Below are 288358 nucleotides of genomic sequence, written 5' to 3' on the forward strand. Positions count from 1 at the left end.
TGCATGCATCGCTTGTGGGCCACGAGGAGCAGGGTGCTTCCCCCGACTCCTCAAGCAAGTCTTCAGCTATGATAGGCAAACAAACCCACCCCCCCTCCTCAACCCCAAACCCACAATATCTCCATGAACCCTTCCTCTGCACCAACCACCAATCTTTCCCGCTTGACGGATATTGTCCACTACAGTCCCTAGCTTCAGCCTTCTACTACTGGCTTTCCCGCCCACCAACCATTCAGCCTATCGATCTGGCCTGCTGCCTGGTGGGGAATGGAGAAAAAAAAAATTAAATTCGGCAGGACGGCCACGTTCTCAGGGTTTGCGGGTCGCCCTCGCAAACACGCTCCCCCACTCCCTCCCCACATCTCCGTAATATCAGGGCCATTGTAACTATAATTGGAGCACTGGCATTATAGATTAGCTAATAATTCAATTAAACTGAGAACACCTGCCCCTCCTCAGTCTATAAAACAAGGTTGAAGCCATCAGCCGATCCAGGCAGCGGGCGGTCGAGGGGATCGTTCAGCCTGACTGCCTGCCTTTCTTACACGCGTACATCCGTGCCAGGGTGTCCTTGGAGATGGAGCACGCGGTGTCCACCGGTATGCTCGCAGCCTTCCGCGAGAGGTGGGCGCCGGAGGGACTGGAGTGCATCGTTACCCCCGGCAATCAAATTTTAATTTGATTTTATGTTTTAAAGTTTAATTTGTTTTAATTGCCGTTGTTTTTAGTGTCCCCCTCCCCTTTTATAGGGGGCACTTGTAAATTATGTTTTTAGAGCCCAAAAAAAAACAAGGTTGAAGGGTAAAGCTGTCAAAACACAGAGCTAGATAACCTTCTGATTGAATAAAATTCACCACATACAAACACTGCACGAAAGAGCTTTCATTTCCATGTGTCACTTGTGAAAGCTTTCTGATAAACGTTACTGTATTTTTTCTTTGCACCATGCAAAATAATTTGAAGGTATCAGAAAATAATTTTAGTTAGGCTTCAATGAAAGATAATGGGGCCTGAATTCAGCTATGCGTTTGAATGGAGTGGCTCCATCCTAATTTGACCTCCGGCCTCGTCATCATAATTGCAGCGAGTTGTGGCCGCCCTAAAGCAGCTCGTCAGGCTAGGCCCTGCTCCTGCTCATATTGGCCCCACCTTAAGATACATTTTTTGTAAATGACCTTCAGATTTCTTCCATGGCCTCCAGCAGTTCCTTTACTGACTGTTGGTTAGGCTGCTGTAATCAAAGATTGCTGTAGTGCAAGGTCCGACTACTTGTCACCAATTTTGGGAACTGGTCCGGAAATGGGCACAGGTGCCTCATTTCAGTATTGAAATAAGGCCTGCATTCATTTCAGGCGACTACCATGGTTGCGTAAAAAGAGGCCCTGCCCAATTTAGCAGTGTCCCAAGCGAACATGCAAATTGTGCGCAGGCCTTCCCCTCGGCTAAATCTAGTCATCACGCAAAGGTAAATCGGAAGCATAGATGTTGAATTTAGAGCCCAATTTCTTTACAATTGACATCTGTTTCAGTTAAATTGAGAATACGTCAATATTGTATGAAAGCTCTGGTCTTTATGAAATAATTTATTTGATGCAGCTTCATATCAGATGATTGCTAACCAGCCTAATTTGGTCAAAGCAAGGGTACTGTTCCTGTCCATACAGTAAATTAGTTTAGTATTCCCCTAATAGTTTCCTTCACAAGACAACTAAATCAGTGCAGTTTGTAATTTTTCCCTTAGTTCCTGTTGTGACGGCTGCAGACTCCAATAAAAGATTGATTACATGTGACAACGCATCAAGTTAGATGGAAAAATTCCTTTCAGTGCTCAGATCATAAGCTTTCATACCTCGGTGTTACTAAATTCATGTTTAATAAAGGCTACCTTCTCTTACTGTTATTCATTTAGAAACACTGTTAACCAACCTGTAATCGTGGCTAATGTCAGGCTGTATGGCTGGCCAGGAATCTGTTGTCTCAGCAGGATTAAGATTAATTTCATTGACTCTCTTTGTCTGTCTCCCTGGCTTCCTGTCTTTTGCCTGTTATCTCCAGCTAGCTGATCCTGTCATTTCTCATTTTCTTTCTAGTCATTTATTTTCTCCACGCGTCTCCACGTGCATTTTTAATATGATGTTCGGTGAGTGCGGCATTTCAAACCAGGACCTTAGCTGGGTGAGTGAAAGGGGGTTTCTTAAACCCACCCAACCTCCCTGCCTCCCCGCCCCCTTCCCCCCCACAGACATAAAAGGAACAATAGCTTTCTCATTCAACATGTTCTCAATTGTTATTATAATAGCTCGGCATTTTGGTGTCCCACATGAAGCCAGAACTGTATCTACTCTTCGGATGCAGCAGACTGGCTCCTGTTCATTTTATTTATTTTAGAAGGATAATTATCAAACTAATTAATTCGATAAGTCTGCACCAAGGGTTTTTTTCAAACTATTTAAAGTTCAATCTTCTGGGCATAAGATACTTTAATTAACCCATTCATGGCCTTCTTAGCATAAAATAAATATGGGTTCATGAACTGGTAGTAATGCATTACTGAGATTATTTATAGAGTGTGAAAGACCCGTCATTCAAGCGCAATATAAGTCCAAGTGAATTGTGAGGTTTTCTCACATGTTTAAACCCTGTAATACAGAAACCAAATAACAAAACTATGAAATACTGCAGTACCCATGGATAAGAATAATATATATTTTCTAAATATTAAGAGGGTTGGATTTTTCTGTGCAGAAATTTATTAGCGTTATGGCAGTCTTGTTCCACTCCAAGCTTTGATTTTATTCTGATAGCTCTGCTTCTGAATAAATGGTTGAGGTACTTGTCTATACTGCATTAAATTTAAGGTACATCTTAACTCCCCATCTGCACCCCTCCCCCCTCCATCCTGTGTGGAGAGAGGGTGGGAGGTTTGCCTGGCATCGCACCCAGTTTCAGTATTTTCAAGTTCCTACAATATAAAATGGAGTCTTTTCAAACAGTAAATTGATAAATGGGGTTCTGTTGAAACATTATCGACCTGAAACATTCAGGGAAATTTTAACCCTCAAAATTGGGTGGGTTCGCGTCGGGTGGGAGGTTAAAGTGTTAAAAAAATTAATCCCAACTCCAAACCATTCCATCCGGCCACTTGTGCTTTTAACGGGGGCGGGCAGCCAACCCACTCCCAGGAGACAAGTCGACCATTTAAATATTATAATGAGCCTGGTGTGCCTGAGATTTAACCGCCATTACAAATTTAACTCTGGCTGGTCGGGTTTCACAGGCCTCAGGGAAACCGCCAGCTAAAGTAAGGTGAGGACAGCTGGATCCAGGAGGTAAGTGCCTTTACACTTATCTGCTGGATCCAGCCTCCCTGCCTCACCCACCCCCCGCAATCGGAGACTCTACCGCGAGGCCTCTGATTCACCCCACGAGACATCCAATCCCCACCATCGCAGGGTCTCCGATTGCCCACCCAAGGCCTCTGATCTCCCTCACCCACCACCCCCACACCGAGCTCTCTGATCCCCTCCATGAGGCGCCCGATCGCCTTCCTGGACTCATCCCTCCAGCCCCGATGCTCTGACCCTGAATCAGCCCCTTCACAATGATCCATCCCCAAATCTTCCCCCTCCCGATTCTCCGGCCCCGATCCTCCTCCACCCCCCGATCCCCACCCATTCCCTCCCTCCACCTTCTCTGCGGCCTAACGCACAGGCTTACCCGCTGGCAGCTAGCTAGCCTCTCCATCTTGCTGGCTGCAGGTGGGAAACAGAGGTTTGCAGTGCAAATTAGGCCTTGCCGTTAATTTCGGCTGGGCTTGAGGAAAACCTGTTCTCCCGGGTTTCCCGATCGCTTCCTAGCCATCCTGCTCCCAACCCGCCTCCATTTTAAAAGTCAGACTGTTAACTCTGTTTCTATCTCGACAGATGCAGCCTGAACTGCTATAGAGTATTTCCAGCATTTTCCTATTTTATTTCAGATTTGGTTTTAAAATTATGAATGGGTTGAACACGGTAGATGTGAAAAGAACGTTTCCACTTAAATTCAGCAGGCCAGGCTCCAGCCAGCCATTAAAGAGAAATGGTGTATTGTGGGAAGAAAAATTATGGTGCAATTTTTTCAGGATGGATTTGTGACAGTGGACCTTACTGTCCATTTTACTGAGCTCAGCGCCCCAAACCCACCCAAAAATAAATGGTCAGACAAAGGGAACTCCAATCCCATGAATCATTATTGTCAGAGGAAGTGATCTAATTGTCTTGTCTCATATCCAATCCTGCTCTTCCGAATCCTGTGATATACTTCAGAGCAGAACGAAGTGCCACTTCCTGGAACTGAATCTGTGTATGCTGAGGAAGGAACAGCTGTACTTGCATTTGCACCGACGATGTGATAGATAGCACAACAGTGGCAGCATGCATGCAATGTTCTTCATGCAAAGCCGTCACTTTAAATAAGGCGAAGCAGTCATTCAAAATACACACATAGGGTCCGAAATTCACCGTCCCCATAGGGACGGCTACCACGGAGTTTGGGCGGTCGATCGAAAAAATCGATTGGCCGTCACGGTCGGGTAATTTTCCCTCCCCGAGCAATATTCAGCTCGGGGAGGATTTGAGTGGTGTTCACTTCAGCCGGAAATGGCGCGGTGAAACTGTTGTAAAGGTGAGTTTCCAGTGGAGAGGGAAGCAGCGTGCGGGCCACTGAAATGCCACCAGGACAGCGAAATTCACCGAGGAAAGGGTAGGACTTTTCCCGGCAGTGCCCCCGCGAGGTTTTCGATGCAGTGCTCGAACGCGACACCGCTGGGGCCCATTTGTCACTTTTGGAGCTGAATATGGGGTGGCCCAGCCGCTCAAAAAGTTCGGCACCAATGGCCACAAAAAGGTAGGGGGAGCACCAGCTTTCCAGTGGGACCGAATTTCGGGCCCATACACTTTCCTCCACCCCATAGCAGAAGCACAAGAAAGAAAAAAGCACCAATCAAGCAACTGCAGGTTTATTGTTTGCTTAATCATAATGTGGTAATGGTGGCAATTGCTTTGGGGGTCACGGTGGGCGAATAAAAGGTCTGGAATACCTCTGTCTCTTATGCCTACATATCACAGCCCTGCACATGGACAAATCTGGTTAAAGATGAGACGTTTATTAGCAATGATAATTGCTAATAGGCATTCATAATTATTCTGACAAGATCAAGGAAAACATAAAGCACATATCCCACTTGCAGAGAAGTGTAAAGAATAAAAACAAGAAAACAGAGGAAACTGTTGCTCCCACACTTTCCACTCATCTCGTGCTATTTTTCAAACTGCACCGTAAAGTATTCGCAATAAATAGCCATTTTACAGAAGTGTTCATTCATTAAAAAGAGCTAGACCATTGTTAGCATCATGTTGACATTAAACATCAGTCCAAACTATTAGGAGGTTCAAACCAAGGACTTTATTGCAGTTGATAGATGTCAGTAATGTGTTGCATTCATCATTTGAGTTAGGATCATTTGAAGAAGATTGGCATTAGGCCACATTTACAGTTCTCTAGTAACATTCTGAAAGAATAATTGTTTAAACAGCTCTGGAAAAGGAACCTCACAGAAAGAAACCTACAATTTATTAAGTTTTTTTTTGCCAAGGTTATTTTCAGACAAATGCCTGTGTTGCATCTACCCTCCTCCATACAGTCTGTGACCCCAACTGCAGCATCACTTAATATCCTCTCTCTTTCACCTTGATCTTTCCAGTGATCTTTCTTTCTTTCTGTTCCTCTTCTATTCAGCAGCTTCTATTACAAAACAAATGCTTCTCTTGAGAAACTAAAGTCTAGATTCTTCAAGAGCATATGTTAGAGTCAGCATTGCCATGGTGCTTTTCATCAGCAGAATCAACTGTTTCTTATTAAAGATGGATGTAACAATTAAGATATGAATATGTCATTTTATTAAACAGAATTATTTCTTTTTAAACTGTACCATCCCTAGATTTAAGGTCTCAATTACTAAGGTCAAATACATTTAATTATTTATTACCTCCTGCCTGGAGGTAATAGCGTTTAATTGAATTGCCCTGCCTATCATTTGCACATATTTAAAAACCCTTTCTACCAGCTCCCTGATCCTTTGATTGCACAATTATGTTCTTCTTTGAAGTAACTATTCTTGCTCTAAATAGAGTCACAAGCAATTTAGATAGATCATAGCCAATAAAATATTCAAGATGGTGGAATTGCATTTGTGCCCTGTCCTTTAATCTTTGGGACCACAGTTCAAATCCAGTCCATCTTCTTGGATGTAAGCCTATAACTGTAAGAGCCTTATGTGAAATACAAGCAGTGCAAACTCTGTTCCTATTATGGAGTTAGGTCACAGATCAGCCATGATCTCATTGAATGATGGAACAGGCTCGAAGGACTAAATGGCCTACTCCTGTTCCTATGGTCCTAGTAGACGAGGCCGAACCTAACCATAATTGAACACTAATTAGCACTAAATTGGCAATTTCACTCAGAGAGGCCACAAGGATAGCAGGCGGTGAAATGAAAACATAATCAATGTGGGGATAATTTTATCCGAGCCCGCCTGGCAGGAAAGGCACAGGATTGGATTGGCCGCACGTTTTACACCCCTCCTGATTTTACTTTCCATTGAGTACTGGAGGCCGATCCATTTCCAACAGGTTCCCATCAGGCGAGTTAAGGTAAAATCACGCTACATTGCTTTTACAAGGGCTGCATTTCTGAGTTTAGGGTAAATGAACATGGGAGGATTTTCTGTGTGTATCATTTATAAAGAATGTATTTACGATTACCCTACATATAGTGCTCAGAGAAAATATACTTCCATTACTGGGCAGATTAGAGGGAGCTTTACTCTGTGCGTTACTGACCTGGCAATGCTTGGGGCTGCAAATGGTTGCTACAAGTAGAACATTATTCCCAACATTTTGTGCCTGTACTCTCCACAAAAGTTAACTTACACAAACCTCTTGTGAACCAAAATTTAAATAGTCCTGGGCAACATGTCTCCCTCAACTAATATTACCAAATACAGATCCACTAGTTATACATCTCATTTGCTGTTTGTGGGACTTTACTGTGTACAAATTGGCTCCTAAATTTGCCTAAATAACGACAGTAACTGCATTTCTAAAGTAATCCATTGGTTTTAAAATACTTTGGGATGTCTTGAGGGAATGAAAAAGTACAATATAAATGCAAGTTCTTGCATGTAGTTAGTGGGATGTAGCATACCTCAAGACTAGAAATCTATCTCTAACCACTGGGTTGTACCATCTATAGTATTGATTACTTGTGAGCTCTCCAATTGACCAGATTTAATTATGTAGTGCAGGCTAAAACTACTAATTTGAATCTCTTTCCCAAAAGAAATATACACAAAAGCAAGTTACATCATCAGAAAAAAATATCAATACATTGCTTAACTTCCACGTAACAAACGGTTTAGAAAGCAGAGATTCTGTATTACCAGAGTTTCAGCTGAAGCAAAGCACAGCTCTTGCCATGGAGTTCATCCTTAACACAGATGTGTGATTCCATGTGAACTAAGGCGTGTGTTCGGGGCCAGGGGCCCAGGGGCAGCACGGGCCAGCCCACACTGCGATATGTGTGCGCACTTAGGCCTGTGCAGCACCAGTCGTCATGGATAACCCTTGCCACTGGACCAAGACCTAGCTCTGTCAAGCCCGTCTGGTGGCTGGTGTGCAACTGCCACCACATGTTAAAAAAATCCACACAAAGGTATCTTCCACCCCTCAGGATGTAGTTCAGGACCTGGAATATTAGATCCTTCATTGAAACACCTGTGAACGGTGTTTTTGGCATGGAAGCAAGTCATCCTCGTTTCGAGAGACTGCCTATGATGATGATGATGAAAGGCACGTTGCTGCCACACAGACAGACCAAATTCAGGAAGCTTGTTCACTTCTCAGAACAAGCTTTCTCATTGAGCAAATTTCTATAAAGAACTCTCAGATCCTTACTCAAAAGGCAACTAAATAGGTTTAAACCAATCACATCTTCCAGGTAGATAGAGTGTGACGTACCAGCTTTTGACACCTACGTTGATGTTGAATCTTCCAATACATGGTAGGCATTACATACAGCTTGCTTCTGTGTGACCAGTCTCCACCTCATCATCATCATAGGCAGTCCCTCGGGATCGAAGAAGACTTGCTTCCACTCTTAGCATGAGTTCTTAGGTGGCTGTACAGTCCTATACAAGACCAGAGTTTCTGTCACAGGTGGGACAGATAGTTGTTGAGGGAAAGGGTGGGCAGGGAGCCTGGTATGCCGCACGCTCCTTCCGCTGCCTGCGCTTGATTTCTGCATGCTCTCGGCGACAATACTCGAGGAGCCCAGCGCCCTCCCGAATGCACTTCCTCCACTTAGGGCAGTCTATGGCCAAGGACTCCCAGGTGTCAGTGGGGATGTCGCACTTTATCAGGGAGGCTTTGAGGGTGTCCTTGAAACGTTTCCTCTGCCCACCTTTGGCTCGTTTGCCGTGGACGAGTTCCGAGTAGAGCGCTTCTCCACCTACTGTCACAATGGCAACCTTGCATATATTAACACTTCATAGGGTAATGATGTCTGTCCCGAACTTACAAACATAAAATAATAATTCAGGTTTAAGCTGATAAGTGACAAGTAACATTTGCACTAAACATGTGTAAGCAATGACCATCTCCAATAAATGAGAGTGTAGCCATATCCCCTTGACATTCAATGGGATTACCAGCACCAAATCCCCCACCATGAACATCCTGGGGGTCACCATTGACCAGAAACTTAACTGGACTAGCCACATAAATACTGTGGCTACAAAAGCGGATCAGAAGCTGGGTATTCTGTGCCGAGTGACTCACTTCCCGACTCCCCAAAACCTTTCCATCATCTACAAGGCACAAGTCAGGAGTATGATGAAATACTCTCTACTTGCCTGAATCAATGCAGCTTCAACAACACTCAAGAAGCTCAACACCATCCAGGACAAAGCAGCCCTCTTAATTGGCACCCCATCCACCACCTTCAACATTCACTCCCTTTATCACTGGTGCACCGTGACTGCAGTGTGCACCATCTACAAGATGCACTGCAGCAACTTGCCAAGGCTTCTTCAACAGCACCTCCCAAACCTGTGACCTCTACCACCTAGAAGGATGAGGGCTGCAGGTGCATGGGAACACCATCACCTGCAAGTGCCCCTCCAAGTCACACAACATCCTGACTTGGAAATATATCACCATTCCTTCCTCATTGCTGGGTCACAACCCTGGAACTCTCTCCCTAATGGCATTGTGGGAGTACCTTCACCACCCAGATTGCAATGATACAAGAAGGTGGCTCACCACCACCTTCTCAAGGGAAATTAGGGATGGGTAATAAATGCTGGCCTTACCAGCGATATCCACATCCCATGAATGAATGGACAAACAAAATTTGCCACAGAATTCTCTCCTGGCTGTGAACTCTTTGAAGGCCTCAGTTATTTTTTGTACTATAGCTAATCAAATTATGGATCTTTTGAGGGCAATGATTACTTTATGTTCGTAGGTTTTGGACAGACAACTCCAGCCTATGAAATGTTAATATATGTCAGGTTGCCATTGTGACGGTCGATGGACACTGGTCACACATAAACAAGCTGTATGTAATGCCTACCATCATCATCATAGGCATCAGAATCGAGGAAGACTTGCTTCCACTCTAAAAGTGAGTTCTCAGGTGACTGTACAGTCCAATATGGGAATTACAGTCTCTGTCATAGGTGGGACAGACAGTCATTGAAGGAAAGGGTGGGTGGGAGGTTGGTTTGCTGCACACGCCTTCCACTGTCTGCGTTTGGTTTCTGCATGCTCTCGGCGATGAGACTCGAAGTGCTCAGCGTCCTCCCGGATGCTCTTCCTCCACTTAGGGTGGTCTTGGGCCAGGAATTCCCAGGTGCCGGTGGGGATGTTGCACTTTATCTAGGAGGCTTTGAAGGTGTCCTTGAAACGTTTCCTCTGCTCACCTGGGGCTCACTTGCCGTGTAAGAGTTCCGAGAAGAGCGTTTCCTTTGGGAGTCTTGTGTCGGGCATGCGGACGATGTGGCCCGCCCAACGGAGCTGGTCGAGTGTGGTCAGTGCTTCAAAGCTGGGGATGTTGGCCTGATCGAGAACACTGATGTTGGTGCACCTATCCTCCCAGTAGATATGCAGGATCTTGCGGAGGCAGTGCTGGTGGTACTTCTCCAGTGCTTTGAGGTGTCTACTGTACATGGTCCATGTCTCTGAGCCATTTGGGAGGATGGGTATCACTACTGCCCTGTAGACCATAAGCTTGGTGCCAAATTTGAGGTCCTGGTCTTCAAACGCTCTCTTCCTCAGGCGACCAAAGGCTGCGCTGGCCCACTGGAGGCGGTGTTGGACCTCATCATCAATGTCTGCCCTTGCTGATCGTAGGCTCCCAAGATATGGAAAATGGTCCACGTTGTCCAAGGCCGTGCCGTGGATTTTGACACTGGCGGGCAGTGCTGTGAGGTACCTACCAATTATTAGAAGATTCAACATCAACACATTTGTCAAAAGTTGGCATGACGCACTATCTACCTTGAAGATGTGATTGGTTTAACTTAATTAGTTGCCTGTTGAGAAAGGATCTGAAACTGCTTTAAAGAATTTTTCTCAATAAGTTAGTTTTATTCTGAGGAGTGAAGATGGAAAGGAAAGAAAGAAAGGAAAGATAGATTACGAAAGTAAACTTGCGCAAAACATAAAAACAGATAGTAAAAGCTTTTACAGATATATAAAACGGAAAAGAGTGACTAAAGTAAATGTTGGTCCCTTAGAAGATGAGAAGGGGAATTTAATAATGGGAAATGTGGAAATGGCTGAGACCTTAAACAATTATTTTGCTTCGGTCTTCACAGTGCAAGACACAAAAACCATGTCAAAAATTGCTGGTCACGGGAATGTGGAAAGGGAGGACCTTGAGACAATCACTATCACTAGGGGGGTAGTGCTGGATAGGCTAATGGGACTCAAGGTAGACAAGTTCCCTGGTCCGGGTGAAATGCATCCCAGGGTATTAAAAGAGATGGCGGAAGTTATAGCAGATGCATTCGTTATAATCTAGCAAAATTCTCTGGACTCTGGGGAGGTACCAGCGGATTGGAAAGCAGCTAATGTAACGCCTCTGTTTAAAAAAGGGGGCAGACAAAAGGCAGGTAACTATAGGCTGGTTAGTTTAACATCTGTAGTGGGGAAAATGCTTGAAGCTATCATTAAGGAAGAAATAGCGGGACATCTAGATAGGAATAGTGCAATCAAGCAGATGCAACATGGATTCATGAAGGGGAAATCATGTTTAACTAATTCACTGGAATTCTTTGAGGATATAACGAGCATGGTGGATAGAGGTGTACCGATGGATGTGGTGTATTTAGATTTCCAAAAGGCATTCCATAAGGTGCCACACAAAAGGTTACTGCAGAAGATAAAGGTACGCGGAGTCAGAGGAAATGTATTAGCATGGATCGAGAACTGGCTGGCGAACAGAAAGCAGAGAGTCGGGATAAATGGGTCCTTTTCGGGTTGGAAATTGGTGGTTAGTGGTGTGCCACAGGGATCGGTGCTGGGACAACAACTGTTTACAATATACATAGATGACCTGGAAGAGGGGACAGAGTGTAGTGTAACAAAATTTGCAGATGACACAAAGATTAGTGGGAAAGCGGGTTGTGTAGAGGACACAGAGAGGCTTCAAAGAGATTTAGATAGGTTAAGCGAATGGGCTAAGGTTTGGCAGATGGAATACAATGTCGGAAAATGTGAGGTCATCCACCTTGGGAAAAAAACACAGTAAAAGGGAATATTATTTGAATGGGGAGAAATTACAACATGCTGCAGTGCAGAGGGACCTGGGGGTCCTTGTGCATGAAACTCTTTTTGGAGTTCATCTGCAAAACAAAAAACATTAAACCGTGCCACCCGACCTGGGTGACACACCAGACATTTACAAGGCCCTTTTTTTTTTCCCCCTTTTTTTTTTTTGGTTTTTTTTTTGTGTTATTCTTTTTTTGGGTTTTTTTTGGGGCACTAAAATCACAATTTTCCCCAGTGCCCCCTATAAAAGGGAAGGGGGACACTAAAAGCACCGGCAATTAAAACAAATTAAACTTAAAAACGTAAAATCAAATTAAAATTTGGTTGCCGGGCGTGATGATGCACTCCAGTCCCTCCGGTGCCCACCTCTCGCGGAAGGCCGCGAGCGTACCGGTGGACACCGCGTGCTCCATCTCCAAGGACACCCTGGACCGGATGTAAGAGCGGAAGAGAGGCAGGCAGTCAGGTTGAACGACCCCCTCGACCGCCCGCTGCCTGGACCGGCTGATGGCACCCTTGGCCGTGCCCAGGAGCAGTCCTACGAGGAGGCCTTCGGACCTACCCGCTCCCCTCCGCACAGAGTGCCCAAAGATCAGGAGAGTGGGACTGAAGTGCAGCCAGAATTTCAGGAGCAGCCCCTTCAAATAATGGAACAGGGGCTGCAACCTTGTGCACTCAATAAAAACATGGAACACGGACTCCTCCAGACCGCAGAAATTGCAGGCGGCCTGGGAGTCCGTGAACCGGCTTAAAAATTTATTGCACGGCACTGCTCCGTGCACCACCCTCCAGGCCAAGTCCCCGATGAATAGTGGGAGGACCCCTGCGTAGAGTGCCCTCCATCGGGGACCCCTGCCTCCTCCGGACGGCAAGATAGTACGCCATGGCGTGTCCGGACGGCCGGCGAGGATGGCAAAGTTGAGAGTGTGCAGGAGCAGCCCGTACAGGAAACCCCTCCGCGCGGAACTGAAAGGCACGGAGGGGATTTCCCCGAGGCGGCTCAAGTTGTGAGGCGCCGGCCCCCGAGGGAGGTTCCGGGGTTTGGCGCCGATGAGGAATTCCGTCCGGACGGGGGGCAGTTCGGACGGGATCTCCCCACGTGCTTGAGCCTCCTCGATGCACCTAACGGAGTCAGGGCCCAGAGCTGTTTTTAGCGACTCGATGGCATCGGCCGCGTGGCGGACGTTGGCAGAATTTAGGCGCCGCGCCAGCGTGTCTGGCGCCATCCAGCCCGCTCCTCCGCCATCGAGCAGGTCCCTGACCCTGGTCACCTCACCAGCCACAGCCCTCTCTTCCGACCGCCACATGAAACCTCGGTCGTGGAGGTACGGATTCCCGAGCAGCGGCTCCTGCAGGACGGCCGCCACTCCAGCCGGCGGAGAGCTGCGCTTGGTGGAGACTTTGTTCCAGACCCTGATGAGTTCCTTGTAAAAGACAGGCAGCTCCCGGAGGGCGGTCCTGACACCCCCCAAGTTCACAAACAGGAGCTGCGTGTCATAATTGAGGTCGCGCTGCTGGCGGAAGAAATACGTCGCCAGAGCACACCACCTAGGAGGGGGCTCGACGTAAAGGTATCTCTGCAGGGTCTGAAGATGGAAAGTCGCGAGCTGGGCGCTGACGCACACCAACGACTGACCGCCCTCCTCAAGCGGGAGACTCAAGACCGCAGCAGAGACCCAGTGCTTCCTGTTGTTCCAGAAGAAGTCCACCAACTTCTTCTGTATCTTGGCGACAAACGCAGGGGGAGGGGTCAAAGTGACCTGCCGGTACCACAACATTGCGGCCACCAGCTGGTTTATGACTAGCGCTCGACCCCTGTAGGACAGCACTCGGAGCAGTCCTGTCCAGCGCCCTAGGTGAGCGGCGACCTTGGCCTCCAGCTCCTGCCAGTTCGCTGGCCAGGCTCCCTCGTCGGGGCTAAGGTAGACTCCCAGATAGAGGAGATAGGTCGTGCTCCAGGCAAAAGGCCTGAGCTCCTCCGGCAGGGAGTCCACCCGCCACTGACCCACCAGGAGTCCGGAACATTTCTCCCAGTTGATCCTGGCGGAGGACGCAGCCGAGTAAATCTCCTGGCACTCACGCATCCTCCGCAGGTCAGCGGGATCCTCTACCGCGAGGAGCACGTCATCGGCGTAAGCCGAGAGGACGACCCCCATGCCCGGCCCTTGCAGAGCCAGTCCCGTCAACCTCGTCCGCAAGAGGCGCAGGAAAGGCTCCACGCAAACGGCGTATAACTGGCCGGACATGAGGCATCCCTGGCGCACCCCTCTCCTAAAGCGAAGGGGCGCCGTCAAGGACCCGTTAACCTTAATCAGACACTCCGCGGCGGCGTACAAAAGTCGGATCCGGGCGACGAAATGCGTCCCGAACCCGAAAGCGCGCAGAGTTCCGAGCAGATAGTCGTGATCCACCCTGTCGAACGCCTTCTCTTGGTCGAGGGATAGGAAGGCGACCGACAGACCAGCCTCCTGGGAACAATGGATGAGGTACCGGACCAGATGGATGTTATCGTGGATTGTCCGGCCCGGGACCGTGTAGGACTGGTCGGGGTGGATCATGTGGTCCAGCACGGCACCAAGGCGAGCAGACATCGCCCTGGCGAAGATTTTGTAGTCCGTGCTGAGGAGGGAGACCGGGCGCCAGTTCTTAAGGAGGCGGAGATCGCCCTTCTTAGGCAGCAGGATGATGACTGCCCTGCGCCAAGAGAGGGGCATCTCCCCGGTCGCCAGACTTGCCCCCAGGACCCGCGCGTAGTCGCTCCCCAGGACGTCCCAGAACGCCCTGTGGAACTCCACGGTCAGCCCGTCCAGCCCCGGGGATCCTTGTGCATGAATCCCAAAATGTTAGTTTGCAGGTGCAGCAGGTAATCAGGAAGGCGAATGGAATGTTGGCCTTCATTGTGAGAGGGATGGAGTACAAAAGCAGGGAGGTCCTTCTGCAACTGTATAGGGTATTAGTGAGGCCGCACTTGGAGTACGGCGTGCAGTTTTGGTCACCTTTCTTAAGGAAGGATATACTAGCTTTGGAGGGGGTACAGAGACGATTCACTAGACTGATTCTGGAGATGAGAGGTTTACCTTATGATGATAGATTGAGTAGACTGGGTCTTTACTCGTTGGAGTTCAGAAGGATGAGGGGTGATCTTATAGAAACATTTAAAATAATGAAAGGGATAGACAAGATAAAGGCAGAGAGGTTGTTTCCACTGGTCGGGGAGACTAGAACTAGGGGGCACAGCCTCAAAACACGGGGAAGCCAATTTAAAACCGAGTTGGGAAGGAATTTCTTCTCCCAGAGGGTTGTGAATCTGTGGAATTCTCTGCCCAAGGAAGCAGTTGAGGCTAGCTCATTGAATGTATTCAAATCACAGATGGATAGATTTTTAACCAATAAGGGAATTAAGGGTTACGGGGAGCAGGCGGGTAAGTGAAGCCGAGTCCACGGCCAGATCAGCCATGATCTTGTTGAATGGCGGAGCAGGCTCGAGGGGCTCGATGGCCTACTCCTGTTCCTAATTCTTATGTTCTTATGTTCTTATGTTCCCACACATCTGTGTTAAGGAGGAATTCCATGGTAAGAGCTGTGCTCTGCTTAATCTGAAACTGTGGAAATAGGGAGTTTTGGCTTTCTAAACCATCTGTTATGTGGAACTCAGAAAATGGTTCAAAATGCCAGGGAAGTTAAGCAATGTATTGATATATCTATCTGATGATGTAATTGCTTTTGTGTATATTTCTTTTGGGAAAGAGATTCAAATGAGTAGTTTTGGCCTGAACTACATGAGCCTTCAATCTGGTCAATTGGGGAGCTCATGGGAAATCCACTCTATATATGGTATACCCCAGTGCTCATGGATAGATTTCTAGCCTTGAGGTATGCTACATCCCATTCACTACATGCGCAAGAAAGAAGGCAAGAACTTGCATTTATAGAGTACTTTATCTTTCCCTCGACAACAACAACTTTTATTTATGTAGCGCCTTTAATGTAGCAAAATGTCCCAAAGTGCTTCATAGTAGTGATATAAGATAAAACAGATAAATTTGACACCGAGCGACAGAAGAAGAAATTACAGCAGATGACCAAAAGCTTGGTTAAAGAGATAGGTTTTAAGACATCCCAAAGTATTTTAAAACCAATGAATTACTTTTGAAATGCAATTTCTGTTGTTACATAGGCAAATGTGGCAGCTGATTTGTACATAGTAAAGTCCCACAAAGACACAGAGAGTGAGTCAAAACGAATTGGAAAGTAGGAAAGCATGAGAAACCGTTAAAGAACGAGGGAGAAAAATTTGACTTTATATTCCACCAGGAACAATGGCACAACAGATCAGCAGTATTACATAATAATACTAATGGATTATATTGCATAACACCCTATTGTTATAAAACAGCCTATCCTCTTAGTCTTTATGAGTAATGTCATGGGAGCTGGAATAGTTTAAGAATTTTTAAACAATTCTTACAAAATAGACTGAAAATGAAAGTGTCAGATGCCATAAAGAGTTGGTGAAATATCAAAGGCATTGAACCAGGCACTCAAGAAGACACACACAAGCAGGTCTTTAGAAGTGAGAGACTGTCATGCATAAGAGGGAGTCTCAAATTACTGTGGCTAAGGGCCAAATCATCACCCCTTTCTCCATTTTCAACTCTTAGCAATGTCACTGTACTTTATTAAATGGGTTTCAATAAACAATTTGGAGTGGTGGTTTATGACCAAATAAAGACCTCGCTGCCATTTCCCAGCACGTAACCTTCAAGGGGTTACTTCCTAAGACTAATCAGTTTATCTGGCTGTGAATCACTGTTCACATTATTTTTGTGATTTATGCCACATACCCATATAACATAAGAAGGTAAATATATTTTAAAAATGCCGACGAGAGTTGTAGACTGCAATGACCTCTAGGTCACAGAATTTTATGGAATTTGTTTCTAAGTGAAAAAAGTGTGACATGTAAACTATTAGTGCACAAAATACTTATGTGGTACCAATCTGTGTTTTCAAAGTGTCTATGAAGGTACTTACTTCAGAATCTTCGCCGGTCCAAATTGGGTTCCTCTGAAGCCCTTGTGGATAAATCCCAAATGTGCAGTGCAGTCGGGAAATCTTAGTGTTACAAGCATTCCACTCAACTGAAGAGGTCTGGTAACTATTTATCTTGTTTTAGGTAGGATTATTTGATACCACTGTCTGTTAGGATGTGCAATTATAATAGTTATATGTTTCCTATTTATTGTTTCTATATTGTAATATCAATAACTGCATTTCTTACAGTGAACAGCTAAACTCCTTATTATTTTAGATGAAAGCCAGCGATGTTATGCTTGAAGCTTAAATTATTTCAGTAAGAATCCTGATGGAATTCTGTCTTGTGTAGTCACGCTTGCTTTATGATACAAGGAAACACAAAGGGCTAGACTTTCCACTTTGTTCACTAGGGCCCAAAAAATGGGCGATGTTCCAGCCTCAGTGATATTGTAGCCTTCATAATCGCTGAAACATCGGCCATTTTTTGGATCGCAATTTTTGGCTCGGCGATAGCTCAGCGATGTGAAAGGGGCAAAGCGACAGCCCAGCGATGTCACATCATCCAGCGATAGACCAGCGATGGCGAAGGGTACACAATTTTATTTTTTTGGTTGGCCATGTTTTCCCGCGTTTCGGAAGGTCAGCAGTCATCCACACATGCGCAGAAGGGGGTGAGAGATCGAGAGAGAGGTAGAGAGAGAGGAGGAAGGCAGAGACAGAGAGGTGAGAGAAAAGAGAGAGAGAGAGAGAGAGAAAGAAAGACAGAGAAATATGTCTGACAGTGATGAAAGTGGGAGAGATGTGGAGATGAGGAGGAAGAGGGCCAAATCCTTCTCTGAGGAGGCCAATGAGGCCCTCGTGGTGGAGGTGCACTCCCGCTGGGCCCAATTAACCGAGGGGGGGGAGCGTGGTGGGATACCAGTACCACGGGCGTACCGCAGGTTATGGGGCGAGAAAGCCGAGGTCATCTTGTCTGCGTCCCACGAGCCCAGGGGTTCAGACCAGTGCCGCAAACGCTGGACAGACTCGTTGCTTCAGCAAGAGTAAGTATGACTTTATATTTTAATGATGCACATTCTAAGTATAATAATCATTATAATGGTAATTCTCCTGGATTGAATGTAAACATGTTATTCTAACTTATATAACATATATCATCCATGCTAAGAACTGGACAGGGCCATGAACCAGTGACCGTTTTAAGTCTCTTTGGCTGCTGTCACTTACACATGGACTGGGGGGGAGCTGCCTTTGCTCATTGTCTGCCTGGGACACTTTTGTACATCAGCTACTGTCATTGAATTGTGGACACAACCCCTATTAACATATAACATTTGAAACTGTTGTGTATAAATGATATAACCTAGTCAAATAGCTTATGCCATGCTCTATTCACGTTTGCAGTGATTTCCACATAGATGTATTGCCATAGATACCACCATATGCTGCATTAATATCTCATAATCGGGCTCAGCAGAGGTGCACCGGGGGAGACCCTGCTGTAATACTGACCCTCACTGACCTGGAGGAACGTGCTGCGGCACTAGTGGGGGCCCACAGTCGAGCGGTCACCAGCCGTGGTGTTGCCGGACCATCGCATGCGCCATGTGAGTAATGTGTCAAGCAGTGTAAGAGCTATGTGACATCATTTCATTCTCATATCATAGACGAATGATGTCATGTTATGCATGCAGCCTCTGTGCGACTCTCTGCCATGCTCAAGTCGACAACATAAGGACATGAGAGCAGTCCATCTGGCCATCTGTCCCCTTCTCTGTCTGCACCCCATAAACCCTCACTCCCTTATCATTCGGTCTATCTGCGACTGATCCAGCCTCCACAGCTCTCTGGCGCAGTGATTTCCACATCGATGTACTGCCACAGATACCACCATATGATGCATTAATATGTAACGTTTCTCTGTCACGTTTATGGGATTAGTGCTGTTCCTCCTACGTCTGCCAGCGCGGCGCAACAATGCTTTCTTCTCTAATAATCTCAATTGTGTTTTGCAGCTTTACCAGCTCCAGAGGCACAACGGGAGGACAGACGCTCACATGGACCTGACCCACTGCATGTGTCATTCACCACGGGTCATGAAGAGGAGGAGACCACCGAGCCCGAGGAGGGAGGAGGAATACCTGGAGACAGAGGAGGATGCCCCTTGCATCCCTCTGTCTGGGGAACCTCTGACCACGATGGGGATCCCAACTGAGGAGGTACCAGAACCAAGCGGCATGCAGTTGGCGATGCCAAGGCACACATTGGTGCTGTCGCAAACCCCACGGAGGCCGGGTCAGCGGCTTGAGCAAAGGCCTACCCTGGACCACCGCGTGGAGCACTTGACACGACTGTGTGAGGAGTCTGTCGCGATCCAGCGCGAGCAGCTCCAGGTGTTTGTGGGGTTCACGCAGGAATTCTCTCGGGTGTCTGCTCGCCACGCGGAGGCAACGCAGCAGATGATCCTGGAGTTGTGTGGAATCTCCTCGTCCAATCATGCCATGCGGCATGCGTTCTTGGCGGTACACGGCGCTGCACCTTGAGCTCCCGTGACCACAAGCACCGGCACACAGACGGGTCAGGAGGATGCACCACCCCCTGACTCGGAAGGTGATCCCATCGTCTTGTCTTCCCCTCCAACAGCCCCCCAACAGGCGATCGTCCCAGCATGTCCCCCACCACGGCAGGAAGTCTTGCCATCGCCCACTGCACGCCAGCTTCGCAGCAGTACCCGGGGACCAAAACGGGTGGGTGAGGCAACGACACGGGAGGGTGCAGGATCTGGAGGGAAACATGGCTGCAGGTAGGGAGGGGGGTGCACTCTTTTTAATATTGTTCCTATTGTTCACATTTATTGTTGGTGTTGTTGTTTCACTGTTGGGGTGTGGATGGGGCGGGTGGGGGGGTGTTTTGGTGTATGTAATTGAAAAATTATATTCCAAAGTTGTCATTTTATTAAAACTATTTTATTTCACTTTACAATTGTTGTGCAGTGTCTTCTAATAACGTAAGTTAAAATAGAACATTAGTGCAACTGTTGTTAAACAATGTCCAGGCCAGACCAAGTAAGTATGAAACATCATTTATTTATATAAATATAAGAAAACGTCTAATTCTGAGTGTATCTACCTTTAAAAGACCCTTAAATAATTCACAAAGTATCTAAGCCCCTGTTTAAGAGGCATCCTATCTTCCTCCGTTGTTGAAAATAGCGTCCAGTTCTGTGAGGAAGGCCAAGCAATAGCAACTATTCTCCAGCGATGTTCTCGGCGAGCGATCAGCCCGGCGATGTGCCAAAAGTTGGGCTGGGCGATGTGTGGGCGATCACCTTAGCGATCACCTAGGCGATGTGAGCCAAAAGTTGCGCCGGGCGATGTGTCGGCAATAAGCTCGGCGATGGGCCCCAACTTTCCATTTTTGGGCGATATCAGCCCTTTTTGGGCGATATGTGGGTACTAGCCCAGCGATGTGAAGTGGAAAGTCTAGCCCAAAATTTTCACCTTTTCCCCAAACAAAATCTGAAACACATCCAAGTGGCAGGCTGACTCAAACCAATCGGGAACCAACTTTGCAAAAGAAGCCACAGAAAACCGCCCTAAAGTTCGCAGTGAACTGCAGACGGTGATTGATTTACATGGACTGTTCTGGCTGCAGTGTCAGTTTAACCTTTGCTGTCTCACTCGTTTAAGTTACTTTTATGTTGACTTTTGTCGCTGACTCCCGATGTGCAGGTCTCGACAGCACCGAATGCTAACCAGGACGGATTGTGAACTGAAAGATTAATTTTTTGACCAAGTCTCCCCCCTGCTCTTCTGGCAGCAGCGTCTTTACCGGCCGTGATGTCATGGCGCAATGTCATGATGTCACGATGCAATGTGTGCGATAATTACCAGCTCTGATATCACAGCGTGATCATGATGTCAGCACTTCACACGTGTATACTGGCTGGATCGTCAGCCAATCAGCAGGCAGATAGAGATCATCGGCACCATCAAAAATCAATGCTTCTTCCGAATCCTAGGCCTCAATATATAATCAGCTTGGCTTTAATCTTTTATTTGAAAACATGTAACACCGAATGTTACCCTCTCTTAAAAAAAAATCAAACTGGAATACAGAATGAACTTTAACCCCCTTTTAACAAAGTTACAATTCAACAAGATTTGATTTTGAAAGGAAGGCTGACTTGGAGAGATTTGTATTTCCTGAAACAGTGCACACTAAAGTTTGCACTGCATGGCCTGTTGTTTTCCATAGTACAGACTTCTGGCTGCATTTATTTATTGAAGCTAATAAATAAGTATCAGAAGATTCTGTGAATACAGCATTTCTGCACCGACGGCTTCCACTTTTAAAAGAAGATTAAGTGCCTCACACAATGCTCACATACGATGACTGCTGTTGCTGGAACAGTTTGTTCGCAATTGGTCCTACCTACGTACAAACACAACATGACGCTGTTGCAGAAGCACAAGGACAGAAGAGCAGAATAAAGGACACAACAACAATACAAAATACATATCGAGATGTAACAAATGCACTTCAAATGATTGATGCATTTTTGTTGCATGGTTGAAAGATTGGTCTTGAAGTAATTTTGTATATCACTCCATAGTTCATGGTTTAAATACATAGCATAATGTGACAGGGCACCAGAGAGCCTAGAAAGATCTTGAGACGCAATCCTAGTCTGTGCGGAATTAGCTGATTTCATATCATATGGCAGTGATTGTGGAGGAGGCTGCAACTGACCTCAATATTCCCATACTTGGGAAAGAAAAAGTTGCTACAGAATCAGTCTTGAATGCTCTCCAGCATTTTCAACTGAAAGTGTGCATTAGTGGAAGTTAAGTAAGTACAGAATTGATCTTGGCTATGATGCACGACATGGTTGAACAGCTAATTGATGCTTTATGTCGGGCCTGCACAAGAAGAATGGACACTTGAAATATGGAACCAGAGGGAATAATATGGAACTAATGCCCAACTTGAGTCAGGGCCTTAATACTAATTTTAAAAATTAGCAAATGCAATTCAAGCTACCAAAGACAATTAATCGACAATCAGAGGGAGCCTTTATGCAGCGACGTTAGGAGAAAGGTTTGAGAATTTGAATATCGTTGATCTGACTGAGTACAACAGGGGTTGTATAACATGGCACTGCCACTGTTTAACCAATGATCTAATTTCCCACATTGATAAACTTTCAGCAAATACACCGATGCTAATACAGCAACAGATTCTGTTCACAGGTACCAAAAGATACTTTGATGAGCCTCAGCTGCCCTGTTCTGAACACACTTGTAAATTGTCAGAGGTTGTAGAGCCCAAAAAAAACCCCCAAAAAACTACAAAATACAAAAAAAAACACAAAAAAAACAAAAAAAAAACAAAAAAGGGCCTTGGGAAATGTTTGGAGTGTCCCCCAGATCGGGGGGCACGATTTAATGTTTAAGATTTAATGTTTAATATTGTTTACTCCAAAAGAGTTGTAAATTGTCAGAGGTTTTAGAGCCCAAAACAAAAAACCTACAAAAATACAAAAAAAACCCCAAAAAAACAAAAAAGGGCCTTGCAAAATGTTTGGAGTGTCCCCCAGATCGGGGGGCACTTGATCTAATGTTTATTTGTTTACTCTAAAAGAGTTGTAAATTGTCAGAAAAAAAAGGGCACTGGAAAAAAAAATGTATTTTGGAGTGTGACCCTCCTTGCAGGGGGCATTTGTTTAAAATGCACAACTAAAATAGTTGTAAATTGCCAGAGGGGTCGTTCAGCCCGACTGCCTGCCTCTCTTCCGTGGTTACATCCGAGCCAGGGTATCCCTGGAGATGGAGCACGCGGTGTCCACCGGTACGCTCGCGGCCTTCCGTGAGAGGTAGGCGCCGGAGGGACTGGAGTGCATCATCACCCCCGGCAACCAAATTTTAATTTGATGTTTTTTGTCTAAAGTTTAATTTGTTTATTGTGCCGGTTTAAGTGCCCCCCCCCCCCTCCCCCGTTTTAGCCAGGGGGCATTTGTATAATTTGTGTTTTAGTGCCCTCAAAAAAAAAACCAAGGGGACACTTGAAAAGTTTTTTGAGTGTGCCTCCCCCTTTAATCAGGGGGTACTTGATTTTCTAATTACAACAAAATAGTTGTAAATTGCCAGAGGGGGTCATTCAGCCCGACTGCCTGCCTCTCTTCCGTGGTTACATCCGAGCCACCATTATCACCCCCGGCAACCAAATTTTGATTTGATTTAATGTCCAAAATTTAATTTGCTTATTGTGTCGGTTTTAGTGCCCCCCACCCTTTTAGCCAGGGGTCACTTGTATAATTTGTGTGCTGGTGCCCTCAAAAAAAAAAAACAAGGGGGCACTTGTTTGAAAGTTTCTGGGCTAGAGTTTCCGTAACCTGTTTTTCTGGCGCTCTCACACGCCGTTTTTGTCCGCCTCCAAGCGCACCGAAAAAAGACGTCAGTATTTTGGCCACTCCCCAGCTTCTCCTCGGTCGTGGCGCAGTTTAATGTTACGCTAGAGTCTGCGTAGGCTGTGTGGGAGGGGCCCGAAGCACGCCGTCCCTAGCCCTGGCCGAATGGGCTCCCTCATCGGCGGCCCTTTACGTTCCCTAAGGTAGGACTTTGATTTTGGTGCTTTATGGCCAGGGTTCCTTCTATTTTATTTGTTAATTAATTACTGATTACTTTTTGTGCTTTGTTTGGTGTTTGGTGGTGCTTTAAATGTAGTTACTTGCGCCGATTCCTTAACTGTCAGTAAGGTCTTTCTGTGGGGACAGAAGTGGCAACATACGCTGCCCTAAGTTAGTTTGGAGCAACTATTTGCTGGCCAAACACCTAAAACAGGGGTAAGTAGCTGGGAACAGTCCCCTTTTGAAAAAAAACGGAATTAAAAAAAGACCTAACCAACTCACTTACACTGACGCAAATTAAATGGCCAGAATTGCAACTAAAAAGATAGTCCAGAAAAGTCAAGTTGCTCCAAAAAAAAGGAGCAACTCCTGGAGAAACTTCAGCCCTCTGTTTTAGTGCCCCCCCCACCCCCGCTTTAATCAGGGGGCATTTGATTTAACGATTTATGTTTTAACAGATTACAACAAAATAGTTGTAAATTGCCAGATTAAATCAAAATGAGCAATTAAAAGGTAACTAATTACATTTACACAAACAACAGAGCAGAACAGAGTGATATACCTATTAGAATTGTTGCAGCTGGATTACATGATTAAATGAATGTTTTTAATGGAGATTGGTTCATTCTTGTGTAAATCAAATTCCAATTATTATTGAGCTAACAAAAGAGAGCTGTGAATAAAAGAATATCGATCTATGGCAGGATTCTGACCTCTCCCAGTTTAATAAATGCATCAGTAACACTATCTTTAAAGGTGAGCGGAGAAGGTAAAACTGCTCCAGGAAGTTCTTTGAGTGTAAAATATTTAGCCCTTGAAGTGTCTCACGTGTTTATTTTTAATACCATTTGTATGTGAAAGTGGTTTTTCAAGGTCTTCGTCATACAGCTATACAAATGTCCATTTTATTGGTAAGTATATGAAGTCAATATGCTTTGTCAGCTGATCCCAACTCTCTTCTTCCGTCGATTGATATGAGCCCATTTTCTCCTATGCAGTTATATTTTTTACTCAGTACCTCCTGAATTTTTGCTAACTGACCACAACATTTGATAATAACCAATGTAAACTTATTATGGGGTAGGTTGTCCTGTGCCCAATTCCATATCCACCGGTTAATTGTGGGCACTGACATCTTCTGCATGGAACTGGTGGCAAGACAGGCCTGTTGTGAGTGGTGGGGAGGTGGGGGAAGTTGATGCTGAGGGAGGTGAGAAATGGCGATAGTGGTCATTTTGTGGGCACTGAAAGATAGGACAACATACAGGCTGGTGTGTGCGAGCTTACAATATTCACAACAAGTATCAGTCCTGTAAAAGGGACAAAGATTTGGCAGATTCGAGTCCCACCCCATATTCCCCAGCCCTCACCCAGATTGCACTAAAATTATGATAAAAATTCAAAGCAATTTGAGGGCTCCCATTTCTTTTCTATCTTAATTTTTGCCTTCCTTTCCTGAAGATGCTGGAATTTTTTTTTTACTTTGGCTGACTGACCCTCATCAGCTTACCCACGCGGTATTCTTCGTATGTGAACCTAGATAATGAGTGTTGGCAATGTATTTGACTGAGCTCCATCATATCCACACACATTTCTTAGAGGTCACCAGATAATAGTTAGGTGCATGAGCCCTATTTAATGTGATTGTATTTCTTTTTAAAATTTTCTTTCCTCCTTTCCTGAAGGGATTTTCATGGGTTATGGTTCCACACAGGCCAAAAACCTCTGCCAAAATGGCCACTTTTCATTTCCAAATGTAGACAGTGAGTGCTTGCAGACTATTCAACTGTGGAAGGCATCATAGCTGTGTCCAATTCTTTTTTCACCCGCTGTCCAAACATTTCCAACATGGCTCACACAACACTGGTCTAGAGCAGGAGTACTGGTTGATTTTCTCTTCCTAGCCTGTGTCACCGGGGCCAAATGTAGTGCCCTTAATGAAACCTTGACTGCATGAAACTAATTCAGCATGGATCAACAATCAAACCTGGAACCTCTCAATGCTAAGCAGAGGATATCAGTGATGAGATTTAAGCAGTTTTGTCAGTAATTTCCTCAATCACCTTTTATAGTGAGATGGTATTGTTCTGAAATAAAAACATAAAATGCTGGAAATACTCAGCTGATCAGGCAACATCTGTGGAGAAAGAAACAGAATTAATGTTTCAGTTCGATGACCTTTCATCAGAACTGGTTCTGATGTAAGGTCATATTCTGCTGTTTGTCCTGTCTTCGAATTTATTCCTGAAGACTAGTTGAAATCATTATTTCTCTCCACTGTCATTGACATTGCTGTGGACGTCACATATATTACGTAGCTCCAGTTACTAATTTGCATTAGATAAGTTTATAAAATTCTTCCAGTGTCAAATAACATTTGATAACGTGCCTTAAACTCCCACTAACATCATGATACAATCCAAGGAACTAAAAAAAAGATATAATCACTTTGCTATGAAATAAACAGAACATCACAGAACTGTTCAAAGTGCTTTTATGTCATCAGTCTGAAAATGTTCTCAATGATTTGACCTGTGTACAATAATGGCCCGGATTTTGTAGTAGTATTTACAGTGAAACTGTTAGCATTCGCTGTCATTACTCCCCTGAAAGTGACTGCAACTTCTGAAGTCAGCGCATGCACAGATAAAGGTGGAACTCCAGAAGTTGCCTTCAGTAATTCTACACTTCTCCACAAGTTGCGCTGTTGAACTCCCCAGAGCCTGCATTCAATTCGAATCACACTGAAATGTAGATCCTGGTGAAAAATTCCCCATGAACATCACTGTTAAACACCCCCTGAAAGATTTGAGCCTTTTGAAAAGGCGTAACTGGGTTTTTAACAGCGTAATGACTGCTGAACAACTGTTCTGGCCCTGAGAAATTATTTTTATATTTATGGAATGTCAAATTTTTCCATTGAATTGATAAGAATTACACGGTTTTTGATATAATATATTTTTTTAAAGTTTGTTTATGATATTTCAGCTTCTACCTTAATCCAAGATCGTGTGTCCCAATCTGTTATTTTGCTCTCTGTAAAATTTATGAAAAGTAAATTATAATCTGTGCATTTTACTTCCTGGTTTGCTGTCTGTAAGAATTCTTAAGCATGATTGGCTGCTGAGCCTGCTTGATGATATCACTGTTGCTGGACACTGGAGATTTCTTGATTTGGCACAAGATTGAAACTAACGTCTGGAGAAGTGAAATTCACACCACAGAGATCGCTCGATCTTTGTGGGCAGCTTTCTTCGAGGTCACCAATGAGGGCCGTTGCTTCGCTGCTGACCGTAAATTCCAGGCCAATATCTTTATGCCTTTGATTGTGTCCATTGATAATTACTCTTTCATGCTAAATATGTGTACTCAGTATCTGCTGCAGTGCGAGCACCCCTGTTACAATAATGCTTCTGAAGTGTTTAATGATTTTGCCAAGAATTAACTCTATCCCAATTATAACATAAATATTTTCATTGCATTCCATAACACTGACTTGTATTTTTGAGAAATATTATTTAAGAAATACATCTCTTTCAAATATTTTAATGAAACCTTTCAAGTTTTACAAGAGTTAAAAAAACAAGATTACAGCTGATTGTAACTTCAGATTATTAACTATTATTGACTGAGTCTGTTTCTGACCTCTGGTTTTATCACTTCAAATGATAAATGATAAAACCAGAGGTCAAATTCAGCTGCCTACAAGCTGCTCTGGGATTAGGTTCTGAATTTTCTCTGTGATCATTTTTATATTTGATCACTCATTTCAGTTGTTAACAGTGGTCACAGTGGCTGTGACCTTATTCTGAAAATTGCTCTTTAACTTTATAGCTCTAATACGACATTTTCTTTCTCTAGTTAGTCGATTCAATCACTGGCAATAAATAATATTGACTCTTAATGGTTATCATTGCAATCTCTGGTTTGAGTAGCTATAAACATTCTGAAACATGATCTGAAATGGAAGCATTAATGATCATTTACAGGAGTTATGTTAAGACTCTCACCACAGTGCTATCCCTTAATCTTTGCACATGTTCCCATTAATAATAGGGCAGGAAGATTTTCATATGGGCACTCAAATATCAAGTCAGCTGTGTTTTTTCATGAAACAATTTCCTGAAATAAAGGGCTCCTGCCCTAATAATCTCTCTGAGCTTTACACCCGCAATCTGAATTTAGTCCTTTACGTGGTGCCCTCAATCTTTTGTAGCTATGATCTGCACTTAGGAACTTTGCTGCCATAGCATTCTGAGGCTCTAATTTAATGTCAGCAAAATGGGAATAATGGGTTGTGAACAGTCCGAATACAGGGGGAACAGGAAACAGATTGAGGAAGAGAAGACCAACCTGGCTTTCCATCTATTGGTAGGTTATAAGGCTTTCATCACATGTATATTAAAAGACGCATGAAAAGATGTCAGCTTTTTAAAAAATAATTCTTGGGAAGTGGGCGTTGCGGGTAAGGCTGACAATTATTGCCCATCCCTAGCTTGATTCATTTTATAGCACTCTATTCTCTTAGTCAGAAAGTTCTTGGTTCAAACACCACTTCAGGCTTTCACACATAATCTACATTGACATCCCAGTGTAATGATGAGGAAGTGTTGCCTTTCAGGTGAAACATTAAACCAAGACCCTGCCTACCAAGAACTGCCTGTTCATGTGGTCATTAAAGATTCCATAGCACCAGGAGTTCTTCCAATATCCTGATCGATATTCCCACTTCAAACAACGCCACTGAACATAGCTTGACTGGTTATGTATTTTATTGCTGTTTGTGAGATCCGTTTTCTAATGTGTCTGTCTTATTTACTTAGATAACAACAGTTACTATACTTAAAGTAATCTATTGTAGATGAAGTGTCTTGAGACATGTCATGTGTTATAAATGTAAGTCTTTGTACATCTGGGAATGTAGGCAGGCATCACCACGCAAATAAAGGACATTTCTGAACATATGCAAATCCCATTTATGGAAACTGAAGGGAGATTGATGTAAAGAGGTTTCACAGGAGCAAAAAAAATCCAGGTTTTCATGTGATTGTTTTTTTAAAAATAAATAATGTAGTGCCTTCTAGTGCCTTGCTGTGCATTTACTGTAAGCCTGATGTTCCAGCAAAGAAAAAAACCATAGTTACAAGTGTAGATTGCAAAAGTATTTCACACGTGCAAATTAATATTACCCAATACTTTCTTGTTAAGAGCCATTTCATATTACTTTGTCAAGTACAATGTTGAACCTCATGGAAGTTCACAATAAGTATTTGGCAAACATGTCCTTTCCCAGAGTGAAGTCATATCTGCCATATCCGATGATCTATGGGAAGCTCCAAATTGTGCCAATGTATTGGTAAGTAGTAGATTGCTGTAAATTACACAGCCCTTAACTTGTGTATTCAGCTTGGTGCTAGCTTTTGCTGAATTTGCGTGGCTTGGCTGGGTTTTAAATTCTGTGACTTTTCTTTTCACTGCTCTAATGAATGACTATTTCCCCCCTTACACAACCCTCACATTTCCCATGGTTAATGTACTTGAAGCCTGGGAAAGTAATAACATTTACCACTTTTCATCACAAGATTAATGTGCATTACGATTTACAGGGGTCAAAGGTGATAGTCTGTCACAGCAGGCTGAACTAACCCTGAGGTCACTGGTAGACATTACACTGGGATGTTCAGCACACTGACACCTGTAACAAAAGGGAAAAATAGCAATGAAGGTAGCGCTCTCTTTTTTTCTAGTTATCTACGAAAGCACGCTTCATTTCTCATATTTGGAGGCAGAACAGATTTTGAAGATAGTATCTCAAGTATCTTAATGAGGTGCTAATATTCCAAAATAGTAATTAACGTGGACACTCAGGTAATATGCATTTTGGCTAAGGTGCAGCAAGAGATGTAATGGCAGCCGATTTTAGTACTGTGTTTTTCTAAACAATAATAAATGAGTGGCAATGTTATTTGATCTCTGTCCATCACTTCTACTTCCCATTGAAAAGTGACTTCTTCTGTCACCTTCCCACTGGTACTTCTATCCATGGCTGTAATGAGTTTAGCTGTAGTATGAATGCCATTACTAGCAAAGCTTGGTCTCCAGTCGCCTTGGTTAACCCTTGCCACTGGATCAAGACCTAGCTCTGTCAAGCCTGTGTGGTGGCTGGTGTGCAACGGCCACTCCAAGTTAAAAAAAGTCACATGCAGGCATCTTCCACCCTTCAATACGTAGTTCTGGACCTGCAATGTCAGGTCCCTCATTGAAACACCTGCAAACTCATCCCTTTTTGGTATGGAATCGGGTCATCCTCCAGGGACTACCTAATACTACTACTAACTAATTCACAGATCAATTAGTCAGGACACAATGGCTAGAATCTTCTGTAATGATATGAAATCACCAATCTGGTAATAATCAGTTACCTAGGGCCCTATCATTATTGCAGGATACCTTCTACTCAAAGTTGCAATTGTGACATGCATTTACTACTTGGCGCTTTCCCCAGTGACTGATGGTGTAAACAGGCCATTAATGCAAAAAGCACAATGCTGAATGCTTAGCCCACCCACTGCCAGAGAAAATGGCGGTCAGCACAGCCATTCACGCTTGTCCACAGCAGCACTGAGGAGGATTCTGGCTCCTCTGGTGGCAGTGTTGGTACCTCATTTATGTTACATTGCTGCATCCGCAATGGCACTGTGGAAATATGAAATGGCTGCATGTAGTGACACGCACAAGTCCCAAGAAGAATGGAGATGATTGGATAATTCCCCCGTCAATCACACCTGCAGCCTGCCCTGCTGTAAGTAACTGGGATTGAATTTATGCAATAGTTTACATTGTGTAACTATCCTCCACACTGCATTTTGTTGGAGAAATAATCCTGCTGTACTCAGGAGAGTCTGTTTGCTGTAGTTTCGGTCATGAGCTCGGAGACTCTCAAGTCCTGCCCCGTCCCATCGTCAACTCATTGGCTGACACAGTGGGGTCAATATTCACTCCGATATAATATAGAGCAAGTTCCAACAGAAGCTTTAACATGAGACCAAATAATATCAAACCAAATACAAATTCTTTGTCTTGAAGTTGATATTTGCAACAACAAATGAATAGTTACTTTTTATTATAGTTGCGATTCTTTCATGTAAATCAATTAACACGTCTGTAGAAAAATGTTGTAATGTGCAGTCAATCCTAAGCATCCATTCATGTCTCATTACTGTGCAACATGACAACGTACTCTCGTACTGAGGCTTGTTACAAGACTAAATTGCAAGTGCAGTTTTGGCAGGCTGAGCCCATTGGAAACAGTGAAATTTACTGAGAAAACCAGGAACACAAATTGTAAATGTATTGAACTGGATAGAATTGAAATTATTATTTTTTTTCTTTGCAACATAGTAAATAAGTGAGACTTGTCGAGCTGGATTTTTGAGAGGTTTGCCACCAGGTTTTCGACGTGATTTGACTCTCCGCCACAAAAACCCGGTCACAAAGCCCGGGCGGGATCCTCGGGTACCTGTTTGCGGCGGCGCTTCCAAGTACCGCCGGGGAGAGGTGCGCCGACGTGCAATGACTCGGATTGCGTTTGCGACTGACTTTCGGCTCTTTCCCGACCCGTACGCTGCGCCAAGAATAGCGACAGGTCAAACCTGTCCGTAAGTATGAAAACCTGCAAAGAAGGTAAGTTAAAGTTTTTATTTAACATTTTTTTTTTTTTGCAGCGATTAGCTAGGTAAGGGTCTTGTAAATATTTTTGTAATGTTTTTTGGAATTTTTTCTTCCCCCTTCCAAGGCCTCTCTCGCAGCGCTCCCGGCCCCAGACTAAAGTTGCCGAAACTCAGTTTTTGCGCTGCAATGCCTCTCCCTTACCGATGCACCCCTGGCGCAGATGTAAAGGCTGAAAGTTCGGCCTATAAACAGTAGCGCAGCGAAAACGGTAAGTTTCACATATCGCCACCGTTTTCGCAAAAAAAACCCGAAAGCCACAAGTCCTGCTCGATAAGTCCAGAACTGTTAATGGACTCAAAAGTAAAACAGATGAGAGCAAATAAAAAACTTAATTGACATCGTTTCTAGGACATGCCGGATTATTTTCATAATGTCGGATTCAGTCAGACAACCCAACTTTCTGTCATTCTAATATTTCGCTAATTGTCCCATATCTTACACCATTGTAATCTTATCCCAGTGCGATGCCAATTATGACAGGAAATACATCATACGAATCCAAAAACCTCTGTTTGTTCCATCCCTGAGGCAGACTGGCCTCAATGGAAATGATTCCAGACTTGCGCACATCTACTTTGAATCTGCAGTTGTGTAAGATGTTTGGGATAACACCATCGTGTGGATTGAATGATTTGATGATGTTCTTGTTTGAGATTTTGGAGGTTTGGATATCTGTACCGGGTTGTGAGATTTTTGCTCATTTCAGGGATTTGAGCCAACGTATGTGACCTTCGATCCAGACTGCAGTAACCAGATCTAAACGTGTTAGGCAAATCCAATCAATCACACAGTGCAGGTGGTATCTGCTCTTTTAGCTTTAACCCTGATACACCCAACTGGTTAATTCAACTTTTGTACTTGTTGAAAGCAGTTTTGGAAATAATTGATTGCAAATTTATTTTGAAGTAACAGTCCAACTGGAGATGTAAATCTGAACTTAATTTGGAGACAAAATTCTGGAAATTCAGAGTTATTTTAGATTTGCTCCGTCAATTAACGTGTGTATTTGTAGAGTAATTAGGAGACCATGACATCCTTACTGTGTGAGTAATTAATCACTTTAGCTGATAGGTATCAAGTAAAATAGGGCTGATGTTTTGGATAGCTTCAGAAATTTCAGAATTTTATCCAAAGTAAGTTTAATTTGGCCCTATCTTGTTAACCAAAACATCCCATTACGCTCATGAAACACTTTGGGGGAGAAATTGGCCTCACAGGGAGAGGTAACGGGGCACTAAGGGGTTACCAACCGGGCACAGTGAAATCACCGACGCCCGTGAACTTCCCTGGCAAATTTGCACTGGCACCAACACTTACCACCTAGCTTTCTTGCACCCCGGAGATCATGATGTCATTCGGTGCGCAGCGCTCCTTTACGGCTCCGTATGCAATATTCGCTCACACCTGCTGCAGCATCGCCGGGCGTCATCAACGGCAGTTTCAGAAGGCATTGTCACCTCGGCTGGCTGCTTGGGGAGCGCTAATTAAAGGCAATGGTGGTCAGGTAGGGAAAATTGTATTTATCTCCCCAGTGTGGTGTTTTTCCTTATTTTTGGACTCCACGATTGTCCAGTCGTTATGGATGTAGTGCAAGTGCAGTGGCCCAACAAAGACAGCAGGAAAACTCAGTGACTCCAGCATTGGCCTTTCTCTTTAAGCGAGGGAAGGACCCTGTACAGACGGCAATGCTGCACGGAACATTGTGCAGCGCCCCTCTCACTCCCTTTAATGCTCTTGATTTAGCGCTCCATTGGAGTGCTAAAGCGGAAGTTCCCATCAGCTGAAAATCTTTTTCGCCCGGCGATACTTTTGCGCTCCCACAAAAGTTATCACCCTGAAACGGGGCGCTACGCAATTTCTAGCCCTTTGACATCTGGGCCTCGATAGTAACCCCTGCACGACAAGCGGGAGAGGGTTGGGGGGGGAATGTTCAAGGTTTAAATGCAGGGAACGCAACCCCAACCCGAGCCGTATGCGCCCTTTATCTTTTTTATGGCGGCAGATAACGGAGTGTCCGAGTTTCCCTTCGTGGAGCGGTGGGCACTTCATTAACATTTAAATTGGGCTCTCACAGTGCAATTGGGAGCCCAATTTAAAATTTACTCCGCAAAGTAAATACCTCTTTCAGCACTCCTTGTGGGCCAGGAGGAACAGACATACTCCCCCGGCCTCGCAAGGAAGCCTTTGGCTTCCCCAGCCCTGATCGCTGACCTCCCGCAGCCCTCCTGATCACGAGCCTCTCTAGCCTTTTGATGGCGAGCCTCTCCCTCCTCCCAATTGCTGAGGACCGGCTGCAGCTACCTGCCACCTGCTGCTGGTGTTTCCTCCCGCTCGCCGGCTAGGTTGTCCATTTGGCTGACTGCCAGGCAAGAAATGGAGCTAATGAATGTTAATGAGGCCTTTAGGGTTTCTTTGGATGTTTGCGGCTTTAACCACACCCTCCCCTCAAATATCGAGGCCCTTGTGATTGTCATATGTATCCACTGCAATCCAATGTCATTTTTACATTTTTCATTTAGCGGGTTGGTTCGGGTTTTACATTTGTACAACTTTCACTTCCCCCAACACCTCCTACCCACCTATTCTTACCTCTGAAAATTCCAGCCATTGTCCCTAACATGGCACAATGCCCCTATTGAAACATTTCCTCCAACTCATTGTGAACAATGCCATGAGAGATTTCCTGGCACAAGATAATATTATTGTGTGCACCCAGTGTTGCGTCTCCATGGAGATACAACAAATCTTGTGCCAGATTTGTGATTGAAGACTGGCCATTATTTTCCATGTCATGTCTGCATGACACTCTGTTAGACGTTGCTCATTCAAGTTTGTTGACACAGTAACTGTTGATGCCCCTTCCGCTGCGAGCACTACTGAATGTCAATGTTTTCAGACATATTACATTTCCCCGCTCTTTCCTTTGCTGGAATCTCATTGCCTTTGTTCCCATAGCTTTATTGGTTCTTTCAAACCAGACATTGTCAACACCCTCCCCCTCTTAAGTAGGTTTACATCTTTCCATCCTGATAATCCCAGCAGATCTTTTAGTTGAGCCATGCCTCTTTACATTCTGTGCACTTTTTCTTACTGCATGGGTTGCCTGGTGTTTCCATACACATTTTAGGTCCAATCTGGAACACAGAGTGGAATTTAAATTATCTTTAGTCATAGGATTCTTTCTGACAGATGAGAGCCTATAGTTATAGTTAGTGTCCAGACTTGCAGCACCTCAATGGAGCATTTAAAAGTAATTATATTATCATAAATAGCTTGTGTAAGATAGAATTGTAACAATGCAATTGCTTTTCCATCATTGCTTTTCCACAATTATCCAATATAAAAAAGGAAGTTGCTGGTTAACAAAAGAGAGATGGTGAGAAACATAGAAAAAGACCCTTAGCAGCAATACCGACAGCAATATGTGTGAGGGCCAACTCCAGATCATACATACAACATCCCAACAAAGCTCCACAAATACCATTCAATTGCTGGAGAGGCTGCAGCTAGAAGGACACACTCCTACACATATTCTGCAAATGCTCCCACATTCAACCATTCTGCATGGTGGTCCTGTGAGATCACAAGGACAATGACCAGATTCATAATTCTAGACGACTGAGCCAAATGCCTTCTAACAGCCAGCACAATCCTCATTACTGCCAGTATGTTACTGAAACACCTGTAGAAGATATCATAATCCATATGAGTGATGTTTAGCTGTTGGTGGTGATGTCTTGCGACCAAAATAGGGACGCAGTACCGTGAAGCTGCAGGGAAATGTTTGTCGGCAAAATAAGTGTCAGCAGGGGCCCAAGATTTTCAGTTGCAGCCATGGGAATGTTGCAAGTTAACAATAGAAACAGTGGGCTCAATTTTCCCCGGTTATCTGCGTGCTTTTTTGGCTCGTGCCGCTTTTTTTGGAGTAAACCAAGTTTCCCCAAAGTTTCTGCACCAGCATAACTCAGTTAGTTACGATTTTTTAGGTGAGTATTTTTTTGCGTAACCTGATGTCTGCGCCAGTTTTTCAGATTTATGCAAATTTGGCCAATTTACATTTTTCCTAGGACAGTGTATGTGACCACTCACAAAAAACCTTCGGGGCACTTAAGAAAAACCAGTGCATATTAAAAAATCAGCACAGAAAGATGCAATTATTTTGAAGCGAATTTTTGGAGGGAGTCAAGAAGACATTAAATATGCATCATGAAGCTGAATTGTTTCAAACTCAAAACGGAGAAAATGGAAGTCTAATGCAATTCTTTAATTTTGGGCTCGAGGGTTGGAGCATTGGCCGGCAGAATCGCTCCCTTGCCCGGACTCAGGGGCTCGGGGCTCAGCTTCAAAAGAAGCTAGGGGGTGGGGAGAGGGGGGGTTTGGGTGAGTGGGGGGGGGTGGCTGGAAGCCGAACTGAAAGGATGAGAAGCCATAACACGATACAGCAGCTTCAAAAGAAGCCTGGGGAGGGAGGTGGGTGGTGGCCAGTGTTTGTCCGGGCGAGGGAGAAATTCTGCGGCTGACCCTCAAGCCCAGTGAGGAAATGTTCAGCCAGTGGTGGGGTGGTACTTTGAAAAAAATCTAAAATTAAAGAATTGCATTAGACTTCATTGCCCAAAATGTCCTCATTGAATGCCTAGCTTCCAGTTCTAAGCAAGCCTATTGTGCATGTGCAGACCAGGATGTGGTCCATACTATGGCGACGAGCTTGGGGAGAGAGAGAGGAGAGAGGCTTTAACTCCTTGTCCTGCTGTTTTGAGCTTCTTGCAAAGGAACAATTTAATTATGGGGGCAATATTGACAATGCCATACCTCGTGCAAGCCTTCTGCATAATTGTGCTGCGAAGGAGAGTATTGATTCGATGTCACCACATGAGGAACCTCAGAGCACGTAGGATGATGGGCAGGAGATCTTACCCACGTGTCCTCTTTCCCACGGATGGTTGGCAGCTACCATGGCAAATTGGTGATAGGTGGCACAATATTCATTTTCTCCAGGACCTGGTTGCATTACTCAAATAAATGTAATAATCTCTGCAGGAGTGCCAAGGTAAGACTCTCTTTCACGTCTCTCTTATTCTCCATAGAGCCCAACAGGACCCTACATTAGCCTCAGTGATATGCCCTTACTATACAGTAAAATGGACACGAGGCCCATACTTGAGAGAAGGTCACTCTGTGACCAGTTACCTTTATTACCAAGACCTCAAGTGATGAAGGTGGGTGGAGCTTCCCCTTTTATCCCTGAAAGTCCAGGTTAGGAGTGTCTCCCACAAGTTCGCCCCTTGTGGTCAATGTTCTCAAGGTGCACAACTTAGGTCAGCTTATACATGGGTTACAATGATAGTTGAATACATGACGTCACCTCCCCCCCCAAAGTCTTATTGGGATCACAGGTTAAGTCTCTCTGGTGGTTTACGCTCCCTTGTAGAGTGCCTGAGTTGGGGCTCCAGTTGTTGGGTGCTGGCCTGAGTGTCTGCTGTTTGCGGTGCCTCAGGCTTGTCCAGACTGCCCACAGTGACTGGGCTCTCCTCCACTTGGTTCCGGTGTTCAGTCACCTGTGGTGGAGTAAACTCTACGTCGTGTTCTTCCTCTGCTTCTTCTATGGGGTTGCTGAACCTCCTTTTAGTTTGATCCACGTGTTTGCGGCAGATTTGTCCATTGGTAAGTTTAACTACCAAAACCCTAGTCCCCTCTTTGGCAATCACAGTGTCTGCAAGCCATTTGGGCCCTGCAGCGTAATTAAGGACAAAAACAGGGTCATTGACATCAATACATCGTGCCCTCGCATTCCTGTCATGGTAGTCACATTGTGACTGACGCCTGCTCTCAACAATTTCTTTCATAGTGGGCTGTATAAGGGATAACCTGGTTTTGAGCGTCCTCTTCATTAGCAGCTCTGCGGGTGGAACCCCTGTGAGCGAGTGTGGTCGGGATCTATTGGCCAACAGGAGGCATGATAAGCGGCTTTGTCGGGAACCCCCTTGGATTCTGAGCATCCCCTGTTTGATTATCTGCACTGCTCGTTCCGCCTGGCCGTTTGAGACCGGCTTGAATGGTGCCGTTCTGACATGGTTGATTTCATTGCCTGCCATGAAGTCCTGGAATTCAGTGCTTGTGAAGCACGGGCCATTGTCGCTGACCAAGACATCCGTTAGACCATGGGCGGCGAACATTGCCCGTAGACTTTCTACCATGGCAGAGGATGTGCTTGAATTTAAAATGCCATACTCAATCCATTTGGAGTCGGCATCTACTACAACCAAAAACATTTTTCCCATGAAAGGACCTGCGTAGTCCACATGGATGCGTGACCATGGCTTGGCGGGCCAGGACCAGAGGCTAAGAGGGGGCTTCCCTGGGTGTGTTGCCCTGCTGAGCACACATGTGCACATGCGAACACAAAGTTCCAGGTCTGCATCTATCCCTGGCCACCAAACGTGTGACCTGGCAATTGCCTTCATCATGACAATGCCCGGGTGCTCATTGTGAAATTCTCTGATAAACACCTCTCTGCCCATCTGGGGCATGACTACTCGGTTTCCCCACAGTAGGCAATCGGCCTGAATCGAGAGTTCATCCTTGCGATTATGAAACAGTTTAAATTCCACAGGGCATGCCCCGTACATGGCTGCCCAGTCTCCATTCAGGACACATTTCTTAGACAGTAGCGGGTCTTAATCTGACAGGCTGTCACAGATGAGCCTTCGCTTTCGAAAGCTTCAAAAGCCATGACCATCTCAGCATCATGCTCAGTTGTCCCCTCAGTGGTGGCTAGTGGGAGCCTGTTGAGTGCATCGGCGCAGTTTTCAGTGCCCAGTCTGTGCCGAATTGTGTAGTGTTTGGCGGCTAATGTGAGTGCCCACCTCTGTATGCGGGCCAATGCATTCGCATTTATGGCCTTGTTGTCGGCCAAAGGGGATGTTAGGGGTTTGTGATCTGTCTCCAGCTCAAATTTCCTGCCAAACAGGTACTGGTGCATTTTTTTTACTGCATAGACACATGCTAGCGCTTCCTTTTCTACCATCCCGTAGCCCCTTTCTGCCTGGGACAGACTTCTGGAGGCATAAGCTACCGGCTGTAACTGACCACTGGCATTCACTTGCTGCAACACACACCCGACCCCATAGGACGACGCATCGCACATTAAAACAAGTTTCTTACACGGGTTATATAACAGTTTGTTGGAGCATAACAAATTGCGTGCTCTATCAAAAGCCCTTTCCTGGCTATCCCCCCAGACACAATCGCGACCTTTGCGTAGGAGCACGTGTAGCGGCTCTAACAGCGTGCTCAGTTTGGGAAGAAAGTTACCAAAATAGTTCAGCAGCCCCAGGAATGAACGCAGCTCCGTCGTGTTATGGGGCCTGGGTGCTCTCTGGATCGCTTCCGCTTTGGAGGTTGCTACCCTCCTCCCCAGGAATTCTACCTCTGGAGCGAAGAAGACGCACTTCGCCTTTTTCAGTCACAGCCCTACCCGATCCAGTCTGCGTAGCACCACCTCCAGGTTGTGGAGGTGTTCTTCAGTATCACGACCTGTGATGAGAATGTCGTCTTGAAAAACCACCGTCCTTGGAATCGACTTGAGGAGGCATTCCATATTTCGCTGAACGATCGCGGCGGCCAAAAGAATCCCGAACGGACATCTGTTATACTCAAACAACCCTTTGTGTGTCATAATGGTGGTCAGCTTCTTCGACTCACTCGCCAGCTCCTGGGTCATGTAAGCTGAGGTCAGTTCCAATTTTGAAAAAAGTTTGCCACCGGATAGCGTCGCAAAGAGGTCCTCTGCTCTCGGTAGTGGGTACTGGTCTTGGAGTGATACCCGATTGATGGTGGCCTTGCAATCGCCACATATCCTTACCGCCCCATCCGCCTTGAGCACCGGCACGATCGGGCTCGCCCAGTTACTGAATTCGACTGGCGAGATGATGCCTTCCCTCAGCAGGCGGTCCAATTCGCATTCTATCTTTTCCCGCATCACATACGGCACCGCTCTAGCCTTGTGGTGTACTGGCCTCACGTCCGGGCTTATGTGAATCACAACCCTGGCCCCCTGAAAGTGCCGATGCCGGCTTGAAATAATGAGTCAAATTTGCCCAGGACCTGTGATCATCATACTCGCTCCACAGAAGAAATTGCATTGACATCGACCCATTTCCAGTTCATGACAGCAAGCCAACTCCTCCCCAGTAGTGCGTGACCGTCCCCCAGGACAATCCAGAGTGGCAACCTGTTCTCTGAATCTTTGTGGGTCACGACTACCGTGGCGCTGCCTAGCACCGGAATGATCTCCTTTGTCTATGTCCGTAGCTGTGCGTTAATCGGCAATAATTTTGGCCCCCTGGCCTTGGACACCCACAACCTTTCGAACTGTTTGATACTCATCAGGGACTGGCTGGCCCCCGTGTCTAGCTCCATTAATACTGGGATATCATTGAGGAGCACTTTCATCATTATCGGTGGCGTCCTGGTAGATGAACTGTATATGTGCTCCACATGAACTCGCTGAACTTCAGCTTCCAGAGATTTCCCCCAGTATTCATTTGGCCTCGTAGGGCTTACATCGGGCCCGTCCGCCTCGTACATCAACCTGGCTGCAGGCTTCCTGCACATACGCGCCAAGTGACCGCTGACGTTGCAGTTTCTGCAGGTATATTGCTGATATCTGCAAGCTCTAGCTGGGTGTTTGCCTCCACACCTCCAGAATGAGCTGGAGGCCCCATTGTTCGAAACAACAGGTCCATTACTAATCAATTGTCTCTGACTGTCTCTGTAACTGTCCTTAAGCGCACCACTAACGGGTGTTGATGGCCCCATTACTGGCCGTATTGTCCTTTGCGATGGCATGAATTGCCGTTCATCTAGCCATTGCCTCTGTTGAATTCTCCCTTTGGGTTTGACTACATGCTGGGGCATGTCCGATTGCCCTTGTCTGCCTAGAGAACTGTGTGCCGCGTTAACAATGTTGACTCCCTGGTCGTTTGCCGCATTTGAGCCAAGATTTTTGTCATACATCATTCTGGTCTCTTCCTCCCCTGAGATAAATGTCTGGGCTATCAGAGCCGTCGCTTCCATGGTCAAGTCTTTGGTCTCAATCAGTTTCCTGAAAACCCCAGCGTGCCCGATGCCCTCAATAAAAAAATCTCGTAGCATCTCCGCTCTGCATACGTTTGGGAACTTACATAGGCTCGTCAGTCGCCGGAGATCTGCCACGAAGTCTGGAACGCTTTGCCCTTCTCGCCGCCGGTGCGTGTAAAACCGGTGTCTCGCCATGTGCATGCTGCTCGCCGGTTTAAGGTGTTCCCCAATCAACTTACTGAGCTCTTCGAACGTCTTGTCCGCCGGCTTCTCTGGCGCTCGAAGGTCCTTCATCAGGGAGTACATTCTGGATCCACAAACCGTCAGGAGATGAGCCCTGCCGAATCCTGTCCCAACCACTCCTTAGTGACAAAACTTTGCTGTAGTCTCTCAATAAAGTCGTCCAATCATCACCAACACAATAACTCTCTTCTGTGCTGCTAGTGGTCATACTCGTGTGGTTTAAATCCCAGTTTCTCGTTGCCAATGATATGTCCTTACTATACAGTATAAATGCACACGAGGCCCATACTTGAGAGAAGGTCACTCTATGACCAGTTACCTTTATTACCAAGACCTCAAGTAATGAAGGTGGGTGGAGCTTCCCCTTTTATCCCTGAAAGTCCAGGTTAGGAGTGTCTCCCACAAGTTCATCCCTTTGTGGTGAATGTTCTCAAGGTGTACAACTTAGGTCAGCTTATACATGGGTTACAATGATAGTTGAATACATGACACTCAGCACTGTCAGTCCTTCATTCCCTGCTTGCCATGGCTTTCCATAAATCAATCGTGAAGAAAACTTCACCGACCTCCTTCCTGCTTGCACTCACGCCCTCAAAAACTGCTATCTCCCTATTTCTCCACTTGTAACTCTTCATTCACCTCAGCAAATATGTTGCAAGATTCACAATGGCAAGTTGCATTCTTAAGAAGGCCACCTACTAATATCTAGCTTCTATCTACCATTTTAACTCATCCCATTTCTTTCCTGACAGCAAAAGGCTACTGCAGAAGGCATGTTGAAGGAGATTAATCCACCTGAGGATGCAATGTCACATGTTTCATCCCTTCCAGCCTACGGGCAACACACCGGAGGGCAAGGTCCTAACCAGTCACTGCTGAGCAGGATAGAGAGGATGACTTCAGGCTCCCAGCCTTAAAAGGAAAACTAATACAAAAGCAAAATACTGTGGATGCTGGAATCTGAAATGAAAACAGAAAATGCTGGCAATCTCAGTGGGTCAGGCAACATCTGTGGAGAGAGAAACAGAGTTAACGTCCTCGACCTAAAAAGTTAACTCTGTTTCTCTCTCCACAGATGCTGCCTGACCCGCTAAGATTTCCAGCATTTTCTGTTTTTATTAAAAGGAAAACTGTTGGCCTCACACATGCAGATATTGGAGGACCTGCCCAGGAGTTTAAGCATTGTGGCTTCTAGCCTGTGCACTGTTATTTTATGTAGCATTCATCATCATCATCATAGGCAGTCCCTCGAAACGAGGATGACTTGCTTCCATGCCAAAAAGGATGAGTTCACAGGTGTTTCAATGAAGGATCTAATATTCCAGGTCCTGAACTACAGCCTGAAGAGTGGAAGATGCCTGTGCATGGATTTTTTTTAACGTGTGATGGCCGTTGCACACCAACCACCACTCTACAGTATACCCTGGACAGTTTGGTCACCTCCAGGGAAAGTAAAGGGAGTCAGTGTCACCGGCCGTTATAGCTTTGGTAGAAGCTGAAACAACTGCCATGCAGTTTTGTTCTCCCTACCTAAAGAAAGATATACTTACCTTAGAGGGGGTGAAATGAAGATTCACTCGATTGATTCCTGGGATGAGAGGGTTGTCCTATGAGGAGCAATTGAATAGAATGGTCATATACCCTCTGGAGTTTAAAAGAATGAGAACTGATCTCCTTGAAGCATACAAGATTCTAAGAGGGCTTGACAGGGTAGGTGCTGAGATGCTATTTCCCCTGGCTGGAGAGTCTAGGACTAGGGGGGCATAGTCTCAGGATAGGGGGGTCAGCCATTTAGGACTGAGATCTGGAGACATTTTTTCACTCAGTGGGATATGAATCTTTGGAATTCTCTACCCAAGAGGGCTATGGATACTCAGTCATTGAGTATATTTAAGGCTGAGATCGATAAACTTTTCAAGGGAATCAAGGGCTATGGGGATAGGGCAGGAAAGTGGAGTTGAGGTCAAAGATAAGCCATGATCATAGTGAATGGTAAAGCCAGCTCGAGGGGCCTGCTCCTGCTCTCATCTTTTATGTTCTTATGCAGACTCTGGGCTCCAACTTGGAGACACGAATGTCAGATGTGTACAGATTGGTGGAGCAAACAGATCGGGGCTTTGATGGAATCACTGGTCTTCTATACTCTTCTCTCCTATTTATAAAGTTGACCTGTTGAGCTTCTTAAAACTGGGTCAATTGGCAGCAATGGCATAAGGTCATTGAAATTCTATTAACAGCTAAAATTCATCTCTTTCTGAGAAAACAAATCAACTCTCAAAACACAACAGCTCAGTAAACTAGTTAGTTCACAACTTTTAAAGAAGCAAAAGGGGAAATATCACAGGCTCTGACCATCAATATCCAATTCTCTGGCTACAGGTGTGGTGCCGGCGGGCTGGAGGAATGCTAACGTAGTACCTATGTTTAAAAAGTGAGACAGGGCTAGACCGAGTAATTACAGGCCAGTCAGCCCAACCTCGGTGGTGGGGAAATTATTGGAAAAATTCTGAGGGACAGGATAAATCTTCATTTAGAAAGACACGGATTAATCAAGGACAATCACCATGGATTTGTTAAGGGAAGGTCGTGTTTGACTAACTTAATTGAATTTTTTGAGGAAGTAACAAGGCGGGTCGATGAGGGTAGTGTGTATGATGTAGTGTATATGGATTTTAGCAAAGCTTTTGATAAGATCCCACATGGCAGACTGTTCACAAAAGAAAAGCCCATGGGATCCAGGATAAAGTGGCAAGTTACATCCAAAATTGACTCAGAGGCAGGAAGCAAAGGGTAATGTTTTTTGTGATTGGAAGGATGTTTCCAGTGGGGTTCCGCAGGGCTCAGTACTAGGTCCCTTGCTTTTCGTGGTATATATCAATGATTTAGACTTGAATGTAGGGGGTATGAATAAGAAGTTTGCAGATGATACTAAAATCGGCTGTATGGTTGATAATGAAGAAGAAAGCTGTAGACTGCAGGAAGATATCAATGTACTGGTCAGGTGGGCAGAATAGTGGCAAATGGAAATCAATCCAGAGAAGTGTAAGGTGAGGGCTAACAAGGCAAGGGAATACACATTAAATGGTAGGACACTGAGAAATGTAGAGGAACAAAGGGGCCTTGGAGTGCATGTCCACAGATCCCTGAAGGTAGCAGACTAGATAGATAAGGTGGTTAAGAAGGCATATGGAATACATGCTTTATTAGTCAAGGCATTGAATATAAGGGTAGGGAGGTTATGCTTGAACTGTATAAGATACTAGTTAGGCCACAGCTAGAGTACTGTGTGCAGTTCTGGTCACCTCATCACGTCAAAGATGCGATTGCACTGGAAAGGGTACAGAGGTGATTTATGAGGATGTTTTCTGGACTGGAGAATTTTGGCTAGGCGGAAAGATTGGATAGGTTGGGTTTGTTTTCTTTGGAACAGAGGAGGCTAAGGGAAAATCTTATTGAGGTGTATAACATTATGAAGGGCCTAGATAGCGTGGATAGGAAGGACCTATTTCCCTTAGCAGAGGGGTCAACAACCGGGGGCATATATTTAAAGTAATTGGTAGGAGGTTTAGAGGAGATTTGAGGGGAAATTTCTTCACCCAGAGGATGGTGGGGGTCTGGAACTCACTGCCTGAAAGGGTGGTAGAGGCAGAAACCCTCACCACATTTAAAACTTACTTGGACATGCACTTAAAGTGCTGCAACCTACAGGGCTACGGACCAAGAGCTGGAAAATGGTATTAGGCTGGATAGCTCTTTGTCAGCCGGCGCAGACACGATGGGCTGAAATGGTCTCCTTCCGTGCTGTAAATTTCTATGATTCAATGAATCTATGAAAGAAAGAGAGAGAGAATGGGAAAAAGAGCGAGAGAAAGAGAAGTGAGAAACAAAGAGAGAGAGAGAGAGAGAGAGAGAGAAATAGAGAAAAAAAGGAAGGACATGCATTTATATAGTGCTTTTCCAAACCTTAGAATGACCCATCACTTTATAGCCAATGAAATACTCTTGAAGTGTGGACGATGTTGTGAGGAAAATAGTAAACCACAGGCTGACATGAACCTCATCAATAAATGTAAACAGGAGCTGAATTGGCAAGAAATCGGCCGACATTCCAGTTCCATAAATGTGCAACTAATTGTGAACCACAAATAGAATAAACAAAACCTTGCTTTCTTGTCAGTTTGATTAATTTAAATGTAGAGCTCATGCTGCTCTCACACTGGCAATCTGTATGACAGTGTTCATGGTGATACAAATTACATGGCCATATCTACCATGCCTGCCTCCTGCCACCTTGCCATCCCTCTCAGTGGTTGTTCTATCACTCACCCAGGTTGCTATTTATAATAACCCATTGCAAATGATGCTTAAAATGAGGCAGAAATATTCAGTGTCTGAACTGGCACACTATTATGTTTATGTGCACCATGTATATAGGTCCGCCTTCGAGGGTAAAGATGACAGCACAGCTGTGAGAATCAGCGGTAATATTGTGGGAAGGTGGAAGGTCATCTTTTTAAAAACATTTTAAGTGGAGTTAGTGGTGGCAGTTCTTTATTTAAATAGACATCATGGGGAAAGAAGGAACTTCCCTTTGAAAAAGATGACTTTATAAAAAATGTTTTACAATTTACTGAAAGGAATTGAGATCACACAGTTTGAGAACTGCCTGAAGAAAAGTTTATGGTTCAATCATGCTCATTAGCACACTCACAAACTGCAGAGAACTCTGTTGACTAATAGTATAAACATTATAATAAATACATACACTAAATTTCCTGATAGTCAACTGCAAACTATTCGTATTAAACTTGCAATAATTACTTCTACTGATGGCTCTATGCATAAATGTCCTGCTTATTGTGCTACTGAGCCCTGCAGACCAGGAAAATCTCAGGTTCACCTTTTGGTGCTATGTCAGCGAGGTAAGCTACTTTCTTATCCGATATTGGATGGATCGCCCATTACTCACCTCTTTCCTTTTGAAAATCCAAATATACCACATCCACTGGTTCCCCCTTATCTATTCTGCTAATTACAATCTTAAAAACTTGAACAGTTTCGTCAAACATGATTTCCCTTTCATAAATTCATGTTAACTCTGCCCAATCCTATTATTATTTTCTAAGTGCCCTGTTACCACGCCCTTAATAATAGATTCTAGCATTTTCCCTACTACTGATGTCAGGCTATCTTGTCTGTAGTTCCCCGTTTTAGCTCTCCCTTCTTTCTTAATTGGCGGGGTTACATTTGCTACCTTCCAATCCGCAGGAACCGTTCTAGAATCTAAGGAATTTTGGAAGATGACAATTACTACATTCACTCTCTCTATAGCCACCTCTTTTAAAACCCTAGGATGTAGGCAATCAGGCCTAATGGATTTATTGGCTTTCAGTCCCATTAATTTCTCCAGTGCTATTTTTTTATTAATACTAATTTCTTTCAGTTGCTCATTATCGCTAGAGCCTTGGTTCTCCACTATTTCCGGATAATATTTTGCGTCTTCCTCCGTAAAGACAGACACAAAGTATTTGTTTAATTTCACTGCCATTTCTTTATTCCTCATTATAATTTTCCTGTGGGATTTTTGTGCCTTAAAGGAATGTATATTTGTTGTAAATTATGTATTACTTCTTTAAAATGCCAGCCATTATTTGTCTACTATCATACATTTTAATGTAGTTTCCCAATCTACCTTAGCCAACTCGCCCCTCATACCTACATATTTTCCTTTGTTTAGATATAAGACCCTAATTTTGAATTTAACTAAATCACATTCAAACTCAATTCTATCATATTACAGTCACTCTTCCCTAAAGGCCCCTTTACTACAAGATTATTAATTAACCCTTTCTTATTGCACAATACTAGATCTAAAATAGCCTGTTCCCTAGTCCCGGCTCACACCAACTACCGTCTGCTTCCCCCCGACCACCATCTGCTCCCCAACCCCCTGATCAGACCCCCCCCCCACTCACCATGACCCCTCATTCCCTTGCTTTCTTCCACCCACCCACTAGACCTACCTGCTCTCAGCTTGACTGTGGCCTTGTACTGCAGGTTTTCCCACTTGACAGACAGACAGCCTATCAATCAGGCTGGAAATCTACAGAAAACAATTTTTAAAACTACAGGATGTTTGGGAAACCTGTACTTCCGGGTTTCCCATTCCTAACTTCAACCCCCAACGCACCTGGAATGTGCCTCAGAGCTAAGACCAGGGCCGTTAACTTTTGTTTCTCTCTCCACAGATGCTGCCTGACTTGCTGAGTGTTTCCAGCATTTTCTGTTTTTATTAGTGACTCAGCTACACTCCCTCTCTAGTTGAATAGCCTGCTATTATCCACTGTCTAGATGAGGTATCGGGTTCTGCTCTCCTTTGCAAGAAACTGCTCACTATTCAAAGATCATCCTGGAATGCACGATAAACTCCGACTTTTCTTCTCCACTACAACCCATCTTCTTAAACCACCCTCACCTCCAATAACAAGTCCGAGGAGCTCATGAACTTTTTTATCACAAACATTGAGACTATCAATCAGTTGCCTCTGCTGCTTTCTTCGCTTCTCCTAGCCCACCAGGTCAAACTTCCCCTAAGGTTCCCTCCTGCCGTAGCCATCATCTCACATCTTTCTCGAGATGCTCTCCTATCTTCCATCATGCCCTCGCCAAGCTCACCTTGTCCATGAAACCCACCTCCTGCTCCCACGTCCCTAGTCCAACCAAACTGCTGACCATCCAACTTCCCTTACTGGCCCTCATGTTGCTTAATATTTTAACAGTTTCATCTACTCAGGTATTGTCCCCCTCCTCAAAAAAAACAACCTTGACCCCTCTGCAAACTACCACACCATCTCCAACCTCCATTTCCTCTCCAAAGTCCTTGAACATGTTGTTGCCTCCAAATCCATGCCCATCTTTCCTGCAATTCCATGTTTGATTCCCTCCAATCAGGTTTCTCCAATCACAGCACTGAAACGGCCTTCAAATTACATTCTATGACCGTGGTAAACTATCCCTCCTCATCCTTCTCGGCCTGTCTGCAGCCTTCAATATGGTTGACCATACCATCCTCCTCCAATGCCTCTCCTCTGTCATCCAACTGCCCAAGCCTGGTTCCATTCTTATCTATCCAATCGTAGCCAGAGAATCACCGTCAATGTCTTCTCTTCCCACTCCGCATGACTGCCTCTGGTGTCCCCAAGGATCTATCCTTGGCCATCTTCTATTTCTCATCTACATGCTGCTCCTCGATGACATCATCTGAAAACACAATGTCAGGTTCCCCATGTACACTGATGACACTCAGCTCTATCTCACCACCAGTTCTCTTGATCCCTCCACTGCTTGTCCAACATCCAGTATTGGATGACCAGAAATTTCTTCAAACTAAATATTGGGAAGACTGAAGCCATTGTCTTTGGTCCCCTCCCAAACTTCATTTCGCTGGCTACCAATTCCATCCTTCTCCCTAGCAACTGTCTGAGCTGAACCAGACCTTTCGTAGCCTTGGTGTTATGTTTGATCCTGTGATAAGCTATCGAGCACATATCTGTTCCATCAGCGAGATTGTCTCCTTCCACCTCCTTAACATCGCCTGACTCCACTCCGTCTCAGCTCACCTGCTGCTGAAGTCCTCATTAACCCCTTGACTCTGGACTTGACTATTCCAAAGCTCTCCTGGCTGGCCTCCCATCTTCCACCCTACATAAACTTGTGCTCATTCAAATCTTTGCGTCCGTACCTTAACTCGCACCAAGTCCCATTCGCCCATCACCTCTGTGCTCACTGACCTACATTGGTTCCAGGTCTGGCAACGTCTCAATTTTAAAATTCTTAATCTTGTTTTCAAATCCTTCCATGGCCTTGCCCCTCCATATCTCTGTAACCTCCTCCAGCCCTACATGACTTTGAGAATTCTGGCATTCTGTACATCCCCGATTTTAATTGCTCCACCATAGGCAGACGTGCTGTCAGCTGCCTAGGCCCTAAGCTCTAGAATTCCCTAATTTCCTAAATCTCTCCACTTCTCCACTTTTCTCTCCTCTTTTAAGATGCTCCTTAAAACCTACCTCTTTTACCAATCTTTTGGTCAGCTGTTCTGATGTCTCCTTCTGCGGCACAGTATTAAATTTTGATTGATAACGCTCTTATGAAGCACATTGGGATGTTTTGCTATGTTAAAGGCGCTATATAAATGCAAGTTGTTGTTGCTGAGATACTGGTGGGGGCGGGGGGTACTGACAGTACAGGAACAGAGAGACCTGGTGGTGTACGTACACAAATCTTTGAAGGTGGCAGGACAAGCTAAGAAGGCTGTTAAAAAAATGATACGGGATCTTTAGCTATATTAATAGAAGAATAGAGTACAAAAGCAAAGAAGTTATGCTGTACCTTTTATAAAACACTGGTTAGGCCTCAGCTGGAGTATTGCTTTCAAAACTCGGCACCAAATTTTAGGAAGAATGTCAAGGCCTTAGCGAGGATGCAGAAGAGGTTTACTAGAATGGTACCAGGGATGAAGAACGACAGTTATGTGGAGACTGGAGAAGCAGAGGTTATTCTCCTTAGAGCAGAGGAGGTTAAGAAGAGATTTGATAGAGGTATTCAAAATCATGAACAGTTTTGGATGGAGTAAATAAGGAGAAACTGTTTCCAGTAGCAGAAGGGTCGGTAACCAAAGGACACACATGTAAGGTGATTGGCAGAAGAACCAGAGGTGACATGAGGAATCATTTTTTACACACACAGTTGTTATGATCTGGGATGCACTGACTGAAAGGGCGGTGGAAGCAGATTCAATAATAACATTCAAAAAAGGATTGGATAAATAGTTGAAGGGAAAGAATTACAGAGCTATGGGGAAAAAGGGTAGTGGGACAAATTGGATAGCTCTAGCAAAGAGCCAGCACAGCCACAATGGGACGAATGGCATCCTTCTGTGATGTATCATTTTATGATTCTATGATAATCTTGAAAATTTACTCCAGCAACAGTCAGGATCTTCAGAAGATGCAAAAATGAGACAATGATTATCAAAAAGAGTGGATCATTCAAACCAGTATTTATGATATAACTGACGAGTAGCAAAAGTTGACAGCATGGATTTCCAGGATGTCTGCCTACTTCAATTCTATTTTAAACCTAATTATAAGCAAGCAAAAAAAAAGAGTAATGTTTCCACTGTGAAATGCATTCTGCTCGACATAGCAACCATGGAGCACTTTGCAATGGGGTACTAATACAAAATTATATTAAAAAAATCTATCATTACTTCCTAGAAAGCCATAATTAAATAAATGTGTGGATGAAATTAATCAAATCTGTTCTTTGAAAGAGTTGTAAGGGCTTGAGCCACACAATTCTTTGTAACAGAAGTCTAATCTATATTGCATGAAGACTAGCCATATATGGAGCTCTATAATTACATTAAATAATGAGCTCTGGGGAACAAAGAAATTGAATTGCATTAGTATATTGATGTTACTTTTCTACTGTGCCACCATATTTTTGTCTGTTTATCTTCTTCATCCATTCATATAATGATCATATACCAATGCGCTCAGCTGTGAATCTTTGGAATTCACTACCCTCTGAGTGGAGAAATGTCTCCTCATCTCAGTCCTAAAGGGCCGACCTCTTATTCTGAGACTGTGACCCCTGGTTCTAGACTCTCCAGCCAGGAGAAACATCCTCTCAGCATCTACCCTGTCAAGTCCCTTAGGAAATGTTAATTAGTTGCTGTACCCGCATGTTAACAAGGCTGAAGCGTTCGCAATCATCTTGAGCCAGAAATGCTGAGTGGATGATCCATATCGACTTCCTCCTGATATCCCCACCATCACAGAAGCCAGTCTTCAGCCAATTCGATTCACTCCATGTGATATCAAGAAACAGCTGAGCTCACTGGATACAGCAACAGCTATGGGCCCTGACAACATCCCAGCTGTCGTGCTGAAGACTTATGCTCCAGAACTATTCACGCCTCTAGCCAAGCTGTTTCAGTACAGCTACAACACTGGCATCTACCCGACAATGTGGAAAACTGCCGAGGTATGTCCTGTTCACAAAAAGCAGGACAAATCTAATCCGGCCAATTACTGCCCCATCAGTCTACTCTCAATCATCAGCAAAGTGATGGAAGGTGTTGTTGACAGTGCTATCAAGCGGTACTTACTCATGAATAACCTGCTCACCGATGCTCAGTTTGGGTTCCGCCAGGACCACTTGGCTTCAGACCTCAGAGGTGAGGTGATAGTGACTGACCTTGACATCGACAGCATTTGACCGAGTGTGGCATCAAGGAGCCCTAGTAAAACTGAAGTCAATGGGCATCAGGGGGAAACTCTCCACTGGCTATATTTATACATAGCACAAAGAAAGATAGTTGTGGTTGTTGGTGGTCAATCATCACAGTCCCAGGACATCGCTGCAGGAGTTCCTCAGGGCAGTGTCCTAGGCCCAACCATCTTCAGCTGCTTCATCAATGACCTTCTCTCCATCATAAGGTCAGAAGTGGGGATGTTCGCTGCTGATTGCACAGTGTTCAGTTCCATTCGCAACCCCTCAGAAAATGAAGCAGTCCATGCCCACATGCACGACATTCAGGCTTAGGCTGATAAGTGGCAAATAACATTTGCGCCATATAACTGCCAGGCAATGACTATCTCCAACAAGTGAGAGTCTAACCACCTCCCCTTGTTATTCAACGACATTTCCATCGCTGAATCTCCCACCATCAACATTCTGGGGATCACCATTGACCAGAAACTTAACTGGACCAGCCACATAAATACTGTGGCTACAAGAGTGGGTCAGTGGCTGGGTATTCTGCAGCAAGTGTCTCACCTCCTGACTCCCCAAAGCTTTTCCACTATCTATAAGGTTCAAGTCAGGAGTGTGATGGAATACTCTCCACTTGCCTGGATGAGTGCAGCTCCAACAACACTCAAGAAGCTCACCACCATCCAGGACAAAACAGCCCACTTGATTGGCATCCCATCCACCACCTTCAATATTCACTCCCTCCATCACCGGCGCACCATGGCTGCAGTGTGTACCACCAAAACTTTGCTGCTCACAGCCTATCCCGCACCAAAGCCTGCTCACCCATAAAAGAAAGAAAGGCTTGCGTTTATATAATGCATTTCCTGACCTCAGGATGTCCCAAAGTGCTTTACATCCAATGAAGTACTTTGGAAGTGTAGTTACTGTTGCAATGTAGGAGGCATGGCAGCCAATTTGGACACAGTAAGCTCTTATAAACAGTAATGTGATAAGAACATAAGAACATAAGAACATAAGAATTAGGAACAGGAGTAGGCCATCTAGCCCCTCGAGCCTGCTCCGCCATTCAACAAGATCATGGCTGATCTGGCCGTGGGCTCAGCTCTATTTACCTGCCCGCTCCCCGTAACCCTTAATTCCCTTATTGGTTAAAAATCTATCTATCTGTGACTTGAATACATTCAATGAGCTAGCCTCAACTGCTTCCTTGGGCAGAGAATTCCACAGATTCACAACCCTCTGGGAGAAGAAATTGCTTCTCAACTCGGTTTTAAATTGGCTCCCCCGTATTTTGAGGCTGTGCCCCCTAGTTCTAGTCTCCCCAACCAGTGGAAACAACCGCTCTGCCTCTATCTTGTCTATCCCTTTCATTATTTTAAATGTTTCTATAAGATCACCCCTCATCCTTCTGAACTCTAACGAGTAAAGACCCAGTCTACTCAATCTATCATCAGAAGGTAACCCCCTCATCTCCGGAATCAGCCTAGTGAATCGTCTCTGTACCCCCTCCAAAGCTAGTATATCCTTCCTTAAGAAAGGTGACCAAAACTGCACGCAGTACTCCAGGTGCGGCCTCACCAATACCCTATACAGTTGCAGCAGGACCAGATAATCTGTTTTAGTGATATTGGTTGAGGGCTAAATATTGGCCAAGAGCCTAGGGACAACTCCCCTGCTCTTCCTCGAAATAATGCCACGGGATCCTTTACATCCGACTGAGAGACCAGACTCGGTTTAATGTCTCATCTGAAAGATGGATAATGTGTGGCCCATCACCTCTGTGCTCACTGACCCACATTGGCACTTGTCCCCCGAATGATTCAAATTTACAATTCTTATCCTTGTGTTAAATCACTCATGGCCTCACCCCTTCCTATCTCTGTGACCTTCTCCAGGCCTACAACCATCCGAGAATTGTGCATTCATCCAACTCTGGCTTCTTGTGCACACCCACTCCCTCTGCCCAAGATTGGCACATGTGCCTTCAACCACCTAGATCCTGGGCTCTAGAATTCCCTTCCCTAAAACTCCCTGCCTCTTCTGTTTTAAGATCCTCCTTTAGATCCGCCTCTTTAACCAAACTTTTACTCAACTCCTTTATTGAATGAACATCGATTTCTGTCTGATTATGCTTCTTTGATGCACCTTGGGACTTCTGCTATGTAAAAGGTGCCATCTAAATGCAAGTTATTATTCTTGTAGATGCAATTCAGGCATAAATGGTGGAATTTCTGGGACAGAAGTCTTTTTCTCTCATTATCCTTTCACTTTGGGGGAAGACATGTCTTCTGACAGTACCCACTTCTATTGAAATTTGATGTGTATTTTAGAACATGTGTAACTTTGGCATATCTGACTTACATGCCAAAATATGCTCCTGCACCTCTTATGTTGTGTGAGTTTACTACTGAGTAGGTGCTTTAAGAAAGTTTCATACATGCTCTTTTTGCATTTGCTCCCTCCCCCCCTCCCCCCCCGCCCACCTCACCAATAATTCCAATTATGCTCTGAATCTCTTGCACCACATTGATAGTAGTCCAGTCGTGGACATCTCTAAAGTTGTCCGTTCTGTTCCTATAGTTACCCAGAAGGATGTACCCTTGAGTGCTATGAAGTAGTCCCTCCCAGGCAGTTTTCCTTCCTCTCTAAATAGTCCATCATGATTGGTAAAACTTATTCTTTTGGCGAAGCTGGCTGTGAAGGCCAGTTGATAACGGGATACTAACAAATATCTCTTTGGCAGGAATCCAACACTTTAACAGCATAGGATTGGGCCACACATTATCAGGAATGTGAATGAACTGAATGAGCACCTTCTCTATACATAAAGTACAAACAGATGTGACATTACTTATGGTACCCACGCATAGTGTGTACATTTGAAACAGGCGTAATGTTACTGAATGTCAAAGCTTCTGTGTTGAAGTAGACTAAACGTTTAGTCTGGTATTGTTTCTCACAGTTAATTGACTTTGTAAGTCATTAGTTCTAGTAGCAAAATGCTACTGGAATAATTCCTAATACATTAACAAAGTGGCATACCATGGGCATAATGATCCAACTAGAAAATACACTACTACAACTAAATAAAATAAATAAAATATGAGCTATTTGACAGCAAAATTGAAATCAGATATTCCATACACATCAAGAAAATGTAGAATTTGACTTTTAAATGATTGAACCAAACATTAATCTGTTCTCCAATTACTAAACTGAATGTGATGCTTTTTATTTATAACCTATCTATCTATCTATCTATTTACTAAACTATGATGACAGTTAATTAACTTGCCACAACACAGAACAATCCCATTTCAAGGACTTTGTTGCTAAAAATGTAGTAATGTAATTTATTCTCATTAACTGCCTGTCTTGTTTAAGCTTCTGTGATGATTGTTGTGTTTTATGAGCCATCAAATGATGCACGCAGGCAAGCAGAAATGTATGAGTAGTCAGCAGCCAAAATCAAAAATACTGTACTGCAGAACTGAAAACTGTAGGTCTGAAAGTGAAATATAAAAAGCTGAAGAGGTGCCAGGAGCAAAAGGAGGTAAGGGAGATGAAGCTTGCGCAATGCCCAGATCACTAGAGAACAAGTATTAAACATTATACTAACATCTATAGAGTGAGACTTGGGGGCAATTATAACCCAACCATCCCATCGGAAAACTATGAAATCAGATGCAATGCCAGTTTCACACCCTACCTTATGTTACTCGCCAATGAAGTCAGTGAGGAGTAATATTAGGCGAGGTGTAAAACCGGCGTTTCTTCCGATCCCATGGGTTTCCCGCACGGCAAGATTAAGTTAAATTTGTCTTGTCTATTAAAATCTGAAATCTATGCGTACGTAGGCGTTTTCTCTCCAAAGAAAGAAGTTGGCTCTTCAGAAAATGTCCAGAAAGTTAAAATTCTACAATAACTCAACAAAAAAAGTAAAGCACAAGAACTCTATTTATTAACCCCATTGATATTTGCAACTATGTCTGACTCTCTTATGCTGAATTTGCACTGTTCATACAGCAGGGTGGAGTTGACAATAACATAAGAAATAGGAGCAGAAGTAGGCCGTTCGGCAATTCGAGTCTGCTCAGACATTCAATAAAATCATGGCTGATCTCCTACCTCAATTCCATCTTCCTGCACAATCCCCATATCCCTTCATTCCCTTAGTATCCAAAAATCTATCGAATATACTCAATGACTGAGCATCCACAGCCCTCTGGGGTAGAGATTCGCAGGATTCACAACCATCTGAGTGAAGAAATTTCATCTCATTTCAGTACTAAATGGCTGACCTCTTATTTTGAGACTGTGACCCCTAATTCTAGACTCTACAGCCAGGGGAAACATCCTTCCAACATCTACCAGGTCAAGCCCCTAAAGAATTTTATACATTTCAATGAGATCCTCTCTCATTATTCTAAACTCGAGGGAAAGAGTGGGGCCTATTAGAGACCACAAAGGAAATCTGTGTGTGGAGGCAGAAGATGTGAGTGTGATTCTTAATGAATACTTTGCATCTGTTTTCACAAAAGAGTGGGGCAATGCAGACTTTGCAATGAGGGAGGAGGAGTGCGAAATATTAGACGAGATAAACATGGTGAGAGAGGAAGTAGTAAGGGGCTTAGCAGCTTTGAAAGTGGATAAATCCCCAGGCCCGAATGAAATGTATCCCAGGCTGTTAAGAGAAGCAAAAGAGGAAATAGCAGAGACTCTGACCATCATTTTCCAATCCTCTCTGGCTACAGCTGTGGTGCCAGAGGACCGGAGGACTGCTAATGTTGTACCTTTGTTTTAAAAGGGAGAAAGGGATAGACTGAGTAATTACAGGCCAGTCAGCCTAACCTCGGTGACGGTAAACTATAGAACCAGTGGGAACCTGTTCAACCTTTGTCGCCCCCAGGCCAGATCCAAAACCGTCCCATCCTCTGTCGTTGAGCTACAGTACGTGGATGACACTTGTATCTGCGTACATTCAGAGACTGAACTCCAAGTCACTATCAACATCTTCACCGAGGATTACAAAAGCATGGGGCTTACGCTAAACGTCCGTAAGACAAAGGTCCTTCACCAACCTGACCCCGCCACACAGCACTGCCCCCCCAGTCATCAAGATCCATGGCGTGGCCCTGGACAACGTAGACCACTTTCAATATTTCAGGAGCATATTATCAGCAAGGGCAGACATCGACGACGAGGTTCAACACCGCCTCCAGTGCGCCAGCGCAGCCTTTGGTCACCTGAGGAAGAGAGTGTTCAAAGATCAGGCCCTCAAATCTGGCATCAAGCTTATGGTCTACAGGGCTGTAATGATACCCGCCCTCCTGTATGGCTCAGAGACGTGGACCATATACAGTAGATACCTCAAATTGCTGGAGAAATACCACTAACGATGTCTCCGCAAGATCCTGCAAATCCCCTGGGAGGACAGACGCACCAACATTCGTGTTTACGATCAGGTCAACATCCCCAGCATCGAAACACTGACCACACTCGACCAGCTTCATTGAGCGGGTCACATTGTTCGCATGTCCGACACAAGACTCCCAAAGCAAGTGCTCTACTCGGAACTCCTATACGGCAAGCAATCCCCAGGTAGGCAGAGGAAACGTTTCAAGGACACCCTCAAAACCTTCTTGATAAAGTGCAACATCCCCACCGACACCTGGGAGTCCTTGGCCAAAGACCGCCCTAAGTGGAGGAAGAGCATCCGGGAGGGCGCTGAGCACCTCGAGTCTAGACACGGAGAGCATGCAGAAAACAAGCGCAGGCAGCGGAAGGAGCATGTGGCAAACCAGACTCTCCACCTACCCTTTCCTTCAACCACTGTTTGTCCCACCTGCAACGGAATGATACCTGCCCTCCTGTACATAGAAATTATTTAAAAATGGAGGAAATTCTTTAAATATCTTTAGCTTTATTTTAATCTGTATAGATTGTGCACACAAAAAAAGTTCTTTTGAGTTAATATTTTTGAATTCTAAATTGGTTGCAGTTGTAAAGTGATAATTACCACACCAAACTAATTGGGCACATGATTTATTCTGATTTAATTTTACCGTATTGGACTGTTCAGCCTCCTGAGAACTGACTTTTGGAGTGGAAGTAAGTCTTCCTCGATTTCGAGGGACTGCCTATGATGATGAGTGGTGGGAAAATTATTGGAAAATATCCTGAGTGACAGGATAAATCTTCATCTGGAAAGACATGGATTAATCAAGGACAGTCAGCATGGATTTGTTAAGGGAAGGTTGTGTCTGACTAACTTGATTGAATTTTTTGAGGAGTTTACCAGGAGAATCAATGAGAGCAGTGCATATGATGTAGTGTATATGGATTTTAGCAAAGCTTTTGATAAGGTCCCACATAGCAGACCGGTCACGAAAGTAAAAGCGCATGGGATCCAGGACAAAGTGGCAAGTTGATCCAAAATTGGCTCAGAGGCAGGAAGCAAAGGGTAATGGTTGATGGGTGTTTTTGTGACTGGAAGGCTGTATCCAGTGGGGTTCCGCAGGGCTCAGTGCTGGGTCCCTTGCTTTTTGTGACATATATCAATAACTTGGACTTGAATGTTGAGGGTATGATTAAGAAGTTTGCCGATGACACTAAAATAGGCTGTGTGGTTGATAATGAAGAAGAAAGCTGCGGATTGCAGGAAGATATCAATATACTGGTCAGGTGGGCAGAATAGTGGCAAATGGAATTCAATCCAAATAAGTGTGAGGTAATGCATTTGGGGAGATCTAACAAGACAAGGGAATACACGTTAAATGGTGCTACACTGAAAAGTGTAGCGGAACAAAAGGACCTTGGAGTGCAGGTCCACTGATCCCTGAAGGTAGCAGGCCAGGTAGACAAGGTGGTTAAGAAGGCATATGGAATAATTACCTTTATTAGTTGAGGCATGGAATACAAGAGCAAGGAGGTTATGCTTGAAATGTATAAAATACTAGTTAGGCCGCAACTGGTGCACTGTGTGCAATTCTCGTCACCACATTACAGGAAAGATGTGATTTCACTGGATAGGGTGCAGAGGAGATTTACAAGAATGTTGTCTGGACTGGAGAATTTTGGCGATGAGGAAAGATTGGAGATGCTAGGTCTGTTTTCTTTGGAACAGAGGAGGCTGAGGGGAGATCTTATTGAGGTGTATACAATGATGAGGAGCCTGGATAGAGAGGATAGGAAGAAATTCTGAAAAAATATTTTGTATCAATCTTTACGGTAGAGGACACTAACAATATTCCAACAGTGGATAGCCAAGGGGCTATAGGGGGGAGGAACTTAACACAATCACAATCACTAAGGAGGTGATACTCAGTAAGATAATGGAACTAAAGGCAGATAAATCCCCTGGACCTGATGGCTTGCATCCTAGGGTCTTAAGAGAAGTAGCGGCAGGGATTATGGATGCATTAGTTGTAATGCACCAAAATTCCCTGGATTCTGGGGAGGTCCCAGCAGATTGGAAAACTTCAAACGTAACGGCCCAATTAAAAAAGGAGGCAGACAAAAAGCAGGAAACTGTAGACCAATTAGCCTAACATCTGTGGTTGAGAAAATGTTGGAGTCCATTATTAAAGAAGCAGTAGCAGGACATTTGGAAAAGCAAAATTTGGTCAGGCAGAGTCAGCATGGATTTATGAAGGGGAAGTCATGCTTGACAAATTTGCTGGAGTTCTTTGAGAATGTAACGAACAGGGTGGATAAAGGGGAACCAGTGGATGTGGTCTATTTGCACTTCCAGAAGGCATTTGACAAGGTGCCACATAAAAGGTTATTGCACAAGATAAAAGTTCACTGGGTTGGGGGTAATATATTCGCATGGATAGAGGATTGGCTAACTAACAGAGAGTCGGGATAAATGGTTCATTCTCTGGTTGGCAACCAGTAACTAGTGGGGTGCCGTAGGGATCAGTGCTGGGACCCCAACTATTTACAATCTATATTAACGACTTGGAAGAAGGGACTGAGTGTAACGTAGCCAAGTTTGCTGATGATACAAAGATGCAAGGGAAAGCAATGTGTGATGAGGAAACAAAAAATCTGCAAAAGGACATAGACAGGCTAAGTGAGTGGGCAAAAATTTGGCAGATGGAGTATAATGTTGGAAAGTGTGAGGTCATGCACTTTGGCAGAAAAAAATCAAAGAGCAAGTTATTATTTAAATGGAGAAAGATTGCATAGTGCCGCAGTATAGCGGGACCTGGGGGTACTTGTGCATGAAACACAAAAGGAAAGTATGCAGGTATAGCAATTTATCAGGAAGGCCAATGGTATCTTGGCCTTTATTGCAAAGGGGATGGAGTATAAAAGCAGGGACGTCTTGCTACAGCTATACAAGGTATTGCTGAGGCCACACCTAGAATACTGCGTGCAGTTTTACAAAAGGATATACTTGCTTTGGAGGCAGTTCAGAGAAGGTTCACTAGGTTGATTCTGGGGATGAGGAGGTTGACTTATGAGGAAAGGTTGAGTAGGTTGGGCCTCTACTCATTGGAATTCAGAAGAATGAGATGTGATCTTATCAAAACATATAAGATTATGAGGGGGCTTGACAAGGTGGATGCAGAGAGGATGTTCCCACTGATAGGGGAGACTAGAATTAGAGGGCATGATCTTAGAATAAGTGACCACCCATTTAAAACAGAGATGAGGAGAAATTTCTTCTCTCAGAGGGTTGTAAATCTGTGGAATTTGCTGCCTCAGAGAGCTGTGGAAGCTGGGACATTGAATAAATTTAAGACAGAAATAGACAGTTTCTTAAACGATAAGAGGATAAGGGGTTATGGGGAGCGGGCGGGGAAGTGGAGCTGAGTCCATGATCAGATCAGCCATGATCTTATTGGATGGTGGAGCAGGCTCAAGGGGCCGTATGACCTACTCCTGTTCCTATTTCTTATGTTCTTATGACCTGTTTCCCTTGGCAGAGGGGTCAACAACCAGAGGACATAGATTTAAAGTAATTGGGGGGAGGTTTAGAGGAGATATGAGAGGAAATTACTTCACCCAGAGGGTAATGGGGGTCTGGAGCTCATTGCCTGAAAGGGTGGTAGAGGCAGAAACCCTCACCATATTTAAAAAATATACTTGCATGTTCACTTAAAGTGCCATAACCTACAGGGCTACAGACCAAGAGCTAGAAAGTGGGATTAGGCTGAATAGCTCTTGGTCGACCGGCGCAGACACGATGGGCCAAAGTGTCCTCCTTCTGCGCTATAAATTTCTATAATTCTCTCTGATTCTATGAATATAGGCCTAGTCTACTCAATTTGTTTTACCTAGGACAATGCCCCCATCCCAGGAATCAGCCTAGTGAATCTTTGTTGCTCTCCCTCCAAGTCAACTAATATCCTTCCTTCGGTAAGGAGACCAAAACTGTATACAATACTCCAGATGTAGCCTCACCAAGTCCCTATATAATTGCAGGAAGATTTTTTTACTCTTACACTCCAATCCTTTTGTAACAAAAGTTAACTTTTCTTGCCTAATTGCTTGCTGTACCTGCATGTTAACTTGTGTGGTTCGTATACAAGGACACCCAGGTGCCTCTGAGTACCAACATTTCCCAGTCTCTCACCAATTAAAAATTATTCTACTTTTCTATTTTTCCTACCAAAGTGGATGCCTTCACATTTCTCCACATTATATTCCATCTGCCATGTTCTTTGCCCACTCGCTTAACCTGTCTATATCCCTTTGCCATAATGGAGCAAGGGTAACTACTGTTCAGCATTTGCAAACAGAGCTTGAAAGCAATGGCACATACGCAACTCTTGTCCATGTACAGTTAGCAGAAAGTTGCATTTTTGGCCTGCCAATATGATTGGGGGCTTTCCCGAAGTCAGGAAAAGGTCCATATGGGCCAGGAATGGCCAAAACACATTGCTGACTTGTCCAGGTGAGCATAAAGCACAGTTTGCCCACAGGCAGAGCCAACACAAACAATGCCAGCTTAGATATTGATAATAATTTGCTGTTGAAAACACTCAGAGCAATCCAATCCCCAGGCGAGTTCTGTTACATCTTACAGCACTGGTACTGGGTTGCTTACATTATAGAATTGCTTCTGATACCTCTACTATCAGAGATGACCCCATAAGGTAATTGGAGTATGTTACTGCTGTTAAAGTCAGTGTATGGTGGAGACAATAACACCATTAATTAAAGCAATGCAGGCAACTCCTTCACTTGGAAAGAAAGATTATGGCATGCACAATAATCAAGGTCAGTTCATTCAGAAAGTATAATAATAGCTTTTATGGAAGAATATATAATTAATGAGTCTTGCTGATTCCTGCAAGATCTGATGATTAAAGCTGTTTTAAAACTACGTAGAAATCAGTGCTTTGAGATTGATTGAGGGTCGTATAGCCAATTGTGACAGAGTAATGATGACCATTGTAATTTTTCAGGTAAATCAGTGACCAATTTAAGACAGCTGATCATCACAGTTCAATGAGCCGTTACCCGTTATCATTTTTTAGAACCAGCCACAAAAATCATTCATTCACTGCTGACAAAACTCATTTTTAGCTAACTGTTCTTTGTGGTGCATCTTTAAGAATGTGCTGTCTGGTCAGGAATGTCTTGAACTGATAACAGTTCCATTTCTTTTTTCCAGCTCTTCAATTGAATAATAAGATGGATTTGTATTCAGTTCCTCACCCCAAGTGCTCAGAGATGTACTTAAAACTCATAGTTGAGAATCTTTCACTATATAATTTCCTTCTGTCATTTTCTAATCAACATTAGTCAGCTTGCATGTTAAGGACAATCAGCAGTTACATTAGTGGAATGTGAAGAATGAACATATTGAATTTAATCATTTTCTTTTTCTTTAAAACGGTCATTCATTCCAACAGTCACATAGCCTGAATAACCCACCAGAGGTCACAAGTAGACAATAACTGGATTAATACAATGGGGTATTGTATGCAACTAAGTAATAACAACTTTCTTCCATAAATTGCTGACAATTCAATGTAAAGGATTTTTTTTTCTTTTGTAAATTTTTTATTTTGGTGAATTTTGTCTTTATTGCAGTGAAGGATGTGAAGTTTGGTAAAAGGAACATGCTCCCATTTTGGACACCATATGCGTCATCATCAAGTGTGGTATAACACTGTCAGGAGAACAATAACCCATCTTCCTTTCTGCCCTTACTGTAACAGTGTGATATTTCCAATTTCCCACATAGAGGCCAGTCTGAATGTGTTGTAAATTTAGTGTCAATTAGCAGATGGCCCATGCAATTAGGAACAATAAAAAATAAGTACTTTTGTCCATGATGTATCATGGTATTATTTTCTTTCTTTGCCAGTAAATGTGGGTATAAAAACCAGCTTGAATTTTACACAATAAGTTCAGAACAGACCTTGGGTTGAATAGTTTGGAAAATCCTTCAGAACTACTTCAGTAGCTTGCCTTGCCAATTCTGGCATTTTCCACTGGAAGTGACATTTGGTCAAATATGGGCAGATGTATTATAATCAGATGCAAATGACAAATATACAGCATACAACATATTGCCATTATTTGTACCTTAGCGTCACTGAGCACAAAGAAAACCAATGTGTTCATGCACTTTTTTAAAATGTCCGACTTACTGGTTGTGGCCTTGCCTTTTGCAATTCGTGGGGTCCGTGCCACGATGTTGCAATCTGACGCTCCACGTAGCGCTGGAAAATTCCCACGGTTAGCGCCCCAGTCCCGCCCCAAGAGGAAGTGGAGCGTGCAACATTGCCCTCCATTTCCTCTCGGGGGCGGTAAGCCCAATTTGGCTGCCGGGGCGGGACTGCACTGTATATTTCTTGTCATATTTTACTATTGTGATATATTACTGTTGGAAATATAATCAACAAGTTGCAATAACATTTAAGATAAACTGCAGGTGGTATAGTGTAAATTGTATTTGAAAAACATTGGTGAAATTTGTGTTGATTTACTATATTGCGCTTTTTTTTATTGCAACAAGAATGGCGTGAACAATATATACATGTGCATGTTAAATATAGTTGCTGTATGTTTTATAATGGAGGGCTGGGCATATTACCTGATTGCACGTTACAATTGTTGAATAATACATAGGGCAGCATTCTTCACTTCTGAGCTCTCCAGTGCATGATTTTAAATTGAATGGGCAGAAAATTGTAGAAGGAAGCATAGTGTTGAAAACGCTGGCCCCAGTTTATATTATTTTTGGAATGTTTGCCTTTGGGACTATGTATCGGTGTCTCCAATAGGCATGTACTTCTGTGTGTGTTAGAATCGTTGTCTGTTGAGTGTGTGTGGGTTTGTGTGCATATCTTAGGTTACTAAGTCCCACTCCAGAGACTTGAACACATAATCTAGTTTGACACTCCGAGTGCAGAACCGATGGAATGCTGCACTGTCGGAATTGCCTTCCTTCGGATGAGAAAAACTGAGGTCCTGTCTGCTCTTTCAGGTGGACGTAAAAGATCCCACAGCACTATTTGAAGAAGAGCAGGGGAGTTCCCCAGGTTATATGTCCTGCCAACATATAACCCTCAACCAACACCTAAAACAGATTATCTGGTCATCATCTCATTGCTGTTTGTGGGAACATTTTTGTGCAAATGACTGCCGTGTTTCCTATATTACAATAGTGACTACGCTTCAAAGAAAGTTTTTCATTGGCTGTTACATAAACCCTGACATGAAATGCTATTATAAAATGCTCCATTGTGTTGCAAATATTTAGTGTGACCTTGAGGCTAAAATTCCAGTTGGAGGCTTCCTTCGGACGAACGCCTCCGACCCGAAAATTTTTTGTGAAAGTACCTGGTGGTCCTGGAGACATCATGGATTCTGGTCGGAGGCCTTCTCTTCCTGCGCTTCGCAGTGCATCCACATTATAAGTCAACAAAGTCAACTCTGGACTGTTGTGTTTATATCCCTGTTGGCTGTACACCCTAAAAAGGACTTTTGAAATACTGTGACACAAGATGGCTAGTCTGGATTAGGAAGAAACATGTTGCTAGGAGAAACACGTGGGAGCGGATCTCCCCCACAAAATTGGTGAGAGAAGCTGTGTCTAACACTGGCCTGCCAGCGGCAAGTGACGTCAGAGCTGGGTGCTCTTAGGAAGGCCAAGGGACTTTTTTGTGTGTGGAGCCAGGTTGTCTAGGGAAGAGAGCAAGGTGCTAGGACAAGACCGACATCTGCATTGTCTCCACAACGGTCCAGCAATCAGGACTGATGGGCCAGTTAACACTCACTCGGGAAGCCTTCAGATATCAATCGGCTGGTTTTGTTCAGACCCCAGCACATCTCAGATAGTGCGAAATAAGACCTGAAGAAGCCATGGAAAGGTTTCCCAAGGCAACAGAACCATCCAAACCCAGCCAGAATTGTGGATTACAAGAGTATAACTGTAGAGCGTTTTGGAAGCTCAATCTTCGTTCTATCGCATCCTACGTGAAGGCACGCTTGCCCATCCCTCGAGGATAAGGACCGAGAGCGAAGCCTCGCTTCTCCACCCAACGGACTTTAACTTCAACTTGGATCTCGCATGCTTCAGTCAAGCACAGGGCCATGGAGTCGAACAGCTGAGGAAGGATCAGCGAGCAAGGAAGGGCGGATTGGGTGAGAACTCAATAGTTGCACGCTCACCAACCGATCCACGAAAGTGCGTGAAGGGATGTCAGTGTACCCTAACCAAACCGGAGGGGGGTTTAGAGTTAGGTGGGTCCCGGGAGGGTTTACCCCACGGGAAGGGTTGGTCTGTTGTAAGGCTAAAAAGAGAAGTACACTGTTTTACTGGGTATTACTGCACTGTGTGGTTCTACTTCACAAGCATCTGGCGAGTGGAGTGGAGGTGTTGATCTGTTGTAATAAACCTTGCGTGATTTTGAATTTGAAACGTTGGTCCGTGTCTCACTATAAGACAATCCATTGTAACTCTTTTTGCCCAAGCATAAGGACAGGGTTGGTGTGCTTGCTATAAGCGGGTGTTAAATCATAAACAGCAGATTGGATAACTGTGAGAGACCTATTGGCACCGGTCTCTGCGGAAAACCAACCCGTAGCGCAGCAAGCATGGCAGGGCCGATTTGGCACCGATTACTGCCAAGTAAAAACCCGTACATATTTGGACACTACGGCGAGGCCTCGAAAACCTCGGGAAATAACCGTAGACTGACCACTTACAACATCTTGGAGATATGGACAGAGAAGCTGGATTCACATGGGACTGGACAACCAGTCACGGTACAGTATTCTCATTGCTAGTAATGGGAACTCCGTACCTCCGAGTTCCTATTATTATCAATGAGAATGCCCACTAAAACACCCAAACACAACATAATAAATAAAAAACACCTCACATATTTTACATTAATTGAAATTAAAGTTCATTAAATGTTTTAGAAAAAAATATATTTTTTGGATATTTTTTTCAAGTGTTTTAATAGGGTTTAAAATAAACTTACCTTAGTGGACAGGGTTTCTAACATAAATATGTGTTTTTAAATTTTATTTTTATATTTTTTTAAACTCTTACGCTGATAAAAGTAGGTTATATGCCTGATTTTACCAGGCGCAAGAGTTTGAAGGACATTCGCTGAGCAATAGATGGGCAAATAACCCAATCTCGCTCGCACGAATGTCCTTCCTGCGGGGATGTGGAAGATCTGTCAAGCTGTTTTTTGCCGCATGCGCATTGCGCGCCGAAAACTGGCATTTGTGAGGCTTTGCCGGGGCCGTACGTATTCTGTACGGACCCGGCGAGGCTGGGATTTCATGCCCAATATCACTTTTATTTTCAGTGATATGAAATGCCACCATTGCCAGAACATATGATTACAGCTCATGGAATCAAATTAGAAAGTCGCAGTGGGGAGTGGAGTAATTGGGGTTTGAAGAGTTCGAAATGGAGTTTGTAAACTAACTAAAGCAAGATTTATAAAGAAAAAAAAAAACAAGCCCTTCAACTCCAGAGTAAAAGTATCCCTTCTGGGAGTGTCAATCATACTTTCTGCCAAGCCTTCTAAGGACTAGCATTCATGGTGTCCATGAATATAACTGTAAGCTAAGCTGTCCATCACTTCCAACTGAGAGGATAATATGGATATGAAAAATATGAAGATGGAATTGGGAACATTTATTTATTAATTTTTTCCACCCGCAATAAAGATGTTGACTTGTTGCTTGGATATGACTCAATGGCCATGAGTTGGACTCTGCTATCTCATCCATTGTCTAGGTACATTCTTCATGTTGGGCCTGTACTGACAAACCATTTGACTGAAGTGGCCATCAGATTAGAGCACAATCGTGTCCCCACCTACGCCCACTCACACACATTTCCCAGCAATCATACTGGACACCAGGAATGGGAACCCTGTCCGATGTTTTCCCCTTTCCTAACCCAAGGTCACTGAGGCCAATTATTTTGAAAAGATCAAATCAGGGCCCTGCTGAGAGGTCAAAAACCAGGGGGCTTAGGTTTAAAGTAATTGGTAGATGGATTAGAGGGATGTTGAGGAGAACGTTTTTCATCCAGAGGGTGGTGGGGGTCCGGAACTCACTACCTGAAAAGGGTGGTAGTGGCAGAAACCCTCACTGCATATAAAAAGTACTTGGATATGCTTTTGAAGTGCTGTAAACTGCAAGGCTACAGACCAAGAGCTGGAAAGTGGGATTAAGCTGGATAGCTCTTTTTCAACCTGCACAGTTATGATGGGCCGAATGGCCTCCATTTGTGCCATAAATTTATATGATTTTATGCTGGTCTATCTAATGTAGTGTCACAGAGTAGTGCATTTTATCAGTGAGGCATTGGAGAAGTACTATGGAAAGAAAAAGAATTAGCAAAACCTCAGAGAAGTTTGTGGAAACCATACTGAAAAGACTTAAAATGGTCAGTGTAGCATACATGAAAAGAATAACATAAAAGCATTGAATAACACACAAGCTAGTCATTAAATGATCATTTAGGGTAAGTATGGTGACCCCGCAAAGTACTGTATGTGCAAATGCAAATGTGTTAGCCATCTTTTCTTTGAAACAGAGCCACAGTTTTAAATCAAAGGGCAGGGTTTTATTTTATATTAGCACTGATGTCTATTTTGCCTGGGAGTGGACAACCGCTCACAGCTGTCTTTAAATCAAGTGGATATTGCTGATATTGCACAGCCTGCTGTGCAGCTATTGCAGACACACAGTCAGCATAAAGTATAACACGATAAGCAGTCTATGAACCTCTAGGTTTTTGAGGGCAGAGTCAAACCTGTATTCTCCTGCAGAATTGCTGCTGTCAGTCTTTTAGCATAATTGAGCTGCAATAAATAATTTTGTTTTTTGTTTTCCTTAAAAATGGCAACTATTTCACAAGGGCTACTGTGGGTTTTTTGGATGATTGGTGCAGATGAAATTAAAGTCCTTTGTTGTTACTGTAAATGAATAATGAAACTAATGTTAATAAGTCAGATGCATAGAGCTAATGCCTTTGTGGAGTGCTCATAATTAGTACCCAAAGTTTCTCCACAAAATTAGAAATGTTATGTTAATATTCATTTTGCAATAATTAAACATTTCTCTCCTGCAAAATAATACAAATTCCTTGATTATAATCACATAAATTTAAAATGAATATTCTGTTGTGGAAGATGAAAACAACCCTACACAAATACAGCATTTACAGATTCCAAAGTAACCATCTGCTTCCTGTTTTCACTGGGAATTTTAAACTTTTACTAACCCTTTGGGATTGGATTTTGTAAGTGAATGGAATAATTAAGTGAGAACTTTCATTTATCAGGTGTGATGAAGAGGCAATAAAGGATTCTTATACTGATTAGATGCTGGGTTTCAGAATGAGCGTTTAGCCAACGTCCAAGTGCAGAAACCTGTTATGTTCTGATAGGCATTTAGTATTTGATTGGGCGTAGAATTGATCAGATGCTTCTGTTCCTGCTTGGCTCATTAAAAAGCCCTGATTACACTAGGAGTAGTTTGATGAGCTGACAGGTGTCAAACTAGTGTCCTATCCTGACCACTCCTAAAAACCAAAAAAAAACAAAAAAGGGCCTGACCACTCCTGCACTCCCACACAATAATATTTTTTATCACCTACTTTGCCTGCTCCACAGTGACCAACTGCAAAATCTGGCATAAGAGTAAAAAGCTAAAACATTTTTGTTTAAAACATGCAGAAGCACAATATGTACACATAACGGGCCCAAGTTTCGAGCCGCGCCTAGAACAGCGCAGTCCCGACCTGGACGCCCGTTTTTCGCGCCACAAAGTGCGCCTGAAAAAAACCTCCAGATTCTCCACCTCTGGCCCTCGGCGCGGCGCAGCAGGAGCTGTAGGGGGCGGAGCCAGGTCTCTGCGCCGAAAACAGTGCCGGGACCTCTGCACATGCGTGCTACAGTGGGCACGCAAGTGCAGTAGCTCCAGGCGCCCGAAACTGTGTGGGAGGGGCCAAAGCACGCAGCCCCTAGCCCTGGCTGAATGGCCTCACTGGGGCTGCGTGAATAAGGCTCCTCCCACGCCCAGCTCCTGCTTCCTCCCGACCCGACTCGACTCCCGCTTCCCGCCTCCGGACCCCCTGCCCCCACCGCCCCCGGACTGGATCCGACCTGACCTCCCTCCCCCCGACCTGACCTCCCTCTCCCTCCCTCCCCCCAACCCGAACCGAACCGACCTCCCTCCCACCACCCCCCCCGACTCGACCCAACGCCACCTACCTGTAAATCTGATGCTGGGGACGGGCCCTGCCCGAAGTCTCGGGCCCGGCCCGTTCAGCCTCACTCCCCCTTCTCCCCACCCCCCCAATCTCCATCTCCCCGCCCCATCTCCTTTCTCCCCCTTCTCCCCTTTATCCCCTTCTCCCCCATCCTCCCTCCTCCCCCTTCTCCCCCTTCCCTCCCCCTTCCCTCCCTTCGCTGTCAGAAACACAGACACTGACAGACAGAGAATGAGAGACACACAGACAGACAGAGAGATAGAGACACACTGAGGGGGGCATCCCAGCACGCTGTTGGAGGGCTCCCGGTGCTGCAGTCGGTAAGTAGAAAATGTTTTATTTATTGATTTTTTTAAAAATTATTTTTTATTAATTTTTTTTGATTGATTTATTAGTTGATTTATTGATGTATTTATCATTTATTATTGATGATGGCTCTTTATTTGTAAAACTGAAGTGTTTAATGTTTGTAAACTTCCCTTTAAACACTCCCCCCACCATTCCCTGCGCCTGATTTGTAACCTACGCCTGATTTTCTAAAGTGTAGACAAGGTTTTTTCGAGCGTACAAAAATCTTCACTTACTCCATTCTAAGTTAGTTTGGAGTAAGTTTTCACTAACGAAAACAGGCGTAAGTGGCCGGACACGCCACCTTTTGAAAAAAAAATTCTGTTCCAAAGTGAAACTGTTCTAACTGACTAGAACTGGAGCAAACTAAATGACAAGAATTCCGATTTCTAACATACTCCGTTCTACACCAGTTGCTCCTAAAAATCAGGAGCAAATCATGTGGAAACTTGGGGCCTATGTATGTGTGGTATTTCTTTCTACTTTTTCCACATTTATTTATTTTAATTGTCTATGTGAGGGCCCCTCTTCACTACAGTGACAGGGATTAGATAAACCCCCATCACTGGACAAGCAAAGACACAACCAGCTCCTGTACAGGTTAAGTCACAGCCAGGACAAGCCTTTATCGAAAAAACACAAAGGCCACACAGAGTCCAGGCTAATCAGGATGATGCCAGAGATGGCCAACTATAATTATGAGAAGAGACTTGAGATACTGGGACTATAACCACTTTAACAAAGATGATTAAGAGGAGAATTAATAGAGGCTTTTAAAATTATGAAGCGTTTTGATTGTGAATAGGGAAATAATCAGTGCTGAGGGGCGCATCAATTTAAAATTGTAACAGAAAATTATTCCACATTGTGAGAATAGGACAAGGGACCATAGTTTCAAAACAAGTAAAAGGCAAATTTAGGATTGATATCAGAAGTTCTGATCAATATATTGAATAGATTCCTAGATACAGTAGCATAGCCAAAACCCTGCAATTACTGAAGAACCAATGGGCTCTCAAAAAGATACAGGGAGTGAATTTCCATGGCATTTTCCCAATTCACCTGCTGCAACTTCAGCAGAAGATTAGCAGAACCTCCAAGAAAAACATTTTTGCTCATTCTCCAGCGTTTCCATTATTCTTCCACCAAAGTTACGGTGGGAGAGCAAGAGAACGCTGCAGATATGTAAAACCCGTTACTTCAAGCTAAAAGGATATAGTATATCTTCACTGCATTTCACTGCTCTTGTGTATACACTGTTTATTACTCTTTAACACACCAACAGTTGATAGAGTAGACGGGCATTATTCAGATGCACAAGGGTAGAAATTCCTGGAAGCAATGTTATCATATGAATGTTCTGAATCCCTAGCTGTGCTATTTTAACAGAGCTGTACCCCATTAATTATAAATTAGCATCTTAAGTCCCTCTCAGAATTCACAAATTGTCCCCTCACTCACTGTTTCTTCCTCTGTTTATATAGCAATTACTTTTTTTTCACCATGCAGTACAAAGTCACCATTTGCTCTTCATTATGGGGATATAATTTTGTGTAAAAATGCATCTTCTTGTGTCCTGCCATTTATTGTAACACATGCAACATTTAAACTGTTCCTGAGGTTTCCAGCTGACAGTTTGTGGTAACCTCCTGGATACCCATATTAGTTTCCTTGACTGCAGTCTCGTAAGAGGACTGTACTTGACGAGATCCACAGGGATTCTTCATGTCAGTGACCTACGTATTTGTATTGTGAGGTTATGATGATCATTCGCACTAATGTATTATTTACTGACTCCCATAATCTAGTTACATATGAGTGTAAAAAAAATTAATAAATCTCGACATTTTACAAATATCTCTTCAACTAACACTTATTATGTTATGATAAATCTTCAAGTAATAATAGTAATCAGTATGGAATTGTAGATTGAAAATCTATGTAGTACTTAGAACTAAAACTGATGAATTTCCAAAGGGGACATAGGGGAGAATCATAAGCAAAAATAATATGTTTGTAATCAAACTTAATGATATTTCCAAAACACTCATTATGTATGTGGGTCAATGATGAGAATATTTTCTCTCTAACTGGTAAGTACAGTTTGAGAGTTTGTGGATAGCACGTTTCTAGAGGTGGTCACCCCGCAGCTTAAGAGTGTGCAGGCAGAGAGGAAGTAGGTGACCGCCAGATAGAAGAGGTGGACCAAGCAGGTATTGCAGGAGTTCCCTCAGTGCATCTCCCTCTCCAACCAGTATTCTGTTCTGAGTACTGGGGGGGTGATGGTTCCTCTGGGGAGTGCAGCCAGAGCCAAGACCACGGGACCACGGGTGGCTCAGCTGCACAGGGGGGAGTTGGGGGGGGAAGGAAGAAGAGTGGAAGATTCGATAGTTAGGGAAGCAAATGAGCGCTTCTGTGGCCGCAGAAGTGACTCCAGGATGGTATGCTGCCTCCCTGGTGCCAGGATCAAGGATGTCACCGAGTGGCTGCAGAGCATTCTGGGGGGAGAGAGTGAACAGCCAGAGGTCATGGCCCATATGACAAGAGGGATGAGGTCCTGCAGGCAGATTTTAGGGAACTAGGAGATAGATCAAAAAGCAGAACCTAAAAGGTAGTAATCTCCAGAATACTCCCAGTGCCACATGCTAGTGAGTACAGAAATAGGATAGGACAGATGAATGTGTGGCTGGAAGGATGGTGCAGGAGGGAGGGTTTTAGATTTCTGAGGCATTGGGACTGTTTCTGGGTGAGATGGGACCTGTACAAGCCAGACGGGTTGCACCTCAACAGAGCCGGAACCAATATCCACGCGGTGGGGTTAGTGCTGTTGGGGAGAGTTTAAACTAGCTTGGCAGGCAGATGGGAACCTGAGAATAAATTCAGTGGGGAGAGAAGCAAATCTGGAATTGGAAAGCAAAAAAGTAGAAAGTGAATTTGGAAGACAGAGGAAACAAGGGCTAGAAAATAGACCAACAAGGAAGTTTGGCAGTGCTAAATGGTACATACTTCAATGCAAGGAGTATAGGGAATAAGGCAGATGAGCTGCAAGCACAGATAGACATTTGGGAGTATGATATTATAGCTATTTCTGAGACATGGCTGAAAGAAGAGCAGGTATGGCAGCTCAACATTCCTGGTTACAGAGTTTTCAGACGGGATAGAGAGGGGGATAAAAATGAGGAGGGGAGGGTCGCAGTATTGATTAAAGAAACACTTACAGCTGTGAGAAGGGATGATGTGTTGAAAGGATCATCAAATGAGGCCATATGGGTCGAACTGGAAGTGTACTATAGATCCCTAAATAGTCAGAGGGAGATAGAAGAGCAAATATGTAGTCAAATTTCTGAGAAGTGCAAAAACTATAGGGTAGTAATAGCAGGTGATTTCAACTACCCTAATATTAACTGGAATAAAATTAGTGCAAAAGGTTTAGAGGGTGCAGAATTCCTAAAATGCATGTAGGAGAACTTTTTTAGCCAGTATGTAGCAAGCCCAACAAGGGAGAAGCCGGTTCTGGACTTAGTTTTAGGGAATGAAGCTGGCCAAGTGGAAGGAGTATCAGTGGGAGAGCATTTTGGTGCTAATGATCATAATTCAGTTAGATTTACAGTAGTTATGGAAAAGGAAAAGGATAGATCAATTGGGGAAGGCCAATTTTGAAAAGCTGAGAGGTGATTTAGTCATAATGGACTGGAAACAGCTACTTGAAGGTCAGACTGTCAGCTACAGTGTCACAGCAGTGGGAGGCATTGAAAGAACAGATCCTGAGGGTTCAGAGCAAGTATGTTTCCTTAAAGAAAAAGGGTGGGATTAACAAATCTAGAGCCCCCTGGATATCAAGTGACCTATAGGATAGGATAATGAATAAAAGGGAGGCTTATACCGAGGGCTCAATACATTTGACAAGGTGCCACATAAAAGGGGTTGGGGGAAATTTATTAGCTTGCATAGAGGATTGGCTAACTCACAGAAATCAGAGAGTCGGGATCAACGGTCCATTCTCTGGTTGGCAACCAGTAACTAGTGGGGTGCCGCAGGGATCAGTGCTGGGACCCCAACTATTTACAATCAATATTAACGACTTGGAAGAAGGGACTGAGTGTAACGTAGCCAAGTTTGCTGATGATACAAAGATGGGAGGAAAAACAATATGTGAGGAGGACACAAAAAAACTGCAAAAGGACATAGACAGGCTAAGTGAGTGGGCAAAAATTTGGCAGATGGAGCATAATGTTGGAAAGTGTGAGGTCATGCACTTTGGCATAAAAAAATCTAAGAGCAAGTTATTATTTAAATAAAGAAAGATTGCAAAGTGCTGCAGTAGAGTGGACCTGGGGGTACTTGTGCATGGAACACAAAAGGATAGTATGCAAGTACAGCAAGTGGTCAGGAAGGCCAATGGAATCTTGGCCTTTATTGCAAAGGGGATGGAGTATAAAAGCAGGCAAGTCTTGCTACAGCTATACAGGGTATTGATGAGGCCACACCTGGAATACTGCGTGCAGTTTTGGTTTCCATATTTATGAAAGGATATATTTGCCTTGGAGGCAGTTCAGAGAAGGTTCACTAGGTCGATTCCGGGGATGAGGGGGTTCACTTATGAGGACAGGTTGAGTAGGTTGGGCTTCTACTCATTGGAATTCAGAAGAATGTGAGGTGATCTTATTGAAATGTATAAGATTATGAGGGGGCTTGACAAGGTGGATGCAGAGAGGGTGTTTCCACTGATGGGGGAGACTAGAACTAGAGGGCATGATCTTAGAATAAGGGACTGCCCATTTAAAACTAAGATGAGGAGAAATTTCTTCTCTCAGAGGGTTGTAAATCTGTTGAATTCGCTGCCTCCGAGAATTGTGGAAGCTGGGACATTGAATAAATTTAAGACTGAAATAGACAGTTTTTTAAACGATAAGAGGATAAGGAGTTATGGGGAACGGGCAGGGAGGTGGAGCTGAGTCCATGATCAGATCAGCCATGATCTTATTGAACGGTGGAGCTGGCTCGAGGGGCCGGATGGCTTACTCCTGTTCCTATTTCTTATGTTCTTATGCTCTTAATACAGCAGATTCTCTAGAGGAGTATGGAAAGTGCAGGGGTGAAATTAAAAAGGAAATTAGGAAAACAAAGAGAGAGCATGAAAACATTTTGGCAAGTAAAATCATGGAAAACCCAAAGATGTTTCATAAATACATTAATAGCAAGAGGATAACTAAAGAAAAAATAAGGCCTATTAGAGAACATAAAGGTAATCTGTGTGTGGAGGCGGAAGAAGTGGATATGGTTCTTAATGAATACATTGCATCTGTTTTCACAAAAGAGAGGGGCGATGCAGACATTGCAATCAGGGAGGAGGAGTGTGAAACATTAGAAGAAATAAACGTAGTGAGAGAGGAGGTATTAAGGAGTTTAGCAGCTTTGAAAGTGGATAAATCAATCCCCAGGCCCGGATGAAATGTATCCTAGGCTGTTAAGCGAAGCAAAAGTGGAAATAGCAGAGGCTCTGACCATTATTTTCAAAACCTCTCTGGCTACGTGTAGTGCCAGAAGTCTGGAAGTCTGTTAACTTTGTACCTTTGTTTAAAAATGGAGAAATGGATAGACTGAGATTACAGGCCAGTCAGCCTAACCTCGGTGGTGGGAAAATTATTGGAAAAATGCTGAGGGACAGGATAAATTTTCATTTAGAAAGATGCAGATTAATCAAGGACAGTCAGCATGGATTTGTTAAGGGAAGGTCATCTGACTAATTTGATTGAATTTTTGGAGGTAACAAGGAGGGCCGATGAGGGCAGGGCATTTGATGTAGAGTATCTGGTTTTTAGCAAGTATTTTGGTAAGGTCCCACATGACAGACTGTTCATGAAAATAAAAGCCCATGGGATCCAGGGCAAGTGGCAAGTTGGATCCAAAATTGGCTCAGAGGCAGGAAGCAAAGGGTAATGGTTGATGGATGTTTTTGTGACTGGAAGGCTGTTTCCAGTGCTGTTCTGCAAGGCTCAGTATTAAGACCCTAACTTTTGTGGTATATATCAATGATTTAAACTTGAATATAGGGGGTATGATTAAGAAGTTTGCAGATGAAACTAAAATAGGCTGTGAGGTTGATAATGAAGAAGAAAGCTGCGGATTGCAGGAAGATATCAATGTACTGGTCAGGTGGGCAGAACAGTGGTAAATGGAATTCAATCTTGAGAAGTGTGAGGTAATGCATTTGGGGAGGGCTAACTAGGAAAGGAAATACATATTAAATGGTAGGACACTGAGAAGTGTAGAGGAACAAAGGCAACTTGGAGTCATGTCTACAGATCCTGAAAGGTACCAGGCCAGGTAGATAAGGTGGTTAAGAAGGCATATGGAATACTTGCCTTTATTAGCCGAGGCTTAGAATACAAGAGCAGGGAGGTTACGCTTGAACTGTATAAAACACGAGTTCGGCCACAGCTAGAGTACTGCGTGCAGTTCTGGTCATCACATTACAAGAAAGATGTGATTGCACTAGAGAGGGTACAGAAGAGATTTACGAGGATGTTGCCTGGACTGGAGAATTTTAGCCAAGAGGAAAGATTGGATAGACTTGGTTTGTTTCCTTTGGAACAGAGGAGGCTGAGGGGAGACCCTATTTGAGGTGTATAAAATTATGATGGGCCTAGTTGGAGTGGATAGGACAGACCTATTTCCCTTAGCAGAGGGGTCAACAATTAGGGGGCATAGATTTAAAGTAATTGGTAGAAGGTTTAGAGTGAATTTGAAAGGAAATTTCTTCACCCACAGGGTGGGGGGGCCTGGAACTCACGGCCTGAAATGGTGGTAGAGGCAGAAACCCTCACCACACTTGAAGTACCGTAAGTTACAGGGCTACAGACCTAGAGCTGAAAAGTGGGATTAGGCTGGATAGCTCTTTATTGTCCGGCACAGACACGATGGGCAGAAATGGCCTCCAACCGTGCTGGAAATTTCTATGATTCTATGATTCTATGAGAGGTAAGGAAAAGAAAAGCAAAGTGACTGGTTTGTCAAAAAAAGGCACTAGTTAATTCTAAACAGACACTAAGAGAATCCCAAATACAATTCAGTCAGTAGGAATCCAAAACATTATGTAAACGGTGGTTAACCAGTTTTGATTGAACAAACAAAGCAAAACTGAATGGATAACTGTTGGATATAATTTTTATCCCAGGAATTTTGAAGGTATTCCCAGTAAGTGGGATTCAATCTTTGGTTTGAGTCATATATTCTTGGCAAACTTTTTGATCAAAGTGATGTCAGCTGGAATTTCCTGATTGGAAACAGCCATTTTATCAGTGTAAACTGGGCAGCCTGGAAAACGTGCCAGAATTCTTTTCGAACAGAACTCCACCCACTGTAGCACTCACCCCATTTTATCATTGGCATTTCTGGCAAATGAGGCAGTAATGATGTGGTGAACTTATGGGGTAGACCTTCTAAGTGTCTACGGTGGCAAGAAAACTGTGATTGTTGGATATGCACTAGCACATTTGGAAGTGTCTGCATGCACAACAACATGAATCGCCTGTCTTTGGCCCTGCCTCAGCTCATCCACTGCTGAAACCCTCATCCATGCCTTTGTTACCTCTAGACTTCCAATTCCAATGCACGCCTGGCTGGCCTCCCACATTCTACCCTACATAAACTAGAGGTGATCCAAAGTTCGGCTGCCCGTTTCCTAACTCGCACCACGTCCCGTTCACCCATTACCCCTGTGCTCACCGACCTTCATTGGCTTCCAGTTAACCAACACCTCGATTTCAAAATTCTCATCCTTATTTTCAAATCCCTCCATAGCCTCGCCCCTCCTTATCTCTGTAATCTCCACCAGCCCCACAACCCCCCGAGATGTCTGCGCTCCTCTAATTCTGTCCTCTTTAGCATCCCTGATTATAATCGCTCAACCATTGGTGGCCGTGCCTTTTGTTGCCTGGGCCCCAAGCTCTGGAACTCCCTGTCTAAATCTCTCCGCCTCTCTACCTCTCTTTCCTCCTTCAAAGCGCTCCTTAAAAATACCTCTTTGACCAAGCTTTTGGTCACCTGCGCTAATTTCTAATACAGCTCAGTGTCAAATTTTTATCACATAATATGCCTGTGAAGCACCTTGGGACGTTACAGGCACTATATAAATACAAGTTGTTGTTGTTGTTGAATGCCACATTAACATTGTATTTTAACATTTGTTTTTATATTTGTGCTTTCTCTTGGTGTTAGTCTTTGATAATCTACTACTTTTTTTGGTGCTGCCCAAGTGGCAGGAGTGTGTGAAGTGGCTGGCTGCTGCATGCCAGTAGGTGCCGCTGGTGACGGAGAGCCTTCATCTCATGGCATCTAAATCCTGAAACGCACCTCTTGAAGGCAGTTGCTCTTGTGGTGCTGTACGGGCAGCCTAGCTCTGTCACTTATGCAGGCATCAGAGAGGGAAAATGGGAGGTTACTTCCAGCTACCCTGGGAGAAAAGCATCCCGGCACATTCCTGCTGCGGCACTAGTACTGGGCACTGGCTCAGCATGACTATTGATCTGTGGGAAGGCAGATGAAATCCAGCATTTGAGCATTTAATCTTGGCTGAAACTTCAGCCGGGGCCTTGTTTTAATATCTCATCTGATAAAGGGCACCTCTGATGGCCGCATTCAGATGAGACATTAAAGCAGGACCCCATCTGTATGTTCGAGTGATCGCAAAGGATGACATGGCTCCATTTAAAGAAGGAAAAGGAATTCTGCTGATATCCTGGCCAATGTTTGTCCCTTAACCAATACCACCAAATATAGATTAACTGATCATTTGTTTCGTTTACAGTCTGTGGGATCTTGCTGTTCATAAGTTCATCTCCATAGTGGTCTACAAGAGAGTGATTGCAATGCAAGAGAAATTATTTTCCTTTGCAAGTCTTCTCTTTTTTAAGGAAGGGTAAAGAAAAAAAGGGGAGAAAAAAAACATGGTTGATAAAAGAAAATAGAAATAAATACATAGACACCAGAGCCAATACCATGGTGGTCCTCTCGGGGAGAAGCCCCAGGCCAGCAGCCCGCGTGGCCTGAAGAACTAGGAAGATGGCCCTTACCTCACTTGGTGCTGGTCCCCCGATTCTGTGGGTGAAAAAGAAGTTAAAGCTTTGCAGGTAGCGCTTTGTGCATGCCCTGGCCTCGTCACATGCTACCTCATTATGTTAGTTAATTTAACCTGGTCTGACACCAGAATCCCCATGTATGTTTTCAGCTCAGTTCTTGATTTGCTGGGTCCCTGGTTAAAACTGGCACTGGGAGATCTGAAAACTCCACCATTTAAAGTGAAGGCAAAAGCAAAACACTGCGGATACGAGAAATCGGAAATAAAAACAGAAACTGCTGGAAAATACTCAGCAGGTCAGGCAGCATCTGTGGAGAGAGAAACAGAGTTAACGGCCTGGATATTAACAGGGGCAGGTTAGATAGGCAGAGGCCTGGGGGCGGGGCGTGGGGGGGGGGGGTGGGGCGGCAGTGTTAAGGACAGGAAACCCAGGAGTCCGTGTTACCCCGCGTTTTATCTGTGGCATCCTTTGAACATGACAGGTTCCTCACCCAGAAGTCAGCCTGATTAGCAGACTTGGCTTCCAGTCAGGCAAGGAGCAGATAGGTCTGATCCATGGCCCTGGGGTTGGAGGGTCCAAATCCTGATCCCAGGGGTGTGTCCAATCCCTGACCCCAGAGGGGGAGGAGGGGAGAGATGCGAGTTCGATCCCAGGGGTCTTTGTATGGGGGTGAGTCTGATGGGGAGAACTTGAGGAGGCATCGGGAAGCATTCCTGCTCCTTCTGGCCCACAGCAGTGCTGCAAAGGCACTTATCTTCTCCCCGAAGGTGTCCTCGCCTCACTTCAGCTGCTGGGTTTCCTATGGCCTGGGAAACCCGACTTGCAACCATAAGACCTGCAAAGCATAAGAACATAAGAATTAGGAACAGGAGTAGGCCATCTAGCCCCTCGAGCCTGCTCCGCCATTCAACAAGATCATGGCTGATCTGGCCGTGGACTCAGCTCCACTTACCCGCCCGCTCCCCGTAAAGCAGGTTAAAGCAGAGGCTGCCAGCCTCATTAAAATATTTAAATTACCAACCCGCCTCCTGGGAGCTGGTTGGCTGCCCACCCCTTGTCCCGCCGCCATAAAACCCAGATGTGGGCAGGTTGGAGGCGGGTTGGGATCGGATTTCAGATTTTAAACATTTTAATATCTGATCCAATCCTCTGGTTTTTGGATGTTAAAATTCAGCCCAACGTTTCAGGTCGATAACCTTCGATCAGATCTTTGGTGAAAGGTCATCGACCTGAAACGTTAACTCTGTTTCTCTCTCCACAGATGCTGCCTGACCTGCTAAGTGTTTTCCACCACTTACAGCGACATTATTGAAACTTTGATTTTGATTTCTGATTTTGATTTGAGTAAGTGGATGTTGGCCTTTAGAGCTAGTGATTTTGGCTCAGAAGACGTCGCTCATTCCTGAATAAAAAAGCAAAATAATGCAGATGACGGAAATCTGAATAAAAGCAGAAGAGAAAGTGTCAGGTCGATGGCTTTCCTAAAGAGCCATAGCTTCTTCTACGGCTTCAAGCCGAGTTTAGCGAGCTGTCCAACTCACAGATGTTCAACCTAAAGACAAACAGGAGCAACATGAAAGTTTGAAATTCATTCCAAAATAGTGCAATTACTCAAAGTGACAAATCAGCATCTTGAAGGGTCTCTGAGCAAAAGAGCAATAAGGCTCTTTTTCCAGAGAAAATTGTATTTTTGTTTTATTTGAATTATTGTATTTGTTATTGCCTCACTGTATGGCTTATTGCATTGTACTTCAAATTTTGTGTTTGCTTCATCCTATGGTTAGATTATAAATGTGAATTCACACGAATCATTTTCAGAAAGCTGATACACCCGCTCTCCTTTGCTCAACCGTGAATGTTTAAACATTAAAAGAAATTAAAGTTTTTATTTACATGGAACCATTCCAAACAAGTATTGGGCTCCCTTAGCAAACCTTTTCATCATTTATACCTCGAAAGTGTTTGTTTAGCTGCCTGAGAAGTGTTAAGAGAAAATTATGACAGGTGGGCAACAATTGGCTGATTTTCAGTTGTCCTCGTTATTTACATCGTTTTTAACAACATTTAAGCATTCTTTTTACCAAATATTTTTGTTTGCAGTTATTAAATACTAATCATTTCCCTTTTTATTCAAAAAAGTGGAGCAGTTGTATGACCCACCTAACCCCACCTCACCCCCACTCCCACCTCGATTGGCAGCAGGTGAAGTAGGCATGGTGCAGAATGAGAATGCAGCAAGAATGCCAGTCATAGGACAGCATGCCTAGAAAGAGATCGAGGAAGGGAAGAAGAGAACGCTGCTGACTGTTACTGCCTGCCCCATGTTAGCTGGCAGCATACTTGTAAATGGCACAGCTCTGCCCCCGCCTGCTGGCCCCATCCTTCGTAGCCAGTTCCGTATGGTCGTTGACAGATTGTGTGCCTCCATCTTTAAATGTGCATGGCAGGGTATCAGCAGATGGGTGTAGTCTTCCAATGGTGCAGTCTGACCTTCCTGGCATCCGTCAATGGGATTTAGTTATGATTCCACCACAATTGACACTCATTATCTAGCAGTAGCTTTGGTCGCCTTATCAAGAATGGGACCAAGCTGTGAACTGGGAAATGCCGAGATTCTGCAACACAAGTCTTGCATCTTCAGCAGAGGAGAACAAATGGGAAAAAAGTAAATGGTTGACTGCTTTGCTGCAGCAACCACATTCCCCATCTCTTAGCCCCACTTAACTCGAACAGCCGCCTATATTAGGAAAATAGCATTGACCAAAGGCACCGCTTAAACCATATTAATAAAGGCGATGACTATTTCAGACGGTTCAAACAGCTGTTCGCACCTTATTCAAAGAAAAGAAGGAACGACGTACATTTATATAGCGCCTTTCATGACCTTAGGATGTCCCAATGCATTTTACAACCAATGAAGTACTTTTTGAAGTGTAATCATTGTTGTAATGTGGCAGTCAATTTGCACACAGCAAGCTCCCACAAACAACAATGTGATAATAACCAGATAATCTGTTTTAGTGACATTGATTGAGGGATAAATATTGGCCAGGACAACAGGGATAATTGTCCTGCTTTTCTTTGAAATAGTGCCATGGGATCTTTTACGTCCACCTGAGAGAGCAGACGAAGTCTCAGTTTAACATCTCATCCGAAAGACAGCACCTCCGACAGTGCAGCACTCCCTCGGCACTGCACTGGAGTGTTAGCCTAGATTTATGTGTTCAAGTTCCCAGAGTGGGACTTGAATCCATAACCTTCTGACTCAGAGGCGAGACTGCTACCAACTGAGCCACAGCTGACACTTAAAGTGCTGCTTTGTACTTCAGCGTGTTCAGCTTTCCAACAGTACAGGTGAAAATGAAGCAGGGGTACTCCTCCTGGGCACACAAAAAAACTCTGGCTTTCTGCCGTGGTTCAAGATCCCCCCATCCCCCACCACCAGCCTTTTCCAGGACCTCCTCCCCCCATCGCCCCGAAGATCTGACCTGCCGGCTAGCTACTTATGTGAACCAGCCAAATATCCTGTCCTCCCTGACTGTCAAGCTGCAATGGAGTTGCCGTTTGGTGTCTTACTTAAATATAGAGGCCTTAATTCATGTTTTAACAACAACAGCAACTTGTATTTATATAGCACCTTTAACATCGTAAAACATCCCAAGGCACTTCACAGGAGTATTATAAGACAAAAAATGTAACACCGAGCCACATAAGGAGAAATTAACGCAGGTGACCAAAAGCTTGCTCAAAGTGGTAGGTTTTAAGGAGCATCTTGAAAGAGAAAAAAGAGGTAGAGAGGCTGAGTGGTATGGGAGGGAATTCCAGAGCATAGTGCCTAGGCAACAGAAGGCATGGCCAACAATGGTTGCGTGATTATAATCAGGGATGTTCAAGAGGGCAGAATTAGAGGAGCACAGATATCTCAGGGGCGCAAGGAGATTGCAGAGATAGGGAGGGGCGAGGTTATGGATGGATTTGAAAACAAGGATGAGAATTTTGAAACCGAGGCGTTGCTTAACCAGGAGCCAATGTAGGTCAACACGCACAGTGGTGAATGGGATCTGGTGCGAGTTAGGACACGGGCTGCCGAGTTTTGGATGACTTCAAATTTCCGTAGGGTAGAATGTGGGAGGCCAGCCAGGAATGCATTGGAATAGTCAAGTCACTATTAACACTTTTGTTAGTGCATAGGATGGCCTAAAGAAGAGATGCCATATTTAAATGAGGTTCAAATCCAAATTTGGCTCTAGCCTCAGACTAGCATTGCTCCTTTTTCTGTAACAGAGGATTCCCCTCCGCCATAGTTAACATAGCCCTCGACCATGTCTGTTCTATTTCCCACACCTCTGCTCTCACTCCTTCCCCTCCCTCTGAGAACCATGACAGAGTTCCCCTTGTCCTCACCTTACACCCCACCAGCCTCCACGTTCAATGGATCATTTTCCGCCATTTCCGCCACCTCCAGCGTTATCCCACCACCAATCACATCTTCCCCTCCCCTTCCCTCTCAGCATTCCAAAGGGACCACTCCCTCCGTGACACCCCGGTCCATTCTGCAGTCACCCCTAGCACCCCCTCCCCGTCCAGCAGCATCTTTCCGTGCAAGCGCAGGAGATGCAGCACCTGCCCTTTTACCTCCTCCCGTCCCACTATCCAGGGCCCCAAATACTCCTTCCAGGTGAAACAGCGATTTACTTGTACTTCTTTCAATTCAGTATACTGTATTCGTTGCTCACGATGTGGTCTCCTCTACATTGGGGTGACCAAGTTTTGCAGAACATCTCCATTCAGTCCGCAAGTGTGACCCTGAGTTTCCAGTCACTTGTCACTTTAATTCTCCATTGCATTCCCACTCTGACCTCTCTGTCCTCGGTCTCCTACACTGTTCCAACAAAGCTCAACGCAAGCTCAAGGAACAGCACCTCATCTTTCGTTTCGGCACTTTACAGCCTTCTGGACTCAACATCGAGTTCAAAAATTTCAGAGGGTAAGCCCCCCATCCCCATAAAGCCTGTTTTCTTCTCATTGTCTCCAATGGCAGTTGGACATAATCGCACAATTCACACCCTATCGCGACTAATGTTTTTCTAACTCCTGGTATTAGCATCTGAATCTGGGCCATCATCCCTTTTGTCTCTCTAATCTCTCTTGTCTTCCAACCTATCACAGACCTTCCCTTTTGTTCTTTCTTCCCCTCCCCCTTTCAGTGCTTGTTAAGAATCTGTTCTTTTCGAACACTCTCCAGTTCTGATGAAGGGTCATCGACCCGAAACGTTAACTCTGCTTTCTCGCCACAGATGTTGCCTGACCTGCTGAGATTTCCAGCATATTCTGTTTTTATTCCAGAATCCAGCATCCGCAGTATTTTGCTTTTGTATTAGCATTGCACCAGTTTTGGGCACAAGAGGAATTTGTCTGGTACTTTCTGCAATGGTTCTGCCAGTTTCCACTGGAGACCCAGCCCCCATCCCCACTCAACAGAATTTCCAGGCAAATCATTTTTTGCACAAATTGGTTTCTTCCCTCTTGTTTATTAAACATGTTTTTGGAGATCATCGTGTCTCAGTAAAAATAAAGAATCAAACTTATGTGCATCCATAAATTGTGCTTGCCATGCTGTCTGTTGGCTGCAGTCTAGGCTCTGGCAGATGTTTTCAAAAATAAATGGCCTGAGGGTGCTCATTCTGAGAGCAGATAAAGCTCTTAGGTTGACCCACTCAATCATTTGTCTAAAAGATGTATTCTGCTTAATAAGCATTAAAAAGACATGTCCTGCTTTCCAAATTCCATGTACCTCACAGTGCATGTTACATGTCATTTGATACTGTATTCTAGTTCCATGCAATATCAATTTAAATAAGGCAATAGCCATTACCACATCTCTTTTGTCCACAGAAGCTTTTTCCAATATGTTAATTAGCGATTTTAATTTAGCAGGAAAAGGTCACTGTTGCAGTAAAGATTTTCTGATGTAGGGCTATGACTGATTCATGTTGTTTTCATTGGGTCACATTCCAAAAATTGCACATGGCAATAAGTATATTTAAAACAGCAAACGGTATTATATATTTAATGTAATAACATTCAAAGCATGTATTTTACAACTGTATCTCATTTTTTGATTACGGACAAAATGTAATTATAAAAGAATAGATTTTATCTATCCCAGGAGATTACTTTCTATAATTTTAAATAACAACAATAAATTCCCTGCAGAGCTGCAAAACTAAAATAAATTTTACTCAAAAAATCATTTTCCGCTTTTTATTCTCTGTTAAATTTCCTTTGCGGTTATTATTTGTGGTAAATTACTTCAAAAGTGCAATTTTACAGAATGAGTTTCTCGTCCTGATAATTTCACTCTGTGGTTAAAGAAATGTTCAAATACAATCGATCCTAACATACGTTGGAGCCACACAGCAATAGACTGAGGAGTCATGGGTGTTTCAAGTCTGGGGTCTCTCCACATGGACTGCAGCGGTTCAAGAAGGCAGCTCACCACCAACTTCTCAAGGGCAATCAGGGATGGGCAATAAATGCTGGCCTTGCCAGCGACACCCACATCCCATGAATGAATTTTTTTTTTAAACGTGGAATTGAATATGCACCCATTGGCATTAGAATCGTGGAATGATACAGCACAGATGGAGGTCATTGGGTCTATCGTATCTGCGTTGGCTCTTTGGTAGAGCTATCCAATTATATTCATAGCATTAGTGTGCAGCGGTTCTGCACCTAAAGTGAATTTGAGGCCCCATGTGCGGAAATGCCAAGCATAACCCCGAACCCTAAGACTGCAGTTATGGTGGGAATGCAATTTCAATCTAGTGGCGGTATCAGCCCTTGCACTCGAATGAAGAGGAATGAGACTCCCTGGAGGAGGTGAATTCTCACTTGTTTAGCTTTGGAAACTATTTGGGCCTTCCACCCAGTTTACACTCTGAACTGGCATCAATGCAAAACGGTTTGAGCTTCATGTCGACACTAAACTTGCAGAGTGTGAATGCAGCGTAAATGTAATATAGGGAGGTAAAGAGTGAAAACCAGGACCTTCCTCAAAAAGCTAAAGGGAAAAATCCGAGGGAAAATCACCCCACACTGTAGCTTGTCCATCTCTGTGATGTTGGATACAGAGCTGTATTGCCAGAAGGATGCGAGCAGGTCAATAGGTGGAGCTAAAAGGAAGAAAGAAGGAGAAATGCAACACTAACAAAACAAAACTGGCTGAATGCACTCTTACTGTTATTGGAAACTGATCTAATGCTAAATGGCTTGGTGAAATATTCCAAGTTGGATCATTTGGTTGGTTTCAGGAACAGTTTATTCACTAGGGGACTCCATTTCCACAGAGATTCTCCCACTTCTTTGCCATAAATACAACAAAAAAAGCTGTGGAAACTTGGAAAAATGGCGTCCATGGTATTGATGCCATATTTGCATGGTTTCTGCAGCTCTTCCACTGAAGTTACAGTGAACGTAGGGGAGAACCCCCACGGAAATTCACCCCCACATATCATTTGGTTCAAGGCAGCATTCTTATGGTGCCCATAAGATGGTCTTGATTGTTGTGCAAGATTCTGCACCAAGTCCATTTTTCCACATTATGGGAAAAGGGTGGCCCTGGATATATTACCCTACATCCCTCCTTACAATAACAATAAAGGATCCAAACTGCTTGGGGATCTGATCTCGGCACCCACAGTGATCACTCCTGCCTGCCAGTGATCTCCATCATGAAACACGCCAGAGTATTTGCACAAATCCAGCAGGCTCCCGTGCCACTGGAAGCATGTCTCAGGCATCTCCCTTGCCCCTGAGGTCATAAAATGCAGTGTACAACATGTTGAGGAGGGAGGCTTTCAACCCCACACCTCCTGGAAACGCCAGCCTGTGCCCCCAAGGATACAGCTCTAATTTGTCTCCTTGACATCTCAGAGCAATGAAACTGTCCTCATGATGGTTGCTAAGAGAAGGGTTGCATGAAATGTGAAGGCCCTGTGTGAGCACACAAGGAATAGTTGAACATGGCTTTCTTTAGGATGTTCAACACGCTGCTTACATAAGAACATAAGAAACATAATAAGTAGGAGCAGGAGTAGGCCATTTGGCCCCTCGAGCCTGCTCCACCATTCAATAAGGTCATGGCTGATCTGACCATAGACACAGCTCCATTTCCCTGCCTGCTCCCCATAACACTTTACTCTCTTATCGCTCAAAAAATTGTCTATCTCTGCCTTAAATATATTCAATGACCTAGCCTCCACAGCTGCCTGGGGCAGAAAATTCCATAGATTTACAACCCTCTGAGAGCAGAAATTCCTCCTCATCTCAGTTTTAAATGGGTGGTCCCTTATTCTGAGACTATGTCCCCTAGTTTTAGTTTCCCTTATGAGTGGAAATATTCTCTCTGCAACCACCTTGTCGAGCCCCCTCATTATTTTATGTTTCAATAAGATCACCTCTCATTCTTCTGAACTCCAATATGTATAGGCCCAATCTACTCAATCTATTTTCATAAGTCAACCCCCTCATCTCCGGAATCAACCTAGTGAATCTTCTCTGAACAGCCTCCAATGCAAGTATATCCTTCCTTAAATACAGAGACCAAGACTGTATGCAGTACTCCAGGTGTGGCCTCACCAATATCCTGTACAGTTGAAGCAGGACTTCTCTGCTTTTATACTCTATCCCCCTTGCAATAAAGATCAAGATTCCATTTGCCTTCCTGATTACTTGCTGTATCTGCATACTAACTTTTTGTGTTTCATGCACAAGGACCCCCAGGTCCCCCTGTACTGCAGCATTTTGCAATTTTTTTCCATTTAAATTATAATTTGCTTTTCTATTTTTTCTGCCAAAGTGGATAACCTCACATTCTCCCACATTATACTCCATCTGCTAAATTTTTGCCCACTCACTTAGCCTGTCTATATCCCTTTGCAGATTTTTTGTGTCCTCCTCATAATTTGCTTTCCCACCCACCTTTGTATCATCAGCAAACTTGGCTACATCACACTCGGTCCCTTCATCCAAGTCATTAATATAGATTGTAAATAGTTGAGGCCCCATCACCAATCCCTGCGGCACCCCACTAAGCACTGTTTGCCAACCGGAAAATGACCCATTTATCTCGACTCTCTGTTTTCTGTTAGCCAATCCTCTATCCATCCCTGTTGGATCTTTTTCAGCAACTGTCAGAGTAAGAGAGTAACCTGATCGGATCCTAGCATTGAAATTCACTGCAGGGTTTGTCAATTCATCAGGATAGTATTCAGCACCAGCACCAGCTGAACACTCGAGTCAAAGGAGTTTAATATGTCCTGGGAGCTGTATAGACCTTCTGCAGCATTAAGGAGAATCACATCCTCCTTGTAACCCGTGTCACTCTACCATGACTATTTTGAAGTCCTTGTTTTCATTGTAAGGTTTGTAAGGACATCATGTAAGACTGTTTTTGTCTGCCTGTGCCTCCCTGTAACTGTGATAGCATCAAAGAGCATCTGTATTAAATAAAGGACTCGGTTAATACAAATTAAGAGTGTAATATTAGGAAAAGGAAAGTGTTTGGGAAATTGAGTCACTGTGTCTCATTACAGACTTGGTACATTTGAACAACGGTTTTATAACCCAGAGGAAAGCACAAAATATCTCAATATTATATGTTTCATGCCCCTGATATTGTTTTATTTGCAGTGATGTATACAACAAACCAATCGTTGGTCCCAATTTATTTTCTTGACCATCAAAGGATGCATCACCCTGTTATCTGCCTTTGCACAGAAGCACAAAATATCTGCTCCAGTTTTTCTTTTAAGGGGTAATTTCCACTTTAGGCTTGAGCAGAAAATTGGCAGTAGTGGTTCAACCAGCCCTTACACACTCGCTTAATTTTCCTTCCCATTGACGATGTGGGCAGATGATCCACAATAGTTTTCCGCCCATGTCTTTTGTTCTCAATCCTTTCACTTTTTAGAAACATAGAAACATAGAAAATAGGTGCAGGAGTATGCCATTCGGCCCTTCGAGCCTGCACCACCATTCAATGAGTTCATGGCTGAACATGCAACTTCAGTACCCCATTCCTGCTTTCTCGCCACACCCCTTGATCCCCCTAGTAGTAAGGACTACATCTAACTCCTTGTTGAATATATTTAGTGAATTGGCCTCAACAACTTTTATGCGGCTTTGAAAGCACGGAAGCTAGTTGGTGCTTTAAAGCACAAAATAAGGGCACAACCCTCGAGCGTATCACAAGCCACTTAGTGAAACGCTGGTGGATATATTGCGAATTACCAGCACAGAGCTTGCAAGGAAAGTTCACAGCACGAGCCCTGCAGCTTCAGCAATCGCCACCTTTTGGGTTTGAGAGATTTGCAAATAAATGCTCGAAGCAGTTCCTCACACCAATCTGGAAAGTTTACTTGTTTGTCAAACGAGAGCTGCAGGTACTCAAGGACTTGTGACCCCAGGTATCACAAATCTTTCTGTCAATTTTGTAGCACAACAGGAAACTCATCGCAATGACCACAAAAGCATAACTTTTTTTTGCAATGCAAAGAAATCCCTCCCAGCCAATCACTCACCCATCTCCTTCCCAGACAACGTGCTCAAGAGTTCAGGAAGGAAGTAAAATATCAAACTCTATTTCTGCAATGTTGATAAAAGCACATTTCTCCTACATTATGGGGACAAACCTAATTTAGCACAGCGTCATTGTAACAATGTAAAGCCTTGCTCCTGTTCCTGATAAATTGCTGCCAGATAAATGTATAATTACTTTGGTTTATAGTTTCTTGTACAGCAAGCAGCATGTAAACAGAATTGGTTGACTGCCAGGGAGTTGAGTGCCTTGCAAATACTGCAAGTGGAATGGGAAGGACACAAGGGCAATGATCATTTCCATTGAACTGTCCCCAAATGAATTATGGCTTGAAGCTGGGTTTGCCAGTGGTTTAGCAGGTACACGTCTGATAGGAATTTAAATATTGGTAGATTTCTGATCCATGGACTCCATTGTGATCCTGTTTAGACAGTACATGTTGGGCTCCAGTAATTAGTATTGGCTGGACTTTCCCAGACACAGGCCTGCATGCAGAATCGGGGGTGAAAATCCAATTGCCAGTCTTTTTCATTGCTGGCCAAAAACAGTAGTGAGAAGGTCTCCAGCTCCAAGTTTCTTTTGGGCACCTGTAAAGAATAAAAATGCCACCACCCTTTTTAGGCCTGCATGTTTTAGAACCATAGAAACATAGAAATTTACAGCACAGAAGAAGGCCATTTCGACCCATTGTATCCGCGCCGGCCGACAAAGAGCCGCACGACCCTTGGTCAGCAGCCCTAAAGGTTACATATAAACCTATGAACAATGATGGAAAGGCAAAGAGCATCCAGCCCAACCAGTCGCCTCACACAACTGCGACATCCCTTACACTGAAACATTCTACACTCCACCCCAACCGGAGCCATGTGATTTCCTGGGAGAGGCAAAAACCAGAAAAAAAACCCAGGTCAATTTAGGGAGAAAAAATCTGGGAATATTCCTCTCCGACCCATCCAGGTGATTGAAACTAGTCCAGGAGATCACGCTGGCCGTATACTATTCTCTGCAGTTTTTGCTAACTATTCCTTGCAGATCCTCCAATTTGAAATCGATCAGGAATAAGGGCGACTTCCAGCATCTTCTAGGCACTCCTGCGTTTAGGCACCCAACCAGTGAACTTGGAAGAAAATAAAGGCTGAACACTTTGTGAGTGCTCTCCTACTTTACATTAATCGATTGCACCTGCTCCAGGTATAAGCACTCTTCCCCACCATCTCCCAGAGCAGTCCCAGGAAATCCTTGGGCAATGTAAAAGGGGCAGGGTACTGGCATCATAGACCTTGCAGCCGCCTGCAACAGGACCTGCTGCCTACTGGACCAGAGGGTGCCATGCTTTGCCAGTGGCTCTAAAGGTCACCACAGCCCTTAACTTATTTGCCACTAGCTTCTTCCAGACTGCATCAGGGGACATGAGCCACATCTCCCAGTCTGCAAACCCAGTTGCTTTAAACAGGTCACAAATGCCCAGTTTGCCAGTGCTAACCAGCCCATCACCTTTCCCATTGACCTTAACAGGCAACACAAGAGAGCTTAGGAATTTGTATCAGTGGCTGACTTCATTCATGCCCAGGGCATCATTGACTGCACACATGTTGCCCTCCGAGCACCAGAAGACCAGCTGCCAGCCTTGATGAATAGGAAAGGCTACCACTCCAGTAATGTCCAGGTAGTCTCCTCCAGAGTCCACAAAGATAATCTAGGCCGCTGCCACCTCGGGACCCTCGCCCTCCGTGATGGCGAGCCCCTCACCCCCCACAACCTACCTGAGGCCTTAATCCGGTGAGCTGCATCGGGGGACCTGCTTGGCAGCTCGCAGCTGGTCTGCCAGATTTAAATGAGGCGGGGCCTCAAAATCGTGGGGGCCTCTCCACCACCATAACGTGCTGCCGGACAAATGCCCAAAAGTCGAAACCGACCCCAGATACTTCGCGAGCAGTGCAGCTCTTTACTGGGGACAAACACTGCAATTAATTTTACAACCTGTGAATTTACTGGGCAAGATGGGGCTAAATTTCACAAGCATAATTTAAATAGAATAATTCATTAAATGAGGCCCCTTGCTGAAATTCATGAGTTTTGGTCAAGGTTTATCTCAGTACACATCTCGCCCATATATTCAGGAATTATGATTGCTTCCCTGGCCTGCCTTATTTTGTATAATCCATAAAAAAAGATTGCAGTCACTGGAGTTTATAGAATCATAGACAGATACAGCACAGAAGGAGGCCATTTGGCCCATTGTGCCTCTACCACTTCTTTGCTAGAGCTATCCAATTAATTTCATTCCCTTGCTCTTTCCCCACATAGCCCTGCAAATGTTTTCCTTCAATTATTTATCCAATTCTCTTTTGAATGTTGCTAATGAGTCTGCTTCCACCATCCTTTCAGGCGGATCATTCCCGATCATTCCAGATCACAACAATTCGCTGTGTAAAAAAATTCATGTCGCCTCTGGTTCTTTTGCCAATCACGTTAAATCTGTGTCCTCTGGTTACCGACCCTTCTGCTGCTTAAAACCGTTTCTCCTTATTTACTTTGACAAACCATTCATGATTTTGAACACCTTCTATCAAATTTCCTCGAAATCTCTGCTCTAAGGAGAACAACCCCAGCTTCTCCGGTCTCGCTGCATAACTGACGACACACATCCCTGGTACCATTCTAGTAAATCTTTACTGCACCCTCTCTAAGATCTCGAAATCCTTCCTAAAGTCTGATGCCCAGAACTGAACACAATACTCCAGCTGAGGCCTAACCTGCATTTTATAAAGGATTAGATAATGTCCTTGTTTTTGTACTCTATTCCTCTATTAATAAAGCCAATGATCTTATATGCTTTTACAGCGACCTCATCATCAACTTGTCCTTAGCGGTGAAATATTTTATTTTTGTCAGTGAGTATTTGTCTACTTTCGCATTTAGCTTTTCATCATAGCTTTTTTTGCCTGTGTATTTTGAAGAACATACTACGCATTATCCTTTACTGAAGCTGAACTGTTCCTTCCCATCACTTTTTATCTTTTCACAATGTTTCCCAACAAACACTGTCCGCATTAAGGAATAATAAAATTATCCTAATTTATATTAATCATTTCCTCTAATTACAGCTTATCTGGTCATTATCTCGTTGCTGTTTGTTGAACGCAGCTGTGCGTAAATTAACTGCCGTGTTTCTCTACATTACAACAGTGACGACACTTTAAAAGTACTTCACTGTAAGGCAATTTGAGACAGGTAAGTGCAAACTCTTTCTTTCTTTAACTACTATCACCATGCCTCTTTTTGGTGACCCTCCAAGATATGCTTCTTCTGCTGAGTCACCTGTGCTATTTCCAAATGCTCCCTGAGTAGGAACTGTGGTGAAAAGCCGTGGTTAGGTACTGCTGCATTCTAGGAATGGTGGTGCCATTAAATCCCGAGGTTATAGCAGTAGACTGGGGGAATTTCAGGGCCTAGTAATTTGGTACAGGAAATCCAATTCCCATCTAAAATACTGCCTGATTTCTGACCTGCAAAGCCTTCCCTACTGACCATTTGCTCTGTTCCCACTCAAAAACAATAAAGCTGTTCATCTTCTGACTCTGTAGCTGCTTTTGATCTGTAAATGTTGCTCCAGGTACAATCAGCCTCCACTGACCCAGCTCTACCATCTCCCACACATCGTACTTCCGGAAAAGGCACTGTGAGAATACCTTCACCTCACAAACTGCAGTCAAGGTGACTCAACATCACCTTCTCAAGGGCAATTAGGGATGGGCAATAAATGCTGGCCTTGCCAGCGACGCCCACATCCTATGAACAAATATAGAAAAAAATGACTGGATTTCAACAGTCCAAGGTCTGCAGCATTTACATTCGCATTTGACCTTAGCCCAGCACTTAAGAAATCACTCCATTGAGCTCAGAGATCATTTACACCTTAGTCACTTTGAGTAAGAGTAAAGTTTAAAGGGAGCATTCTGATTACTGCATTCCAGAAGCAGATAATCATTAAAAAGAACTTGCATTTAAATAGCACCTTATCTCAGAAATATTACAAAACATTTCACACCAATTATAGATTTTCCTTTGCCATTTAATCACTCCTGTCTTCCACCCTGTCACAGACCTTCCCTTTTGTTCCTTCTGCCCTCCCCTCTTTTCCTGTATCTGAACTTGCTTAAAACCTGTTACATCGCTAACTTTTTCCAGTTCTGACGAAGGGCCATCGACCAAAAACGTTAACTCTGTTTCTCTCTCCACAGATGCTGTCTGACCTGCTGAGTATTTCCAGCATTTTATATTTTTATCCCAAATATTTACTCCTGTGTGTAATCAACAGCTGGGTTTTGAACGGGGAAACAAAGCGTAAACTACAACCAGGGGCATATATTTAAAGTAATTGGGGGAGGTTTAGAGGGGATTTGAGGGGAAATATTTTCACCCAGAGGGTGGTGGAGGTCTGGAATTCACTGCCTGAAAGGGTGGTAGAGGCAGAAACACTCATCACATTTAAAAAGTGCTTGGATGTGCACTTGTAATGCCATAACCTACAGGGCTAAGTACCAAGAGCTGGAAAGTGCGATTAGGCTGGATAGCTGTTTGTTGGTCGGGGAGGACACGATGGGCTGAAATGGCCTCCTTCCGTGCTGTAAATTTCTATGATTTCTATGAATCGAAGTTCTACAAATTATATGCATTTAAAACTGCGTGGCAAAAATGCATGTAACATTTGCAGACTGCGCGCAGATGTCATGTGACTGGATTTCACATGATCGAATGTCACGTAAGCAAACCTCGAGGAACATGTCAAACCAGAGTTGGGAACGCGAGTTAAGATTCTGAATCGATGTGCAGAGCAAACGAAAACATTGTCCTGTCTTTGCTCTGTACAGATGCTGGTTGATCTGCTTTTTCTATCAGCATTTTCTATCTTTATTTTAATGAAAGCCCCACTGCCACTTTCCTAGACCCAGTAATTGCAGTGGAGATGACAGCAACGAAAGCAGTAAAACAAATCATTTTTTAAATGGTAAATCTCACCGGAACAACCACTTTAAATACTATTCTGGTGTCCCACGGGGTGAAAGGTTTTGCAATGCAGATGTTCAACATAGTCCTCATTTTTTCTTGACTGCAAGGTATGTCATATATTTAAAGGTTACCAGTTAAAACATGCAGCTCAGCCCTTCCAGGAAATGAATAGAAAGATCATGAGTATAAGTATAGGAGCAAAGATGTTCTGAACTCAATGCCCCTACTTACGTAAGGGAACATCTTGCAACAAATTAAATGTGTCAACTGTTGAAATCAATTTCCCTGTAACTACTGGGAGAGGTAGACCCAACACCCACCTCCTTTTCTACCTCACCCAACAAAAAAATGTTCAGACATGAGATGCATGGGATCAGTATTTATATACTGCACTGAGTCATTTCTTCAGCAAACTTGCACAGCTCTCTGCATCTCTTAAAAAAACAGGTTTTGTCATTTCCATTTACACCCCATCTAAAGTCATCTTTTGTTTCTTAACTTGCCCTATTTCCACCTTTTTTTGCCTTGCACCATCATCCCTTTTGTCTCTTAATTTCTCCTGCCTTCCATCCTATCACAGACCTTCCCTTTTGTTCTTTCCTCCCCTCCCCCCCATCCTTTCCCTGCCCCTACACTTGCTGAAAAACCTGTTACATCTCTAACTTTTTCCAGTTCTGACGAAGGGTCATCGACCCGAAACATTAACTCTGTTTCTCGCTCCACAGATGCTGCCTGACCTGTTGAGTATTTCCAGCATTTTCTGTTTTTATTTCCGATTCTAGCATCCGCGGTATTTTGCTTTTGTATTCAGATTGACTAGATGTTTACAAAGGATATACTGAAATCCTTTGTCACATCTGCCAATGAACGTGTTGTATACATACACTTCATATTGTAAATCTTAAGAGGCTCCGTCAGAAGCACGTCCTTGATGGTGACAGGTGTGGGTCAGAAGACTGGGTCCCTGGCTACGTTCACCCATTTTGCATTTTTTGAGGTGTGTATTTGGGGTGAACGACGTCTCGCTTTTCTTCTCTGTCTCCTCCACCCTCACCTCCAACAACAAGTGCGAGGAGCTCAGGGACTTCTTTGTCACTAAGATTGAGACCATCCAATCAGCTGCCTCTGTCACTTCTCTCCATTTCCCTAGCCTACCAGGTGAAACTTCCTCAAAGGAACCTCCCTCCCACAGCGTTGAAATTGCATCTTTCTCCAGTTCCTCTCCTATCTCGCCTCATGTGCTCTCTGAGCTCATCTTGTCCATGCGCCCCACCTCCTGCTCCCTCGACCCTATTCCCACTAAACTGCTGACCACTCACCTTCCCTTCCTGGCTCCCATGTTAGCTGATATTATTAAAGGTTCTCTCTACTCAGGTACTATCCCCCTCTCCTTCAAATCTGTAGTCATCACCCCCTCCTCAAAAAAACAACCCTTGACCACTCTGTCCTTGCAAACTACCACCTCATCTCCAACCTCCCTTTCCTCTCCAAAGTCCTTGAACATGCTGTCGCCTCCCAATTCTATGCCCATCTTTCCTGGAACTCCATGTTTAAATCCCTCCAATCAGGTTTCACCCCGCCACAAGACCAAAACATCTCTTATCAAAGTCACAATGATATCCTATGTGACTGTGACAAAGGTAAACTATCCCTCCTCATCTTTCTCAACCTGTCTGCAGCCTTTGACACGGTTGACCACTCCATCCTCCTCCAATACCTCTCTGCCATCATCCAGCTGGATGGAACATCACTCACCTGGTTCTATTCTTAGCTATCCAATCGTAGCCAGAAAACCACCTGCAATGGCTTCTCTTCCCGCTCCCACTCTTATCTCTGATGTCCCCCTAGGATCTATCCTTGGCCACCTCCTGTTTCTCATAAACATGCTGCCCTTCAGCGACATCATCAGAAACACAACATCAGTATCTACATGTATGCTGATGACCCCAGCTCTATCTTACCACCACCTCTCTCAACCCCTCCGCTGTCTCTAAATTATAAGACTGCTTATCCGATATCCAGTGCAGGATGAGCAGAAATTTCCTCCGACTAAATATTGGGAAGACCGAAGCCGTTGTTTTAAGTCCCTACCATAAACTCCGTTCCTTAGCAACCAACTTCATCCCTCTCCCTGGCAACTGTCTGAGGCTGAACCAGACTGTTTGCAACCTTGGTATCCTATTTGACCCCGAGATAAGTTTCCGACCATATATCCGCAGCATAAACCACGTATTTCCACCTCTGTAAGATTGACTCCGCCCCTACCTCAACTCAACTGCTGCTGAAACCCTCCATGCACTTAATACCTCTAGACTGGAATATTCCAATGGCCTTTCACATTTTACTCTTCGTAAACTTGAGGTTATCCAAAACTCTGCTGCCCATGTTCTAATTCGCACTAAGTCCCGTTCACCCATCACCCCTGTGCTTGCTGACCTACATTGGCTCCCAGTCCGGCAAAGTCTCAATTTTAAAATGATCATCCCTGTTTTCAAATCTCTCTGTGGCCTTGCCCCTCCCGATCTCTGTAATCTCCTCCAACCCCCGCGATCTCTGTGCTCCTCCAATTCTGGCCTCTTGAGCATTCCCGATTTTAATCACTCCACCATTGGCTGCCTTTCCTTCAGCTACCAAGGCCATGTGCTCTGATCCATCCCTAAACCTCTCAGCCTCTCTACCTCTCTTTCCTCCTTTAAGGCGCTCCTTAAAACCTACCTCCATCTGCCCTATGATCTCCTTATGTGGCTCGGCATCAAATTTTTTTTGAAGATGCTCCTGTGAAGCACCTAGAGACATTTTTACTACATTAAAGATGCTATATAAATACAAATTGTTATTGTTGAACAAGGTAGTCACACTGCTGGCATGCATAGCCTGATTTCAATGGAATATTAGCATATCCAACTCCTTAGGTTACAGCGTCAGGAGAGACTCCACCCTCAGTATGCACCTCACTGTATAAAATGAATACATGAGATGTAGCCAGGCCTGGCCTACTTTGTAGTGTTTCTTAAAGCAAGGTTGCTGTTGTTTCACACCAGTGTGTGCAGGCATCCCGATACTCTTGTCTCGCACCTCCAAATGGATTTATTTCACAGCCTTAAATGCACACTCCCCCTTGGAAGTCTCACCTCACATGTTGTTGTTATAGTTCAGCACTTGTCATCACTGCTTGATGCTCAGCTTGCTGACACCTGAGTTGGAATGCTTCTGTTGTCAAACACAGGCCTTTTAGACTGTCTCTATTCTTCTTACAGGAGAAGACTGTCCTTAATGCTGGAGAGATATATGTCACATTGGGAGGGTTCAGTCCCCAACCGCAGGCCTCTGACCCCATACAAGGAAGAAGCTCTTCAACTCCTGTGGAAGAAGTCAGTGTTGGAGGAGCAGGATGGCATGTGCTGACTTTAAATTTGTACGGACATTCTGTTGCTGTTCCATCTCATACTGCAGGAGCACAGCCAGATGTCCTGTAAGCAACATCATGTTAACGATAACACGATGCAAAACGCTGCTGGAAAAAAACAGTTTCTTCGTACTGACTTTGATAAGCTCAAAATTCACTAAAAACAAACATAACAAACACAAGTTTCAGCAGAACTCATGAACTGTTTCATTGAAATTACTTTTCATAGGTTTTCTAAACAGAAACTAAAATTCCATTATTTGAAGTTGGTTGTGGTGGAATCTTTGCTGCTCGAGAATTATCCTGGGAGATTTTTGTTTTAGTGGATTGAAATCAACACCAAATGAATGCTTTGTCCTCCCATTTTTTTATTTTAGATTCAAATCCAATTCAACAACAACAGCAACAACTTGCATTCATACTGCACTTTTAATGTTGTAAAACATCCTAAGGCGCTTCACTGAAATGTTATCAAACAGAATTGTACACCGAGCCACATAAGGAGATATTTGGACAGGAAACCGGCAGCTTGGTCAAAGACATAGGTTTTAAGAAGCATCTTAAAGGAAACAAGAGAGGTGGAGAGGTTTATGGAGGGAATTCCAGAACTTACAGCTAGACTTTCCACTTCACATCGCCCATCTAAGGCCCATCTATGGCCCAAAATGGACCTCTATCGCCCATTTTGAGCAAAAAGTGGAAACTAGGCCCAAAATTTCGCCGGAAAAATAGGCCCCCAAGTTTCCACTTTGATCGCTGAGATGATCGCCCAAATGATCGCCCACACAAGGCCCATCCCAAGTTTCAGCACTTAACATGCATTTCGTTGAGCCGATGCAAGTCCCAAAAGAGTGCTCAAAAATAGTTGCTTTTTCAGGGCCTTAGAGAGGGAAATGGGCACTACGGACGCCATTTTTAGCCTCTGAGGAAGGGTGGAGAATTGTTCTGAGTTATTTAGAGAGTAAAATTGATGCAAATTGTACTCAGAAATTTGGGACAGGGAATATAAATAGGTATTATCACCTTATTTATGCATATATTGGAATTATTTATAAAATACCTTTTACATAGTGAATTTATTTAATGATATTCCGTGGGGAAACAGAATAAACAAACAAATCTGCATGAAGAACTGTACGTTGTAAAACTTATGTAAGTAAGAGAGAAGATTCAAAAGTTGTAGAAATTTTTTTTATATTAATAAAGAATTAATGAACACCCTCCCTCCAACTCCCCACCCCCCGCACCAACCCACCCTTTCCTCAAAATCCCCAAAACGTTACAAGAAGAAGAAATGTACATTTTACAGAACAAGTGGCCATTTAAGTAATGATAACAATTGACCATTTCAGTCATAACAACAAGTGACCATTTCAGTTATGACAACAAGTGACCATTTCAGTCATGACAACAAGTGACCATCTCAGTGATGACAACAAGTGACCATCTCAGTCATGATAACAAGTGACCATTACAGAGATGATAACAAGTGACCATCTCAGTCATGATAACAAGTGACCATTACAGAGATGATAACAAGTGACCATCTCAGTCATGATAACAAGTGACCATTACAGAGATGATAACAAGTGACCATTTCAGTCACGCTAACAAGTGACCATTTCAGTCACGCTAACAAGTGACCATTTCAGTCATGACAACGAGTGATCATTTCAGTGATGATAACAAGTGACCATTTCAGAAAGAATGGAAAGGGAACAGTTAAGTAATGATAACAAGTGAACAAGTGAACATTTAACTTTATGCTGGGTTGCATAAAATTTAGTTATGTTTAAATGTAACCCAATAACATTGCAGATTCTAGTTACTATTTAGATCATTAAATAATACATAAATATAAATTTCAACTACTCTCGCAGCTGCCAGTAGGCTGTTCCACCGTTTGCGGCACTGGTCCAGTGTGCGCGTTTCATTGGAGGCCGATGTGACTACGTCGGCTATTTCGGACCAATTCCTTTGATATGACGGGGCGGAGGTTTCCCCTGCCCACCCCGTGTCAGATCCTCCCACCTGGAGCTGACAGCATTTACGAGGGCCCCATTTGCCTCTTCGCTGAAGGGTTTGGCCCTTCTCTTTCCTGCACCTCCCTTCATTCTTTAAATTTATCTGTAATTTGGATAAGACTTCCGGACCTGCTTCCTTTCTCCTCTCTCTCTCTCTCTCTCTCCCAGATGCACCCAGAGCTTCTGAGCATGCGTGAAGACCCTTGACCTTTCAAAACGCGGGAAGAAGCATCAACCTGGAAAAAAAAAATCAACCTGCACAGGCGCAGTAATGCATTGCTAGGGAAGCTTTTTTTATCATTCACTTCCGTTTTCTTTGGGCGATCAGGAGATCGCGGAGAAATGACATCACCCATTTGACAGTGCTGGGCTAAGGCTGAGTGGAAAATCGCCCCAAAAAAATGGGCCTTGAGCCGGCGATCAGCATGGGCGATAGGTTCCGCATCGCTGGAACAAGGCCCATTTTTTTCGGCCTTAGCCTGAAAGTGGAAAGTCTAGCCCTAAGAGCCTAGGCAGTGTCATGTATGTAACCTTCATGTAACTGTAACCTTCATAACAACACTGCATACTGTATACACCTAAGAAATGCACACCTTGACCACAGTGGGTGAACTTGTGGGAGACACTCCTCACCTCGTCATCCAGGTATATAAAGGGAGGTCCCACACAGGGTCATCACTTCTTGGTCCTGTGAATAAAGGTTCAGGTCATAGAGTGACCTTGTCTGCAGAATGTGCCTCATGTGAATTTATAGTAGTGTGTAAGGACACTACATTTGGCGATGAGAAACGGGAATCGACGACTCACGAGAATGGCCACTAGTAGCACAGAAGAACGGTACCAAGTTGGTGAGGACTGGGACGATTTCGTTGAAAGGCTCCAGCAGAGCTTTATCATGAAGGACTGGCTAGGAGATGCAGCAGCTGACAAGCGAAGGGCGCATCTACTGACCAGCTGTGGACCTAAGACATACGCGCTGATGAAAGACCTGCTTGTACCCGAGAAGCCGTCGGACAAAACCTTTGAAGAGCATAGCAAACTGATCGGTGAGCACCTCAAACCGGTGAGCAGTATACATATGGCCCGACACCTATTCTATACATACTGACGTCGGGAAGGACAGAGCATACCGGACTTCGTTGCGGACCTTCGGCACTTGGCCAGCCTCTGTAAGTTCACAGACGCCTGCAGGGGGGAGATATTAAGGGATTCCTTTATTGAGGGCATTGGGCATGCCGGGATTTTCAGAAAACTCATTGAGACCAAGGACTTGACCTTGGAAGCGGCGGCGTTGATGGCTCAGACCTTCATGGCGGGGGAGGAGGAAACCAAGATCATATACACGCGCAACTCTGCTTCCAACGTGGCAATGGATCAGGGAGTTAACATTGTAAACGCGACTCAGAACCCCGCAAGCAGGCAAGGGCAATTCGACACCACCCAGGCAGCAACAGACTCTAGAGTGGGTCCTCTACAGAGACAATGGCAGGTTGAACGGATATTTACACCATCACGGTGGCCAATGCGTCCCGGGAAGGGGCCATTGACACCCATTAACAGAGTGCTCAAGAGTAATCAAAGAGACAATCAGAGAAGAATGCCTGGTAGCAGCCCTTTTGTTCACAACGATCTCAGCTCATGCTGGAGGTGCGGGGGCAGACATGCTGCAAAAACCTGTAGGTTTCAACAATTTATCTGTAGAAATTGTAACTTCAGTGGACATTTAGCCAGAATGTGCAGGAAGCCCACAGCGAGGCTAATTTATGAGGCAGATGAACCAGAAGAGGGGTCTGCAAGGCAGGTTGATGCTTGGGACAAAGCAATGGATGCTGAAGTTCAGCGAGTTCATGTGACAAACATCCACAGCTCATATACCAAAACGCCACCTATGATGATGAAAATCCTATTAAATGACATCCCGGTACACATGGAGCTGGACACAGGGGCCAGCCAGTCACTTATCAGTGTCCAACAATTCGAGAAACTATGGCCACTCAGAGCTAGCAGACCCAAACTAGAACGCATTGACATGCAATTACGGACGTACACCAAAGAGACCATTCCAGTGCTAGGCAGTGCAATGTTGGTGGTCACACATAATGGATCAGAGAACCGACTGCCACTCTGGATTGTCCCAGGAAATGGTCCCGCGCTTTTCAGGAGGAGCTGACTAGCAGAGATGAACTGGAAATAGGGGGATGTGCACGCCATTTCATCTATGGAGCGAAGTTCATGCTCACAGGTCCTACAGAAATTTGAGTCACTATTTCAACCTGGTGCCGGGACTTTCAAAGGTACCAAAGTAGTGATACGCATCACCCCGGATGCCACACCAGTGCATCACAAAGCCAGAGCTGTGCTGTATGTGATGCAGGAGAAAATTGAGAGTGAGTTGGACAGGTTGCTAAGAGAGGGCATAATTTTGCCTGTTGAATTCAGCGACTGGGCAAGCCCCATCGTCCCTGTCCTAAAAACGGATGGCTCGGTCAGAATCTGTGGTGACTACAAGGCCACTATCAACCGAGTGTCACTACAAGACCAATACCCGCTTCCGAGAGCGGAGGATCTTTTTGCCACGCTGGCAGGCGGCAAGCTGTTCACCAAGTTGGACGTCACTTCAGCCTACATGACCCAGGAACTGGCCGAAGAATCCAAGCTACTGACCACCATCACCACGCACAAGGGGCTGTTTGTCTACAACAGGTGTCCATTTGGCATTCGATCAGCGGCCGCTATCTTCCAAAGGAACATGGAAAGCCTGCACAAATCCATCCCTGGAACAATCGTATTTCAGGACGACATCCTTATCATGGGTCGAGACACCAAGGAACACCTCCACAACCTGGAGGAGGTGCTACGCCGACTGGACCTGGTAGGCCTACGACTAAAGAAGTCCAAGTGTGTGTTTTTGGCCCCAGAGGTCGAGTTTTTGAGCAGGAGGGTTGCCGCAGACGGGATCCGACCTACCGAATCCAAAACGGAGGCGATTCGTCGTGCGCCCAGGCCCGGCAACACATCGGAGTTGCGTTCATTTCTGGGACTCTTGAACTATTTCGGGAACTTTCTGCCGAACTTAAGCACATTGTTGGAGCCGCTACATGTGCTCCTGTGTAAGGGTTGCGATTGGTTTTGGGGGGACTGTCAGGAACAGGCTTTCAATCGGGCGTGGAACCTGCTTTGTTCTAATAAGCTGTTGACTCTGTACAACCCCTGAAAGAAATTGGTTTTGACATGTGATGCATCATCCTATGGGGTTGGGTGCATGTTGCAGCAGAGTAATGATGAGGGCCAACTCCAACCTGTGGCCTATGCCTCCAGGTCACTCTCCGAAGCAGAACGGGGATATGGGATGGTTGAAAAGGAAGCACTCGCATGTGTCTACGGGGTGAAAAAGATGCACCAGTACCTTTTTGGCAGAAGGTTTGAGTTAGAAACGGACCACAAGCCATTAACATCCCTGTTGTCAGACAGCAAAGCTGTCAATGCCAATGCGTCAGCTCGCATACAGCGAAGGGCTCTCATGCTGGCTGCGTATGACTACACCATACGGCACCGGCCAGGCACCGAAAATTGCGCTGACGCGCTCAGCAGGCTTCCACTGGCCACCACGGAGGGGGCAGCTGAGAAAAGCGCTGAAATGGTCATGACCGTTGAAGCCTTTGACAGTGCAGGCTCCCCCATCACAGCCCGCCAGATCAAAATCTGGACCAACAGAGATCCCCTCCGATCCTTGATTAAGAAATGTGTCCTGACTAGGGATTGGGCGCCCACACACGGAGCATGCCCCGAAGAGGTCAAACTGTTTCACAGACGGATGAATGAGCTCTCCATCCAAGCCAACTGCCTACTATGGGACAGCCAGGTAGTCATGCCCCAGAAGGGAAGGGAAGCATTCATCAGGGAACTCCACAGCGAGCACCCAGGCATCATGCTAATGAAGGCCGTTGCCCGGTCACATGTATGGTGGCCGGGAATTGACTCAGACGTGGAACACTGTGTTCGCAGGTGCGCGACATGTGCCCAGCTGGGCAATGTCCCCAGGGAGGCCCCACTCAGCCCTGGCCTACCAGGCCATGGTCATGTATTCACGTAGACTACGCAGGCCCGTTCATGGGAAAAATGTTCCTCATTGTTGTTGATGCGTACTCGAAATGGATCGAGTGCATCATATTGAATTCATGCACGACATCCACCACTGTGGAGAGTCTGCATGAGGTCTTTGCGACCCATTGCTTGCCGGACATTCTGGTTAGCGACAACGGTCCGTGTTTCACTAGCTATGAATTCCGGGAGTTCATGTCGGGTAATGGCATCAAACATGTCAGGACGGCACCGTTCAAGCCGGCTTTCAATGGCCAGGCGGAACGTGTGGTCCAAATCATAAAACAGGGCATGCTTCGGATTCAAGGACCCTCCCTTCAATGCTGCCTATCGCGCCTCCTGCTGGCCTAAAGGTCCTGACTGCATTCGCTCACGGGAGTCCCGCCCGCGGAACTACTCATGAAACGTACATTTAAAACTCGGCTGTCTCTCATTCATCCTGTCCTGTCAGACATTATTGAGGGCAAGCGCCAGTCCCAAAATGAGTGCCACGACTGTAACTCAAAGGGGAGATGTATAGAAATCGATGACTCTGTATTTGTTCTTAATCACGCTTTGGGGCGCAAGTGGCTTGAGGGTACTGTAATTGGCAAAGAGGGGAATAGGGACATAGTGGTCAGACTTAAGAATGGACAGATATGCCGCAAGCATCTGGACCAAGTAAAAAAAAGGTTCAGCATGGACACTGAGGAACCTGAGGAAGATCATGAGATGTTGCCCACACTACCGCCAGTGAACGAGCAACAGGAACATTCAACAGCATGCACAGTCCCTGCGGTCAGCCCAGACAAGCCGGAATCACCACAGGTGACAGAGACGCATGTCAAGGCTCAACAACCAGAGCCCCAACTGCGGCGCTCCACGAGAGCGTCGACCGCCCGAAAGTCTTAATCTTTGACCCCATAAGACATTGGGGGTGGTCGGGGGAGGTGATGTCATGTATGTAACCTTCATGTAACTGTAACCTTCATTACAACACTGCATACTGCACACCTAAGAAATGCACACCTTGACCACAGGGGGTGAACTTGTGGGAGACACTCCTCACCTGGTCATCCAGGTATATAAAGGGAGGTCCCACACAGGGTCATCACTTCTTGGTCCTGTGAATAAAGGTTCAGGACACAGAGTGACCTTGTCTGCAGAATGTGCCTCGTGTGAATTTATAGTGTGTAAGGACACTACAGGCAGCTGAAGGCATGGCCACCAATGGTAAAGCGATGAAAATCTGGGATGCGCAAGAGGCCAGAATTGAAGGAGCACAGAGATCTGGGAGGGTTGTAGGGCTGGAGGGGATTACAGAGATAGACAGAGACAGATTGCAAGCCGCTTTCTCTGTCAGCTGTAAGAGTCCTGATGAACTATGTTTCGGCAATCTCAACTCTGATCCAAGTGAGCATTGGTTGATGCAAAAAGTTACTCTTGTTTGACACTAATTGGCAATCACATGGCAATCACATTCAGAGAAAGCACAAGAGTGACTGGTTTGAGTGGCAGTTTCACTTTTGGGGCTATGGTTAGGGCACTTTGTTGAGGAAAGGATAGTGAAGCTTTCTCTTTACATTCAGCCTAAACTAGACCTGATCTTAAAGTGCTTGTTGGCACTGGCACTGCTCCTTGCTGAACTACATTGACACTCGATCCCTCAATGCCTCCAATTTAAAATTCCAAGTCTCATGTTTAAATCCCTTCATAGCCTCGCCCTCCCTATCTCTGTAACATCCTCGAGCCTTACAATGGCCCAGAACTCTCTGTTTCTTTGGCCCCAGTTTTCATGAGCTGCAAGGCCCCCCCATTTGCCGCCCAAAGGACCACTGATGGCCACCGAGAGACCGTACGGTACTTTGCCTGAAAGATTCCTCTAAAAGAGGTGGCAGTATCACCCGGTGGCAAAATAACAGCTTATGCCTTCAATCTAGATGGCAGAAGGTGGGAGCTCTCAATCTCGGCGGCAAAGGAGCTCGCTGCCCAAGTGTCAGGCCCTTGGGAGGGTGGAAGACCTGAAAAATAAAAACATCACAAAAAAAAATTAACCGGTACACCTTCAGAGGACCACATCCAGGTAAGTCACTGTAAAAATTTTTTTTAAAGATGCTCACTAACCTTCTTTTGCACGTCTTCATACCTATTGTCGGGGTAAGAACCTCTGCTGGCACCGACTCCCGCCCACACCAATCTGGCATCTCGGTGGGCGGGAGGCCACTTCCGCGATTTGGCCACCAGAGGACGTCAGCAGGCTCCTCTCCCGCCCACTCCAGCCCAAGTGAAAAGTGGGAGCAAGAAGAAAATGGCAGGAAAACTCGGCGGCAGTCAGCGGCAGCAGGTGGCAGCAGGCGGCAAGGCCACCAATATGGGGGCCTTTGATTCTGGCCTCTTCTGCATCCCATTCTCCCATCAATGCATTATTGATGGCCAAGTTTTTAGCTGTTTACATCTTGTGCTTAAGAATTCCCTTTCTAAATCTCTCCACTCTCTACCCCCCTCTCCTTTAATCCCACCTCTTTTACTAAGCTTTTGATTAACCCTCCTAATATCTCCTTCCTTGATTCTGCATTTATTTTTTCTGATTACGCCTCCGTGATGTGCCTTGAGATGTTTTTCTACGTTAAAGACACTATTTAAATGCAAGTTGTTATCGTTGTAAACAGTGTTTTGGGAGCTCTATAATATCAATCAGCAAATACTCGCAGGTGAAACGAACAGTATGTAAAGACAGACAATTCACCAGATACCCCTTCACATGACAGGTTTGGTTTCTTATCCTCAGAGATTTGATATTCAGATATGCTGTTTGTAATTGGTTTGTCTCTGGTACCAAAAGTACCTGTCAATTCCATGGACAGCTAAACGAAACCTTAAAGACAGACAGCTGATTTGGCATTGCTTTATCAGAGAAACTGCTGTATTTGAGAATCTTTGCTGGATCTGGGGCTCTTTATGCAGTGTTATTGTGTGAAAATTAATTCAGGAATATATAAAAACTGTAATTCATCCCAACTCTCCAATGTTATAGATATAAGAGCTTTCCATTATTGCTTTATATTTAACATGTTGCTATAGTCATCACTGCTGAGAAGAGAATATAGAGTGATTTCTGGGGCTCTTCATATTATTTTATGCTAATTATTTTCTTCCCATTTAGCTATTGCACATATGCTGACACACACACTGACCTACAGGCACACACTCACAAACACACACTCACATACTCATGAACACATTCACTCACATACCATAGCCACACACACACACACACACACACACTATTTTCTAAATAAAATATTAATATATTTGCCAAGCCTTTGCACTTATCATTCAGCAATCAGCTGTAGGAGCTCTGTGAGAGCAGCTCAGGGAGTGAAAGGTGCAGCTGACAATTGTCATTCCTTCTCTGTGGGGAAATTTTTGACAATTGATCAGCACAAACCCAAGACTGGGAATTTATCAGGTTCATGAGATTATATTTGTGCTGCAGTGAAAATGGTTTTGAGTTGTGTTTTATGTCACTAAGAGATTTTAGTAAAACATAAATAATTGCTGTTTATGTTTACTTTCCATTCACCACTATGCATTCTATTAGTCAGAAGGTTGTGGGTTCAAGTCCCATTCCAGAGACTTACGCACAAAAATCTAGGCTGGCACTCCATTGCAGTGCTGCACTGTCGGAAGTACCGTCTTTCGGATGAGACGTTAAAGCGATGTCTCGTCTGCTCTCTCAGGTGGATGTAAAAGATCCCATGGCACTATTTCAAAGAAGAGCAGGGAAGTTATCCCTGGTGTCCTGGCCAATATTTATCTATCAATCAACATCTCTAAAACAGATTATTTGGTCATTATCACATTGCTGTTTGTGGGAGTTTGCTGTGTGCATATTAGCTGCTGTGTTTCTTCCATTACAAAAGTGACTACATTTCAAAAGTACTTCATTGACTGTAAAGCACTTTGGGACGTCCTGAAGTTATAAAAGGCGCTATATAAATGCAAGTCTTTCTTCTTTCTATTACTGCTCTACCCTTCCTTCATGGTATAATGTATCAAATACTTTCAGAGCAATGTTGCTTAAAATATCTGCCGAGACAGGAGCATCCCACTATCTTCTACTTCTCTGAGGACTTTTTTGCAACCAAAATTATATAAACCATTGAATTCACCTAATGCTGATACGAGTTAATGTTAAGACCTATGAGAAGCTAAACACATGTCTCCCAGATACTATCGTGCAAATTGTAACAGATCCTGAAACATAGAATTTCACCTATGGGGAAACAGTCAGTGACAATCCTCCTATTAATAATTTCAGGAAAAAAGTCAGCACAGAATACAAAATGAATTAGGTTTTGTTCTCACATTGACTTTTTTGGTAAAATTATCGAGAGGAGCAATTTCACTCCCCCAGCTGGAAAATCATAGCCTCTGTTATTTTAATCAATTAAAATAAAACCCAAACTCCCTCCATCATCCTTGAATGGAAGGTAGTTTTTGCTGAATCCTTGCTGTATTGGATAGAGATCATCTGACCCCCTCGTGTTGAACAATTTGTACATCTTGGGCAAAGAACGCACTCGGCCTTGCACACTATTCTAATCAGGTGATTAGCAACTCAGCTATTTGATAACACTCCTGTGAAGTGCCTTAGGACATTTTACTTATGTTAAAGATGCTATATAAATACAAGTTGTTGTTGTTGTTACAATATTAGATAACCAATGTACAATATCTTCAGAAAGTTGGTATTGTTTAAGAATGTCAATGCTCTGGTCATCATTGGTTTATAAATGGGTGGCATTTAGATAATGAATGATAAAGATGTCTCTATTAAATCCTGTTCTAAGCAGTTAGAACCTAGACACAGCCAAAGTGTTGTAAATTTCTTAATCTTCAGCAGTAGACCCACCTTCATTCTGGGTTCAAATACAAGGCTACTGCACCTTGACTCCTGACTCTATTCAAATATATTTTGTAGCATGTAATGGAACACACAAAGCAGCCCTGTGGGTGACAAGGCTCTTTACCAATAAAACAACATCTAGCTTCAAAGACATTCAATTTTCTAATTGCTTTTAATACAAATTTTTGGATTAAACTGTTACTCGGCTTCTATGAGAAAGTTGATGGTGCACTTTTTAAACCTTCCATCAATCATTAACAGCACACTCTACATTGTAGTTTCATTATAGACTAATGTGATTTCCTGGACATTTTTATTATCAAATCATGCATTAGCATGGTGAGGAAAAGACTTCCCCAGAGTTTTAGCAAACAGGCACAAATGGACGTTGCTGGATGTTGGAGGTGCAAAATTACAGGAAAATCATCTGTGTGTCCCCTGATGTGCAATTTTCACAAAACACAGAGGGAATAAAGTACTTTGTATGTATTAAATTCACCCATTGAAGTATATCTAGTTCATTACGAGGTTAAATAACTACTGAATTATTGAATAATAAGTGATGGTGACCTATTGCTCTCCATATCATTCATTGAGAAACCAAAGTTAAAATCAATGATGCAGTTTAAAAGGAAATGTGGCCAGAGAGTGCTGGGCAGCTGGAAGTCTTGGTTCAAAGACTGGCTGCTGAGGTTTCCTGAGAAGTTTAATGGGCTCCCTTTTTTCAACCCACCCCCCTGGTTCCCCCCACCCCTCACCATTTGGAAATCGTGAACTATTCTGAGGAGTTGAGACGGTGGCTGGATGATAGGCTTCCTGAACTCTTTAGCCAGAAGAAATACACACCAAATTTATATTTCTAAGCTAACACGAGGACTTTCTGCAGCTACAGATTGTGTTTTTAATCCATTTTTAAATGTAATTGTTCTTTTTTCGGAAGGCGGTGAGGCAGATTTTTTTATTTTAGGCGTTCATCGGGTGGGTGAAGCAATTGCTCTCATGGTTGGGCCTCATTAGAATGATATTGAAGAGCTGCTGATGCTGATAAGTTCTGATAGGCAGCTCACCAGTCGGGATAGTGGGGGCGGGGGGGCGGTGGGGGGGGTTGGGGAGAGCGGGGAGGGGTGCGGGGGTGGCAATGGGAAATATAGAAGCTCCTCAGTGGAACTAAGCCAAAAATGGGTACTTAAGAGAGGAGGAGAGAATCTGGGGGAGTGATCGGCAATGGGTGGGAACATTATTGTGTGGCCAGGAGGAGCATTCACGTTCCTTCGTGGCCCACAGACATCACTGGCAATGCTTTTCTGAGCGGCCTACAGCAGTCACTTTAAGGACCGCTGGTTTGGCTGGTCAACACTTAGTTAGCGTTCTGCTCACACTGGAAAATGGAGCAGTAGACGGACCAAAATTGCCTGAGAGTGTCCTGCCACATCCCCAACATTTGTTGGACAAAGGCCTCCACCATTGCTAATTTAAAACTAGTTGATGGAAAGTGCAGTAGAGCAGTCGAGGGTGGACCAGTCAATAACTTTCCCTCCCTCTCACAAAGGAAGCACCAGCCTTTACTAGACAAGCTTCCCTTGGACAACACAGCTAAGTTTCGTATCTCAATCCATGGGCATCACAAACACACAATTGCAACTCTGCTCTCCTTTTTCAGCTGATATTTTTATGAGACCTGGACCTGTTTTGGTTTTACATTCAGAAACAAAATTGAAAGCCCAGTGTTTGTACTATGGACCATTACTGTGGTTAGAAAGATTGAAAGAAAAATATACGTCCATCAGTAAAATTGCTGACCCTCCCCCAGCTTGAAGATTGTAGAAGGGAGGAAAAACTGAGGAAGCGAAGGAGTTCCATAGATTTGAAGTCCTGAGAAAGAATCATTTAGAGCACTCGTCCATGAGCAATGAGTCTTTGTTTCAACAAATGAACACAGCTTTCCCACCTCTGAGTCAGAAGTTCAAATCCTGCTCCAGACAGTCATGGCGAGCGGAGACTGAAGCGCCACCTCTGAATTCTGTGTTGACATCCGTTGGGATATTCCCGACTTATGGGTGTGTGAGGCTCCCTCGTGGTGTGGGTTGTGGGAGTCTGTAAAACCCTCCTGCCGTATCGGGTTAATCAACCTATCAGCTGGTATAAAGATGGTTACGGCTATGGAAGGAGCGTTGACGTCACGGCCTGTCAGACTGATAATCAACTTGCTTCACATTGTTCTCCAAGGGAAGAGTGTGAGGGTGTGAAAATAGCAACAACTAATGTATGGAGAGATTTGAGGGATGTAAAGCTAAGTGCGAACCTCTGCTGATATCTAAGCTTTTCACTTGGTGTCTTTCTTTTCTCTCCTTCCTTCATGCTGGAGTTATGTCTTTAAAAGTTAAACATTGGGTGGTCCTGTTTACGTAAAGTACAGTACTTTCAATTTTAAGTTGACAGCAAACCTATTTACTGCCTGGGTGTTATACTGTAGTACAGATGTTGGCTTCAAATATCCTTCCCAGGACAGAAAGGTTCCTTGTATTTCCATCAGGCTAGCTGCCCAGTTCCTGTAGTTGAAAGGACATACATCACATTCTCCAACTATTTTTCAAGTCTAGGGCAGTTTTAGACAACTGCCTATATTCTGGCCAGCACAAAAGAATGGCTGCTTCTGAAGGCTTTGGTACCAAAATACTTCCACAAGAGAACCAGATGTGACTGAAATTGTCTTAAACACTACAGTCAATCCCGTATAGAACCAAGCATGAGTTTTCCAACAAAATACAAGCATGTTGACCAAGCTAGTTCTTATGAGAAAGAGCAGCAGGTAAAATTGTGATTGAAGCCAACTATCAGAGCCTGGCAGTAAATTTCACTCAACAGAATCTTACCCTCAAAGCATTTCTCTTAAATGAAATAGTTTATGATGTCAAAAGACAATGGATGAGGGCATTATCTTGCTCTAAAAGTCATATCAGTAACCTGATAGGTGAGTAGACAAGCTGGTTGGCAGATCAGATGTCTTTGGGAGTCTATTGTCAAGGTCGGACATTAGTTGTGATGACAGCAAGAAATGCAGGGAAACGATTGAGAGTGGGGAAAGAGGTGAATAACTGAAAACAGAAGGCAGAATTTCACTACCATTATTAAAGCCTGCATTATAATTGCATTATTACTCCTTGCTAGAACCAATTCAATACTGTGGTTATGCACTGTACTCCACATTCATAGTGCTGGATTTTCTGGTGCTATTCCATCCCCCCCCACCCCACCCACCTTCCCCCCCATACCGTGTTTTATTCTCACTAATTTTAAAATACTAGTCGATTTATCTGAGCATTGCTCACAGATAAAAATAAGAAATACATTGTCTTTGTCTCTGCTCCTGTAACTTTATCGTTATTTGTTTCGCAGTCTCTACCCTCTTGTTTGCCTGCTACTCTTTCTCATTCCCCAGAAGGTCTCGCATGCTTTCTCTTGTTGTAATTTCTGCATCTCTGTTTTACATAGAATTACATAGGATATACGGCACAAACAGGCCATTCGGTCCAACCAGTCCATGCTGGCGTTATTGCTCCACTCGAGCCTCCTCCCGTCTTTCCTCATCTAAATTTATCAGCATAGCCCTCTGTTTCCTTCTCTCTCATATGCTTGTCTAGCCTCCCCTTAAATGCATCCATACTATTCACTTCAACCACTCCTGTGGTAGCGAGTTTCACATTCTCACCACTCTTTGGGTAAAGAAGTTTCTTCTGAATTCCTTATTGGATTTCTTGATGACTATCTTATATTGATGGCCTCTAGTTATGCTCTTCCCCACAAGTGGAAACATTCTCTCTGTATCCAATCTATCAAAACCTTTCATAATTTTAGAGACCTCTATTAGCTCACCCCTCAGCCTTTTTTTCCCCAGCCTCTTCATCCTTTTTTGATATGTATACCCTCACATTTCTGGTATCATCCTTGTAAATCTTCTCTGTACCCTCTCCTGTGCCTTTATATCCTTTTTATAATATGGCGACCAGAACTGTACACAGTAATCTATGTGTGATCTAACCAAGGTTCGATACAGTTTTAGCATAACCTCCCTACTTTTCAATTCTATATCTCTAGAAATAAACCCTAGTGCTTGTTTTTTTTTTTATGGCCTTTTCTACAAGATATTCCTTCCCCATATCTTCTCACATTCTTACAGAGCACAATTTCTCTCTGCATTTCTCTCTCTCTATCTGTATGTCTCTATTTATTTTGTACGGACTCATTCTTTCTTCGGCTCACCTCTCCTGGAGCCCTGGAATTAGACTCGGGGCTCCAACTCTTTGATAGCCATAGAAATTATCCCATCTGTTCCTGTCTGTGAAGTCGGAGATGAGAGGCCCAGGTAGGGAAGAAGTGGGCCACAGAGGGCTGGAGCCTTGGCTTAGATGCACTTCTACCCTGGTCTGGATATCCTTGCTATTGCTGTTGCACTAGATCTAAAGCCCAACTGGTACTGGAACATCTGGGAACCACTGCAACACTGTATGGGTGAAAGATAAATTAAGAGCTTAGATTTGGAGAGAAGTGGGGCTGATTTGGGCTGGGAGGGTACAAGGAGCCAAGAATAAAAGGAAGTGAGATGCCTGGAGCTGGGTGTGACATGCCAGCACTGGGGCCTGGGACTGGTAGAGAGTAGGTTGGTCAAGTGTACGGCGGGGATGGGGGGACGGGACTGGGATCGCCATTCAGACTGAAACAGAGTATGCTTGGGGTTGCTGCTATGTCTGGGAGGAGGCGAAGGATTCACACACAATTCTTATAATCACAGGAAGAATAAATAATATGAGAGTATCTCAACTACTTAACATTTTCTTGAGAAGAAAAACAATATCACCTGATAAAGCCAGGTAAACTGCTACAGCGCCTGACGCAATGCTTTCATTAACTTTGATACAAGGTGACTTTTTACCTTATTCTGGAAGTTATTAATAAGGACTGATACGGCTAAAAATTCCAATACGCTGAAAACCTGTCGGTAACAGCGATGGCCAAGGTTAACGGCCGCCTGCCAAGAGAACGCAGGCAGCACCGGTATTTTGGTGCTGCCTGCTAATTAACATCAGTGGTGCAGAGAATTTGTGATATAACGCGCTCTTTTCAATGCTACGCTTAGTATGAGGCTGAAGGTCTCGTCTTTGTCCCGCTTGTAATGAAAGAGGAAGAGGAAGAAAGGAGTGAACCTGTAGGCCATGTATGGAACAGTCGCAATACTTGCTACAATATTATCTGCCACCCGATTATAAACTATGTTTGTTGATTTTTTAATAGTTCTTAAAATGAATGCATCTGCGTTCTCAGTAGCACTAATCTTTCCTAAATGGTTACTCTTGAAAGTGTTTAAACGTGCAGTAATTGTGCCAGATTTTAGTGGGTCTTGCATACTTGACACAAAATCATTATTTGATAAATAATTGGCTGTGGAATTTTGAAAAAATTAATTTAAATTCCTTAAAATCTTAAGCACTTAAGCCAGACTTGCTCGGGGTTGACGTTCTGGTGACAATATCATTAAGATAAAAGAGGTCTTATCATTGATGATCTTCAAAAGCTGCAATGGAGTTCTAGGCAATCTGAGGCTCTTTAGGAATTCATTTTTTTTATTTGCTTGGAACCTTAGAACCATAAAAATTTACAGCACAGAAGGTGGCCATTTGGCACATCGTGCCCACGCCAACCAACAAAGTTATCCAGCCTAATCCCACTTTCCAGCTCTTGGTTAGTCATCATCATAGGCAGTCCCTCGGAATCGAGGAAGACTTGCTTCCACTCCTGAAGTGAGTCCTTTGGTGGCTGAACAGTCTAATACGAGAGCCACAGAATCTGTCACAGGTGGGACAGATAGTTGTTGAGGGAAGGGGTGGGTGGGACTGGTTTGCCGCACGCTCTTTCCGCTGCCTGCGCTTGATTTCTCCATGCTCTCGGCGTTGAGACTCGAGATGCTCAGCGCCCTTTCAGATGCACTTCCACCACCTAGGGTGGTCTTGGGCCAGGGACTCCCAGGTGTCAGTGGGTATGTTGCACTTTATCAGGGAGGCTTTGAGGGTGTCCTTGTAGCATTTCAGCTGCCCACCTTTGGCTCATTTGCCGTGAAGGAGCTCCAAGTAGAGCACTTGCTTTGGGAGTCTCGTGTCTGGCATGCGAACAATGTGGCCTTCCCAGCGGAGCTGATCAAGTGTGGTCAGTGCTTCAATGCTGGGGATGTTGGCCTGGTCAAGGACGCAAATGTTGGTGCGTCTGTGCTCCCAGGGAATTTGTAGAATCTTGCGGAAACATTGTTGGTGATATTTCTCAAGCAACTTGAGGTGTCTACTGTACATGGTCCATGTCTCTGAGCCATACAGGAGGGCAGGTATTACTACAGCCCTGTAGACCATGAGCTTGGTGACAGTTTTGAGGGCCTGGTCTTCAAACACTCTTTTCCTCAGGCGGCCGAAGGCTGCACTGGTGCACTGGAGGCAGTGTTGGATCTCATCGTCGACGCCTGCTCTTGTTGATAGGAGGCTCACGAGATATGGGAAGTGGTCCACATTGTCCAGGGCCGCACAGTGGATCTTGATGACTGGGGCACAGTGCTGAGCTGGGTGAGGACAGGCTGGTGGAGGGCCTTTGTCTTACGGATGTTTAGCGTAAGACTCATGCTTTCATACGCCTCAGTAAATATGTCGACTATGTCCTGGAGTGCAGCCTCTGTATGTGTGCAGATGCAGGCACACGTCCGCATACTGTAGCTCGACGACAGAGGTTGGGGTGATCTTGGATCTGGCCTGGAGACGACGCAGGTTGAATAGGTTCCCACTGCTTCTGTAGTTTAGTTCCACTCCAGTGGGGAGTTTGCTGACTGTGAGGTGGAGCATGGCGGCGAGAAAGATTGAGAAGAGGGTTGGTGTGATGACGCAGCCCTGTTTGACCCCGGTCCAGACGTGGATTGGGTCTGTGATGGATCCATTGGTAAGGATCACAGCCTGCATGTTGCTGTGGAGCAGGCAGAGGATGGTGACGAACTTTTGGGGGCATCCGAAATGGAGGAGGACACTCCATAGACCCTCGTGGTTGACAGTGTCAAAGGCCATTGTAAGGTCAAAGAAGGCCATGTATAAGGGCTAGCACTGTTCCCTGCATTTTTCCTGCAGCTGTCGCGCTGCAAAAATCATGTCCGTTCTGCCCCGTGGGGGACGGAATCTGCACTGTGACTCCGGGAGGAGCTCCTCGGCCACGGGAAGAAGTCGGTTAAGGAGGACTCAAGCGACGACTTTCCCACTGGCTGATAGCAGGGAGATTCCTCTGTAGTTGCCGCAGTCAGACTTGTCCCCTTTTTTAAAGATGGTCATGATCACTGCATCACTGAGATCCCCCGGCATGCTCTCTGTTGTGTATCTGTAAAGCATGCACTCCCATGTTCCGCCACCAGGGAGCTCATTCCCTGAAGTCCCAAGGGATCCCACCATCCCTTGTGAGCACTATATATAAGCCGTTCCTCACTCTGGAGTGTCTTATTAAAGACTGAGGTCATTGTTACTTTAACCTCCCTGTGTGCAGCCTCATCTGTGTTAAGAACACAATAACTGGCGACGAGAATACGAATCCAACGCAAAGATGCAGCAAACTGTGGGCATCCTGGAGAAATTCTCGGAGGGTGAGGACTGGGAAGCCTATGTTGAATGGCGAGACCAGTACTTTGTAGCCAACGAGCTGAATGGAGAAGGAAGCGCTGCAAAAAGGAGAGCGGTCCTCTTCACAGTCTGCGGGGCACCGACCTACAGTCTCATGAAGAATCTTCTGGCTCTGGTGAAACCAACAGATAAGTCGTATGAGGAGCTGTGTACACTGGTTCGGGAGCATCTTAACCCAAGGGAGAGCGTGCTGATGGCGAGGTATCGGTTGTACACGTGCCAGCGATCTGAAGGTTAGGAAGTGGTGAGCTACGTCGCCTAGCTAAGGCGACTTGCAGGACAATGTGAGTTTGATGGCTACCTGGAGCAAATGCTCAGAGACTTTTTTGTACTGGGCATTGGCCATGAGACCATCCTTCGAAAACTTTTGACCCTCAGTAAGGCCATTGCGATAGCACAGGGATAGCACAAGTGCAAGCAATGTTCATAAATTAACTGGAACTGTGTTTACGAGCAGAAATGTACAGGGCAGAACCCACGAGTCTGCAACTGCCAGCAGGCCTCAGGTGACCCAGATGACTCAGAGTCCACAACAAAGGATGAATGCAAGGCAATTCACACCTTGTTGGCGTTGTGGAGGCTTCCATTCAGCCTATTCATGCTGCTTCAAAGAATATGTTTGCAAGAGCTGTGGAAGAATGGGGCACCTCCAACGAGCTTGCAAACAAGCTCCAAGTTTTGCAAAACCTGCTAACCACCACGTGGCAGAGGAAGATCGGTCCATGGTGGATCAAAGTAATTTCGGGCCTCAGAGAGAGGAGGTAGATGCTGAAGTACACGGGGTGCACTCATTTTCGACGAAATGTCCACCTATAATGCTAAACATAAAATTGAATGGCGTACCCATAGCCATGGAACTGGACACTGGTGCTAGCCAATCCATCATGAGTAAAAAGATGTTTGAGAGACTGTGGTGCAACAAGACAATCAGACCAGCCCTGAGCTCCATCCACACGAAACTGAGAACGTACACCAAAGAGCTTATCACTGTCCTGGGCTGTGCCATGGTTAAGGTCACCTACAAGGGCACGGTGCATGAACTGCCACTCTGGATTGTCCCGAGCGATGGCCCCACACTGCTTGGAAGGAGCTGGCTGGGCAAAATCCGCTGAAACTGGGATGACATCCGAGCGCTATCACATGTCGATGAGGCCTCATGTACCCAGGTTCTTAACAAATTTCCTTCCCTTTTTGAGCCAGGCATTGGAAACTTTTCCGGGGTGAAGGTGCGGATCCACCTGGTCCCAGAGGCACGACCCATTCGCCACAAGGCGCGAGCGGTACCTCATATGATGAGGGAGAGAGTGGAAATCGAGCTGGACAGGCTGCAGCACGAGTGCATCATCTCCCCAGTGGAATTCAGTGAGTGGGCCAGCCCGATTGTTCCAGTACTCAAAAGTGATGGCACAGTCAGGATTTGTGGCAATTATAAAGTAACTATTAATCGTTTCTCGCTACAGGACCAATACCCGCTACCTAATGCAGACGACCTATTTGCGACGCTGGCAGGAGGCAAGACATTCACCAAGCTCGACCTGACTTCGGCCTACATGACGCAGGAGCTGGAGGAGTCTTCGAAGGGCCTCACCTGCATCAACACGCACAAGAGGCTGTTCATCTACAAAAGATGCCCGTTTGGAATTCGGTCGGCTGCAGCGATCTTCCAGAGAAACATGGAGAGCCGACTCAAGTTGGTACCACACACAGTGGTCTTTCAGGATGACATATTGGTCATGGGTCGGGACACCATCGAGCACCTACAAAGCCTGGAGGAGGTCCTCCAGTGACTGGATTGCGTAGGGCTGCGGCTGAAGAGGTCAAAATGCGTCTTCATTGCAACAGAAGTGGAGTTTTTGGGGAGGAAGATCGTGGCGGACGGCATTCGGCCCACAGAAGCCAAGACAGAGGCTATCAGGAATGCGCCCAGGCCACAGAACGTCACGGAGCTGCGGTCGTTCCTGGGACTCCTCAACTATTTTGGTAATTTCCGACCGGGGTTAAGCACCCTTTTAGAGCCCCTACATGTGTTATTGTGCAAAGGTGAGAATTGGGTATGGGGGAAAAACCAAGTAATTGCTTTTGAGAAAGCCAGAAACATTTTATGCTCCAACAAGCTGCTTGTATTGTATAACCCGTGTAAAAGAGCATGTGATGCATCATTGTACGGAGTCGGGTGTGTATTACAACAAGCTAACGTTGTGGGGATGTTGCAATCTGTCGCCTATGCTCCAGTCTAAGGCCGAGAGGGCCTACAGCATGATTGAGAAAGAGGCATTAGCATGTGTGTTCGGGGTAAAGAAAATGCATCAGTACCTGTTTGGCCTCAAATTTGAGCTGGAAGCCAATCACAAGCCCCTCACATCCCTGTTCGCTGAAAACAAGGGGATAAATACTAATGCCTCAGCCCGCATACAAAGGTGGGCACTCACGCTATCAGCATATAACTATACCATCCGCCACAGGGCAGGCACCGATGCTGATGCTCTCAGTCGGCTGCCATTGCCCACCACGGGGGTGGAAATGGCGCAGCCTGCAAAATTGTTGATGCTGGCGCAGCCCGCAGACTTGTTGATGGTCATGGAAGCATTTGAAAATGATAAATCACCAGTCACGGCCCGCCAGATTAGGACTTGGACCAGCCAAAATCCTCTGTTGTCCCTAGTAAAAAACTGTGTACTGCATGGGAGCTGGGCCAGCATCCTCATTGAAATGCAAGAGCCAATTAAGCCGTTCCAGCGGCGAAAGGACGAGCTGTCCATTCAGGTAGACTGCCTGTTGTGGGGTAACCACGTAGTGCTACCAAAAAAGGGCAGGGAGATGTTCATCTCGGATCTCCACAGCACACACCCGGGTATAGTAATGATGAAAGCGATAGCCAGATCCCACGTGTGGTGGCCCGGTATCGACTCTGACCTAGAGTCCTGTGTACGGCAATGCAGCGTATGTGCTCAGTTGAGTAACGCGCCCAGAGAGGCACCACTAAGTTTGTAGTCCTGGCCCTCCAGACCATGGTCGAGGATCCATGTCGACTACTTGGGCCCGTTTCTCGGTAAAATGTTCCTGGTGGTGGTGGATGGATTTTCAAAATGGATTGAATGTGAAATAATGTTGGGAAGCATCGCCACCGCCACTATTGAAAGCCTGAGGGCCATGTTTGCCACCCACGGCCTGCCTGACATACTGGTCAGTGACAACGGGCCATGTTTCACCAGTGCCGAATTTAAAGAATTCATGACCCGCAATGGGATCAAACATGTCACCTCGGCCCCATTTAAACCAGCTTCCAATGGGCAGCCAGAGCGAGCAGTACAAACCATCAAACAGAGCCTTAAATGAGTCACAGAAGACTCACTCCAAACCCGCCTGCCCCAAGTACTGCTCAGCTACCACACGAGACCCCACTCGCTCACAGGGGTGCCCCGGCTGGGCTACTCATGAAAAGGACACTTAAAACCAGACTCTCTCTGGTTCACCCCAACCTGCATGATCAGGTAGAGAGCAGATGGCAGCAACAAAATGTAAATGATGGTCACGCCACTGTGTCATGGGAAATTGATCTGAATGACCCTGTTTGTGTGCTAAACTATGGACATGATACCAAGTGGATCGCGGGCACGGTGATAGCTAAAGAAGGGAATGGGGTGTTTTTTAGTCAAACTAGACAATGGAGAAATTTGCAGAAAGCACCTAGACCCAACGAGGCTGCAGTTCACAGACTGCCCTGAACAACCCACAGCAGACACCACCTTTTTCGAGCCCACAACACACACCCAAAGGATCAACGACACCACGCCGGACCAGGAAATCGAACCCATCTCGCTCAACAGCCCAGCAAGGCCAGGCTCACCCAGCAGCCCTGCAGGGCCAACAACACGCCAGCCCAGCGAGGGCACAGCCAACACACCAGAACAGACATTTGTACCCAGGTGGTCTACTAGGGAAAGAAAGGCTCCCTTCCACCTCACCTTGTCTTTGCGGGGGGGAGTGATGTTGTGTATCTGTAAAGCATGCACTTCCATGTTCCGCCACCAGGGAGCTCTTCCCCTGAAGTCCCAAGGGATCCCAGCATCCCTTGGAAACACTGTATATAAGCCGGTCCCTAAGGCCTGTTCCGCACTCTGGAGTGTCTTATTAAAGATTGAGGTCCCTGTTACTTTAACCTCCCTGTGTGCAGCCTCATCTGTGTTAAGAACAAAATGCTCTCCTCCCACCAGATGAAAGAGATGAGGTTGTGTGTTCGCGCCAGCAGTGCCTCTCCGCCATACTTCAGTGCCTCAGCAGGGATTCCGTCCGCTCCCGTAGCCTTGTTGTTTTAAGCTGTCTTGTGGCTTTTTCTACCTCGTGCAGTGTCGGAGTCTCACTGAGGTGGTAGCGGGTCGCATGCAGCGGGATGGAGTCGAGAACACTCGAGTCAAAGCCAGAGTCTTGATTGAGGAGATCTTCGAAGTGCTCCTTCCAGCGGGCCCTGACTGCCTCGGTGTCCTTGATGAGTGTTTCCCCGTTCTTGGTTAGTAGATTGTAGGTTACGGCACTTCAAGTGCATATCCAAGTACTTTTTAAATGCTATGTGGGTTTCTGCTTCTACCACCCTTTCAAGCAGTAAGTTTCAGACCCCCACCACCCTCTGGATGAAAAAGTTTCTCCTCAAATTCCATCTAAATCGCCTACCATTTACTTTAAATCTATGCCCACTGGTTATTGACCCCTTTGCTAAGGGGAATAGCTGCTTCCTGTCCACCCTATCCAGGCCTCTCATAATTTTATACATCTCAATTTGGTCACTCCTCAGCCTCCTCTGTTCCGAAGAAATCAACCCCAACCTATCCCATCTTTCCTCGTAGCTAAATAATCCGCCGTGGGATTTGCAGTTTTGGGCAGGTGTTCAGTTCTGAACTAAACTCTTGTTGCACAAAGTTTTATCCCTTGATTTACTGACCCAGCCAGAAATGCTGCTTGCAGTTTTGGTTTCCATATTTATGAAAGGATATACTTGCTTTGGAGGCAGTTCAGAGAAGGTTCACAAGGTTGATTCCAGAGATGAGGGGTTTGACATTTGAGGAAAGGTTGAGTAGGTTGGGTCTCTACTCATTGGAATTCAGAAGAATGAGAGATGAACTTATCGAAACCTATATAATTATGAGAGGGCTTGACAAGGTGGATGCAGAGAGGATGTTTCCACTGATAGGGGAGACTAGAACTAGAGAACATAATCTTAGAATAAGGGCTGCCCATTTAAAACTGAGATGAGGAAAAATTTCTTCTCTGAGAGGGTTGTGGATCTGTGGAATTAGCAGCCTCAGAGAACTGTGGAAGCTGGGACATTGAATAAATTTAAGACAGAAATAGACAGTTTCTTAAACGATAAGCGGTTATGGAGAGCGGGCAGGGAAGTGGACCTGAGTCCATGGATCATGATCGTATTAAATGGCAGAGCAGGCTCAAGGGGCCTTATGGCCTTCTCCTGCTCCTATTTCTTATGTTCTTAAGTTTTTATTTCCACTACCCTTTGTGTGAAGAAATGCTTCCTGACATCACCGCTGAACGGCTTAGCTCTAATTTTGTTCTGGACTCCTTCACCAGATAAAATAGTTTCTCTCTGTTTACCCTAACAAATCCTTTAATCATCTTAAGCACCTCAATTATAGCACCCTTAATCTTCTATACTCGAGGGAATACAAGCCTATGCAACCTGTCCTCACAATTTAACCCTTTTAGCCCTGGTATCATTCTGGTGAATTTGCATTGCAACCCCTCTAAGGTCAGTATATCTTTGCTGAGGTGTGGTGCGCAGAATTGAATAAAGTACACCAGATGAATAAAGACACACAACTGTAGTATAACTCCTAACCCTTTGTATTCCAGCCCCCTTGAGATGAAGGCTAACATTCCATTAGCCTTTGAAATTATTTTTTGTACCTGTCCACTAGTTTTTAGTGATTTCTGTGCATGGAACCCAAAATCTCTCTGCTCCTCCACAGTTTCTAGCTTCACACCATTAAGAAAATATTCTCATCAATTTTTCTTAGGTCAATTTTTCTTAGGATTTCGCACTTCTCCATGTTGAACTCCATCTGCCACAGTTTTGTCCACCAACTTAATGTATCAATTTCCCGTTGCAACCTTCTGCTCCCATCTACACTGCTTACTGTGTCACTTATTATACGGCTCTCTATTACTTTATCTGAGTAATTTATAAATACAGGTTGAACCTCCCTTATTCGGCACCCTTGGGACCTGACCTGTCCTGAACGAGGGATTTTGCCGGATGAGGGGTGGTCACGTGTTTGGGTGGATTGCGCCTTTAAGTGCTGTTGTTGGGGTAAGTATGTGTGTGCTGATTGGCTGGACGGACTGTCAGTCAGTCAGTCAGCCAATCAGTGTGCAGGGGACCTCAAAGAGCGAGCGGGCCCCGAAGATCCGGTGGGCCCCGAAGAGTCGGAAGGCCCCAACAGGCCTTGAAGAGTCGGTGGGCCCCAGCGGGCCCCGAAGATCCGGTGGGCCCCGAAGAGTCGGAAGGCCCCAACAGGCCTTGAAGAGTCGGTGGGCCCCAGCGGGCCCCGAAGAGTCGACGGGATCCGAAGAGTCGGCGGGCCCCAGGGAACCCAGAACAGTCGGCAGGCCCTGAAGCGTCGGCGGGACCCGGCGGGCCTTGAAGAGTTGGCGGGCGTTGACGAGTTGGCCCGACCCCCCCGGAGGGAGCGCTGTGGGGAGGAGCAGCTGGCTCGAGGACTGTGGCTACAGGAACTCCAGCAGGGCAACGAGGAGGAGGCAGCTGATTGAGGAGAAAGATTATATTAATGAGTAGGATTTTGATGGTCGACGTTCTGCACATATGCCACCCGCTGGCTGGGAATGGTCCCAGACGAGGGTTGGTGCTGGATAAGGGAGTCCCGGATAAGAGAGGTTCAACCTGTATAGTGAAATGCTGAGGTCCCAGTACAACTCCTTGGGGGCACCACTATTCTGCTAATTGGAGTCGATACCCATTATCCCTACTTTCAGTCTCCACCCCCCATCCAATTCCCTCCCATTTCAAAACATTCCCTCCAATTCCATTTATCCTAACAGTCTCTTGCATGGATGTCTATATAAATAACATCCATAGATACTCCCTTATTTAACTTGTTAGTGACCTCCTCAAAAAACCCAACTAAAGAAAGAAAGCCTTGGATTTATATAGCGCCTTTCACAATCATCAGACGTCTCAAAGCAGTTTGCAGCCAATGAAGTACATTTGGAGTGTGGTCACTGTTGTAATATAGGAAACTAGGTTAGTTAGACATGACTTACCCTATACAAATCGATGCTGGTTCTCTCTGATCAAAGAAGTTTGATACCAACAGTCCAAAAGCAAAGGCGGGGACTGGTGATGGATCAGTTTGGAACTAGTTACTGAGACCAGGACACATATCAATATCTGGGCACTATTGTTTTAAGCAGGAATGTCCTCTGGGCACCCTGGGGCTGCAGTAGGGAGGAAGTCCAAGTGGAAACGGGGCAGGCTGGAGACTGGAGTAAGCAGTGAGCAAAAGCCAGCTGAGCAAGCATTCAGGCATCCCCCCTAACACTTCCTGATACCTATCTATCAATCACTTGGGCAATTTTAAGTTAAAGGTGATCTATAAATGCAAGTTGTTGTAGTTATCATTTATTGCTATTAGTTCAAAGTGAAATAACCACATGAAATAATTCATAATTTGGAAGACTTTCTGTTATAATTCCAAAAAGCAAGGTACCAAAGAATTATTGTTTGATTTTCCCAGTATTGTAAAAATATTGTTAAAAAATTAATATTTTTCACTAACATGGGAAATAGGCATTGTCACATAACTGGGTTCAGTCTTGAACTCAGTCAACACTGGGCACAACTCATACAAATTTGACAGCATCAGTAGGGTTAAGAAAATTCAGAACTTGTGCCAAGTATCAAAGTACAACAGGTTGGTGTACTTTTGGTCAAAGGCTACATGATTCACTTCTGTGGTTTAATACACGTGTCGCTCAGCTCAGGTCAGCGTGTCCTTTCACTGTCATAGTGGAAGATACAATAAATACAGGGTGGAGCCAATTATGTAATGGGGTTGAATGCATTTCTGGCATGCTGCGTTGACCTCAGGTCACTTTGCAAAGTCAACTCATTTGATTGTCATAATGCTGTCTGCAAAATGGTCGGATGCACAGGAAGCCCCCGATGGGCAGGATATAAACGTTATCAGATGATGGGTTTATAGGAGGTTTTTAAAAGAAGGAGATGGAGTGGTGGAGTGAATTAAGCACTTTTGGGAGTCTTGCTCCATAAGGCCAGTGAAAGAAGGGGCAGGCTCTGATAAAATCAACTGTGTGCAATTCCTGGACAGAGGTAGGAGAGCGTGTGAATGCTGTCTCACCCTTGCATAGGTTATGGCAGCAGATGAGAGCGAAAAAAAAATGTTGAACTCAGGAAGGTTGCCAGTATAAGTATATTCAGACATTACCTACTTTTGCTATGTGGCCTTAAGATGAAAACCAACAATAGTTTACTCTCATTTTGTTGCATCATTACAGAGGCAACATGCATAGTGCTCATTCACTTGATCAGAAATGCAAACCCGTGATCATGTTGCTTCTAATGATGCATATAAATCTTACAAGCTGAGGCCACAAAGCACACTCCAAAGTTACCTCATACAATCACATGATAATTAAGGATGAAGAAGAAATTTGGCCCATCTTAATTCAGCAAAGACTCTACAGTCCCCCCAGTGCAGCATCTAATAATACAAATCCCACTTACCCGATTGGTACTGGTGCTGTACGTTGCAGAACCAACCCCAGTTATTCACCTAAACAACTAGGGAAATAATGGCATGGACTTCGGCAAGGGCACAACATGGGCATCAGTGAATCGGCCAGCCGTTTTTCACCCATGCTGAAGTTGAAATTTCTTCCTAAAATCATTGTTGGTCAAAGCACATGTTATTTCACAACTCTGTTAAATCACTTGCGAAATTGCACTACGTAATATTTGGCATATTAAGGCAAGTTTAATATTTTGTTGCCTGCTGTTTGAACAAAAGCATTAACCTTTGTTAAAATAAGATACACAGGAATTTCATACAATTTCAGAACTTAGTATCACACAGAGTAATTTCACTTGAGTGATACCATCACGGAGTCTGCTGTCCATCACTACATACAATGACATCCACCGCTGGCCAAATATGGAACAAAATCTCTCTGCTCCTAACTTCACTTGCAATGATCAGAGTATATTTGAAGGGAATGATGCATTTCAAGATTCAGCTGACATCAATAAACCTCTTGAGCTTCGCTCTTGTAGTTTATTTTGATATTGATGGAAGGGAGCAAAGAATTTCATTGTGCAATCAATATCTGATAAGTGAATATAATTTAAAAAGGCAACATGATTTTCTATCTGTACATGTTTTATTCACTCCTTTTGGTTGATTTTGTTCAGGCTGTTTGTCCTGTGATACCTTATAGTGCACCCTGGGTTGGTCAGTTTTTAACATTTCTGCTCATACTTGATGAGGCTAAAATAAGCCCTAATAAAACAATGACTCAGATATGACATGTAGCTTTATAAGTGTAATATTACATTCATATTGCTAATGTAAATTATTTTACTTTTATAAACAGTTTTACCATGTTAATAATCCAAATACCTGTATCACACAGCATTGTAAACAAATGTACAGCTTCTCTTTTTGTAATCTGCACAATTCTAATGTTAAACTCTATTGTATCAAGTACAGTTTTCAACACTTTTATATTACAATTAAAAATGTGGAAGAAATTGCATCAAAGGAAAATGTTGTGACTATTATTTCATGATGAGCGGAAATTTGTGTGGCAGGGACATGTGTCAAATCAGAAGTTACATGCTACAAATCAAAGTTCACACAATCTTCCAGCTGTAACCTTAAACACGTTTCTTCCTTATCCTTCAGTCTAAAAATAGTCACATTTACCACACTGATGCAATAATAATTACAAATAAACTATCGCAAATAAAACAAAGGACAGCAATCAATGCAGAACATTGAACAAACATTTGCCAGACCGAAGAGTACAGGCAAGCAGTTGCACTAAACACAGTACTGGCCTGATCTGTTCTCTTGGCTGATTGGGTGCTGAAACTAGCACCTTTAAATTAGAAAGGATCATACCCAGCACAAGGGCTACAATTCAAGATAATGATCTGCATTTGAAGAAAACAGATAAGATAAACCCTTTGGTCTCGAAGAACATATAAAAGATGCACTTTGGCATATACCATAGGTAACTCCTATGTAAGAAGATTACACCAAGATTTGATTGATCCAATTTAATTTATTGAAACATCACAACAAATACAAACTGCAATCCCATTTAAGGAACAAGAGTAACCCGCCTAATACACGGCCATCATGTCTGAAGGAGATTACTAGATAGTTCCAGTTGAAGACCAGCTTGAGCATAGACACATTGGATCAAATGACCTCTTTGCTGTAAGTTCTATGATTCAATGACGATCTTAATCACTATTTTATTTTCTAAAGGGGCATGATAGTGAGATTCCTTTAAGTTTGTGTTGAGCAAAAACTCCTTGACAAGTGAATCAGTGTTCGCAATGCTAGCAACACAAATGGAAAGGGATTGCAAAATCTATTTGGGAAGAATTGAGTAATCAGAAGCAGGGTTAGTGCAGTTAGTGCCGGACCCTGCTTTTGTAATATATAATGGTGATGCCACAGTTGAGCCCGATGTAGTCCTCATCTGACATCTACACACACTTATGTTGCATTAGAAATCATGGGAATGCAAGACATAAAGAACTCTAGCTTATCTTCACACTCAACAGCCCTGGAGTTCTGAGGCCAACTGTAACACTACTTCCATCGTCATGGCTAAGATGAGCTAATTTAGCAAGGGCCAGGATTAAACTCGAGACCTCTCCATGGTCTATGGCAATGTGTTTACCCTCTAACCATTAAAGAGCCCTCAGTACACATCCCCTCTGGTTTTCAAACCAATTTCAATTTACAGAGCCCCATATAGTGAAAAATTTGTCTTAGAATTACAGGCTGTGCATCCAGCAACAGTGACTTCTGATGGACCATATATCATGAAAGATTGCAAAACTTTAAAATTATTGACTATTGTTCATTTACCTGTTTCTTGCAGAATTACACATCAGCTTAAAGCTTCAGCCTCAGTATATTCAATCTCACTTATCAAAGAGAGGAGAAACACACGAAGACATGTGGTGCATTTCACTAAGTCAGCATATATAGTATTACATCGTATTTACAGCACAGAAACCGGCCATACGGCCCAAAAGGTCGATGGCAGTGTTTATGCTCAACCCGAACTTCCTCCCACCCTTCTTCATCTAACCCCATCAACATATCCTTCTATTGTATTCTCCCTCATGTGTTTATCTAGTTTCCTCTTAAATGCACCAATGCTAGTCGCCTTAATTACTTCTTGCGATAGTTTTTATTATTCGTTCTTGGGATATGGGCATCACCAGCATTTATTGCCTATCCCTAATTGCCCTTGAGAAGGTGATGGTGAGCTGCCTTCTTGAACTGCTGCAGTCTGCGTGATGAAGGTACTCCCACAGTGCTGTTAGAAAGGGAGTACCAGGATTTTGACCAAGCGACTGTGAAGGAATGGCAATATACTTCCAAGTCAGGATGGTGTGTAACTTGGAGAGGAACTTGCAGGGGATGGTGTTCCCATGTGACTGCTGACCTTGTCCTTCTAGGTGGTAGAAGTCCTGGGTTTTGGAGGTGCTGTCGAAGAAGCCTTGGTGAGTTGCTGCAGTGCATCTTGTAGATGGTACGCACTGCAGTCACGGTGCGCCAGTGGTGGAGGGAGTGAATGTTTAAGGTGGTGGATGGGGTGCCGATCAAATGGGCTGCTTTGTCGTGGATGGTGTTGAGCTTCTTGAGTGTTATTGGAGCTGCACTCATTTGGCACAAGTCCCCAAATTTTGGTGAGGAGGCCTTTGCAGGGTCAACTGGGCTGGGTGTGCCTTTGTCGTGTCCGAAGCCGGTGCTGAGATCAATGCCGGGTGGTCTGTCCAGTTTTATTCTTATTATTGTTTCTTGTAGCAGTTTGTTACAACTGAGTGGCTTGCTAGGACAGTAAAGAGTCAACCACATTTCTGTGGCTCTGGAGTCACATATAGGCCAAACCAAGTAAGGATAGTAGATTTCCTTCCCTAAAGGACATTACTGAACCAGATGGTTTTTTATGACAATCCAGTAGTTTCGTGGTCACCATTACTGATACTACCTTTTTATTCCAGATTTATTTAATTAACTGAATTAATTTAATTCCCCAGCTGCCGTGATTGGATTTGAACTCATATCTCCGGATTATTAGTCCAGGCCTCTAGGTTACTAGAGCAATAACATAACCACTGTGCCTCCATTCCCCATTCTAACCACTCTCTGGGTAAATAAGTTTTTCCTGAATTGCCTATTGGATTTATTAGTGACTATCATATTTATGTCCTCTAGTTCTGGTCTCCCCACAAGTGGAAACATCTTCTCTATGTCTACCCTATCAAACCTTTCTTAATCTTGAAGATCTCTATCAGGTCACCCCTCTCAGTTTTCTCATTCCTAGAGAAAAGAGTCCCAGCCTGTTCAATCTTTCCTGTTAGATATAACCTCTCAGTCTGGTATCATTCTAGTAAATCATTTTTGTACCTTCTCCAGTGCCTCTATATCCTTTTTATAAAATGGAGACCAGAACTGTTTACAGTTCTCTAAGTGTGGTCTAACCAAGGCTCTATACAAGTTTAACATCACTTCTCTGCTTTTCAATTCTATCTCTTTAGAAATGAATCCCAGTGCTTTGTTTGCTCATTAACTACATTTAGCGATTTGTGTCTCTGTACCCCCAGATCTCTCTGCTCCTCTATCCCATTTAGAAACGTATCTTCCAAGGAGTATGCAGCTTCCTTATTCTTCCTCCCAAAATGTACTTATGTATATTGACGTTCACTGCTTGTGTTGCCACCTCCACCTGCTCCTCCTCACTTATGCTCGGTATTTCATTTGGTGATACCTTCTGAATCTTTCCTTCATATTCTTTTGAAGTGAATCTAGGTGAGCTGGCACTTGCAGGTCTGCAGTGCTGGATGGCTGTGTGTGTGCACTCATCTTTATTAGGAGGAACATCATCTTGGAAGGTGCACAAAGAAAAGAACAACGGTTAGCATTGGCTATGCAGAGCAAGGTTCTGTGCATAACAGCAAGGTCAGTGGTGCCGTGCAGCTGTTAGGGAATTGACCTGTGAACCACTTTTTATATAAGGAACATATTGGGCAATATTGCCAGTAAAACTGTTCCTATCCAGGAAAAGTGACTTTAGTGTGCCCCAGTCCCCATTTTACAACAGTTCAGTTGTGTGTTGGACTCCAGCTGGGCTTCACTGTAAAGACCCTATTGCTATTGCACGCAAATGCAAAGGATCCCCATGTATACTCTACAGAAGTAGGTAACACTAATCCAATACAGATTTGGTGGGTCTGTGATGACATCAGTTCCTGAATGCAAGGCAGTTTACACTAACGAGTGCAACTGTCAGAAGGAGAACCAGCAGGTCTGTTCTCAGCTGCACTCCTATAACATAAAAGCACCTTAGGGCTATCAGGCCATAATCCAATCAAAGCATTTAAATGACATCATGAGCTCACCACAAACTGTTGCTAACCATTACTTGAACCCTGAGATTAGATTAATAATTTGTACTTACCCCCTGGTATTGTGTGTGGATGCCTGTGCATTTTGATAATATTTTGTTTATCTCTGTCATTTTTGAAGGTATTTTATTTAGAGCTATCTGTGCGCACTATATCCTTAGTGTGTGACAAATAACTCTCGCAAAATGAATGCCTTGTGACGTTGCTAAAGGAGTATTAACAAGATTTAGTGCATGGTGGTTTAGTGGGATTTAGTATTCTCTGCTTGTATCAGAATGACTCCAGTCATCACACGTGTGTGCTTTCTGTTGCACACATTTTCAGTGTTTGATAACACGGAAACTTGTAAATGTGTCAAAATAATCGACTGCAAATACCATAGCATTTCTGAAGCAGAACAGGTGGTTTCTGCATTGCTGGTCCACATCTGTAATTAAAGGGAGTGTTGAGTAGTTCCTGCAGGTTGCAAGATATGAACACAGTTTCTAAACAATATAATTCCGCCCAGTGGCATTTACATAATGAATAACAGAATAAAGGCTTAGTATGGTGCCTCATTTCTTTATCACTGACTAGCCTTCATGAACATAAACTCTACTGGCTCAATGTTTCTGAGTATCCCCTGATGTGATCCAAATTCTGTAGAAAACATTGGGCAAAAGTAATTATTTTAATCTATTTCCTACAACAACAAATTGTATTTATATAGTGCCTTTAATGTAGTAAAACATCCCAAGGCCCTTCACAGGAGCATTATCAAACAAAATTTGAAACACAGAGCCACATAAGGAGATATTAGGACAGGTGACTTAAAGATTGGTCAATGAGGTAGGTTTTAAACAGCGTCTGAAAGGAGGAGAGAGAGAGATAGAGAGGTGGAGAGGTTTATGGAGGGAATTCCAGAGCTTAGGGCCTAGGCAGCTGAAGGCACGGCCACCAATAGTGGAGTGACTAAAATCAGGGATGTGCAAGAGGGGTGAGGCCATGAAGAGATTTGAAAACAAGGATGAGAATTTTTAAATTGAGACGTTGCCAGACCGAGAGCCAATGCAAGTCAGTGAGCACAGAGGTGATGGGTGAACGGGACTTTGTGTGAATTAGGCCACGGGCAGCATAGTTTTGGCTGAATTTTGGAGGGTACAAGATGAGAGGCCAGCCAGGAGAACATTGGACATGGACATGGATGAGGGCTTCAGCAGCAGATGAGGCAGGAGATGAGCGATGTTACGGAAGTGGAAGTAGATATGTAATGGAGTGATATGTGATCGGAAGCTCATCTCAAGGTCAACTATGACACCAAGATTGTGACAGTTGCCAGGGATTCTTACATAGAATTACATCACAGATATAAAAATATGGGCTTATGCTGGAACTGTATAAAACTGTAGTTAGGCCACAGCTAGAGTACCTGTACTACATACAGTACCACATTACAGGAAAGATATGATTGCATTAGAGAAGATACAGAGAAGATTTACGAAGATGTTGACAGGACTGGAAAATTTAGCTATGAAGAAAGATTGGACAGGCTGGGGTTGTTTTCTTTGGAACAGAGGAGGCTGAGGGGAGGTTTAATTGAGGTGTATAAACTTATGAGGGGTCTAGATAGAATGGATAGGAAGGACCTATTTCCCTCGGCAGAGGGATCAATAACGAGGGGGCATAGATTTAAAGTAATTGGTGGAAGGATTAGATGGGAGTTGAGGAGAAACTTTTTCACCCAGAGGGTGGTGAGGATCTGGAACTCACTGCCTGAAAAGGTGGTAGAGGAAGAAACCTTCATCACATTTAAAACATTCTTGGATATGCACTTGACGTGCCGTAACCTACAAGGCTACGGACCAAGAGCTGGAAAGTGGGATTAGGCTAGAAAGCTCTTTCGGCCAGCACAGACACGATGGGTCGAATGGCCTCCTTCTGTGCTGTAAATTTTTATGATTCTATGAGAAACAGGCCATGCTGGTGTTTATGCTCCACATGAGCCTCCTCTCACTGTACTTCATCTCACCCTATCAACATATTCTTCAATTCCTTCCTCCCTTGTGCACTTATCTAGCTTCCCCTTAAATGCATCTATCTTATATATCTTGGATTCTCAATTTACACTGTAGAGCACAAGCGAGCGTACACATGGAATTCTTCACATCACTATTGTAGCAGAGTGTTAATCTGTTCAAAATAAATTAGTTAAAAATAAGTAGAGTAGTTCACCATTATCCAATTAAAAACACATTACTTGGTGGGATCTTGCTGTGCACAAAGAAATGCCTTCCTTTGGCTGCCCTTTGAAGTAATTAATTGTATATGAGATGTTTTTACTTTGTTTCTAAATTGCTTTAAATATGGGACTTTCCTGCTTAGACATCATGGCATGTGTAATTATGTTTCAGGATTATAATTATGAACAAAAAAAGTGTACCTGGAGCTAACGCCAGTCTTGCCTGCCCAGGCCTTGTTACTGCTGGAGGAAAATAAATATTTTCAATGCTTAAACTTGCCGCTTTGTGGAAACTTGCTGAGCAGCTCGTGTTGAAATCTGACAAGCATTGTGTAGAATCTAAATAAAATTGGATCAAGTGACTGCAGAGCATCCTTCCTTGTTTATGGCATATAAATAATTTCTTCCCCAAGGTCTCATGCCAAGTTGAATGAACTGCATCAATAAATCTGCCTCTGCTACTGTTTCAAAGGTCAAATACCTTAGCGGCAAACTGAAGTCTCTTCATTTGGTCATATTAAGCAGCAGAAAGTTATCAGAACCAATGGAGCACCTATACTAAATTTAAAATTGTTCAAAAAATCTTGATTGGGGCACACAATCTTTCTGTTGGGTCTGAGCAAAGGAACAGATTACATAGATAAAGAAAGAAAGAAAGAAAGTGTTGATTGAGGGATAAATATTGGCCAGGACACCGAGGAGAACTCCCCTGCCCTTCTTTGAAATAGTGTCATTGGATCTTTTAAGTCCACCTGAGAAAGCAGATGGGGCCTCAGTTTAACATCTCATCTGAAAGACGGCACTTCCAACAGTGCAGCACTCCCTCAGCACTGCACTGGAGTGTCAGCCTAGATTTTTATGAGGAATCATTCTGTGCAGGGAGAGTTACGACACTTTTGATAGTAAACTGTGGCTGTGTACAGCTGATCAATAACTTAAAAATTCTCCACATTTCTAAATTTACTGCCGGTGGTGATCACATAATGATTTAAGCCATCCAATGGTGAGGAAAGTGTCCAAAAATCCACTCCAATTTGCTAGTCAGTGAACCCCAGCTGGAAGGGCATGCGTGTGGGTGTTGGATGGAGCTAGGATCAGGCTTGGCTATGATATAATAAATATTTATTTACCTGCAGCAGGAACATGAAGTAGGTGAGTTATCAGAGGGTTCCTTGTGACGGTGGAAGCACACCTCAGCAAGGGGTCTCTACTATCAGGAGGGAGAAAATTGGCTGGTATATTTAGTAAGCAAGTTTTTTTTAAGAAGAATTAACCAAATACCTTGAGAACATTGTAGTGTCGCCAACAAAACTCCTCACTTCACATAATGCTGAAATATCTGGTTGAGAATTGCCATAAAACTCAACAAAGAATGGTGTAAAAGAAAGTTTTAAAGTGTGATTAGACTGAATATAACAACCACTGAGGAAAGAACACTCGAAGGTTGGATCTGCATGTGTCCAGAAAAAACAGAGCTGCAGAACAGAAAATGACCCAAATCTTTGACATTCTAAGGGAGAAAAAGTTTGATACAACTGATTGTTCTGTTGTAATTTAGTAATTTTCTAATGCATAGAGAATAAAATGCTATTCCATCTATCAAAATAGCAAACATAAGCATTTGAACATAAGATGTTCTTTTTTAAAGTTGAGTCAAAACTCCTTACCCAACCTTATTGTGGAATAGGGTTGCCAACTCTTGATGGACCATATTCCAGGAGGTTTCACCACATGACCTCCAACCAGCCAACTTCACACTCCTGCCATGGTCATCTGATACATCATGGAAGTTACAATACCCACATTCATCTATACTCCAGAACCCACTCTATCCATCGCATGGTTTTGCAAAACACACATGTGCTTGGGCTGCATTGCATCTTGGGTATGTTGTGGAGCGGCTGTTTATTGTAAGTCCGACCGGAGAAGAAAATGACCCTCCCGAATTGCTTGCAGGAGTGTCCGGGAGATTAACGTATAATTCTGGGAGACTCCAGGACAACCCTATTGTGGGAGCTTCACGAGCATTAGTGATTCCAGGAGAAGGATTCTCAGGACAACTAGGGATGGATAATAAATGCGACTTTGCCCACATTGTCTAGGTTCCCAAGAACAAATTTGTAAAAATGGAATGACCCAGGGTGAACAATACTTTCCCAAAAACAACCAGGGTCAAACAAATTTAAATAACTATTAAATTTCCAAAATTCTATCAATCATATTTGAGCAAATCCCATAAGACCTTTGTATATGAAGTGAATGATTTTAGCCTCACCCAGACAATTGGCTGAGACACAGCCCCCACAAATCTGTGGGCTGGAATCCTGGGGGTTATGAGAATATTGCGCTCATTGCTGCCCTCCAGTGCTAACCCTACTGGAGTTTGCAAGGGCTGTGGGAGGGCACCTTATCTGCAGTTTGAGATGATTACCCAAACCCACTCATCCGATACAACACCTATCTACCCTTCAGCCCCCATGAGAAAGGAGCCTAAAATCATAGAATTATACAGCGCAGAAGGAAGCCATTCAGCCCATTGTGCCTGTGCAGGATCTCTGAAAGAGCTAGCTAATTAGTCCCACACCCCTCATAAGAGATGGGCAGAGGTTGCATTCCTTATGCCTATTTAAAAAAGGAGGCCGACAAAACGCAGGAAGCTATAGACCAGTTAGCCTAAAATCTGTTGTTGGGAAAATGCTGGAATCCATTATTAAGGAAGAAGTAGCGGGACATTTGGAAAAGCATAATTCAATTAAGCAGAGTCAGCATGGTTTTATGAAAGGGAAATCATGTTTGACAAATTTGCTGCCGTTCTTTGAGGATGTAACGAGCAGGGTGGATAAGGGGGAACCAGTGGAATGTGGTGTATTTGGATTTCCAGAAAGCATTCGATAAGGTGCCACATAAAAGAAGACTGCACAAGATAAAAGTTCACAGGGTTGGGGGTAATATATTAGCATGGATAGAGGATTGGCTAACTAACAGAAAACAGAGAGTCAGGATAAATGGGTCATTTTCCGGTTGGTAAACAGTAACTAGTGGGGTGCCGCAGGGATTGGTGCTGGGACCTCAACTATTTGCAATCTATATTAATGACTTGGATAAAGGGACCGAGTGTAATGTAGCCAAGTTTGCTGATGATACAAAGATGGATGGGAAAGCAAATTGTGAGGAGAATACAAAAATCTGCAACGGGATATAGACAGGCTAAACGAGTGGGCAAAAATTTGGCAGATGGACTATAATATGGGAAAATGTGAGGTTATCCACTTTGGCAGAAAAAATAGAAAAGCAAATTAAAATTTAAATGGAGAAAAATTGCAAAGTGCTGCAATACAGAGGGACCTGGGGGTCCTTCTGCATGAAACACAAAAGGTGATTATGCAGGTACAGCAGGTAATCAGTAAGGCAAATGGAATGCAGGCCTTTATTGCAAGGGGGATAAAGCAGAGAAGTCCTGCTTCAACTGTACAGGGTATTGGTGAGGCCACACCTGGAGTACTGCGTGCAGTTTTAGTCTCCGTATTTAAGGAAGGATATATTTGCATTGGAGGCTGTTCAGAGAAGGTTCACTATGTTGATTTATGAAGATAGGTTGAGTAGGTTGGGCCTATATTCATTGGAGTTCAGAAGAATGAACGGTGATCTTATTGAAACATATAAGATAATGAGCGGGCTCGATAAGGTGGATGCAGAGAGGATATTTCCACTTATAGGGAAAACTAAAACTAGGGAACACAGTCTCAGAATAAGGGGCTGTCCATTTAAAACTGAGATGAGGAGGAATTTCTTCTCTCAGAGGGTTGTAAATCTATGGAATTCTCTGCCCCAGAGAGCTGTGGGGGCTGGGTAATTGAATATATTTAAGGCGGAGATGGACAGATTTTTGAGCAATAAGGGAATAAAGGGTTATGGAGAGCGGGCAGGGAAATGGAGCTGAGTCCATGAGCAGATCAGCCATGATCTTATTAAATGGCGGAGCAGGTTCGAGGGCCAGGTGGCCTAGTCATGCTCCTATTTCTTATGTTCTTATGTTCTTACCAGGATGACTGAGAAATCCTGGAGTTGGCAGGGATCCAGCACAACTGGGTTCCTGCCTTTTTCCTGTGAGTTCTGCCGGAGTTACAGTGTAAGTATAGTGGAGACCGCAAGGAAAATCGGGCTCAAAACAACTAAGTCTGTAACATTTGTATGAGAATGAATTAGGGCATATTTTTCCATGATTAAACTGGTTTTCAACCCCGCATATACTGTGGCAGAGAGAAAGAAGACAACTGTACCAACCTCAATTTATACAGCATCTGTAGCGAAACAAGTAAATATGAAGACAATGGACATAAGCCAGAAAATTAGACATTAGGAGAGGTGATTGCACATTGGTCACAGGCATGGGTCTTGGAGATTTGTTTTAAAGGTGGAGAGAGGGGCAGAGAGGTTTTGGGATGGGGAGGGTGGATAGTTCCAAAGATATCGACTGAAGTAGCTCAAAACTTTATTACCATTGGTGTGGCAAAGGGAATGGGGGATATACAGAGTCAGAGGATCAGAGCATATGGGAGGAGAACAGGGCTGGAGGAAATCACAGAAATAGGGTGGGGTTATACAGGGACTAATAGACATGAAAAATACATTATTATTGATAGATATTAAACTAAGGAAAAATTTTTATTTTGTCATTTTATTTCCACTGCTGACTACTTTCGAGTGTTGTAAACACTCAGCAAGTCAGGCAGCATCTGTGGAGAGAGAAACAGATGATCAGCAACCTGAAACATTGTCCCTGTTTCTCTCTCCAGATGCTGCCTGACCAGCTGAGTACTTCCAGCATTTTATGTTTTTATTTCAGATCTCCAGCATCCACAGCATTTTGCTTTTGCTTTCTTGTGTATTGTGCTGGAAAGTGTGTACCTGTACAGATGCTAAGAAAAACAGGATTGGATTAAAGAAGAATATGCTCATCACCCCAAGCCCCTACCTGTACATTGACACACTGGTCAAATTTTTAATTTGGAGGTGGGTGGGGAGCAGGGTGTGGCGGGGATGGAGTGGGCTGGAAAGCAGTCAGAAAACCTGGGAGAACTAGGCCATGGGGAGGAGGAAGGAAGGAATCGGGGTTGGAAGATCCGGACTGGAGGAGGATCGAGGGCAGTGGTCGGGGACCAGAGAAGGATTGGAGCCGGAGGAGAATCGGGGTGGGGTGGGTGCTCGGGGGCTGGATGAGGATTGGGTCGCAAGTTCAAGGCTGGAGGAGGATCGGGGCCAGAGAGGTGCGGCTGGGAAGGTGATCTGGGGCCGGAGGGGTGCGGCTGGGAAGGTGATCTGGGGCCAGAGGGGGGAGGAGGGATCAGAGACCTCCAGGGATAGGTCGAAGGGAGATTGGAGGCCTTGTGGTGGGGGGAGGATGGAGGTCGGGTGGGGGTGGGGAGGTCGCGGGGAGATCGGAATGGTTGTAGGGTTGTTTGATCGTGGGGGGTTGGTTAGGCAGTGACACTGGATCCAGCAGGTAAGGGGAAAGACACTTACCTCCTTGATCCAGCAGCTCTCACCTCCCTTTAGCTTCTGGGTTCCCCGAGGCCTGGGAATCCCGACCAGCAGAGTTAAATTTAAAATGGCGGATCACCATGATACATGCTGGTCTCATATTAATGTTTAAATAATTCACCCACCTCCTTGGAGCGGGCTGGTTTCCCACTCCCCGTCCCACTGCCCGCTCCCCTTCCCACTGTCCACTCCCCGTCCCACTGCCCACTCCCCGTCCCACTGCCCACTCCCCATCCCACTGCCCGCTCCCCGTCCCACTGTCCACCCCCGTCCCACTGCCCGCTCCCCTTCCCACAGCCCACTCCCCGTCCCACTGTCCACTCCCCGTCCCACTGCCCACTCCCCGTCCCACTGCCCACTCCCCGTCCCACTGCCCGCTCCCCGTCCCACTGTCCACTCCCCGTCCCACTGCCCGCTCCCCTTCCCACAGCCCACTCCCCGTCCCACTGTCCACTCCCCGTCCCACTGCCCACTCCCCGTCCCACTGCCCACTCCCCGTCCCACTGCCCGCTCCCCGTCCCACTGTCCACTCCCCGTCCCACTGCCCGCTCCCCTTCCCACAGCCCACTCCCCGTCCCACTGTCCACTCCCCGTCCCACTGCCCACTCCCCGTCCCACTGCCCACACCCCGTCCCACTGCCCGCTCCCCGTCCCACTGCCCGCTCCCCATCCCACTGCCCACTCCCCGTCCCACTGCCCGATCCTGTCCCACTGCCCACTCCCCGTCCCACTGCCCACTCCCCATCCCACTGCTCACTCCCCGTCCCACTGCCCACTCCCCGTCCCACTGCCCGCACCCCGTCTCACTGCCCACTCCCCATCCCACTGCCCACTCCCCGTCCCACTGCCCACACCCCGTCCCACTGCCCGCTCCCCGTCCCACTGCCCGCTCCCCATCCCACTGCCCACTCCCCGTCCCACTGCCCGATCCTGTCCCACTGCCCACTCCCTGTCCCACTGCCCACTCCCCATCCCACTGCTCACTCCCCGTCCCACTGCCCACTCCCCGTCCCACTGCCCGCACCCCGTCTCACTGCCCACTCCCCATCCCACTGCCCACTCCCCGTCCCACTGCCCGCACCCCGTCTCACTGCCCGCTCCCCGTCCCACTGCCCGCTCCTGTCCCACTGCCCGCTCCCCGTCCCACTGCCCTCTCCCCATCCACTGCCCTCTCCTCGTCCCACTGCCCGCTCTCCGTCCCACTGCCCGCTCCCCATCCCACTGCCCTCTCCCCGTCCACTGCCCGCTTCCCGTCCCACTGCCCGCTCCCCGTCCCACTGCCCAATCCCCGTCCCACTGCCCGCTCCCCGTCCCACTGCCTGCTCCCCGTCCCACTGCCCACTCCCCATCCCACTGCCCGATCCCGTCCCACTGCCCACTCCCCATCCCACTGCCCAATCCCCGTCCCACTGCCCGCTCCCCGTCCCACTGCCCGATCCCGTCCCACTGCCCACTCCCCGTCCCACTGCCCAGTCCCCATCCCACTGCCCACTCCCCGTCCCACTGCCCGATCCCGTCCCACTGCCCACTCCCCATCCCACTGCCCACTCCCCGTCCCACTGCCCGATCCCGTCCCACTGCCCGCTCCCCGTCCCACTGCCCGCTCCCCATCCCACTGCCCGCTCCCCGTCCCACTGCCCACTCCCTGTACAACTGCCCGCTCTCCGTCCCACTGTCCACTCCCCGTCCCACTGCCCGCTCCCCGTCCACATGCCCGCTCCCCGTCCCACTGCCCGCTCCCTGTCCCACTGCCCACTCCCCATCCCACTGCCCACTCCCCGTCCACATGCCCGCTCCCCGTCCCACTGCCCTCTCCCCATCCCACTGCCCGCTCCCCATCCCACTGCCCGATCCCGTCCCACTGCCCGATCCCGTCCCACTGCCTGCTCCCCGTCCCACTGCCCGCTCCCCGTCCCACTGCCCAGTCCCCATCCCACTGCCCACTCCCCGTCCCACTGCCCGATCCCGTCCCACTGCCCACTCCCCATCCCACTGCCCACTCCCCGTCCCACTGCCCGATCCCGTCCCACTGCCCGCTCCCCGTCCCACTGCCCGCTCCCCGTCCCACTGCCCGCTCCCCGTCCCACTGCTCACTCCCCATCCCACTGCACACTCCCTGTACAACTGCCCACTCCCTGTACAACTGCCCACTCCCTGTACAACTGCCCACTCTCCGTCCCACTGTCCGCTCCCCGTCCCACTGCCGACTCCCCGTCCCACTGCCCACTCCCCGTCCCACTGCCCGCTCCCCGTCCCACTGCCCAATCCCCGTCCCACTGCCCGCTCCCCGTCCCCATCCCACTGCCCGATCCCGTCCCACTGCCCACTCCCCATCCCACTGCCCAATCCCCGTCCCACTGCCCGCTCCCCGTCCCACTGCCCGATCCCGTCCCACTGCCCACTCCCCGTCCCACTGCCCAGTCCCCATCCCACTGCCCACTCCCCGTCCCACTGCCCGATCCCGTCCCACTGCCCACTCCCCATCCCACTGCCCACTCCCCGTCACACTGCCCGATCCCGTCCCACTGCCCGCTCCCCGTCCCACTGCCCGCTCCCCATCCCACTGCCCGCTCCCCGTCCCACTGCCCACTCCCTGTACAACTGCCCGCTCTCCGTCCCACTGTCCACTCCCCGTCCCACTGCCCGCTCCCCGTCCACATGCCCGCTCCCCGTCCCACTGCCCGCTCCCTGTCCCACTGCCCACTCCCCGTCCCACTGCCCACTCCCCGTCCACATGCCCGCTCCCCGTCCCACTGCCCTCTCCCCATCCCACTGCCCGCTCCCCATCCCACTGCCCGATCCCGTCCCACTGCCCGATCCCGTCCCACTGCCTGCTCCCCGTCCCACTGCCCGCTCCCCGTCCCACTGCCCAGTCCCCATCCCACTGCCCACTCCCCGTCCCACTGCCCGATCCCGTCCCACTGCCCACTCCCCATCCCACTGCCCACTCCCCGTCACACTGCCCGATCCCGTCCCACTGCCCGCTCCCCGTCCCACTGCCCGCTCCCCGTCCCACTGCCCGCTCCCCGTCCCACTGCCCAGTCCCCATCCCACTGCCCACTCCCCGTCCCACTGCCCGATCCCGTCCCACTGCCCACTCCCCATCCCACTGCCCACTCCCCGTCCCACTGCCCGATCCCGTCCCACTGCCCGCTCCCCGTCCCACTGCCCGCTCCCCGTCCCACTGCCCGCTCCCCGTCCCACTGCTCACTCCCCATCCCACTGCCCACTCCCTGTACAACTGCCCACTCCCTGTACAACTGCCCGCTCTCCGTCCCACTGTCCGCTCCCCGTCCCACTGCCCACTCCCCGTCCCACTGCCCACTCCCCGTCCCACTGCCCACTCCCCGTCCCACTGCCCGCTCCCCATCCCACTGCCCGCTCCCCGTCCCACTGCCCGATCCTGTCCCACTGCCCACTCCCCGTCCCACTGCCCTCTCCCCGTCCACTGCCCTCTCCTCGTCCCACTGCCCTCTCCCCGTCCACTGCCCTCTCCCCGTCCACTGCCCGCTCCCCGTCCCACTGCCCGCTTCCCGTCCCACTGCCCACTCCCCGTCCCACTGCCCGATCCCGTCCCACTGCCCACTCCCCATCCCACTGCCCACTCCCCATCCCACTGCCCACTCCCCGTCCCACTGCCCACTCCCCGTCCCACTGCCCGATCCCGTCCCACTGCCTGCTCCCCGTCCCACTGCCCGCTCCCCGTCCCACTGCCCACTCCCCATCCCACTGCCCGATCCCGTCCCACTGCCCACTCCCCATCCCACTGCCCACTCCCCGTCCCACTGCCCGATCCCGTCCCACTGCCCGCTCCCCGTCCCACTGCCCACTCCCCGTCCCACTGCCCGATCCCGTCCCACTGCCCACTCCCCATCCCACTGCCCACTCCCCGTCCCACTGCCCACTCCCCGTCCCACTGCCCACTCCCCGTCCCACTGCCCGATCCCGTCCCACTGCCTGCTCCCCGTCCCACTGCCCGCTCCCCGTCCCACTGCCCAGTCCCTATCCCACTGCCCACTCCCCGTCCCACTGCCCACTCCCCGTCCCACTGCCCACTCCCCGTCCCACTGCCCGATCCCGTCCCACTGCCCGCTCCCCGTCCCACTGCCCACTCCCCGTCCCACTGCCCGATCCCGTCCCACTGCCCGCTCCCCATTCCACTGCCCACTCCCCGTCCCACTGCCCGATTCCGTCCCTCTGCCCGCTCCCCGTCCCACTGCCCGATCCCGTCCCACTGCCCGATCCCGTCCCACTGCCCGCTCGGTCCCACTGCCCACTCCCGTCCCACTGCCCACTCCCCGTCCCACTGCCCTATCCCGTCCCACTGCCCACTCCCCGTCCCACTGCCCGATCCCGTCTCACTGCCCGATCCCGTCCCACTGCCCGATCCCCGTCCCACTGCCTGCTCCCCATCCCACTGCCCGATCCCGTCCCACTGCCCGCTCTCCGTCCCACTGCCCACTCCCCGTCCCACTGCCCACTCCCCGTCCCACTGCCCGATCCCGTCCCAATGCCCACTCCCCGTCCCACTGCCCGATCCCGTCCCACTGCCCGATCCCGTCCCACTGCCCACTCCCCGTCCCACTATCCGATCCCGTCCCACTGCCCACTCCCCGTCCCACTGCCCACTCCCCGTCCCACTGCCCGATCCCGTCCCACTGCCCACTCCCCGTCCCACTGCCCGATCCCGTCTCACTGCCCGATCCCGTCCCACTGCCCAATCCCCGTCCCACTGCCTGCTCCCCATCCCACTGCCCGATCCCGTCCCACTGCCCACTCCCCGTCCCACTGCCCGATCCCGTCCCACTGCCCACTCCCCGTCCCACTGCCCGATCCCGTCCCAATGCCCACTCCCCGTCCCACTGCCCGATCCCGTCCCACTGCCCACTCCCCGTCCCACTGCCCACTCCCCGACCCATTGCCCACTCCCCATCCCACAGCCCACTCCCCGTCTCACTGCCCGCTCCCCGTCCCACTGCCTGCTCCCCGTCCCATTGCCCGCTCCCCGTCCCACTGCCCACTCCCCGTCCCACTGCCTGCTCCCCATCCCACAGCCCACTCCCCGTCCCACTGCCCGATTCCATCCCACTGCCCACTCCTGTCTCACTGCCCACTCCCCGTCCCACTGCCCACTCCCCGTCCCACTGCCCGATCCCGTCCCTCTGCCCGCTCCCCGTCCCACTGCCCGATCCCGTCCCACTGCCCGATCCCGTCCCTCTGCCCGCTCCCCGTCCCACTGCCCGATCCCGTCCCACTGCCCGATCCCATCCCACTGCCTGCTCCCCGTCCCACTGCCCACTCCCGTCCCACTGCCCGATCCCGTCTCACTGCCCAATCCCGTCCCACTGCCCAATCCCCATCCCACTGCCTGCTCCCCGTCCCACTGCCCGATCCCGTCCCACTGTCCACCCCCGTCCCACTGCCCGCTCCCCTTCCCACAGCCCACTCCCCGTCCCACTGTCCACTCCCCGTCCCACTGCCCACTCCCCGTCCCACTGCCCACTCCCCGTCCCACTGCCCGCTCCCCGTCCCACTGTCCACTCCCCGTCCCACTGCCCGCTCCCCTTCCCACAGCCCACTCCCCGTCCCACTGTCCACTCCCCGTCCCACTGCCCACTCCCCGTCCCACTGCCCACACCCCGTCCCACTGCCCGCTCCCCGTCCCACTGCCCGCTCCCCATCCCACTGCCCACTCCCCGTCCCACTGCCCGATCCTGTCCCACTGCCCACTCCCCGTCCCACTGCCCACTCCCCATCCCACTGCTCACTCCCCGTCCCACTGCCCACTCCCCGTCCCACTGCCCGCACCCCGTCTCACTGCCCACTCCCCATCCCACTGCCCACTCCCCGTCCCACTGCCCACACCCCGTCCCACTGCCCGCTCCCCGTCCCACTGCCCGCTCCCCATCCCACTGCCCACTCCCCGTCCCACTGCCCGATCCTGTCCCACTGCCCACTCCCTGTCCCACTGCCCACTCCCCATCCCACTGCCCACTCCCCATCCCACTGCTCACTCCCCGTCCCACTGCCCACTCCCCGTCCCACTGCCCGCACCCCGTCTCACTGCCCACTCCCCATCCCACTGCCCACTCCCCGTCCCACTGCCCGCACCCCGTCTCACTGCCCGCTCCCCGTCCCACTGCCCGCTCCTGTCCCACTGCCCGCTCCCCGTCCCACTGCCCTCTCCCCATCCACTGCCCTCTCCTCGTCCCACTGCCCGCTCTCCGTCCCACTGCCCGCTCCCCATCCCACTGCCCTCTCCCCGTCCACTGCCCGCTTCCCGTCCCACTGCCCGCTCCCCGTCCCACTGCCCAATCCCCGTCCCACTGCCCGCTCCCCGTCCCACTGCCTGCTCCCCGTCCCACTGCCCACTCCCCATCCCACTGCCCGATCCCGTCCCACTGCCCACTCCCCATCCCACTGCCCAATCCCCGTCCCACTGCCCGCTCCCCGTCCCACTGCCCGATCCCGTCCCACTGCCCACTCCCCGTCCCACTGCCCAGTCCCCATCCCACTGCCCACTCCCCGTCCCACTGCCCGATCCCGTCCCACTGCCCACTCCCCATCCCACTGCCCACTCCCCGTCCCACTGCCCGATCCCGTCCCACTGCCCGCTCCCCGTCCCACTGCCCGCTCCCCATCCCACTGCCCGCTCCCCGTCCCACTGCCCACTCCCTGTACAACTGCCCGCTCTCCGTCCCACTGTCCACTCCCCGTCCCACTGCCCGCTCCCCGTCCACATGCCCGCTCCCCGTCCCACTGCCCGCTCCCTGTCCCACTGCCCACTCCCCATCCCACTGCCCACTCCCCGTCCACATGCCCGCTCCCCGTCCCACTGCCCTCTCCCCATCCCACTGCCCGCTCCCCATCCCACTGCCCGATCCCGTCCCACTGCCCGATCCCGTCCCACTGCCTGCTCCCCGTCCCACTGCCCGCTCCCCGTCCCACTGCCCAGTCCCCATCCCACTGCCCACTCCCCGTCCCACTGCCCGATCCCGTCCCACTGCCCACTCCCCATCCCACTGCCCACTCCCCGTCCCACTGCCCGATCCCGTCCCACTGCCCGCTCCCCGTCCCACTGCCCGCTCCCCGTCCCACTGCCCGCTCCCCGTCCCACTGCTCACTCCCCATCCCACTGCACACTCCCTGTACAACTGCCCACTCCCTGTACAACTGCCCACTCCCTGTACAACTGCCCACTCTCCGTCCCACTGTCCGCTCCCCGTCCCACTGCCGACTCCCCGTCCCACTGCCCACTCCCCGTCCCACTGCCCGCTCCCCGTCCCACTGCCCAATCCCCGTCCCACTGCCCGCTCCCCGTCCCCATCCCACTGCCCGATCCCGTCCCACTGCCCACTCCCCATCCCACTGCCCAATCCCCGTCCCACTGCCCGCTCCCCGTCCCACTGCCCGATCCCGTCCCACTGCCCACTCCCCGTCCCACTGCCCAGTCCCCATCCCACTGCCCACTCCCCGTCCCACTGCCCGATCCCGTCCCACTGCCCACTCCCCATCCCACTGCCCACTCCCCGTCACACTGCCCGATCCCGTCCCACTGCCCGCTCCCCGTCCCACTGCCCGCTCCCCATCCCACTGCCCGCTCCCCGTCCCACTGCCCACTCCCTGTACAACTGCCCGCTCTCCGTCCCACTGTCCACTCCCCGTCCCACTGCCCGCTCCCCGTCCACATGCCCGCTCCCCGTCCCACTGCCCGCTCCCTGTCCCACTGCCCACTCCCCGTCCCACTGCCCACTCCCCGTCCACATGCCCGCTCCCCGTCCCACTGCCCTCTCCCCATCCCACTGCCCGCTCCCCATCCCACTGCCCGATCCCGTCCCACTGCCCGATCCCGTCCCACTGCCTGCTCCCCGTCCCACTGCCCGCTCCCCGTCCCACTGCCCAGTCCCCATCCCACTGCCCACTCCCCGTCCCACTGCCCGATCCCGTCCCACTGCCCACTCCCCATCCCACTGCCCACTCCCCGTCACACTGCCCGATCCCGTCCCACTGCCCGCTCCCCGTCCCACTGCCCGCTCCCCGTCCCACTGCCCGCTCCCCGTCCCACTGCCCAGTCCCCATCCCACTGCCCACTCCCCGTCCCACTGCCCGATCCCGTCCCACTGCCCACTCCCCATCCCACTGCCCACTCCCCGTCCCACTGCCCGATCCCGTCCCACTGCCCGCTCCCCGTCCCACTGCCCGCTCCCCGTCCCACTGCCCGCTCCCCGTCCCACTGCTCACTCCCCATCCCACTGCCCACTCCCTGTACAACTGCCCACTCCCTGTACAACTGCCCGCTCTCCGTCCCACTGTCCGCTCCCCGTCCCACTGCCCACTCCCCGTCCCACTGCCCACTCCCCGTCCCACTGCCCACTCCCCGTCCCACTGCCCGCTCCCCATCCCACTGCCCGCTCCCCGTCCCACTGCCCGATCCTGTCCCACTGCCCACTCCCCGTCCCACTGCCCTCTCCCCGTCCACTGCCCTCTCCTCGTCCCACTGCCCTCTCCCCGTCCACTGCCCTCTCCCCGTCCACTGCCCGCTCCCCGTCCCACTGCCCGCTTCCCGTCCCACTGCCCACTCCCCGTCCCACTGCCCGATCCCGTCCCACTGCCCACTCCCCATCCCACTGCCCACTCCCCATCCCACTGCCCACTCCCCGTCCCACTGCCCACTCCCCGTCCCACTGCCCGATCCCGTCCCACTGCCTGCTCCCCGTCCCACTGCCCGCTCCCCGTCCCACTGCCCACTCCCCATCCCACTGCCCGATCCCGTCCCACTGCCCACTCCCCATCCCACTGCCCACTCCCCGTCCCACTGCCCGATCCCGTCCCACTGCCCGCTCCCCGTCCCACTGCCCACTCCCCGTCCCACTGCCCGATCCCGTCCCACTGCCCACTCCCCATCCCACTGCCCACTCCCCGTCCCACTGCCCACTCCCCGTCCCACTGCCCACTCCCCGTCCCACTGCCCGATCCCGTCCCACTGCCTGCTCCCCGTCCCACTGCCCGCTCCCCGTCCCACTGCCCAGTCCCTATCCCACTGCCCACTCCCCGTCCCACTGCCCACTCCCCGTCCCACTGCCCACTCCCCGTCCCACTGCCCGATCCCGTCCCACTGCCCGCTCCCCGTCCCACTGCCCACTCCCCGTCCCACTGCCCGATCCCGTCCCACTGCCCGCTCCCCATTCCACTGCCCACTCCCCGTCCCACTGCCCGATTCCGTCCCTCTGCCCGCTCCCCGTCCCACTGCCCGATCCCGTCCCACTGCCCGATCCCGTCCCACTGCCCGCTCGGTCCCACTGCCCACTCCCGTCCCACTGCCCACTCCCCGTCCCACTGCCCTATCCCGTCCCACTGCCCACTCCCCGTCCCACTGCCCGATCCCGTCTCACTGCCCGATCCCGTCCCACTGCCCGATCCCCGTCCCACTGCCTGCTCCCCATCCCACTGCCCGATCCCGTCCCACTGCCCGCTCTCCGTCCCACTGCCCACTCCCCGTCCCACTGCCCACTCCCCGTCCCACTGCCCGATCCCGTCCCAATGCCCACTCCCCGTCCCACTGCCCGATCCCGTCCCACTGCCCGATCCCGTCCCACTGCCCACTCCCCGTCCCACTATCCGATCCCGTCCCACTGCCCACTCCCCGTCCCACTGCCCACTCCCCGTCCCACTGCCCGATCCCGTCCCACTGCCCACTCCCCGTCCCACTGCCCGATCCCGTCTCACTGCCCGATCCCGTCCCACTGCCCAATCCCTGTCCCACTGCCTGCTCCCCATCCCACTGCCCGATCCCGTCCCACTGCCCACTCCCCGTCCCACTGCCCGATCCCGTCCCACTGCCCACTCCCCGTCCCACTGCCCGATCCCGTCCCAATGCCCACTCCCCGTCCCACTGCCCGATCCCGTCCCACTGCCCACTCCCCGTCCCACTGCCCACTCCCCGACCCATTGCCCACTCCCCATCCCACAGCCCACTCCCCGTCTCACTGCCCGCTCCCCGTCCCACTGCCTGCTCCCCGTCCCATTGCCCGCTCCCCGTCCCACTGCCCGCTCCCCGTCCCACTGCCTGCTCCCCATCCCACAGCCCACTCCCCGTCCCACTGCCCGATTCCATCCCACTGCCCACTCCTGTCTCACTGCCCACTCCCCGTCCCACTGCCCACTCCCCGTCCCACTGCCCGATCCCGTCCCTCTGCCCGCTCCCCGTCCCACTGCCCGATCCCGTCCCACTGCCCGATCCCGTCCCTCTGCCCGCTCCCCGTCCCACTGCCCGATCCCGTCCCACTGCCCGATCCCATCCCACTGCCTGCTCCCCGTCCCACTGCCCACTCCCGTCCCACTGCCCGATCCCGTCTCACTGCCCAATCCCGTCCCACTGCCCAATCCCCATCCCACTGCCTGCTCCCCGTCCCACTGCCCGATCCCGTCCCACTGCCCAATCCCCGTCCCACTGCCCGCTCCCCGTCCCACTGTCCGCTCCCCGTCCCACTGCCCGATCCCGTCCCTCTGCCCGATCCCGTCCCACTGCCCAATCCCCATCCCACTGCCTGCTCCCCGTCCCACTGCCCGATCCCGTCCCACTGCCCAATCCCCGTCCCACTGCCCGATCCCGTCCCACTGCCCACTCCCCGTCCCACTGCCCGCTCCCCGTCCCTCTGCCCGCTCCCCGTCCCACTGCCCGCTCCCCATTCCACTGCCCACTCCCCGTCCCACTGCCCGATCCCGTCTCACTGCCCAATCCCGTCCCACTGCCCGATCCCCGTCCCACTGCCTGCTCCCCGTCCCACTGCCCGATCCCATTCCACTGCCCACTCCCCGTCCCACTGCCCGATCCCGTCTCACTGCCCAATCCCGTCCCACTGCCCGATCCCCGTCCCACTGCCTGCTCCCCGTCCCACTGCCCGATCCCGTCCCACTGCCCAATCCCCGTCCCACTGCCCGCTCCCCGTCCCACTGCCCACTCCCCATCCCACTGCCCGATCCCGTCCCACTGCCCACTCCCCGTCCCACTGCCCACTCCCCGTCCCACTGCCCGATCCCGTCCCACTGCCCGATCCCGATCCACTGCCCGATCCCGTCCCACTGCCCACTCCCCGTTCCACTGCCCGATCCCGTCCCACTGCCCACTCCCCGGCCCACTGCCCACTCCCCGTCCCACTGTCCACTCCCCGTCCCACAGCCCACTCCCCATCTCACTGCCCGCTCCCCGTCCCACTGCCCGCTCCCCGTCCCACTGCCCTCTCCCCGTCCCACTGCCCGCTCCCCGTCCCACTGCCCGCTCCCCGTCCCACTGCCTGCTCCCCGTCCCATTGCCCGCTCCCCGTCCCACTGCCTGCTCCCCGTCCCACTGCCCGCTCCCCGTCCCACTGCCCGCTCCCCGTCCCACTGCCCGCTCCCCGTCCCACTGCCCACTCCCCGTCCCACTGCCCACTCCCCATCCCACAGCCCACTCCCCGTCCCACTGCCCGATCCCGTCCCACTGCCCACTCCCCGTCCCACTGCCCACTCCCGTCCCACTGCCCACTCCCCATCCCACTGCCCGATCCCGTCCCTCTGCCCGCTCCCCGTCCCACTGCCCGATCCCGTCCCACTGCCCGATCCCGTCCCTCTGCCCGCTCCCCGTCCCACTGCCCGATCCCGTCCCACTGCCCGATCCCATCCCACTGCCTGCTCCCCGTCCCACTGCCCACTCCCTGTCCCACTGCCCACTCCCCATCCCACTGCCCACTCCCCATCCCACTGCCCACTCCCCGTCCCACTACCCACTCCCCATCCCACTGCCCATTCCCGTCCCACTGCCCACTCCCCATCCTGCTGCCCGCTCCCCGTCTCACTGCCTGCTCCTTGTCCCACTACTGGCTCCCCGTCCCGCTGCCCGCTCCCCATCCCACTCCCCGTCCCACTGCCCACTCCCCGTCCCACTGCCCGCTCCCCGTCTCACTTCCCACTCCCTGTCTCGCTGCCGGCTCCCCGTCCCACTGCCTGCTCCCCGTCCCGCTGCCTGCTCCCCGTCCCTCTGCCCGCTCCTTGTCCCACTACTGGCTCCCCGTCCCGCTGCCCGCTCCCCATCCCGCTCCCTGTCCCACTGCCCACTCCCCGTCCCACTGCCCACTCCCCGTCCCACTGCCCACTCCCCGTCCCGCTGCCCACTCCTTGTCTCGCTGCCGGCTCCCCGTCCCACTGCCTGCTCCCCGTCCCACTACTGGCTCCCCGTCCCGCTGCCCGCTCCCCATCCCGCTCCCTGTCCCACTGCCCACTCCCTGTCCCGCCTCTGATAAAAACAGAAGTGGGCAGGTTGAGGTCGGGATTCAGTTTTTTAAAAACTCTTTCACCTCCCACTCAACACCAAACCCAGTGTTCCCTCTAAGGTGAACCAATTGCGAGGTCCCGCGTAAGCCACTCACCAGTGCTGCCACTGGAAGAGATACTCCGCACACGACAGCAGCTGCACAACAAATTTAAGGGGCCCAGCGCAGAGGAAAAAAAAGCAGAGCGATTATTTGCAACAGTTTTTTTCCTTCTGCACATGCACAGCTGTACTCCATCCCCAACATGCTACGCATGCGTACAACCACCCTGGACTCCGGCCCCCCTCCGTCCCATGCATGCGCAGACTCCTCGAACCTAAAACCAGAAGTGGGGCCTGTATCGTGAGGAGCCCGGAGCTGCTGCCGATCGTGTTGCTTTGCTGATTTAGATTTTTGCCTAAAATATCGCTGAGATTATCTGCATGAACATTTTCGCAGCCTTCTTTGGGAGAGAAAAATATCGGAGGTAGTAAGAGACTGGGGAGAGAGAGAGAGAGTCTGGGGAGGGAAAGAGAAAGACTGGAGAGGGAGAGAGAGAGACTGGGAAAGGAGAGAGACTGGGGAGAGAGAGAGAGAGTCTGGGGAGGGAGAGAGAGAGACTGGGGAAGGAGAGAGAGAGAGCCTGGGGGGGGGGAGAGAGAGAAACTGGGGAAGGAGAGAGAGACTGGGGTGAGAGTGAGAGACTGGGAAAGGAGAGAGAGACTGGGGGAGAGAGAGAAAGACTGGGGAGGAAGACTGGGGAGAGAGAAACTAAGGGAGAGAGAGAGAGTGAGTGGGGCAGAGAGAGAGACTAGGAGAGAGAGAGAGAGAGAGAGCGAGAGAGCGAGAGAGAGAGATGGGGCAGGAAATTGAGTGGGCGTGGAGCAGGGGGAGGTCTTAACCTGTGAGATTGAGCGCTCACCTGTCTGGAGTCAGCAGTCAGAATGGCTTGAATTACACTTTGCAAAGCTACTGATTATGTAAGGCACCCTCAAGGCCTCCTTGTTGAAGTTCAACATCCCCACTGACACCTGGGAATCCCTGGTGCAAGATCGCTCAAAGTGGAAGTGAATAATCCGGGAAGGCGCCAAACTCCTCGAGTCTCTTCACCAGGAGCAAGCGGAGATCGAGCGCAAAAGGCGGAAGGAGTGCATGACAACCCAAGCACTTCAATAAATCGGCATTGCAACCAATGTCCTTTCAACCATCGTATGTCCAATCTGCGACAGAGACTGTAGTTCCCAAATCGGACTTATCAGTCATCTGAGAACTCATATTTAATGTGGAAGCAAGTCATCCTCGACTCCGAGGGATTGCCTATGATGATGATGGGCAGAGTGGTTCTAATTACACATTCCAGAGAAACTGCTGGATGTGTCTTAACCTCCAAGGGGACCAATCAGCAATCAGATAATGTGATCAAGGGGACCCAATCAGAGCATTTTTCTGTTGCAAATAAACGCGTCCAAAAAAAATTAGAGGGAACATTGTCCAATCCATCCGTTTTTTATGGTTAACATTGCCCCCACAGTCTGGGATCATACATGATGAATGGCTACTTGGCTGTGGTCTTGAATGCAGCAGAGCAGGTCTCCCAGTTGTCCTGGTTTACCCTTGCCACCGGATAAAGGCCTAGCTCTGTCAAGCCTGTGTGGTGGCCGATGTGCAACGGTCACCACATGTTAAAAAAAATCCACGCACAGGCATCTTCCACCCCTGGAGTTCAGGACTGGAATATCGGGCACTATATTGAAACATCTATGAACTCATCCCTCTTGGTGTGTAATCAAGTCATCCTCGTTCGAGGGACCACCTATGATGATGATGATGATGAGAGTTACTAGTGCTGCTGAATTGTACCCCAACAATAGAAGGGATTATATGTAAGAAATTGGGCAAAAAGCTCACCAAAGAGAAAACATCTGTACTTCTTTTTAAAGAACACATGACAGCACGTTTAACTTTCCTGCATTATCCTTGACTCAACCCATATTTTCACTCATTACTAAATTGCCAAAAGGATTGAAAAATGTAATGAACAATTAGAATTGCAAGTTGCTTCAACAAAATTAGACTTTCCACAGAAATAAATCTCAGTGGAGCAATGTTCTAAATAGGGATGATGGGATGAGACTAATGCCCAGAGTAAAACAGCAGCAACTCCATTCAGAGCTTGTTAACCCAGTCTCATCTCATTATGGAAGGTGGGTGAGTCCATCACACTGTAGAAATGGTAACACTTGCAACCATTCACACAAATCTTTGCATAAACACTTTCATCAGTCAGTACAATAAGTAGTGCACAGGAAATACAGAACCTCTAGTTCTAACGAAGGGTCACAAAACTGAAATGTTAATTCTGTTTCTCTCTACAGATGCTGCTTGACCTGCTGAGATTTCCAGCATTTTCTGTTTGTCCCTCCAGTTCGAATTGTTTAAACCGATAGTCATGAATATTGCTAAATTTATAAGAAAACAATATAGAGTATCTCTGCGATTGGCATTACTTTAGGTCAAATGTCTTTAGCCACATTTATATTGTGTTGTCGCCATGTTAGTGAGATTCTTGAGCCACTTACGAAGGAAGAGTAGTTGAAATGGTTTCCCGTTTCTTTCCTAATGGTATTTTATCTCAGAAGTACCTTCTCCCAGGTGGGTTACAACCAATAGTAAAGGAGCCAATGTCTTCTCGTTACAATGGGAGGGTGGGGGGGGCATTGGCACCTATTGGACAAAAATACCCCCGCTGGACTTCAACTCACCACTTAGAGCCATGTCCGGTCTCCACTCACTGGGGTGGTCTGGAGTGAGGCTGGAACCCAAGCCCTCTTTTATAGTGTCAGCTGTGGCTCAGTGGGTAGAATTCTTGCCTCTGAGTCAGAAGGTTATGGGTTCAAGTCCCACTTCAGTGACTTGAGCACAAAAACCTAGGCTGACACTCCAATGCACTGCTGAGGGAGTGCTGCACTGTCAGAGGTGCTGTCTTTTGGATGAGATGTTAAACCAAGTCTGCTCTCTCAGGTGGACATAAATGATCCCATGGCATTATTTTGAAGAAGAGCAGACGAGTTATCCCAAGTGTCCTGGCCAATATTTATCCCTCAATCAACATAACAAAAACAGATTATCTGGTCATTATTGTTGTGTATGGAGAAAGAGTCAGACTGAACACTGTGAACTCAAAATAAAGTGTGACTTTAGTCTTCTTTTGCAGGTCTCCAGAATGCCTCTCCAACCTATGAAGCCTCCTGAAATACCTGTGCTCCCAAGGGATTATAGGATCCCTTGGGACTCCTGGGGATGAGCCCTCTGGTGGCTGTACAGAGTAAATACAAGTTTACATATATAACAACACTCCCGCCACCCGCTCCCCCCCCCCCCCCGCAAAGTCAATAGTGTAATTATTTACAATGTGAGTCGATCTGGGCCCTTCTTGCCCTGGTTGATCATCTTGGTGTGAAAGCTGGTGTTGTTGAATCATTTGTTGGGCTCTCGCTGAGCTGCTGTGCAGCTGACCTCGCTGGGCTGCCTGGTGTGTTGGGCCCTGCTGGACTGCTGTGGATGATGGTTCTGCTTCGTGGTCAACCATGGTGCCAGTTGCCACTGGTGTGTATGTTGGGGGATCAAAAAAGGTAGGGTCCAAGGTGGGTTGCTCAGGATAGTCCGTGAATCTGAGTTTGATTTGGTCCAAGTGTTTCCGGTGAATGAGTCCATTTGAAAGTTGACCTGAAACATCCTGCTCCTCTCTTTGGCCATGACAGTGCCGGGAAGCCACTTGGGACCTTGTCCATAATTTAATACAAATACAGGATCATTGATTTCAATCTCGCGTGACACATTTGTGCTCTCATGGTATGCACTTTGTTGAAGTCACCTGCTCTCTACCTGTTCATGTAGATCAGGGTGAACTAACGAGAGCCTTGTCTTAAGTGCTCTTTTCATGAACAATTCAGCAGGTGGGATCCCAGTGAGTGAGTGGGGTCTCGTGCGGTAGCTAAGCAGGACTCAGGATAGGCGAGTCTGCAGTGAGCCTTCAGTTACCCTCTTCAAGCCTTGCTTGATGGTTTGCACTGCTCTCTCTGCCTGACCATTGGATGCTGGTTTCAACGGGGCAGATGTGACATGCTTGATCCCGTTACGGGTCATGAATTCTTTGCGTTCAGCACTGATAAAACATGTCCCGTTGTCACTCACCAGGACATCGGGTAGGCCGTGTGTGGCAAACATGGCCCGCAGGCTTTCAGTAGTGGCAGCGGACATGCTAGTTGATTCGACATTATCTCACATTCAATCCACTTGGCGTACGCATCTACAACCACGAGGAACATTTTTCCCAAGAACGGGCCTGCATAGTCGACGTGTACCCTAGACCATGGTTTGGAGGGCCAAGACCATAAACTTAGTGGCAACTCCCTGGGTACATTGCTTAACTGCGAGCATGTATTACATCTGTGAACGCAGGACTCTAAATCCGCATCGATACCGGGCCACCACATGTGGGATCTGGCTATCGCTTTCATCATTACGATGCCTGGGTGGTTACTGTGGAGGTCATTGATGAAGGTGTCTCTGCCCTTCTTGGGGACTACTACTCGTTTGCCCCACCGAAGGCAGTCTGCCTGTATAGACATTTCATCTTTGCGCCGCTGGAACGGCTTTATCTTGTCCTGCATTTCCACTGGGACACTGGTCCAGCTCCCGTGAAGCACACAGCTTTTGACTTGAGATAATAAGAGATCCTGGCTTGTCCAGGTTTTGATCTGCTGGGCAGTGACGGGTGATTGCTCACTCTCAAATGCTTCCTTAACCATGGCTAGATCTGCAGGCTGTGCCATTTCCACCCCCGTGGTGGGCAATGGCAGCCTACTGAGAGCATCGGCACAGTTTTCTGTGCCTGGCCTGTGGCGGATGGCGTAGTTGTATGCGGTCAACGTGAGCACCCATCTCTGGATGTGGGTCGATGCATTGGTGTTTATCCCTTTACTCTCGGAGAAGAGGGACATAAGTGGCTTATGGTCAGTTTCCAATTCGAATTTTAGCCCAAACATGTATAATGCATTTTCTTTACCCCATAAACACATGCTAACGCTTCTTTCTCAATCATGCTGTAGGCTCTCTCAGCCTTAGACAGACTCCTAGATGCATAGGCAATCGGTTGCAGTTTCCCGAAATCATTAGCTTGTTGCAATTCACACCCGACGCCATATGATGATGCATCACATGCTAGTACCAAACGCTTACATGGATCATACAACACAAGCAATTTGTTTGAGCATAACAATTTTTTCGCTTTTTCAAAGGCATTTTCTTGGTTTTTGCCCCAAACCCATTCATCCCCTTTTCGTAGTAAGACATGCAGTGGTTCTAATAGTGTGCTGAGACCCGGTAAGAAGTTACTAAAGTAGTTCAGGAGTCCCTGAAACAACCACAGCTCCGTCATGTTCTGCGGCCTCAGTGCGTTCTCGATTGCCTCCGTCTTTGCGATGGTGGGCCTGATACCATCCACCGCAATCCTCCTTCCCAGGAACTCCACTTCAGGCGCCAAGAAAATGCACTTCGAGCATTTTAACCTGAGCCCCATGCGGTTGAGTCGACTAAGAACCTCCTCCAGGTTCTGTAGATGCTCAACTGTGTTCCAAGCTGTGACCAAGATGTCATCCTGGAAGACCATGGGACCAACTTCAGTAAGCTTTCCATGTTTCTCTGGAATATCGCCGACGCCGATCGGATTCCAAACGGGCATCTGTTATAAACAAAAAGACCTTTGTGCGTGTTAATGCAGGTGAGGGCCTTCGATGATTCCTCCCGTTCCTGCGCCATGTAGGCTGAAGTCAGATCTAGCTTCGTGAACGCCTTTCCTCCCGCCAGCGTTGCAAAGAGGTCGTCGGCCTTTGGCAGTGAGTATTGGTCCTGCAGGGAGAAACGATTGATAGTTACTTTGTAATCGCCATAGATTCTGACGGTGCCGTCTCCCTTCAGGACTGAGATGATAGAACTGGCCCACTCGTTGAACTCGATCCGGGAAATGATGCCCTCTCTTTGCAGCCAGTCTAGCTCGATCTCTACCCTTTCTCTCATCATGTACGGTGCTGCTCTCGCCTTGTGATAGATGGGTAGCGCCCCCGGAATTATGTGGATCTGCACTGTCACTCCTTGGAATTTCACAATGCCTGGTTTGAACAGCGAAGGAAATTTGTTTAAGACCTGAGCACACAAAGTGTCGTCAGCGGGCAATAGCATTCGGATGTCGACCCAGTTCCAGCGTATCTTTCCCAGCCAGCTCCTGCCGAGCAGCGTGGGACCATCGGCCAGTACCACCCAGAGTAGTAGCTTGTGCACCGCTCCATCATAGGAGACCTTTACGGTAGCATTGCCGATTACAGGTATCAGTTCTTTCATGTAAGTTCTTAGTTTCGTGTGAACTGGAGTTAAGACTGGCCTTGAGACCTTGTTGCACCACAACCTTTCGAAAGTCTTTTTGTCCATGATGGACTGGCTCACACCCATGTCCAGCTCCATTGATACCGGGAGTCCATTTAGTTCAACATTCTACATTATCGGGGGACAATTTGTGGTGAATGTGTGTACCCCATGTACCTCTGTCTCTTTTATCTGAGGCTCTGGTTCGTTGTGATCCTCCGTGGATCTGTCCTCCTCTGCAACATGTGGGTTGCAGGTTTAACAAGCTTTGCATCTTGCCTGCTCACTCGTTGGAGGTGTCCCATTGTTCCACAGTCCTTGCAAACATACTCTTTGAATCGGCATGAAAAGAAACGATGATCACCCCACAGCGCCAACAAGGTGTTAATGGCCTTTCATTCATCACTCTTGATGGTGAACTCTGAGACATCTGTAGACGTGTAGTTGCAGGTATGTGTGACCTGCCCTGTACATTACGATTCGAAACAACTTTGTTCACAGTACTTGTAGCAGCACTTGTGTGCTGAGAGATTTGCTTTGTATTGTTACTGGTGGCAATGAATGCCTGGGCTATCGCTATGGCCTTACTTAAGGTTGGGGTCTCTACAGTTAAAAGTTTGCGAAGTATGGTTTCGTGGCCAATGCCAAGTACGGAAAAGTCTCTGAGCATGTGCTCCAAATGTCCTTCAAATTCACAATGTCCTGCAAGGCGTCTTAGCTCGGCAACATAACTCGCCACTTCCTGGCCTTCAGATCTTTTGTAGATGTAGAACCGGTACCTCGCCATCAGAACACTTTCCTTCGAGTTCAAATGCTCTTGGACCAGTGTGCACAAATTGTCGTACGATTTCTCCGTGGCTTTTGTTGGAGAGAGCAGATTCTTCATGAGGTCATACGTTGGTGCCCCACAGACGGTGAGGAGGATCACCCTTCGTTTGGCAGCGCTCTCTTCCCCATCTAGCTCGTTGGCCCCGAAGTATTGGTCAAGTCGCTCCTCAAAAGTTTTCCAATCATCTCTCCCTGAGAATTTCTCCAGAATGCTCACTGTTCTCTGCATCTTTGGGTTCGCTATCTGTATCTCATCGCCAGTTGTAATGAGAAAGAGTCAGACTGAACACTGTGAGCTCAAAGTAAACTGTGACCGTAGTCTTTTATTGCAGGTCTCCAGAGTGCCTCTCCAACCTGTGAAGCCTCCTGAAATACCTGTGCTCCCAAGGGATTATGGGATCCCTTGGGACTCCAGGGGATGAGCCCTCTGGTGGCTATACAGAGTAAATACAAGTTTACATATATAACAATTATCATATTGTTGTTTGTGGGAGCTTGCTGTGCATAAATTGGCTGCCACATTTCCCACATTACAATCCAAAAAGTACTTAATTCCCTGTAAAGCGCTTTGAGACATCCAGTGGTCGTGAAAGGCGCTATATAAGTGCAAGACTTTCTTCCTTTCTCTGACTCAGAGACGGGAATATTACCACTGGGCCAGTGGGCATTCCATCCAGATGCAAGTACCTAGCTGGATGTCGATTCAGTATTTAGAGACCATGTTCTAGCCTCCACTTGTTGGTGACACTGTCATAGAAGTGGCTTAAATAAAGTGGCTTAAATATGAACAGTGAAACAACCTAAAGCCAATTGGGTGACCTATCAACCTTTATGACTTGAGTATAATTGGAGACACTAGCGGGTGTTGACATCAGTGTTGTCGTGCTTAGTGCATGAATTTTTAAACATAGCACAGCTCCTGCAATCAGGGATCTCCTGCACTCGTGAGAGTTGTCATTAAGGACGACAGCTGCGTCACTATGATTAGAATGTAAATTTTAAGAATCTGTGGAATGAGAAAAAGGCATTGAGACCATCAAGCTTGTCTAGTGGCAGTCCCCACCTGTTTGTTATCCAAGCGTGATGTAAGCCAAAGTTTTAAATTGGTCAGAAATATTACAGTAAACTCCACGGCTGCTGCAAGATTGAAGACATCTCCACCCCAAAAAAAGACAGGCTTAATTACAACTGACCAATTCTATTTTGAAAGTTATTTTTAAAGCAAGATATTATGGTCTCTTAAATATGTTGTTAGCAACAAATCTCCATGTGAACTAAAATGAACACAACAGACATTATTTACATTTGTTAAGGTTAATCATGTTGAAATCGGCAAAACTTCTGCTGAAAGAACAATGTCAGTGTAATATTATAATTATAGTATAACACAATAACAACACATCCATGGCTAATGATGCAGAACCTTTATTTGACCTGTCTAGACTATCTGAGCACAATCGTGATCTGTCACACAAGGAATGCGTGGTCAAACCACTTGTCAAATGAAAAAAGTGCAAAATACTGCACATGCTGGAAATCTAAAACAAACAAGATGTTTAGGCTATGGACGCTTCCTCATAATTTCTGAGGAAGGGTCCATACTCAAGGCATCTTGCCCGCTCTCTTCACAGATGCTGCCTGACTTGCTGAGTGTTTCCAGCGTTTCCTGTTTTAATTTTCACAAGTCAAATGAATTCTTTCCATAACAAATTCCAAGTCTATATCCTGCATATAAATCTAGGCTGACACTCCAGTGCAGTGCTGAGGGAGCGCTGCACTGTCGGAGGTAGGGTCTTTCAGATGAGATGTTAAACTGTCAGATTGAAGTAAAATATCCTATGGCACTATTTTAAAGAAGAGCAAGGGAGTTATCCCCGGTGTTCTGGCCAATATGTATCCCTCAAACGACATAACAAAAACATATTATCTGGTCATTATCATATTCTGTTTGTGGGAGCTTGATGTACGCAGATTGAATATAGAACATAAGAAATAGGAGCAGGAGTAGGCCATTTGGCCCCTCGAGCTTGCTCCGCCATTCATCATCATCAACATAGGCAGTTCCTCGAAATCGAGGAAGACTTGCTTCCATTCTAAAAGTTTGTTCTCAGGTGGCTGCACGTCCAATGCTAGAATTACAGTCTCTGTAACAGGTGGGGCAGACAGTGGTTGAAGGAAAGGGTGAGTAGGGAGCCTGGTTTGCCACACACTCCTTCTGCTGTCTGCGTTTGCTTTCTGCGTGCTCTCGGTGACAAGACTCGAGGTGCTCAGTGCCCTCCTGGATGCTCTTCCTCCACTTTGGGCGGTCTTGCGCCAGGGATTCCCAGATACTGGTAGGGATGTTACACTTTATCAAGGAGGCTTTGAGGGTGTCCTTGAAGCATTTCCTCTGCCCACCTGCCGAGTAGGAGTTCCGAGTAGAGCACTTGCTTCGGGAGTCTCGTGTCGGGCATGCTTTGATGCTGGGGATGTTGGCCTGAGCGAAAACGTTTGTGCGTCTATCCTCCCAGTGGATTTGCAAGATCTTGCGGAGGCAGTGCTGGTGGTACTTCTCCAGTGCCATGAGGTGTCTGCTGTATATAGTCCACGTCTCTGAGCCACATAGGAGGGCAGGTATCACTACTGCCCTGTGGACCATGAGCTTGGTGCCAAATTTGAGTCCTAGTCTTAAAACACTCTCTTCCTCAGGCGACCAAAGGCTGCGCTGGCACACTGGAGGCGGTGTTGGACCTCGTCAACGATGTCTGCCCTTGCTGATATTAGGCTCCCGAGGTATGGAAAATAGTCCATGTTGTCCACCATTCAATAAGATCATTGGCTGCCACGTGTCCCACATTACAACAGTGACTATACTCCAAAAGTACTTCATTGGCTGTAAAGCGCTTTGAGACCAATGGTCGTGAAAGGCGCTACGTAAGTGCAACTCTTTCTTTCTTTCTTTCATACTTAGTACAACAAAGGCATACTTTGAACTCATTTTTCTCAACATTCAAACTAAATACTGAGACCTGATGTATAATCTGTATGATGGATTGAGGCACTGTCCTGATTATATTATGGGTTCTCAGAAGGATGGCGCTTGTACTTTACTTCTCGTGCATGTGCGTACATGTGCATATCAAACACTGTACAAGCACAGATAATATTGAAGCAGGAATACTTTTAAGATATGGGGAGGGAAGAAATTGCACAGATTTAAATTTGATGATGATTCAAAGAATAAATTTCATGATGGTCACAGGATGTGTGGTGATATTGTGAAGGTCACCTGCCCTAATTTCTCCTTATGCGGCTCGGTGTCAAATTTTTAAATCTCATAATACTCCTGTGAAGCACCTGGGACATTTCACTATGTTAAAGGTGCAATATAAAAACAGGTTGTTGTTGTTATTTTGGTATATTTAACAATAGTAAAATTCCCCAATAATGCCAGTGCTCACTGCAAACACAATGGCCCAGAAATCCCAGTCGGCTGCTTCCCGCGGGCGATCGAGGGAAAAACTTTAAAAAGATGCGCACTTACCTTAAGCTTCTGTGCCCACTCGAGTTCCCGGTCCTGAGGTCTCCACTGATTGCGCATCGCAGCACGTGCACGTCAGGCTCTGGGCAGCCAATCAGGTAAATAAAGTATGTCCTCATTCATAATAATGGGAATTCCGTAAGTTGGAGTTCCCATTATTATGAATGAGAACCTCCCCCCCAAATGCTAATAAAAAATAGAAAAAATATACCACATATTTTTATTAATTTAAATTAAAGTTATTTATGTATTATAAAAAATATATATTTTTGATTTTGTAAAACGTTTTTTTAATTATCGTTTAAAATTAATTTATCATAGTGGGGAGGGTTTTTAACAATAAAATGTGTTTTTTAAATGTTATTTTATTATGTTTTTGTGTGTTTTAAAACTCTTACGCCTGTAAAAGTAGGCTACGTGCTTGCTTTTATCAGGCACAAGAGCTTTCAGGACATTTGCTGGGCAAGATATGGGTAAATACCGCAATCCTGCCCATGCAAATGTCCTGACTGCCAAGATACAGAATATCTGTCAAGCTCCAGCTTGACAGATTGGAAAAGCTGGTTTTCGGCGCTTGCGCATTGTGCGCTGAAAACCGGCTTTTGCGATGTCTTCCCGGGTCAGTACGGACCCGGGAGTCTGGAATTTCTGGGCCACTTAATAATAGAAGTCTTGCCTCCTGAACAGAAGCTTATAGTTAAGATTCCTTGAGAAACCTGCCATTCAAACTCACCTATTCTTACCATTGAACCTCTTCCCCAGGGGTTGATTGCACAACTTACAAACATAAATCCTGACAGATTGCTAGGTGAGCTATTTTGCAGGTATGTTATGTGCCAACTTGGATTAGGGAAAAAAGACAACTCTGTACAGCTCGGCCAACTCATCATATTGCACCTCATACTTTTGGAGTGGCAATGTTGTCGGACTGCCAAGTGTCAGACATGAACATTAATAAGTGATTTCTTCAGCAATACCACTGAATATAATTCATCTTGAGAAAGCTAATGTACAAAATATAAACTTCTATTGCACGCTACATATTCAAGCAGAAATTAGTCCATAGATTATGCATGGAATTCAAAAAAATCCACTTCAGTAGTTATTCACTGAGGTGCTGAAAATATCCTTTAAAAAGTGAGACACATGTATCCTGGCAGCAATCAACAAGTCAGCAATACAGATTCCATCCAGGGTAGTGAGTATTCATTCACAGGCAGTGACTAGGTGAAGTTTTATGTAAGTACGTTGGTCAAAGATATGTACTTAAATTCAATTTCAAAATCCAGTGATACCTATGGGTGGGTGGGAATGGCTGTTACAGCACTGTCAATAGGATATACAACAAGCCAATCTGATTGATTTCTGGAGGGGAAGTTGGGGGATACTGATTGCATTTGACACTGAACTTGACCACATTTTACATCAGTGAACCCTCCCGCCCTCCGGGAGCTGACACCAGTAAACATTTTTACTGTGAAACCTTGTAACAATTCTTTTATAGTGACACTATAAAAACAACTCTGCCCCTCCCAGTCTCGGCCAACAAAACCTTCAATATCAAGGGAGGGCTCGATCTGAACTGAAAGGATGACTGCTCCTGGGCCTGGCCAAGGTGGCCATTAACAGGTCCAGGCAGTTGAGGGTGTCATTCAGCCCTACTGACTACCTCTCTGCCACAGCTACGTTCGCGCCCGGGTGTCCCTGGAGATGGAGCACACGGTCCGTTAAGCATATGAGGGTGAAGGAGATAGAGGGTTATGCTGATAAAAGTTAGACGAGGAAGGATGGAAAGAGACTGGAGTGGAGCTCGAGGCGTTGGTGGGCACTGGAAGGACCAGAGTACATCAACACAAACAGGAACAACATTTTTATTTGTTTTTTTAAGGTTCCTTTAAACGTTTTTTAATTTACAGGTTTATTGACCTAATTGCCTGTATTTAAAAAGAGTTGAAAGGTTGACTGATGAGCAGCCAAAAATAAGGGGAACCCCCCCCCCACTCCTGACATTAAAAATTGAAATAATGCACAGTCACACTTAATTCTAAAAATATATTTTAAGAAACATATATGTTAGCTGGAGGGTCATTGGGTTCAATGAAAAGAATAGAAGCACTTTTGGGGGGGGGGGGGGAAGCAGCATAAGAAATTCAGAGAGTGATGAGAATGTGGAACTTGCTACCACAGAAGCCATTAGTATAGATGCAGTTAAGGGGCAGTTCGATAAGCATTTGAGGGAGAAGGGGGTGGAGGGCTATGCTGATAAAAGTTAGATGTGGAAGGATGGGAGGAGGCTGGAGTGCAGCATAACATCATCATCATAGGCGGTCCCTCGAACGAGGATGACTTGCTTCCACGAGTTCACAGGTGTTTCGATGAAGGACCCGATGTTCCAGTCCCGAACTCCAATTGAAGAGGTGGAAGATGCCTGTGCGTGAATTTTTTTTTAACATGTGGTGACCGTTGCACACCAGCCCACCACACGGGCTTGACAGAGCTAGGCCTTTATCCAATGGCAAGGGTTAACCAGGACGACTGGAGACCTGCTCTGCTGCACGGACTGAGCGCGCACACACGTCGCAGTGTGGGCTGGCCCATGCTGCCCCTGGGCCCTCGGCTCAGTGGACCATAAACGCTGGCATGGACTGGTTGGGCCGAATGGCCGGTTTCTGTGCTGCAGAATCCTATGCAATGCAATGTAAACCTGACTGGGCTCAGGATCGGGATTGGGTCTCCCAGTTGTTTTGCTTTGCACAGCGCCCTCTGCTGATCCTCTGCAACCTCCCGCTGCCGGGAAAAGCAGGGCAGCGCGACCGGGGGAGGGGATTCCGGGGCAGCCACTCCGAGTGTCTGCAGTGCTGCGTCAACTGCGCCCTGCTCCTTTCATGTTGCACCCGTCAAGGGAAATGCAACCGTTTGCAAGTCGTTTTATTTGATCTTTTAACGTGTCTCCCTGTGGGGGAAAAAATCGCCGAGGAGCAGCAGTTGATCTGCAGACCAGCAACTCTTCTGTCGCAGCTCGTAGGGGAAACAATTGCATGAATTGCAATTTGTTGGATGCGCGCAATTTGCACATCACACAATGCACCTTTTCCCACCCCAGGAACATACATTTAAAAAAAATAATCAAAGACGGATTTGTACAGAAAAAAATAAATAAAACAAGCGCCCTGGATTTCCCGCCAACAGCCGGATCTTTCTGGGGTCTGTTGGCTCGATGATTGACAGCTGCGCTTGGCGCCTCCCATTGGTCGCATTCAAATGAGCCGCTCGGCCATTGGCCGCAGCCGGCGGCACTGTGTGAAAGGCGGCGCGCCGATTGGACGGGGTCCCCACGCTATGCAAATACGCCGGGTATTTTTTTCATTTGGATTCAGCGCGGCGAGGGGTGGCCGCGGCGCGCCGCACTCAGACACTGTAACCCTGCACCGTCTAGTACTATCGAAAAGGAGTGCGCGGCTAGTGGAACCGCCCAGAGAGACCCCGCCCCAAGTGGAGCCAGGCGGGAGGAGGGAGGAAGGTAATACGCTGCCGATGCTGCATTGCACACTTCGCGACTCCTCCCTCCCCTCTCACCAGAGCGGGTGATTAGACAAGTGAGGGTTTGTAATTAAGCGGATTGATTCCTCAGCCTCAGCGAGCCGCCCCGCCGCTGCTCTCTATAGGAGTTGAGAAGTTGGTCTGTCCTCATTTAGATTAGAAACGCTGCAAGAGGCAAGTGTAGAGGCACCGAGCTGCTGACTTTCCACAACTGCAGCCAGGGAGCGGCACGGTGTGTGTAGGAGAGAGAGAGAGAGAGAGAGAAAAAAAAAAACACACACACACCCATTTACACCTGGATTTACTCACCTTGCAACTAAAACCTTTGGCAGCGAGTGCGGGGAATTACTCGGCGTCTTCAGTCCGCGCAGTTTTGCTGCTGGTGCATATTAATTTCTCTGCCGGAGGAGGGTTGGAACGGCGGGATCTCACTTTGCGATGCTGCTGTCCAAGAAGATCGGATCGTTTGCTCACATTTGCAGCCCGACCAGCATGGATTTGCCGGTTAAGATCCAGTTACAGCAAGGTACGAGCTCTGGTCCCCCTCTCCCCGGCTGCTGGATGTATTTGTATATATTTCTATCCGGAGTGTGTAGATGTATTTATAGCACTCGGTGGTTTGGGGCAATGGTGCATCAGTCGTAGCGCTCAATGTTTTGATGCGCTGTGTTTGGGAGCGGGCTGTGTGGTTTGTTGTGGGTCGTGTTGTGAATTGCACGAGTTACTAGTTTTTGTAACTAGTGTCTGCTTCTAAAGAGGTACATACAAGTTGAATGCGGGTTTTCAAACACTACCCTAATAAATAAAAAAAATTTGTCTTTTTGTTTCTCATCTTCCCGTGCAGTGAAGGAGCGGGAGCCCTTTGAGAAAGTCTATCAGATCGGGGCGGTGCTGGGCAGCGGTGGTTTCGGCACAGTCTACAGCGGTGTGCGGATCAGCGATGGGCTGCCGGTGAGTCTGCCCTTCCCCATTGCCGGCAAACCCTGGCTGTTGCAGCAATTGTTCAATCTCTGCCCCCTTTCTCCCCCCTCGTCTCCAACTAACTCTGCGCTTTCTTCCCAGGTTGCTGTCAAACATGTAGCCAGAGAGCGAGTGACCGAGTGGGGCTCACTGGTAAGTAATCGCTTTTTTTTCTCTCTCCCTCCACTCTATTTACACTAGTTATTTAACATTAGAATCCGGCTTGTCTTTAGTGTATGTTGGGGATATAGTAGTGGCATATCTGTCCTTTTTTGTATTAACCTGCGTATTTCTCTGCAAATTTAATAGTTTTTTTTCCCGTTGATTCAATTAAAAGCTGTAAATTCGGCTTCGACAGCTCTTGTGGGAGAGGGGTGGGAAATCTCATCAATTTTGAAGGCTAGCATTGCTGCCAGCACTTACAGTGCAGATCAAAGGCAAATGTTGGAAATACTGAGCAAAGTTTTAGGGAGTGTTTGTAGTAGTACATGCAGTACTTTAATGAGAACACTGACATTTTCCCCTGTAACGACACTAGGACACGTTGTAATGTTTTGATTGCATGTTTGGGGGGGTGGGGTGAATTACTTAGCGTTTCTATGCGCAGTTTTTTTTTTGCACGCTTGTATTAATGTATTTTCCGCAGTTTTTTGCACGCTTGTATTTATTATTCCCCCTCCCCAACCTTTTTATTTTCTTGTTTCTGCAGAACGGCAGCCTTGTGCCTCTAGAGATTGTGCTGCTGAAGAAAGTGGCCGGAGGCTTTCGAGGGGTTATTAAAATGCTGGATTGGTACGAGCGGGGCGACGGCTTCTTGCTGATCATGGAGCGGCCGGAGCTGGTCAAGGACCTGTTTGATTTTATCACCGAGAAGGGGGCCCTGGAGGAGGAGTTGGCACGGGTCTTCTTCAGGCAGGTGTTGGAGGCGGTGCGGCACTGCTACAACTGCGGCGTGGTTCACCGGGACATTAAGGACGAGAATCTGCTGGTGGACCTGCGCTCCGGGGAGCTCAAGCTCATCGACTTCGGCTCGGGGGCGCTACTCAAGGACACCGTCTACACCGATTTTGACGGTAATGATCCCCCAATTTAGGGGCAAGTTATTGTAATGTATGTCTTGCTACCCCAGAGCCAGTGAATTGGCTTCTAATCAACTCTGTTTTGTCCAGGCTGTATTGTATTAAACAATCTGTCGCTGGTCAGTGTGTTGTTTCTGCCCCTGTATTTTTTTTGATTTTTCTTCAATGCTGGCTCTTGTGTAGACAGTTCGCGCTTTGCAACGATCTGCCCATCCCATCGTTAATAATGGGTGGAGATCCATTTGATCTTTGGTGATCAGATTCTGGCTTTTTGCCGCTAGTTTTTGTGTATCGAGTTGGAAAGCCCCAGCTGCATTGGTGCATGTTGGAGTGCTCCTCTCTCTCTCTCTCTCTCCTTTGTTTTTTTTCCCCCCCACACCCCCATCAGCCGGGCGATGCTTTCTCCTTTCTCTACCTTGTGTTGTGAAACTCTAGCCCTTCCCGCGTTTAAAACCCCCTTGCTGTTCCCCCCAGACCTGGCTCCACCCCTCCCTCTCCGCCACTCCATGGCCAACCACGCACCGAGCAATTCAGAGCTCCCACAGCATTGCTGCCCTTCCCTTCCCCGGCCCTTCAAGCTGCTGTTGGCAGCGGCTGCCGAGTCCCGCCTGATCCAGCGGTGCAGGAGCGCTGCCCCCAGCCCGGAGCGCGCGCCTCTCTCTCTCTCTCTCTCTCTCTCATACATGTCGTTCCTCCTTTTATTTCTCTATTTACCATTTATCTTCCCCTCTCCTCTAATTCTGCCTCTTTCTCCTCCCCCTTTTATTTACTGTTTCTCTTTTTTCCCCTCTTCATTCTCTCCATCTCTTTCCTTTCCCTCTATCTCCCATTTTCCCATTTTTATTTTCCTTCTCCCTCTCGGGCTCCTGCTCTCCTCTCCTCCATTTGCTCACTTGCAGCCGGCTGTGGCTCACGTTTTCTCCCTGCTGTGCGGAATCCCACCATGTGAGGGCTTCCTTACGTTTGTAAACAAAGAAGTCAGCTGACTGCCTCACTGCAGGGAATTGATCTGCAGAGCAACCAGCCTGGGTTTATTTTTATTAATGCTTGAAGACCTAAATCGCTTTAGACATTCTAGTATGTAATTAGCTTTCCAAATGCCTTTCGAGTTGAAATCCGTATTGAATTAGATTTGTTATTTCTAGGCACAAGAGTATACAGCCCTCCAGAGTGGATCCGTTACCATAGATACCATGGGAGATCAGCTACAGTATGGTCTTTGGGAGTGCTGCTTTATGACATGGTGTGTGGGGATATCCCTTTCGAACAGGATGAAGAAATCTTGCGTGGTCAAGTGTATTTCAGGAGGAGAATTTCTTCTGGTAAGTGAAGTTTGATGTACAAAAAAAAATGTAGTACCATTCAGGACCTTCCAAAGTGCTTTGCAGCCAATTTTGAAGTGTAGTCACTTGTAATATAGGAAATGTAGTAAATTGAACCTAGTTGCTGAGCTTTTCAAATAGTTTTTAAACATTGGCTAATTTTTTTGTCTCTTTTTTTCCCCCCAGAATGTCAGCATTTGATCAAGTGGTGCCTTGCATTGAGGCCTTCTGAGAGACCCATGCTTGAACAGATCTTTGAGCATGCTTGGATGCGAAAGGCAGAAGTGGTTAAAACTGAAGACTGTGACATCAGGCTGCTAAGCCTAGGCCACGAGCCCTCAAGCACAAGTTCAAGCAAGGAGAGTCTGTGAAATATCAATGCCTCGCAGCAGGAGGGGCGTTATACACTAAAGGACCCTGTGGTGGTGCCACCAGCTTGACTTGGGAGGGGGTGGTAGTTGATTTGACATCCAGTCCTCTGGGGTGGTGGGTGGGAGGGAGAAATCTGACTGCTGGTTACTGCTCTGAACTAATTAATTTGTTTTCTTTTGGGAACATTGGAGTTTGGGAAAAGCAGGCCAGTACTTGGCAATGACTGACCTTTATTTTTTAGCAAAAAGTGACCTCCAAACAATGCAAACTCTGCTCTCATAGAGCCTGGACTAAATGTTCTTTGCTTTCTGAGTGCCTTTTGAAAGCTGCTTTAATTCACTGGTGATGGAATACTTGAACACACTTTGTTCCCCTTCTATCTTTGCTGCTCAAAATACTTCAGCCTGCACAACTAAGGGTGTGTACAGGGATGTCAAGAACTTTGTCTGCCAGCAATGTTGGTTTTTCTTTTTTCGAGTCATCGCAACCACTAGGCAGAAGCCCCTTTTTTTTTTTGAGTCCTCTCCTCTTCCATCAACCTGCGAGTTTTATTTCTATGTGGCCAAGGCATGTCGGGGCATGGTTGTATGCACGATCAATGCAATTCAAGGACACTTTCAAGACTGTATATTGTATGAAATGTAAATTATGTTTCATGTATTATAATCTTGTTTTTATTTATTTGTATTCTAAAAAGTTAGACTGTCCACAAATTTCATGTGGCTATTTATTTGTTTAATTTATTTTAGAAAATTTCCAACACTGCTGTTCTGCTTCCATGGCACCTATTTGGTTAGTCTATGGTATATTTCTGCATTCCTGTTTTTTTCTGCATTTTTAAATACCATGCAGTTTTCAGTGGATTGTCATGCTAGTGGAAGGTGAATGGAAGCTTGTGTCCAAAAGCTACCCCTTTTTAAAAGGGCAATAGATGGATTTGACTTTCCTTTAACTTTGGTGTTCAACCAAGGTTCTTCATGGCTGTTTGTATTAGAAGTGTAAAGTAATACTGTTTTGAAAGGTTTTAAATTATTGAAGTTGTACAGTCTCCATCATTGGCTTAGGAAGGTAGAGTGGCAGTCAACCTTAATTTATTTCAATAGCTGTGTTTCGTGCACTAGATCTAGTTGCATTTATGCAGCTTGGATTTGGGAGGTTTTTTCAATTTAGCTGTGAAATAAATGATGGATGGAGAACATATTTTTTTATACAAGCATTTCAATTAAAGTTCACTTTTTGTACATAAGTTGTGTGTTGTCATTGGTTATTTAATGAATGAAGCTGTTCAATTGTTTTACTTATTTGCAAGTACTTATGTGCAATTTATGCACTTAGAAACTTGATGACTTACCATCACTACTAAAACTTAAAAACTCTACTTGGTGAAAACCAACTGTCTAATTGGGGGAAAATAAATAAAATGGACACATCAGAAATTCAGGTAAAAGGAGAAGCTGCATGAGTTACTGTTCACTTTAACCCTGACTTGCAAAAGTACAGGCACACGTGACTCCTGATTGCTGGAAAGAAAATGAAAGTAGTCATGCATGTACCCAGACTTCCATTAGTATTCTTCAAACTGGTTCAGGATCTAAATAGGAATTAATTGATGTCTTTCCCTTTTTCTGTCTTAGAAGCCAGGCTAGAGATGGCATTCAACTTCTGGATGCTTGACTTGTGTTGAATTCTATCTGCCAGATTAATCTTTGAGATCTTTTAAAATTTATTTCTAGTCTATCTTTTCCTTTCTCCCTGGCAGTAAGTGCTGTACTTGCATGTCTTTTGAACATTAAATGTGAAAAAGCAGTGGAAGCAAATGTTGGCTTGTCAGAAGGCTGTATTGGTTGTCTATTGGGTAAATGTGAGTGGGGCTGGGTTGGCTTGTGATGAGACTTGCATAGTGAGTCATTGGGACTGGGCAACTTGTTGCTGGCTGCAGATTTCTCATATACTACAGGAGCAAATTATACCCAGTTTGGGGAAAAATACTGCATTGAGCAGTGTGATGTATTTCAACTTGAGTGATCTGTACATTTAGGGTGCTTAGAAGTTACCAGGAGTGGGTTCATGCCAGTTTTCTGAAGTGTGATGTAGGATTGTCCCATCTAATACATACGGAAGTGAGGGCTTGATTGGATCAATGGAAGATAGTTTTAACCGGTTACTATGTCTGTCTCCAGTTAGATGGAAATGCACAATCACACACTTGGAGCTTGCTTGCATATGAAATTGTGACCCTGCTGAAATACCTTGTGATTTCTTTGATCGAAACAACATGCAAGTCTTGTAGCTGTCCTAACACTAGGAGTCCATTAACACCAATTGTAGAAATCTTAGGATCAAACTTTTATGGAAGTCACTACTACACACCCAAAAGGAAAGTATCCACTGATGCTATCAATGTAATGCCATTTGACCTTTGAAACCAATGGTCTTTGTATTTAAGCTGCTGCCTCTGCTAGTCCAATCCAGCTGGGTGCTTTACCTTTTGTACTTGGGGAGGAGGGGCTAAGCTATTTTATTTTGAGCTGAAAATGGGCTGCAATTTCCTGAAATGCACTCCAAGAAATGCTGAAGTCTGAAATATTTGTGTAGAGATTCTATTCTAGTATGCAAAGCACAATATTTTAGCCTGAAAGTTAACTTGATTGTGGTTGCTTGCCTTTTATTGTATTTAAATACAATAATCATCACCGCAATGATTAATCACTGCTTGCACAAAGAAATGCCACCTGCAATAGTACTTGCATACTATAGGTGGTGCTGTTGTGGCCAATCAGAGCACAGTTGTGGATTTCACAAATGACCGCACTTGATATTTGCTGTTTTCGTTGTGTAAATATATTGAACAGCAGTTGAAAATTTGTGTATCCAATTTCAACAAATTGTACACAATGCTATTTACTTAAAAAAAAATCTCCAGTACACCTGCCCTATAATGCACATTCACAACTGGGAAGGGGTGTGGAGAATCTGTTCCCAGACAATTGCTCATTTCATCCCTTTACATCCATCCAGTTTTTCAAGGCATTCATCAATTGCTTCTTGAGGTTAGTGACAATTGCAGCACTCTAATTCCACAGCTCCTCTAGCACCTCACCTAAAGTGGGAATATCCCCGTTGAATGGATCCTCGTAGAGTGATCCGCGGTGGAAGCTGGCTGATTCTCCCCTCCCCTAGCTCACTGCATTAAGCCAGTTATTCTGTACCTCACCTAAACTGGCTGGGATCAAACTTTCATCTTCCTGATGTGCATAGCTCAATGCCACTCTATATAACACACTTGTGCAACTTTCTACCGTGCTAAACATGATAAATCATGCACAAGTGTGATTTACAGTCAGTGTCGCAAATGATATAAGTCCTACCCTGTGGCTGCTTACCATTTTTTTGTTAAACAAATACAAATTATGTAATTAATTTTTAATGTGAATTATATTGATGACTATTAGTCTGTGTTTCTTTTGGTGTCACTGCAGGCTATTATGTGCCTTTTGGTACTGTTCCTGGTTACTATTTTTTACAGCAATATTGCCTTCCATCATATGTGGTATAAGTCAAAGAGACACAAGTATGATGAGGTTGATTTACCTTTGGATTGTCTCTGGCTTCACTTGGGAATGCAAAATAGTGTCCCATTACAAAGGAGCAGGAGTAGGCCATTCAGCTGATCTATATCCCAGCACTGAGAGTCTCATCGCCGAGAGCAGGGAGAAATCAAGCGCAGGCAGTGGAAAAGGCTTGCGGCAAACCAGTCCCACCCACCCCTTCCCTCAACGACTATCTGTCCCACCTGTGGCAGAGACTGTGGTTCTCGTATTGGACTGTTCAGCCACCCAAGAACTCATTTTAAGAGTGGAAGCAAGTCTTCCTCGATTCCGAGGGACTGCCTATGATGATGACCTCAACCCCAATTATCAAGGGCTCCGTATCCCTTGATACCCTTACAAAACAAAAATCTATTTATCTCAGTCGTGAAGAATTCAACTTTCAGAATCCAGAGCTTTTTGAGGAAGTGTTCCAGACTTCTACTACCCTTTATGTGAAAAAGTGTTTCTTGATTTCACTTCTGACTAGTTTTAAGATTATGGCCACCAGAGGAAATTGTTTCTCTTTATCTATCCTATCAAATCCTTTTATTTTAAACACCTGATTAGATCATCCCTCAATCTTCTATACTCAAGGGAAGACAAGCCAGGTTTATGCAACTCGTAACTTATGTACTCAAAATATAACACTTTCAAGCCTCGATGATTCTGGTGAATTTGCACTGCACCCTTTCCAAGACCAATATATCCTGAGGTGTGGTGCCCAGGACTGAACGCAGTTCTCCAGATGGGGTCTGACCAAGCCTCTATACAACTTTGGTACAGTATAACATGCTAAGCCAAAGCTCATTTACATATCTGGTATCATTTAATGAATTGTTAGCAGTTTATACTGTATAGTTTGAGCACTTGAAAAAAATCGCTTATAACTTGGTCCCAATTGGCACTAAATTTGCAATCGCACTTAGGCCATCGCAATACCTGATGTTGGAAATGAAAAATTTCTATTTTGAAAAAAAAATATTTTTTATTGTGGCCAATATGTTTGATTACTTGGAGTCTCTGACATTTCATAATTGGACATAGCTCTCCACGATTCCACTTTATGGTCATGGCAAAGAGGATCTATACAAAGGTATGTTCTCTTAATCACAGACTTTGGCTGGGCCCTAAGGAATCGCTATATGGCAGATCCTGTTAATGTATACATATATTAGGGTGACCATACATTACTGTTTTCCGGGGACATTCTCAGATGAGACAGTGTGTCCCTGGGCAAACAATGTTCCCGGAAGAGTTCCCGATTCATGCAACTCTTCCCCTGGGCTGTGAGTGTACCCCTGGGCTGTGAGTGTACCCCCGGGCTGCGTGTGTTCCCCGTGGGCAGTGAGTGTAACCTGGGCAGTGAGTGTACCCTGGGCTGTGAGTGTACCCCTGGGCTGAATGTGTATTCCTGGGTAGTGAGTGTACCTCTGGGCTGTGAGTGTACACCTGGGCTGTGTGTAACCTGGGCTGTATGTATACCCCTGGGCTGTGTGTTCTCTGGGCTGTGTGAGTACTCCTGGGCTGTGTGTACCTTGGACTGTATGTGTACCCTAGGCTGTGTGTACCCTGGGCTGTATGTATACCCCTGGGCTGTATGTACCCCTGAGCTGTGTGTACCTTGGACTATATGTGTACTGCTGGGCTGTGTGAGTACCCCTGGGCTGTGTGTACCCTTGGCTGTATGTGTACCCCTGGGCTGTGTGTACCCTGGGTTGTATGTGTACCCTGGGCTGTATGTGTACCCCTGGGCTGTGTGTACCCTGGGTTGTATGTGTACCCCTGGGCTGTGTGTACCCTGGGTTGTATGTGTACCCCTGGGCTGTGTGTACCCTGGGCTGTATGTGTACCCCTGGGCTGTATGTGTACCCCTGGGCAGTGAGCGTACCCCTGAGCAGTGTGTGTACCCCTGGGCTGTATGAATAACCTGGGCACTGAGTGTACCCCTGGGCTGTGTGTGTAACCCCCCCCCCCCCGAGGTGTCGGTTTACCGCTCTAAGTGTAAATTAAACAACAACTTGTACAATGGGCAGAGTGACTCACCATGCATGCGTGACCGGGCGGTCTCCCTGCGCATGTGTCGGTCGTCGTTTCAGAATTCTCATGCTGCTGGATTGTTGGCACTGGATGTGACCTCAGTCACTGCGGTGGGGGGAGGAGGGGGTCAGGTGTGGTCTCAGTCACTGGGGTGGGGTCAGGTGTAACCTCAGTCCTGGGGAGAGGGGGGGTGGGTTCAGGTGTGACCTGTCACTGGAGGGGGGTGGCGGGGTCAGGTGTATTCTCAGTCACTGGGGACGGGCAGGTGTGACCTCAGTCATGGGGGGTGTCAAGTGTGACCTGAGTCACTGGGGCTGGGAGTTCGGGTGTGCTCTCAGTCACTGAGGGAGGCGCGGGTGTGGGGGAGAGGTCAGGTGTGATCTCGGTCACTGGGGTGGGGGGAGGGGGTCTACGTAACCTACATTTTCTGTCTTGAGTACTTTGCTGTGCTCCCATCCTGTATGTCCTCGGATTCGGCTTAGAAAATACGGCCACCCAAACATATATTTCCTTAGTTCCAATTCTGTTAGCATTAGGTAACAAGACAAGTCTCACACCACTGCCAAACATAAAATCACATTGATCCCAGCCTACCCGACAGCAGCTTTCAAACTTATTTGACTCTTCTGGAAAAGTCAAGAGGATACTCTAGATAAACAATTGGATGGTTCACAAGAAATTACCCTCAACACAGTCGTCATAGTTTGGAAGTTCGTATGAAAGGAAACAAATGCAAAGTCGTGACATTGCACAACTGTGGGGGCAGGTGTGACCACCCGGTCGCGCATGCATGGTGAGTCGCTGGTCATTGTACAAGTTGTTGTTTAATTTACACTTAGAGCCGCAAACCAACACCTCAGGGGTGGGGGCAGGGTACACACAGCCCAGGGGTACACTCACAGCCCAGGGGTACACTCGGGTACACTCATTGTCCAGGGGTATACTCACAGCCCAGGGGTACACTCACAGCCCAGGGGTACACACAGCCCAGGGGTATACTCACAACCCAGGGGTACACTCTGCCCAGGGGTACACACAGTCCATGGGTATACTCACAGCCCAGGAGTACACTCACAGCTCTGTGTACAACTAGCTAACTTGCTTTATTTCCCCTTGTCTCATTGCTGTGATTATCAGGCAGTCCTGGACGATGCTTGAGTAAAGGACTACAAAAGGAGAATTCCATGTAGATTCAATTCACAGGTTATTCTGAACGTTTGTTTTTCAATATAGCCGACTAATTTTACTTCCCAAAACTATTTTCCAAAATTTCTTTGACAAATCATAATCACAATATGGTACATATTATGTAGGATTATATCCCATTATTATATAGGCTAGAGGGTAGTTACATTCTCTAATGATATCCATCAATGAAGTCATGCTGCTGCTAAAGTACTGCAGGCCAATGTTACATAGGTTGTTTTTCCAAAGTTGTAAATGATTTAGAATGCTTAATAAAATCATTATTATAATTATTGACTATGGAGATAGGAAGACTTTTTACAAAACCCAACTATAAAAAAAAATAATTTTAGATTTTTGGTTATTTGCTTAAACTGTGGTTATTGATTCAAAGTTTCAAGGAATAAGTGGTGTTTAGGTGTCAGTTGTGACTCAGTGGGTAGCACCCTTGCCTCTGAGTCAGAAGAACATAAGAACATAAGAATTAGGAACAGGAGTAGGCCATCTAGCCCCTTGAGCCTGCTCCGCCATTCAACAAGATCATGGCTGATCTGGCCGTGGACTCAGCTCCACTTACTCGCCCTCTCCCCGTAACCCTTAATTCCCTTATTGGTTAAAAATCTATCTATCTGTGACTTGAATACATTCAATGAGCTAGCCTCAACTGCTTCCTTGGGCAGAGAATTCCACAGATTCACAACCCTCTGGGAGAAGAAATTCCTTCTCAACTCGGTTTTAAATTGGCTCCCCTGTATTTTGAGGCTGTGCCCCCTAGTTCTAGTCACCCCGACCAGTGGAAACAACCTCTCTGCCTCGATCTTGTCTACCCCTTTCTTTATTTTAAATGTTTCTATAAGATCACCCCTCATCCTTCTGAACTCCAACGAGTAAAGACCCAGTCTGCTCAATCTATCATCATAAGGTAACCCTCTCATCTCCGGAATCAGCCTAGTGAATCGTCTCTGTACCCCCTCCAAAGCTAGTATATCCTTCCTTAAGTAAGGTGACCAAAACTGCACGCAGTACTCCAGGTGCGGCCTCACTAATACCCTATACAATTGCAGCAGGACCTCCCTGCTTTTGTACTCCATCCCTCTCGCAATGAAGGCCAACATTCCATTCGCCTTCCTGATTACCTGCTGCACCTGCAAACTAACTTTTTGGGATTCATGCACAAGGACCCCCAGGTCCCTCTGCACCGCAGCATGTTGTAATTTCTCCCCATTCAAATAATATTCCCTTTTACTGTGTTTTTTTCCAAGGTGGATGACCTCACATTTTCCGACATTGTATTCCATCTGCCAAACCTTAGCCCATTCGCTTAACCTATCTAAATCTCTTTGCAGCCTCTCTCTGTCCTCTACACAACCTGCTTTCCCACTAATCTTTGTGTCATCTGCAAATTTTGTTACATTACACTCTGTCCCCTCTTCCAGGTCATCTATGTATATTGTAAACAGTTGTGGTCCCAGCACCGATCCCTGTGGCACACCACTAACCACCGATTTCCAACCCGAAAAGGACCCATTTATCCCAACTCTCTGCTTTCTGTTAGCCAGCCAATTCTCGATCCATGCTAATACATTTCCTCTGACTCCGCGTACCTTTATCTTCTGCAGTAACCTTTTGTGTGGCACCTTATCGAATGCCTTTTGGAAATCTAAATACACCACATCCATCAGTACACCTCTATCCACCATGCTCATTATAACCTCAAAGAATTCCAGTAAATTAGTTAAACATGATTTCCCCTTCATGAATCCATGTTGCACCTGCTTGATTGCACTATTCCTATCTAGATGTCCCGCTATTTCTTCCTTAATGATAGCTTCAAGCATTTTCCCCACTACAGATGTTAAACTAACCGGCCTATAGTTACCTGCCTTTTGTCTGCCCCCTTTTTTAAACAGAGGCATTACATTAGCTGCTTTCCAATCCGCTGGTACCTCCCCAGAGTCCAGAGAATTTTGGTAGATTATAACGAATGCATCTGCTATAACTTCCGCCATCTCTTTTAATACCCTGGGATGCATTTCATCCGGACCAGGGGACTTGTCTACCTTGAGTCCCATTAGCCTATCCAGCACTACCCCGCTAGTGATAGTGATTATCTCAAGGTCCTCCCTTCCCACATTCCCGTGACCAGCAATTTTTGGCATGGTTTTTGTGTCTTCCACTGTGAAGACCGAAGCAAAATAATTGTTTAAGGTCTCAGCCATTTCCACATTTCCCATTATTAAATCCCCCTTCTCATCTTCTCAGGGACCAACATTTACTTTAGTCACTCTTTTCCGTTTTATATATCGGTAAAAGCTTTTACTATCTGTTTTATGTTTTGCGCAAGTTTACTTTCGTAATCTATCTTTCCTTTTTTTATTGCTTTCTTAGTCATTCTTTGCTGTCGTTTAAAATTTTCCCAATCTTCTAGTTTCCCACTAACCGTGGCCACCTTATACGCATTGGTTTTTAATTTGATACTCTCCCTTATTTCCTTGGTTATCCATGGCTGGTTATCCCTTCTCTTTCCGCCCTTCTTTTTCACTGGAATATATTTTTGTTGAGCACTATGAAAGAGCTCCTTAAAAGTCCTCCACTGTTCCTCAATTGTGGCACCGTTTAATCTGGGTTTCCAGTCTACTTTAGCCAACTCTGCCCTCATCCCACTGTAGTCTCCATTGTTTAAGCATAGTACGCTCATTTGAGACACTACTTCCTCACCCTCAATCTGTATTACAAATTCAACCATACTGTGATCACTCATTCCGAGAGGATCTTTTACTAGGAGATCGTTTATTATTCCTGTCTCATTACACAGGACCAGATCTAAGATAACTTGCTCCCTTGTAGGTTCTGTAACATACTGTTCTAAGAAACAATCCTGTATGCATTCTATGAATTCCTCCTCAAGGCTACCCCATGTGATTTGATTTGACCAATCGATATGTAGGTTTTGTGGGTTCAAATCCCACTCCAGGAACTTGAGCACATAAATCTAGGTTGACACTCCAATGCAGTATAGAGGGAATGCTGCACTCTCGGAGGTGCCGTCTTTCGGATGAGATGTTAAACCAAGGCCCTCTCTACCCCCTCAGGTGAATGTATAAGATCCCATCGCACTATTTCAAAGAATTGCAGGGAAGCTATTCCTGGTGTCCTGCCCAATATTTATCCCTCAATCAACATAACAAAAACAAATTATCATCTGGGCATTATCACATTGCTGTTTGTGGGAGCTTATTGTGTGCAATTTGGCTGTCGTGTTTCCCACATTCCAACAGTGATTACACTCCAAAAGTACTTCATGTAAAGTGCTTTGAAACGTCCGGTGGTCGTGAAAGGCATTATATAAGTCTTTCTTTAGTGTAAATGAAAAAAGCTACTTTTATTGAAATTTTACTGCTTACTAATATCTTCGATTTTAAAACAGCAATTAAAAGAAAATTGGTGTATGTTCCTAAACATGAACATGCTGACCAGATGTTATTTAACATCTATATACCTGTGTATCTTTTTACGTTATGCTTGACTTTCTTTGGAAGAATTCAAATTACATGGAAATGGGAAATTAAAGATATGTTCCAAACAAGCTGAGGTCTGTGAATAATAAAAGGGATTACTAAAGAAGATAGGGAATACTTGATTAATCAGAAATTTGTGAAGATCTTTAATGAGTAGGAGCGCGTGGATTTGGGTGCAGGTGGGGGGGGCGGAGGGTTGTGGGGGGGTTACAACCGGCAAAATTGACAGCGCATCAGGAAGCAAGCTCCAACCCGCGACTTCTGGGTTTCACTGTAGAGCGTTAGACTGTGAGCGTACAACCCCCTCAGGAGAAGCGAGTTGCCACTTAATATATGTTAATCATTCATAAGAACATAAGAACAAAAGAAATAGGAGCAGGAGTGGCCATTACGGCCCTCGAGCCTGCTCCGCCATTTAATACGATCATGACTGATCTGATCATGGACTCAGGTCCACTTCCCTGCCCGCTCTCCATGACCCCTTGATCCTTTATCGGTTAAGAAACTGTCTATCTCTGTCTTAAATTTATTCAACGGCCCGGCTTCCACAGCTCTCTGAGGCAGCAAATTCCACAGATTTACAACCATCTGAGAGAAGAAATTCCTCCTCATCTCAGTTTTAAATGGGCGGCCCCTTATTCTAAGACTATGCCTCTAATTAGAACAATATTGACATGGGTTTTTAACTCTAGCTTTGGGTCTATGTGTTGCCCACGCTTCCTGGAACTCAGCAGTGAAAGCAAGGTGCGTGCACAGCGATGATGGAGGGGGCTGAAGCCATTTCAGGGAAATGTGCCAATAAGTTCTCAGTACTGACCGCTGCTTTCTTATGGGAAAGGGTTTGCTCACAGCATTTGTGCTCAGTGGTTACTTTTACACATTTTGGAGGTTTCTTCAACATTTTGGAGGCGTTATCTATGCTTTGGAGGTTTGGAGGTCTGATCTGGACTTTGGAGCTCTGATCTATCAGATTGGGATGGGTGCCACGTATGCGGAGGAGTTAAACTAATATGGCAGGGGGATGGGAACCAATGCAGGGAGACAGAGGGAAACAAAAAGGAGACAAAAGCAAAAGACAGAAAGGAGATGAGGAAAAGTGGAGGGCAGAGAAACCCAAGACAAAGAACAAAAAGGGCCACTGTACAGCAAAATTCTAAAAGGACAAAGGGTGTTAAAAAAACAAGCCTGAAGGCTTTGTGTCTTAATGCAAGGAGTATCCGTAATAAGGTGGATGAATTATCTGTGCAAATAGATGTTAACAAATATGATGTGATTGGGATTACGGAGACGTGGCTCCAGGATGATCAGAGCTGGGAACTCAACATCCAGGGGTATTCAACATTCAGGAAGGATAGAATAAAAGGAAAAGGAGGTGGGGTAGCATTGCTGGTTAAAGAGGAGATTAATGCAATAGTTAGGAAGGACATTAGCTTGGATGATGTAGAATCTATATGGGTAGAGCTGCAGAACACCAAAGGGCAAAAAACGTTAGTGGGAGTTGTGTACAGACCTCCAAACAGTAGTAGTGATGTTGGGGAGGGCATCAAACAGGAAATTAGGGGTGCATGCAATAAGGGTGCAGCAGTCATAATGGGTGACTTTAATATGCACATAGATTGGGCTAACCAAACTGGAAGCAATTCGGTGGAGGAGGATTTCTTGGAGTGCATAAGGGATGGTTTTTTAGATCAATATGTCGAGGAACCAACTAGGGGGGAGGCCATCTTAGACTGGGTGTTGTGTAATGAGAGAGGATTAATTAGCAATCTCGTTGTGCGAGGCCCCTTGGGGAAGAGTGACCATAATATGGTGGAATTCTGCATTAGGATGGAGAATGAAACAGTTAATTCAGAGACCATGGTCCAGAACTTAAAGAAGGGTAACTTTGAAGGTATGAGGCGTGAATTGGCTAGGATAGATTGGCGAATGATACTTAAGGGGTTGACAGTGGATGGGCAATGGCAGACATTTAGAGACCGCATGGATGAACTACAACAATTGTACATTCCTGTCTGGCATAAAAATAAAAAAGGGAAGGTGGCTCAACCGCGGCTATCAAGGGAAATCAGGGATAGTATTAAAGCCAAGGAAGTGGCATACAAATTGGCCAGAAATAGCAGTGAACCCAGAGACTGGGAGAAATTTAGAACTCAGCAGAGGAGGACAAAGGGTTTGATTAGGGCAGGGAAAATGGAGTACGAGAAGAAGCTTGCAGAGAACATTAAGACAGATTGCAAAAGTTTCTATAGCTATGTAAAAAGAAAAAGGTCAGTAAAGACAAACGTAGGTCCCCTGCAGTCAGAATCAGGGTAAGTCATAACGGGGAACAAAGAAATGGCGGACCAATTGAACAAGTACTTTGGTTCAGTATTCACTAAGGAGGACACTAACAACCTTCCGGATATAAGAGGGGTCAGAGGGTCTAGTAAGGAGGAGGAACTGAGGAAAATTCTTATTAGTCGGGGAATTGTGTTGGGGAAATTGATGGGATTGAAGGCCGATAAATCCCCAGGGCCTGATGGACTGCATCCCAGAGTACTTAAGGAGGTGGCCTTGGAAATAGCGGATGCATTGACAGTCATTTTCCAACATTCCATTGACTCTGGATCAGTTCCTATCGAATGCAGGGTAGCCAATGTAACCCCACTTTTTAAAAAAGGAGGGAGAGAGAAAACAGGTAATTATAGACCTGACATCAGCCTGACATCGGTAGTGTCAGCCTGACATCGGTAGTGGATAAGATGATGGAATCAATTATTAAGGATGTCATAGCAGCGCATTTGGAAAGAGGTGACATGATAGGTCCAAGTCAGCATGGAAGGGAAATCATGCTTGACAAATCTTCTGGAATTTTTTGAGGATGTTTCCAGTAGAGTGGACAAGGGAGAACCCGTTGATGTATATTTGGACTTTCAGAAGGCTTTTGACAAGGTCCCACACAAGAGATTAATGTGCAAAGTTAAAGCACATGGGATTGGGGGTAGTGTGCTGACATGGATTGAGAACTGGTTGTCAGACAGGAAGCAAAGAGTAGGAGTAAATGGGTACTTTTCAGAATGGCAGGCGGTGACTAGCGGGGTACCGCAAGGTTCTGTGCTGGGGCCCCAGCTGTTTACACTGTACATTAATGATTTAGACGAGGGGATTAAATGTAGTATCTCCAAATTTGCAGATGACACTAAGTTAGGTGGCAGTGTGAGCTGCGAGGAGGATGCTATGAGGCTGCAGAGTGACTTGGATAGGTTAGGTGAGTGGGCAAATGCATGGCAGATGAAGTATATTGTGGATAAATGTGAGGTTATCCACTTTGGTGGGAAAAACAGAGAGACAGACTATTATCTGAATGGTGACAGATTAGGAATAGGGGAGGTGCAACAAGACTTGGGTGTCATGGTACATCAGTCATTGAAGGTTGGCATGCAGGTACAGCAGGCAGTTAAGAAAGCAAATGGCATGTTGGCCTTCATAGCGAGGGGATTTGAGTACAGGGGCCAGGGAGGTGTTGCTACAGTTGTATTGGGCCTTGGTGAGGCCACACCTGGAGTATTGTGTACAGTTTTGGTCTCCTAACCTGAGGAAGGACATTCTTGCTATTGAGGGAGTGCAGCGAAGGTTCACCAGACTGATTCCCGGGATGCCGGGACTGACCTATCAAGAAAGACTGGATCAACTGGGCTTGTATTCACTGGAGTTCAGAAGAATGAGAGGGGACCTCATAGAAACGTTTAAAATTCTGATGGGTTTAGACAGGTTAGATGCAGGAAGAATGTTCCCAATGTTGGGGAAGTCCAGAACCAGGGGTCACAGTCTAAGGATAAGGGGTAAGCCATTTAGGACCGAGATGAGGAGAAACTTCTTCACCCAGAGAGTGGTGAACCTGTGGAATTCTCTACCACAGAAAGTTGTTGAGGCCAATTCACTAAATATATTCAAAAAGGAGTTAGATATAGTCCTTACTACTAGGGGGAATCAAGGGGTATGGCGAGAAAGCAGGAATGGGGTACTGAAGTTGCATGTTCAGCCATGAACTCATTGAATGGCGGTGCAGGCTAGAAGGGCCAAATGGCCTACTCCTGCACCTATATTCTATATTTCTATGTTTCTATGCCTTAGATTGCATGTCAGATGAGGACCAAGATGAGCAGCAACAGCACCAGCACAAGTGGCAGCAGATGTCTGCTGGTCACAGATCTGTAGCTCTACAGGAGAGGGGGGATCAACAGAGAGGTGCAGCTAGCGCGAGGCCATACCTGGCACACAGGGTCTACAGGCAGAGGATAAGCTTCCTCGACATGTTGGAACACTAGTGTCTCAGGAGGCTCAGGGTGTCACGTCAGGTGGTGGCAGATATTTGCAGTCTGCTGGAACCAGACCCGCTGCCAGCTGGATTTGTTAGCCACGCTTATCAGTGGCTGTCAAAGTCACCACTGCACTCAATTTTTTGCCTCTGGATCCTTTTGAGGCACTACCAGAGACATTTGAAGGATTTCCCATTCGGCTGCACACCAATGCATAAGACATAAGCCATATGATGGCTTGTTTGCCAGAGCCGCCAATTATGTGGCTCGAGTTTGCGGCTCTGACTGGCCTCCCACAGGTGCAGGGCGTCATCGACTGCACACACCTGGCAATTAAAGCCCCCATGGATCACCTAGGAGTATTCGTCAATTGCAAGGGCTTCCACTCCATCAATGTGCAGCTGGCGTGCTCATCATGCGGCAATCCATCCTCCCAGATATCTTCGCACCCAGAAGGAGAGTTACTGGTTGGCTGCTCGGAGACAAAGGATAACCATTTAAAATGAACATTTCCTGCAAGGTAAATTGGAGTGAAAAGTGGTGTGCTGGAGTGCGCTTGAGAAGGCAAATATTTGCTGTCTGTCACAGCCCCCAGCAGCATATCCAGGGAGGCATCAGTGAAGAGGGTGCAGCCTTTTCCTATCTTGCCTTCTCAACTCAAACTGCTTCAACTTGCATGTTTGGAGTGTCCCTTTAAATGCTGGAGTTGAGATCACGCCATTCTACCTGCTGATGCTAATCGGATGAGAAACCCGGAAATCAGATGTTAATGAAGTGGCTGTGTTAGAAAGCCAATGATAGACACCCTTCACATGTTTTCCCACAAGCTATCTCGCTCCCTCCCCTCTGCTCCCAACGCACCTGCACATTAAACCCCAGCTCAGTGTGATTGAATATGAAATTAATCACTGCATTAATCAATAGAACATTGGTTAAACAAAATAATTGGTTTGCAGGCCCTATGTGTACCAGTACAATCTAAATATACCAATTGATTAATTGTATTGCTCACTGATGTCATCAAATTACCTGATTATCTAGAAGTGGGAATTAATCACAAAAAGCTTCAAGTGGTGTTCTGCTTATGTCCAAATTTGGACTTGGCCTTGCGGGTGGTGCACGGAGCAGTCCCGTGCAATAAATTTTTAAGTCGGTTCACGGGCTCCCAGGCCGCCTGCAATTTCTGCGGTCTGGAGGAGTCCGTGTTCCATGTTTTTATTGAATGTGCGAGGTTGCAGCCCCTGTTCCATTATTTAAAGGGGCTGCTCCTCAATTTCTGGTTGCACTTCAGTCCCACACTCCTGATCTTTGGGCACCCTGTGCGGAGGGTAGCGGGTAGGTCCGAGGGCCTCCTCGTAGGACTGCTCCTGGGCACGGCCAAGGGTGCCATCAGCCGGTCCAGGCAGCGGGCGGTCGAGGGGGTCGTTCAGCCTGACTGCCTGCCTCTCTTCTGCGCCTACATCCGGGCCAGGGTGTCCTTAGAGATGGAGCACGCGGTGTCCACCGGTACGCTCGCGGCCTTCCGCGAGAGATGGGCACCGGAGGGACTGGAGTGCATTATAACCCCCGGCAACCAAATTTTAATTTGATTTTATATGTTTTAAAGTCTAATTTATTTTAAATGCCGGTTTTAGTGTCCCCCTTCCCTTTTATAGGGGGCACTTGGAAAAATTATGTCCAAATTTGTCTCTGATAGGGGGAATTTGGTCAAGAATGTGGACTAAATATATCGCAGGTGTAGAGCACTATTGTCTTCATGTAAACATGTAAATAGTACCCATGTCACTGACTTCTAATTCAACAATGCATAAAAGGATACCATTGTAGGTGGTTCTTTGAGTTTATTATGATTCAGAGACTAATACCATGTAAACCTGGTCCTACTTTGACACTGTAGCATCTCTTTGGAAGAGACCGGCATTTTTAAACTGGAGTTGGGAGTGGAGCAGGGCAAGATGTGCCAGTATTGCCCAGGGCTATACTGGTTAAGTTAATAAAGCTATCTCCCTTGTTATCTATATTAAACAGATAATATAATGACAGTAGTGTTACATCATGAAGTGTTCAATATATTTATAGTATGGTTTGCAACCTTTTTGCTTCTGAGGCACCCCTCACATGTTATAAAAATTCCATGGACCCCCTGTAAAACAACATAAGTATTTTGTATAAAAACGGTTATACAATTAAACATATATATTTATTATTATTTTTGTTTAACAGGCTTAATGTGAAACTTGTTACCTTCACTGAAATAGCACTATCACACCTTACGTAAACTGAGAACGTGTTCATTTCTGCGCTTTTTAGCATGTAATAAGTACAACTGGGGATAGGCATAAATGCTAGCCTTACCCGTGTCCCAAGAATCACTACATATATATGTATATATAAAAAATATCCAAGCCTTCACCCGAACGGTGAGTAAAGCATGATACTCCAACCTCATACCCCACATGGATGAGCAAAACATTAGATACCACAACCCCTTCTGAAGAAATGTTTCCTGTTCTTCCAGGTAGGTCCTTCACCTCCGTGCACTGCTTTAAAAGAAAATAAAGACTTGCATTTATATATCTTTATCATAGGCAATCCCTCGGAATCGAGGAAGACTTGCTTCCACTCTTAACTTGAGTTCTTAGGTGGCTGTACAGGTGGGACAGACAGTGCTTGAGGGGAAGGGTGGGCAGGGAGACTGGTTTGCCGCATGCTCCTTCCGCTGCCTGCGCTTGATTTCTGCATGCTCTCGGTGCCTCTCGAGGAGCCCAGCGCCCTCCCGGATGCACTTCCTCCACTGAGGGCGTTCTTTGGCCAGAGACTCCCACGTGTTAGTGGGGATGTCGAACTTTATCAGGGAGGCTTTGAGAGTGTCCTTGTAACGTTTCCTCTGCCCGCCTTTGGCTCGTTTGCCGTGGCCGAGTTCCGAGTAGAGCGCTTGCTTTGGGAGTCTCGTGTCTGGCATGCAAACTATGTGGCCTGCCCAGCAGAGCTGATCAAGTGTGGTCAGTGCTTCAATGCTGGGGATGTTGGCCTGGACGAGGACGCTAATGTTGTTGCGTCTATCCTCCCAGGGGATTTGTAGGATCTTGCGGAGACATCGCTGGTGGTATTTCTCCAGCGACTTGAGGTGTCTATTGTACATGGTCCACGTCTTTGATTCATGGTCTACAGGGATGTAGTAATACCTGAGGGCGGGTATTATTACGTCCCTGTAGACCATGAACTTGGTGACAGTTTTGAGGGCCTCGTCTTCAATGGCTTCAGTGAGTACAATGGCTGTAACCCCCCCCCCCCGCCCCTCCATTCTGAACCCCAGTGCACCACTGGCGCCCACAACCAAGCCTTGGCATTTATATAGCACCTTTCACGACTACCGGACGTCCTGAAACACTTTACAGCCAATGAAGTGCTGTCCATTTATTATGTTGTTATTGTTGTAGTTATGTCCATTGAGAGGTCAGTACCGTGCCTGTTATGAAATTGCCAATATGCCAATTAAGAGGTTTCCAACATGCTATTTAAGAAATTGATGCTGTGCTTATTATGAAGTTGAAAACGTGGAAATTGAAACATTTCCTGGTTTTATAAATTGGAAATCTGGTCAGTTTGTTTTCAAATATATGTTTTTCTATTTCTCTCAAATTAATGATATCTCTGTGAAGTTTAGATCAGTTTTACTAAAGGGGAATAAAACCCTGAAATGGAACAGGAATACTCGGACCGGTTGTGAAAGGGCTTACTGTAGAGTACTGCAGCGACATGAATGATTTTTTTTTTTAGAAAAAGGCTTTGTTTGAGTTTGCACACTGTTTCAAAAAATACCAGCAGTAAAAAAATAATTAGCCTTGCTTCTCCAACCCTTACATTCAAATAACCTCTAACCTGTTCTTAGAGCCTAAAAGAAAACATTTTAAAGGTTATGTAGTCTTTCCTGTCACTACAGTAAAGCAGTGCACATATCCTCAGTTGCTGTCCATGTCATGTTGTTTAACCTCTCAGTTATTCTGCAGTACCAGTGATTTAGTCACAGAGCTCCAGAGTGATACATTTGTCCATAGTTACAAGCCAGGCATGACACTTAATTGATCTGTTCAGTCCTAGGAGAAGGCTCCAGTACCCCGTGAGGTTAGCTACCTGATTGGCTATTGACAGCTGGTTGTCAGGAGATGGGACAGTGCATGACAGGAATCATATGGGCAGCAGGACACAATGCAAAGTAATTTGCTAGTGTCAGAGAAAAAAAAAGAGCTGCAATATTGCGCAAAGCTCAGCAGGTTGCTGTCAGCTTTTAGTGCGAAGCTTGCACCTTGTGCGAGCTTTACCATTCAGGTCAACCTCTCCTCTTCACAAGGTTATGGGCTAATGTATAATGGCTGTTCCTATGCATATACAATTCTTTGGAAAAACCTAGCCTCCAGTTTAGGGCTTTGAGCTTTTCAGCTTTTGAACCTTTGACCTTGTGAGTTTATTGGGCTGGAAAGGCATAATCATATCCGATAACATATGACAGGGTCTTTCAATCTTTATAGGTCTTAGAGCCCTTCTGGGTAGAAATGTTAAGACAGGGGCCCTCTTGAGAATAATTTAACAAGATGTTACAGTCCTACACAAAACACAATGCTAACTTGACTACCACCTGCAGTTTTTTCTTGGGTTTCCTGCCCCCATGTCATGTCTTTTTCTGGTTTACAATCCCAGGCATGTGCCACTGTTTCTGTCTTATTATCGAAACAAAAATCCTTAATTCTATCGTTACATTCTTTGAAGAAAATAGAACCTAATACACAGTCGCACTGATACAAGAACACACAAAAAATCTGTCAACGATTTACTTGGCTTTGCCTATTTCTTAGTGTTGTCTTCTTATGAAATCCTTTCAGGGCATTGTGTTTCTGACCTAGTGTGTGCACCAGAAATGTAAAGCTTCGGTCGGACCAGGCAATGCAGACTGGCAAATCATATTTATCTTGCAGCTGTCTGAGCGAGGCAAAATGACCCTCAGCAGTAAAGTGACTAAGTGACAGTGAAACAGATTGAGCAGATGGTCACTAAAAGATCGATAAATTAAGTAGGTCTGTTGCAAGATCACAGTAAATAATATTAGATGTCATACTTACTGCCTGAAAATGAAGAGAATGGACATGTACACAAAAAGCTTTATTTTGTACATTTTGCTCGCCATAAGATTTCTGTCTGTTATAAAAGCAAACACTTACATTGAGGGCAGTCATTGAAAAGAACCCTTAAAGTGATGATATATAAATCAATGGAATACCTCACCCACCCAGCTGTAGGGATAAGAGTTAAACTAAGAAAAGCAAAGCCTAAACTAGAATGAGAGAGGTTATGAGATATAATGGTAGCAAGTGTCAGAAAACAATTAAACCTTCTAAAAATGAAAGAACAGATATTAAAATGCGAAGGCTAATTGTAAGAATATAGAATTTTCTAAAGGCGGTTGGGGGGGGGGGGTGAAGGGGGGACTTTAAAGTTTGTGTTTGGGTGAAACAGCATTGGTATTCAGTAGTTTTGATCCGGGCCAAGCCGGAGTTTCATTTAGAGCTACATCATGCATTTCTTTCTCCCCCACCCCAAGATAGAATAGACTGCTACAGTATTGAGCTCCTCCCAGCAGTCTGGCTGGCAAGAGGCAGAGACAACTCTGACAAACTAGCTAGTGTGACAGAATACACCCACTGTTTGGGAGTCTTGCAGGCTTTTTTTGTGGAGCTGATTTTCAAAGTTTGAATTTCAGCCGGGTTTTTAAAGGTATTCTGATATAGGGTATTTCACTACCTGTCTGAACATCATATATTCGAACTAACCAGTTACCTTAGGCTGCTGTTATATTACAGGTAATGGTCTCAGGTTGGTATGAGTAGAGTGCAATGCAGAGCCAGAAAAAACAAGTTACGTTACCATCTGTGCGCTCTGACCAAGGAAAAGTAGCTTTGCAGATGTGCACATACTTACATAGGTCAAACATTGAATGTTAGGAGAGTGTGGACACCAGTATGGACTCTCTTTTCAGTAAAAATGACGATATTTACGTTTTGAAAAGTTCCCAGGTGGTCCAGGGGCCTGCCTAGGAACTTAATAAACTTTGTTTTGCGCTGAGCTAGAGAGTGTATAAAATGTAAAGTCTAGGTGGTGTGAGACAAACACCTGAAGAACTACCAGGCAAAAATCAAGTGAGAGGAAACCCAATGTGCATATACAAAATGGAATCTGTGGATAAGTAACAGACCGAGGCAACTCCTAACCCTCTGTTCCATGGCTGGCAAAGTGGACATGCTGCTATATGAGTTGAGTGCAATGAGGGTTGCTCTGTTAAGCAATCCATGACACCCTCCCCAAAGGACACCTTATTTGTCAAACGATGGCAGTCAGACTCAACAGTCTGTACAGTCTGTGGATGCCATCTCTGATGCTCTGCACTTTTGAGCTCTGCCACTACCCTGTCAAGTTCATGCTTCCTTTCCATAGGGAAAGCAATGAATGTGTTGCCCCTTGTAAACAAGGCATCTGTCATTTGCTAGTCTTCTAGGTTGGCATGTATGAGTTCATTATGAGGCAGGGGGAGGGAACTTGTCATATTGACTGATTTGCATGTCGCTGGTGTTGGGTGGGAAGGATCTGGTGGCATCAAACTTTAATGCAGTGGAAGCCTTCATGCCCATGCAATGAGCTATCCCCATGGTACAAGAAACTTTAGCTCTGCTTCCAGGAGATGGAAAAGCCACATGGCACCGTGCTTTGTGAAGCTGCACTGATAACGAGCACAACCTCCATTAAACTTACAAGATGGAATTAAATAGGCCTCATGCTGGGTCCTGCTTTTTTCACTAGCAATGCTGCTCACTCATTTCAAACAAATGAAATAGTGTGTGGATGGCCTGCTCAGGAGGAGAGTCTGCATTAGTAAATGTGAGACCTAGGATGTGGGCATTGTGTACGCAATGCCTTACACAAAGTTTCACCAGCCTTGTTGTCTCCAAATCGAACAGCACCACTGGAACTCCCAAAAGAATTCTCGACCTGCTTACTTCTGTGGCTGCAAACAAATATCACAGGAAATGTGAGGAAGGCTTACACAATTTGTTGGTCCCCTGATTGATAAGGTTTACTATATGACAAATTACATAAGTGAATGAGAGTTCCCTTCCCCGGCCTCATAATTAACTCATATATGCCAACCTAGAATACTCGCAAAAGCTGACCAACAGCTTCAGAAAAGTTGACACAGCCTCCCCAAAAAGTGACAACTCAAGAACAGCCCTACCATATGAAAACACATTGTTAAACAAGCTACATAACTTAAGCTTCAGAAAAATACAGCAATCCTTCACTTGGGGAGTGGCAGCATTAGCGGAGGAGAGGGGAGGCATAGTAACAGTTTGAACTGTTGAACGGGTAAGGAAAGATGCTAGCTTGAATTGGGGGCGAGGAAGGAGAGTGACAGCTAAAATGGGTTTGAGGGAGAGAAGTCACATTGAATTGGGGGAGGAGGGGGGGAAGAGGAAGAAGAATACTAGTATAAACTAGAAGTGTTGGAGGAGAAAAGAGTGTCTCTGTGAAAGAGTAGGGGATAAGGGGAGGTGGTGGGGAAGTGGACCTGAGTCCATGATCAGATCAGCCATGATCTTATTGAATTGCGGAGCAGGCTCGAGGGGCCGTATGGCCTTCTCCTGTTCCTATTTCTTATGTTCTTATAATCCTTCTTGTCCTTTTTAATGTCCACTATTTACTATTCAATGACTAAAATCCTTTAATAATACTCATCTGATGAGAATGGACTAAAGCCTGCAGCACACCATCTTACCTTTGGGTAAGGCCTGAGCCAGTATTTAAAATAAAAACATTGAGGACCAATGTGGTTCTTAACTGGAACATAATGGAGATCTATTTTTCCAGTTTCAGTACCACTAACTTTCGCAGCATAACTCATTTGGAGGGGGGACTTTTCCTCAAAAATCCCCTTTAATCTAGACCAGCAAGTTTCATAGTCACGTAAAGTACTCCATTCACCCAGCCTTACTTTGCCTGTTGCAGGAGAAAGTGATCGTTTCCCAGCACAAAGAACCTATTGTGGTTAAGGAAAGCTGGGAAATTGAAGGGGTGCCTTGAAGTTCATACAGAAAAGAGAGACAAGTGTGTGGTCTGCCAGCTAGAAGCGATCTCTTATTGGGACTATCCTTCACAGTGCCAACAAAGGCTATCTAGAGGAGAACACCAGTGTATGATCTGGTGCCAGTGTGCTTGATGCTTGATGTGCATTTGGTCCTGAGGGTACTCGTCAGACAGTGATGTGTGAAATCTGTAAAATGTATAAAAGATTCATAATGTTATTAAAGCCATCAGTAATGACAGCTCCAGGGAATTCTGCACACACAGGGCCAACCATTTTTTAAGAATTAAATTCATGCACAGTGATGCTGAAAAATCACCAAAATTGTACTAATATAATGTGAATAAACTGTCAGAAATAACTTTATTATTGTAATGTTATGTCAAAATTACTAAAACATGCACTGAAAAAAATCCTAAATTAAAATGAAACCTAAAACTACTTCTGTTCTGCCTGTCTTCTATTTTGCTTTCCTATTCTCTTTTTCTTTTCTTTTAACTTATTTCATATTATTTCTTACCTAAATCCTATATTCTACTCTTTATTTTATGCTATTTATTACACATTTGTTTTTCAATAGTAAACATGCCTATTTTCTTCACTTTCTACTAACTCACCATTCAGCTGGGATCCAGATTGCTAAAACTTGGTCTCAGGCTGCTTGAAAGTCAATTTCAAAGATTTGTTTTTAGCCAATCACAAGATAATGCACAGCTCTTATCCAGGTTAAGTCAGTAGAACATTGAGATCAAACGTCTGACATGTTTTCCTGGTCCTAATAATGAGATAACTGGTTATAGCCCAGCATAAACGCAGGCAAAATAAGAATGATCACATTTGGTATGATCTGAGGGGAAGATGTGGTATGAATAAGTTTAATTCTGCTGTTGGCTGGAGACTTTAGTTACCGGACGGTAGGAATGAACCCTGATGAGATTGCTGTTGCTCCATAATAATTTAAAAATTGTATTAATATATATATTTTACAAATTAACACTACAGCTCTTGACTCTATCCTGCAACCTGACAGGTAGAATTTAAAATATCCAGTTAGTTAACTAGAGTTTTATTTATAGCTATTGGACTGGAATATTCATATATAAACTGTCAAATCAGGTAATTACATGTTCACACACTTATTATTTGTCTTACATGGCAGAGGAGATTGATGTTGTTCAATTAAGATAGTGAAAAATATGTTATTGGAAACTTGTGAGATTTCAATTTATCATAAAGTGAAATGAAATGTAAAAACGTCTATTGTTTTGACCTTCATGAGAAAAAAATGATTATTCTTAAGTTTAAATATAAACTCTTGACACAAAATGTGCAATGATGTATCTTGAGACTCTCAACTAGCTGAAGAAGTCCAAGGGCTAGATTTTTGGTTCTCAGCGAAAAAGGTAGCTTTATGCCAAAATTACCGTTTTTGCTGTGGTACATTTTCAGGCCTAACTTTCAGCCTTTACTTCTCAGTAAAATCGGCATTGCACGTGGATTTAGGCCGAGGCCAGTGGCTCTGCAAGAGAGGCCTTGGGAGGGGAGGAAAATAAAAAAAATTAAAAATTGCAAAAAACAGAAAAAATACCATAAAAAATATTCAAAAACACTTCCCTACTAAATCGCTGCAAAATAATTAAAAAATAAAAACTTTTACTTACCTTTTTGCCGTCCTCCATACTTACTGCTGCTCAAAGGGCTGTACCGACAGGTTTAACCCAGGTGGGCGTGGCGTACGGGTCCCGACGGAGCCGAAAGTACGATGGCAAAGCAAAAACGTCATTTCACGTCGGTGCTTCTCTCCCTGGTGGTACGTGGAAGCGCCGTCGCAAAGAGGGAGCCGAGGATTCCACTGAGAGTCAAATCGCGGCGAAAACCCACGCGCAACGTCAGCCAAAATCGAGTCGCAAGTCTTTTCTTAATCTATCGCAGGTACCATCTTTCAGATGAGGCATTAACCAAGGCCCCATTTAGTTGTTCAGGTAGACATAAAAGATCCCATGGTACTATAAAAGAAGAGCAGATGAATTCTCCTGGTGTCCTGACCAACATTTATCCCTGATGTAGCATCACCAAAAACAGATTATCTGGTCATTTATCCCATTGATGTTTGTGGATCCTAGCTGTGCGTAATTGATTTCTGCTATTGCCAACAAAACAACTGTGATTACACGGCAAATAATTCATTGGCTGTAACATTGGTTGGGATGTCCTGACTGGTGCTCTTTAAATACTAATTCTTCATTTCTTTATTTCATTTCTCTTTTTTTCTTTCCTGTGTTGTGATCTGTAAAGCTGGGAAATTGTCTTCCTGAGATCTAACTTATGCCTTGTTGGGTTTGGACAGAACTCAATTTGAGCCAGATAAGAACATAAGAACATAAGAAATAGGAGAAGGAGTAGGCCATTCGCTGATCTTCTACCTCAACTGCTCTTTCCTGCGCTATCCCCATATCCCTTGATTCCCTTAATATCCAAAAAATTATTGATCTCTATCTTGAATATACTCAACGACTGAGCCTCCACAGTCCTCTGGGGTAGAGAATTCCAAAGAGTCACCACCCTCTGAGTGAAGACATTTCTCCTCATCTCAGTCCTAAATGGCCGATCCCTTATTCTAAGACTGTGACCCCTGGTTCTAGACTCCCCATCCTCCCTGCACCTATCCTGTCAAGCCCTGTAAGAATGTTGTATGTTTTAACAAGATCATTCTTCTAAACTATAGACAATATAGGCCTAGTCTACTCAATCTCTCCTCATAGGACAATCCCCCCATCCCAGGAATCAGTCTCATGAGCCTTTGTTGCACTTCCTCTATGGCAAGTATATCCTTTCTTAGGTAAGGAAATCAAAACTGTGCACAATACTCCAAGTGTGGTCTCGCCATATAATTGCAGTAAGAGATACAGATGATTTTTTTTCACACCTTTTAAAAATTGACAGAAATTACAATAAAATTGTAGCTAAAACTATAGTTAGCACTGGACAGTGCGTAGAGAGAATCTGGAAATTAAAGTGAAAGAATCATACATAAATCAATAAGCTTAATGCAGAACTCACGAATGAAAATCGAAGGTAATGAAACAGATATAAGAACTGCAGAGTTGTTAACTTTTCCTTTTCTCCTGCAGTCTGTTCCCTTTCTGTTCTCTGATGCCATCCAATCTGGTCCAATTAGGAAGATTGTATTCAGTACCCTGAAATATATCTGGAAATGAGGAAATATTGTAGTATGGCAGTTAAAATTTTTACGTCATGACTGCAGCACTATTGAAGAAAGCTGCGCCATTACCCATCACTGGTGGGTTTTTCATTCCTGGGATGTGGGCGCCGCTGGCAAGGCCAGCATTTATTGCCCATCTCTAATTGCACTAGAGCAGGTGGTGGTAAGCTGCCTTTTTGAACTGCTGCAGTCCATGTGATGAAGGTATTTCCACAGTGCTGTTGGGGAGGGTGTTCCAGGATTTTGACATAGCGACAATGAAGGAATGGCGATATATTTCCAAGTCAGGATGGTGTGTGACTTGGAGGAGAACTTGCAGGTGATGGTATTCCCATGCACCTGCTGCCCTTGTCCTTCTAGGTGGTGGAGGTCGTGGGTTGAGAGGAGCTGTCGAAGAAGCCTTGGCGAGTTGCCGCAGGGCATCTTGTAAATGGTGCATACTGCAGTTATGGTGCGCTGGTGGTGCAGAGAGTGAATGTTTAAGGTGATGGATGGGGTGCCAATCAAGCTGCTTTGTCCTGGATGGTGTCAAACTTCTTGAATGTTGTTGGAGTTGCACTCATCCAGACAAGTGGAGAGTATTCCATCACATGCCAGACTTGTGCCTTGTGATGGTGGAAAGGCTTCAGGGTGTCACAAAATACCCAGCCTCTGACCTGCTCTTATAGCCATAGTGTTTATGTGGCTGGTCCAGTTAAGTTTCTGGTCAATAGTGACCCCCAGAATGATGATGGTGGTGGATTTGGCAATGGTAATGCCATTGAATGTCAAGGGACATGGTTAGATGCTCTCTTGTTGGAGATAGTCATTGCCTGGCACTGCAAACATCCCCACTTCTGACCTTATGATGGAGGGAAGGTCATTGATGAAGTAGCTGAAGATGGTTGGGCCGAGGACACTGCCCTGAGGAACTCCTGCAGCGATTTCCTGGGGCTGTGATGATTGGCCTCCAACAACGTCATGTTAGGTATGACTCCAGCCGGTGGAGAGTCTTTCTCCTGATTCCCATTGACTTCAATTTTACTAGGGCTCCTTGATGCCACACTCGGTCAAATGCTGCCTTAATGTCAAGGGCAGTCAATCTAACCTCACCTCTGGAATTCAGCTCTTTTGTCCTTGTTTGGACCAATGCTGTAATGAGGTCTAGAGTCAAGTGGTCCTGGCGGATTCCAAACTGAGCATCAGTGAGCAGGTTATTGCTGAGTAAGTGCCGCTTGATAGCACTGTTGACATTTTGCTGATGATTGAGAGTAGACAGGTTGGCAGAGGAGTGACTGTGGCACCTGAAATATTGCTATATTTTGTTTTCATTTGTTCTTGGCATGTGACCAACACAGGCAAGGCTAGATTTATTGACCGTCAGTAATTGTCCTGAACAACATCTGAGTGGCTTGCTTGGCAATTTCAGAGGGTACTAAGAGTTAACCACATAGTATGGGACTGGAGCCACATTCAGCTGGACCAGGTAAGGGTTGGCAGGTTTGCTTCCCTGAAGTGAATTAGTGAACCAGTTGGGTTTTTACAAATATCTAGCAGCTTTCATGGCCTTTTGCTAGCTCACAAAATACCCAATTTCAATCAAAGCCCTATTCATAGAATGTGTGTATGAATGTAAAGATTTTCTAGCTGAAAATAGTTTGACAATTGTTAGAAACATAGAAATCTACAGCGCAGAAGGAGGCTATTTCGGGCCATTGTGTTTGCGCCGGCTGACAAAGAGCCACACGGCTCTCATCATCAGTCCTGAGGTTACATATAAGCCTATGAATAATGAACAATGGCGGAAAGGTAAAGAGCATCCGGCCCAACCAGTCCGCCCCACACAGCTGCGACACCCCTTGCACTGAACATTCTACACTCCACCCCAACCGGAGCCATGGGATCTCCTGGGAGAGGCAAAAACCAGATAAAAACCCAGGCCAATTGGGGAAAAACAAATCTGGTAAAATTCCTCTCCAACCCATCCAGGCGATCAAAACTAGGCCAGGAGATCACCTTGGCCGTATTCGATTCCCTGCAGTACTTACCATCGTATCTGCGCCAGCCAATAAGAGGTTATCCGGTCTAATCCCACTTACCAGCTCTAGGTCCATAACCGTGCAGGTTCCGGTACTTTAAATGCCCATCCAAGCACCTTTTAAATGTGGTGAGGGTTTCTGCATCCACCACCCTTCCAGGCAGTGAGTTCCAGACCCCCACAACTCTCTGCGTGAAGAAGCCTTCCCTCAAATCCCCTCTGAACCTTCCACCAACCACCTTAAAACTATGCCCCTGATAATTGACCCCTCCAGTATGGAAAATAGGCCTTTGCTATCCACTATATCCGAGCCCCTCAAACTTTAGTACACCTCAATGAGGTCTCCTCTGAACCTCCTCTGTTCCAATGAGAACAAACCCAGCCTATCCAATCTGTCCTCATAGCTAAGATTCTTTATCCCAGGCAGCGTACTAGTAAATCTCCTCTGCACCCTCTCTAGTCCATTCACGTCCTTCCTATAATACGGTGACCAGAACTACACATAGTACTCCAGCTGTGGCCGAACCAGAGTATTACAGAATTTAAGCATAACCTCCCTGCTCATGTATTCTATGTCTCGGCCAATAAAGGCAAACATTCCGTATGCCTTTTAACCACTTTATCCACCTGGCTGCTACTTTCAGGGATCTGTGGACAAGCACTCCAAGGTCCTTTTGTTCATCTACACTTTTAAGTGGCCTACCACTTAATGTGTATACCCTTTCCTTATTAGCCCTCCCAAAGTGCATTACCTCACACTTCTCCAAATTAAATTCCATTTGCCACTGCTCTGCCCACCTGACCAGTAGATTGACATTCTCCTGCAGTCCATGACATTCCTCTTCGTTATCAACCACACAGCCAATTTTAGTGTCATCTGCAAACTTCTTAATCATACTCCCTATATTCAAATCTAGATCATTGATATATACTACAAAAAGCAAGTGACCCAGTACTGGTTAGAGGTTCCTGTCATAAAATTGAAAAACTATCGCAATGACTATACTCAAATGGTGCCTGGGGATGTTGTGATGCTGTGTAACTAACTGTGGAGTTTTGACCCCACTGCAATCTGAACTTGATTTTTTTCAAATTTGTCCAGCTGCACAGAATCTTTCCAATAGTCCATATTGGAACCTGGTTTTCCTTAATGCAGCCAGCGCCGTCAAGTTGGGAGGTGCCAAAAATATAGGGCTGTAAATTGCAGCCTCTCCGGTATGTTGTGTGCAATTGCCCTAAACCCGGCACTTGCGGTCTGGCAAAATCGCATGCATCCCCGGGTGAAGGGCCTTTGCGAGTGGAGAGTTGGGCTATTTGCCCACCGAATGTCCTTAAAACTCTTAAGCCTAGCGTAAGAGTTTTAAAAGATAGAACAATTAAATTTTATCCTTAATTTTTATATTTAAAACCCTGTCCATTAAGATAAGTTTATTTTTAACCCTATTAAAACATAATAAAAACATTTTAAAAAAATGTTTGCGATAAAAATGACCCGAAGCTCGTGACAGGACTCAGGAGACTGCGTGCGCCACATTTCACGGTGCTCCAGGGTGAGACCCGGAGCGCAAAGGACTGGAAAATCCAGCCCTTTTTCAATTAATTTTAAATATGTGAGGTTTAAAAAAAATTTATGTATAGTGTTTCTGTGCTTTGGAGGATATTCTCATTGATATTAATCGGAGCTCCGTACAAATGGAACTCACTATTACTATCAATGTGAATACTCCATTTTCATTGGTGGTCCAGGTCCACGTGATCCCAGGATGCCCATACACTCCTGGGAAGCGTGGACCTCTGCACTGGGCTGCGCATCTAGGTCTCGGAACCAAAGTGTTCGTTCCTCTGGAACCGCCAGGTACTTTTGTAAAATAAATTTCGCTCGGAGGCATCCGCCCGCGGGAAACCTCCGACCGCAATTTCTGGCACATAGTTGAGAGTTTCAGCAGCAGATGGGTACTGGTGTAGGCGGGTAACATTACAGAGGTGGGAGTAGGCAGTCTTTGTGATGGAGTGGAAATTGGATTGAAAAATTCTCATGTCTAATGTTTTTATGTCAGATTTAACATTTGTAACACTCTACTCAAGATATAAAATTGCTATAATCTTTATGATTAATGAACTGCACCACTACCAGGAACTGCACCAGAGCTAAATATGAAACAAAGGGTTGGCAATAACCAACTGTAACTGAATTGTCATTGAGCACAAAATGTGCTCAGCAATTAACATCACTGCTGCTTTGGGTATTTAATGAAGCTCGAATAACGAAATCCCTGCCATGATCATTGCACATGGATCACGTAATTGTTATACTGAAATTCTGTGGAGCAATTATTGCCCATCTACATTACAACAGGGACTACACTTAATTGGCTGTAAAGAGCTTTGGGATGTCCTGAGGCTGTGAAAGGTGCTATCTAAATGCAAGTCTTTCTTATATTTCTTATTAATGGAGCAAAGAGAGAAATGGGTATAATTTTAACTTTTATCACCAGGTGAGAAATGGGTGATAGTAAGATGGCTGCTGTTTGACACACAGCCTGATTTTCTTTTGTGTTGAAGTCAGGCCGGTTGTTAAACGGACAGCTGATTTGCTATCCTGTTCTTTGCCTGGTGATAAATGTTCAAATTGCCCCGAGGTAAGAATTTGTATTTATACAGCACCTTGTCACATCTCTCAGGATTTCTCAAAGCACTTTGCATACAATTAATTACTGTGAAGTGCAGTCATTGTTGTTATGTAGACGCAATGCAAAGTCTAAAATCCTCTCGTCCATGCATACTATTTAGGTAGAGGAAATCTGAATCCTTGTAAGCCGGATCGGTAAGGATCTGCACCACGGATAACATACACCGTTTCTGAGATCCATGGCAGTGAAAAGAATATCCTTGTAGCTTAGGTTTGCCAACTCTGGTTGGAGGCATTCCTGGAGGTTTGGTCATGTGACACATAATCACAGGACACATGGTCACGTGACACAGTTGCTGTAATTTGCAAATATTATTGCACCCACCTTATTGGGACCCTTATAGTTCAGTGCCTTTTCTTGCAGTTTCTTTCTTCTTAAATTGTTCTTAAGTTGGCATCTTGCTGCTTTCAGTAACTCTGGAAACTTTCTGACATATTCATGAAAGTCAGCGCAAGACATAGGGCCCGAAATTGGTGGACATACCGCCCGCGGACCACCGACATACCGCCCAAAATCGCCAAATTAATCGAAAAATATTTACACACCGTCCATATACGGCCCAGCGGAAAATTCATCAGCGACATACCGCCGGGCGTCATGCATATTGCCAGAATTGCCAAATTGATGACTTACCACCGACATACTGCTGACCCTGCAGATCGCCCTGGAAAAGGTGATTTTAAGTCAATTTTCAGTCAGCAGTATGCATCTTTACCAGTAAAAATGTTTTTATCTCTCACCCCCATCTCTCCCATCCCCCAGTACCTTTCTGCCCCCCCCCCCACAGCGATCTGTTTCCCCCCTCCCAAGCAGCGATCTCCTCCCCCCACAAGCAGTGATCTCCCCCCCCCCAAGCAGCGCTACCCCCCCACAGCAGCGATCCCTCTTCACAGGTATCTCCCCCCACAGCAGCGATTTACCCCTCCCCCACCTCACCCACATACCTGCACAGTGCTCTCAGGTCGGCAGTCTCTGTGGATTCTGGTCAGTGTCTCTAGAGGGGCAGAGCTTCGCAGCAACATGCGCATGTGCAGAACTCGGGACCCGAAGATTCCCGAGTGAAAGGACTCAGCGCCCGAACACCGCCGGCTGCACTCCGCTCGGTATACCGCCGAGAAAAAAGTGACAAAAATCGCGCACACTCTGCCCAAACGGTACCCGGCAGTATGAAACGACATACCACCGGCATACTGCAGAGAAATGGGCGGATGACCAATTTCGCCCCCATACTGTAGTTCAGCTGCACCTATAACTCTGCTTTCATAAGATTTTCCTTTCTTTGCTCCAAATCTGAGTCATTAGGCTGAAAACCCCTGTTGTAGTATGCCTTTGAGACCGGGATTGAAAGTGTGAAAGATGCAAGTTTGAAAATGGAGTTGCTTTCACGTGTTTAAAAACTTCCACCCATCTTTGATCAATGTTTTACTTCTGAGAAATAATCTCCACTAATTTGCTGTAAAATGCAGTAGTCATCATATAGCTTGTCAAAATCAATCTCGACACGAAGACCTTCAGCCAGCTTTTCAATATAAGACTGTTTCACTTCATCGTCCAGTGAGAGGACTGACATTTGTTTGAAAACAGAAGTCTCGAAGTCATACCATTTCTCAAGGTACGCAATGCATCTTGCCAATATCTTATCTGCTTCCTTATGAAATGTTCTCCTCTTCGTTAGCGAAACATTGCGTAAAATAGTCTGAGCTGATTGCCCAAAGAACCTGTCCTCTTTCAGACTCTGCAATTTAAAACAAAGACCAGTACAGTGAATGAACAGTCACACCAATAAGACAGTTAAGAAATTTTTCTCCCGGGTTCCTTAACTTAACGACTTAATAACTAAGTGTAGCTCTGCGTAGATGGCATTGTTGTATTCTAGCTTTTTGAGTGTTTCATGAAATATTACCATCAGGTTATGTAGGATGTAAATGTTATAAGGAAGAAGAGGCTCCTGATCATCTCCTTGAATGCTTCCCATATAATCTTTGCACATTCTTCTTCCCCCTCCAACACAAAATATGCCTTTAATGCAGACCAACATTGCAGAAGGGACAGCCACCTTGTTGGCACATGATGATTCTGCCTTTTCAGTGAAGGAGGTGAACTGATATAGTTTCAGAATAAGACATTCCACTTCAAATCTGAAAGCTTTCATGCTGTTTTTGACACAGTTATGAATTATATTGCACTTGCATCAAACCTGAATCATTTTGTCATTCAGTAGTTTCTGCTTCTGGTAAACTGACATGTTTACCCAAATTGATAGAAGCATTATCAGCTACATAGGATGAAAAGCAGATTATACTAAGGCCATTTTCTTCTAAAATGTTCAAAAAGCATCACTTGTCTCATAGTTATCATGGTAAAAATCAAGTAAACCTTGCTTCATCCCTTCCATCCTTAAAAACTATCAAATAACTACAGGGAAAAACTCCCCAAACCCGGACATGTATACTCCCCACACCCAGGCATGTACACTCCCCACACCCAGACATGTGCAACCCCACCCCCCCCAGACATGTACACTCCCCACACCCAGACACGTGCACATCCCCACCCCCACCCCCAGACATGTACATTCCCCATATCTGGACATGTACACTCCCCATGCCCAGACACGTACACTCCCCACACCCAGGCATGTACACCCCACACCCAAGCATGTACACTCCTTACACCCAGGCATGTACACTCCCCACACCCAGACACATGTACACTCCCCACACCCAGACATGGACACTCCCCTCACCAAGACATGTACACTCCCCACATCCAAGCATGTATACTCCTTACACCCAGACATGTACACTCCCCACACCCAGACACGTACACTCCCCACGCCCAGACATGTACACTCCCCACACCCAGACACGTACACTCCCCACACCCAGACACGTACACTCCCCACACGCAGACATGTACACTCCCCACACGAAGATACGTACACTCCCCACACGAAGACACGTACACTCGCCACACGCAGACATGTACACCCCACACCCAGACATGTACACTCCCCACACCCAGACATGTACACTCCCCACGCCCAGACATGTACACTCCCCACACCCGGCACACCCAGGCAGCAGCTCTGATTCAACCCAAAATACAAGCTTCCGGAACTTCGGATGTGCAACGAACAAGCGCGGCATGGCAGCGGTGAACAAACAATTGGCTGTTACGCCATTTAAAAATGTCAGCCCCGTTTTCCATCTAAATAAAACAATGTGCAGCAAAAGGCAGGCTATCTCCAAAATGCTTTTCTCCTGAGTTGCCAATGGCAGTACTCAGGATACAAACCATCGATATGAGGAGATTCCTGTCACAATCGAATTGGCAACCCTATTGTAGCTCCTACACAGCAAAAAATGGGTAGACTTGTTTTACACCTGCCTTAGATTTAGTTTGGGGCCTATATATTTTAATTTTGATAAAATCTGACACAAAAAACATAAAACATTGGGGTAGATTTTGACTGCAGGCGGGTTTCAGGTGTCCAGGTGGCAGAGTGTGACGTACTAGGAAGGCTGGCTGTACTTAAAGTAGATAAGTTACCAGCACTGAATGCGATGCATGCTAGGATGCTGAGGAAAGTGAAAGTGGAAATTGCAGAGGTACGGGCCATAACCTTCCAATCCTCCTTGGTATGGGATTGGAGAATCACCACCAGCACCACTGGGATCCACAACCTCGGAATCTGTGAAACCATAGAATGTTGGACCAGAACCTATGCAAGTGTTTGAAACACTGATGTCCGTTGATGTGGACTGATACATATTAAGTTCAAAAGTCTCCCCTGAAGACATTTCAGTCAACCCCTGCACCCACCCTTGGCCTGGACCGTCCGCATCTGGTTTTTCTGGTTCTTCTGGGTTGGGCAGCGCAAGTCCGGGGTCGGAGAGGCCTATAAAGGCTCATCGGAGGAGGAGTTCGGGCAGTTGGGCAGCGCGAGTCTGGGGTCGGAGAGGCCTATGAAGGCTCATCGGAGGAGGAGTTCGGGCAGTTGGACAGCGCGAGTCCGGGGTCGGAGAGGCGTGCTTGTACAGCTGCAGCAGGGAGGCAAAAAGAAATGGAGAGAAATCAAAAGGTGAAGTCACAGCCAAGGTGGTAAGTGATTGGCTGGTGATTGGTAAGTAGTTTTTCTTTTTCTTTCTTTTATCAGTAAATAATCTTTAGCATTGTTGTTGACAATTTAAATGTATCTAAGGGTTAAGTCATGGCAGGGCAGCTCGGACACGTGTTATGCTCCTCCTGTACTATGTGGGAAGTCAGGGACGCTTCCGGTGTCCCTGATGACTGCGTGTGCAGGAAGTGTGTCTGCCTCCAGCTCCTGACGGACCGCGTTGCGGAACTGGAGCTGCGGGTGGATTTACTCTGGAGCATGCACGATGCTGAGAATGACGTGAATAACACGGTTAGTGAGTTGTTCTTACCGCAGGAAAAGGGTACACAGCCAGATGGGGAATGGAAGACCAACAGGAAGAGCAGTGCAAGGAAGGTAGTGCAGGGGTCCCCTGCGGTCATCCCCCTGCAAAACAGATACATCGCTTTGGGTACTGTTGAGGGGGATGACTCATCAGGGGAGAGCAGCAGCAGCCAAGTTCATGGCACCGTGGCTGGCTCTGCTGCACAGGAGGGCAGAAAAAAGAGTGGGAGAGCTATAGTGACAGGGGATTCAATTGTAAGGGGAATAGATAGGCATTTCTGCGGCCGCAACCGAGACTCCAGGATGGTATGTTGCCTCCCTGGTGCAAGGGTCAAGGATGTCTCGGAGCGGGTGCAGGACATTCTGAAAAGGAAGGGTGAACAGCCAGTTGTCATGATGCATATGGGTACCAATGACATAGGTATAAAATGGCATGAGGTTCTACGAGACGAATTTAAGGAGCTAGGAGTTAAATTAAAAAGTAGGACCTCAAAAGTAGTAATCTCAGGATTGCTACCAGTGCCATGTGCTAGTCAGAGTAAGAATCGCAGGATAGCGCAGATGAATACGTGGCTTGAGGAGTGGTGCAGAAGGGAGGGATTCAAATTCCTGGGACATTGGAACTGGTTCTGGGGGAGGTGGGACCAGTACAAACCAGACGGTCTGCACCTGGGCAGGACCGGAACCAATGTCCTAGGGGGAGTGTTTGCTAGTGCTGTTGGGGAGGAGTTAAACTAATATGGCAGGGGGATGGGAACCTATGCAGGGAGACAGAGGGAAATAGGGGGGCAGAAGCAATAGATAGAATGGAGAATAGTAAAAGTGGAGGGCAGAGAAATCCAAGGCAAAAAGCAAAAATGGCCACATTACATCAAGATTCAAAAGGGGCAAATTGTGTTAAAAAGACAAGCCTGAAGGCTCTGTGCCTCAATGCGAGGAGTATTCGGAATAAGGTGGATGAATTAACTGCACAGATAGCAGTTAACGGATACGATGTGATTGGCATCACAGAGACATGGCTCCAGGGTGACCAAGGCTGGGAACTCAACATCCAAGGGTATTCAGCATTTAGGAAGGATAGACAGAAAGGAAAAGGAGTTGGGGTGGCGTTGCTGGTTAAAGAGGAAATCAATGCAATTGTAAGGAAGGACATTAGCCTGGATGATGTGGAATCGGTATGGGTGGAGCTGCGAAATTCCATTAGAGATGGCATTAGAGAGGGTGCAGAAAAGATTTACAAGAATGGCCCAATAAAAATAATGAGAAACAAACCTGCTGGCCTTCCCTTCAGCTGGACCACCAGCTGAAACTGTGCGGAACATCCCTTTGATATCAGGCTGAAAAAGTTGTCAGAAAGGAAAAAAATACTTCCTCTTTTGTTGGAATGTCCTTGAATTGCCTCTTTTGGAACATAACAAAAGCTGGGAAATTCATCATCGTCATAGGCAGTCCCACAGAATCGAGGAAGACTTGCTTCAACTCCTGAAGTGAATTCTTTGGTGGCTGAACAGTCCAATACCAGAGCCACAGACTCTGTTACAGGTGGGACAGATAGTATTTGAGAGAAGGGGTGGTTGGGACTGGTTTGCCGCACGCTCTTTCTGTTGCCTGTGCTTGATTTGTGCATGCTCTCGGCGTTGAGACTCAAGGTGCTCTGCACCCTCTTGGATGCACTTCATCCACTTAGGGCGGTCTTGGGCCAGGGACTCCTAGGTGTCAGTGGGGATGTCGCACTTTAATCAGGGAGGCTTTGAGGGTGTCCTTGTAGCGTTTCCGCTGCTCACCTTTGGCTTGTTTGCCGTGAAGGAGCTCCGAATAGAACACTTGCTTTGGGAGTCTCATGTCTGGCATGCGAACTATGTGGCCTGCCCAATGGAGCTGATCGAGTGTGGTCAATGCTTCAATGCAGGGGATGTTAGCCTGAATGAGGACGCTGATGTTGGTGCGTATGTCCTCCCAGGGCATTTGTAGAATCTTGCGGAGACATCGTTGGTGATATTTCTCCAGCAACTTGAGGTGTCTACTGTACATGGTCCATGTCTCTGAGCCATACAGGAGGGCAAGTATTACTACAGCCCTGTAGACCATGAGCTTGGTGGCAGTTTTGAGGACCTGGTCTTCAAACACTCTTTCCCTCAGGCGGTCGAAGGCTGCACTGACACACTGGAGGCGGTGTTGGATCTCGTCGTTACCTTGTGAGAAATTAGCGTATGAACCCTGAATGCTTTCACATGAGATTGCTTTGTCTGCTACTTCAATTTGGTGTTAAGTTAAATCTAGCAAAATAAATTCCTACAAGCACAATAAGCATTTGTGTGTTAATATCATATAGTGTCATTTCTCAGCTAAAATGTCTTAGTTTAACTCTTCAGATTGATATTCCTATTCTCCAGCACTATGTACCATGGTGACCATGTAACTGTCACAACTTAGGTCATAATGAAAACATTCTAAAAATGAAGAACATATCTAACCAGTTTTAATATAGGGGCAGTAGGTAATCCCAGGGCACAGAAGAACATAAGAACTAGAGTAGGCCATTCGGCCCCTCGAGCCTGCTCCACCATTCGATAAGATCATGGCTGATCTTCAACCTCAACTCCAATCCCGTGATTCCCCTAGACTCCAAAAATCTATCTATCTCGGTCTTGAATATATTCATGGACTGAACATTCACATCTTTCTGGGATAGAGAATTCTAAAGATTTATAACTCTCTGAGTGAAGAAATATCTCCTCATTCCAGTCTTAAATGGCTGACCCCTTATCCTGAGACTATGCCCCCTAGTCCTGGACTCTCCAGCCAGGGGAAACAGCCTCTCAGAATCATGTATGTTTCAATGAGATTACCTCTCGTTCTAAACTCCAGAGAGTAGAGGGCCATACTATTAAATCTCTCTACATAGGACAACACTATGGAGTGTGGTAGGACTGGCATCACAGGGGTTAATTTTGGAGGGGTCAGCAGGAACATTAATGCTCCAACTGACTCCTCTAAAATCACAACCTATTTTTGAGCGGTGTGCAGCAGTCCTTAAAGAACTGCTGGTTAGGCTGCTCCACATCTGGTACAACTGGGGGTGCACACCCGGTGCAGTCTCCACCCATTGGTACTGAAAATTGCAAATGGTGTCTGATAACTAGCGAAGACTGCTTGATTTACATTGGCAATGAGGCTGTTGCCTATTGCAGAAACATTAGTTGCCCACTTTGAGGTCTACCTAACCCTACCTGCAAATCATGTCAGGTGAGTCTCAGGCAGCCAACAGGCAGGTGATTTCCCCCCCCCCCCCCCACTATCCCCCCCAGTTTTCAACTGCCAGACACCCTATTTGGTCTGTTAGATGGGGCGGGTGGCTGTTGAAAATCGTCCCCAATATCTCAAATTACACATTTTGCTACAGTGGGCTATGTAGGTTATGGTTCAGTTTGTTCATTAAGAGCCGATCTCTCTACAGCTAGATATGTTATAGATTTAAGTTTAGTTGTTAATGGAATGAGCTGTGTGATGTCTTCCCCTATTTGAAGCAAAATAATTTAGGATTGTAATTCTTTATAGAAGTACATGGAATTACATAGAATGTAAAGCATAGGAACAGGACCTCGGCCCAATTGTTTATGCTGGTGTTTATGCTCCACACAAAAAACAATTAATAGTTAATAAAGAAATTTAAAAATATAATTGGTCTCATAAAGCCTAATTCTGACACACACCTCATCATAGAATCATAGGCCCCAATATTGACTGGGTGCGTCTGGCAAATGGCATGCGGAGTTTCAGGTGGGAAGTCTGGGCTTCCCCGCATGCTGAGGAGTCACAATGTGTAACTTTTTTTTAAACAGGATCCCTGCCCGGAAATCAGCCTGATTGACAGGCTTGGCTTCCAGTCGGGCGGGGAGCACTCTGGAGTAGACCACAGTGCAGGTGAGGAGCCTGCAGCAGCTAGTGGGAGCGTCCGGGGGTGGAGGTGGAGTGGGGAAGGGGTCTGATCCCCCGATCGGCAGGTATTTGTATGGGGGGGTGGATCTGATGGCAAGGAGTTCCGATCCAAGAGAAGAAGGTAAGCTTGGGGGCCACACGGGAAGCACTCCTGCTCCTCTTGGCCCACGAGCAGTGCTGTAAAGGCACTTAGCCACTCCAATAAGCTGTCCTCAGCTCCCTTCAGCTGTCGGGTTTCCTGAGGCTTGGCAAACCCTGTCAGCCAGGGTTAAACCTCTAAACAAGGTTAAATCTGAGGCTGCCAGCCTCATTAAAATATTTAAATGACCAACTCGCCTCCTGGGAACAGGTTGGCTGCCCATCCCTTGCCCCACCTCCATTAAACCCAGAAGTCGGCAGGTTGGGGCGAGTTTGAGATTTTAAAAATTTTAACATCTCACCTGACCCCAACCCACCCGTTAGAATCATGGCATGATACAGCATAGAATGAGGCCATTCAGCCCATCGTGCATGTGCCGGCTCTTTGTTAGAGCTATCCAACTAGTTCCAGTCCCCTCCTCTTTCGCTTTTGAATGTTATTATTGAATCTGCTTCCACCACCCTTCCAGGCAGCGCATTCCAGATCACAGCTCATTGTGTAAAAAATGTTTCCTCAAGTCACCTCATTCTTCCTACCAAAATGTATCACTTCACACTTCTCTGTGTTAAATTTCATCTGCCATGTTTCTGCCCATTTCATCGGTCTGTCTATATCCTCCTTAAGTGTGTTACTATCCTCCTCATTGATTCTACATTTCTGAGTTTAGTGACATCTGCATACTTTAAAATTATGCCCTACATACCCAAGTCCAGGTCATTAAAAATCTCAAAAGGAGCAGTGGTCCTAATACTGACCCTTTTATTGACACGACCTCACTTATTTAATTTCCTAAGTAATGAGTTTGCATAAATAGTCCCTGATCCCAAAGATCATTAAGCAAAACTGAAAAATATCTATCTCCATTATCTTGAAGACACATCATCATGGGAACAACCACAAGGTATGATTCTCAAAACTGATAATAACCAGATTACATTTTCATATTTTAAAATATAAAACTACTTTCTGCTCTATTTTTAAACTTTCAAGCGGTAATAGATTTAGAATATATAGAACATCATATTTGTGGAGGAGTGCCACTGGGTAAATTTCAACGACGAGAGAGAGCTCACAATTAAGTTATACTTGAATGGTTTGTGAATTATGAGTCTTTAGCATTCAAGAAATAAATCCTTCATATAATTCTAAAATAAATTCAACAACAGTCATCTTGTTATATTTTAGATTTGGGTTCAATTCTCAAAAAGTCACAAATTAGTTTGTGAAAAATCTAACTACACTGTCATGTAATTCTGTTTCTTCAATATATGAAATATCAACGGCTACATTTGTTAACTAATTCCACCTAGGTGGCTATCATTGTAAGACTATTTATATTTTTAATGGGCAATCTTCAAACTACGGTTTTAAGGCAGCTTTCATAGCCAACTTAGGTAATATGTCAAAGAAGGAGCTAATTAAATTCCATTTAGATTAGAAATAAACCTTTCTGAGAAAAACTTCAGAGAACAGTCATTAGCTGCTGTAGTGGGAGAAAATAGGGGGAGAAATTGTCCTCCTTTGTGCTTCTCGTTAGCGCCTCCAGGGGCGATAACGGGGCGCTAACGGCTTTCCGACCGTGCGCGGCAAAAGTACCGATGCCCACGAACTTCCCTTGCAGGTTAGCACTGGCGGTAAACCTTAACACCACAATCTCCTGTGCCCCGGAGATAGTGACATCATCTGGAGCACAGCAAAACGTTACCACCCTGGATCTTAAATTCACTTCTGCCCGCTGCAGCATCGCTGGGCGCCAACAATAGTAGGAGGCTTTGTGAGGCTAGCCGGCCGCTTGGGGGGCGGTAATTGGAGACATTGGTGGTCAGGTAGGCCAAAAAAATGTTTTCACCCCTCTCTGCTCGCTTTTTAATTTTTCCAATGCCGCGATTGATCAGCCCTGCACGCTGTTAGAGTGCTTGGGGCTGATCATCGCGGATCGCAGGTGCCGTTGCTGACCAGTGGAATCGTTACCTAGCAACGCCCTCAGAGTGCTATACAATGTCCAGGCTCCTTCCCGTTTAAGGGAGGGAAGGAGCCTGGACATTGTACAGCACTCTGCCGCTACCGTCCCTCTTGCCTCATTCAGCACTCCAAGGGGAGTGGTTGATTTAGCACTCCACTTCCCTCCTGTAGCGCTAGACGGGAAGTTTGCATCCGCTGGAATCGCTAGTGCCGGGCGATACTTTTGCGCTCCCGCAAAAGTTACCGACCCGTTTCACAATTTCTAGCCCTATTAGTGTTAAAAAATATTAGGATCCATGATGACATCATGTCGCATTCTGCTTGTACTGTATGACCTTGCTGCAGCATTATTTGGACTAAATTTGGCTGTGCACTTGCTGGTAACACCAGACAATTGTTAGGGCACAGGGATAAATTCTCATCTTTACCGCATGGGCAGTAATCTGGCGGGGTGGATTGCACCCTGTTATAGAACTTGACCGAATTTAATTCCATTGAAGTCAATGGAATTAAAATCGGAAGGTTTTATAACGGCGAGCATGATCACTCTGCCAAATTAATACACATGTGGTGAAGAAGAAAATTTATCCCACTGTATAATAAGATGTAGTGTATTAGCATACTGTCCAATCACCATTCAGGCATTCACAAATTCAAGCCAGATTGCTGCATACGAAAGTAGCATTTCTCTGATGGCTGGAAGGGATTTAAAAGAAAATAAATGTAGGGGATCTTAATCCAATTGATAATGGGCATGAGGCCACAGAATAAGACTGCCTAGCATGGGAAATGGAAATGTCATACTGTAGCAGATGTCTTTTGAATTTGGAGTTATGTTGTCAGGGCAATGTAAAGGGAAATTTACTTTCCCCCAGTCACAACTCTATGGGGAAGTATTTGTACTGACAACAGAAGTGATTTGGATTAATACCTTTGTTAAAATTGGAATTTCATACAAATGTGTTTGCTTATTAACCTGACAGAACAATTTCAACCCAAATGTGTTACAGGAAAAGACGACACACTTTACTTTCCACTGAACTCTTTCACCCAATGCCACCATTTTGCCAAAACAGAATGCTGCCTGTCAAGATGACGTGGCAGGCTTGACAGTTGTTATAATGATATTAAAAAGGAACTGGCAGTGGTTGTGAAAGAATCTCCTGCAATAAAACTTGAATTGAAAAGGCTAAAAAGAGAAAACGTTGAAAGCTTATGAAAGATGTCTATGAGTGCGTTCACGCTCGGGTTTTGTTTCACTGTATAAACTATTTGCGCATGGCTTTTGTGATTTATGATGCCATCTGAATCCGATGTATGATACAGCTTCATAATATACTCTGAACCACCTGCTGTTTTCTATAAAATAATAGCTCTTGGCACCCATACACTTAACATGTGTCATGGAGCAGGTTTAGAATATAAATTGAGGGATAATTGAAGAAGAAGACGAATAGCGGAAGAAAAAAATAAACACCATTTTGTGTAAGAGGTAAAGTCCCAAATAGAGAAATGTAGTACATTAACCGTAACACTAACTATTATAACAAAGGAGCTTTTCTTAATGAAAACTACAGAAACCAAAACTATTCAAAATGAAAGAACATAAAGCACAGTTGGAAATGTTGTCAAATCCCTCACAATTTTTAAAGCGTCCACAGCTAGGCATGTGCAACAGTAATTTGTTTGCAGATGTAAGCTGTCTTCAAGTCAGTCACATTTCAAGAACAATAGAAGAATGGGTCCTGTTAATATTAACTCATCTTCAAATGGCTTTTGTCATTATCGCAATAACTTGACAGGAAAAACTTTGAAACCATGGAGAATCCGCTGAGAAATAAATACACCTGGGGGTAGAAATTGGCCCCTGCCCGAAACAGGGCACTCACACGCTATTTTGGTGGTTTTTACCGCAGCTGTGGTTCAGGTCGCCTCTTGAGCGACATTCGGCTCTTTGGTTTTTTTTTTGTTTTGATCCAGAAGTCGGTCTTAATGGAGCGGTGTCTACACCTGAGGGGCAAAGACACGGCGGGGACAGCAACTGGGGTGGGCGGAAGTTTGGGCAAGAGCGGAGTCACCGCCGTTCTCCCCTTCACTTAAAGGGGAGAGCCTTTGCGATTTCAAAACTTTGGCTCACTGGGCAATCAGGGAGGGTTTTGGCCCTGCCAGCGGGGATGCCAGGCTGCCTGTTGGAGGCCCGGCCGAACCCGGGGGCATAATTGTCGGGCAGTCGGCCGACAAAAAAAGGTTTGTGGCAGCCCACCCTCCCCTTTAAGGGAAGCCGCACCGCCACTGCAGAAGTCCACAGCCTCAATGGACCACCGGGAAAAAGCTTGTTTTGGCACTGCTGGGTGGGTCAAAGATTTTCCGAGGGGAATGTTGCCATTGGAGGGTTGGATCGACGGTGTGCATGGTGATGACACACTTAAGACAGATAGGCAGCAGCGGAGCGGTATGGGGTGGGATCGGGGCACCGCCGGGAAAACTCAGGAGGGCAATTGGGCTAGCAGCGGCTATTCAACCAAAAGTCGGAGGCCACTCCACTCCGCAGCGTGGCTGCCAATTTTCGGTGGTAACAGTCCTTAAGAAAAGGGGCAATTTTGGCCCCCATGGATATCTAGAAGGTAATTGAAAATCAGGGTTCCAGTATGGCCATAAACTTTGAGAAAAAAAGTTCATAATTTTTACATCATGTGAATCCTGCCTTTAACCTCTCCAATCCCTACAGCAATTACAATACCTTTATTTATTTCAGATGCATTCTGTTGCTAGCAAACACACCTGGGGATCTTATGCACTCTACCAACATTAGCAATAGGCCAAGCAGGGGAATATGACGGTTGGTTTCCCCAAGCGTAGTGTTATTATGCTTTGCATGGCTCCAGCAGGATCTCAAAGGTATTGATTGAGTGTTTCAAGGGACATCTGTTTCAAGTTTTGATTGACGTTGGTCACTGTGGATCCCGGAGGATGCCACCTTCGGCCTGGGCACAGATTTCCATGACTGTGTTGAGAAGTGCGAAGGACACGTGGACTTGGCTGGCAGCCTCTGGGTTTCGTGATCTTCCACCGCTTCCTGCCGTCTTCTCACCCTCTGAAAACGGTCCCGAAGTTAAAATACCGCCACAGGATTACTGAAAAAACGTCTTGGTGGGAGAAAGAACCCAAAAATGGAGGCCGTCCCAGCAAATCCAATGAATGCATGGAGTCAAATGCAGCCAAGGGTACCTGGAAGCAGAGGGAAAATAATAAAACTTACCATTTTACTTTAAGAAGGCCTAGTAAACAAGCCTTGCTGGTATCAGCCTCAGTGCATTGAGTTTTTGTGGGCATGGCTTGTGCTGTAGGCAGAACCTTGCACGAAAGTACAAAGCTCGTGAGGGTGGGGTGGGTGAAGGTATTATTTGAAATCGCATTTGCACATGGTTATGAGGCTCCCACATTCCTGAAATGTAGGCCTCAGAAATGTGCCCAAAACTGGCATTACTAAATTCAGTGCAGAACAATCCAAGCATTCGAGGTCCCAATTTTATAACCAACGATGACACAATGCAAGACCCTGTTGGGATATCACAAAATCAGGGTTCAGAAGCACGCACACGTTCAACATGGTAGCGGTGTGCTTAGTGGTGGCTTTGGTGGGTGAATGGACCTTGTTATATCTGGTGTCGTGGCAAAGCACACTGGTGTCAGCAGCCAGGGCTGTAAGGGATCGTCGTGATATCCATGGAGCCACTTAGAGACCAGCCTTCCTGGATCAAATACTGCTGGCGTGGTGGAATTCCGTAAAATAAAAGCACTGTAATAGCTCCCAAGTTGTACAATTGCGTGTTCACTTACATTATGCCACACTGCTAGCTGCAAATAAGCCGCTATTGCAAATGGAATCCTTTTCTGTTGATGTAGGTATGAACATTGAGCAAAGAAGCATATGGCCACACGAGTACAGATAATGATTCCTTGGGCCTTGAGGAACCCTACCACTCCGTAACATTGCAGTGTTGTTTTCCAGTGGGGAAAGAAATAAAATTGCTAGCTCTAAAAAACAATGCATCCGTGACTAGCTTAATACAGCTGTCTTTTCTAATGTTGCAGATGTCCCGAGTGGCAGCCTGGAATGGCCGGCAGCATAGACGTTAAGGGCACTTGTGACCTTAACAGGCAGCGGCAAGGTGAAGCCTTTCGCCTGCAATGCAGTCTCTCCAGCCTTCCGTATCTTGGCTGCTTCTCCTCTGCTTCTTCCAAGAAGCAACCAAGGGGAATTTCTAGTGTGAATCCCATTGTGCCCCGGGTGGAGGGTGAGTGGGGTGAGGTGGGAGTGGAGGAAATGGCAGCTCCACACCTAATGGCTCAAAGAGAGATGTGAAGGTAGTTGGTCACAACAAAAATAAAATGACCAAAATTGAGTCATTAGTAGAATTTCTGCAAATTCTTCAAGTCTAACAGCTGGCTTCTTTAATTTGTCTTGCACGTTTTTTCTAATGCCTAGCAATGGTGGACACCTATTTGATACTGGCAAGCGCACAAACTGGTGCTAATGATGCAGAAATGATGAAAATGTGATGGATGACATGGCCATATCATTAGCATTTGAGGAGACCCTATACCCTGATCATTGAAAACGATGGCAGAAACTGGGGTGGACACTAAAGTGGGCAGAGTTCTAGTGGAATGGAATCTCTATTCATTTTTCACTTACTAACATCATTATCATAGGCAGTCCCCCGAATCGAGGAAGATTTGCTTCCACTCTAAGCGCCCAAGTTTCCACATGATTTTAGGAGCAACTGGTGGAGAACGGACTATCTTAGAAATCGCAATTCTCCACATTTTTTTTTCTGCAGTTCTAGTCAGTTAGAACAGTTCCACTTTGGAACAGAATTTTTTCTTCAAAAGGGGGCGTGTCCAGCCACTGACGCCTGATTTCAAAGTTTCCACAGTGAAAACGTACTCCAAACTAACGTAGAATGGAGCAAGTGAAGATTTTTGTCGAACTGAAAAAACCTGTTCTACACATTAAAAAATCAGGCGCAGGTTACAAATTAGGCGTCCAGAACGAGGGGGGAAGGGAAGTCATTAAATTCTATAATAAATCCTTAGTTATACTTATACAAATATTATACAAATAAATCCAACCTGAATAAACATTTATAAGCAAAGAAAAGATTAAATAAACCATCTTCCTACCTGTGTGAAAGTGTTTCAGCCAGGGAGAATTCTGCAGCCATTCGTTCCCGCGGGGGGTGGGGGGGGAGGAAGCTGTTGCAGACGGCGGGTGGGGGGGGGGAAGGAGACAAGTTCAGCAGCCATTCCCCGACGGCAGGGGGTGGGGAGGCCGTCGGGAAACGACTGCCTCAACTTTCTGAGACTTCCTGCAGCCTTCTCACTGCTGCAAGAAGCCTCAGTGCTGATGTGCTGATGGCAATGTGCTTTTATTAAAAAATGTTCAAAAATTAAACAGCTACAAAGAACTACAAAAATGGCCGAGTGCCAATGATTCCTTCACACTGCGCGTGCGCGAACGCTCCAACGCGCACGCGCAGGGTTGCCGGCAGGAAAAAAACGAATTTAAATGGTACCCGCCCCCTCCCACTTACAAAATCGGCGCGAGTGGTAGGCTCCGCCCCCCTGGGTGCTGCGCCAAGCAGACATGGAGCTGCAGGGCGCTCCAGAATTGCGCGTTTTTTTTCCGGCGCCGTTTTCGGCGCGAAAAACGGGCATCCAGCTCGGAGGGGCACCCGTTTTTTATCGTATGGAAACTTGGGGCCTAAAAGTGAGTTCTCAGGTGACTGTACAGCCCAATACAGGAATTGCAGTCTCTGTCACAGGTGAGACAGACAGTCGTTGAAGGAAAGAGTGGGTAGGGAGTCTGGTTTGCCGCACATCCCTTCTGCTGCCTGCGCTTGTTTTCTGCATGCTCTAGGCGACGAGACTCGAGGTGCTCAGCGCCCTTCCGGATGCTCTTCCTTCACTTAGGGCGGTTTTTGGCCAGGGACTCCCAGGTGTCAGTGGGGATGTTGCACTTTATCAAGGAGGCTTTGAGGGCGTCCTTGAAACGTTTCCTCTGCCCACTTGGGGCTCACTTGCCGTGTAGGAGTTCCGAGTAGAACGCTTGCTTTGGGAGTCTTGTGTCGAGCGAAAATTCATTTTTCACTTACTAACAGGCAGTCAGAAGCTGAAAGTTCAGCCTATTGGGCTCCTGCTGTCTTAATTACCTTAGCACTGTTGTTGCAGATGCAAATTAGTTTGTAAACGAATGACAATATATTTTTCTGGGTGATAACTTTTCTGAAAGGATCTCTGATGACTTGATTTTTGTTTAATGTACTTAAGTTAATTAACCAGAAACAACATTAAGATGTTGTCAATTTCAGGTAAACATCTTAAAGTAATTTGGTCGTAACAGTATTATTAGATTAACGAGAATTTACGAAGTAAATTATTCAAGTAACAAGGTTTGATCCACTGAGCACTGATAGACAACGGTTTAGTTTCTGATTACAGATCTTAGTCAGACTAGACCATTAAGCAAGGAATGCACCAATATAAGCATCACATTACGAGGGCCAACAGTAACAATCCAGTAAATATGATCTAGATAAGGACCTAGTTGAAAAGCAAAGCAATGTTTCTCCTATTGTCCTTTGATCATGTGAACCTGCTGATGTCAGGGTGCTTACATTTATCTTGTTAATAAGTTTGATGTGTGCGCAAAATTTAAAGTTATGGTTATACTGAGTCCCCAATTGTAAGTCAGCGCAGGATCCTTCCGTGCGAGGGTCGAGGCGAGCAACAAGCTCACATGTTGAGGTCCGGACAGATTTTAACAGCCAGGCCTCATTTCCATTTTCAGGCCCGACTCCCAGCAGAAATCGCTGCCGGGATGGCAGGTGGGAACAAAATTTCAGGCAGCAGGAGGCAGCCATAGGGAACCCATGGGAACAGTCCCTGGCACAGGGAAGTGGTGAGAGGTTGGGGTGGGGGGGGGGGGGGTGCGGGGGGCAAGGGAGGCCCAAGGTTTTTTCGTGAGGCCCAAAGGAGCAATCTTGCAGTGGATGTCGGCATCACAGCTGAATCCAAACTTCATCCCGCATCCTGTCAAATTCTCAGCTCCCGAACTCACAGCCGACAGGGCTGATTGTAGAATAGCCCCAGTTGAACTCAGCTAACTCAGTACAGACTAGGAATTGAACCTGGGAATTCTCCTGATGTGGATAGTTCAGTTATTCACTGGTTAAACTCACTGAGCAATCAAGAACTGTCGTAGAAAGCTTTTTCAATGTATTTATTATTATTTCATTGTTTTGGGAAGATTTCTCCCTATCTTTAAACTTTCACCCAAATCATACACCCTCTCTCAATAAAGCATCCAAATGCTGCTCTATGATTGGGCCTGAATAGATACACGAGAGCAACGTGGGTTAATGTCCCCTCCCTCATGTCCACTCATTGTTGCTTGACACAGTCTGACTAAGTTTGAAACAATTTTGGATGCAAACCAGAATCCTACCACTTTTTTGCGTGGCAGATTGGTTCAGACATTCACGGTGCCACTTGGCTGTCTCATTGAAAGAGGATATTATTTAAAAAGTGGGCACTTTTAACTTCTACAGAGAATAACACAAATTTAGATGTCCTTTGGAGCCGGGGGCATTTTTCTATAATAGTCTGTAATAGTTATTTTTCGAAAACAATTTTTGTTTTGCAGGTGTTACATGAAAGCAAACTTGAACACTTTGAAAGCTACAAGGAGGCATTCGGTACTGAAAGGTCTGAGAGGCAGAAGATCAATCTGACTCAGGGGAATTCCCAGTGCAGAGTATGTTACTTTGACCGTACAATTAGTTAATTAATAATAGCCGAGGAGTGAAACTTTGAGCCTGTTAGCAATTTACTAATTGGATATTCATATCAATAGCCTGTACAGAGATAATTCTCCAGAGCCAAACATTGGCCAAAAAGAAAATCACCCCTTCACAGCAGTATCAGATTAATTTCAGTGTGACAATAAAATAAATCTGCCTCCAGCATTTGACACCAGAAAGGGAATGGTAAGAGATGTCTATCCTTTGCATGTCTGCATGTATATCTGCATGTCAAGCTTCTAAATTCCATGTTTGGAGTTGTGAGAATGAGGCAGACATATCGTAGCAGTGACCAAAGCTGGCTGCATCAGAGTCACTCGACATAGTGGGGGAAAGCTTCTGTTAGATTGCACTGGTTTTACCAGTCACATTTACCCAAAATTGGCCAAACTAGCCCAAAAGATCAAGGGTGTGAAATTGCCCTGCGACCCGATTGGAGGCGGTAAAATGTTCGGGGCAGTACATCCTGCGCCTGTCGCGGAAGTCCCGCCCCGGCCACTGAATTGGGCGTACCGTTCCTCAAAGGAAGTGGAGCGCAATCTCGTGCGCTCCACTTCCTGTTGGGGCGGGACCAGCGGTGCTAACAGGACACGATCGGGAGCGCTACGCAGATACTCCACGGCTTCAACGCCCCACCCCGTCACATAAAGGGGAGGGCCGCTGCGCACTCTGCAAGGCTTCTGATGGCCCCCACTGGACCACCAGGGCAGCGTGGTACTGGGGCTGCAGCCCGGCAACCAAAACGGCGTGCTGGGCTGCACGATCGCAGCCCGGACCACGCTAGGGAGCACTTCTTCGAGCCAACGCGAGAGTCGGCAAAACTTCAAAGATGGCGGCGTGGGGCACTGGCAACCTCCCCGGGGTGGGAAGATGTTGGCGCGTGGCACTAAGGGGTCGCCGCGCATGGCAATGACATCATCGGCATTTGCGCGGCAGCCTGGGGCTCTACCCGTGGAGCGTAGCACTGCCATGACAGCACCTCCACAAACTTCTGGGCAATTTCCCCGAAGCCAGAAGCGCCCCCCCCCCCCGCCCCTCAGCGAAAGGTGTTTTGCGTCCCGTTAGCTCTAAAGGGCATCACAAAAAGGGGCAATTTCACCCCCCCCAGAATTTCAAGCGCAAGTCATGTCCAGCGCAAATTGAGGTTCCACAATCTTTTACCCTGGTTCGAAAGCATCATGCTGGAAACTGGCCCTGTCCACAAATCTGTCTACGTTCCCAGATCGAAATAATGAGCCTGATGCGTTTCCGCAAATTGCACCCATTTGCAGTCCTTTGAGGAAGCTCTTCAAATGAAGTTTGTTTTTAGCCCAAAGGCACTAGTAGGCATCTTTTAAAAGTTTTCAATTATTAAAAAAATAATTAATTTACCAGGAAACCGACCAGTGTACACCAATGAAACTAGTAAATGGTTCTGTTTAGTTTTTTTAAAGTCATTTTCAGTGATTTAAAATTAGGTTATTCACAGGTTTTGGACCAGACACTGATTAAAAAGGTTTATTTTTGTGCTAAACCCATTTCCAGCTGTATTAATAAAACTGCACCATGCTATCACTCTTAAATACATCAAGGAATATTTTTTAAAGCAAGGGGGAAAAAATAAACAATTACATTCCAAATCGCTGCCCAATTGCGCTGGTTCATGGAAGCTTTTACGTTTGTGATTATAGAAACGAGTTTGAGCGGAAACTTGAACCATAACTTCACTGCAGAAAACTAGGGCAATTTTGAGCGCAATTTGCGCCCAGATTGCCGATTGCGGCCAAAGTGGGGAAACTACCTCATCATCTGTAATTAAGCGCGATGGACATGCAGGTAGAAACCAGGTAGAATTTGGCGAAGATAAAGGTGTGGATTGTCCTCGAGGTTCACACACTCGTCTACCCTTAACTTCGGTGGAAGAAGCTCGGCAACCCCGGAAAAATGGCACGAATGGAAAGCGGTTTTGTTCCGGGGTTTCCTCTGCTCTTCCGCCGAAGAACCGCTACAAAAATCCACAGCATGTTGTTTCCTCACCGGAGGATTCTGGCAAGCTTAGTTTCTTCAATGGCCATGAACAGTTTGCCCCGAAAACCCTGCTGCAGCTTAGTCATGTGAACAGCTGTGCTGCACCAGATGCACTATCAACATTATCAGTGCAGTTTATATTCTTGTCTTAGATTTAGGTGCTTGTTCAGCAAATATGCAAGCCGAGGACTGTCCAGTCAATGATAGCGACTTTGTAATTTAATTAAAACTTTAATTATCGAAGAAAATGGCCCAGTATATATTCGCAGTTGATGTCTCAGTCTGGCATTGAAAATCCAGGCTTGGCAGATCAGCGAAAAGAAACAGTCGTTTATTTTATTCTGGTTACAATACTCCATGAATTGTACAAACTGTTTTGTGATATTTTCAGGAAAAGAAGGCAGCAACTGAGAACTTGGGGTTTAAAGCTAACCTGCTGCTGTGGGGTGATTGAAGGGGAAATCAGAACACAGTGGGATGTCAGACTATGTGAATCTGGCTCAGATAATCAGATATTCACAAAATTGTCATTCAGATTATTGTGCAGTGCTGTAACTTGTTAAAAAAAATATTTTCACAAGTCTAGAAGAAAGCCTCATTGTTCTGAAATTTCAGTAACTCAGTATTTTTACTACTTCAGTTAAAAAAAGCTTTTGTTTCTTGACATTTCTATTATCCTACATATTTCAGAGAACAAATAGCAAGCACCGTCATATCATCTGATGACAAAGGACGGCCAATGACCTCGAAGGCAGCGAATGGCCGTAACCAGGAGATGAGTTGATGCTAGGAACTAAATATCAGAGGAGTGGTCTCCATATTTAAGAAAAGCCAGTGTCTGAAGTTTGCCTTTAAGTAAAAGATCCAATAATGCATATTAACACTGTAAAATGAGGAACAAGTCATTTTGTCCTGTCGGTTTTACAGATTTTGCAGTTTCTAATTTTTCTTTGCGAAGATGTTAGAATTCCCTGTGAACAGGAGAGGTGGTTTGACTTCACATATGACACCTCGATGTGTTGCTATCAGCTGTTATTGCGTCCCGATCACATGTCGACCCACCAATTAGCTAAAGCAGGAGTTTTGACCAAGCTTGTTTACTCAAAAAGTGAAAGTGGCAAGGACGTCCAGATAGATCAAAGATTATTTTCCAGAAGGCTGGTGAATACCAAAAATATGCAACATTGACCTTGCTTCTAGGCATCAGGGAGTGTCAGCAGGTAGGGTGCTGCCAACCTAGAGGTGCTTACCTTTTAATAGAGCCGATTGGTACTAAATGTCTCGCTATCATCTTCATAGTGGATATTGGTCAAGAGCTGAAGGACAAGTTCAAAATTAGCAAGCCTAAATTGAGACTAGAGATTAGAATATTTTCCGTTACTGTTTCAGTGCTCTGGGACTGTAAGTGAATTACCTGCGGAATGCAACTGGTTCGAGTTGTAAGTCTAGGTCAAACCTCACAATCTGCAAACCTGAAAATCAGAAAAAGAAATTGTTACATTCATTCCAGAATGTGGGTGTCACTGGCAAGTCCTTAATTGCCCTTGAGAAGGTGGTGGTGAGCCACCTTCTTGAACTGCTGCAGTCCGTGTGGTGAAGGTACTCCCACAGTGCTGTTAGGGAGGGAGATCCAGGACTTTGATCCAGCGACGATGATGAAATGGCAATATATTTCCAAGTCAGAATGGTGTATAACCTGGAGGGGAACTTGCAGGTGATATTGCTCCCATTCGCCTGCTGCCCTTGTCCTTCTAGATGGTAGAGGTCGAGGGTTTAGGAGGTGCTGCCAAAGAAGCCATGGCGAGTTGCTACATCTTGTAGATGGTACACAGTGCACTGGTGGTGGAGGGAGTGAATGTTTAAGGTGGTGGATGGGGTGCCAATTAAACAGGCTGCTTTGTCCTGAATGGTGTCAAGCTCCTTGAGTGTTGTTGGAGCTGCACTCATCCAGGCAAGTGGAGACTATTCCATCACACTCCTGACTTGTGCCTTGTAGATGGTGGAAAGGCTTTGGGGAGTCAGGAAGTGAGACACTTGCCGCAGAATACCCAGCCTCTGTCCTGCTCTTGCAGCCACGGTATTTATGTGGCTGGTCCAGTCTCTGTTCAATGGTGACCCCCAGGATGTTGATGGTGGGGGATTCAGTGATGGTAATGTCGTTGAATCTCAAGGAGAGGCGCTTAGACTCTCGCTTGTTGGAGATGGTTATTGCCTGGCACTTGTGTGGCGCAAATGTTACTTGACACTTATCAGCCCAAGCCTGAATGTCGTCCAGGTCTTGCTGCATGCGGGTATGGACTGCTTCATTATCTGAGGAGTGGCAAATTGACCTGAACACTGTGCAATCATCAGCAAACATTCCCACTTCTGATCTTATGATGAATGGTTCATTGATGAAGCAGCTGAAAATGGTTGGGCCTGGGACACTGCCCTGAGGAACTCCTGCAGCGATGTCCTGGGGCTGAGATGATTAGCGTCCAACAACCACAACCATCTTCCTTTGCGCTAGGTATGACTCCAGCCAGTGGAGAGTTTTCCCCCTGATTCACATTGACTTCAATTTTACTAGGGCTCTTTGATGCCACAGTCAGTCAAATGCTGCCTTGATATCAAGGGCAGTCACTATCACCTCACCTCTGGATTTAGCTTTTTTGTCCATGTTTGGACCAAGGCTGTAATGAGGTCTGGAGCCGAGTGGTCCTGGCGGAACCCAAGCTGAACATCGGTGAGCAGGTTATTGGTGAGTAAGTGCCGCTTGATAGCACTGTCGCCGACACCTTCCATCACTTTGCTGAAGATTGAGAGTAGACTGATGGGGCAGTAATTGGCCGGATTGGATTTGTCTTGCTTTTTGTGGACAGGACATACCAGGGCAGTTTTCGATATTGTCGGATAGATGCCAGTGTTGTAGCTGTACTGGAACAGCTAGGCTAGAGTCACGGCTAGTTCTAGAGCGCCAAGTCTTCAGCACGACAGCCAGGATGTTATCAGGGCTCATAGCTTTTGCTGTATCCAGTGTACTCAGTCGTTTCTTAATATCACATGGTGTGAATCGAATTGGCTGAAGACTGGCTTCTGTGATGGTGGGGATCTCAGGAGGAGGCCGATATGGATCATCCACTTGCCTTTTTCGGCTGAAGGTGGTTGCAAACACATAAGCCTTGTGTTTTGCACTTGCATGCTGGGCTCCACCATCATTGAGGATGGGGATATTCATGGAGCTCCTCCTCCTGTTTGTTGTTTAATTGTCTGTAAAAATAAGAGACATCGGGGGCAAAATTTAGTCCTACTGTTTTTTCTTAGTTTTTAACCGTCATTTCGGAAGAGGTCCCCTCTTTCGTGAAATTCAGTTCTTTGTCTTTTTTTTTTAATTGGCCAGGAAGTCGGTCATAAAGGGGGCAGAAGTGTGGCTGTAAGTGCTGGTGAGGGGTGGAAATGGAGGCGGAACGGATTCTCCGCCGCTGTCACTCAGCAGCAGAGTGATGGTGATGTCATTGCGCATCTGCGTCACTACATATCTCGCCTCTGTTAAAGGGGAGAGAATCGGCCATCAGTCACAATCAGACACCAGGGAGGATTTCGGCCGGGCCAGTGGCCTGGCACCCAAGAGGGGGGCAATAGTCCAGCCGACATGGAAGGCGTTCTGCTGGACCCCTGTTAGAGTTATGATGGTAGTGTAGTGGAACACACCAGAAAATGGCAAGGACCTCGTTGCGCCATATTCCTGTTGTTTCCAAGATTTTCCAGTCAGCCTCGTGAGAGTCAGAACTCATTATAAAGCCATTAATGTCAGGGATAGCCCTGTGAATGGGGAATCCCTATGCTGGAAATTCCCATTTCCGCGGCTCAGTAGGGACTCAGTGAAGGGCTGAAGGCTAGTATGCTGAGACAGATGAGGTGCACTGACATCCTGATGGGCGCAAGTGGGCTGCAGTGGGGATTCCATGCCAGGAAAGTGGCCTGCACTCCTGAAGACTGAGAATTAAAACATTTGAAGGGGCTGAAATTGCCCTCTTTTGCAACTGCCGTTAGCGCCGCCGGGGCGCAAAATGCTTTTCGCCTGGGCGCAGCTATAAAAGCGACCCCCGCAGAATTGGGCAGGGGTTTTGCGGAGGCGCTACAAGGTAGCATCTAGCTCCTGACGGAAGCACCCCACTCGGCTGTACTCGGCAATGATGACATCATTGCCATGCGCAACACCTCATTACCACCCCGGAAGTAAAATTCGGCTGCCCACCCTCATTTACCACCTGGCGGTGACAATGGGCTTCCGCTGTCGAGTTGCAGTCAGCTGGAGCAGCGCTATTTAAAGGCGCCATCTTGAAAAATAAATTCTGGCGGCCATTACTTTATTCAGCTTTCTAACACATTGGCAGAGTGGCTGGTGGACAGATCGCAGAAATGTTGACTTCAAGGACTGTTCTGCCTCCTAACTATCCCCCTGTATCATTTGAAATCACAACATCATAGGGGCTGTGTTGGCACTCGACCTCTTGCTCCGACATCACCATTGGAGGATGCTTAGGTGAAGACAAAGACGGAGACAATTGCATAGAGAAAGACAGAGAGGAAGGCAGGGAGAAAGGCAGCAGGAAGGACATGGGGCAAGACAGGAAGCAGCACAGGGAGAGGCAAAATGAGAGGCACAGGGAGAAAAGCAGAGACAAAGACAGCGAGCAGCACAGGGAGAAAGGCAGCAAAATGTGGCCCGAGGGAGAAGCTCCACAGAGCTGGCAACAGGAGACCTCACCCTCCCAGGGTATTCCGGCAGCAGTTCTCAGACTTCAATTTCACTGAGGAACAGGGTGTGCGAAGGCTGCGCTTCAGCAAGGACATGCTCACAGAGCTCTGCCATCTATTGCAACCAGAACTTAAGCCTCAGACCAGAGTAAGGATGGCTCTCATGGCAGTCAAGGTCACCATCCCGCTCAATTTCTATGCCAATGGATCCTCCAGGGAGAGATGAGACATCTCCAAGGTTGGTGTCCATTGCTCTATGCGCGAGGTCACAGATGCTCTGTACAGAAGGAGGAATGACTACTTTTCCTTCCCAGGCTTTGCCACGGTAGCGGGCTTCTCCATGGTGCAGGGCGCCATTGACTGCACCAACATCACTTTGCGGTCCCTGCATAACAATCCTGAGATCTTCCATAACCGCAAAGGCTTCCACTCAGTGAATGTGCAGCTGGTCTGTGACCACACACACAGAATACTCACCGTCAATGCCCGCTATCCTGCCAGCAGACAAGATGACTTCGTCCTGCACCAGACCGATGTGTCATAGAAACATAGAAACATAGAAAATAGGTGCAGGAGTCGGCCATTCAGCCCGTCGAGCCTGCGCCGCCATTCAATAAGATCATGGCTGTTCATTCCCTCAGTACCCCTTTCCTGCTTTCTCTCCATACCTCTTGATTCCCTTAGCTGTAAGAGCCATATCTAACTCCCTCTTGAATATATCCAATGAACTTGCATCAACAACTCTCTGCGGCAGGGAATTCCACAGGTTAACAACTCTCTGAGTGAAGAAGTTTCTCCTCATCTCAGTCCTAAATGGCCTACCCCTTATCCTAAGACTATGTCCCCTGGTTCTGGACTTCCCCAACATCGGGAACATTCTTCCCGCATCTAATCTGTCCAGTCCCGTCAGAATCTTATACGTTTCTATGAAATCCCCTCTCATTCTTCTAAACTCCAGTGAATAAAGGCCCAGTTGATCCAGTCTCTCCTCATATGACAGCCCAGCCATCCCTGGAATCAGTCTGGTGAACCTTCGCTGCACTCCCTCAATAGCAAGAACGTCCTTCCTCAGATTAGGAGACCAAAACTGAACATAATATTCCAGGTGAGGCCTCACTAAGGCCCTGTACAACTGCAGTAAGACCTCCCTGCTCCTGTATTCAGATTCCCTAGCTATGAAGGCCAACATACCATTTGCCTTCTTCACCGCCTGCTGTACCTGCATGCCCACTTTCAGTGACTGATGAACCATTGCACCGACCCTTTTCCTAATCTGCCGCCATTCAGATAATATTATGCCATCTTGTTTTTGCCCCCAAAGTGGATAACCTCACATTTATCCACATTATACTGCATCTACTATGTATTTGCCCACTCAACTAACCTGTCCAAGTCACCCTGCAGCCTCTTAGCGTCCTCCTCACAGCTCACACCGCCACTCAGTTTAGTGTCATCAGCAAAGTTGGAGATATTACACTCAATTCCATCATCTAAATCATTAATGTATATTGTAAAGAGCTGGGGTCCCAGCATTGAGCCCTGCGGCACTCCAATAGTCACTGCATGCCATTCTGAAAAGGACCCATTTATCCCGACTCTTTGCTTCCTATCTGCCAACCAGTTCTTTATCCATCTCAGTACATTACCCCCAATATCACGTGCTTTGATTTTGCACACCAATCTCTTGTGTGGGACCTTGTCAAAAGCCTTTTGAAAGACCAAATACACCACATCCACTGGTTCTCTCTTGTCCACTCTGTTAGTTACATCCTCAAAAAATTCCAGAAGATTTGTCAAGCATGATTTCCCTTTCATAAATCCATGCTGATGTGGACTGATCTTATCACTGCTTTCCAAATGCGCTGCTATTTCATCCTTAATGATTGATTCCAACATTTTCCCCACTACTGATGTCAGGCTAACCGGTTTCAGCCACCAAATCAAGCTCTCGGCTGGGTGCTCGGGGACAAGGGCTATCTGCTATCCACTTGGTTCATGACTCCCCTCCGCAACCCCACCTCTCCTGCCCAGCACTCATACAACAGTTCCGCTGCCTTGAACGCTCGGGAGGAATCCTCCAGTACTCGGCTGAGTGGATGTTCCTATTCGTCATCATCTGCCACCTTCTGCACAACATGGCCATCATGAGGGCACAGCCATTGCCACCAGGCATAGCCGCACCATCTGAGGAGGAGGAGGAGGAGGAGGAGCAGGACATGGAGGTGGAGGAAGTGGAGCAGGAGCAGCAACATCAGCGACAGAGGAGGCAGCGAGCCCATCACGATTGTGCAAGGGAGGTACACGACCGTCTTATCAGAGTTCGGTTCAATAAATTCCATCTCACTTCCTGGTCCCTCTGGATGTCCCCATGACCACATCCATTTTCCCTTCCATTCCAAAGTCCCAAAACTGAAATGAGGCACAACAGCAAATATTTAACATTCTAAACAACATTTATATCAGAACAACAAAGGCTTACATAATGTATTTACTAATCACCCTTGTGCATTTCCTTATATCCCCTCTTTGGTCTAACTAATCTAGTGCTCCTCCGCAGTGTGTCCCCTATGGCTGCAGCATGGCTGGTGGAAGGCCAGATACTACCGATGGCCTTGCAGGATGCCCTTGACCAGTTCTGGGCCTGGAGGGCCCGGCTCTAGACTGCACCACCTCAGGCTGGCTGACGGCAGTCTGGGCTGGCTGGGTAATGGCCAGCGACAAGTGCAATGGCGGAGTGGCTCAGGAAAGCTGTCATCCTGAGAGAGGACAACAGGTTTCTGCTCCAGTGACCCAGTGCCACTCCCCTGGGGCAGCACCTCAGCACCTTCACAAATCTGCTGGAGCACAGATTGCTGGGTTGCTGTGACACTGTGAGATCCCTGGTCAACTGTGATGGACCTAGCAGTGATGGCAGCAATCAGAGGATGTGTAGTATCTAGCTGAGACTGTGTGACAGCACTCACTGACTGCATAACAGTATCAAGACGTGGCATCAACCTGAGACTGCATGAGAACAGTCTGAGCATCGATGCTACTACCAACCATTGTCTGCATTTCAACACTAAGACGTTGAGTTGCCTGTGCTGCAATGGAAGCTGCCACATTGCCCATGACTCGTGTCATAATGTCTGGATCCGCACGTCTCTCTGCGAGTCCACCATCGTCTGCAGACTGGCAATGATGGGCTCCATGGTGTGCACAGAGGTCTCTGCTGGAGTCGGATTCCTCTTCGCTTCATACCACTGCCGAGACGCTCTCGGGCACCCTTACCAGTGCACCTATGATGTCAGAGTGCATGGCCATCATGCGTTGTGAGAATGCCTCCCCATCGAGGTGCTCATCGGAGTCCCGTGGAGCAGAACTCGTGCGCGAAGTCGCCCTCTGGGGAGATGGCTCCCTTGGTTCTCTTTCCCCTTGGCCATGCTGCAGCCCGCTAGGCTCCAGTGCATCACCCAGTGCAGACCCCTCTGCTAAGCTAATCTCTAACGAACGTGCAGTGCCAGTTTCTGAGCTAATGCCTTCGGGTGAGAGATGCAATGGCGCAATGCTTGGCGTCTCCTCCTTCTCCTCTTCCTCTACCTCCAGAATGTCTTGGGCGGGGAGTGGGGGGGGGGGGGGGGCGGGGGGGCTGCTCAGGTGTATGATAGACAGCTTCTGCCTGGTTCTCTGAAAGCATAAATGGCACAAGATTTGCATTAAGGTGAGGGCAATGGGGCAGGAATGGAGCAAGGAAAGCAGGCTGTATCGGGAGCTGAAAGATGGTAAAGCATTCTGGTGTGGGGGGTGGGGTGGGGAAGTGGAATGAGAGAAGAAGAGGGGATTGGAAAGCAATAAAGCATGTTGGTGTGGCGGGTGGGGGGGGGGAACTGGTATTAGAAAAGAAGAGGGGGCTAAAGGTACCGTTGTTGCCCCCAGCAAGGTCGACATCTCTGCTGGCCATGGTGCCCACCACCTGTGGGCCCATGAGCCGCAGCACTCACTCCTCAAGGTCGGAGAGGGGTCACAGGTCAGGTTCCCCTCCTCCAGTCCTCTACTGCTTATGTCTGTTACGTGCCATCTTGGCCTGCAACAGAAAGGAACTCGTGTGAGTAAGAGTCCAGCTATGTATGTGAACGATATGCCTACTGTGATTGAATAGCTGTGAATGTAGGCAAGGCGTGGGATGAGGATGTGAGTGTGAATATCTGTAGACGCTTGGTGGTTGAGTGCTGTGGAAGTGGTGGTTTGCACAATGTGTGCAGTCAGAGGTTGAGAGGCTGGTATGGAGGAGATGTGAAAGTGGTGGTTTGCACAGTGTGCACAGACAGAAGTTGAGATACTAGTATGGAGGAGTTGTGGAAGCTTGTATTCACTTTCACCACCGTCGTTGAATTTCTTGCACTGGGTGAGGCTTCTTTGCACCTCAGTGCTGGCCGATACCTCCCGGATCACCTCTTGCCAGACGGAAAACCTGCGGTGATGGCCTTCTTCCCGATGCGGGGAACAGGGACTCTCCCTCCTGGTCTTGAGTGCCCCCACCAATGCCTCCGCAGCCACATTGTTGAATCTTGAAGCCCAGCAGGCATTTGACGAGCTTCCTCAGCTTGCAGGTTCAAATGACCTCCCCTTTAAGAGCCAGATGGAGCTGGAGTCAGGGATTGAAGGGTGATTGCTGAAAGGAACTCAGCAGCAATTGGGTAAGTGGTTGTGAACTCTTTTGGGAGCAAACAAAAAACATTAAATCGTGCTCCTTGTGCATGAACTCTTTTGGGAGCAAACAAAAAACATTAAACCGTGCTAGTGGTTGTGAATAGCACCCCTGCAGCACCCAGCTGAGGCCGTTAGTGCCTCATTTATCACCCCACCCCCCTTCCAACTCCTGGGGTGAAAATGCCCAATTTGCCCTAATTTGGCAACCCATCTTGCCGGGTGCTACCTTTTCCCAAATGGGGCGCGACTGAATTTCACCCCCTTTATTTTTCAAACAGTCCCCTTTCACAGGGGGCCGAGAGGGTACTCAGTGAAGCACAATATTAAAGGGGGAACAGGAGTAAAACTAAAATGCTGAAATGTTGACCAGCATCTAAAAAGAGATTAGACAGGTTAACATCTGACTTCATATAGACCCTTTGTCAGAACTGCAAACTGGAAGATTAGTAAGCCTTTTATGGGCCTGAGCCACTAAACAAAAAAACAACTTGCAAATAGTGTTCCAGTTGTTATTATGAGACTCGGAGTGAATAATTAGTATTGGCAACACTGAATCCTTCCCACAGAGGAGATGATTTCAGCTATCTACAGGGCAATATTTGTAAAGAAAATAAAAGTGATTGCAGTGTTGCAAAGAGCAGATTTGATTTCTCCATAACATCGCTCCTCATTCCAGAATGGAAAGGCAAAAGTGGGTGGTGGTACCACTGAACAACTGCCACTCCAGATAAGGGTCCCCGAAGAGTGGTAAGTATTACAGGTCTTGCAGGATCACATCAGTTGAAATACAGTTCAACACAGCACAATCAATACAGCAGGAATCAAATGGCCCACTTGAAAATAGCTCCCGCCTCCATCCTCAAATATTTTTAATGATATTTTCAGTTTTGTTTCTTCTTAGGAGGAGATAGCAAAGTATCTTGAATTTTTTTTTCTCAATTTGTTCTTGCAATGTGAGTAATAGTGACAAGACCATATCTATTGAACATCTTTAGTATCTGAAAACCTGGTGGGCCTTCTCCTTTAACCATAGAAATATTCCCAGCATTTAATCCCCATCTGTGCCTCCTCGAGCATTTGCCAAAGCAATCATCAAGGCACCCATGCTGCCTCCTTATGAGCAGTAACTGCAACTGCCTCACCCTCCTTTCTCACTCATCTACCCTCCCAGATCACCCGCTGGGGATTAACATTACCCCACCCACAACTGTCCAATTGAACTCCAGCCAACAAATTAAGAGTCAGCAGATTAACAGTCACCATCCCTGTATTTCTTTCCAAAATGTCTGATTACTCATGAATAATGCCCTGCCCCCCACAACCTTGGGCTCAATTTTCCTGGGTCATTTGCACCAGTTTTCAGCTTTTTTCGCAGTTGGCCCAAAAATGTTTTATCCTAGGTCGGCGTATCTGGCCACTCCCGAAAAACCTTCTGGTGAGTTAACAGAAAGCAGCACACATTGAAAAATCGCTGCTGAAAGACGCCATTGTTTTTCATCGAAGTTTTGGAGGGAGTCTCTAAAACTTGAAATATCCATAATAAAGTTCAACTTTTTTTACCTTTCAACGGAGTACATGGAAGTTTCATGGATTTCTGAAGTTTTAATTTTTTTTTTACTCACACGCCACCACCAAACATCTTCAAGCAGGGTTGGAGGGGGGTTGTAACGTCAACTGTCAGAATCGGCCCCGCGCCCAGACACAGGGGCTCGGGGATCAGCTAGAAAACAAGCTCGGGGTGGGGGGTGGTGGGAGCGGGGGGAGAGGTGGTGATCGGAAGGCTGAGCACGGGGAGGGAGGTGCCGCTCGGAAGGCTGCTGCACCAGGCACAAGACTGCAATGCGTTTGGGGGAGGGGGGGGGTGCAGGGAGAAGGGCTGAAGTCACAAGACTGCAATTAGTTGGGGGGTGGAAGAGGGAGGAAAAGTCACAAGACCTGGGTGTGATCCATCCATACAGACCTTGGGGAGAGAGAACAAAGAACCTGTCCTGCCTGCCTTCCTACCATTTAGAGCTTCTTGCAAAGGTAAAAGTTAACTATGGGGGCAATACTGACAATGCCATACCTTGTGCAAGCCTTCTGCATGAAGATGCTACGTAGGAGACAATTGATTCGACGTCATCGCATGAGGAACATCAGAGCCTGTAGGGTTCTGGGCAGGATGCCTTACCCACCTCGGGTATATCGAGACAGGCATTATCTGACTGATGCAGACTGTGTCAGAAGGCTGTGTTTCTGCAAAGCAGTTGTAATTGAGATCTGTGAAAGCAGACCTGCAACTTCGAAATGTCAGGAGGACTGCTTTGTCAGTTGAAGTGAAGGTTACAGCTGCACTTTCATTCTATGCCTCTGGATCGTTTCAAGCTATAATTGGGGATGTGTGCACCATCTCTCAACATGCAGCACATGTCTGCATTTGGCAGGTGACAGCTGCACTATATGCATGGAAGAATGACTACATAAAGTTCTCCATGACGGCCCAAGCAATGCGTGACAGGGCTGTGGGCTTCTCTAGCATTGCTGGCTTCCCAAAGGTACAGGGCTGCATTGATTGTACCCACATCACTTTGTGAGCACCTTTGGAGATTCCGAGATGTACAGGAACAGAAAAAGCTTCCACTCCATTAATGTGCAGCTCATGTGTGACGACATACATCGCATCATGTCAGTCAATGTAAGATACCCTGAGAGCACCCATGATGCGTTCATCCTACGCGAGAGCGTTATATCTGCCATGTTTCAGCAGCAGCCAGAAGGGCAGAGCTCTCTACTGGGAGACAAAGGGTATGGCCTCGCCACCTGGCTCATGATGCCCCTACGCGTAACGCTGACGGAAGCTGACCGGGAATACAACATGTCGCACATTGCGGCACGCAGCTTCCTAAAGAGGACCATTGGCATCTTGGAACAGCGTTTCCGATGCTTGGACCATTCCGGAGGCTGCTTGCTGTACTCCCCTGAGATTGTCGGTCAGTTCACTGTTGTGTGCTGCATGCTGCATAACTTAGCCCTCTTGAGGCAGCAGCAGCTGATAGGAGAAGATACACCTGCAGTGAGAGTGGTGATAATGATGAGGAAGATGCAGATGATGAGCAGGAGGACGAGGACGAGGAAGCCATGCAAGTGCCTGAACCCAAAGCACGTCGGCGGAGGAGGGCGGGCCATCGTACCCCTTTAACGATTGCTCGAGTCTTGCACCAGCGGCTCATCCATGAACAGTTTGCTGCCTGAAGGCTCAGCGGTAACTATACCACATCGGCCATATTTACTCTTTGGACCTGTTCCGTAATGTTGTGTTGTGTTAATGGAACAAATGATGGAAATGATTCTTATTTACTTCAAAAGTTGTTTTAATAATCGAACAAATAATGTAAATGATTCAGATTTAATGTAAAATATATTTTATTCAAAAGTTTAACAAACAGTTCTTTGTACTTAACTTAAATTTAATAAAATTATTTTTGTATCAAATTTAAAGTTTTCAGCTACGATCACTTAAAAACTCTAAGCTCACTTAAAAACTCTAAGATTACTTACTAACTTTTAAACTTGTAAATTTACATCACTTACAAAAATATTTTAATTTGCGATCAACAGTTACAACAGTAACAATAACAACAACAACAATAACAACACGAGCAGCAAAGAAACGCTGCACCCATCTCTCCTCCACTTTATTTTAACACTGCCCGCCGCGCTTGTTCTTGGTGACTCCACCACCCCTGCCCGCAGGCGATGGCACAGTGTTTCTGGGGTTGGTACCAAGCTTATTCTTTCTAAGATCTCGGGTAGTGCGCACCTGTTGAGGGCAGGGGAGCGGCAGGTGGCAATGTGGAGGGCCCAGGCGGCAATGTTCAGGCAGGCAGCTCTTCAGAGGCTGGTGTGGGGATTGGAGTGGGAGTGGCAGTTTATTCTGTCAATGGGTGCAGGGTCTGGGCGTGATCCTTTATTGCAGCAGCTAACTCCAATGTGCCATCCCTCATGCGCTCTGACAGTCTCAACAACCTGCAACATTCCCTCTCTCATCTTGAGCAAAACTGTCTCTGTTATGTATGTTAACTGGGTTTTACCTGCCACCGGAGGGCGCGACTGTCGGAGTCCTAATGGTCACTGACAGACACGTGCAAGCTGTGTATATAATGTTGGCAGCCATGTTGAATCCTCACTTTGAGAATAAATAGACTGGAGTAAGGTGATGCCCGAACTAGCTCACTGTACTTAGCATCATGGAGTTATTCGATACTTAATTGGTGACGAGTTAAAAATACGAACTTTCATGCAACCATGGCTGTTGGAATTTTGGAGAGACTCGTGGAAGGGAAAGACTGGGAGGATTTCACTGATCGCTTCGACCAGTACTTTGTAGCCAACAGATTGGAAGGAGCCGATAACGCAATTAAGCGCAGGGCAGTTCTCCTCACCGTTTGTGGGTCAAATATTTATGGCCTTATCAAGCATCTACTCTCACCGAATCGACCAATGGAAAAGACTTACGATGAATTGTGTACGTTGGTTCGGAACCACTTTATACTGAAGGAAAGCATCATCATGGCGAGGTATCGTTTCTATACGCACAATGGCTCCGAGGGCCAGGATGTGGCGGAATTTGTCACCGACCTGAGACGTCTCGCTGGGCGGTACAACTTCGGAGTTGCGTTGGAGGAAATGTTGATGGACTTTTTCATGCTTGGCATTGGTCACGAGGTCATCCTTCGAAAGCTGCTGGCTGCTGAATCTCTAGACCTGAGCAGGGCCATCACGATCGCCCAGGCATGCATGTCCACAGACGAAAACTCAAAACAGATATCTTCCCAGCATCGAAACTCACCGGCAAGTACTGTGCATAAAATAATATCGTCGGCAGGCAGAGTTGCACATGACAAGGCCTACTCGTCCGCGCTCGTACGATCTGTAACTGCTCAAAGTCTGCCATCGGGGGTGAATCAAATCTCATCTTGTTGGCGTTGCGGGGGCTACCATCAGGCCCATCAATGCCTATTCAAGCAATACGTGTGCAAAGGCTGTGCAACAATGGGGCACCTTCAGCGAATGTGTCCACAACCAAGCAAGTGTGCTGCGACACACCCCAGGGCTAAGGATGATCGATCCAGCATGAATCAAGTGGCATTGGCAATTCAACCCAAGGTACAGGATGAAGATGTGCATGGGGTACAATGTTTTACCAAAAGTCCTCTGGTAATGCTGGAAGTTAAATTAAATGGGGTTCCAGTATCCATGGAATTGGACACGGGTGCGAGTCAGTCAATACTGAGCCAGAAGGCTTTCGAAAAGCTGTGAGACACTAAGGCAAAAAGACTCAAACTGAGCCCAATCAATGCGAAGCTGCATACCTACATCAAAAAGCTCATACCAGTCATTGGCAGTGCGGCAGTAAATGTATCGTACGATGAAGCTGTGCATGATTTATCGTTGTGGATCATTCCAGGCAATGGCCCAACGCTGTTCGGCTTGAGAAAATTAAATGGAACTAGAACGATATTAAAGCCTTATCATCAGTGGATGATGCTTCATATGCTCAAGTGCTGAGCAAGTTTCCCTCATTGTTCGACCCAGGCATCGGCAACTTCACGGGAGCCAAGGTGCAGATCCACCTAAGCCCGGATGCAAGACCCGTCCATCACAAGGCTCGGGCGGTTCAGTACATGATGAGGGAGAAGGTCGAGGTTGAACTGGACAGACTTTAATGGGAAGGAATCATATCACCAGTCGATTTCACCAATTGCCCCAGTGTTGAAAAGTGATGGCACAGTCAGGATCTGCAGCGACTACAAGGTAACGATCAACCGAGTCTCGATACAGGATCGGTACCCATTAACCAAAGCTGACGACCTGTTTGCAACGCTAGCCGGGGGGGGCGGGGGGGGGAAGTCATTCACCAAATTGGACCTGGTCTCCGCTTACATGACACAGGAGCTGGTCGAATCATCGAAAACACTGAAGTGCATCAACACGCACAAAGGACTGTTTATATACCACAGATGCCCTTTCGGAATTCGCTCGGTGGCAGCCATATTTCAGAGAGTTTGCTGAAGTCCGTCCAGAGAACCATCATGTTCCAAGATGACTTCCTGATCACTGATCGCGATGCCACCTAACACCTGCACAACCCAGAAGAGGTTCTACGTCGTCTGGACAGAGTGGGAATCAGGCTAAAATGGTACGAGTGCGTTTTCATGGCACCAGAAGTCGAATTCCTGGGAGAAAGATTGCAGCAGATGGCATCAGACCTATGGACTCGAAGACAGATGCCATTAAGAATGCACCCAGACCCAGAGTGTGACGGAGCTGCATTCGTTCCTGGGTCTTCTCAACTATTTTGGTAACTTTCTACCTCGTTTGAGCACATTGCTCGAGCCCTTGCACATGTTGCTGAGAAAGGGTAATGACTGGGTTTGGGGCAAATCTCAAGACAGAGCCTTTGAGAAGGCCAGGAACCTGCTATGTTCCAATAAATTACTGGTACACTATGACCCATGGAAACGGTTAGTGCTGGCCTGTGACGCCTCATCATATGGGATCGGTTATGTGCTCCAGCAAGCCAATGTATCAGGCAAACTCGAACCAGTTGCATACGCATCCAGAAGTCTGTCTAAGCTGAAAGAGCCAATAGTATGGTAGAGAAAGAGGCTTTAGCGTGCGTATATGGGGTTAGGAAAATGCACCAATACCTGTTTGGGCTTTGGTTTGAGCTTGAAACAGACCATAAGCTGCTCATTTCATTGTTTTCTGAGAGCACAGGTATAAACACCACCTCGTCCCGCATCCAAAGATGGGCACTGACATTATCTGCTTATGATTATGTCATCCGCCACAGACCAGGCACTGAAAACTGTGCTGATCCGCTTAGCTGGCTACCATTGCCCACAACCGGGATGGAAATGCCGCAGCCCGCAGACTTGCTGCTGGTCATAGAAACATGGAAACATAGAAAATAGGTGCAGGAGCAGGCCATTCGGCCCTTTGAGCTTGTACCACCATTCAATATGATCATGGCTGATCATGCAACCTCAGTACCCCATCCCTGCCTTCTCTCCATACCCCTTGATCCCTTTAGACATAACTCCCTTTTGAATATATCCAACAAACTGAACTCAACAACTTTCTGTGGCAGAGAATTCCACAGGTTCACAACTCTCTGGGTGAAAAAGTTTCTCCTTATCTCGGTCCTATATGGCTTACCCCTTAATTTTAGACTGTGACCCCTGGTTCTGGACTTCCCCAACATCGGGAACATTCTTCTTGCATCTAACCTGTCCAGTCCCGTCAGAATTTTATAAGTTTCTATGAGATCCCCTCTTATTCTTCTAAATTCCAGTGAGTATAAGCCTAGCCGATCCAGTCTTTCCTCATATGTCAGTCCTGCCATCCCGGGAATCAATCTGGTGAACCTTTGCTGCACTCGCTCAATAGCAAGCACATCCTTCCTCAGATTAGGAGACTAAAACTGCACACAATACTCAAGGTGTGGTCTCACCAAGGTCCTGTACAACTGCAGAAAGACCTCCCTGCTCCTATACTCAAATCCCCTCGCTATGAAGACCAGCATGGCATTTGCTTTCTTTACTGCCTGCTGTACCTGCATGCCTACCTTCAATGACTGATGTATCATGACACCCAGGTCTCTGCACCTCCCCTTTTCCTAATCTGTCACCATTCAGATAATAATCTGTCTTCCTGTTTTTGCCACCAAAGTGGATAACCTCACATTTATCCACATTATACTGCATCTGCCATGCATTTGCCCATTCACCTAACCTGTCCAAGTCCCCCTACTTCTTAGCATCCTCCTCACAGCTCGCACTGCCACCTAGTTTAGTGTCATCTGCAAACTTGGAGATATTATCTTCAATTCCTTCGTCTAAATCATTAATGTATATTGTAAATAGCTGGGGTCCCAGCACTGAACCCTGCGGTACCCCACTAGTCACTGCTTGCCATTCTGAAAAGGACCTGTTTATTCCCACTCTTTGCTTCCTGTCTGCCAACCAGTTCTCTATCCACGTCAATACATTACCCCAATACCATGTGCCTTAATTTTGCATACTAATCTCTTGTGTGGGACCTGGTATAAAGCCTTTTGAAAGTCCAAATACACCACATCCACTGGTTCTCCCTTATCCACTCTACTAGTTACATCCTTAAAAAACTCTGGAAGATTTGTCAAGCATAATTTCCCTTTCCTAAATCCATGCTGACTTGGACCGATCCTGTCACTGCTTTCCAGATGTGGTGCTATTACATCTTTAATAATTGATTCCAGCATTTTCCCCACTACTGATGTCAGGCTAACCGGTCTATCATTCCCTGTTTTCTCTCTTCCTCCTTTTTTAAAAAGTGGGGTTACATTAGCTACCCTCCAATCCATAGGAACTAATCCAGAGTCCATGGAATGTTGGAAAATGACCACCAATGCAGCTACTATTTCTAGGGCCACATCCTTAAGTATTCTGGGATGCAGACTGTCAGGCCCTGGGGATTTATCGGCCTTCAATCCCTTCAATTTCCCTAACACCATTTCCTGACTGATAAGGATTTCCCTCAATTCCCCCTTCTCACTAGACCCTCGGTCCCCTAATATTTTTGGGAGGTTATTCGTGTCTTCCTTCGTGAAGACAGAACCAAAGTATTTGTTCAGTTTGTCTGCCATTTTCTTGTTCCCCATTATGAATTCACCTGATTCTGACTGCAAGGGACCTACATTAGTCTTCACTAATCTTTTTCTCTTCACATATCTATAGAAGCTTTTGCAGTCAGTTTTTATGTTCACTGCAAGCTTACTCTCATACTTTATTTTCCCCCTCCTAATTAAACCCTTAGTCCTCCTCTGCTGAATTCAAAATTTCTCCCAGTCCTCAGGTTTGCTGCTTTTTCTGGCCAATTGATATGCCTCTTCCTTGGATTTAACACTTTCCCTAATTTCCCTTGTTAGCCACGGTTGAGCCACCTTCCCTTTTTTATTCTTCATGGATGCCTTCGAGAGCGAGGGGTCACCCGTCACGGCTTGCCAAAGTAGGACCTGGATCAGCTAGGATCCGTAAAAAGATGTATCCTAAATGGAAATTGGTGTGCCATTCCCAGGGAAATGCTGGATGAAATTAAGCCTTATAGCCGCCGCAAAGGTGAATTGTCTATTCAGTCGGATTGTTTGTTATGGGGTAATCGTGTTGTTATGCCAACAAAAGGCAGGGAAACTTTTGTGCGAGATTTACACAGTATCCACCCAGGCATTGTCATGATGAAGGCCATTGCCAGGTCTCACGTTTGATGGCCCGGCATTGACTCGGACTTGGAGTCATGCGTGCATCAGTACAACACTTGCAAGCAAATGAGTATCGCACCTGTGGAGGCTCTGCTGAGTCTGTGGTCATGGCCATCCAAACCATGGTCAAGGATTCACCTAGACTTTACCGGCCTCTTTCTCGGCAAAATGTTTTTAGTGGTAGTGGATGCTTACTCCAAATGGATTGAATGCCTAATCATGTCATCCAGCACGTCCACAGCCACTATTGAAAGCCTCCGGGCCATGTTCGCCACCCATGGCCTGCCCGACGTCCTTGTCAGCGACAATGGACCGTGTTTCACCAGTTCGGAGTTCCACGAGTTTATGACCTGTAATGGCATCAAACATGTCAGGTCTGCCCCTTTCAAACCCGCGTCTAACGGTCAAGCGGAGCGGGCTGTCCAAACCATTAAGCAGAGCCTAAAACGCATGACTCACGGTTCCCTACAGACCCGCTTATCCCGCATTCTGCTCAGTTACCAGACAAGAGCCCACTTGCTCAACGGGGTCCCTCCTGCCGAGCTGTTAATGAAGAGAGGCCTCAAAACCAGGCTCTTCTTTGAACACCCGGATCTCAATGATCACATCGAAACCAGAAGGCAACGGCAGCAATGATACCACAATTGCATAGCTGTATCACGTGACATTGCTGTTCATGACCCTGTGTTTGTCCTGAATTATGGCCATGGTCCAAAGTGGGTTGCAGGCACAGTTTTGGCCAAGGACGGGAACAGGGTGTTTGTAGTCAAACTGTTAAATGGCCAAACGGTGCAAGAGGCACATCGACCAAACCAAACTGCGATTCACAGACAACCCAGAACAAATTGAAGATGACATCATCATCGACCAACCAACACACATCCAACCATCAGTTGACCCTTGTGTCATTCACGAAGACGAACCTACCACCTCCGACAGTCCTGTCAGACCGACTGCTCCGCAATGCAGCAATGGTCCTGCTAACTCACCCAAGCTTGGGTCGAACTGAGATCAACCAGGGAGCGGAAGGCCCCAGACCGTCTCAACTTGTAAATGCAACCTGTACCAAGGATTTTGGGGGGAATTATGTTATGTATGTTATCTAGGTTTTACCTGCCACCGGAGGGCATGACTGTCAGAGTCCTAATGGTCACTGGCAGACACGTGCAAGCCATGTATATAATGTTGGCAGCCATGTTGAATCCTTACTTTGAAAATAAATAAACTGGAGTAAGCTCATGCCTGAACTAGCTCACCGTACTTAGCCTCGTGGAGTTATTCAATACTTAACAGTCTCAACTACCTGTGACATTCCCTCCCTCCTGTTCAGTGATTGTGTCTGCACCATTTCTGACATTCCCTCTCTGATGTTCACTGACAGCGCATCAGCTACCTATGACACTCCCTCCCTCATGGTCACTGACATGGTTTCAGCTGACTGAGATATTCCCTCACTCGTGGTCCCGGACATCGTTCCCATTTCTCATGAGATTGCTGTTACTTCTCCTGACAGTCCCGCTAACTCATCACCCACCCCATGATGGTATCCTGGAATGTTTGCGTAAGGTCAATGCTCTCCACACTCATTGCTATCATCTGAACCACATCTGTTAGATCCTGCGCCTCAAGAGAACGCGGTCGAGCTCTCCTTCCTGTTCTCCCCATGGGTGTGGCTCGCACCCAACCACTGGGACCCACAGCCTGGAAATGTGGGGTCCTGGGTGTGCCTCGCTGCACCACACTACTGGAATCCACAGCCTTGGAAGGTGGGGCCCTGGGTGTGCCTCGCTGAACCACATTACTGGAACCCGCAGCCTTGGAAGGTGGGGCCTTGGGTGTGCCTCGCTGCAGCACACCATTGGGACCCACAGCCTCGGACGTTAGGTAGCCATGGAATGTCCCACCAACACTCAAACCGCTAGTCACGGAAGAGGCTGTCACCTCAATGGCCGACACCTGCACTCCACCAAAGTCAGTAAAACAGTGGGGGCTTCATCCAGCTCCATCCCCTTCCTCTCCCCATCATCCCCATTGTCATGTATTCAACCAGCATTATAACCCATGTATAAACTGACCTAAGTTGCACACCGTGAGAACACTGACCACTAGGTGGGAGACACTCCTAACCTGGACCTTCAGGTATAAAAGGGAAAGCTCCACCCACCTTCATCACTTGAGTGCTAAGGAATGAAGGACAGGTCACAGACTGACCTTCTCTCAAGCATGGGCCTCGTGTGCATTTATGCTGTGTAGTAAGGACGTATCAATGGCGACAAGAAACTGGGATTTAAACCACGCGAGCATGGCCACGAGCAGAACAGACGAGAGGTACTGTGTTAAGGAATGGTTGGGACAGAGATTCAACATTGTTAAAGCAGCACACAGTTCTCCAGGCAGACAAGGGCAGTCAGGCATGCCCCAACATGTAGTCGAACCCAGAGAGGAGTTCGACAGAGACAATGGCAAGCTGAACAGCGATTCACACCATTGCAAGGGACAATGCGGCCAGTAATGGGGCCATCAACACCTGTTAATGGTGCACTCAAGGAGAATAACAGGGGCAGTCAGGGACGATCGACTGACAAAGGACCTTTTGTTTCAAACTGCAACTCATGCTGGAGGCGTGGAGGCATACATTCAGCCGGAGTTTGCAGAGATGAGCAAAATACCTGCAGAAATTGCAGAAATGGACACTGGGGGAAATCGCTGGAAGCTGAAGTTCAGCGAGTTCATGTGGAGCACGTATAGAGTTCATATACCAGGACGCCACCGATAATGATGAAAGTGCTCCTCAATGGCATCCCAGTATCAATGGAGTTAGACACGGGTGCCAGCCAGTCCCTGATGGGTATCAAACAGTTCAAAAAGTTGTGGGCATCCAAGGCCAGGAGGCCAAAATTATCGCTGATTGACGCACAGCTACGGACTTACACAAAGCAGATAATTCCGGTGCGAGGCAGCGCCACGGTAGCCGTGACCCACAAAGATTCGGAGAACAGGTTGCCACTCTGGATTGTCCCAGGGGATGGTCCCGCACTACTGGGGAGGAGTTGGCTTGCTGTCATGAACTGGAAATGGGGCGATGTCAATGCAATTTCCTCTGTGGAGCGAGTATCATGCTCACAGGTCCTGGACAAATTTGACTCATTATTTCAACCCGGCATTGGCACTTTCATGGGGGCCAAGGTAGTGATTCACATAAACCTGGGCGCCAGGCCAGTACACCACAAGGCCAGAACGGTGCCGCACGTGATGCGGGAAAAGATAGAAGGCGAATTGGACCGCCTGTTGAGGGAAGGCATCATCTTGCCAGTCGAATTCAGTGACTGGGCGAGCCCGATTGTGCCATGGGTCGGTCAGGATATGTGGCGATTACAAGGCCACCATCAATCGGTTGTCACTCCAAGACCAGTACCCGCTACCGAGAGCGGAGGACCTCTTTGCGACGCTATCCGGTGGCAAACTTTTTTCAAAATTGGACCTGACCTCAGCTTACATGACCCAGGAGCTGACGAGTGAGTTGAAGAAGCTGACCATCATCACGACACACAAGGGGTTGTTTGAGTACAACAGATGTCCGTTCGGGATTCGCTCGGCCGCCGCAATCTTCCAACGAAATATGAAAAGTCTCCTCAAGTCGATTCCAGGGATGGTGGTTTTTCAGGACGACATCCTCATTACGGGTTACGATACTGAAGAACACCTCCACAACCTGGAGGAGGTGCTACACAGACTGGACCGGGTAGGTCTGCGACTGAAAAAGGCGAAGTGCATCTTCCTAGCTCCAGAGGTAGAATTCCTGGGGATGAGGGTAGCAGCAGACGGAATCAGCCCTACTGCATCCAAGACGGAAGCGATCCAGAGAGCACCCAGACCTCGTAACACGACGGAGCTGCGTTCGTTCCTGGGGCTCCTGAACTATTTTGGTAACTTTCTTCCCAAATTGAGCACGCTGCTAGAGCCGCGACACGTGCTCCTACGCAAAGGTCGCGAATGGGTCTGGGGGGACAGCCAGGAAAGGGCTTTTAATAGAGCACGCAATTTGTTATGTTCCAACAATCTGTTAACGCTATATGACCCATGTAAGAAACTTGTGTTAACGTGCGATGCGTCGTCCTATGGTGTCGGGTGTGTGTTGCAGCATGTCAATGCCAAGGGTCAGTTACAGCCGGTAGCTTATGCCTCCAGGAGTCTGTCCCAGGCAGAAAGGGGCTACGGGATGGTAGAAAAGGAGGCGCTCGCATGTGTATATGCGGTAAAGAAAATGCACCAGTACCTGTTTGGCAGGAAATTTGAGCTGGAGACAGATCACAAACCCCTGACGTCCCTTTTGGCCAACAACAAGGCCATAAATGCAAACGCATCGGCCTGCATACAGAGGTGGGCACTCAAGTTAGCTGCCTATGACTACACAATTCGGCACAGACCGGGCACCGAAAACTGTGCCGATGCACTCAGCAGGCTCCCACTAGCCACCACTGAGGGGGCTACCGAGCATGCTGCTGAGATGGTCATGGCTGTTGAAGCTTTCGGAAGCGAAGGCTCACCCGTGACAGCCCGTCAGATTAAAGTCTGGACAAATAGAGACCCGCTATTGTCTCTAGTCAAGAAATGTGTCCTGAATGGGGACTGGGCAGCCACATACAGGGCATGCCCTGAGAAATTTAAACCATTTCACAGGCGCAAGGATGAACTCTCGATTCAGGCCGATTGCCTACTGTGGGGAAACCGAGTAGTCATGCCCCAGATGGGCAGAGAGGTGTTCATCAGAGAACTCCACAATGGGCACCCGGGCATTGTCACGATGAAGGCAATTGCCAGGTCACACGTTTGGTGGCCAGGGATAGACGCAGATCTGGAACTTTGTGTTCGCAGGTGCAACAACGTGTGCCCAGCTGGGCCATGCGCCCAGGGAAGCCCCCCTTAGCCCCTGGCCATGGCCCGCCAAGCCTTGGTCACGCATCCATGTGGACTACGCAGGTCCTTTCATGGGGAAAATGTTTTTGGTTGTAGTAGACGCCTACTCCAAATGGATCGAATGTGACATTTTAAATTCAAGCACATCCTCTGCCACGGTAGAAAGTCTACGGGCAATGTTCGCCGCCCACGGTCTACCGGACATCTTGGTCAGCGACAATGGCCCGTGCTTCACAAGCACTGAATTCCAGGACTTCATGGCAGGCAATGGAATTAACCATGTTAGAACGGCACCGTTCAAGCTGGCCTCAAACGGCCAGGCAGAACGAGCAGTGCAGATAATCAAACAGGGGATGCTCAGATTCCAAGGGGGTTCCCTACAAACCCACTTATCATGCCTCCTGTTGGTCAGTAGATCCCGACGACACTCGCTCACAGGGGTTCCACCCGCAGAGCTACTAATGAAAAGGATGCTCAAAACCCGATTATCCCTTATACACCCCACCATGAAATAAATTGTCGAGAGCAGGCGCCAGTCACAATATCACTACCATGACAGGAATGCGAGGGCGCGATGTATTGATGTCAATGATCCTGTTTTTGTCATCAACTACGCTGCAGGGCCCAAATGGCTTGCAGGCACTGTGGTTTCCAAAGAGGTAAATAGGATTCTGGTAGTTAAACTTACCAATGGACAAATCTGCCACAAACATGTGGATCAAACAAAAAGGAGGTTCAGCAACCCCATAGAAGAAGCAGAGGAAGAACACGATATAGAGTTCACTCCACCACAGGTGACCGAACACCGGAACCAAAGGGAGGAGAGCCCAGTCACTGTGGGCAGTCTGGACAGGCCTGAGGCACTGCAAACAGCAGACACTCAGGCCAGCGCCCAACAACTGGAGCCCCAACTCCGGCGCTCTACAAGGGAGCGTAAACCACCAGAGAGACTCAACCTGTGATCCCAATAAGACTTTGGGGGGGGAGGTGATGTCATGTATTCAACCAGCATTGTAACCCATGTATAAACTGACCTAAGTTGTACACTGTGAGAACACTGACCACTAAATGGGAGACACTCCTAACCTGGACCTTCAGGTATAAAAGGGGAAGCTCCACCCACCTTCATCACTTGAGTGCTAAGGAATAAAAGACAGGTCACAGACTGACCTTCTCTCAAGCATGGACCTCGTGTGCATTTATACTGTGTAGTAAGGACGTATCACCCATGTTCTTTGTTTGGAGGGTGGGATTGGAAGATGTTCCCTTCAGGCTCATCCTTGTCTGAATCTTCTTCTGCATCTTCAGGGTTGGCCTCAAGTTCTGCAAAATATAACAGAACACAGACAAATGATTAGCAGCAGAGGAGGGGGCAGGGTGGGTGGCATGAGTAGGCTCACACAGCGCAGGCAGCAGGCTCATTTGAAGGACCAAGATGAATGATAGCACATTGCATCAACCGAAGCGTAGCTGATGGAGACATCCCCAGGAACCAAAGCATGGCTAGCCCGTGCAGCACTTAACATTTAGCAAAGCCAGACTGTGGAATTTGCAGGACTTACCCTCTCCCTCGAGTGTGGGCCCAGCTTGTGCAGTGGTGGTTGCTTTTTTCCAGGCAGGACCCATCAAAGCAGCGACCCTGTCTTCCAAGGTGTCAGTGGGTGCAGATTTGCCGGGCCTCCTCCTGTTCGAGTTCTTTCCCTTTGGTTATGTGCCACATTCCTCTGCAAATGCAACTTTTTAGAGAGGGTGTCTTTCTGCTGGGTGGAACATATTCAGATGGTTACATTTACAATTGCAATTCCAATGAATAAAGGAAAATATTACTTGCACTAACTACTTGACCAAGGTCCTGCCACTTCTTTTTACACTGGCATCTAGATCTCGTGGTGGTCACCATTGCACAGTAATCTTCTGCAACCTGGTTCCAGCGTTTCTTCATTTCTTTGGGTGGAACTTTTATGTGACCTCTGCTGGTGTCCAACTCCTGCCATCTATTCTCAATCACAGTAACTAGTGCCTCCACTTCTTCCTGTAAGAAATTCTTGGTCCTTGCATCTTGTATTGTTGCAGATCCTATTTTTCCAGTGCTCTCACACAACACTCCTTCTCACACAACTAGCTCTTTAAAAATGGCCGATTTTCAACCCGGAGCTGTACTGCGCGTGCTCGACCATTGATATAACGTCAAAAACGTTATTTTTTTGTGGCGTATGTGCAGAAGGTGTGGCATCGTTTTTCCGGCTCCACCCCCCGAGGCGACTGGACACGCAGCACAACGCCAAATTTGAATTATACATCGGGGATACATTTGGCAAAATATTTCTGGCCCATTTCTGGCCTGGAAAACTGTCGTAACTCTGGCCATATGCCAGAAAACGGGCTTGGGCAAAATTGAGCCCTTAATTTTGGAAGGTTGTATTGATATTTTAAACAGTAGTAAATCATTAATCACACATTGATTAATGCAGGTTTGGTGCAATGCATTGCTCAGTATACATAGAAGGGGTTACATCTTCACAAGGATGCAATCTGAAAACTGGCACAATATATCCTTAGTTTGCAAACTGCATATTCCAGGCAAAATAATTGTGCTATTAATGCAAGTTGAAGTATTCTTGTCTGGTGTTCTCTACGTAAGCTTTGACATTCCAGTCAAGCTATAAGCCCTATTGCCAATATCAGCAGACAAGCATACAACACGTTGAGATGATATTAATCTGTCTGCGATTTTATTGGAGGTGTTAACCTGTTTATTTTAAGTGGGTTAATGCCTCCACTTGGGGAGCAGGGGAATATTTTATGAACATGCTAGACATCCATCTGCTGATAGTGACACTAATCACTAGCCTATAATGGTATAAATTCCGTGGTACAGAGTTCAATAAAAAGTTATATTGGGTTTCACTGCCATGGAAACTAGAAAGAATAACCGCATTCGTTTCAGTACTTTTATCCATTAGGTTAGCTATTAAAAAAGTATCGTAATCAATAAGAACTACTTCAGAAACAAACCTTCTCATTTGCATCTTTTCCAAGATACTGGTCAATACACTTCATTATGTTTACAGGCCAAGGGCCAAATTGGAGTTTTAAAAGCCTTTGTACAGCTTATGGGTAATTTTGCAACTGAGACAATTGAAAGTTTAATGAATAATTTCATCCATTTACAAGAACTCTTTTTACATACGACTTCCGCATATGCTGTTGCTGAGTCGCAGTTAAACAGAATCAGTCCCATTGGACACGAAATTGCTGACCATCTGGGAAAGAGAATGTAATATCGGCTTATTTATCAGAGCTAGCTAAGTACAGTACTACATGTTACATCAAAGGATCACTCAAATTGCCCGAAGCTTTAAAGAGAAACTTTCCTTGTCATTGCGCTGCCTAGTCTGTATTTCATAACTATCAAATATCAAATCTACTAAAAATATTCTTTGAAGTACTGTAGCCTTTACAAACGCTTTCTTTTGTAGTTTTCAAAAATTCAGTTTCAATGCAACAAATACGATAGTTTCTACAACATAATACCAGATTCCTTTTAAAATGATTGCAGTATCTTTAAAGTTACTTTTGACTGTAATTCAAGGCTGTGATCTATAAAAGGAAATACCTGCAGGCTTGTTTTTTGAAAGGTCAGACCTTTAAGGGCCTGAAATTGATGCACTCACCGCCCACTGCTGCCGACTGCCCACAACGGCCACCGACATTCCTCCTCGGGTTCCGCCCAGTGGCAGTTTCGATCGGCTCTGGAGCGACCGGGAAGAGAGAGCTGCCGGGAACCACCTGCTGACGTCAACGGACGGCCGAGTGGCGTAAGTGGACTCCTGCCCACCAAGATGCCAGATTGGTGCGGAAGGAAGTCGGCACCAGAACGGAGGTGGACCACTGCGAGGAGGCTGGTCTGTCCCCGACGATAGGTATGAAGAGCTGAAAAAAAGGTGAGCAATCATTTTTTAAATTTTTTTCTTTACAGGACTTACCTGTATGGGGTCCCATGAAGGTGTTCCGATGTTTTTTTTAATGCTTTTTCTTTGCAGGTCTTTGACCCTCCATGGCCCGATTCCATCCTCGGTGGCACTTGGGCGGCAAGTGCCTTTGCCGCCGAGATTGGGAGCTCCCGCCAGCTGCTGGCCAGATTGGCGGCATAAGTCTCTCATTTGCCACCCGCTGACCTTTGAAGGACCTTTTTGATGAAAACCCCGCCCAAAGTACCGTCAGGTACCTCGGCGGCCATCGGAGGTCCTTTGGGTGGTACATATTCGGGCCCTTAAACTTAAAGCCAACAAAAGCATCTTTGAGGGAAACCAGTTTTTTAAAAAAGGAATAATTTTATGATGTTTACTTTAAACAAATATTGGTCTTATTTTGTTTTTACTTTACAAATCTCACGGGGGCCAATTTTGGCATTTAATTGCATTGTCGTATTGAGTGGAGGGGGAAATGAAGGGGTTAAGCTTGAATCAGGGTAGGACTTTGTATTATGTGCCTGCTTTGTGAAATTCCCCTCCTGGTTTGTCCTAAAATGATCACAGCTCCCTATGTAGGTTAGGTCTGCTCCTGTATACAGCTCCTTTTGTGGGGTCTAATCAGGGACCCCCAAAAAATCTATTTAAAATAACATTCCAGTCCCTGTAGAATTAAGAATGATTGCAGAAAAGAAGAATTCCCTAAAACCATGACCTCAACATACTATTCAAAAAATGGCTGCAAATCGAGGAACTCCTTGCAATCTATTTCAAATCTAAGTAACACAGCCCTATGCTTGTTCTGCTGTTTATAGGGGTGGGTTACAGAGCTGCACATTTGGGCAGATATATATTTTGCCTGCATATTGATTTGTGCAGACAAATTTGCTTTTCCTTCATATTATTACCATGGCTCGTTGAAACAATGTCATCATCATCATAGGCAGTCCCTTGGAATCGAGGAAGATTTGCTTCCGCTCTTAGCATGAGTTCTCAGGTGGCTGTACAGTCCAATATGAGAACCACAGTCTCTGTCATAGGTGGGACAAATAGTCGCTGAGGGAAGAGGTGGGTGGGACTGGTTTGCCACACACTCTTTCCACTGCCTACGCTTGATTTCTGCATGCTCTCGACAACGAAACTCGAGGTGCTCAGTGCCCTCCCGGATGCACTTCCTCCACTTAGGGCAGTCTTTAGCCAGGGACTCCCAGGTGTCAGTGGGTATGTTGCACTTTATCAGGGAGGCTTTGAGGGTGTCCTTGTAACGTTTCCACTGCCCTCCTTTGGCTTGTTTGCCATGAAGGAGTTCCGAGTAGAGCGCTTACTTTGGGAGTCTCGTGTCTGGCATGCGAACTATGTGGCCTGCCTGGCGGAGCTGACCAAGTGTGGCCAGTGCTTCAATGCTGGGGATGTTGGCCTGGATGATGACGCTAACATTGGTGCGTCTGTCCTCCCAGGGGATTTGTAGGATCTTGCGGAGACATCGTTGATGGTATTTCTCCAGCGACTTGAGGTGTCTATTGTGCATGGTCCATGTTTCTGAGCCATACAGGAGGGCGGGTATTACTACAGCCCTGTAGACCATGAGCTTGGTGGCAGTTTTGAGGGCCTGGACTTCAAACACTCTTTTCCTCAGGCAGCCGAAGGCTGCACTGGCACACTGGAGGCGGTGTTGGATCTCGTCGTCAATGCCTGCTCTTGTTGATAGGAGGCTCCTGAGATAAGGGAAGTGGTCCACGTTGTCCAAGGCCATGCCGTGGATCTTGATGACTGGGGGCGCACTGCTGTGCGGCGAGGACAGGCTGGTGGAGGACCTTTGTCTTACTGATGTTTAGCGTAAGGCCCATGCTTTCGTACGCCTCAGTAAATACGTCGACTATGTCCTGGAGTTCAGCCTCTGTATATACGCAGATGCAGGCATCTTCCACATACTGTAGCTCAACGACAGAGGTTGGGGTGGTCTTGGACCTGGCCTGGAGACGGCGAAGTTAGAACAGGTTCCCACTGGTTCTGTAGTTTAGTTCCACTCCAGCGGGGAGCTTGTCAACTGTGAGGTGGAGCATGGCAGTGAGGAAGATTGAGAAGAGGGTTGGGACGATGACGCAGCCCTGCTTGACCCCAGTCCGGATGTGGATTGGGTTTGTGATGGATCCGTTAGTAAGGATCACGGCCTGCATGTCGTCATGGAGCAGGCGGAGAATGGTGATGAACTTTTGCCGCCGTTCCTTACATTTTTCCTGCAGCTGTTGTGCTGCAACTATCATGTCCGTTGTGCCCCATAGAGGACAAAATCCGCACTGTGACTCTGGGAGAAGCTCCTCGGCCACAGGGAGAAGACAGTTGAGGAGGACTCTAGCACCGACTTTCCCAGTGGCTGATAGCAGGGAGATTCCTCTGTAGTTGCCGCAGTTGGACTTTTTAAAGATGGTCATGATCACTGCATCTCTGAGATCTCCCGGCATGCTCTCCTCCCTCCAGATGAGAGAGATGAGGTCATGTATTCGCGCCAACAGTGCCCCTCCGCCATACTTCAATGCCTCAGCAGGGATTCCATCCGCACCCGTAGCCTTGTTGTTTTTAAGCTGTCTTATGACTTTTTCTACCTTGTGCAGCGTTGGGATCTTACTGAGGTGGTGGCGGGTAGCATGCTGCGGGATGGAGTCAAGAACACTCGGGTCGAAGGTAGAGTCTCGATTGAGGAGATCTTCGAAGTGCTCCTTCCAGACACAATGTATTGCTTTACTGTGCTGTGGGCTGGGAGAGGGTTTCAATGATCAGCACAACCTCAGCTGTCAGTATGGGCTTGCCCTTGAGATGACAACTTAGCAATTCTATGACTGTGTTTTTACGGTGCATCGTTTAGTAGCTGTAAAGTGCCTTGCCAATTGGAAAAAGGATTCCAACAAAGTTTGCACTTTAGCACCTCCTTTTGGTTAGTGGAGGTTAGTGGATTTTGTAAAATAGACTGCGGATGCTGGAAATCCGAATCAATAACAGAAAGAGAAGATGCTGAAAACACTCAGCAGGTCGCTTCGTGTAGAGAACAGACAGGTTAGTGGTTCACGTGTAGATGGGAGAGGGCAGCTTAAGATAATGACCTAAATTTAGAAATACAGGCGAATTCAGGTCATTGCAGAGGCAGTGAATTTAGATGTGCTTCCCCTTGCTGGCCGCTCAAGTATGAAGTGCGGGAGAGGATAGGAAAATCAACACCCAATATATTTAAATTTGCTGGATTGTCAGTGGCACAATCAAATTATTCATAATTCCATAAACATCAATAATAGTTAAAACTTACAGCTCCTTAACATTCAGCAGTGAATTTCGTGCTACAGTTATATTGTTCATTTGGTATCAGTGCATTTGAAATCATCTTCAAGATGTGTTCTTCTTCACTTAATCGCAGTTGGTATGAACCCACTATATTGAAAAGTTGAACAAAAAACCTCTGGTGATCGCTATTCAATATCTAAAATCTGAAAAGAACTGACTGTCCCATCAGTTATTTTCAATCACTGAAAGTTCCACTGGCTGTCTGACACTGGCATGCTATGCATACATTTCAGTATGTGCGTGTAGAGTTCTGCCTACCCAACACTGTGATCAGAGGGATTTCTGAGTCTGTGGTGCAGCACTAGTGGCTGGAAAATGATGGCCAGCATGTGTCTGACTACCTGTTTTGTGCTGCCAGTCAATGAAGCTCCTTACTGGCAGCACAGACACATAAAATAGCCCAATACGTCCATACCTCGCCACTCATAGTACTCGCATGTTTCCTTTGCCGTGCATCACTGCTGATCATGGATAGCCCCAACTTCAAAGGCACTGCACTAAAATAAATGAAATAGCACTGTCCCTTCCAGGAGAACTCTGATCAACTTAAAGAGGTATGTTTTTACCACTATCTTCAGAGGCAGCAATGCCTCTGCTGGCAAATATAAATGTTGCCTGTGGTGGTAGAAGTCACCATTCTTCTGGTCATGGGATGTTCTGAGGCCCTGTACAATACTGAGATGTAGTTTTCCAATCACTGCCTGCATAGTCCTCTTAGCCACCAGAGAAGGCGCAACAGCCAGAAACATTGGCACTGGTGCAAACTCATGTATGAACAGTTATCCCAATGCGATTAAATTTGCCCCACAATATAAAAGATTGCTCAGTTTCAGGAGCCGAGGGTGTACCAGATCTGCTTCTTCATGAACAGGTTCATAAACAAAAAGAGGGCATTAAATTGCTGACAATATTATATCTGAAGTATAACTGCAGCAGAATACTGGTCAAGAACTCATGCTTTAATTTCTATCATCTTAAGGACACACCCGCCATAAAATAATGCTGTAGGATACTAGCATACATTTATCTGAAATTCCTCCTCACAGTATTAGTGGAAATATTACGTATACATACAGTTACATCGAGTTTACAGCACAGAAACAGGCCATTCTGCCCAACTGGTCTATGCCAGTGTTTATACTCCACACAAGCCTCCTCCCACCTCTCTTCATCTAACCCTATTCGCATATCATCCCATTTTTTTCTCCCTCATGTGCTATCTAGCTTCCCCTTAACTACACCTTGTGGAAGCGAGTTCCACATTCTTAACACATTTTGGGTAAAGAAGTTTCTCCTGAATTCCCTATTGGATTTATTGTGACTATTTTATATTAATGACCTCTAGTTTTGGACTCCCCACAAGTGGAAACATTTTCTCTTTGTCTACCTTATCAAACCATTTCATAATCTCAAATGCCTCTATCAGGTCACTCCTTGGGCTTCTCTTTTCTAGAGAAAAGAGCCCCAGACTGTTCGGCCTTTCCTGATAAGTATATCCTCTTAATTTTGGTATTATCCTTGTGAATCATTTCTGGACCATCTTCAGTACCTCTAGTTCCTCTTTTTATAATCTGGAGGCCAGAACTGTGCACAGCACAGTTAACCTATGAATTAACCCTAAGATAATGGAAAGGGCAATTTCAGATGAATATGCTAAGCGTTCATGTGCTAGTATCCCAAGGCATAATTTTAAGGCCAAAGAGTTTGAAAGTGCTGCAATAACTAGTCCAAACCCTAAAAAGGGACCCTTTCCAAGGAAGTCTGCAGACTGCAGTTCAACATTCATAAGAACAGAGATATTCATTACATATTGACACATCTTCACTCTCTTCTATAAAGAGGGATTGTAAATTAGTGTTGTGTAACACTGTTGCAAAATATTTAGCAGTCTTCTTCTAGACTTTCATGTGTTTTGTAAGTAAAATAACCAAGACGTTTGATTTTAAGCAGTAATCCTTTTCTCAACATTTCAGGATGGCATCTGAAGCATTCGTAACACATCTTTGAAACTCCAGTCTTTGTGAAACATATTATTTGGTCTAAAATTAATTTTAAAAGCTACAAAGTAATCTTTTTGCAATCTCTGAAAGGGGTTGTGACTGTTTATATTTTTAGTATTGCTGCCAAGTTCTATATTAAAAATGTTTAAGGAGGCTGTGATTTGTAAAGGGATCATTGTCAAGGTTACCATTTTATGTTTGCAAAGCCGGGAGTCACGAACTATATCCAAGAGCTTCAGATCACCCTCTTTCTTTGACAAAGGTGAATTAAGGCCACCAAAAGCTTAATTCTGAGATTGCTAACACATATGCTAATTTTGAAGTGATTTACGGACAGCGTGGGTGAGTATCTATATGAATCTCAATATAAAGCTATTAGAAGCTTTCTTCCAAACTTTGCTACTTGTGTTTGTTTTAATGTTCTCAATATGTGGGCACTGATGGCATCTATTGCCCATCTCTAGATGTCCTAAGAAAGTGGTTAATGCTTTTACAGCTTTCAATAAGTGAACTAGTTGGGCTTTTATAACTAAATGCCAGCTTTCATTATCATTGATTCCTGGAGCCACAGTTATTGAATTTCACAATTTACCTTAGTGGGATTTGAATTCACAGTCACTGAGCTATTAGTCCAATACCACAACAATGACACTACCATAACCTTAGCATGCTTATTGTGACAAGGTCATTCATTTGGTTGAAGGGCTTTAGAATGAATGTTATGATAATTCTTTTGAATATGCTAATACTGCTTTTGATACGGTATGGTCTCTTCGTTACACACATTTTGTAGTGTTAATATCATTTGAATGCAAAAGTGTCTGCTTCTCAGTGAACACTACAAATCAATGCAACTTCAACAAAAGACCATGTTCATAGAATCATACAGCACAGAAGGAGGCCATTTGGCTCATCGTGTTTGTGTCAGCTTTTTGAAGAGCTAGTCAATTAGTCCCACTCCCCTGCTCTTTCCCAATAGCCCTACAATTTTCTTCTTTTCAATTATATATTCAATTCCCTTTTGAAAGTTACTATTGAATCTGTTTTCACCACCCTTTCAGGCAGTGCACCTAGATCATAAAAAATTGCTGCGTAAATAATATTCTCCTCATCTCCCCCTGGCTTTATTGTCAGTTATCTTAATTCTGGGTCCTCTGGTTACCGAACCTCCTGCCAGTGCAAACATGGTTTGGAGTTCGGCCTCCGAGTGTGCGCAGACACAAGCATCATCTGCATAGTGTAATTCAATGACAGAGGATGGGACGACCTTGGATCTGGACTGGAGGCGGCGGAGGTTGAACAGTTTCCCGTTTGTTCTGTAGATTAGCTCTACTCCAGCGGGGAACTTACTGAGGATGAGATGCAGCAAGGAAGATCGAGAAGAGTGTTGGTGCGATGACACAGCCTTGCTTGACCCCGGTCCGTATGTAAATTGGGTCTGTGGTGGATCCGTTGGTCAGGATCACGGGCTTGCATGTCATCGTGAGGCAGGCGGAGGAAGGTGACACACTTTTGAGGGCAGCCAAATTGCAGGAGGGCACTCCATAATCCCTCATTGTTGACAGTGTCGAAGGCCTTTGTGAGGTCAGGTCAAAGAAGGCCATGTACAGAGATTGATGCTGTTTCCTGCATTTCTCTTGGATTTGGCGCGCGGTGAGGAACATGTCCATTGTGCCCTTTAGTGGGCGGAATCTGCATTGTGATTCTGGGAGGAGCTCTTCAGCCACTGGGAGAAGGCAATTGAGGAGGATTCTTGCGATGACTTTCCCTGTGGTAGACAGCAGGGAAACTCCTCTATAATTACCGCAATCTTGAAGATGGTCACAAAGATGGGCCTTACACTAAACATCCATAAGATAAAGGTCCTCTACCAACCTGACCCGACCACAGAGTGCTGCCCCCCGATTATCAAAATCCACGACAAGATCTTGAACAAAGTGGACCATTTCCCATACCTCGGGAGCTGACTGTCAACAAGGGAAGACATCGATGACAAAGTCCAACACTGCCTTCAGTGTGTCAGTGCAGCCTTCGGTCACCTGAGGAAGAGAATGTTTGAAGACCAGGACCTTAAACCCAGTACCAAACTCATGGTCTACAGCACAGTAGTGATACCCGCCCTCCTATACGCTTCAGAGACATGGACCATGTACAGCAGGCACCTCAAAGCACTGGAGAAGTACCACCAACGCTGCCTCCGCAAGATCCTGCAAATCCATTGGCAGGATAGGCACACCAACGTCAATGTTCTCGCTCAGGCCAACATCCTCAGCATTGAAGCATTGACCATCCTCGATCAGCTCCGATGGATAGGTCACATCGTTTGCATGCCCGATACGAGACTCCCAAAACAAGTGCTCTATTCGGATTTCCGACAAGCAAGTGAGCCCCAGGTGGGCAAAGGGAACGCTTCAAGGACACCCTCAAAGCCTCCTTGAAAAAGTGCAACATCCCTGGCCAAAGACTGCTCAAAGTGGAGGAGAAGCATGCTGGAAGGTGCCGAACACCTCGAGTTTCTTCGCCGGGAGCAAGCGGAAGCCAAGCGCAAACAGCGGATGGAGCACAAAATAACCCATGTACCCCACCCACCTGTTCCTTCAACCACCGTCTGCCCCACCTGTGACAGAGACTGCAGGTCCTGCATTGGACTCATCAGTCACCTGAGAACGCATTTTTAGTGTGGAAGCAAGTCATCCTTGACTCCGAGGGATTGCCATTCTGATAAATCTCTTCTACACACTCTCTAAGAGTTGGTACAATGTAGGTAATCAAAATAAATACCTGAATTTGATCCAGATTTAAAGCCTTTAAAATTTGGAGGTGGTGCAAACCGTAAGAACAATATGATGGATATAGCAAAGAACTATTTGCAAATTTGGTTATTTTGCTGTATATTTTCTGCCATCATACTTGTCTATCATTTTTGCTTGGAGGCACATTTTGGATTTTTGACCTTTTTACCATGGAAGTGGAGGACCTGATATAATTTAATTAAAATTGTATATAAAAGTTTGCTTTTAAAGGTTTAGACTTGCAAAACAGCCATATGCTGGGGGTACAGATCAGAAGTCTGATGAAGTGCCTGTCCAGATGGCTACAGACTATCAAGGTTGGTTAAAAAAAATCCCAACTCCCATTCACAAGTTAGGTATTGAAATGTCTCATCCTTTTGCATTTTGCAAGAGTCAGTATCAAGGGGCGAACTCCTGGGCACGGGCAGTAGCCAGTTTAATTAGCAGCTCTACTAGCCAACCCCCAGAGAAGGAATCAAGTGGCAAACTCCCCAAACTCCAAAAAAGAACAAAGAGCTCCATGTTCAAGGTTATTTGATAAGGCAAGTGAAGTTTAGGACAGTCTACTTTAAGAAGGGAATTGACTAGGTTCAGTATTGGGATTTGATTCAGTAACAGGACTGGCAAAAAACATTGGCCCTGAAATTCCGACGTCCCGGGTCCGTACCAAATTTCTATGGACCCGGGAAGGCATCGGAAAAGCCGGTTTTCAGCGCGCAATGCGCATGCGCTGAAAATCTTGCACCTGAAAAATCAGGTGTATAGCCTACTTTTACAGGCACAAGTGTTTAAAAATACACAAAAACATTTAAAAATAAAAGTTATAGAAACACATTTTATTGTTAAAAACCCTCCCAACTACGGTAAATTTATTTTAAGGCATAATTAAAAAAACTTTAATAAAAGCGCGGAAAATATATTTTTTTATAAGAACTTTAATTTCAATGAATCTTAAATATGTAGTGTATTTTTCTATTTTTTATTAGTATTTTGTGTTTGGTGAGGGTTTCTCATTCATAATAATGGGAACTCCAACTTACGGATCAATGAGAAAATACTGTATCTTGATTGGCTGCCCAGAGCCATGTCACTCCAGCATACGGACGTCCCAATGTGCACGCGCTCTGATGCGCAGTGAGTGAAGGCCTCAGGATCGGAAGTTCGAGCGAGCGCAGCACCTTCAGGTAAGTGCGCATTTTTTTTCCTTTTTTCAGTAGTTTGCTCACGGGAAGACCTCAATCGGAATTTCTGGGCCAAAGAGTTATTTATTCAGCTAACTGGCACAATATGATATATATTTTATTATTTTCTTTTTTGCAAGGAGGGACTGAAGTTAAATTGAAGTAAGTGGAGATTTGCTAACTTTTACTCTGTATATTTACGTACTTGTTATAAAATAAAGCAGCTTACAAAGTATTTACAGCACAGAAACAGGCCAATCGGCCCAACAGATCTATGCCGGTGTTTATGCTCCACACGAGCCTCCTCCAACCCCTCTTCATCTAACTCCATCAATATATTTTTCTATTCCTTTCTCTCTCATGTATTTATTAATGATTTGCCTCTGACCTTATCTTACTACAGTATTAATCAGGCTGCCTCTCAGAAGATTGGAGAAGCACATATGAGAGCAAATGTATTCCAATTCTTATAACAAGGAGGTTTCATTATTACACTAGTGGAACAGACTATCATATGTCTAAATATTGGATAGCAAAAGTAAATAGCTGATTATGAGGGAGGCAGGTCCCCTTACATGAGAGACCAGAGACCGATGATGCTATCCCAAGAAGTTCTCTAAGGCAACATACTGCAGATGCTAGAAATCGGAAATAAAAGCAGAACATACTGAAAGCACTCAGCATGTCAGTCAACATTTGTGGCGACAGGAAGTTGGAGATAACATTTCAGGTCGACGATCCTGTGTCAGAACCCATGGCACTGGACCTTTTTTTCTTAGTTTACAACACACAGAAGTCTACATATTCTGAATAGGAATTATTTTAATGTCAGGAAAGTACTAACAACATTAAAATGACACTAATCAGAAAACTGGATGACAAATCTGCTGTAGTGCCATCTGGTAGAGTGTGTTGAAGAAGGCAAGGCCGAGGTGCTGTCACTGCAGTTGATCAGGTCGATGAAGACATCTTTCCAAATGTGCCTTCTGATATCCTTGCAGTGACGAACGGGGTCACAGTCCGGTCTGCATCTCGAATGAGCTGGAGGTCCTAGGAATGGAGCTTTTTCCCTAATCGCATATGTCAGCAGCTTCTCGGTTAGTACCTTCAGTGACATGTATGTGCCATCATGTCACCCTGCAGCCTGGGGAATCCAGCTGCCCTGCAGAAGTCCCTGGCTCTGTGCTTCTGCTCCCTAGGGGTGAGGCCAAAGGGGATGAATTTGGCTGCTCCATGAAAGAAAGCGTCCGTCACATGCCCTGGCAGCTCCCTGGTTAATTGTGCACAGATTCCTGTGGCATCCTGGAACATTCCAGAGCTATAAAAGTGTCACTTTAATTGGGCTGTTGTTGCTTAAATTGTCATGCACAGAGCAGTTGTGGCAGTGGAGCAGGTCTGAAAATCTTTGTGATGAAGTTGGCGGAGATGGCCAATGGCAATCTTGGAGAGGCGCAACCATTGGATATACAGCTCCTTGGAGAGGCCCTCGTAGGACCAATGCAGCCTATACATGTTGGAGAGGGTCATACCCTGGCTGGACATGCTGTGTCACAACTCCTCCTCCGTTATGATGCCATAGAGTGGTAAGCCCAGGGGGAAGCCACCCCTTGCCTGAAGTTGGGTCTGAGTTTGGGTTTGGGGGAAGTTGGGGGTCCCAAAATTCTTTCTGGGAAGAGAGGAAAACATTGCAGTAAATGGAGTGCAAGTGTCAGTGATTAAAGAACATGAAGGAGGGGGTTAAAAACAAGTTGCTTGGAAGCCTATAATTAGTAAGAGAAGTAGATGCTTCATCAGCTCCTCACTTACCCTTGTCTGAAGTACTAGGGGCAGCTGTTAGATCTTTTTTTCAGATATAAAGTTACACCAATTACAGGAGCAGCATAAACCCCATGTGCTTGAACAGTGCAGCTATGTAAATAAGCCCCAAGGGACTCTGATGGGCATAAGATTTGCACTGTTAAAATGATTGAGCAAATTTGCGGCATAACACGCTAAAATCCTCAATCTTTCCACCACGATAATGGTGTAACAACAGTGTAAGTGCTGAAGACAATGAGGAAATTCAGAACCTTAAACTATTTATAATCCCAGCAATGCCGCAGGACATCAGCCAATGTATGCAGATATTTTATATACTGGTAACATTACTTTTCAGTACAACATTCTTTTCTGTCAGCTACAGGGGTAAGAGAGTTCTCGTGCCATAACTACTGTGAAACCCTATTTTACCACCAAACAATATAAATAAAATGCTGTCAGCCTCGAAAGAAGTTATGTCACATAACAAGTCAAACAGGATTCCTTTCCATCAAAAACAAACTAAAATTGTATACAAGGCAGGGATATTACTTTTGAAGATGAAAATGGACACAGAAGGTAAGTTTGCTTTCATCTGATTTCAAACCCTACTCCCCTCACTGAAATACACTCTGAAAGATATTAATCTGCTTTAATCAGGCAAGGTGATAAAAAATGACAGGAAGAAAATATCTTTCGTGTATCATGGAAACAACAGGGCTCAAGTCTGCAGCAAAACCTTGGGATTCTGATGACTAAATAATTGAGTCAAGCATTAAGTTTCACTCCAGTAATGCCATTTTTTATTCTGTATGAATTGGTCGATCACTTTATTGGTTCTTGACTAAATCACTAGTTGAAATACATACTAAACAAAATACTAAGCTGAAGCAAGATATCTTTCCCATCACATAGCAAAATTTCAAGCATGAAGAAAGCATATCCAGCTATCCATTCTTACCATGTTGGTTTCAGTAAGCGGAGTGAATATCTACTTTTAAGTCACACTTATAATGGATGGAAGTTATGGTCAGATATCCTTGTCACAAAAATAGATTGCCATGTGACAGAGATATGGTGAAGGGCACCATATGGAGTCTTTAGATAAAATAATGAAGGTAACCTGAGCAAATGAGCTTTCTTTCAATTGAAGCTTAGTCTTGCAGCAGCAAATTTTGAATTGACTTCCTGATATATATGTATATTAATTAGCTTCAAATGAAAAAAAGTAAGTTCTTCCCAAGGTTTTCCAGCTGCAGGAGATTGTCTGGTGGAAAGAAACAAAGGAGAAATATGTATTCTGTTAAGTTGAGGAACACAAATTTTTTAAATCACCAATGAAAAGAATAGTCTGCTTGAAGAAACAGTTTTCCAAATGTTGTGTATTAATAAATATCTGAAGAAAATCTGAAACGTAGATGTTCAAAGTGCTCATACGGTCAATGTACAGTTAAAAGATTGAAAAATTACCAGCCAGCATTGCTGGTTTATGTAACACATTCATCCTGTGGGTAAAGAAACTTCAGCTTTCTGATTGTAAGGACTCTCACTTCGATTCTTCTTCAGGTTGTCATGCTCTTTTCTTCAATGTGATTTTAATATCTTGAGCTTTACAACTGGGCTGTGGGGAGTCCAGACAGACAACTGGAGAATCTCTTTCCAAATGTTGCTCTCTGACAAGTTGGCGGTGTTTTGTGATCCTTTGTGGACTCTTACTTCAGCTTTATGCTATACCTTATGATCTATATGAGATTGTAGGTTCGCCCAAGTGAGAATGTCTGAATTTAATCTTCAGGGCCCCAGCCCTGCAGCACATTGCATCACTATGACACCAATGTTTTCAGCACCCTTTTAAATTGAGATTAATTGATATAAAGCCCACAACATATTGGAGTTGATTTTCAATTTGCTGGCAACTGAAATGAAAATTAGACAGTTTCTATTCGTGGTGGCCGAACCCCAATGCCAGTTTTATGCCTGGGCTGCCAATTGAAAATCTACCCTATTGTTTGTTCCTTAAATACATTTTTAAAGTTGTCATGCTTACCCCTATAATATATTCCCTTTAATTTTCTGGTAATGCAATGTTCTCCGAATCTTTTGGGTGTGTTACACATTCATTTTCCATTACCCTGAAAGTTTCAATGTATTTTTTTTAGGTCTCCCTATATCACACTCCAATGCCTCAACAGAGATGGTGAATAAATGACGTATTCCCGACATCTGTCAATGTCACTGAGAAATCAATTGGTAGGACACGTGTCCAGTCCATGTTGAAAACCATGGAATGTTTTCTTTCTTCCTCTTCTGAAGCTTGACCTGTCCGCTTTGTTCCTCAACCCAAATGGCTGAACTGAAAACAGGACGTCATTATGTGGGATATTGAAGAGGATTACACATATTCACATAATATGTGGTGCAATGCACATGTTACAAATTTGGGTCTGCCGTATATTTCTTCTCCATTTCAGTGGGCTCAATCGCTCCCATAAGTGGTCTTAGCATCTTATTTTTATGGGAGCTATTTCACACTACTCTATATTTACTTACATGGTAGCATAATGTGGGGTGTAGCAATAATACACCCTTGTGATCTGAACTGGATATTCATGTCTTTTGCTCATATATTTCCTCAATTTGTCTGAAGGCACACTGAGTAAATATTTGGTGAGATGAGAATTGATTTGCATCATTAAGCTGTTTTATTTTACAGTGAGTGAACATGCAGAGCAACAATTATGATCAGATTCACTTAGTTCAATCAGTACAACATGTCTTTGCATAATGATCCAAAAATAATGAACACGTATGCTTTCTTATGTTAGTAAGTCACCTTGCTTAACTTAAACGAATTTTGAACTCCCCATATATTGTATCCTTGTCAGTTCTTTTTTTTCTGGGCCTCGCTACTTTGCAGCTTTCAGTTTCAACTGCCTGATTCTCTGTGATTGTCTCTGGGTTTTAACTCGTGCTGCTCACAGCCAGGAAAGAATGGCCTGCGAGACCTCCTGCCCAAGTCTCAGCTAGTTTCCAGCACAATTGCTTGGACAAGTTAACAAATTGCTTATTGTTTGCAGTCTTTGCAAAAACAACATCAAAAGTAGCTCATTAAATCGTTAACTACCTGTCAACTCGTGACATTTTTTCTTAAACTTATATGAATACGCTATGCTTTAATACACAAAATTTAAAGTAACTATTTGCCAAATCCTTTCTGTGGAGAATGATCGCAAGATCCAGAAATGTGACAACATATTAACATGCCAGCATAGCAAAACACTGAGGTTTCTAAAAGCTGTATAAATGAAATAAAGGTTTTCTATGTTTTCCTTGGGCCTTCAATATGCACAACATCAAGCAACAATTTTCAAACGTTTAAATTATAAATTTATACTCTGTTATAACTATTACAGAAAAGACTAATGGAATGCTGGCCTTTACATCTGGAGGACTAGAATACAAGGGGGTAGAAGTTATCCTACAGCTGTACAAAGTCCTGGTTAGGCCACACCTGGAGTACTGTGAGCAGTTCTGGGCTCCACACCTTGGGAAGGATATATTTGCCTTGGAGGGAGTACAGTGTAGAATTACCAGAATGATACCTGGATTCCAAAGGTTAAATTACAAGGAGAGATTCCACAAATTAGGGTTGTATTCCCTGGAATTTAGAAAGTTAAGGATTGATTTGATCAAAGTTTTCAAGATATTAAGTGGATCTGATAGGGTAGATAGAGAGAAACAATTTCTGCTGGTTGGGGAGCTTAGGTTTCAGGGTCATAATCTAAAAATAGAGTTAGGTCACATCAGCCATGATCTCATTGAATGGCAGAACAGGCTTGAGGGACTAAATGGCCTATTCCTGCTCCTATGTTTCCTAAAAGCACAAAATAAATACAATATCATTAGTAGTTGAAAAGCTAGAAGTTCTTGCTGTCAACAACTCTCCATTTCAATCTGAAACTTTGCAAATCAAGTCTTCCTTTTGATTGTAAAACACTGAAACTGGGCCAGATTTTAATAACAACATAGTAGCAAGACTAATAGCGCTCACCATTATTTATGCATAAATAGTACAGCAACTTCAGGCGAGAAGTAGATGCATGGTTCAACTCAAATATCCAAAAGTTGTTGTCCAAGTTGTGCCACTCAGCTATTAGCTTTGTGGAAACGGATTTCTGTGGTCTGCCTCACCATTGAAATGTATCGAATGGTGCGAAGTTGCTGTATTTGTGAGGTAAATACGAACTAAACTCATCACAGAAAGTTAAGTCTTGTCATTACAAACACAAGTGTCCTTTTAACAACGTGATAACTGTTGTTAACCAATCTCTCTGGCACTGAACATTAACTATTAAAAGTATGGTGTCTTATTCCTTCAGATATTAATTGTTGTTGGAGATTTTAAAGATGTCAAGTTTATTTTTTTTTACTTTTCCTTTCCATCTTTTTCTCTTTTTCTTAATCTATTCTTTCTTTCGCTCTCTTTGGCTGTGATTTTGGCAGTGCTCAGTGTAAAGTCCTGTCCCTGCAGTACAGACTCACACGAGGCACATGCTGAAGTCAAGGTCACTCAGGACCTGCACCTTTATTACACAGGACTCGAATGCCACACTTGCCTGAGACCTGTCTTTATATACCTGTGTGGGACAGGTATCCAGTGTCTCCTGCAAGTGCACCCCTGGTGGTAAGGTATGCTGGTGGATACAGGTCATATCTAGTTACAGTCATGTATAGCATGGTAAGATACAGTTGTGTACAGTAGTATGAGATACATGACATCACCCTCCCCCAAGGTCTTATTGTCTTTATAGGTTCAGTCTCTCAGGTGGTCTACGTTCTCGCGTGGAGCGTCTTAGTTGTGGTTCAGTTGTTTGCCTTGGTGCCTATTTTTCTTTCGGTGTGATTGCTGGTATCTCGCCTGGGCTGTCTGTTTCGTTCAGTATGATTGTTGGTGTCTCGCCTGGGTTGTCTGTTGGGATTGCCCTTTCCTCAGGTTGTTCCCTCTGTCTGTCCACCAGGTGTGGTGCGAGTTCCACATTGTAGTCTGCCTCTGGTTCAGCAATGTTGTTGGTGAATCTACTTTTAACTTGGTCTACATGCCTCTGGCAGGTTTGGCCATTGTCCATTTGTACTACCAGTAGCCTGTTTCCTTCCTTGCCCGTTACTGTCCCTGCAAGCCATTTGGGACACCTGCCATAGTTTAGTACAAACACTTTGTCCCCTATCTCATTCCAACTCCCCCTCGAATTTCAGTCATGGTACTCAGTTAGCTTACGGCGCTTTGCCTCAACAATTTTGTGCATGTCTGGGAGGATTAATGAGAGCCTTGTCTTTAAGGTCCTTTTCATCAACAGTTGTGTGGTGGGAACCCCAGTCAAAGAATCCGGACGGGGTCTGTATGGGGCCGTCTTAATGTGATTTATGCCGTGGTCAGTTATAAAATCTTGGAATTCTGCGCTGGTGAAGCACGGACCATTATGACTGACCAATATGTCAGGAATTCCGTGCATTGCAAACATGGTTCCAAGGCTCTCCACAGTGGTGGAGTTGGTGCTCGAGTTTAAAATGGTTCATTCGATCCACTTTGAAAATGCATCTACAACTACGAGGAACATTTTGCCCATGAATGGGCCCGCCTAGTCTACGTGCACCTGCGACCACGGTTTGGTGGACCAGGGCCAGGGGCTCAGGGGAGCCTCCCTGGGGCATTACTTAGTTGAGCACAAATGGTGCACCGTCGGACGCAGAGCTCCAAGTCCGCGTCAATGCCAGGCCACCAGACGTGGGATCTGGCTATGGCCTTCATGAGAACGATCCTCGGGTGCTTGCAGTGGAGCTCCCGGACAAATGCCTCTCTGCCTTGCAGAGGCATGACTACTCGGCTGCCCCGCATCAGGCAGTCTGCTTGTAGTGATAGCTCATGCATGCGCCTATGAAAGGGTTTGATCTCCTAGGGGCAGGCATCGCGAGCCTCTGCCCAGTCACTGGTTAAGGCACATCTTTTTTACTAAGGATAACGTGGGGTCACTGGCCGTCCAGGCTCTGATTTGGCGAGCCATCATGGGCGAACCTGTGGACTCAAAGGCATTGATTGCCATGACTATCTCACAGTCCTGTTCGTCAGACCCTTCCGTGGTCACCAGGGGTAGCCTGCTAAGCACATCGGCACAGTTGTCTGTGCCTGGTCTGTGCCTTATGGTGTAGTCATAAGGCGCCAGCATGAGTGCCCACCGTTGTATGCGCGCCGAGGTGTTGGCGTTTATTGCCTTGCTCTCGGATAGTAGGGACGTGAGGGGCTTGTGGTCGGTTTCTAATGTGAACTTGGCCCCAAAAAGGTATTGGTGCATCTTTTTGACACCGTACACACACGCGAGCGTCTCCTTCTCTACCATACCATACCCGCGCTCTGCCCGCGAAAGTGACCTGGAGGCATAAGCTATGGATTGTAATTTACTCGCACTATTGTCATGTTGTAAAATGCACCCGACCCCATATGCTGATGTAAGAACTAGCTTTTTACCTGGATCAAAAAAGGCCAAAACACTGTTGGAACATAGAAGGTTGCGTGCCTTATTGAAGGCGCGTTCCTGGGCGTCCCCCCAAAACCAATCGCACCCCTTTCAGAGTAGCATGTGGAGAGGCTTCCGCAGCATGTTTAGGTTCTGCATAAAGTTCCCAAAGTAATTGAGTAGCCCGAGAAAGGCGCGCAGTTCCGAGACATTCCGGGGCCTGGGTGCCAGGCGAATTGCTTCTGTTTTGGTCTCTGTTGGGCGGATTCCATCAGCGGCAATCCTTCTGCCCAAAAATTCAACCTCGGGTGCGAGAAACATGCACTTGGATTTCTTGACTCGTAGGCCTACCCAATCCAACCGCTTTTAGTACTTCCTCCAAATTATGGAGATGGGAGTCGGTGTCCCTGCCCGTGATAAGTATGTCGTCTTGAAATACAACCGTCCCCGGGATGGACTTGAGCAGACTCTCCATGTTGCGCTGGAATATGGCAGCTGCCGTCTTGATGCCGAATGGGCATCGATTGTACATGAAAAAGCCTCGATGTGTGTTGATGGTGGTGAGTAGCTTAGACTCTTTGGTCAGTTCTTGCATCATATACGCAGATGTGAGGTCTAGTTTCGAAAAAAGTTTTCCTCCAGCCAATGTGGCAAATAGGTCCTCCGCTCTGGGCAGCGGGTATTGGTTCTGTAGGGAGACTCTGTTTATGGTAGATTTACAATCTCCACAGGTTCGTACGGATCCATCAGGCTTCATGACTGGGACGATGGGACTTGCCCAGTCGCTAAATTCCATGGGTGATATAATGCCTTCCCGCAGAAGCCTGTCTAGTTCATGTTCAATCTTTTCCCTCATCACATAGGGTACAGCTCTAGCCTTGTGATGGATCGGTCTAGCATCCTGTGTGATGTAGATTTTGACTTTAGCCCCTTTGAAGGTGCCCACACCTGGCTGAAAGAGATGTTCAAATCGACTTAGAACTGTTGAACAGGAGGTCCGTTCCTCTGATGACATGGCATGAACATCATCCCATTTCCAATTTAGTTTAGCCAGCCAGCTTCTCCCCAGCAGTGCTGGGAGATCTCCGGGAACAATCCACAGGGGAAGTCGGTTCACTGTCCCTTTGTGTGTGAGTGAGAGCATGGCGCTGCCAAGGACTGGGACGATTTCTTTGGTAAAGGTCCTTAGTTTGGTGTCGACCCTTGTGAATTTTGGTCTGTTGCTTTTGTGGGGCCACAGCTGTTCAAATTGTTGAGCGCTCATGAGAGATTGACTCGCTCCCGTATCCAGCTCTATGTTGACGGGTCTCCCGTTGAATAGGACCTTCATCATTATTGGAGGCGTCTTGTTGTAAGGACAGTGGCCATTGATCGTGTTGGCCTGCTGTACCTCAGTGTCCCGGTTACTGTCCCCACCGTCTTCTGGTCCGCTTTCCGACCCTTCCGATTCGTATACCAGCCGAGCTGCCGTTTTCCTGCACATGCGGACCAGGTGCCCTGTACAGTCGCAGTTCTGCAAACAGCATGCTGAAATCGACATCCCCTTGATGAATGTCTTCCCCCACATCTCCAGCACAGACCGCTTCCATTGTTTGCAAAGGATGAGCTGCGTCTGGCTGATCTCTCTTGAGCTTCTCTCAGTTTGTAGTTGATTGCTCGCATTGTGGGTTGATGAGGTGTGAATGGCCGTTATTGTGGCCCTTGATGGCTTCTGGCGCCACTGCCTGCTGTTGAAGGCCTGCTCTCCTACCTTTGTCTGTGTGTGGGAGTAGCGGCTTGTTTCACGCTGTGAACCCCTTGTTCCGATGTTTCGTTAGTTGTCGTTCCCACAGTGTAGATCAACCTCGTTTCTTCTTCTCCTGCCAAGAATGTCTGTGCAACCAGTGCTGCTGCCTCTAGGGTCAAGTTCTTGGTCTCTATGAGCTTTCGGAATATGCCTGTGTGGCCTATTCCTTCAATAAAAAAGTCTCTCAGTACTTCTCTCCTTAGTTCATCGGAGAACTCACATAAGCTCGCCAACTTCCGAAGTTCCATCACGAAGTCGGGTATGCTCTGGCCCACACAGCGTCTGTAGTTGTAGAACCTGTGTCTGGCCATGTGTAGGCTGCTCGCTGGCTTCAGGTGGTCTCTTACCAGTGTGCTCAGCTCTTCAAACGACTTGCTTGCTGGTTTCTTGGGTGCCAGCAGGTCCTTCATTAAGGCGTATGTTTTCGAGCCACAGCTCGTCAAGAGATGGGCTCTTCTCTTGCCTGCCTTATCATCGCCTAATCAGTCTTTGGTTACGAAGCTTTGCTGGAGCCTTTCTATAAAGTCCTCCCAATTATCTCCAGCATTGTATTTTACATCTGAGCCGTTGGTCGCCATTCTGTGGATTCTGTAATCCTGTAACTTGTCGCCACTGTAAAGTCCTATCCCTGCAGTACAGACTCACACGAGGCACATGCTGAAGTCAAGGTCACTCAGGACCTGCACCTTTATTACACAGTACTTGAATGCCACACTTGCCTGAGACCTGTCTTTATATACCTGTGTGGGACAGGTATCCAGTGTCTCCTGCAAGTGCACCCCTGATGGTAAGGTATGCTGGTGGCTACAGGTCCTATCTAGTTACAGTCATGTATAGCATGGTAAGATACAGTTGTGTACAGTAGTGTGAGATACATGACACTCAGCAGACCAGATTGGTGGCGGATCAGCTGTGAAACTTAAAATGATTAACAGTGGGTCGGGAACCCGCTGTCAAAATGCGCACACCTGCATTTCCCAATGTCGTGTCTGCTAGCGCTGAGCAGACTCGACAGGCAGCGGCTGGGGACCCAATTCAAATCATTAGTGGCTTGTTTACTGCAACTTAACAATGCTTTCCCTGCCAGCTTTTTGAATTTGACAGGTTTCCCGCCAGTTTCCCGCTGTGCCTAGACCTCATCTGTGAAGCTGAGGCGGGAGGTCACAGGCTATTGAATCAGCTGTTGATTTGCCAGCTTCAAATATCAAATCAAAGCTCCCAGATGATGGAGAAATGTTCCCTTAACCACTAGCTTCCCTAAACTGCATTTCCACTACAGATTCAGGGGCTGAAATTGGTGAAACACATGCTCAGCCTTTTTTTCGGCGGTTCCCGGGCGGTGCATCATTTCTTTACCACTGGGGCTGAGTGGGCAGAAATTTCATCCCACTTCTCTCGGCGGTAACCGGAGCGGAGTGCAGCGGGCGGGAGCAGAGTGCAGCCGGCAGTGTGCGGCAGAGGAGGCCTTTTGACTCGGGAATCTTCAGCTCCCGAGTTGTGCGCACATGTGCGCGGCTCTCAAGCTCCGCCCCCGGGAGGTATCGACGAGAGGACAGAGACTGTCGGCCTGAGATCGCTTGGGGAAGGGTGAGGAGGGGAGAGATCGCTGTGGGGCGGTCTGAGATCGCTATGAGTGGCCGGGGGGGGGGGGGGGAGGAGAGAGATTGCTGTGAGGCGGCCTGAGATCGCTGTGGGGGGAAGAGACTAGGGGGGTGAGAAAGACTGAGGGGTTAGAGAGAGAGAGAAAGAGAGAGAGACTGGAGGGTGAGAGAGGGAGAGACTGGGGGGTTAGCGAGAGAGAGAGAGGGACTGTGGGGTGAGAGAGAGAGAGAGCGACGGTTGGGGGGGGAATGAGAGAGACTGGGGTGTGGGAGAGACTGGGAGGTGAGAGAGACTAATACATTTTTTATTATAGTTCATTAATAAAGGAGTAAATAAGGCTTTATTAGAGCATTTGTATTATTGCCTAACACTAGAAAATACTGCAATCCATTTAAAAATACATCACATTTAATGGTGGTGCAGGCCCGAAGGGCCTACTCCTGTACCTATTTTCTATGTTTCTATGTTTCAAACTGTGGAGAACTATAAAAATCTGTGTAATATCAAACAAACCTGTCAGCTTTTTGTACATACCGCCCACTTAAGATCCATTTAAAAGCACCTTCTCCATGACGGTACGCAGTTAGGTGGTATGTCACTGATGAATTTTCCGCCGGGCGGTATGTAGGTGTTTTTTCACCAAAATCGTATTTTTGGGCGGTAAGGTAAGCAGGCGGTAAGCAGGCTGGCATGTCGGTGAATTTCAGGCCCTCAAAATGCTGCCAGTCTCACAAGTCTCCATCCAATCTGACCTCATTATTCTCTCACCATTGACAGATCGCTTCTGTCAACTCGACTTCACCTACCATCTATTTCCTCAGCATAGGTGCACTTTATACTGTCTCAACCGGGTCCTCAGAATCGGACCACGATCAGCCCCAACACCAGCATTATCAGGCACACCAGTGGCACTAACAACACCAACCGTCTCCGCAATCACCTGGTGCTGCACAGGACAGAGGGTATAAACACCCAACGACATTGCTGCCTGGGACACCCTGGATGGCCTCACCATGGCCACATTTACTTCACTTGACACTGTACACCCTGGCTGCCACATGATGCGCCAGGTTGGCACCACCCCATACCAACAACATAAAGCATCCATACATTGCCCAGGCCATTCTTTTCACACTCATCAGCATTTCGGGGGGTACTGTTATGTCTCACCATTCACTGCAACTCACTAAGCCACTTTCAAAGGTGCACACAAATCTGTCCAAGAATGCAAAGGTTGAAAATAAAGATTTCAATGTTTGACAACACATTAACAGAAACTTTACATGAGCATTGGCTAAAACACACACCCTTGTGTATAGTTAGTTAGTATGATTTGGACTAGAATGTGGGTGAGTGTAAGGGGTGGCTAGTGAGATGGGGTGTGATAATATAGATAGAGAGCGGGAGATGGGTGGAGATGCAAGATATGTTGGTGTGTGTAACGATGTGCAGGAGTAGGGTAGGGAAGACAGAGTGACGGGAATGTGATGAGTGGCACAGCAGGATGAGGTTGATGTGGATTTGCAGTAACGTTTCATAACCTACTGAGATCATTGAAAAATTTGCACCACTGCAGCCAGGTCCTCCTGACAACATCACTGCTTGTGCCCTCCTGTGTCATGTGAAATCAGGCTGTGATGATCTTCTGGGGAGGTCTCTTCTGCCAATTGAAAGGGAAGAGAACCTCCCTGTGTGCTGTGACTCCCTCCATAAACATATGGAGTGAGTCATGGGAGAGCATGAGTGCAACCGTGAACCTTTGTGCAGTGCTTGTCAGTGTTTGCAGCACCTCAATGTTGTAGAACACTGACAGCACAAATGGCAAGGAAATCGGCTGATGCCGCAACATCAAATGACTTCATCAGAACGGCTTTCTTCAATTGGCTGGGAAACAAGTTGGGCGGACTTAAGCCGAATCAACGAAAAGTCATTTTGGAGGCCGGCCTGGAGCCAGCAGCGCGGCCGCGACCCACCACCGACATCGCCCGCCACAGACCCACAGAGGTAGGGAAAAGCACGGCCTTTATTTCTCTTTATGTGCCTCACTTGACTAATTCACCCACTTTAATTTTCCTTATCCGTTGTTTCAATATTTATTTCTCGATCCTTCAATTTGATTTGTTAAGGAGATACACAATTGCTTGTCCTGTTCACTCAGGTCCCAAATGCCCTGTTTCCCTCGCTGGGACATTATCAGCTCCCAGTTTCAGAAAATTGCCACTAAAAATGTATAAAACCTGAACATTCAAGGGCAAGTCTAACTAGTGGCAGATATCATTAGGTGCCTTACTCCAGCAAAACTTAGTCCAGTCTTTTATACGGGGTTTTCAATCATTAAAAGAAAGGTATATTAGAGGCTTTTAAATTATTTGTTTTTAACTGATTTTCTATTAATTTGAACCCAGATAACCTTATTGGTTAATAAACTTTGAAGGACTTATTCTATCATTCGGAATGTTGCCGGTGACACAATGTTGAGCTGTTAAAATTAAACCTTTCAATATCTGCATTTGTGTTGAAAAGTATTTCTTTTATTTGAATGTATTTTTTTATTTGCAGCATTACAGGTTCACAAGATGCCCTCAGATGAAGTATGCTCTTGTTGCTCAGTGATGGATCATTTCTAGGGAAAATATATTTTCCAGGAACATATAAGGATCATGGTTTGAGCATTTGACACATGACCCATTAGTTAACTGCAAGACTGATACTGTCATTGTAGGTCTTTAACTTAGAAAAGTAAGTTAAAATCACACAAAATATGAAATATGATGCAGGGAGATATCTAAATCGAAAGTTTTTATAATTTACTCATTCACAGGATGTGGATGTCACTGGCAAGGCCAGCATTTATTACAATCCCTGACTGCCCATGAAAATGTGGTGGTGAGTCGCCTTATTGAACCATTGCAGTCCGTGTAGTGAAGGTACTCCCACTGTGTTGTTCGATAGGGAGTTCTCTGGCACTCTGGCACTACTCCTGTTTCCAATGAGGGTTGAAAGATTGTGACCAATGCATCTGCTATTTCTCCCCTTGCTTCTTTCAGCAACCTAGGCTGCATTCAATCTGGACCTGGTGACTTTCAGTAATACTAATCTTTTTAGTACATCTTCTCTATCTATTACTATGCTGTCCATAACTTCCCTCTCCACTTTTAGTGTAACCTTCACAACATCCACTTCCTTTGTGAAGACAGATGCAACATATTAATTGAATACTTTATTTGGAGATGGTAATTGCCTGGCATTTGTGTGGCATGGATGCTACTTGCCACTTATCAACCTTAACCTTGGAGTTGTGCAGATCTTGCTGCATGCGAGTACAGACTGCTTCATTATCTGAGGAATTGTGAATGGAACTGAACACTGTGCAATCTACAGTGAACATACCCACTTTTGTCCTTAAAATAGAGAGAAGATCATTGATGAAGTGGCTGAAGATGCTTGGGCTCTCCGCTGAGAAATTCCTGCAGCGATGTCCTGGAGCTGAGATGATTGGCCTCCAACAACCACAATGATCTTCCTTTGTGCTAGATATGACCAGTGACATTTCCTTTCAGTTTTGAAACAAGTGTCCAAACAAATTGATATGCAAGTTTAAAAGGTGAGAGGGTTAGTGAGAAATGAGAGAAGATTCAATACAGGAAAGTTGTTCACAAGAATCAGGAAGATAATTACTCTTATTAACTGGTAGACAAAGCAGATTAGATGTATTTTTAAATCCAATTGCCTCATTTACGTTTGCTCTCTAGTTTGGAGTGTCAGATTGACTCAATCATAGCCAGAGTTGTGGGTTCCATCCCCATTATGAAGATAATTTAGACTGTCACTTTATTGCAGTACTGAGAGAAAAGAGGGACATCATCAAGGTCCAGGTCAGTGATTGGAGCGTGGACAGATACAGCAAGAGCAGCGAGATTGGGACGAAGGAGCGGCGAGAGATTGTAGAGGGAATTGACCGGGGTCCGGGAGAGGCGAGAGTTTGAGGCCAGAAGAGACGAGGGACCAGGGGCAGCACGGGCCAGCCCACACATAGAAAATAAAAACATAGAAACATAGAAAACAGGTGCAGGAGTAGGCATTCGGCCCTTCGAGCCTGTACCACCATTCAATAAGATCATGGCTGATCATTCACCTCAGTACCCCTTTCCTGCTTTCTCTCCATACCCCTTGATCCCTTTAGCCATAAGGGCCATATCTAACTCCCTCTTGAATATATCCAATGAACTGGCATCAACAACTCTCTGCGGTAGAGAATTCCACAGGTTAACAACTCTCTGAGTGAAGAAGTTTCTCCTCATCTCAGTCCTAAATGGCTTACCCCTTATTCTTAAATTGTGTCTCCTGGTTCTGGACTTTCCCAACATCGGGAACATTCTTCCTGCATCTAACCTGTCCAGTCCCATCAGAATTTTATATGTTTCTATGAGATCCCCTCTAATCCTTCTAAACTCCAGTGAATACAGGCCCAGTCGATTCAGTCTCTCCTCATATGTCAGTCCAGCCATCCTGGGAATCAGTCTTGTGAATCTTCGCTGCACTCCCTCAATAGCAAGAACATTCTTCCTCAGATTAGGAGGCCAAAACTGAACACAATATTCCAGGTGTGACCTCACCAAGGCCCTGTACAACTGCAGCAAGACCTCCCTGCTCCTATACTCAAATCCCCTAGCTATGAAGGTCAACATACCATTTGCCTTCTTCACTGCTTGCATGCCAACTTTCAATGACTGATATACCATGACACCCAGGTCTCATTGCACCTCCCCTTTTCCTACTCTGCCACCATTCAGATAATATTCTGCCTTCATGTTTTTGCCCCCAAAGTGGATAACCTCACATTTATCCACATTATACTGCATCTGCCATGCATTTGCCACTCCCCTAACCTATCCAAGTCACCCTGCAACCTCTTAGCATCCTCCTCACAGCTCACACTGCCACCCAGTTTAGTGCCATCTGCAAACTTGGAGATAATACACTCAATTCCTTCATCCAAATCATTAATGTATATTGTAAATAGCTGGGGTCCCAGCACTGAACCCCGCGACACACCACTAAGTCACTGCCTGCCATTCTGAAAAGGACCTGTTTATTCCGACTCTCTGCTTCCTGTCTGCCAACCAGTTCTCTATCCACGTCAGTACATTACCCCCAATACCATGTGCTTTAATTTTGCACACCAATCTCTTGTGTGGGACCTTGTCAAAAGCCTTTTGAAAGTCCAAATACACCACATCCACTGATTCTCCCTTGTCCACTTTATTAGTTACATCCTCAAAATATTCCAGAAGATTTGTCAAGCATGATTTCCCTTTCATAAATCCATGTTGACTTGGACCGATCCAGCCACTGCTTTCCAAATGCGCTGCTATTTCATCTTTAATAATTGATTCCAACATTTTCCCCACTATTGATGTCAGGCTAAGCAGTCTATAATTACCCATTTTCTCTCTCCCTCCTTTTTTAAAAAAGTGGTGTTACATTAGCTATCTTCCAGTCCGTAGGAACTGATCCAGAGTCGATAGAATGTTGGAAAATGATCACCAATGCATCCACTATTTCTAGGGCCACTTCCTCAAGTACTCTGGGATGCAGACTATCGGGCCCTGGGGATTTATCGGCCTTCAATCTCATCAATTTCCCTAACACAATTTCCCGCCTAATAAAGATATCCTTCAGTTCCTCCTTCTCACTAGACCCTCGGTATTTCCGGAAGGTTATTTGTGTCTTCCTTCGTGAAGACAGAACCAAAGTTTTTGTTCAACCGGTCTGCCATTTCTTTGTTCCCCATTATAAATTCACCCGAATCTGACTGCAAGGGACCTACGTTTGTCTTCACTAATCTTTTTCTCTTCACATATCTATAGAAGCTTTTGCAGTCAGTTTTTATGTTCCCGGCAAGCTTTCTCTCATACTCTATTTTCCCCCTCCTAATTAAACCCTTTGTCTTCCTCTGCTGAATTCTAAATTTCTCTCAGTCCTCAGGTTTGCTGCTTTTTCTGGCCAATTTATATGCCTCTTCCTTGGATTTAACACTATCCTTAATTTCCCTTGTTAGCCACAGTTGAGTCACCTTCCCCGTTTTATTTTTACTCCAGACAGGGATGTACAATTGTTGAAGTTCATCCATGTGATCTTTAAATGTTTGCCATTGCCTATCCACCGTCAACCCTTTAGGTATCATTTGCCAGTCTATTCTAGTCAATTCACGTCTCGTACCATCGAAGTTACCTTTCCTTAAGTTCAGTACCCTAGTCTCTGAATTAATTGTGTCACTCTCCATCTTAATAAAGAATTCGACCATATAATGGTCACTCTTCCCCAAGGGGCCTCACACAACAAGATTGCTAATTAGTCCTTTCTCATTACACATCACCCAGTCTAGGATGGCCAGCCCTCTAGTTGGTTCCTCGACATATTGATCTAGAAAACCATCCCTAATAACTCCAGGAAATCCTCCTCCACTGTATTGCTACCAGTTTGGTTAACCCAATCTATATGTAGATAAAGTCGCCCATGATGAGTGCTGTACCTTTATTGCACGCATCCCTAATTTCTTATTTGATGCTGTCGCCAACCTCACTACTGCTGTTTGGTTGTCTGTACACAACTCCCACTAGCGTTTTCTGCCCTTTGGTATTCCATAGCTCCACCCATACAGATTCCACATCATCCAAGCTAATGTCCTTCCTTACTAATGCGTTAATTTCCTCTTTAACCAGCAGCATTACCCCACCTCCTTTTCCTTTCTGTCTCTCCTTCCTGAATGTTGAATACCCCTGCATGAGAGTTCCCAGCCTTGGTCACCCTGGAGCCATGACTCCGTGATGCCAATTATATCATATTCATTAATTGCTGCCTGTGCAGTTAATTCATCCACCTTACTGCGATTTGTGTGCGCACTAGGTCCATGCAGCAGAGCTAGTCTCCAGTCGTCTTGGTTAATCCTTGCCATTGGACCAAGACCTAGCTCTGTCAAGCACATGTGGTGGCTAGTGTGCAACGGCCACCACACATTAAAGAAATCCATGCACAAGCATCTTCCACCCTTCAAGATTTAGTTCGGGATCTGGAATTTCAGGTCCTTCATTGAAACACCTGTGAACTTTTTGATGTGGAAGCAAGTCATCCTCGATTTGAGGGACTGCCTATGATGATGATGATGTTGTAGGTAAGAGGTTAAACCGAGGCCCCGTCTGTCTGGTCAGGTGGATGTAAAAGATCCTATGGTATTATTTGTAGAGGAGCGGGAGAGTTCTCCCAGTCTTGATGTGGCGTATGACAAATATACTCAGCACAGGCCTGTTGTGGAGAAAATAATTGTTTAATTATTTGATCAAGGGAGACATGGCTATACCAACTGGATGTGTTACCAACCGTTCTCGTCAAGCACTGTAGGAGCTGCTTCTTTTATACAGAATGTTTTGCAAAATCATCATTTACATTATCATTGGTCAGTCTTTCTACCGGTGACAATTTTTTCACTTTGTTACAGATTGATTAATTTTAACTTTGTTAATTGTTCCAGTATGAACAGATGCATCCTGCATCCTGCCAACAACAGGAACTTATTTCTTAGGCCTAAGACTCTAGTTCTGAATAACAAGAACTTACACCATTGTCCTACAGTTGCATCTGCTAATTTTGCCACATCAGCAAATTGTGTTTTTGTCTTCCTAATCTAAAACGTGTTTAACTCTTTAATTCCCCCTTCAGTCTCCTAGCCAATGTTTATGCCGAAAGCAACACCATCAAAAATGAATTTACTGTTCACTTTGTTTCTGTTTGTGGGTCCTTGTTGTATGCAAATTGACTGCTATATTTCATATCATAGGCAATCCCTCGAAATCGAGGAAGTCTTGTTCTTAGGTGACTGAACAGTCCAATATGGGACTTACAGCCTCTGTCACAGGTCGGACAGACAGCCGTTGAAGGAAAGGGTGGGTGGGGAGTCTGGTTTTTACCTGCTATAGTCTGCTATATTTACCTATAAACAAAAAACAGTGACTACACTTCAAAAGTACTTATTTTGTTATGAATTGCTTTGGGCTATCCGGAGGACATGAAAGATGCTATATAATTGCAAGCGTTTCTGGTTTGAGAATGATCACCCTTTACATTCAAGTGGTGGGGAAGGAGACAGTTCCGAGTTATGTTGGATTTATAATTGTATTACAGTCTTTTATATTGTAAGGAATTTAATTTGTTTTCCATTTTAAATGACCTGACCCTTATGTTGAAAATTATTTTTTACCAAATTATAGAAATGTGTAAAGTTACAGTTGAGAGCAATGTTAATTATGACTGAGAGATCATAAGGATGGCTATTTATGGAGTGGAAAATAAAAAAATAGTGGAACTGTTAGTTTAAGGAATAAAATAAAAACAGAAAATGCTGGAAATATTCAGCAGGTCAGGCAGCATCTGTGGAGAGAGAAACGGAGTTACTGTTTCAGGTCGATTACCTGAATTTTATTTCAGATTTCCAGCATCCACAGTATTTTGTTTAAGGAATGAGGTTGAGACTAAGATATACTGTTAGGGCAGAGTAGACGAAACATTAATTTGCACCTGGATTGTGTTGTTTCCTCGTTTTTCTCGATTCTGCCACTTTGAAATTTCATCCCAACTCTGCAATTTCTGATCCACTGCTTTCCCCACCCGCCCCCAACTGCTTTATTTCCCTTCCACTGTTTTCCCCATTGTAATTGTATTCGAGCCAATATTTGGTGTACCAATACCTGATATGCGATGTCTGTATAGTGTCAAGTGTCACCAATCATCTTACCCCATTCATTTGTAGCTTGTTAATCTTTATGCATTTCACACCTCATGCACTTGACCTACTAAACTGGACTCTAGGCAGTTGATGAGAACATTTGATTCAGAAGCTCAGATGGTTTACATTAATTCCCATCCATAAAATCCTGAAATGCATGGAGATTAATGAACTGCAGATCAATGGGAATTGAAAGATAGCTATTATCTGACGCCATGTAAATTCAGGCACTAGGTATTTGAACTGGTGCACCTTGTATCAGTTACCTGCTTGCTTGAATAGTCAGATGAAACTGCTGGTGTTAAGCAAGAAATATGACTGTAAAATTATCAACCAGCAGTTACTCAGGAGCTGCTGTTATATTGCACTATGTCACCAGCCCCCATTGCACAGGCTTCACCAGATCAGTTAAGAACAGGGGCTGGTCTTATGTGGTCTTCTCCATCATCATCGAGGAAGACTTGCTTCCACTTTAAAAGTGAGTTCTCAAGTGACTGTACAGTCCAATATGGGAATTACAGTCTCTGTCACAGGTGGGACAGACAGTGGTTGAAGGAAAGGGTGGGTGGGAAGCCTGATTTGTCGCGCGCTCCTTCCCTGTCTGCGCTTGATTTATGCATGCTCTCTGTTGTGTATCTGTAAAGCGTGCACTCCCATGTTCCGCCACCAGGGAGCTCATCCCCTGAAGTCCCAAGGGATCCCAGCATCCGTTGGGAGCACTGCATATAAGCCGGCCCCTAAGGCCTGTTCCTCACTCTGGAGTGTCTTATTAAAGACTGAGGCCACTGTTACTTTAACCTCCCTGTGTGCCGCCTCATCTGTGTTAGGAACACAATAACTGGTGACGAGAATACGAATCCAACGCAAAGATGCAGCAAACTGTGGGCATCCTGGAGAAGTTCTCGGAGGGTGAGAACTGGGAAGCCTATGTCGAACGGCTAGTCCAGTACTTTGCAGCCAACGAGCTGGACGGAGAAGGAAGCGCTGCAAAAAGGAGAGCAGTCCTCCTCACAGTCTGCAGGGCACCGACCTACAGCCTCATGAAGAATCTTCTGGCTCCGGTGAAACCCACAGACAAGTCATATGAGGAGCTGTGTACACTGATTCGGGAGCATCTTAACTCGAGGGAGAGCGTGCTGATGGCGAGGTATCGGTTCTACACGTGCCAGCGATCTGAAGGTCAGGAAGTGGTGAGCTACGTCACCGAGCTAAGGCAACTTGCAGGACAATGTGAGTTTGATGGCTACCTGGAGCAAATGCTCAGAGACATTTTTGTACTGGGCATTGGTCACGAGACCATCCTATGAAAACTTTTGACTGTAGAGACACCGACCCTCAGTAAGGGCATTGCGATAGCACTGGCGTTTATGTCCACCAGTGATAACACCAAACAAATCTCTCAGCTCACAAGTGCTAGCAATGTTCATAAATTAACTGGAACTGTGTTTGCGAGCAGAAATGTACAGGACAGAAACCACAAGTCTGCAACTGCCAGCAGGCCTCAGGTGACCCAGATGACTCAGAGTCCCCAACAAAGGATGAATGCAAGGCAATTCACACCTTGTTGGCGTTGTGGAGGCTTCCATTCAGACTATTCATGCCGCTTCAAAGGGTATGTTTGCAAGAGCTGTGGAACAATGGGGCACCTCCAACAAGCTTGAAAACGAGCTCCAAGCTCTGCAAAACACACTAACCACCACGGGGCAAAGGAAGATCGGTCCATGGTGGATCAAAGCAATTTTGAGCCTCAGAGAGAGGAGGCAGATGCTGAAGTACACGGGGTGCACACATTTTCGATGAAATGTCAACCTATATTGCTAAACGTAAAATTGAATGGCTTACCCGTAGCCGTGGAACTGAACACTGGCGCTAGCCAATGCATCATGAGTAAAAAGATGTTTGAGAGATTGTGGTGCAACAAGGCATTCAGACCAGCCCTGAGCCCCATCCACACAAAACTGAGAACGTACACCAAAGAGCTTATCACTGTCCTGGGCAGCGCCATGGTCAAGGTCACCTACGAGGGCACGGTGCACGAACTGCCACTCATGATTGTCCCGGGCGATGGCCCTACACTGCTTGGAAGGAGCTGGCTGGGCAAAATCCGCTGGAACTGGGAAGACATCCGAGCGTTATCACATGTCGATGAGGCCTCATGTACCTAGGTTCTTAACAAATTTCCTTCCTTTTTTGAGCCAGGCATTGAAAACTTTCCCGGGGTGAAGGTGCGGATCCACTTGGTCTCAGAGGCACGACCCATTCGCCACAAGGCGCGAGCGGTACCTCACATGATGAGAGAGAGAGTGGAAATCGAGCTGGACAGGCTGCAACACGAGGGCTTCATCTCCCCAGTGGAATTCAGCGAGTGGGCCAGCCTGATTGTTCCAGTACTCAAAAGTGATGGCACAGTCAGGATTTGCGGCGATTAAAGTAACTATTAATCGTTTCTCGCTACAGGACCAATACCCGCTACCTAAGGCAGGCGACCTATTTGCGATGCTGGCAGGAGGCAAGATGTTCACCAAGCTCGAACTGACTTTGGCTTACATGCCGCAGGAGCTGGAGGAGTCTTCGAAGGGCCTCACTTGCATCAACACGCACAAGGGACTGTTCATCTACAACAGATGCCCATTTGGAATTCGGTCGGCTGCAGCGATCTCCCAGAAAAACATGGAGAGCTTACTCAAGTCGATGCCACACACGGTGGTCTTTCAGGACAACATATTGGTCACGGGTCGGGACACCGCTGAGCACCTACAAAACCTGGAGGAGGTCCTCCAGCGACTGGATTGCGTAGGGCTGCGGCTGAAGAGGTCGAAATGCGTCTTCATAGCAACAGAAGTGGAGTTTTTGGGGAGAAAGATCGCGGCGGACGGCATTCGGCCCACAGACCCAAGACAGTGGCTATCAGGAACGCGCCCAGGCCACAGAACGTCACGGAGCTGCGGTCGTTCCTGGGACTCCTCAACTATTTTGGTAACTTCCTACCGGGGTTAAGCACCCTTTTAGAGCCCCTACATGTGTTACTGCGCAAAGGTGAGAACTGGGTATGGGGAAAAAACCAAGTTATTGCTTTTGAGAAAGCCAGAAACATTTTATGCTCCAACAAGCTGCTTGTATTGTATAACCCGTGTAAAAGACTTGTGCTAGCTTGTGATGCGTCGTCGTACGGAGTCGGGTGTGTATTACAACAAGCTAACGTTGCAGGGAAGTTGCAACCTGCCGCCTATGCTTCCAGGAGCTTGTCTAAGGCCAAGAGAGCCAACAGCATGATTGATAAAGAGGCATTAGCTTGTGTGTTTGGGGTAAAGAAAATGCATCAGTATCTGTTTGGCCTCAAATTTGAGCTGGAAACCGATCACAAGCCCCTCACATCCCTGTTCGCTGAAAAGAAGGGGATAAATACGAATGCCTCAGCCTGCATACAAAGGCGGGCACTTGCGCTATCAGCATATAACTATACCATCTGTCACAGGCCAGGCACCGAGAACTGTGCGGATGCTCTCAGTCGGCTACCATTGTCCACCATGGGGGTGGAAATGGCGCAGCCTGCAAACTTGTTGATGGTGGCGCTGCCCGCAGACTTGTTGATGGTCATGGAAGCGTTTGAAAATGATAAATCACCTGTCACGGCCCGCCTAATTCGGACTTGGATCAGCCAAGATCCTCTGCTGTCCCTAGTAAAAAAGTGTGTACTGCATGGGAGTTGGGCCAGCATTCCTGTTGAAATGCAAGAGCCAATCAAGCCGTTCCAGCGGCGAAAGGACGAGCTGTGCATTCAGGCAGACTGCCTGTTTTATGGTAACCGCGTAGTGCTACTAAAAAAGGGCAGGGAGACGTTCATCTCGGATCTCCACAGCACACACCTGGGTATAGTAATGATGAAAGCGATAGCCAGATCCCACGTGCGATGGCCCAGTATCAACTCTGACTTAGAGTCCTGTGTACGGCAATGCAGCGTATGTGCTCAGTTGAGCAACGCGCCCAGAGAGGCACCACTAAGTTTGTGATCCTGGCCCTCCAGACCATGGTCGAGGATCCATGTCGACTATGCGGGCCCGTTTCTCGGTAAAATGTTCCTGGTGGTGGTGGATGCTTTTTCAAAATGGATTGAATGACGAAATAATGTTGGGAAGCACCGCCACCGCCATCATTGAAAGCATGAGGGCCATGTTTGCCACCCACAACCTGCCTGACATACTGGTCAGTGACAACGGGCCATGTTTCACCAGTGCCAAATTTAAAGAATTCATGACCCGCAATGGGATCAAACATGTCACCTCGGCCCTGTTTAAACCAGCCTCCAATGGGCAGGCAGAGCGGGCAGTACAAACAATCAAACAGAGCCTTAAACGAGTCACAGAAGGCTCACTCCAAACTCGCCTGTCCCGAGTACTGTTCAGCTACCGCACGAGACTCCACTCCCTCACAGGGGTGCCCCCGGCTGAGCTACTCATGAAAAGGACACTTAAAACCAGACTCTCGCTGGTTCACCCCAACCTGCATGATCAGGTAGAGAGCAGGCGGCAGCAACAAAATGTAAACAATGGTCGCGCCATTGTGTCACAGGAAATTGATCTGAATGACCCTGTGTATGTGCTAAACTATGGAAATGGTCCCAAGTGGATCGTGGGCACGGTGATAGCTAAAGAAGGGAATAGGGTGTTTGTCGTCAAACTAGACAATGGACAAATTTGCAGAAAGCACCTGGACCAAACGAGGCTGCAGTTCACAGACTGCCCTGAACAACCCACAGCAGACACCACCTTTTTCGAGCCCACAGCACACACCCAAAGGATCAACGACACCACCCCGGACCATGAAATTGAACCCATCACGCCCAACAGCCCAGCAAGGCCAGGCTCACCTAGCAGCCCTGCAGGGCCAACAACACGCCAGCCCAGCGAGGGCACAGCCAACACACCAGAACAGACATTTGTACCGAGGCGGTCCACCAGGGAAAGAAAGGCTCCCGACCGCCTCATCTTGTAGTTTTCTCTTTGACTTTGCGGGGGTAGTGATGTTGTGTATGTGTAAAGCATACACTCCCATGTTCCACCACCAGGGAGCTCATCCCCTGAAGTCCCAAGGGATCCCAGCATCCCATGGGAGCACTGTATATAAGTCGGCCCCTAAGACCTGTTCCTCACTCTGGAGTGTCTTATTAAAGACTGAGGTCACTGTTACCTTAACCTCCCTGTGTGCAGTCTCATCTGTATTAGGAACACAATAATCTCGGCGACGAAACTCAAGATGCTCAGCGCCCTCCTGGATGCTCTTCTTCCACTTAGGGCAATCTTTGGCCAGGGATTCCCAGGTCTCGGTGGGGATGTTGCACTCCACAAACATGCTCTTCTGACAGCAGTGCGATTCCCAATAACTACATAGGCACGTGTGTCGACATCACAACGTGTTGTCTTGGCCTGCGCACTGCCCTGGAATTTAAATAATTGGGTTGGTAAACACCAGAATCATTCTCACTCCCTTTTATTCATCTTGACGACCGGCTTGTAAATTTGCAGTGGTCAAACAGCCTATTTCATGTTGCCAAGGTAAATGGTATCTTTTGAAAGTGTGATAGCTATATATGTGTTGTGATAAGAAATATACAGGCTTTCTCTGAAATTTGAACCTGACTGATCATTCTTTGAATTCATCTAAATAGGTAAAATATTACTGTGTTTTTAGCTTCTATTTTAACATAATAATATAAGAACAAGAAATAGGAGTAGGAGTAGGCCATACAGCCCTTCGAGCCTGCTCTGCCATTTAATACGATCATGGCTGATCCGATCATGGACTCAGGACCACTTCCCTGCTCGCTCCCCATAACCTCTTAATTCCTTATCAGTTAAGAAACTGTCTATCTCTGTCTTTAAATTATTCAATGTCCCAGCTTCCACAGCTCTCTGAGGCAGCGAATTCCACAGATTTACAGCCCTCTGAGATAAGAAATTTCTCCTCATCTCAGTTTTAAATGGGCGGCCCCTTATTCTAAGATTATGCCCTCTAGTTCTAGTCTCCCTTATCAGTGGAAACATCCTCTCTGCATCCACCTTGTGAAACCCCCTCTTAATCTTATACGTTTCAATAAGATCACCTCTCATTCTTCTGAATTCCAATGATAGAGACCAAATCTACTCAACCTTTCCTCATAACTCAATCCTCTCATCTCTGGAATCAACCTAGTGAACCTTCTCTGAACTACCTCCAATGCAAGTATATCCTTGCGGAAATACGGAAACCAAAACCGTACGCTGTATTCCAGGTGTGGCCTCACAAATACCCTGTATAACTGTAGCAAGACTTCCCTGCTTTTATACTCCATCCCCTTTGCAATAAAGGCCAAGATTCCATTGGCCTTCCTGATCACTTGCTGTACCTGCATACTAACCTTTTGTGTTTCATGCACAAGTACCCCCAGATCCTGCTGTACTTTGCAATTTTTCTCCATTTAAATAATAACTTGCTCTTTGATTTTTTTCCTGCAAAGTGCATGACCTCACACTTTCCAACATTATACTCCATCTGCCAAATTTTTGCCCACTCACTTAGTCTGTCTATGTTCTTTTGCAGATTTTTTGTGTCCTCCTCACACATTGCTTTTCCTCCCATCCTTGTATCATCAGCAAACTTAGTTACGTTACACTCGGCCCTCTCTTCCAAGTCGTTAATATAGATTGTAAATAGTGGCATTGCAATAATGAGCTTTCCCTCAAATGTTCTTACGTCTTATAAAAGCAATGACTGGAGTTCAATTCCATGGGAGCCAACTGGTCTCCAATATCTTTCCCAAGTGCCCGTTCTTCATGTGTGAGTCCAGACGGTAAATATTACCCAGCTATTCAACTTTGGAGGTATCACAGCCAAGCTCGATCATGTCCTCATCAAATGTCCGTAGATACACATTTTCCAGCGAGGCTCACTGGACAGTGATCAGGTTAATTTGTTCCTCTCTCATTCAGGGGTGCCGAGGTAGTGCTGATATTCCCATCCTGGCCAAGATCAGCCAACTCTGCTGAGACCAGGAATGAGCCTCACTTAAACATGTCATGGTTAGAATATCAGCATTTCTTGGGAATCAAACCCAATTCTCTACTGAAATCTGAACGTAATAATGAGATAAAATGCACATCTTTCCGATAATCTTTTTTTAAATAAAAAGGTTCTTTATTTAATTTAGTAAAGTTTACATGCTTTCCTGAGTTATGGCATACCATCGGTTACATTACATGATCATTAAGGTTACAACAGTGGAGCGTTTCAGAATTAGGTACATTTATTTCGCACTAGGATCAGCTGGGTTAATCACCACTTTATTGTCTGTAACCATAATGGTCAGATGCTGCCATTTCTTTAATATACTTGGCTTTCCTTTTGACTGCTAAGAAATGTAAATCAATGTATTATTTCATACTCATCTTGAACATAGTGATTGTTACTATAGCAATTGCATTCTCAAAGCAAACATTCAGTATATAAAAAAACTTGCATCAATAATGGGCCATTACGCACTGTACTTGGACAATCTGAATGCCTGAAGGCACTCGAGTACTATTGCATGCAGTTTTCTGAGATAAGTCAGTCTGTAAAATATTTGGCCAATATCTTTAAGTAAAAATAGTTTTCCCTTTATTGTTCTGGATCGAGACAAAACAATTCTTTGAGCAAACTAATAAAATGTAAAATATTTTATAATCATGTTAAAGGTTACAGCAACCCACAACATTCGCACAGCAGAAAGTACTCAATGATCATCAGAGTGATAGTTAATGGTTGAATACTTGATATTGTTTTAAATTTCTTTATTGAATTCAGTAAAGTTTACGCCTTTTCTTTGGTTATGGCACCTTGCAATGACCTTGTTATTAGCAGTTGAATGTTTCCTGCATTTTTCACTTTAGTCCTTATTTATGAAGTGTGCCTGTGAAAAATTTGTCACAAACTGTGATACAAATTTACAAACATGGAAATCTCAGAACATTGAAAGCAATGGCGGAAGCAGTTCTAGGTTAGTCTTGAGACAAATGCAATTTCTATGATAGCAACAACGGATTCAAAAGCGACAATTAGTTTTTGTCCTAAACCACTCAGCATAACAAAGTTCCGCATTAAAAAAAAATGCCCCTTCTTAGATGAAAAATGTTCACTAGGTAGGTTATCCTTTGCAAGCCCTCAAATTTGGTAGTATCTCTTTAATGAGACTTGTCATTAGACATATTAAACCAGCTGACACAAACCAACAAACTCTCCTGTGGTTTGTATCAGCAGATCTGAGTGATTCCGCATGCATTCAATGGGCAGCATCCCAACAGCTGTTATAGAGAGGTGTGCTGGGAATAAAGAAATCAGCCGGGGTGATGGATGAGCTACAAATCTGATTATTTATTCAAATTAGTCCCAAAAGGCCGGCATCTTGCTGATTACAGACAGTGTCATGTCAAAATAATTTGTAAAGGTCAAAGGTAGCAAAAACCTAATGGTCAAATTAGAGATATTGAATAGGCTGGCATGTGTGTCTCTTTAAAACAGAATATATTTAAAACAAGGAGAGTTAGGCTCTAATAGATTTAGCCATCTCAATCACTGAAAAAAAAATCTTTTTCCAACTCAAATGAACCAGTTGTGATTACATTTGCATTGATAAGACTTCAGCTAAGTAAGTTCTTGTAAATGTAACTTTTTGAGGATAGCATTAGCATTTTTACCACCCATTCCCAGTCAACAGGCCAAACATCCAGCTTGATGTTCATCCCAAAATCGAAAATGAAAAAAACAGTATAATTTAGGGTTTCAATCTGAAATGATTTCTTGTGTTTAAACACTTGTAAACACAACAAGCATTATACCTAGGATAAAATATAGGTGTGGAATATCTTTATGGTAGAGGACATGAACAATATTCCAACAGTGGATAGTCAAGGGGCTATGGGGGGGGGGGGGGAGGAACTTAACACAATTACAATCACTCCGGAGGTGGTACTCAGTAAGATAATGGGACTAAAGGCAGATAAATCCCCTGGACCTGATGGCTTGCATCCTGGGGTCTTAAGAGAAGTAGCATCAGTGATTGTGGATGCATTGGTTGTAATTTACCAAAATTCCCTGGATTCTGGGGAGGTCTCAGCAAATTGGAAAACTGCAAATGTAACTCCACTATTTAAAAAAGGAGGCAGACAAAAAGCAGGAAACTATAGACCAATTAGCCTAACATCTGTGGTTAGGAAAATGTTGGAGTCCATTATTAAAGAAGCAGTAGCAGGACATTTGGATAAGCAAAATTCGGTCAGGCAGAGTCAGCATGGATTTATGAAAGGGAAGTCATGTTTGACAAATTTGCTGGAGTTCTTTGAGGATGTAATGAACAGGGTGGATAAAGGGGAACCAGTGGATGTGGTGTATTTGGACTTCCAGAAGGCATTTGACAAGGTGCCACATAAAAGGTTACTACACAAGATAAAAGTTCACAGGGTTGGGGGTAATATATTAGCATGGATAGAGGATTGGCTAACAAACAGAGAACAGAGAGTCAGGATAAATGGTTCATTCTCTGGTTGGCAACCAGTAACTAGTGGGGTGCCGCAGAGATCAGTGCTGGGACCCCAACTATTTACAATCTACATTAATGACTTGGAAGGGGGGGCTGAGTGTAACGTAGCCAAGTTTGCTGATGATACAAAGATGGGGGGAAAAGCAATGTGTGAGGAGGACACAAAAAATCTGCAAAAGGACATAGACAGGCTAAGTGAGTGGGCAAAAATTTGGCAGATAGAGCATAATGTTGGAAAGTGTGAGGTCATGCACTTTGGCAGAAAAAAAATCAAAGAGTAAGTTATTATTTAAATGGAGAAAAATTGCAAAGTGCTGCAGTATAGCGGGACCTGGGGATGCTTGTGCATGAAACACAGAAGAATAGTATGCAGGTACAGCAAGTGATCAGGAAGGCCAATGGTATCTTGATCTTTATTGCAATGGGGATGGAGTATAAAAGCAGGGAAGTCTTGCTGCAGCAATACAAGGTATTGGTGAGGCCACACCTGGAATACTGCATGCAGTTTTGGTTTCCATATTTACGAAAGGATATACTTGCTTTGGAGACAGTTCAGAGAAGGTTCACTCGGTTGATTCTGGGGATGAGGGGGCTGACTTATGAGGAAAGGTTGAGTAGGTTGGGCCTCTACTCATTGGAATTCAGAAGAATGAGAGATGATCTGATCGAAACGTATAAGATTATGAGGGGGCTTGACAAGGTGGATGCAGAGAGGATATTTCCACTGATGGGGGAGACTAGAAATAGAGGGCATGATCTTAGAATAAGGGGACCACCCATTTAAAACAGAGATGAGGAGGAATTTCTTCTCTCAGAGGGTTGTAAATCTGTGGAATTCGCTGCCTCAGAGAGCTGTGGAAATTGGGACATTGAATAAATTTAAGCTAGGAATAGACAGTTTCTTAAACGATAAGGGGATAAGGGGGAGCGGGCGGGGAAGTGGAGCTGAGTCCATGATCGTATCAGCCATGATCTTATTGAATGGCGGAGCAGGCTCGAAGGGCTGTATGGCCTACTCCTGTTCCTATTTCTTATGTTCTTATCTTCTTATCTTGCAAGGCAGTAATACATGAATAGGTTACAAAGCAGTAATACATCAAAGTGTTGAGATGTAATTATAGAATGTGCGACTGAAACTTGAGAGCTTTAGCAATGTCACCTCAACTCTGAGATGTGTTATGTTCCTATAACAAATTCTAGCCTGTGCTATGCTTTATAATATACACAGACACTGTTACTGAAGGCAACTTTATTCCATTTTTGACAAGTGTCATGGTGGACCAACACAGATAGCAATCTCCCATCATCAAATCAAATGACTTGAATCAAAGTTCTGTTTTACAATTTGAACTGCATTGATGTTGGATTTTATTTCAATGTTGGACGGGAGTAGCATGGGAATGCTATACAGTTAGTACACAATGGATATATTATATGTTCTATAGGTTACTTGATAGAGGCAGCATATTCAACCTTTGGCTTATGTCGAGAATCACATATATAGATAGCATCACAAATAATGAAACGTAACGGCATTATGAAAACAAAATTGTTATACATTTTAAACTTGTCTTATCAATAGAATATGTTACAGAGAGCAGCAAGAAATGATAAACCTCAACAGCATTGAGACCATTTGCTGCTTTTAGAAAAATGAGTATTTTTCTATAGTTGCATAGCATACAGTGTGTATGCTATGCAACTATAGAAAATATTTAGTACCTCTTTGTGCAGCGGCCACATTGTGAAATACAGTCCTTGATTCTATATAGAATGCTAACTATAACTCACTTTAGTTGTTTGTGAGTTATTTGGAGGCCTTGCCTGTAAAAATATTTCTCAAACCTCACTGCGGCCATGACAGTTTCTCAATTTATCAGTTAAAATGTAATAAATAATTTTCTGGATGTTATATGACAGACAAAAATATGACATTTCAAAAGCTGATAAAGTCTTTAAAAGCTTACATGATATTGTTTTGGTTTCTCAAAGTAATCAACAGAATTTTTGTTGGAATAAAATGAAGAGTAAAACTACATGCCCTGCTGCTAAATTTTGCTGTTATAATTTAAGAAGCAAATCAATGTTCCTAATGTCACTGATGTCTGGTCTGTATTGCCATCTCTTGCCATTAAAATCATGTCCTGCAGGCAGGCAAGTAGTACCATATGCAAAGAAAATGAACTTTAAAGCATTTCACCCAGATACAAAAACAAATACATTTGTCAAATCAGCTATTGTGCCCTGTAAAATGTTGGTTTTATTATAAACTTAAATCGAAGACAACGAATTTTTGTGGCAATAACATTGAGGATTGAAGGATTTAAAAAAAATTCCATCTCCAAAAAACATTTCAAAATACTTCACAATGAATTACTTTGAAGGATAGTGACTGTTATGCAGGAAAACCATTGACATTTTGCATACAGCTCGGTCCCACAAACAGCAATGAGATGAACGATCAATTAGTCTGTTATTGGTGATGTTGGCTAAGATGAGTGTTTGCCAGAGCACCAAAAGAACTCTGTTCCCTTAATTGTCCCATGGGATGTTTAATATTCATCTGGACAGGCAGATGGGACCTCAGTTCAACACCTCATCCAAAGGACAGCATCTCCAACAATGCTGCACTTCCTCCAGACAGTCTCGATTACAGGCTCAAACCCTGGAGCTTAAAACCATAACCTTCTGAGTGGCAAGAGTGCTACTGACTGAGCCAAACCGACACAAACTAATGGAATATTTCCAGTTTTGTGATGTTGCTGCTCATGAGTGTATAATTGCTTTGGTAGTGGTACTTCGAACATGATGTTGCTGGTCATGAGTGTATAATTGCTTTGGTAGTGGTACTTCGAACATGATTATTGCAAATTTG

General features: G+C 45.9%; 1 protein-coding gene across 1 annotated transcript; it reads left to right on the forward strand.

Annotated features, from left to right (window-relative positions):
• Positions 1-163860: 163860 nt before the first annotated feature.
• LOC139278531 (serine/threonine-protein kinase pim-3-like) lies at positions 163861-168779 on the forward strand. The gene is made up of 6 exons (XM_070897396.1): positions 163861-164326; positions 164645-164751; positions 164863-164913; positions 165470-165833; positions 166985-167161; positions 167348-168779. Exons 1-6 carry the CDS (start codon positions 164239-164241, stop codon positions 167530-167532), a joined length of 972 nt encoding a protein of 323 aa, XP_070753497.1. The 5' UTR covers positions 163861-164238; the 3' UTR covers positions 167533-168779.
• Positions 168780-288358: the final 119579 nt, after the last annotated feature.

The sequence above is a fragment of the Pristiophorus japonicus genome, chromosome 13 (genome assembly GCF_044704955.1).
Source record: "Pristiophorus japonicus isolate sPriJap1 chromosome 13, sPriJap1.hap1, whole genome shotgun sequence".
Classification (NCBI taxonomy): Eukaryota; Metazoa; Chordata; class Chondrichthyes; family Pristiophoridae; genus Pristiophorus; species Pristiophorus japonicus.

Bases quoted from the DNA above. Each gene is read 5' to 3' on its own strand.
- LOC139278531 (XM_070897396.1), top strand. From the start codon at position 164,239: ATGCTGCTGTCCAAGAAGATCGGATCGTTTGCTCACATTTGCAGCCCG. The intron at 164,752-164,862 runs GTGAGTCTGCCC...CTTTCTTCCCAG, and splicing joins GGATCAGCGATGGGCTGCCG to GTTGCTGTCAAACATGTAGC. The intron at 165,834-166,984 runs GTAATGATCCCC...TGTTATTTCTAG, and splicing joins CGTCTACACCGATTTTGACG to GCACAAGAGTATACAGCCCT.